The following is a 243,793-nucleotide window of genomic DNA, read 5'->3' as shown; positions in this document are numbered from 1 at the left end:
TTTAATGGCGAGTAATGTATTATACAATTCGAATTAATAACAGGTGCTGACGTGAGTAACTTAGAAATAGATACCCTCGATGTAGAGGGTCAACTTAAACCACTTAATAAAGGCAACTTTTTCTGCCAAATTGTATACCAGTCAGGTGCCGTAACGAGTATGACCCATACCAGTATCGTCGATTTGCAGTAAGATTTGGAACATACAGTGGGTTCCAACATTATGAATTATCTCGAAGAAAACGGTCTATTGAGACGTACTCAGCACTGATTCAGTAAATATCTTTCTTGTGAAACACAACTAGTTCCTTACTCATTTAATGAATGCTCAAGTTGATTCCTTTCTAGATTTCCAGAAAGCTTTTGATACCGTTCCACAGAAACGGCTTGTAATTATAGTGCGTTCCTATGGAGTTTATTTCCAGTTTCGCGACTGGGTTCGTCTTTCCTCTCGGAAAGGTCACAGGGCGTACTAATTGACTGAAAGTCATAGAGTAAAACAGAAATGACATTTGGCGTACTTAAGAGATTTGTTATAAACCGTCTGCTGTTCCTAATTTTGATCAACGATATAAGAGACACTTTGAACAGCCCTCGCAGACAGTTTGCACATTACACTGTCAATTACCTTCAAGTAAAGTTAGCGTAATATCAAAATCAATTTCCAAATACCGAATTATTTAGCCAAAAGTGAAAAATGACTGTAAACACCGCTCATGAATAAAAAAAAGACCTTTACGTACCAGATACACGATAAATCACACAAATCTAGACACTGTTAATTCACCTAAGTACCTAGGAAAAACAGTTAGGAAATATTTGACTTTGAACGATCTTACAGATAAGGATGTGGGGAAGGTGAACCAAAGACTGCGGTTTATGGGCAGAATACTTAGAAGACACAACAAATCCACTAAAGAGACTGCATGCACTACGCTTGTCCGTGGTCTTCTGCAGTTTTCCTGTGTGGTATGGGACCCTTACCCGACTGAGTTGGTGAAAGACATCAAAAAGTTCTAAGGAGGGCAGTTCGTTCTTTACTGTCGCGAAATAGGAGAGAGAGTGTCATGGATATGTTCTGCGAGTTGGGATGGCAGTAATTTAAACAAAGATGATTTGTGTTACGGCGAGAACATCTCACGAAATTTCAGTGACCAACTTTCTCCTCCGACTGCAGAAATATTTTATTAATGTCTACCTACACAGGGAGAAATGATCATTGTAATAGACTAAGTGAAATCGGAGCTAGCATGGAAAGATGTAAGTGTCGTTCTTCCTGCGCGATGTTTAGGAGTGGAACTGTACAGAAATTGGCTGGAGATGCTCTACTAACCCTCTGCCAGGCACTTAATATGAATTACCCAACACCCTTCCTCGTGGTCAACAGCGTAATAGGGAGATTGGTCTGATGAAGCTCTCATCGCTGGTACATCTTCTTCCTCTGTACAGCCACTGCCATGATATGCATTTCAACCTCCTTACGGTAATCGGGCATTGGTAACCCCCGCCCAACAATTTTAACCTGCAGTAATTCCCTTCTTTAAAAACTCTACGATTCCTCGACGTCTCTGTGCGACCTCTCAACCCAAACTTTGTTTTAGGTAACTCAGCACGTAAGTTTCTGTTTTTCCCATTGCAGTTTGTTCCGGTACCTCCTCATTAGTTACTCGATCAACGCATCTAATATACTGCAATCTTCTGTAGCGCCATTTTTAAAAAGCTTCTCTTTTCTTCTTGCCTGAATCGCTGGTGAACACAACTGCCTACCGGAAATGTTCGTAACATTTCTATATACATTCGCTGTTAAATATTCCTGTTCTCAGAAACACTTTTCTCTTTTTCATAAACTTGTTTTTTGCTACTGCGTGTATATTTCACAACCCCTCCATTTCGTCCATCGTCAGTTACTCTACTGCGCATCAGCAATTCTTGACCTAAATGGGCTATGTTCTATTATCGTTCATTTCCTTTGGTTGAAACTCATTCATAAACGTTTTTCGAGATATTATCAATTCGGTTAACTGCTGTCCCATTGTTTTGGCGTCCCTGGCGGAATTACAGTGCCATATAAAAAATCTTGAAGATTTTACTTCTTCTCGCTGAACATTCATTTCCTCGCTAATCTCCTCATCCTACTCATTTACGTTTTGTTCAATGTACAGGCTGAATGGCATTGGGGTAGGCTACAATTTCGCCTCACTCCCTTCATCGTATTCGACTCTTGTAACTTCAGTCATGTTTCTCGTTTACGTGCGAGTAGTAGATAATTGAAAGACATTGTTACAGTCAATGTGGTCAAAAGCACCTCTCCCACATCCGCTGCATAGAAAATTCCCTTTCCCCAGTGCGAGGTGGGGACGCTATTGGCCTCCTCAAGCATATCCTTCTCTGGGCACAACCTCTGCTCCATGTCCTGACCGAACACCTCACCCTGCTGACATCAATAATTCAAAAACAGTATTAATCGCATTTATTATTGTTATTATACCGCCAACCGGTTTCAACCCGACGTAGGGGCCATCTTCTGGGGTCATCTTCACGAAACTGCCGTTATGTAGACGGGAGTGACACCACCAGCAGTCGACCAATGGTGTAAACGCCCAGAAGATGACCCCTATGTCGGGTTGAAACCGGTTGGCTGTATAATAATAATAATAATAATAAATGCGATTAAGACTGTTTTTGAATTATTGATTAATCATACTAATCGCTGCTTCTCTCCACAATCATGTTGTCCAAAAATCTGCTGACATCAGCCATGCCTCGTCCTTCCTCCAGAAGACTGTCACTGACACCATGGAAGCCCACATTCCTACCAAACTTATCCATACACACCGCCCTACTCTTCCTCTACAGGCCGTCCTTCTTCTCCACAAATCCCACAAGCACCACCTTCTACATGATGACTACTCCTTTCCTGACAATCTCAGTAAGGTTAACGATATTCCTTCCCACCTCTCCAACGTCTTCTCCATTCCAGAAGACCCCCACTCTGATTACTCCCTCTTCCCTACAGTCCTTCAAGGATCTCTCTCCTGTCACTCGCCCCCAGTTTCCAGTAATTGGATCAGGTATCCCCCTCGATTTAAAAACTCCCATTACAGCACACAACTTCTTGCTCATATTCTGCTCCAAAAGCAACACCACCCCTGGTCAAAATTGTAAGCTATCGCCATCTTAAGGAATCCTCTCCCTCCTTCCTGGCTGTCCTGTCTATGTTGTATAATGTCATCTTCTCCACTGACTTTCACCCTTACCTTTGGAAGACTTCCCACATCCTGATGTTCCCTGAATCCAAGAAACCCTCTTTGACGCCTCTTCCTATCATCCCATCTGCCTCATCTCCACGTTTATTGTGTTCTTCAAGTCCATCCTCCCCTGAACTCAATCAGCACCACCTTCTTCCCCTTACCCAGTGTGGCTTTCGACACTCCTTCTTTACTGACAACCAGCTCCTCAACCTTACCAGTGTTCTTTCCCTCCAGATTAACACCTGCTGACCACTATGTTTCCCTCGACCTACAGGGTGCCTATGACCATTTCTGGCATCCCAGGGTCCTGTTTAAAGTCCAGACCTACGCCCTTCCTATTAATTTTGTCCATCTCGTTGCTTCATTCCTCCCTCACCGTCCCTCTTATGTTACTATCCATAATACTGTAATACTATCTCCCGTACATTTCATCCCACCACAGGCATGCCCCTAGACTGTCCTTTCCCATCTCCTCTATCTTCTCTATACTGCAGACAAACCCAAACTTCTACTGCATGTTCACCTCCTCCAGTTTGCTGATGAAAACTCCGTCCTAGCCCTCTATCCTACCCTTCAACTGTCTCAATGTACCCTTCAAACCCACTTCTACCAGATCACCACTTGGTGAAACCAGTGGCTCCTTCTCATCAACTGTTCAAAGACCCAGGAAATCATCATAGGTGGTATCACCCCCTCCTTCTGGCCCCACGATTTTTACGCTACCATTTATGCTCTTCCTGACCACCTCACTCCTACCCTGAAATGCCTTGGTCTCACCCTCAACGATCATCAACCCTGGACTCTCCATCTCCTTACAGTCCAACACAAAGTCTACAATAGACTACACCTCATGGAACTCCTGTTTGGCGGGAAATGGAGACTGCATCCATCCACCATCCTTCACACCCACAAATCCTTCATCCATTCCATACTTTGGTATGCTAGCATCACCTGGATTTCTATCCCACTGAGGTTCTACAAAGCCCTTCACGTTCTCGAATGCCATGCACTCTGCCTTGTATTCCATATCCGCCTGCAATCTCCGACACAGATCCTATATGACCTCATCCCCTTCCCACATCTTTTCCTTCTCCTCAAACACATCTGCGCCCTGAACATTGTCTGCAGACTCGATCCTCTCCACATGCTGGCGTCTCATATCATCTCTGTCCCACACCCTCCACCTTCTTTATTACCATACCTTCTAATGGCTGACCCTCCTATATGATGAGCTCTGCCCCTCCTACCAACTCTAATCCCACCTTCCGCCCTCCTCAGTGTTCGCTCTCCCCTCCTTTTCCCTTCTCCTGAGCTGCTTTTTCCTCCCTCCTACACCCTCTCCATTTCCAGCTTCCTCCTGGCTTGCTTTCCCTCACCCTTTCGCACCCTGCCAATCACCTGCCCCTTTGTGGGCCACCCAACCCAATTATTTTCATCCCATCCTCTCCAGCCCCTCCTCCCCCACTGCCCCCCTTCTCTGTCCTCCCCCCCCCCCCCTCCATCAGCAGGTCCCTCCCAGTAAATTTTACTCTTTGTCATGTGTTGTCCATCTCGTGCAGTGGGTTTAATAATGACACCGTTCTAGTGTAGCCAACTTTTATCTTGTAGTTTTAATGCTGTTAATTACTTTTAACTTGTATTTGTGATTTTGGTGTACTTAAGTGCTATGCAGATCACCAACTATGCTTTTATCCTCATGTGGACATTTTTAACTGTCTCTTCCAATGAACAACATGTAAATGTATGTATTAACAGCCCTTGTCTCTCCCCTTATTATGTACTCATGTTCTTATTTATATGGCCTTTTTATATGTCACACCGATAACTATTTATTAGTGTTCTTTGCTATAACCCTTTTTACCACTCTTTCGAACCGACCTACTAATCAGCCCAGCAAATGGTGTTACACCTTCATCCACACACTGCTGCCCACCTGCTGTCTTCATTTCCCTGGTCCTCTGATTTTACGTTGATATAAATGTCTCTTGGCACAGTACTTAAAATTACAAAGCATATGCATGTACGACTTTATGACATCTGTTTAAAATTAGATTATGTCACATAACATAAATCATATTAATTAACAAAATATAAACATAAAGAATTACGCAACGAATAATTCCGTCTCACCCTGCAGCTTAATGTGGAACAGTAAGAGAACTTTCTGGTTAACGATGCCTTGAGAGAGGTGAAAATCATGTATAGCTGCCTGAAAAAGATGATTCGTAGGATCAATAGACGATCGAATCTCCGGGTGTTCAGTATTGAGTGAGACCCGTGACGAGGCACGATTGTGCAATTAATAATCAGCGAAATGATTATGTAGTTTTAAATTTAGAGGTCTGTTAGAAGCTACATATGAATCAAGGGAAAGCAGAAAACTTCCTCTAAATGCACTGTAACTGTACGTTTTCGTGCCTACACATTAGAGAACTATAATTAAAATGATTTGCCTCAATCAGTACTTGCACTGTTTTCCTCTTTGGCATTTGTGAACTATTATAAAATGTTGTTATTTACATTTTGGAGTTCTTCATGTTAATGTTTCATCATATAACTGAGGAAAAGGAGTAGGGAAAGAACTTCCCTTTTATTATCATAGTTTCAATTTTAGTAAGTAATTGCTAAATCTCATTGCGTTAAAGTATGTAGACAGAGGATACTATGCACAAATACTCACGCGATTATAGATAAAAAATAAATTAGAAAACTGAGGCACTCTTTTCACGATGTATCTTTCAGTTAATTTTGCCACATCAGCTGCATTCTATGTTGAAGTGTGATCACAGACTTCAGTACACAGTGCAATGAAGATGGTCTCTGATAGAGATTTTTCTCCGTAATAAAAGTATATAATACTTTCACTCATGACTTAAGATTTTAATGCAGGATTCAGTGTAATGCATGTTTTATATTTCTAACACAAATCTCAGATGGCAACATTAATATAATTGTAAACAGTTATAAAGTAACATTTGAACATGTGTATTGTTGTATGAAATGTTTCCTCCACCGGTTACTAACAGTAAGTGGAAAGTGTTTTCATCTGTTAGGTAAAAACTTACCTCTGTAATTTTATCGGAAAGGAAGAGGCAATTGACGAGAGGAATCTGGATTCGAAAGATGGACAGATAGGACATGGCCAAGATATGAATTGTGTTTGAGGAAGGGAAGTTGTTTCTTTAGAGTAATGGTGGGATGGTGAGGAGCGGAGAGGAGAGGGAATTTATGGAAATAGTGAGAGACGCTTTTGGAAGACTGGCTATGAGCAGAATGGAGTAGTTGCCAGGACTGGGTGATGGTGTCATTGTTGTGATGAATTACTAGATTTTACGACTAAACATTAACGTTTTACAAATTTCGTGCTAACAACGACATGGGACGAAAAATAATTTAGCGGTTTTGGTCAAAGAGCTGCGAGTATGTGGAACAATCAATGACTAAGTATGGAGTACATAAGAGCCATTGTTTTGACTGAAAAAAGTGATGACGAGGTGAACTATAGTGGAGTAGTGGGCTGACTAAACGGGAAGGACAAGTGCGAGAACTTTGCGCCAGGGAAGGCGATTTTGAAACTGTGTACTTTTTATCCCAGCGTTATTGTGAGGGTCAAACACAGAATTAGTCCCAGAGGCAGAGCCTTCAGTAAACTAACATCATGTCACTAAATAAACTGTTATGTGAGTGTCAATTGTTAAATTAAATACTGTGTGTTCATGAAGTAACTCAACATATGCCATTAAATTAGCCCATCTGAAGTCTTTAAAGGCGTTCCAGCAGCTGGACAGTAGGAAGAAGCCATAGTTCGAAGCATCACCATTTTCGGATAATTAATTCAATTACGGAATTTCTCATGGCCACTTTGTAAACTTCAGAGGGCAGTGGGGACATTTGCATCACCAGAATTCAGCTGTCATCTTCAGTCACTGTCACAGCTACAAACTCAGGTGATGAGAAGACAAACTATGTGTCTTTAGATTAGCCACTTTTATTACAAACAGACGTGTTTACACAAATTTAACCCAACTCTGATGACTGTATTTCAGTATAGACAACAGCAAATTGCATCAGAACTGCCTTAGTAATTCCAAAAATTAATAATAGAACTAAGTAATTTCTATCAGGTGCATCATGGAGAAGTTAAAGACCTCACCCACAGTGAGACACTTTACATTGCTGTATAACTCGAGTAGGAAAATTTTGTTTTCCTGAAGGAGAAGTGTAAAATAATTCACTGCTAGTTAGTTTCTCCAAGATAACATCGTTTGGAAGTCGGCTCGATTGTGACACTACATTGCTATATTAATGAAAGATTGAATTTGCAACATGTAATTACATACATTGCAATGAAAACATTGTCAAAACTGTTCTAAAATACAGTTTCAATTCAGTTATAATTGTTTAAACGGCAAATAGTTTGACACAGTTTCAATAAATCTACAACAGATAAAACATTAATAGCATCACATAAGTGTGTTTGTGGTAATGACGATATTACTCAGTGGCTTTGCATGAGTTCAAGTCCAGTCCACTTTACATAATCATGTACTAAACACTATAGCAAATTTTACACATATATCTGCTAATGTATGAGTGGCTAGATGTCTAAGAGTGGACTTTATTTTATTTGTGACTCGAGATATGAGACATTATCACTTATCAGCTCGGAGTAAGCATTCAGTAAATTCTGATTTCTTTCGATAAAACACTAGGAATGATGGAGGTCTTAGAAGTATCAGATACAAAAAGTGACTAGTAAGGGAACTGTATTCCAGCTGTAGGTAGTCATTCATTCGTATTATCGTTATATGTTGTGGGCGTTTTCAGTCCTCTGAAAAGAAACATTACGGAGATCACAGTGAAGATTCTGCAGCCAGGGTTTGCTCGTGGAGTCTCTTCGCCATATTTCTCTCAGCTGATGAACACAGCTCTCCCTCAGCAACGAAAGCGTCCGGACTCCACCAGGCCAGTACTTTGCAGGTGAGCAGAGGCAGCGTGGTTTCGTTACAAATGAAAAAAACAAACAGCAGTGGTCCCTGCGCCATCGTAGCTATATGGACGTAGTACACAAACTGTGCTATGCCTTGAACCTGGTGGAACCCAATTCTAATAATAATCCCAATTCCACTCAAGATAACAGTTTTAACCGACATGAAAAGGAGTTCTTTCTTTGAGGCAAATTTCTTCTGACTGTAAACTCTGAGATGCTGCATGGTGTTCCGAGCACGTAGGTACATATATCCCACGAGTCCAAGAGAAACCAAATTAAAAGCTATCGATAGCGAAATACTCACAAGGAATATTATTCGACTGTGGATCAGGTAACGTTTGCTCGTCTTTTGCAAAGTGAAGCACGTTGTGCATATTACACTCCAGGCTATTAATGCATACAGCAGCTGACGGCAGAATAGCTTGCTTACTTCAGCAGGTAGTAGGTCGTTCGGAAGCCTGAGATGACGAACACAGGCGTACATTTGGTAGCAGAACATGTTTAGCCAGATACAGCTGAGCAGTGTGAGGGCGCTGTCGATCAGTACTGTAGTGGATAAGTCGGGGACTCCTGCTATACGATACACGACCTCAGAACACAGGATCTGGACCAGACACGTGACCTGAAAGGACAAGAATATCTTTCCAGGGAAATTGCGTAACTGGGGAAGATACACGTATACTCCGGCAGTCAAGAAGCGGAAAATAATGTTTACTGCTATAAATGATATTTCTAACGGTATTAATGTGTCGATTTTGAAATTCTTATATTTTAATGTGGCGCTGTTTAGACTGTCTTTGTAGTTCAGTGTTCTTTCGGTTGGCTTTGTATATCCTTTGAGGCCGCCTCGCCACGTTACATTGAACGTCATCGAGTGTGATCCATTTGCGTAGAAATTGACGCCACACACCTCCGGAGGTTTTTGGAAGGAAAAGTCGCGGCACTTCAGCAATAGCACTGCTCTGGAAACAGAACACAAGGCGTCGGAAGCGTTTGATGCCAGACACGACTGGTCATCAGGACTGTCGAAATAGCAGCGAGCGTCGTGCACGGACCGCATGATACTGAAGGGCACGTCCTGACAAATGCCGAGCGAGTTGACCGCCATCCAGGCCAGCAGGCAGAGGTTGACGTCCACCCTCTCCGTGTAGGCCAGGTAGCTGGTGACGGGTATGTGGGGCAACCTCTGCACCACGTCGTCCCACAGCTGCTCGCGGCACTGCTCGCGCTGCTTCACGGCTTCCAGTGGCAGGTCTTCCAGCGGACACGTGGGGTGGTCCAGGGCGTCCACCAACAGCTGCACGCAGTCAGTGTCCACGGAGAGCGTATCGTTGCTTCTGTCCTCCAGCTGCCACTCCCCACCTGCAAAAAAAAATGACAGCAAGTAGATGATACTCATACACTGAACGTCGTTGAACTCCACGGCTGCTCTGGATGTTAAGATTCGGTGTTGTTTGTGAGCCGTGGCGGGAATGGTGCCAGGGCTATCTTGGCTTAGGCACCATCGATTCCCTCTGGCAGACGTTTCTCTTTGGAGCCTGAGCCAGCTCAGGATACAGCGGGCAGTACGGAGTGGAAAGCGACAACAAGGTTGGGCACGGCACCCAGAAGTGCGCGGATTAGCGACGTTGGAGAGGCGACAGCGAGTACGGTGTGCTTGAGTGCGGGCGGCAGGTGGCGCTTGGTCGTACTGGGGTCAGTAACGGCCGGCCGGCGCTGTGGCTTCTTGGCAACCTCATGATGCTATGCATTTGCTCGCTTCCGTGAAGGAACACGCTGTTACTATCGGACTAAGCAACGTCTGGCGTCTTCGCCACATCGATCAAGCAGCTCGCATCAAGTTAAGTAATTCAAGCCCTACCAAAGATTAGTGAAATATAATGATGGTTCCTCTTGAGGCAGCAAAGCGTTGCAAGGCCTGTGATGCGATATTTCATGCCCCTTACACTAATGGCCATTAGAATTGCTACACCAAGAAGAAATGCAGATGTAAATGGGTATTCATTGGACAAATACATTATACTAGAACTGACATGTCATTATATTTTCACGCAATTTGGGTGCATAGATCCTGAGAAATCAGTACCCAGAACAACCACCTCTCCCTGAAATAACGACCTAGATACGCCTGGGCATTGAGTCAAACAGAGCTTGCATGGCGTGTACAGGTACAGCTGCCCATGCAGCTTCAACACGACACCACAGTTCATCAATAGTAGTGACTGGCGTATTGTGACGAGCCAGTTGCTCGGCCACCATTGACCAGACGTTTTCAGTTGGTGAGAGATCTGGAGAATGTGCTGGCCACGGCAGCAGTCGAACATTTTCTGTATCCAGAAAGGCCTGTACAGGATCAGCATCATGCAGTCGTGCATTATCCTGCTGAAATGGAGGGTTTCGCAGGGATCAAATGAAGCGTAGAGCCACGTGTCGTAACCCATCTGAAACGCAATGTCCACTGTTTAAATTGCCGTCAATGCGAACAAGAGGTGACCGAGACGTGTAACCAATGGCACACCATACCATCACGCTGGGTGATATGCCAGTATGGCGATGACGCATACACGCTACCAATGTGCGTTCACCATGATGTCGCCAAACACGGATGCGACCATCATGATGCTGTAATCAGAACCTGGATTCATCCGAAAAAATGACGTATTGCCATTCGTACACCCAGGTTCGTCGTTGAGTAGACCATCACAGGCGCTCCTGTCTGTGATGCAGCGTCAAGGGTAACCGCAGCCACGGCCTCCGAGCTGATAGTCCATACTGCTGGAAACGTCGTCGAACTGTTCGTGCAGATGGTTGTCTTACAAACGTCCCCATTTGTTGACACAGAGATCGAGACGTGGCTGCACGATCCGTTACAGCTATGTGGATAAGATGCCTGTCATCTCGACTGCTAGTGATACGAGGCTGTTGGGATCCAGCACGGCGTTCCGTATTACCCTCCTGAACCCACCGATTCCATATTCTGCTAACAGTCATTGGATCCTGACCAACGCGAGCAGCAATGTCGCGATACGATAAACCGCAATCGCGATAGGGTACACTCTGACTTTTATGAAAGTCGGAAACGTGAAGGTACGCATTTCTCCTCCTTACACGAGGCATCACAACAACGTTTCACCAGGCAACGCCGGTCAACTGCTGTTTGTGTAAGAGAAGTCGGTTGGAAACTTTCCTCAAGTCAGCACGTTGTATGTGTCGCCACCAGCGCCAACCTTGTGTGAATGCTCTTCAAAGCTAATCATTTGCATATCACAGCATCTTCTACCTGTCGGTTAAATTTCGCGTCTGTAGCATCCCATCTTCGTGGTGTAGCAATTTTAATGGCCAGTAGTGTATTAAGTGTGTGTTTCGCTGCTTAATAGTATTGTTCTTACATCACCTATCAAGTGTCTAAAACATTGACGCTTGTGCACAGCCTTACCGAACGATCTATATTCCGTGTCTAAATATTGCCGTGTGGTACCTTACAGGCCCACATAAAGTGCTCCATGTGATGCTTGGGTTTTAATGAGCCAGTTCCGTTTGCATCATCCGTGTACGTGTTTCTGCTTAAAGAAATGATATCAGTTTTATTATTGTCAATTGCATCTTAGTAGTTTTCTGTATAAGTTTGAGTATTAAGGTGAAGGAAGGGTTGTTTGGTTCCCTGTTGCCGCTTCTGATTTATGTTTCACACATCGGAAGCAGTGGGCCACCGAAGTGCACAGCCTTCCCTTTTAAATTACTAGCTGGCGTATGAGCGGTGGACTTGGCCTGAGCTCGCGTGTGCCGTTTGGGTCCGATTTCGGTGTTCTGAACGGGGTGGAAGTACAAACGGAGTCCACACCTTAATTCGAAGATGAGTACTCAGTCGCCTCCACTGTCCGTGGCCAAGTCGCGGCCTCACAATCTTACGCCTCAGTTATTGTACAAGCTGCAGTCTTCTAAAACTTGTGGTGGATCTGCAAAGTTGCCCAGGTCAAATGTTTTAAATATTTGTCTTAAGAATATTAAGGGATTTCTAGAAGAATGTGTCTTAATTGAAAACGTTTTCTAAAATTGCTGTGGAGTTCAGCCTTAGTGGCGTATGTCAGTTTTGATGGGGAAATAACTGGGTTGTTATTGATCAAACTGTCTATAACGTTGTAAAGTTGTTTGCTAATATCTCGCCTGGGAGGGGCGGTTCTTCAATCTATGTGGAAATAATAATTGATTTCCTGGTTATTTGATGTAAAGTTTATTTTAAATTATTTACTTGGCCCGAGAGGCGGTTTATTAAAATATTTGCAAAGAGATTAATTCACTTACGGTTTTATATAACAAGCAGTTTGTAAAGTTTGCCTGAATGGCGTTTCTTAATGAAATCATTATCTGATTTATGATTTTAATTCTGTTAATGATTTATCTATGACGCAAAAAATTTGTTGAAATGAAATGGTCACTGTATGGGTCAAGTCATTCCACTCCCTGTATAGTAAAGGTTAAGCAATTTGCAATTCAAAAAGGAAAAACCTTCCACTTTGGTTAAATCGTCGACGATCAACGATGAGAACAGGCCACAAGCAACAACTATCCAAGGGCAATCACCCGGTAGGTGCAAGCCGAAATGTAAAGATCCATTTTAGTATTCAGACAGACAGATGTCACAGATCCACTGAATGAATACTACACTAGTGTGCCTCAGCAGCTTGATGTCCGAAAAGTCTCTGTACCAACCCTGATAGTGTAGAATTTGGGAATAATCTCTGCTGTGAAGTGACAATTGCATAGTTTACGCTGTGAATCTGTGCCGAAACAGTTACAGGCTAATGGAGCGAATGATGGCTTGTGTGTGGGTGCACGAACGTTCACACACAGGTGAACCACTGACAGAGAGAATGTGAGCATTGGCCATGTTTCTCCTCGCCAAGTAACGCTGCTGTATTGAGAGAAATGTGCTGCTTTTGGAGGCAGTGCCACACATGAGGTGATTACTGGACGTCACAGAACGTGAGGGGAAGCGTATATCTTCGTCCTTCAATGATCTGAGTAGTCTCCAATGAAACTCATTGGCCAAAGACTAGCTGTAATGCAGTCACCGCTGTGAAAACGTAAGGATGTAGGCCAATGTTTATGAATGAATTATCTCACAGGGACATGGAGTAAGTAGTTGTATGTCATGCTTTGTTGCTACAATTTCTGCCACATTCAGCTTCAGATTATTATGTAATAAAAACGTGCGATACATCCTATTTCATACAGGACGAATATTGTCTTCTGGTCTAAGGAAAACCCTCATTACATGCAGGAATTGGAAAGGAACCGGCATCTTGTCAAATGGACTGGTATATCATACAGACCACACTATTTAGAAGGATACAGGAATGAAAACTTTTTTGTTGCTTGAACAAGACAAAGCAATCATGGACTGTGTGTAGTTACAGTAGAGCACAGCTACATTAAACATTGACAAGCAGGTGCACGAGTTCCTTAACGAACAATGCTGGATTGGGCGTGGCTCCACATCTACACCCATACTCCGCAAGCCAGCTGACGGTGTGTGGCGGAGGATACCTTGAGTACCTCTATCAGTCCTCCCTTCTATTCCAGTCTCGTATTGTTCGTGGAAATAAAGATTGTCGGTAAGCCTCTGTGTGGGCTCTAATCTCTCTGATTTTACCCTCATGGTCTCTTCGTGAGATATACGTAGGAGGTAGCAATATACTGCTTGGCTCCTCGGTGAAGGCATGTTCTCGAAACTTCAACAAAAGCCCGTACCGAGCTACTGAGCGTCTCTCTTGCAGAGTCTTCCACTGGAGTTTATCTATCATCTCCGTAACACTTTCGCGATTACTAAATGATCCTGTAACGAAGCGCGCTGCTCTCCGTTGGATCTTCTCTATCTCTTCTATCAACCTTGTCTGGTACGGATACCACACCAGTGAGCAGTATTCAAGCAGTGGGCGAACAAGTGTACTGTAACCTACTTCCTGTGTTTTCGAACTGCATTTCCTTAGGATTCTTCCAATGAATCTCAGTCTGGCATCTGCTTTACCGATTAATTTTATATTGTCATTCCATATTAAATCGCTCCTAATGCCTACTCCCAGATATTTTATAGACTTAACTGCTTCCAATTGCTGACCTCCTGTATTGTAACTAAATGATAAAGGATCTTGCTTTCAGTGTATTCGCAGCACATTACATTTGTCTAGATTGAGATTCAATTGCCATTCCTTGCACCATGCCTCAATTCGCTGCAGATCCTCCTGCATTTCAGTGCAATTTTCCGTGGTTACAACCTCTCGATATACTACGTCATCATCCTCAAAAAGCCTCAGTGAACTTCTGATGTTATCCACAAGGTCATTTATATATGTTGTGAATGACAATAATCCTACGACCCTCCCCTACGGCACACTTCAAATCACTCTTACTTCAGAAGACTTCTCTCCATTGACATTGACACGCTGCCTTCTGTTATCTAGGAACTCTTCAATCCAATCATACAATTGGTCTGATAGTCCATATGCTCATTAAACGACTGTGGCGAACTGTATCAAACGCCTTGCGGAAGTCATGAAACATGGCATCTACCTGGGAAACCGTGTCTATGGCCCTCTGAGCCTCGTGAACGAATAGTGCGAGCAGGGTTTCACACGACCATCTTTATCGAAAACCATGCTGATTCCTACACAGTAGATTTCTAGTCTCCAGAAAAGTCATTATACTCGAACATAATACGTGTTCCAAAATTCTACAACTGATCGACGTTAGAGATATAGGTCTGTAGCTCTGCACATTTGTTCGACGTCCCTTCTTGAAAACGGGGATGACTTGTGCCCTTTTACAATCCTTTGGAACGCTACGCTCTTCTAGAGACCTACGGTACACCGCTGCAAGAAGGGGGGCAAGTTCCTTCCCGTACTCTGTGTAAAATCAGTGGCCTTTCCTCTTTTGAGCGATTTTGTTTTTCTATCCCTCTGTCATCTATTTCGATATGTACCATTTTATCATCTGCGCGACAATCTAGAGAAGGAACTACAGTATTCCTCTGTGAAACAGCTTTGGAAAAAGAAATTTAGTATTTCGGCCTTTAGTCTGTCATCCCCAGTTTCAGTATCATTTTGGTCACAGCGCTTCTGGACATAAGACCAAAATTTCTAAGGATTTTCTGCCATGGCAGTACGTAGAACTTAATTTTTGAATTCGTTGAACGCCTCTCGTATAGCCCTCCTCACATTACATTTCGCTTCGTGTAATTCTTGTTTGTCTGCAAGGCTTTGGCTTTGTTTATGTTCGCTGTGAATTTCCCTTTGCTTGCGTAGCAGTTTTCTAACTCTTTTGTTGTACCACAATGCCTCTTTTCCATCTCTTACGATCTTGCTTGGCACATACTCATCTAATGCATATCCTACGATGGTTTTAAACTTTGTCCACTGATCCTCAACATTATTTGTTCTTGAGATAAAGCTTTTGTGTTGAACCGTCAAGTACTCTGAAATCTGCTTTTTGTCACTTTTGCTAAACAGAAAAATCTTCCTACCTTTTTTAATGCTTCTATTTACGGAAGAAATCACTGATGCTGTAACCGCTTTATGATCGCTGATTCCCAGTTCTGGGTTGTTTCAAATAGTTCGGATCTGTTTGTCACCAGAAAGGTCTAATATGTTATCGCCACGAGTCGGTTCTCTGTTTAACTGCTCAAGGTAGATTTCAGATAATGCACTTAAAAAAATTTCACGATGTTACTTATAATAGGCCTTGATTGCATAAAATGCTTATTCACCGGTTTCGGTTCCTCTAGAACCATCGTCCGATCTGCAATTTCGGTTACAGGAGTAACCCGTCCATACACAGCAACCTTCACATGTGACACAGCTGAATTTGGTGTTAAACATCGATGAACTAAAAACTACTGCTGACCTATTGCTTGCAAGAGCATAAAATTTTTGCATGGTTTTCTTTGAAAAATAGCGCGCACCAGTCTCACAGTAAAAAGGCGTGTTGTCAGAGAACGTAGTTTCAATATTAGGAACACACTAGGCTGAAGAGTTCTCAGTCCCACGCTGCCGAGAGAGCAAGGTCTTTATGCAGAGAAGTATGTTATCTGTAACGTTGGAATTCTCTATGATCCATCCAGCCCATATCTGTATCGAAGTCTGGAGATCTGTGCATGACCTCTTGTCCCTTATGTCAGTGAGTGAGTGTGTGTGTGTGTGTGTGTTGCTTACGACGAAGATATTTTAGATGTGGAAATATAGCAACTTACATAGTTCTCTATAAATACTTTTGAACCAGTCGCTAAAACTTTAGATCGATACTTTTTTGAAAGTGAATCAAAACTGAATACTTTTGAAAATGGTGGAAAGTTCAGATCGTTTCGATACTTTTGAACATGTCACATAATTCAAGTGCGCTTCCATGTCTGTTGTGGAAAACAGAGGTCCAGCAATGAATATCTTTAATGGTAGGGATGGAACGCAAGGAGTTATTGGGATGAGGGGAGAGTAAATTTTGTGTAGTATATGTGGCCTTTAATTTGCATTTATTCGGTTTTAGGGGTGGGGCTAGTTCTGGGTGATGCAGGTGTTTATGAGGGTAGAAGGTTTCTGTAAATTTGAGCATGATAGTCATTATAAAGTTCGGCATTCTGCGCTAGATGGGCCAACTGGACTCGACTGACCTCTGTGCCAGCCTCTGTTGATGGTGCCGTTGGATGCAGTATGGGTGGGGATGTGGTCAGCAAACCCAACTCCTGGTCGTTGTCACTCCTACCAAAGAATCATCCTTGGCAGTACCAGGAATCGAACATGGGTTATCCAGCAGACAGTCAGCCGCACTAACCACTCAACTATCGGGGTAGACACAGTCACCATACTAGATACATTTTTCACATCTGTAAGCTTGTAGCTGAGATTTGAATGCTTCTACATTTTGTCACCGATTACAGATTATTGATATGATGGTCACTTGTGGATGTGGATGTAGTAATATTATGGTTGCGGAATGTGGAGAGAGAATCATGATGGTTATGGAGGGCTTTCTATATTCGGACTATTTGAGGGGAATTTAATTCCCACTTGACTTCCCCAGCTACGCCTCAGGTTGAACCACATGCTTGACAGTGGTGTAAATGAGTGCATATCGAAGAGTTTGATGTTGAGTGCGATTAATGGGGCTGAGGTAACTCTTTGTCCTAAACTGAATGAGTAGAATTTTTCTGTAGGATGGTTGTTTGGTAATCAGGGGTCATCAATTTTATGATGATGGTATCGTTCATAGGAATTCGATAGTAGATGATCAGGCTTTGTAATTCTGTTTATGGTTTAGAATAAAGATTTAGACCTATGGAATTTGCTGGTTGTATTAGACTCGACTAAAGAGCAAGTCGTTGAAGGGCTATTTTGAGAAGAAGTGAATGTGGATTAAGTGTACATGATATTACCAGTTATATATTTCATTTATTCTGGGTCAGGACCATTAGATGATGGTAATGGAAAATAGTTGTTCCATCTATGTGCACAGAAACAAAAGTGGTAGCAGTGTATAAGAACCAGTCTATCCACTGGATATGCCCAAGGTAGCAGCAAGCAATGCTACAGTGAGGGGCAAGATGGCGAGAGGAAAAAGGCTTCATCACATCACAATGACTGCAGTTGATGGAGCCAGGGGTGTGAACTGACTATGGCCCATGGGTACTGGCTCTAAGCTGAAAGGGGTAGGGGAAGGAAAATAGGTTCATCATTGTGGAAGGATGAGTGAGGATTTATGGCAAGATGTGGCACCAATAGTAGCAGCTCAAAGTTATATGTTGTGTTTCTGCAACGAGGAGAGGAAACTGCACCTGATTATTCCAGTTTTCTGTCACACGTATTACATAAAAATTGTGTCACACGGAAACTGTTTGATATGATACCGAAAAAAGCATGCAAAATAAAATTGTATCACAAAATTCTGCTGGGGCCAGACCCCTCTGTTCCTCACAGATGAGCTATTGCTATTTTGCAATAATAACAATTTCACCACTGGCATAGTTATTCTATGATATCTTCATGTCAAAGAACTACAAACATATTCAAATAGATAGCTTAGTGAAGTTTGTCACAGTGCTGCTGCTTTTATTAATTTTTTGTTTATTTTGTGTGATAACGACATTTTTGTATTGAATTCACTGTCATCTTCCTGATCAAAAAGAGCATCATCTTCAAGCTATTCACTAATTCTCGAGTCAAAATTCTGATCACTTGTGCTGAGCTCAGATGATGTTCTTTTGTTTCTAAGAGAAAATAGGAAGCAATGCAGCAGGTAAATGGTAAAAGCATCTAGTGTAATTATTCTGTTCATGAAGTTAAATTTCTGCTTACCTGAAACAATTTGGGCGTAAAGGAATTCGCTTACTTTTCAAAAGAACACTCAGCTTCATTCTTTGCCGTGTTTCTGACTTTTGAATAAAGACATTAGAGGTGTTGAATTGCTGATGATTATCAGCACTCTTCCCACCATAATTCGAGATTCAGACAAAAGCAAATATTCAGATGATGACTGGTTCGCTAAGAGGACTCAAGAACTCCTCCCAGGCATTAAACATGCAGGATTACAAAATTAAAACAGAAAAACAAATAATCTCAATTGCACCAAATAATGCTTGTCCTAAAGAATGTAATCTGTATTTCCAAGGATTGCACACAACATAAACTAACACAAACGATTTGAAGGCAGTTGATAAAATGGTAGGTTTCTGGGTTCAAACGAACCTTGTTATGCATCCAGGACCTGGATCAGCTGTAGTGTCAAACAAAATAAATGTGTGGTGTAGAGAGATAAGTGAGGGAGTGAATGCAATATTAAGAATATTGATTTTCAGGAAGTGAGGTCTACCTTAGTGGACGTTGATGTTAATTGTGTGCATGCAGTTGGGCCTGTGTTTGGTGTTTTTGTGGATGGAAATGTACTTGGAGATGCAAGTTTGAGTAATGAGGTTCAGGTTAATTGTTTTCAGGCAGGTGTTTTATTTGATAATGTTTGTGTTTTTCACCTGTAAGTGCTGATGATATTTTAGTAGTACATACCAAGAACTCTCACACAGGACTTTGTGTTGTGTTTAAAATGGATGCACTAAGGATTAGTAGATTATATTAGGTTAAAATTCTTGGGAATGAAGAGCAGATGTAGGCCCATTTATTTGTTATTAATGAACAGCTGCTGATCGGAAATGATGAAATATTATATAGGGATAAAACTTTTCAAATGTTGGGAGAAAAAATTATTTATGGTGGGGACAGATTAAAAGGATTGTATGTTTGGTCATGCTCATATAACTAACTGCAAAGTTAAAAAATTGCAAATAGTGAGGAGGAGGATGAGATTCAGATTTCCCTGGTTATTGATAGTGAGGATTATATGACTGTGGATAAACGATAACTAAGCAGTGATTCGATAGAGGAAGATGAGTGTGATTATGAGGTCAAGTTTTATTATCTGTTAATTTCAGAAGCATGGAACTAAGAAAAATTTCGTGTTGCTAAGTAATTCGAGTAGTTCAGTGTATAACATACAAAATTTAAGGAAGATTTCTAAAAATGTTTGTGGAGGATAAAGACACTGAACCATTTAAAGAAAAACAGATATGGACTAAGGTTAAAGAATGTATTCATCAAGTATAAGAAGATCTTTGGATGAAACACAACTGAAACATAAGTTGATAGGGAAGGTACGATGTTTAATGAATGATAAAGTGAATGATCTGCTGAACGGAATGAACAGTCTAATGAGTACACTGTATGGTTTGAGAGTAAATCGGAGAAAGACGAAGGTAATGAGAAGTAGTAGAAATGAGAACAGCGAGAAACTTAACATCAGGATTGATGGTCACGAAGTCAATGAAGTTAAGGAATTCTGCTACCTAGGCAGTAAAATAACCTATGATGGACGGAGCAAGGAGGACATCAAAAGCAGACTCGCTATGGCAAAAAAGGCATTTCTGGCCAAGAGAAGTCTACTAATATCAAATACCGGCCTTAATTTGAGGAAGAAATTTCTGAGGATGTACGTCTGGAGTACAGCATTGTATGGTAGTGAAACATGGACTGTGAGAAAACTGGAACAGAAGAGAATCGAAGCATTTGAGATGTGGTGCTATAGACGAATGTTGAAAATTAGGTGGACTGATAAGGTGGGGAATGAGGAGGTTCTATGCAGAATCGGAGAGGAAAGGAATATGTGGAAAACACTGATAAGGAGAAGGCAATGCATGATAGGACATCAGCTAAGACATGAGGGAATGACTTCCATGGTACTAGAGGGAGCTGTAGAGGGCAAAAACTGTAGAGGAAGACAGAGATTGGAATACGTCAAGCAAATAATTGAGGACGTAGGTTGCAAGTGCTACTCTGAGATGAAGAGGTTAGCACAGGAAAGGAATTTGTGGCGGGCCGCATCAAACCAGTCAGTAGACTGACGACCAAAAAAAAAAAGTGGTTGTGGTAAGTGACACTACTTCATTGGTCACTGTGAGTACTACAGTTGGGATATATGGAAATTTCTATTACTATATTAAGAATAGGGATAAGGTGGTATTTTCAGCCACAGGAAGATTAAAATATTATAGTAGAGAAGAGGGATGTAGTTATCATTTACCAAGTATTGCTTGTTTTCCTAGGTTACATGTTAGTATGGTCTTAGGAATAGACACTATAGGAAAGAATGAGGCTACATTTGTTCCAAGGACAAGATATTAGACGTGAATGTTGGAAATGTCAGGAAGAAAGTGAAATTATAGAACAATTTGACTGGGAAAGACTTGGTGGTACGTTTGTGTGTTGAAGTGATAACAGAAGAAATGGCAAGGAAAGGAGAAACAGGGTAAAATTATTGGTAATGTGTACCCGTATATGTAGTAAATTAATTGGTAGCTTATAGGTACGTTTTAAGTTTCTTTAGTTGAGTGTATTGTGATGAAGAGTTCTGGTGATACAGCGAAGGATAGCATTAGCAAATAAGAGATTATGCAAACATCAGCTGTAAAAATGGTAGTGTGTTGTTGATTTAAGATAGCATAAGCTAAGTGGATGATTATTATGTCATGTTAATATGTAATGGGAGTATTTTATTATAGGTTTGTGTTATGTTTATTATATTTTGTGCATATATTGATTGTTGATAGTTGTTAAATTTAAACATTTTGGAAGGGCTAAATTTTAATGTCTTATATTTTTAAGTCTACGTTTGCCTAAAATGTCATAGGTGAATTGTTAGCAACTGATGGCTGTGAAATGAATTTGTTGCTAGGCTAGCTGAAACAACAGTGATGACTGCACAGTATTTAATGTGTGTTTAATTTGGTATGGCAGATACGATGAGAGTAAAGGAAATTTAATACTGCATATTTGTAGTTGCAAGGCTTGGTAGTTTCATTCGCATTTTTAGAGAAACATAATTTGTTTTTAGTAATACGAGCTTAAGTTTATTTGATACATAGCATCTCTCCTTACGACCTGTAGAACAAATTAATTTGTGGCAACAGTAACAGTTTATGGTGCTTTTTTCTTAAGACCTATGGATCAAAAAGATGGACAACGACCAGTCCTCCATATTTAGGTACGATGTAACCATCCGCTTTAAGCAGGTACAAATACTTTTTTCGTAATTTCTCAGCAGCAAAACTGTACTTAAAAGTGAGTGTCTACACTACATCTATCAGCTCTATCACCTCGAATTTACAGTATTGCTGCATGATACAGCCTTTCTCTGTGTTCTTGTCACTAACAAATGTTGCAATGTGCAGCATATGTAATGTTTATCTTCCTGATTCTGAAATGCAGTTTGCTTATTGCTATCAACACTTCACTTTCTTTAATTGATACATACCGATTTGGTGTCGTTCAACAAAATGGGACAGTGTACACATCATTAGCATTAAACTCCTTCCATGACTACAAGCAACATGCATGTTATGTAGAAACTTGAATGGGATTCCAAGGAAGAAAGACAACAGCTTTTGAAGACGATCCTAGCACTTATACCGATAATAATGTAGAACACTTGCATACTATTTTTTTGATGTGTGGTGTAATTTCTCACTGTGGAGATTTCGTGAGACATATATACTGCCAGGAACGTACGCTTTCAGACTTGTAACATTAAAATCTCTCCATGATGTACAATGCCTCACTTCTAGTGTCTACCACAGTAGTTGCATCGATTGTACATTCACGCACATATAGCCCTGTAATTGGATCTTCCATTAATTCTGGCAATTATGGGTTCCACACTGACGAGCAATACTAAAAAGTCAGTGGAACACTTTTTTGCCAGCCTTTTCTTCTGTCTTGGATGAAATACATTTCTTAATGCAGTCATTCAGCTTCAGACTGGTCTGGGTGGTTACTCCTAGGTATTTTACAGTTATTACTGTTCTCACCAATAGCGTAACCACACAGTAATGGATCTTCTCGCCTATTTACAAAGGAGTTCATTACATTTAGTTGAGTCCTTTGCAGTTCGTTGCAGCTTTCAGCATTGCTGTCTTCCTCTAATAAACAACCACATCCCCTCGACCAGCCTCATGGAGCTGTCAACATTTAGGTGCATAAGCTCCAGTCCACCATAGTCAGATTCATTGTAAACATCCATTTACAATGAATCCAAATGCAAATGAATTCTTGTTTAACCTTCAATATAGTAAATGTACACAGATATAGCGATTTCTGCAAACTTCTTTGCATCAGTATTTAATATAAATGCTGATATTCTGTATTCGCTAGTCATATCAAAATTTTTATGTGGACTGTGTTTGAAGCAGTTTATAAACCCTGCTTGCATGTCTGCAGTGGCCTGGTCTGTTTCATGTAACAGTTGATATTCATGCATATTCCGCCATGTACCAATGTTTTCATTCTCTCTTCCATTCCAAATTTTGCATACATGTAAATGTTCACTACATTTAAAGATATAATTTCTTTTATGTAGGACGGTTTAAGTTCATTTGACACATTGGTTCTATGGAATAATACCGTTTGTGGGTACCGATCCAAATCGAGTAATATCTGTAGGTGACGACAGTGTGGAAAGTAATGTCATGAAGTTATACATACTGCAAACACGAAAATCTATTTGGGATATTCCTGGCGATTGTCATCCACAATCACTTGTGTGTATTACAACAATCAAACTGCATGTGTTTTGCAATCATACAGCTACTGTACATCTCCAACACACCGAGTTGCTTATGAGATTTAGTGACATATGTTTATTAAAGTATCGGCATTGGTGCCTTTCTTATGCGAGATGGCACTCTAGAGCAAATATTACATCTCTCCTAGACAACTGTTCATGACACAGTTGCCTCGGCCTGCTCAATAAGGGAGGTGCTGGATATACGAATGAGGGACAACCGGCTTGATGTTAACTTAAAGGACGTTTATCGATTTTTTTTGTCTCTTCTCCTGCCACACTTAGGTTAGTCAGTTGTCTGCACCAGGCTGCACAGGGTAGAGCGTACCTCTGCAAATGTTAATTGTGCATGGTGATGTATCAGCTAGGATATTATGAGTACCAGCTTGCTGTGTGTAGTTTAGGAGCACAAATGCATGTTCTGGACTATGTGCCACACATTTAAAGCGTGTGCTGTAGAATGTCTGTTCCTTAGTATTTACAAGAAGCAAAGTAAACCGTTTCCCACTTAACTATTTACAGAGCATTAGTGCCTTGCAACTAATTGCTCTGCTTATAAAAACAGTAATGAATGCAGTTTTTAAGGCATCGGTATGTCAAGGTATATAATAAATTCTACAAGAGATGCTACTAGCGCATCTCTTTTATACACACAGCGTTACTCTCCACCCCCAGAGCAGCTGCTTAGAGATTAATGGTAGTGGCATTTACTTACTGAAGAATCAGGCTTAGTGTCCTTTTAATGTGAGATGTCACACAGGCATCTGTGTAGGACCACCCAAGTAGTTCAAGGTAATGGCAACCAAACCACTAATGTTGGACAGCTAAGCCATGGAAATAATATTGATAACTCTATTAAAAAGATAAAATGAATATATCATTGACCATCAGAAATATGTAATGGCACTAATGTATTATGACAAGCAACCTGCAATGCCTAGCACGTCACAGGGTTATAAATCACACCTTAAAATTCACCTATTTAGGAAGGAAGACATCTGTTATGGTATAACATGATTACCTAAGGCATAAATTTTCATGCATATCTATCATGTATGAAGTATCATTTAAAGTGACATGTATCATATTGGACTCATGCAGACACTCGCTACTCCAGTCATGGCAGTATGAGAGGCATGTGTATTTGTCCCCAGGAATAAAACAATTAAAACACAATGATAGTGCTACATACGTGTTTCACACTGAAAATCAATAATGGGGAATTGTCTAAGTCTGTTCAACACAATGGTCCTTTCCTTAAATCCTGTAGAATAACATTATCAGTAGGGACCAGCCCTAATGTGATGTTTGACAGTACTGTGGGGAACTATATTTTGGATTACAGAAAATATGTTTCTTCTTTTTTCATGTAAGGCTTTTGTATGATACATATATTACCTTTATTGGGATTTAAATTATCAATCTGCATAAAATCTATATGAAATCTGAACTCTGACACTCGTTACTAACTCAGTAGAGGCTTGGATCCCCCACTTGGAATTTCTGAAAACGTAATGGGGGGATCCACAGGATCAAACAAGCACAATCCGTGCCATAGTTTCTAATTGTAGCTTTGAAACACTGTTTCTTAGCCAGGAAAGGCATGAACCATTCTACTAGACACGTATGAGAAAACATTATAAAATTGATAAAGTGGTTACAGATAGCTTTATTCAGGACTGGGCTTGTGATCTACGAGGGCAGTTCAATAAGTAATGCAACACATTTTTTTTTTCTGAAACAGGTGTTGTTTCATTCAGCATTGAAATACACCAGGTTATTCCCCAATCTTTTAGCTACACAACACTATTTTTCAACGTAATCTCCATTCAATGCTATGGCCTTACGCCACCTTGAAATGAGGGCCTGTATGCCTGCACGGTACCATTCCACTGGTCGATGTCGGAGCCAACGTCGTACTGCATCACAAACTTCTTCATCATCCGCGTAGTGCCTCCCACGGATTGCGTCCTTCATTGGGCCAAACATATGCAAATCCGACGGTGCGAGATCGGGGCTGTAGGGTGCATGAGGAAGAACAGTCCACTGAAGTTTTGTGAGCTCCTCTCGGGTGCGAAGACTTGAATGAGGTCTTGCGTTGTCATGAAGAAGGAGAAGTTCGTTCAGATTTTTGTGCCTACGAACACGCTGAAGTCGTTTCTTCAATTTCTGAAGAGTAGCACAATACACTTCAGAGTCGATCGTTTGACCATGGGGAAGGACATCGAACAGAATAACCCCTTCAGCGTCCCAGAAGACTGTAACCATGACTTTACCGGCTGAGGGTATGGCTTTAAACTTTTTCTTGGTAGGGGAGTGGGTGTGGCGCCACTCCATTGATTGCCGTTTTGTTTCAGGTTCGAAGTGATGAACCCATGTTTCATCGCCTGTAACAATCTTTGACAAGAAATTGTCACCCTCAGCCACATGACGAGCAAGCAATTCCGCACAGATGGTTCTCCTTTGCTCTTTATGGTGTTCGGTTAGACAACGAGGGACCCAGCGGGAACAAACCTTTGAATATCCCAACTGGTGAACAATTGTGACAGCACTACCAACAGAGATGTCAAGTTGAGCACTGAGTTGTTTGATGGTGATCCGTCGATCATCTTGAACGAGTGTATTCGCACGCTCCGCCATTGCAGGAGTCACAGGTGTGCACGGCCGGCCCGCACGCGGGAGATCTGACAGTCTTGCTTGACCTTGCGGCGATGATGACACACGCTTTGCCCAACGACTCACCGTGCTTTTGTCCACTGCCAGATCACCGTAGACATTCTGCAAGCGCCTATGAATATCTGAGATGCCCTGGTTTTCCGCCAAAAGAAACTCGATCACTGCCCGTTGTTTGCAACGCACATCCGTTACAGACGCCATTTTAACAGCTCCGTACAGCGCTGCCACTTGTCGGAAGTCAATGAAACTATACGAGACGAAGCGGGAATGTTTGAAAATATTCCACAAGAAATTTCCGGTTTTTTCAACCAAAATTGGCCGAGAAAAAAAATGTGTTGCATTACTTATTGAACTGCCCTTTAAATTCGCCATGTATCTGTAGTCTACAGTTGGGTTTATCCACATTAAACAACCATTACATTGTTTGCAGTAACATTAATGTAACACAGAAGTTGTAGTTTGATCTTGGTAGCACCTCCATTTTCTTAAAACGTCTGGCATAATCTTGTTTTATACCCACATCTGTAAGTATACAGTACTTTACACGAAGCTGTTGCAATACTTCAGACAGATGGTTCTTTAAGACATTACAGTATCGGCCAATTACAATTCACATGGTTGAGCGACAACATTTTCATGTTTTCTTCATATAGTTTTTAGTGTCTTCTAGTCAATTTCTTTCCAATGTGCCTCATGCTACTGTAGTACTGCTTCCACGTAGGAGGAATGGTAATTTCACTTAGACACCTTGTTTTTGAACTGCATTGTCTTCCCACTATTATAGATGTGTGGTATTATCGCTCTCATATTATGTTGTTCTCACACTTCTGCCACTAATTCCAAATAATTTCACTGCATAATGCTTTTTTCTTACTTTATTTATAAAATTCGTGTAGTATTACTAAAATATTGATTTTAAAGGCGTTGTCGTATAACTGTTATGGAAAGCAGTCTGATATTTTCCTGGTATACATCCCATTGCAGTGTCAACTTATTACTAAGTTAACAGAGTGTACAAGTTTCACTAGAGTGCTATTCCCACATTGGAAAACATTAACAAATGATACAGAACTGTGCTGTAGGGACTTGACTGCTTTAAGGATAGCACTCTGCAAGCAATAAAATGGTGTTTTATTAATCTTATGGATAACTGTCAATACTGGCAAACGTTGGCATTGACTCTCAGTTCTACGATTCAGCACCAAAATCATGATACGTTAATGTTGATCAATATTTTGAAATAAAGTGTTAAGATGATAATGCAATTATATCTGTCACATATTGAACTGAACTACCCACATATTATTTTGCTCCCATGTAGAATGTTGTACAGTGCCTTACTTTAACTAAAACAGCTTCATAATTATAAAGCACATTGTCTGTCCCCAGCATAAGACCTGGGACTGTATATCTCTAATGTAATGCGAACAATGCACAGTATCCAAAATGTATAGTTATTTACCCATGTCTCAACATCATGTAAAGTAATGTGCATGTGCCAAATTTTTTTGGCAAATGCACTCTTTCTTCGTATTTACGGTAAAGGTATATATCCCATATACCAATCATATTCATATATTTTCTGTATTCTGTGTATAAATGATTACACTGTGATAAATAAAGATTTGTGTCTAGAATATACATATTCGCAAACCTACCAGATGGGATTTGATTTTTTTAGTATCCAGAAGTGATTCAGACTCTCTCACCAGGTAGAGCATCTACAAAGTGTTTGTACTGCCATTCATTCTTCTTCCTCCAAATGCCTACCCTAAAAGAAATTCTGTGAAAACGTAATGCTAAGTTAGTATTATATCCATTAAAACACAGTGACTGATATGGAGGTGGGGAGCTTTCAATGTTATTTAATGCATCACAGGTGTGTGAGGTGACTTAAGCTATCTTACATGCAGCTTTGTGCTTACTAATGCTTATCAAATCCCACTGCATGAGTACCTAATAAATACTGATCAACTGCAGCAATCAGAATTTTGTACTTACTCTGAAGTTCCCATAAGAATGTAACTTATGGTAATAACGTTTGAGGAACTGAATGTACGTAATGTAAACTCCTAGCCCACTTTCCCTGTTTTGTGTATACGCTGGTCTCTCACATGGAGCTATCAGAACTCTCCATACTGTGTAAATTATCTAATAGCATATAAACAGATGCTGTGTGGTATTTAACAGCGTTCTGCAATTTCTCTACTGGGTCAAGAAGAACATATGCGTAACTGATGTGTAAGTAAACCTTCTAGACAGCCAAGAATGAGAGAAGATCATAAACTACGCTCTGTTAGCAAATCATTTTATAACCTACCTGTTAACAACATGTGGCCTCTTAATGCAGGCTCCAACAAAGGCAGTGAAACTGTTGTTTTATTTAAAAGAATTATACTATTGTAGAAGAAATATAGTTTTCACAATCTAGAGTATCGTTTGCCGCCATACCCTCAAATACAGATACTACTTAATAGGAAGTGGCTCCTACAAAAAAGGTTATCCCACAAATCTTAAGAAAGTGAAACATTATATGGTACAGAATTAAACCATTTCCTATTAAAGATTTCGAGTATGACTGCAGGTGTAGTGCAGATGATGTAACTTAAAACTTCTATAGCAGGAATAAAATATATGTGGCACTCATATTCTCATGACTATAGCGATACACATTATTTTACATGACATTTAAGATATGAGAGACATGTATAGAGATTTCTTATTAGATAAACATCTTAAAAATTATGCTGATACACATATTCATCACAAAATAGTGAGATATATAGCTGCAATTTATAAATCTAAAGTGGTACAGGGTACACCAGGTTGTGTATTGTAATACATAAGTATCATCACAGATTTCTGATCATGAATGAAAAATTCATTTGAACTTTACATGAAAGTAACCAAAGCTATGTTCACATCTGAATTGTCCATATCATTTTATCGAAAAACGTGTCTTGCTTCTACTAAAACTTATATCAGTGTCATCCACACATTATAGGGACCACCATGCTAGAACAACCTCCGACATCGACAGTTGACTGGTCCTATCTTGTCTTTACTTTGGTGGTTTTGTATATATACCTGGGAGAGAGCATGTTTGCTTGAGAATGACATCTCGCATTTTGAAGATGCCAAGGCTGATACTTAAGAAATATACACCAGTAAATTTCAGTCTTAAGTAGGTGTTATGGAGTGTAGAATAACACTGTAAAAAACTTACGTGTGTTAACAACTTACTAAATGCTCTGATATAATTCTTACTGTCTAAAGAATATGGTATGAAGTTGCCATTTATAGCTCCATGGCGATGCTAGACATTTTTTCTTCTAATAAATAGCACTTTTTTGCAGTTTATCTGGAGCCGGATGCGTATTTATACACAATGCTATAAAATATCCTCTATGTTCTATAAAAGTGCAGTAAAGAACTTGATAGTGGCAAACTACACTGATGGAGAAAAAATCACAAAAACAAAACATAGTTGATATAGATTAATTAAATTTCAGGAATACATTCGTCTAAGTAACATATTTAAGTGATTAACATTACAAGGGCACATGATAACGTCAGCACAATATAAGACACTGCAAATGTGAAATGCTGGTACATTCATGACGGTGTAACTGCCAGAATATTGAATGCAATTATTGTGTTGTACAGGCGTCAGATGTCAGTTTGTGGGATGGATTTCCATGCCTGTAGCACTTTCTCGATCAGTACAAAAACGGTTTCACTGTTTGTGGATGAAGCTGGAATTGTCATGCTATGATGTCCCATATATGCTCGATTCGAGACAGACCTGGGAATCAAGCAGGTCAAGGCAACGTGCCAACATCCTATAGATCATCCTGGTTTACGACAGCCATATGTGGGCGAGCGTTATCCTGTTGGTAAACACCCCATGGAATGCTATTGATGGATGGCAGCACAACAGGCCGAATCACAGACAGATGTACAAAAGTGCAATCAGGGTGCATGGGATAACAACGAAAGAGCTGCTGGTGTCATACAAAATCGCACCTAAAACCATAACTCCAGGTGTAAGTTCATTGTATGTAGCACACAGACAGGTTGGTTCACACCCTAAATTATCCTTCGCCTAACCAACACGTTGCCATAACTGGCAAAGACGCTGAACAAGCTTTCATCAGAAATAACAGCTGACCTCCACCTTGTTTTCCAATTCGCTCTCGCTTGACACCATGGCAGGAGTATGGAGTCAGTGGAATGCACAGTACAAGATGTCTGGCTTGGAGATGTCCTTGAAGTAACAGATTTTTAACAGTTCATTGTATCACTGTGGTGCCAGCTGGTACTCGAATAGGTACAGGAAATACAGTGTGATGCATCAGAGTCACACGCCGAACTCGATTCTCTTCCGACTTGGTAGTATCATGTGCCCATCCTGAGCCCGGTCTTCTTGGGATTGTATATTCTCGTGACCACCACCGGCGGTGGCTGTACTCCTGCCGTGTCTTTCTGCAGTATCACAGAGGGCACGTCCAGCTTCTATTTGATGTATTACACGACCTCGTTCAAACTCAATGAGGTGATTATAATGGTGACTTCGTCAGCTAAAAGGCATTGTTGACTAACGTCAACGCACCACGTCCAGTATCAAAGGTAAGTAACGCTCACGACCGTTACTGCGTGTATTTAAGGCAAACCAGATTTGCATCCTCATAGTGGCACAACTAGCGCCATTGCTAAAGAACTCAGTAGAAAAATTACAAAAGCAGGAGCACAGTTTTGTTAAGTAATTAACAAATAATGAACTTGACGAAAGTACAGAAAACCATAAATTATAATGAATATACCAAAGCAGGTAGGGAGTTTCGTACACTTGGGTTAGTGTTATATATCAGTAACAAATATCAGAGTGCAACTGAGTAGGAAAATATGGCATTACATGCAAGGAAAGAGAGAAAGCCACCTGATAATGAGAACAGTACCACAATGTCGTGCTGAACACGGTTGGGAATACAAATACAGATGTAAAAGTACTTTAAAAAACTATTTTGAATATTAAGTTGTACAGCAAAGACCATAAAATAAATAATTACAACATGCCAAGAGAGAGACTTAAAATAAATATAAAAACGAAATATTATGTAAGATAGGGTTGGGGAGGAAACAGGTGCAAGCCAGGTGGCATAGTAGTCATGTTTCGTATAACATGAGAAAGGTAATCCATCTACAATATATTTTAGAATAACTGCTAAAGCAGGGTATGTGTGGCTGAAATTAAGAATAGGAAGAGGGGGAGAACAGAGGTGCCAACAGACAAGTTTTATTTATTACATATATTCACAAACAGCGAATACCATATTTTGGTTGATAACAGGGAATAACTTGATACAATTAACAATTTTAATAATGAATAACAAGGACAAGAAGTATAAACAAATAAGAATGAAACTACTGTGTAGAACTGAAGAAAAACTGTTTGCATAAAGAATTACATAATTCCATAATCTAAAGGAAGGCAAATTGCTGTGAAAGTGAAGTATACCATTCCAAAATGAATGAACATAGTGAGAATGACAATAGAATGTGGTACACAATAGATTTTCGTAGGCTGTATATATAATTTTTGAAGGCTAATTATCTCACAAACGAGCAAATATTAATAATGGGGGAGGGGGAGATAAAGAGGAGGTTTGGGGGCAGAGCGGAGTAGCTATTTAGGAAAACCCCAAAGGAGGTCATATGATGGATGGAAAATAAAGAGACCGGTGTCATAAGGCAACAAAGAAACCCCAGAGAAGAGTAGAAATTTGCACGCCAACTGTAAAGTTACTATGCACATCATATTAAAAATGGGGGAAAAGGAAAAAGAGGCACAAAAACCACACATATAATAATAAATCTTTACTACAAAATAATAAATATTAGACAGAGCATATACAGTGTCATCTGGAAATGATCTATGTAAACCACAAATCAGCAAACACGTTGTAAGCCGATTGATGGGTCACCCTGTTCTTCGTTAACCACTTTAAAGGGACTTTTATATTATTATTATTATTATTATTCGTTACAGTCAACTTTGGACTACGCTAAGCATCAGTCATTTCTTGTGCTTTTTCTTGCGTTCTTCCCAGTACTTCTTCATTTTTTCTGAGTGGGCTTCTTTACGTTCTTGCGACCAGGTTGTTCCCGTCTTCTTTGATTGCGTTCGGTCTTTGAATCCCTGTATTTTGTTGATGGCATTCCTATATTCCATTCTGTTGTAAACTGTCTCTGGTATAATGTTCATTTCTGCAATGTCTTCTTTTACTTCTTTCAGCCAGTTAATTTGTGTCTTTCTGCTTTCCATGTATTCCAGGATTTTCTTTGCCGTTCTTTCTGGTGCCATTCTTTTGACATGCCCATAGAAACTCAGTCTTCTCTTTTTAAAGGATGTTGTCAGTTTTTCAATTTTCTCGTATAACTCTTTATTGGATCGCAATTTATAATCCTGTCCATCCTTTTTAGGTCCTAAGATCTTTCTCAGTATTTTTCTCTCTTTTATTTCCAATTTCTCCAACAGACGTTTTCTGTTCAGTGGGATGCATTCAATCGCATACAAACTTTCTGGTTTTATTACCGTATTGTAGTGCCTGAGCTTGGCATTGATGGAGATCGACTTTTTATTGTATACATTTCGGCATAGCTGGTATGCCGTTTCCATCTTTATTGCTCTTTCCTGTAGTGAAACATTTGGTAACCCTGTCGGTGTAATCCATTCCCCTAGATACTTAAATTTATGAACTCTCTTAATTATTCCATATTTAGTCTGCAATGTCTGTGTTGGGTCTGTTTTGTCCTGTATCATCAGTTCTGTCTTTTCATACGATATTTGTAGACCTGTCTTCTCAGCGATCTCATGCAGCATTTCTATCTGAATCTTTGCTGTTTCGATGTCATCTGCCAATATTGCCATGTCATCAGCAAATGCCAGACATTCAATTTTTGTTTTATTTCTTCCTAACGTTATCCCATTTTTCACTCCAGCTTCTGCCATCTTCTTTCTCCATTCCCTGACCACTTTTTCAAGGACAATATTAAACAACAGCGGGGAGAGCCCATCCCCTTGTCTAACACCTGTTCCAATTACAAACGGTTGTGACAATCTACCCAAAAACTTCACTTGCGATTTTGTTCCCGTAAGGGTTTCCTGGATTAGACTTTTGCTTTTATCATCAATCCCAAATTCTTCTAATGTGTTAATCAGAGTTGGTCTATCAATAGAATCATATGCTTTTTTGAGGTCTATGAATGTAATTACTAGATTTTTCGATGTGCGTGCGCGAAGTTGTATTATGGAGAGTAGACTGAATATCTGTTCACTGCATGATCTTCCTTTTCTAAACCCAGCCTGATATTCACCCAGTTCTTTCTCTACCTGATTTTCAATCCTGTTTTGTAGTGCCTTGGATAGGATCTTATAGGCCACTGATAACAATGAGATACCTCTGTAGTTATTTGCATTTGTCTTGGTACCCTTCTTATGTAACGGATGAATCAATGCTGTCTTCCATTCCTCCGGAATCTTCTCTGTATTCCAAATCTCTTCAAACAGCGCCTCGAAATTATTTATTAAGTTTTCTCCTGCGTATTTCAGTAGTTCCGCGACTAACGAATCTTTACCAGATGCTTTATTGTTTTTCAATCCTTTCAAGATCTCTTTAATTTCTTCTTTATTAGGTGGTTCAGAGTCTGGTAGCTTATTCTTAGGCTTCTCAAATGTCAAGGTTTCATCAGGTCTTTTGCAGCTTAGCAGCGTTTCAAAGTAGTTCGCTAGGTGTTGGCAATTTTGTTCCACGCTGGTGATCAGATTTCCTTTTTCATCTTTGAAGCAGAGTGTCGGTGGTTTATATCTTGTTATTGTAGTTCTGAATGTTTGAAAGAAATTGCGTGTATTATTCTTAGAAAATTCATCTTGTATTTTCTGTATTTGTTGTGTGTCATATTTCCTTCGTTCACTTTTAATGATTTTCGTCGTTTCACGTCTTTGCGTTATGAACTGCTCCCAGTCAGTTGGCCTTTTGGTTGAGTTGTATTTCTCCCAAGTTCTGGCTCTTTTCTGTAGTGCTTTCCCACAGACCTCATTCCACCAGGGATGCTTTTTCTTTTTGGTTAGTAAAATTGTTTGTTCTGCTGCGTCTCGTATTGAGGTTGCAATTTCTTCCCATTTGTGACTTTTGATTTTATCTGTCTTTTCCTTGTAGTCGTCTAAGACTTGCTGATTGAGCATTAAGTCCTGTACTCTGTATTTGGCTATTTTTGTTTCGTCACTCTTGTGACTTCTTTCTGGTGTTAATTTCATCTTAATTTTGGTCAGATAATGGTCAGAATCAAAGTTGGCCCCTTTCACCACCTGTACATCTTGAATGTCCCTTGAATTATCATAACTTATTGCCACGTGATCAATCTGGAACTCGCCAAGTAATTTGTTCGGTGATTTCCATGTTGTTTGCTTTTTGGGATTCTTCTGGAATTTAGTTGTCATAATGTTCAATTTGAATTTCTCACAAAACTCTACTAATCTCTGGCCATTCATGTTAGTTTTAGTGTGTGCTGTAAACCTCCCTGTGCTTTTTGATAATTCGTTTCTTCCAATTTGTGCATTAAAGTCTCCTAACAGAATTGTAGTGTGTTGCTCAGGGATCTTCCCTATTGTTTCTTCCAGTTCCTCCCAAAATGTCTGCACTTTCTCTGGATTTTGTTGGTTGTCTTTATTTATTGGTGGATGGGCATTTATAAGTGTGTACTTTTATAGTGGTAATCATAAATTTGCTTTTCTTGTACAGTTTCTCAATTCATTTCTGCTGTTGTACAGTGCTTGTATATTGCCCTATGTCCCCAGTCTCTTTATTTTACCTCTATTTGGTGTTATCGAGAAACTTCTCAACCTTGCCGCCAACTCCCCTCTTTACCTACTCCACGCTTCCCCTTTTCAAAATTTACTCCTTTTTGAGGCACCTAGCATTCAAAAATTATGATACAGCCTATGAAACCTACTGTTGACAGCAGTCTATTATTATTTGATAATGTATATGGATTTGCAATGTTTTATTTCAACCAACACTTTGACAGAATTTCGTCTTAATTAAAATTCTGGCATTTTATAGTTGCTTATGAAAATGGATTTTTCTTTTTATGTTCACACATTTTAGTTCTTTTGTGTTTCTTATTATTTTATTTATTATTAATGTTGTATTTATTTTGATTGTTAACTATGATATGTTATTGGCTGTTTGTGAATATATGTAATAAGTAAAATTTGTCAATGAGTAGGTGTCTTTCCCTCCTCTTCTCATTTTGAATTTCAACCCTGTCTATATCTACAGATCAGCATATCAGTACCAGTTTCTGTAAAATGTGTAATATATGTATTTCCGTTCTTCATGACTATTGTGTCATCTAGCTTGCATCTGTTTTCTCCTCCAGCCCTATCTTACCCTAGATCATTCTTCTTTTTGATACATTATATCGAATTATTTTATTGTCTTTGTTATATGGCGGCCTACATGATTTGCTTTGTTTATAAGTAGTTTTACATCTGTATTTCACTTGTCTAACATGTTTAGTATTACCTTCTGCTTCTGTTCACTACCACATGGTTGCCATGTATATTACTTTGTATGTAACGTCTCACTTTCTTACACAGTTCTACTCTAATGCTGCTTAATGGTACATAATGCCATAATATGTGTGTGAAGCTCCCTTCCTAGTTTGATACGTTCATTTAAATTTATGGATTTCTATATTTTTGCCAAGTTTGTTATTTGGTAATTACATAAAAAACCATGTTCCTCATACTTTTGTAACCTTTCTGCAGATTTTCTCAAGAAGAAATTACCCAAAGCACATCAGTAAAGTTGAGTTGCTGAACATCACGTGACTAAACATTTTCTCCTGCAACCATAACACCAGCGCTTAAAAATATTTTAAATGTATAGAATTGTTGCATGCCTCTTGCGTTACTATATGTTTCACTTCAAACCTCCTAGTTCCTTGAGCATTTTGTCCCCAATCCGCACTGCCTGCACTACATATTAACCAGGGAGCGATGGTTGTGATGCCGATAGTTTGCTGGCTGAAATTTAGTTTTCGCTTGGGAATTACACCTCACATTAGAAATATACTGAGGCTGCTACTTTGACAGATATACGCTTTCCCTCCAAGTGGGTGTTTTTGAGGTGTAGAGTAGGATTTGAGTACAAACCGCACACAGGTTGACTGTCGTAATACACACAAATATTTAGAGGTCTCTGATTTCAGATGGCAGTCATCAAAAACATCGCAAATATATTTGCAGTATTTATCGACTTAGGACATTATTTTCCACAATATCATCAAATACAGGTATTACAATCTTAGGATAGGTTTATCTTATCACTGTTATTTCACAAGTCTTAGGACAAAAAACAGATGCATCAAATGGCCTCAAACCGTTACTTATTAAAACATCTGTTCGTTCAAGTGTAGCTTACATGTTACACAAACAACAACGAGCAATGGAAATCGAAGAGACAACTAAAACTTTGCTGAATCATGATATCAGCTACCATATCAGAAGGATTGAAACTGCTTTGGAAAAAGGAACAGGCCATTGCAGAAGAGCAAACTGGATTTAAATACTGTTTTAAAAACAGAATACGGTTAAATTCGGTTACAGCAGGGGAATACAGAACATCAACATTTACTGTAAATACCGAAACAAAATCACGATAGCTTGTAGTAATTAAAGAAGTCACTTAATCCATGGATGTTTACTACATTAGGAGGATACACCAATATTTTGTATACATTAATTCACAGTTGGATTCACTTAAAATTGATGGTTACATTGCATCCAGATGTGGTGAACTGGAGGTTGAGCACCTAACAGTCTGTGGCTTCATGAGGCTGGTTTCACGTTATGGGGTTGTCTGCTGGGCAAAGAAGGCAACACTGGAAATCTGTGGGACACTGCCCTGGATGGATGACTGTGGCAGGGACTTGGACGCAAGTGAACGTAATGCACTGCATGTAAACAAGTGAAAGGGTCCCCTGCTGTTTGGTTATGCTACTGGTAGAATATGAACCGAACAGACCAATCTGAGGTAGGATGAATAAATTAGCAGCGATAATTCATCCAAGAAAGAAGAAGAGGCTACCAAAACACATTTTGGACTGAGTCTTTAGTATTGTTAGGCTGGAACCGGTACCACGTTGTATTAACAGGACATACAATGAAGAGCAGTGTACGATCATTTAGTCTCTGCAATTCCTGTGACAGATGCTACAAGAGAGAGATTTTGTATCCCGTGGAGGATTTCCTGTTCCTAATTCGAGGGAGTACGTTTCTGGTAATATATTAATTTCTCCCGTCTACATCTCCCGAAATGACCACAACAAGAAATGAAACCGTATATAGTAAAATTTCTCCGCAGGTGTTGTACATTTGATTATAGGTATAGGCTCTAGTACTGTCTTGGAAAGTTGTTGCCTTTCTTCAATGAAATCCTATTTAAGTGTGTACAAAACATATGTAGGCTGCTTGTCATGCAACAGTGTGGTTATAAATCTCTGATCGCTGCAATAGAGTTAGCATTTTTGAGCTTGAGCGACATGTTATTGGAGGTCCCTGACCTTGTTGGTATGGGAGCTACTGACGGGTGTGGATGAACTTCTTTAACACGTAGTTTTTCTTTGCTGTAACGCATAAGTAATGGGAAATGGCCAGTTTTGTTATTGTGAAAGGAGGGATGATGAGTATATTGCGAGACGATTGCCAAATTGTGAGTTAACAATTACAGAAAGAAAAATGCAATAAGTAAAGTGCATTTCAAAACCAGGAAAATAAGAGTTGCATACGCTTTATCATGAAGACTGTAGATTTAATGAAACATTTCTTAACGGCAAGAACAGTGGAAAGGCAACATTATGCAGCAGTACTCTGAAATGGGCTGAGTGGCGTAGTGTAAAAAATCTCTCTTTACTATAGACATGTTACTGAGAAAATTACGAAATACCTATTAGCATCTGCTTAAAAGGACGGTCACACGGTACCTACATGTGCAGGACTGCTCACTGTGCATCTTGTTATTCCATAGGTCGTAAGAGAAAAGCACCATAAACGTTACTTTATCACAAATACTGTTATCTGCTGGTCGTAAGAAGCTAAGGCAATGTATCGAACAATGTTGCGCTATTAAAGAAGTTACTTCCTATTTCGAGAAACAAATGAATGACATCTGACACAATCCTGCCCTAAAATCAACATCGAAGTCATTCAGCTCTCACATAGCATCTGGGGAAAATGAACAATTCCTGTATTGAACCGCTAAATCTTCACATATGACGTTGAATGGTTGTATACATATGCTCTAATATGTCGTCTCTTATTTATGTGCCCTCTACAGAGTGTTTCCGTAAAAGTGTGCAAAAATGTAACTGGCCATAGAAAATGATCCACTGAACAGTTTGAGGAAGGAACCTGGGGTTGGAGAAGCCAGCTTAAGGAGAGAAGGAGGTGAATTTCTCTACCGCTTTGTCTAGCATGACTGTTTTCGACGTAGATTACAATTAATACGCGTACAAGTTTACGCATACTATTCTGTTTATTCACATGTACATTCATTATTTTCTGCAAGGAAACAAGGAGGACGAGCGTGATTACTAGTACGTCTTGAAGCAGGTTTTGTATTCTTTGCTTTTCCATCTTATTTACGAGTACATTGTCCAATGACAGAATGTGCTATGAATCAACGGCAGACCCATTCATTACTCAGTGCTATTGAGAGACGTACAGTACAATGCGATGGAGCATTACCAGTACAGATTTGAAGAACTCGCTGATATACAGCTTGCATATTGGGAAGTACGTTACATTGCTCTCGCTGCTGAAAGGCTGTACAGGGAACGATTTCCTAACAGGTAGCATCCGTGACAACAAGTGTTTATTTCTCTCGATCAACAAATGCGGGAGACTGGGTCATTGGAAAGAAAGACGAGGGATCTAGCAACTGAGGTCCATTCACACACCCGATTTTGAAGAGGGGTGTTGGAACATGTTGCAGCGGATCCCACTACAAGTACTCATCGTATTGCACGTGGAATGGGCGCTGCACGTATTCGGGTGTGGCGAGTACTCCACGAATAACAATTACACCCATACTATCCGCAATGAGTCCATCCAGTGCTTGCCACTGACATTGCACCTAGCGTCGCACCATGTCAGTGGTTGCTCCAACAATGGATTGATCGACCAGATTTTCTCAAAATCCTGCTGTTTACTGACGACACCTTACTTCATCGTGATTGGATTTTGAACAACAGGAGTAACCATGTATGGGATGAGGAAAACCCTAATGCTGTAGTAGAGTCACACCATGAAGTACGGTTTGATGGGAATATCTGCGCTGACATAGTAGGCGACCATCTCATTGGCCCGTACCTTTTGCCTGTCTGTCTGAAAGGCCACCTGTACTTTAGGTTCTTGCAGAGAGTGCTACCTGAGTTGTTGTATCCTCGGCTAATCGTGAGAGGATGTGGATACATAATGGTACACTGCCTCACTTCAGTGTGGATGTCCACAATCATCTCAGTGCTGTATTTTCCAGTCGCTGTATTGGGAGGTCCTATTTCAAGACCTGCGAAGTCACGTGACCTGAATCCCCTTGAATGTCACTCTTATGGGTGTGTGCGTCACAGTTTTGTTCGCCGATGTCATCCTTGCATTGAGGTTGATGGCTGTCAGTTTCAGCACATTTTGTAAGGTACAGTACAAAAGATACTTTCATTCTGTCAACGAAGGTATTTGCAGCCAACTGTAGCTAACGTAAATAAAAAAGTACACAGTAATGTGATTTTATTCCTATTACCTCCTTAAGCTGGCTTCTCCAATCCCAGGTTCTCTACCTCAAATTGTCCCATGGAACATCCTTTAGGTTCTGCCAAATTTTTGCATGCTCTTACTGAAACAACCTGTACAAGAGATATGTGACAGAGATAGGACAACATATGCTTGTGTCTGCACAACTTTCAGCTTGACCTTTGAAACAGACAAATGGTCATTAGTCCCACATGTGTAAGTAATGAGTTTCTTTGCATAGTAGTTCCTTTTTATTACCTTTAATGATTTTCTTATGTTGGATCTGTATGATTCGACTGGTAGTCACATCCAGTATTAATGTCCACTAGTTGGTGTCCACATGCTTTTGTTCATGTCATATTTAGAGAATTTGGATTGCATATCACTGAGATGGAAGCAAATCCGCACCTGTGCATTTGTAGAATAGATTTTCTAATGCATTATACGTTACATTGGCACGGCAGTTGCTCACTGTGGTGGTTGACTTGGTAGAAAAGAACAGTGGGCTACCTTTTTCCCTTTGAAGAGTTTGTACAGATGCTAAATGGTTGTTTATGCACGTGTGCCTACTGGTACTAGAGTACACTGCTGGCAGTTAAAATTGCTCCTCCAAGAAGAAATGCAGATGATAAAAGGGTAATAATTGGACAAATATTTTATACTAGAACCGACATGTGGTTACATTTTCACGCAATTTGGGTGCATAGATCCTGAGAAATCAGTACCCAGAACAACCACCTCTGGCCGTAATAACGGCCTTGATACGCCTGGGCATTGAGTCAAACAGAGCTTGGATGGCGTGTACAGGTACAGCTGCCCATGCTGCTTCAACACGAGACCAGAGTTCATCAAGAGTAGTGAACGACCAGTTGTGACGAGCCAGTTGCTCTGCCACCATTGACCAGACGTTTTCAGTTGGTGAGAGATCTGGAGAATGTGCTGGCCAGGGCAGCAGTCGAACATTTTCTGTATCCAGAAAGGTCCGTACAGGACCTGAAACGTCAGGTCGTGCATTATCCTGCTGAAATGTAGGGTTTCCCAGGGATCGAATGAAGGGTAGAGCCACACATCTGTAGTAACACATCTGAAATATAACGTCCACTGTTCAAAGTGCCGTCAATGTGAACAAGAGGTGACCAACACGTGTAACCAATGGCACCCCATACCATCACGCCGGGTGATACGCCAATATGGCGATGACGAATACATGCTTCCAATGTGCGTTCACCGCGATGTCGCCAAACACGGATGCGACCATCATGATGCTGTAGACAGAACCTGGATTCATCCGAAAATATGACGTTTTGCCATTCGTGCACCCAGGTTCGTCGTTGAGTACACCATCGGAGGCGCTCCTGTCTGTAATGCAGCGGCAAGGGTAACTGCAGCCAGTCTCGTGCAGATGGTTGTTGTCTTGCAAACGTCCCCATCTGTTGACTCAGGGATCGAGACGTGGCTGCACGATCCGTTACAGCCGTGTGGATAAGATGCCTGTCATCTCGACTGCTAGTGATACGAGGCCGTTGAGATCCAGCACGGCGTTCCGAATTAGCCTCCCGAACCCACCGGTTCCATATTCTGCTAAAAGTCATTGGATCTCGACCAACGCGAGGAACAATGTCGCGATACGATAAACCGTAATCGCCGTAGGCTACAATCCGACCTTTATCAAAGCCGGAAACGTGATGGTACGCATTTCTCCTCCTTACACGTGGCATCACAAAGTTTCACCAGGGAACCCCGGTCAATTGCTGTTTGTGTATGAAAAATCGGTTGGAAACTTTCCTCATGTCAGCACGTTCTATGTGTCGCCACCGGCGCCAACCTTGCGTGAATGCTGTGAAAAGCTAATCATTTGCATATAACAGCATCTTCTTCCTGTCGGTTAAATTTCGCGTCTGTAGCACGTCATCTTCGTGGTGTAGCGATTTTAATGGCCAGTGGTGTAGATACCTCTCTCCCGCAGCGCTGGTAGCAGCAGCTATATTGAAATAAGTTCACACCTTTGAAACATCAAGAAGTAGTGGGCTGTGTACAGTTCTCTCCAAGAAAGTCATACCGGTGGTTGTTGGCCTGACCTATGTGAAGTGATGCCCACCCAGCACACGTCCAATGACATGACAGCTGCAGGCATAGTGGTGTGCTTGGTACATGGAAGAGGGTTTGCCACATTTTCTTTGTTTATAGATAGTGATGTAGTCATCGCTATCCCATTCTATCCCAGTCTTGGTTCGTAGCATTGCTGGTGTGGAACTTATTAAACATAGAATAGCAGTGTAATGTTACAATATCTTGTGCGTGTGTGTGCGCACGCTTTAACATGTTTACATACCAGTAGAAAAATTTAATACAAGGATTTTTTAATTTCTGTAATATCCAACAACCTTACAGTGTCATACTCCTGTAAGTCAGGCTGATAGTGACTTCATAGTTCGCAGATCATTTTTTCAGTAGGTTCAGATCGAAGTATTTTAACACACCAGTTGTGCAGAAACAAGCTTCTTACTTTTTTAAGAGCTATAATTACACATTAACCCTGAAGTCGTAGATGAATGGTATATCAATCATCCACTGTAATGTCGAAATGTCTAAGCAGCCATGAGACATTTTGGGATCATACAAAATAGCAATTAAAATAATTCTAAGTATAAGGGGTAGTGTGATAATGGATTATAAATGAATACGAGATAAGAGGACAAGTAGGTTATTTGCTTCATACAGGTGACAAATTATGTCCAGAATATACATCCAAAATCTAGCAACCATGAAGACTGGACTTATATCTCCAAGGAATAGGATACACACATTTGTGGTTGCCATTACCCAACTGATTTAGAGGAATAGGGGAGAGGGAGTGAAGGAGTGATCACGGAGGGACTGGGAAAGGATGCTCATCTGTATAAACAGATCTGGCAACAATGTAGAGTGGGTTCAGATACAGTCAGATCTATTACTAACAGCCATATGTAGTTAAACGCCAGAATTTTTAAAGACAGCCATGACTGCTTGCACCATATATACTGACCGTTAACTGGGGAGGGAGGGGGACTCAGTGGCAGTGCTCACCTTGGTCACAGTGTTTGCCAGGAGATGGCGCAGAGGCTTCAATCACTCAGTTCAGCACAGATTTCAGACTCCGTAATTGGTGGACATGGTAGAATGAGAGTGTCCACAGTTGCAGGAATGCAGTAGATAAACTGACAATTCCTTATAGTGTCTGGAAATGACCAGTGTTCTCAGCTTGTGGAGAAGTTCATGGAGGGGGAAGCCACATACAGAGGAAACAAGAGACTCTTCAACAAACCAACAGTCAATAAGGAGAAGTGTATGTGGATCTAACTCTTCATCACACCAGCAGTTTTGAATTTATTAATTATCAAACCAACTTTAAAAATTAATAACCCTCTAACTCGTTGGGCGATTTTTATACTCTCTCACAACAGATAAAGCTTGAGATTCTCTATGAGAACATACTGATACCATGTTTTTACACATTGGATTATAAGCCACAACGTGGTTTCCAAGGTTCAGAAAGCATGTTTTCACATGTAATAAATAATAAATCCGTAAAAGTAGCAGGAATATAATGAACTATACTGACTTATCTAGTCAACATGTTAGTAATTTTTCAACCTGAAATTATCATAGCACAATTGCTGCACCAATAAAAAGTAACTATAGCAAAAATTTAAGTCAGCAAAGATCTAAAGGCATAATCTGAAAACTGAGAAGATTTCGATACAAAGTGATCATATACGTTTATTAGTTCTCTGAGTATTTCTAAAATGAAACACAGACTGCATAAGTTTCTGGCAGCCATCTTGGCGTGCAGCATTTGGTTTTGAATCTTGAAAGGGAGCAGATGTGGGTATCATCGAGAGATATGTGAGGTGCGACCTTAAAAGTGTTTGAGATCTTGAAAGAACGATTCTGAGGTCCTGCAAGAACCTCATATGACAGTATCGAAAACAGAAAATTTTCGTGAGGTGGCGTGTGGTGGAATTGCACTAATTTCACGCAAGTTAACAAGTGATCGCACTTGCCAGGCAATTAAGTGTGATTTGCAGAGTATCCATGTAGATGTAGTATTTATGCTACTTATTCATTGTGGCACTTTATCCTATGAGAGCAAGAGCTGGTTTTCCAATACTGTTGGCAGGTAATTTTACACGAAACTTATTGCACATGTAATAATTTGGTAGTCTGCCGGAAGTGCTTAGTAGTTACAAACAAAGTGCACAGCTCTGAACAATAAATTAACTGTGTTAGTTGAGTAACAAGAGGAATTAGTAAACTTTATTTATTGTAAACTAAAATCAGTATTATTTGAGAATGTTATTTAATATTATCGCCGTTTACCAACTCTGCCTGCATTTGTGTGAGTTACTGTATATTCAATACAATGATTTATTGGATGTTATGCAGTTACATTGGTTATCCCTTGAACACTGACGAAGCCAAATAAATTGATATATCGACTATAATCTAGAAATTATAACTGGTATTGTTGTTACTATTGTTATTGCTATTATTATTATTTGTTTGGGGAAACGATGATCCTGTGACATTTTTGTCACATTAAATATGTTTCTTTTTATTTCCTCTGAACTCTCCAACATTTAGCATGCATAGTTTTTTTACAATGTGTACTGCAGGAGCCAATAACACTTCTAAATGAAGTATTTAGCTAACATGGAAAGCTACCAACCAGTCGAAAACCAGACGATGAAAGAAACACCAGAAATTATCTAGCGGTGGATTGAAAATCACGGAAGATTTAAGATTGGATATGCAGACAGATTTTGGAACCTCATTCATAGAATAACAATATATCAACAGTCATCAGTGCATATACAGTACATATAGTGAATGAGTCGTAATACTGAACTTACCGTTAATGTCGATAACAACTGTCAACTTTGAAGTGAAGTACCGCAGTCTGTTGAACCAGTAGCTGTGATAGAAGGAGTAGAGTGCGTCGGCCAGGCCGAACACCTGGTATGCCTCTGGCTGCAGCTCCTGACACTGCGCACTGAAGTCGCCACGGAAGGAGAGGTAGTGCTCGTGGTAGGACAGCAGGCCGTCATTCAACAGCGGCTGCCTGCAACACACAACCAGCGAGCTTAGAAGTCAGAAACCAATAAAATTAAAGTGCCAAATCATGTACAGTGTATGCATGAATGGAACATTATCAAGGATGAATATTCACTCACAGCCAAAGAGTATGATTATTTGAAACTTCGTGCCATATGAAAACTGTGTGTCAGAGCGGGACTCGAACCCAGATCCTTTGCCCCTCTTAACTAAAAGTCTTTATTGTAATGAAACAAAAATTCTGAGCTAAAGCTTTATCAAATGACAGCACAAATATACCCATACTTCTTGTACAGAACATTATATATATATATATATATATATATATATATATATATATATATATATATATATATATATGGGACATGAAAGGGAAGCAGTGGTTGGGAAGGGAGTAAGACAGGGTTGTAGCCTCTCCCCGATGTTATTCAATCTCTATATTGAGCAAGCAGTAAAGGAAACAAAAGAAAAATTTGGAGTAGGTATTAAAATCCATGGAGAAGAAATAAAAACTTTGAGGTTAGCCGATGACATTGTAATTCTATCAGAGACAGCAAAGGACTTGGAAGAGCAGTTGAACGGAGTGGATGGTGTCTTGAAGGGAGGATATAAGATGAACATCAACAAAAGCAAAACGAGGATAATGGAATGTAGTCGAGTTAAGTCGGGTGATGCTGAGGTATTAGATTGGGAAATGAGACACTTAAAGTAGTAAAGGAGTTTTGCTATTTGGGGAGCAAAATAACTGATGGTGGACGAAGTAGAGAGGATATAAAATGGGGACTGGCAATGGCAAGGAAAGCGTTTCTGAAGAAGAGAAATTTGTTAACATCGAGTATAGATTTAAGTGTCAGGAAGTTATTTCTGAAAGTATTTGTATGGAGTGTAGCCATGTATGGAAGTGAAACATGAATGGTAAATAGTTTGGACAAGAAGAGAATAGAAGCTTTTGAAATGTGGTGCTACAGAAGAATGCTGAAGATTAGATGGGTTGATCACATAACTAATGAGGAAGTATTGAATAGGATTGGGGAGAAGAGAAGTTTGTGGCACAACTTGACCAGAAGAAGGGATCGGTTGGTAGGACATGTTCTGAGGCATCAAGGGATCACCAATTTAGTATTGGAGGGCAGCGTGGAGGGTAAAAATCATAGGGGGAGACCAAGAGATGAATACACTAAGCAGATTCAGAAGGATGTAGGTTGCAGTAGGTACTGGGAGATGAAGAAGCTTGCACAGGATAGAGTAGCATGGAGAGCTGCATCAAACCAGTCTCAGGACTGAAGACCACAACAACAACAACATATATATATATTAGTCCAGCATTGTGCAGAATAACAGCTGTGGAGTTTTACAATATATATATACAGAACATTTTATCTGTTCTGTGTTGATATGTGGATTGAACTAAAGTAAATCAGAGAAATAAATGTGCAGAATGCATCAATAGCTACAGAACATATATATTAGAAGAAGGCTTTTGCATATATGGGAAGAAAGTCATCATTTGATATTTATGTTAATGATGAAAGTGATCTCTTCAATGTTGTTGTACGTGAACGTGATTTGTATATATCTGTGTTAACTTTACGTGTAATAAAATTACGACTTGAAGCATGACACACCTTGAGACATACAATCACAAATCACAGTCCATTCTCACAGCCTTACTTCCGCCAGCACCTCGTCTTCTACATTCTAAACTTGAAAGAAGCTCTACTGAGAAACTTGCAAGAGTAGCACTCCTAGAAGGAAGGATAGTGCAGAGAACAACAGCCTGCAGTATTGTTTCCTGAATGAATTTTCACTCTGTACGGAGTGTGAGCTGATTTGAAACTTTCCGGCAGCTGAAAACTGTGTGCCGGTCAGAAGCTTCTGGATTGGAGTTCCGCTCCAGCTTACAGTTTTAAACTGCCTTGAAGGTTCAAATCAGCTCACACGCCGTTCAGAGTGAAAATTCATTCAGGAAACAATAACTCAACTTGTGACTAAGCCATTTCTCCTCAGTATTTTTGCTTCGAAGAGTGTTAGTCCGCCATTGTGCAGGAGACTTTTACAGTAGAGTGCCAGTCCAGTTTCGATTCCAGTCCCACTCCGATACTCAGTTTTGATCTGCTAGAAGGTTTGGTCTCTGGATTAACTGATGGAACAGTTCCAGTAATGCTATTTATCAAGACTGGGATGACAGCTGAAAGCAAGATGACGTTTAACAGATAAACGTGAATGTAGCCTAATGTCAAATAGTTCCGTTTCTCCCGTCCACTGTTACTAATGCAGCAGCTGAGGAGAGTACGATTTGGTTACCTAGAGTATTTAAAGATCGTCATTGCAACTCCAGCACACCTGAAAGTCCACAGATGCACCATTTACGAGGTTTGCTTACCTCGCATCTTGTTAAGTTCTTTCCACGTTCCGACTCGTCTTCCTACAATCCCAACAAAAGTCGTGGCTCCGTGCAAACATACAACCATTTTAAAGACAGTTGGAACGCCCTATCAGTACAATGTTAAATTTAGTGACTTGGCTTCCCTGTATTACAGGAACCACTGTACTCACTGACATGAAACTTTTACAGGGCATTAAACTCTATGTTCTGAGTCTACTGAACTACGGTAGCTGCATTTCAGCCACTGCTTTCGGAAATACAGTTTTTTAACCACACAGTTTAAATTTTGTGTACTTCTTTGTACGTTATCCTAAATAATTTTAATTGTACATAACTTTATGTTCTTCTTTTAGTTCAGTATGTATGTTATTACTCCCTGAAAATTTGAATACTCTACTCGAAATAGTTTCTCAGATTTAGAGAAAAATGCAACAGAAAATGTAAACCTTCAGGAACGGCTTCTAAAGTTTCAAAAGACTGTAACTCACTTAACATATGCTTATTTTTTTTATTTTTGGTCACTGAGAGGCACCCTGAACCATACTGTATATCATCCTCTTGATCTTTCTCCAAGTTTTTTCTTCTTTTCTTCTTTCTGGACTCCTTAGTGGCCAACTGTGCTGCATACTCTGCTTTATCAATGCGAACCTTGTCCACCCGTTCAAGTTCTCTTATGCTGTTTGCTCTAGGATTAATTCCCATATGCAGTAGCACTTTCACCCTACCGATGCTGCCATCATTAAAAGCAATAACAGCATCACTCACCCCTCCCCCAACTTTAGTATCTCCATTCCAACAAAAACATTTTTTGTTAAGCGATTCCATATAAGATTATTGAACTACTCACTGGGATTTTTAGTCTGACCATGGAGACAATTCTTCAGTAATTCAGGATTTTCCACGACTCTGTAAATAGGTTTTATGATTTCCATGACTGGTGCTGGGATGGAATGTTTGTGGCTGTATGAACTGTTTGAGTACTGGTCATTGCGGTAATTGCACCCTGAATCAGGTCCAGGGAGCAAAGGTGGTGTACTGTTTTCTCTTCAGTGGACAGTCCGTCGAAGAAGGTAACCCCTACTGCCTGCTTTATTTTCAACAAATCCTTAGTGTTATTTCTAATGGCCATCCCATAAAACTGCTGTAGTTCATCAATCATTTTTTCTGTCATCCTGCTTCTTATGGTTTTACCACCAGAAAGTTTCCTGTTCCTCACACTTTGTTTCAAATTCCTCAACCTGGTGCCCATCCTCTTCTGGCCATGACCTTCATAACACGGAAATCTACAGCCTTCTACATAAAATATTACCAACTTTGTTAGATCGTGAAGTAATGCACGCAAAAATTTTAACATTTCCAACCGGTGTAGATTATATTTAAAACAATAATAATAAAATACTTCCCACGTGAGTTTATGAGATATATATACACTACTGGCCATTAAAATTGCTACACCACGAAGATGATGTGCTACAGACGCGAAATTTAACCGACAGGAAGAAGTTGCTGTGATATGCAAATGATTAGCTTTCCAGAGTATTCACACAAGGCCGGCGCCGGTGGCGACACCTACAAAATGCTGACATGAGGAAAGTTTCCAACCGATTTCTCATACACAAACAGCAGTTGACCGGCGTTCCCTGGTGAAACGTTGTTGTAATGCCTCGTGTAAGGAGGAGAAATGCGTACCATCACGTTTCCGACTTTGGTAAGGTCGGATTATAGCCTATTGCGATTGCGGTTTATCGTATCGTGACATTGGTGCTCGCGTTGGTCGAGATCCAATGACTGTTAGTAGAATATGGGATCGGTGTGTTCAGGAAGGTAATACGGAACGCCGTGATGGATCCCAACGGCCTTGTATAGCTAGCAGTCGAGATGTCACGCATCTTAACCGCACCCCTCTAACGGATCGTGCAGCCACGTCTCGATCCCTGAGCCAACAGATTGGGACGTTTGCAAGACAACAACCATCTACACGAACAGTTCGACGACGTTTGCAGCAGCATGGACTATCAGCTCGGAGGCCATGGCTGTGTTTACCCTTGGCGCTGCATCACAGACAGGAGCACCTACGATGGTGTACGAACCTGGGTGCACGAATGGCAAAACGTCATTTTTTCGGATGAATGCAGGTTCTCTTTACAGCATCATAATGGTCGCATCCGTGTTTGGCGACATCGCGGTGAACGCACATTGGAAGCGTGTATTCGTCACCGCCATACTGGCGAGATGGTATGGGGTGCCATAGGTTACACGTGTTGGTCACCTCTTGTTCACATTGACGGCACTTTGAACAGAGGACGTTACATTTCAGATGTGTTACGACCCGTGGCTCTACCCTTCATTCGATCCGTGTGAAACCCCACATTTCAGCAGGGTAATGCTGATGTTGCAGGTCCTGTACGGACTTTCTGGATACAGAAAATATTCGACTGCTGTCCTGGCCAGCACATTCTCCAGATCTCTCACCAATTGAAAACGTCTGGTCAATGGTGGCCGAGCAACTGGCTCGTCGCAATACGCCAGTCACTACTCTTGATGAACCGTGGTATCGTGTTGAAGTTGCATGGGCAGCTGTACCTGTACACGCCATCCAAGCTCTGTTTGACTCAATGCCCAGGCGTATCAAGGCCGTTATTACGGACAGAGGTGGTTGTTCTGGGTACTGATTTCTCAGAATCTATGCACCCAAACTGCGTGAAAATGTAATCACATGTCAGTTCTAGTATAATATATTTGTCCAAGGAACACCCGTTTATCATCTGCATTTCTTCGTGTAGCAATTTTAATGGCAAGTAGTGTATAATCGGAAAATTTTATAGTGAGATAAAAATACGAAAATGTGAAAGAAATCCGCTCTAACTTCCCTTAAATATGGGAAGGGCAAGCGAAAAAATCTCAATGCCACCTTAAATAAATTCTCGAGATAATGCGATGCCACCTTGTCTTTTAATAGGAAAACCAAGGAGAAAACAGTCTTTAGAGGCAATGTAAAGGTAAATCTGGAATGTAAGTTCATGGAATCTAGTCATCACGTATCGAGTAGCATTTAAAGTTCATAAAATTATCTGCACAAAACTTTAATCGTAATTCGAAGTTGCACACTAGCCAGTTTGCATATAAACGTTTTCCGCGGCACATTTATCTCACTAGATCACTTTCAGTAGAGAAAACGTATTCAGTTCGCTGCACATAGGCACACGTGGGGCCTCTCCAGCAACTAGTGACAGGCCATCCAGTAAACGTTGCTTGAGGCTGACTCACACTTCAACTTCATTTGAATATTATAAAGTATTCACTCGCAGCGAGTGCATGCTCTAAGTCGACGACTAACTGTAAAGCTATCTTCAATTTTTTGCTCTTGATCGCACAGGGTATATTTCTGGTTGCTTGGTTTAGTCGTCTGATGACTGACAATCACAGTGAAAATCTAATTAAAATGTTAGCTTCATTTTGGGGTTACTGAAAACATCGTTATGAAGCTATCGGTGTGGATAATGCCAATAGCATAGTTGGAGTCGCATATAAACATTTAATCAGTCAGTATCAACAACCTAAGTAATGGTTTCGATGCCAAGCGTGTCAGTGTGAATCACCATACTCTCTGACTGCTCCAGGATGACAAGAATCCTGCTCGGATCTCCTTTCTTGTCCTCTGTGACCCTCCGTCGTTTGATGGGGTGTAAGTTACTAAATGCTTGTTGGTGTACAACAGCATAAGCCTTTATGCTCTGTATGATGCAATCTAATGAAATGAGGATCGATGGGAGTGGCCACCTTTCTGCACTCGTCACAGAGTACTGGAGTTTCCAGAGGCTCTGCACAAATGCTAGGGAGACTACTGCTACGATAGACATGCGTCGTCAATGTGCCTAGTTTAGCTAGTAGTGCTGGAGCCCTTACTATGGATGTTGTGCGACTGTAGGAATTAAGTGTACCGGTGGAATTTTTGGATGACCTGCAATAAACGATGATACGAGAACTGTAGCAGATACATCTAAAACCGTGCTCTGTGAACCAGAGGACTGATATCAAAGCTCCACTGCTGCTATTGCAGCAGTGTGGCCCTTGATACATCTCTGGTCTTCGACTTCACATTGACATCCAACCAACAATAACCACAGTAACTCATGCCACCACCCCAGCTCCTTCATCCGCAGTCACCCAGTGGTCCTTCACCAACAGTCTCCTAGCCTTTCCCGTCTTCTCCAGTGTTATACTGCCCACAACGAACTACAATTCTGAAACCAACATTACCGCCGCCAAATGCACCAGCGCCATCACCTCCACCATCACCTTCACTGTCCTTCCATCACTAGTGACGTCGTCAGCTCTATCACCAAACCATAGACACACCCAGCATGGTGTTCAGCCTCATCACCACCACGATTTACCAGTGACAGAAGTTCCAGTCATATACACCGCCACGGCACTGCAACCACTGCTATAAACTCCCGCTAATCCCTACCTAAACACAAGTAGAGCCACCTCCTATTGGCAAAATCCCCATCCATGCACTCATAAGACTACACAAAAGATACAGAGAAGATACTGCCTCTCTCTACAGCTCAAGAAAGACAACAAACTCACAAAAGAATTCACAAAATTCATGGACATGAAACCAATACGTGCACTCAACCATCATCTGCTACCTACTTCCACTTTCCAGTTCACCTTCCCGAGCAAAACACCTTGATGCTGTCCCAAAAGAGATTTATATCTGAGAAGCGGAAAGTCTACCACAGCAAATTTAAAAATATTCCCCAAACTCATAAATATTCTAAATCATGCCTATGGAAGGTGTTGTGGTTATCAAATCCCTCGATCTCCATGGGTACACCCACCTGCTTTGCAGTCCTCCTACATTTGGTTCCCATGCATTCATCGCATCTATCCCCTCCTCTCCACAAACAACAATATGTTCCACATGGCTCACCAACAAGTAACATCACAGTCAAGAATGTCAACCCTGACATCGTGGTCGAGGAGATAATGCCGAAAATCAACTCCTACTTCAACTTACAAACTCGAAGTTTCATCCTCATCCTCAACAATTATTGTCCTACTAATTTAGCCTTTTCTCAGAATCCTCAAAAACAGAGTCTGCATTTACTTCAAGCACTCCAATCCACCCAAATCAAAACCACATGACATCCATTGCCTCCATTATTTTGAGTACAGTGAGAACCACACGAACCATTGTAAAAATCCATCAACCTGCCATCACTGCAAATCTCACCATCTCCACCAAGAATGTCGTAACTTACAGAAATATAGTCAGATTTGTTGCTATGGCCTTCCAAAATATCACGCTTTTCTAGCATCCCCATACCCTACACCAATTCTCCCTAGCTGCCCAGTCTGTTCTCCATATCAGTATAACCACCACCTACTACTACAACTAATTCTTTGTTTGATGTTTTATCAACCTCAGCAAGATGGCTTCAAATTAAACTTAGTTACATCTACCAACTCCACTTGTCTACTTTTTTAATCTAAACAGTGTATCAGCAGTACTTACACTCTACACCCATTCTCCGTAGCTGCTCAGTCTATATTCCATCTTGATGTAACTGCTACCTATGCCTAAACCCAAGTGTGCTTTCAACAGTTAAACAAGCTCAGTTAGGCCTAGATACTTCCCTATCCCCCTTTGCTAAATCCTAATTTCGTCACAGTAGTACATTATCATTTACTTAACAAATATTTCAAAACAGTCCAATTGACAACATTCCCATGTTTTTACCTGACCACACTACCTCTATGGTTCCCTATAATCTGCATTGAACCAATAGCTGACACATAGTAGCCATGCTCGATATGGATTATCGAACCATAATTGCCACATAGTAGTGAGATGGGGAGTAGCAACTGGATACCTAAAGACACCCCCTTTTGTGTATATACTCTGTTCAGTTTTGTTGCTGAACACTTCATACTGAGGATGTATTTCAGCATCCTATTAGTCAATTATGCAACTATCTATATCTCTACAAGCTGTCCTATCCAATGTAGTTTCCTTGCTCCCATTGACCAATAATTTTCCACCCATAAGATTGTTGCTGATCTGTATGTCCATAGCAGTGGACATGCTGAAATTAAGGAGATCTAGTCTGCTTCCTTGACACACCTAGCCCAAAGTAACTCCTCTGTCATCCTCCCAGTTTGAAATGAGCGCGATTCAGTCCAACCATAAATCCCGACCCACACTCCCCACTATCACATCCACTCCACAATAACCTACCTGCGATAACGCAATAACACGACGACAAAATCTGGTATGCCTACATGGAGATTATCTGTACCCAAATTGGGAGCAACCTAGCGACCCTCCACACCACGAAGATCTCCAGTACCATTTTCTTCCTGCAAGAAGGCTTGACTGAAGCTGCCACTATCCCCCACGCACGCGTACAAACACATAGAAATGAAGCAGTAATCTCTCTTCTTCTGCATCCAAAACTGGGCCACACAACACACCATTGGCAACTATGACACGACCGCAACATCATTAATGGAAAAAGACGCCTTGACTGCGACAGACACGCCTTAAACTCATTACAACACCACCCACAAACTCAAGTAAGCACTGGACAGCTTACCACGCGCTTATAAGTCATAGTCCTGTGATCTCCATCTCAAAAATCAACACCTCCTGATAATCTATCTAACGTAAACTTTTCGCCTGCTACTTCCAAGACAAACTCACTGTCCTGACAAATTGACCGTGACATGGCACCATATGTCTACTAGTGGAGGGATGTTTCCATTGCCCTCTCGCTTCGAACTTGCAGTGTTTACGCACTGTAACAGACATGGGTAATCTTTGGTGACTCGTGGACGCTATTCACATACTTACTTAAGCTCACGGGCAGGCTGGTCCCGTGACGTGACAGCAGCGCTCGTAAAATCAAAACCGTATTTCCCATGACACTATTCATGGCATAAAGCACTGATATGAATGGCACCAGTTTTCCGATACGCCAGACCAACAAAGTGGGTATCAAAACACAGGTTTTAGAAAACACATCTATTTTGTGTCTAAGCTACTTTCAGTCGTTTACGTTTACTCATATGTCGTGAACGGTGTTTCTTTACTTACGGTGTTTTACAATTGCTATCTTAAAAATATCCATTGCAAAATTCTGTAATGCTGTTAGTAAAGATTCAGTTTTCATGATGTGGAAACAAAAGTAAACATCTGAATATCAGATGCCAGGCTTCTTGAAATGTCACCATGGAATAATAAACGCCTAAAACACAACTGATTGCAGCTAATTCACTGTAGGTATCAGGGCTTGCAGTGACCAATTGCGGGCACAATGGACCAGAACTATTAACTAATGTTGCTATGAGAAACAGTAGACAAGAGGTATGGCAAGGACATAGGCAATCTCAGTCGACAGGCAGTTAGGAGTCAGTCTGCTATTTTTCACCACACGCAGGCCATTACAACGTTCGAAATTTATTATGTTAATGTCTACAAACCCCTATTAGCAAGCATTTTTAGATTCTTGTCCAAAAATAGTTTTGACGGCTGATTCCGCATGCATGGGTTGTTTCTCTTAAACTAAATAATTTAAGTCACCATTTCTTTGTTCATTTTAAAATGTTCGAAAGTCTGAATTACTAGAACTTGGCATATATCGGCTAAGTCAAACTGGAAAAATGCGAACAAGAGAATGGCGAATACCCGAAAATGTATAACGGGCGGCCCTTCATTGTCTTTCCCTGGAGTTTCCACCACAGGCCGGACTGAAACCAGACGCGCGCTGACAGCTGTATGTTGAGAACAGAATGAAACACTGCAGCAATAATACAAACTAAAAAATCCGTGGCCGTGTCCTACCTCACTGCCCATATTTTTCCGACATCTCCCTATTTTTGGTTCACCCCTCTTCGCTGCTCAGCCATTCCCTTCGTTTATTGGGAGAAATATGGATTGTGGACTTCCTTCCTCGACAAACTGGAGCCATTGTCTAGGATGGAGATGACGGTAGCGTATTAGCATCGCTTCTCCTGGAGGTGATAACTTTGTTTCCTCGTGTGGTACCTGTATACACTTTTCGAGTCAGGACCGCAGGTTTCCTAGTTACCATTGTTTCCGTAAATTAAGTGAATTTAGCTATCCAGAAAGGTGTTATTTGTAATCAGTGTTGTAACATCGTTCGCTGTCACGATTTGCTCTGCTCACCTGCTGCACAGTACGTCGCCCATTTTCAGATAAAACACCAAGCCAAAAATTGAAGACTAAACGTAATTCCAAAATTTTGTAAATGGCTATTTGCAGTAATCCCCTCCTCCAATACTGTTCACCACCTTTTGAATCGTATGCACGTACGTCCAACTTTGGCACAGAGAGCAGTCGCGACGTGATTTTGAATGAAAGCAGTAAGGCCTTGGTACATCGCTGGAAGGATCTGGAATAACATCTGCACATACAAGCCACGAAATTCTTGTAAATTCCGGGGAGGACGGCGATGAGCTCTGGCGCGACGTTGAATCACATTCCAGATGTGTTCGGTCATGTTCAAATCTGACGAGATGGAGGACCAGCACATCAACTGTAACTCGCCATCGTGTAACAGGAACCTAATTTTTTTTTTAATATTTTGAGGGATCAGCCTCAGTTGCTCAAATTTTCTGGTCTTTGCCTGGTTTCGGCTACATTATCCTAGACTTCTTCAGAAGCATAAAATTGCGATAACATGCAAGAGTAAGGATCAGTCAACATTAAAATTAAAACCCGTAGTGAATGTACCTTCTCTGACAATATCATACCAGATGATTCTGTGCACCTGCAGTGTCATAAACTGGCCTTCTTTCAAAAAATGGTTCAAACGGCTCTGAGCACTATAGGCCTTAACTTCTGAGGTCATCAGTCCCCTAGAACTTAGAACTACTTAAACCTATCTAACCTAAGGACATCACACACATCCATGCCCGAGGCAGGATTCGAACCTGCGACCGTAGCGGTCGCGCGGTTCCACACTGAAGCGCCTAGAACCGCTCGGCCACACCGGCCGGCGCTCTTCTTTCATTCCAGTTTACATAGAGTGCTCGGTATTCGCCTTTCTGCTAAGGCATTGGAGAACGAATTATTAACACTCAAAGTGATAGACTAAAATAAAGAGTATAAACCAGACATTGTAAGACAACTTTATAACAAGAGATTAAATAACAAGAGAAGCACGACTTCCTCTACATTAGGTACCACGTCAGATGATAACCTCGCGAACGTAATCTCCACTCCCTTTATAGGTAAAGCATCATACAGAATAGGGCGAATTCTAAAGAACCATGGTTATAAGGCAACATATTCTACCAATAACAGTCTTCAGGAAAATTTAATCCACTCTTTAAAAAGAGCTAAGGACAAACTGCCTCTCTCCGGGGTATATAAAATCACATGCGGTGAGTGCCCTAACTCTTACATTGGCCAAACAGGGAGAACGTTGTCAGCAACATATAAAGAGCATCTGCCAACGAGTGGTGGTGACGGCACACGGGGTTCGACTTTCTCCGAGCACCTCGTCCAAATGGCCCACGCACCCAATCCTCCAACTAATACTGAGCTGTTGCACTGAGAGGTAAAAGGAACAAGGCTAGATAGTCTAGACGAGATGCAGATTTTTAAATACTTGCTGTCCAGTGTAGAAAACCTTCTGAACGATCAGCTGCTGCTGAGAAATAATAATCTTTTTCGAAGGTTTCCAATCTTTGTTACGTCTGGTTTAATTGATCCCTGTTACATCGACCATCATATTTCTCTCCTGGTTGCCGCATACCATGTTCAGACATCAAGCCTCGCGCTTCCCTTTAAATTTAAGTTTGGTCCACTACTATTTCAGGAGAGTTTGGACGCTATTTAACAGTTATGCAGCACAGTAAGTAAAACTTATCTGCTTTAAATACTTCTCCTTTCTATGATACGATAACATTACGAGCATATCGCGTTACTTACAATGATACCTGTGGAAGAAGATTCCCGTCAAAGGTACATTGTAGATTATATGTTAGTACACTTGACCTATGTCGGTCAGTAGCACATAAGCGTGATGACGAAGATGTTGTACCCTCCGCCACACTCCAATTAATATGCACGGCCCATGTCGGTCATTAGCATAGATGAATTTAACAACTATGCTACAAAGTAAAGTAGAACTTAGCTGCTCTAAATATTTCCCTTGTAATGATAACGATAATGTTACACGTGTATCGTGTTACTCACAATGTTACCTATATGAAATATTTCCCGTCTAACATACATCGTAGACTATATTTTAGTATACTTGATCTATGTCGGTCAATAGCACGTAAGTGTGATGACGGGGACTTTGTACCCTCCGTCACACTTTAATTAATACGCTTGACCTATGTCGGTCAATACTAGTTAAGTGTGATGACAGGGGCGTTGTATGCCCAGTTACACCCAAATTAAATTTTAGATAGTGATTAAGGTTTTAAATAAGTGAGACAAGTAAGATGCTCGCTATTAGGCATGTTCGGTGGGAATACTTTACACGATGACCATATGTGCTTAAAGTCGTAGAGGTAATCCTTAAACTTTATCTTCCCAACCAAGTAAATTTCCTACCATTTAATGCAATTTTCGTATAGATAATACACTTAGGGACTTCCTCTATATAACGCTTAGTTTGCTTACAATTACGGTTATCAGCTCCCAACACGTGATATACAGACAGCCAAAATTATCTAGCCTTACTCTCCATATGTGCTCAGTGCAATTCCGCGTGCAACGGTCAGTGCCAACGTAGTTGCCGCTGCCAACCGACCGCGGGGTGAAGAGATGCCACGGTACTATAGGTTTTAGTTTTTAATGTTGACTGTGCCTTACTCTGGCATGTTACAGTAATTTTATGCTTCTGAAGAAGGCTAGATTAATTTAGCCGAAACCTGGTAAAAACCAGACTGAGTATGATCCTTCAAAATATTAGTCTTTCACAGTTGCCGACGGGGCTGCAATAGGCTAAAAATGCTTTCTCGAACCTTTCCATCACACTCCTTCCCCTGTGACATTGCGCATTATCTGGTTGAAAAATGCCGCTGCTGTCGGGAAACATGATCGTCATGGGTGGGTGGTCGGCTACCAGTGTACAATACGCCTTGGGCATCGTGGTGCCTCTTGCGAGCCCCACTGAGCTATGGATGTCCAGGTGAATATTCTCCAGAGGATAATGGAGACGCTGCCAGCCTGTCTCCATGCCACCATACAGGTGCCAAGTAGCTGCTCGCCTGGAAGACGACGGAATCGCATTCTTCCATTGGCGTGTGATGAGGAAGGTATCGAAATTCATCAGACCATACAACACTCTGCCAGCATGAAACGTCGAGTGTCGATATTCCCGTGCCCATTTCACTCGTAGTTCATGATGTCGTGGTGCTAACATTAGCACATGTCTACATGTACATCCATACTCCGCAATCCACCATACGGTGCATGGCGGAGGGTACCTCGTACCACAACTAGCATCTTCTCTCCCTGTTCCACTCCCAAACAGAACGAGGGAAAAATTACTGCCTATATGCCTCTGTACGAGCCCTAATCTATCCTATCTTATCTTTGTGGTGTTTCCGCGAAATATAAGATGGCGGCAGTAAAATTGAACTGCAGTCAGCCTCAAATGCTGGTTCTCTAAATTTCCTGAGTAGCGATTCACGAAAAGAACGCCTCCTTTCCTCCAGAGACTCCCGCCCGAGTTCCTGAAGCATTTCTGTAACACTCGCATGATGATCAAACCTACCAGTAAAATCAAGGTAACACTAAAACAATAACATAGTATAGTATAGTAGAATAACCCCCATAGTGGTGAAGGATCACAGTAGAAACCTGTAGTGTTAAACATAATAAAGCTGCAGATAGAATATTGTAATAGTTAAAAATAGGACCTACTAATGTACACTCCTGGAAAGTGAAATAAGAACACCGTGAATTCATGTCCCAGGAAGGGGAAACTTTATTGACACATTCCTGGGGTCAGATACATCACATGATCACACTGACAGAACCACAGGCACATAGACACAGGCAACAGAGCATGCACAATGTCGGCACTAGTACAGTGTATATCCACCTTTCGCAGCAATGCAGGCTGCTATTCTCCCATGGAGACGATCGTAGAGATGCTGGATGTAGTCCTGTGGAACGGCTTGCCATGCCATTTCCACCTGGCGCCTCAGTTGGACCAGCGTTCGTGCTGGACGTGCAGACCGCGTGAGACGACGCTTCATCCAGTCCCAAACATGCTCAATGGGGGACAGATCCGGAGATCTTGCTGGCCAGGGTAGTTGACTTACACCTTCTAGAGCACGTTGGGTGGCACGGGATACATGCGGACGTGCATTGTCCTGTTGGAACAGCAAGTTCCCTTGCCGGTCTAGGAATGGTAGAACGATGGGTTCGATGACGGTTTGGATGTACCGTGCACTATTCAGTGTCCCCTCGACGACCACCAGTGGTGTACGGCCAGTGTAGGAGATCGCTCCCCACACCATGATGCCGGGTGTTGGCCCTGTGTGCCTCGGTCGTATGCAGTCCTGATTGTGGCGCTCACCTGCACGGCGCCAAACACGCATACGACCATCATTGGCACCAAGGCAGAAGCGACTCTCATCGCTGAAGACGACACGTCTCCATTCGTCCCTCCATTCACGCCTGTCGCGACACCACTGGAGGCGGGCTGCACGATGTTGGGGCGTGAGCGGAAGACGGCCTAACGATGTGCGGGACCGTAGCCCAGCTTCATGGAGACGGTTGCGAATGGTCCTCGCCGATACCCCAGGAGCAACAGTGTCCTTAATTTGCTGGGAAGTGGCGGTGCAGTCCCCTACGGCACTGCGTAGGATCCTACGGTCTTCGCGTGCATCCGTGCGTCGCTGCGGTCCGGTCCCAGGTCGACGATCACGTGCACCTTCCGCCGACCACTGGCGACAACATCGATGTACTGTGGAGACCTCACGCCCCACGTGTTGAGCAATTCGGCGGTACGTCCACCCGGCCTCCCGCATGCCCACTATACGCCCTCGCTCAAAGTCCGTCAACTGCACATACGGTTCACGTCCACGCTGTCGCGGCATGCTACCAGTGTTAAAGACTGCGATGGAGCTCCGTATGCCACGGCAAAATGGCTGACACTGACGGCGGCGGTGCACAAATGCTGCGCAGCTAGCGCCATTCGACGGCCAACACCGCGTTTCCTGGTGTGTCCGCTGTGCCGTGCGTGTGATCATTGCTTGTACAGCCCTCTCGCAGTGTCCGGAGCAAGTATGGTGGGTCTGACACACCGGTGTCAATGTGTTCTTTTTTCCATTTCCAGGAGTGTATTTAGGTAGTAGGTTACATTGTATCATGATCATGATCAAAAAAACTACCAGTAACAAATGTAGCAGCCCGCCTCTGAATTGCTTCTATGTCCTCCCTCAATCCCATCTGATAGGGATGCCAAACGCTCGAGCAGTACTCACATGGGCCGGCTGGGGTGGCCGAGCGGTTCTAGGCGCTACAGTCTGGAACCGCGTGACCGCTACGGTCGGAGGTTCGAATCCTGCCTCAGGTTTGGTTTGGTTGTCTGGGGGAAGAGACCAAACAGCAAGGTCATCGGTCTCATCAGATTAGAGAAGGATGGGAAAGGAAGTCGGCCGTGCCCTTTCAAAGGAACCATCCCGGCATTTGCCTGGAGCGATTTAGGGAAATCATGGAAAACCTAAATCAGGATGGCCGGTCGCGGGATTGAACTGTCGTCCTGCCTCGGGCATGGTGTTTGTGATGTCCTTGGGTTACTTAGGTTTAAGTAGTTATAAGTTCTAGGAGACTGATGACCTCAGAAGTTGTCCCATAGTGAAATAAATAAAAAAATAAAAAGCACTCACATGAGTGGGTCTGAGGGCTGTGGATGCCCATCGTTATGAGTGTTCAGTGCACTGTGTTTTCAGACACAATTGTACTCTCCCCAGAATTAAAGTCTGACGTCAGTTTCGCAACAGTTCGCCACCAATCCAATTCTACCAGTTTGCCCAGCCTACGGCGACCAACATCTGTAATACGGGATGTGTCTAGCAGTCATGCCTCGCCACGTGACGCTGTTACCGCCTAGACGGGCTTATATCCACAGTAGGTGGGTGGTCATAATGTTCTGGCTGATCTGTGTATTCTCAGTAGTCTGCGTAACAGGGAAGTATACGTTTCAGTGACAGTGAAATAAACATTCACAAATTATAATGAGTTCCACAAAGGCTTGAATGTATTTTAGTTTATACCTGTGTATATACTTTCCAGGCCAGTTCTTAGCTTCTTCCACCTTGCCATGCGCTATCAGCTCGCTGACGGATTGCATGTCGAGTACCCAACCGCTCAGTTTCGTGTGCAGCATGTCTCTCACACGTTCCACGCCCTTAATCCATCTGACGAGTCGGTGATCATTTGTATGGTTAACCTGAGGCAGAGAGCAAATTGTTAAAATCCTTTGCAAAACATTCACAAGGAGCAGCCTGTCTTAACTTACACTTACAGACTGCTGTTACATAATATTTAAATTATTGTCAGCGAATGATTATACATTCAGTTTTATATGGCACTTTCGAGAACAGAAGCTTTCGAAATGTGGTGCTACAGAAGAATGCAGACGATTAGATGGGTAGATCACATAACTAATGAGGCGGTATTGAATAGGACTGGGGAGAAGAGGAGTTTGTGGCACAACTTCACTAGAAGAAGGGATGGGTTGATAGGAGATGTTGTGAGGCGACAAGAGATCACTAATTTAGTATTGGAGGGCACCGTGGAGGGTAAAAATCGTAGAGGGAGAACAAGAGATGAATACACTAAGCAGATTCAGTTGGACGTAGGTTGCAGAAGTTACTCAGAGATGAAGAAGCGTGCACAGGATAGAGTAGCACAGAGAGCTGCATCAAACCAGTCTCAGGACTGAAGACCACAACAACAACAATGGCACTTTCAACAGTAATGCAAAGTAAATTCCAACGATCTCTTACAAAACACACACAAATCACAGCCTATACCGTCAGGGAAGGTAGCAGCAGATATTTTTCTATAGTTACGCTACAAACATTTGAACCTAAGAGAGCACGGCACTATGTCTACATAAAGTGTTCTATGGCTGGCAACTGTGTCACTCTCCACCTAACGCGATAGGGAGACTTGGAAGATTTTATTCGACCTTTTGAGCGATTTTCGGAAATATGAAGGTGAGATCGTTGACTGTTGTGCCAAAATCTTACTCGGTACTAGTGCTGTGAGGAACACCGAAACGTGTTACGACGGTGTGGATACGTAAGCAAAGGGAAAAACCGCACCACATGAGAGAAGTTATGTGAACTACACTCCTGGAAATGGAAAAAAGAACACATTGACACCGGTGTGTCAGACCCACCATACTTGCTCCGGACACTGCGAGAGGGCTGTACAAGCAATGATCACACGCACTGCACAGCGGACACACCAGGAACCGCGGTGTTGGCCGTCGAATGGCGCTAGCTGCGCAGCATTTGTGCACCGCCGCCGTCAGTATCAGCCAGTTTGCCGTGGCATACGGAGCTCCATCGCAGTCTTTAACACTGGTAGCATGCCGCGCGCGACAGCGTGGACGTGAACAGTATGTGCAGTTGACGGACTTTGAGCGAGGGCGTATAGTGGGCATGTGGGAGGCCGGGTGGACGTACCGCCGAATTGCTCAACACGTGGGGCGTGAGGTCTCCACAGTACATCGATGTTGTCGCCAGTGGTCGGCGGAAGGTGCACGTGCCCGTCGACCTGGGACCGGACCGCAGCGACGCACGGATGCACGCCAAGACCGTAGGGTCCTACGCAGTGCCGTAGGGGACCGCACCGCCACTTCCCAGCAAATTAGGGACACTGTTGCTCCTGGGGTATCGGCGAGGACCATTCGCAACCGTCTCCATGAAGCTGGGCTACGGTCCCGCACACCGTTAGGCCGTCTTCCGCTCACGCCTCAACATCGTGCAGCCCGCCTCCAGTGGTGTCGCGACAGGCGTGAATGGAGGGACGAATGGAGACGTGTCGTCTTCAGCGATGAGAGTCGCTTCTGCCTTGGTACCAATGATGGTCGTATGCGTGTTTGGCGCCGTGCAGGTGAGCGCCACAATCAGGACTGCATACGACCAAGGCACACAGGGCCAACACCCGGCATCATGGTGTGGGGAGCGATCTCCTACACTGGCCGTACACCACTGGTGATCGTCGAGGGGACACTGAATAGAGCACGGTACATCCAAACCGTCATCGAACCCGTCGTTCTACCATTCCTAGACCGGCAAGGGAACTTGCTGTTCCAACAGGACAATGCACGTCCGCATGTATCCCGTGCCACCCAACGTGCTCTAGAAGGTGTAAGTCAACTACCCTGGCCAGCAAGATCTCCGGATCTGTCCCCCATTGAGCATGTTTGGGACTGGATGAAGCGTCGTCTCACGCGGTCTGCACGTCCAGCACGAACGCTGGTCCAACTGAGGCGCCAGGTGGAAATGGCATGGCAAGCCGTTCCACAGGACTACATCCAGCATCTCTACGATCGTCTCCATGGGAGAATAGCAGCCTGCATTGCTGCGAAAGGTGGATATACACTGTACTAGTGCCGACATTGTGCATGCTCTGTTGCCTGTGTCTATGTGCCTGTGGTTCTGTCAGTGTGATCATGTGATGTATCTGACCCCAGGAATGTGTCAATAAAGTTTCCCCTTCCTGGGACAATGAATTCACGGTGTTCTTATTTCAATTTCCAGGAGTGTATTTGTGCACGTAATGGATTTAAGTTTGGCATTTTTGTTGCTTTTGCCTGTCGTGTTGTTGCTCGCTTCTACCCAAAATTTTCGTTTGCTGTTCGCCATTTGCATGTTAACGCCCATTGCTGAACATGTCTCTAGTCTTGCACATTTGAAGGACTCTAGTTGGCATCATTGATCTCTCGAGTTACAGATAGGCAAAATGAGTCTGCCCCACTTTTTGTGGCTGAGGTTGACATAAAAGTAAAATCAGAGGAGATATCTTGAAATATCTGGGTCGTTTATAAAGAAAATTTTACCGAATGAGGTTTTTTTATATTCACTAGGAACATCCATTACGTTCTCCTGGACGGTGAGTGTTCTACAGAGAAGCGTGTCACGACTGCTCTTGTTCTGTGCATCCACGAACGGTCTGAGGGGCGGGGTGAGCATCAGTCTGTGGCTGTTTGCTGTCAGTGCTTTAATATACAGGAGAGTGTCGTCGGTGGGTGACTCTTGGTGGATACAGAACGACCTAGACTTATGAGGCGTGATCAGTGCCAGTCAGCTCTAAGTGTAGAAAATGTAAGCTACAGCAAGTGAGCAGGAAAAACAGTCCTGTAATGCTCGAGTACAGCATTACCGATGGGCTGCTTGACACAGACACGTTGATTGGACATTTGAGCACAACGTTGCCGAGTGATATGAAATGGAAGTAACACAGAGCCTCAGTTGCAGAAAAGCCGAGTAGTCGATTTCGCTCTACTGGTAGACACCTACTAAAGTGTAGGTAAGTGGTAAGGGTCCCCACCAGATCGGATTAAAGAGAGCCATCGAAGCAATTCTTATATTAGTTACCTGTAGAGCTGACTAACACACCAATTTTACAGATATGCTACGTGAAAAATCTGATGAAATCGGATAAGAAAAGATTGTCTGAAGAGTACCTCAGTATGTAGTGGCGACACAAGAGTGCAATGGGTATTCCATTTTTGAATGCTGAGGAGAGAGCGGATAGGTGGAAAGAGTACACTGACGGCCTCTATGAGGGGGAAGTCTTCTCTTGTGTGATTGAAGGAGAAACAGAAGTCGATGGGGAACATATAGAGGATCCAGCATTAGAGTGAGAATTTAAAAGAGCACTGCACGGTTTCAGATCAAATAAGGCAGAAGGGATGGATAACATTTCATCAGAATTTGTAAAATCATTGGGGGAAGTGGGAACAAAACGATTATTCACATTGGTGTGTAAAATATACAAGTATGGCGATATATTATCCGACTTTCAGAAGAATATCGTCTACACAATTCCGAATTCTGCAAGAGCAGCGAAGTGCGAGAAAGGGGTAAGCTATAGGAAGAGATGGATAAAACACAACATGTACAAGAGCCATTTGGGGATAATAAAAGCGAAAGATCAAGAACGAAGTGCTCTGACTAAAAAGGATGTAAAACAGGGATGTAGTCTTTCGCCCCTAGTGTTGAATCTGGACACTTAAAAAGCAATGATGGAAATAAAAGAAAGTTTCAAAGTGGAAATTAAATTCAAGGTGAAATGATATCAAAGATAAGATTCGCTGACGACACTGTGACCCTCAATGAAAGTGAAGAAGTAAGACAAGATATACTGAATCTAATGAGCAGTCTACTGAGTACAGAACATGGATGGACGAGAAATCGAAGAAAGACGAAAGTAATTAGAGGGGGCAGTAATGAGAACAACGAGAAACTTTAAATTAAGACTGATGGTCACGAAGTAAATGAAATTACAGAATTATACTATCTAGGTAGTAATATAACAGATGACAGAAGGAGCAAAGAAGACATCAAAAGCAGACTAACACTGGCATTAACGGCATTCCTGGCCAAGAGAAGTCTACTAGCATCAAACATAGGTCTTACTTTGAGGAATAAACTTGTGAGGATGTACGTTTGGAGCACAGCATGTAACATGGACTATGGAGAAACAGGAACAGAAGAGTGTCGAAGCATTTGTGGTGCTACAGACGCATGTTGAAAATTAGGTGGACTGATAAGGCAAAGAATGAGGAGGTTCTGAGCAGAATCGAAGAGGAAAGGAATATATGCAAAACACTGACAAGAATAAGGGACAGAATGGCAGGACAGCTATTAAGACATAAGGGAATGACTTCTATGGTACTAGAGGGAGCTGTAGAGTGCAAAAATTGTAGAGGAAGACCGAGATCGGAATACATCCAGTACATAGTTAATGACGTACGTTGCAAGTGCTACTCGGGTATGAAGAGGTTGCCACAGGAGAGGAATTCGTGGCAGGCTGTATCAGACCAGTCAGAAGACTTATGACTAAAAAAAAATGAAACTAGGATTAATGCCAACGATAGCTCGAGCTATGCAGAAGAAAACCACTCGAAATCAGATTTGCAGGTGAAGTTGTTCCATTACCATGACTGGAATTGAAGAGGTGCGCGTGCCATCAACCGTTCATACCATTGTAGATTATTGGCTTTGGGGTTACCTGAAGTCGCAAGTGTACCGTGATCGACCGACATCTTTAGGGATGCTGAAAGGCAACATCCGACGCCAATAACTCCGGACATGCTTTACAGTCCTGTTCACAACAGATGATAACTGTTAGTTTATTGATAAATTATTCCGTCAGGCGTAGTACAACACAAATATTCAACAACAACAAAAATTACGAATGCCCCACAATAATGCAAAACTACTTTGCATTTCTGTTCTGAAGTAGGTCAATAGCAAATAAGTTTGGATATGTAACTCATCTCAATTTCTTATTTGTATGTTAAAATTGGTAAATGTAAATGAATTTACACTTAGGGATAGGACCTGTTTGCTCACACGGTTTTTTTTTCGCTAGACTGCGTGATCATGGCGACCACGGTGCAGTACGCCACATCCAGCAACATTGCGAACAGGCCTCATGAACTGTCAATACCCTTTGTTCGTCTGGCAGACTATAAGGGGTCTTCTTTTTGCTGAAGAATAATATTAAGGCAATAGTGAGAAACCGTTTCGAATAACAGAATGAAGTGTCTCTACTCAAAAACGTTAAAAAGATTGGTACCGTCGTAAAATCGTGTAAAATACAGCAGTCTACAGCACCTTAGACTACAGCAGTTCGAAACGACCAACACGACAACGGACTGGGAGCAGCCCAAGTTCAGAACCACTTCACTGCACAGCTATCAAAAGGTGCAGAAAGAGAAGGAAGTATTGCAGACGCACCAATTTCACAGAGCTTGAAATCGCTGCAATAGAGGAAACTTTGAGCCATTATGTGTGTGACCAAGTCTGTGCATAGAGAATGTTAGGCTTCATTTAAATCTTAAAAAAAGTAGTTGATAAGAAATCAAATACAAATGGATAATGTGGGAGCTTGTCATGATAAAGAAGGAGAATATGATAGTGCGGTATTCAAACATTTCGATTTTCAGGACGTGACTGAGAAAGAATCGATAGACATGGAACTAACGATGGAGTTAGGTGTGAGTGAAACCGAAGCAGTACAGATGCAAAAAATGGAGGACCTAAAGAGATCCACACATAGTAGTAAAACCGAGCATAAGCCCTCTTTAGATAACAGACAGTTGCTTACAGTGGCACCACTTAAAATGATGAAAGAATTGAATGGCTGTCAAGAGAACATTACGAAAGACTTGAACCAAAGTCAAGGAAAAACTGCGAAGGAATTTCAGGAAAGTAAAGAAGAAAATAATGATGAACTTAGGGAAGAAATTAAAAACACTCAGGAAAAATTGAGGATATACGAATAATTTAAACTGTTTGTTTCAAAAAGCCAAAAGAAAATTATCGCAAGTCTTCATGAAAAGCAACAAACGGTAGTCAATGAGCTCAAACAGGAGAAGGGAAAGAAACACGCAGCTATATGGGAAAAGGACAGAGATCGGAGGGATGTATAATACGCATTTAAGTAAGACACAACAACACATGGAAAACAGTACCAAGTCATTGACACGGAAGGCCAGAAGACGTAGTTGTACAGGTAGAAGATGTGACAAGAAGGCTAGATACGTTAACATAGCGCAACTTGATTTACAACGTACGCCTGACAGTGGCATTGGCCAGACAATTAACAAGAAGCTAAGGAACGAAGTGAAATGTGTTGCAAACCATTAGGAAATCGAGATGCAGCGCTTAACGCTTCAAGTACATAGTTCAGATCGTCCAAATGGCTCTAAGCACTACGGGACTTAACATATGAGGTCATCACTCCCCTAGACTTAGAAGTACTTAAACCTAACTAACCTAAGGACATCACACACATCCATGCCCGAGGCAGGATTCGAACCTGCGACCGTAGCGGTCGCGCTGCTCCAGACTGAAGCGCGTAGAACCGCTCGGCCACAGGCGACCGGCAACTTCATAGACATATAATTTGCACGATAATGGAAACTGTGGAGCAGGTGCGACCACATTTTGCTCTAAATGAAGGAGAAACAAAAGAGAGACGTGAGAAAACACTGGCGTAGGAAGCGAGCACCACGAACGCGTGCGAGATAATTTGGCTCATCTAACTACTGACACAGACATTGAGCAGTATGGAATGACAGTAGAGGACATGGCAAAGGTCAGCCGCATGCTTACAGTTTGCCGCGAAACATGTCAGTCAGATACATGTGGTGTCTGGTCGCTCAGGCATGTCCGAACGAACAGACACCATATGTGTGGTTAAGGCGAGAATGGTCAACGAGCCCTACAGTGCAGATGAACACCACGTTCGAATTCTTATGGGAATAGGCGAAACGCCGGGAGTAATGAGTATAATGGGCAGGGGCGCTATGCTAGTAGTGTGCACATAAACTGAGAATTTGGGTCTGGCGAGAGGCGTGCTAGGGTAGTCCATATAGTCGCGATAACCACCGTGTCTGGATGGCTCAGTGGTCGTGGCATCTGCCTAGCAAGCAGGAGACCCAAGTTCGAATTCAGGTCCTACACAAATTTTCAACTGTTGTCATTGGATATCAGTACCCACTAGCATGTCGTAATTCTTATGTGTTTTGATATCAGAAAGAGTCAAAGGGGCGCACTTCCATCTGATTGGTTACGAAGAATGGGATCAAAACAGTCCTAAAAACGCGACAACCAATAACGTAATGGCCAAGTCCCATCAGTTTTGGCCGAGAGCCGTGCTGGAACAAGTAATGTAGTGCCAATGGAGATAAATCCAACAAGTGGCAGTGTGAGATATGGACAGACATACTGAAACAGCTGAGAGCTCACTAACAGATGAAGAGGAAGGCAATGGTGAATGACAGGCAGTGACTTTGATTATCCTGCCAGAGGAATGTGGTTACAGGACTAATTTGGTGCTGCATTCTGGATTTCAGATGTGAATCATTTCAAAAAAATCCATGTGAAGAGATGTTAAGGTTGGATATGAAAATCCCCAGTCTTCGGGTTAGCGGATTAAAGGTAAAGGAAGGTATTGGTGAATGTGCAGAGGGTAGTAAATATCTAATGTTATTGGAGGAGAAAGCCGATGAGGAAATATTTAGAATGGATACCACAAGAGTGCCTGATTTACAAGCGAAAAATTTCTGCAGAAATTAAAAGGCATTAAAGCGTTTATGAGTTTAGACTTGACTTAAGGGTACCGAAATGTGTTATTGGACCCGAAATGCAGACGATGCACCGCCCTCCTGTGTGGATGTCAATACTGTCAACATCAGATGCTACCCATTGGGCTAAATGTGCCACATCAGCATTTATCAACTGGACAGAGTTCTCAGCGAAGATTTATTGAAAAGATATAACTTGTATGTAGATGACATTTCGATCACAAGCAGTAAGAGGAGAGAACATTTCGCAACATTAGAGGAAATTTTTCATAAATTGTAAATTGCTGGAGCTAAATGGAGCTTAAGGAAATTTGACTTCGGTATGCAAGAAACAAAAATTCTTAGGGCAAGTATTTGCGCTGGGAGAGATAAAAGTACACAAGGAGAAATAGGAGGCAGTATTATGATGCACATTAGCAAGAAGCACTTACGAATTTTTAGGGGCTGTGTGGCTTCTATCGCCGTTCTAAACACAATATAGTAGTGATGAAGAGTAGGCTGAAGTTCAAGACATTAGTCTGGAAGAATCAATACGCAAAGAAGTGGGACACGGAAGTACTAAGGAATGACGAGATACGTTTGAAGTTCTCTAACGCTATAGATACAGTAATAAGGAATTGCGCAGTAGGCAGTACTGTTGAAGAGGAATGGACATCTCTAAAAAGGGCCATCACAGAAGTTGGGAAGGAAAGCATAGGTACAAAGAAGGTAGGTGCGAAGAAACCAATGGTAGCAGAAGAAATACTTCAGTTGATTGATGAAAGGAGGAAGTACAAACATGTTCCGGGAAAATCAGGAATACAGAAATACAAGTCGCTGAGGAATGAAATAAATAGAAAGTGCAGGGAACCTAAGACGAAATGGCTGCAGGAAAAATGTGAAGTCATCGAAATAGATATCATTGTCGGATGGACAGACTCAGCATACAGGAAAGTCAAAACAACCTTTGGTGACATTAAAAGCAACGGTGGTAACATTAAGAGTGCAACGGGAATTCCCCTGTTAAATACAGAGGAGAGAGCAGATAGGCGGAAAGAATACATTGAAAGCCTCTATGAGGGTGAAGATATGTCAGATGTGATAGAAGAAGAAACAGGAGCCGATTTAGAAGAGATAGGGGATCCAGTATTAGAATTGGAATTTAAAAGAGCTTTGGAGGACTTACGGTCAAATAAGGCAGAAAGGATGGATAACATTCCATCAGAACTTCTAAAATCATTGGGGAAGTGGCAACAAAACGACTATTCACGTTGGTGTGTAGAATATATGAGTCTGGCGATATACCACCTGACTTTCGGAAAAGCATCATCCACACAATTCCGAAGACGGCAAGAGCTGACAAGTTCGAGAATTATCGCACAATCAGCTTAACAGCTCATGCATCGAAGCTGCTTACAAGAGTAATATACAGGAGAATGGAAAAGAAAATTGAGAATGCACTAGGAAAAGTAAAGGGACGAGAGAGGCAATTCTGACGTTATGGCTAATAATGGAAGCAAGGCTAAAGAAAAATCAAGACACTTTCATAGGATTTGTCAACCTGAAAAAAGTGCTCGACAATATAAAATGGTGCAAGCTGTTCGAGATTCTGAAAAAACTAGGGGAAAGCTATAGGGAGAGACGGGTCATATACAATATGTACAACAGCCAAGCGGGAATAATAAGAGTGGACGATGAAGAACGAAGTGCTCATATTAAGAAGGGTGTAAGACAAGGCTGTAGCCTTTCGCCCCTACTCTTCAATCTGTACATCGAGGAAGCAATGATGGAAATAAAAGAAAGGTTCAGGAGTGGAATAAAAATACAAGGTGAAAGGATATCAATGATACGATTCGCTGATGACATTGCTATCCTGAGTGAAAGTGAAGAAGAATTAAATGATCTGCTGAACGGAATGAACAGTCTAATGAGTACACAGTATGGTTTGAGAGTAAATCGGAGAAAGACGAAGGTAATGAGAAGTAGTAGAAATGAGAACAGCAAGAAACTTAACATCAGGATTGATGGCCGCGAAGTCAATGAAGTTAAGGAATTCTGCTACCTAGGCAGTAAAATAACCAATGACGGACGGAGCAAGGAGGACATCAAAAGCAGACTCGCTATGGCAAAAAAGGCATTTCTGGCCAAGAGAATCTACTAATATCAAATACCGGCCTTAATTTGAGGAAGAAATTTCTGAGGATGTACGTCTAGAGTACAGCATTGTATGGTAGTGAAACATGGACTGTGGGAAAACCGGAACAGAAGAGAATCGAAGCATTTGAGATGTGGCGCTATAGACGAATGTTGAAAATTACGTGGACTGATAAGATAAGGAATGAGGAGGTTCTACGCAGAATCGGAGAGGAAAGGAATATATGGAAAACACTGATAAGGGGAAGGGACAGGATGATAGGACATCTGCTAAGACATGAGGGAATGACTTCCATGGTACTAGAGGGAGCTGTAGAGGGCAAAAACTGTACAGGAAGACTGAGATTCGAATACGTCAAGCAAATAACTGAGGACGTAGGTTGCAAGTGCTACTCTGAGATGAAGAGGTTAGCACAGGAAAGGAATTCGTGGCGGGCCGCATCAAACCAGTCAGTAGACTGATGACAAAAAAAAAAAAAAAAAAAAAAAAAAAAAAAAAAAAAAAAAAAAAAAAAAAAAAACAATGAAGTGCGCAACAGCAAATCGTTACATAAACTGCTCAACAAAAGATCTTACTTATTCCTTGGTCCCTTCTAGCAGTGTTTTAACGTTGATCGCTCTAGCAGCAAAAGGTACCTCACGACTGGAAAAGAGCGCAGGAGCCGGCCGGAGTGGCCGTGCGGTTCTAGGCGCTACAGCCTGGAGCCGGGCGACCGCTCCGGTCGCAGGTTCGAATCCTGTCTCGGCTATGGATGTGCGTGCTGTCCTTAGGTTAGTTAGGTTTAATTAGTTCTAAGTTCTAGGCGACTGATGACCTAAGAAGTTAAGTCGCATAGTGCTCAGAGCCATTTTTTTGAACCAGAGCGCAGGTCATTTCCGTTTTTAAGAGAGGCTGTAAGACAGGCCGAAGCGATTATAGACCTATATCATTGAAGTCAATCTGTTGCCCAGTCATGGAAGATGTTTTATGATCAAGAATTATGGCGGTTTTGGAAAATGAACATCTCTATAAAAATCATCATGGACTCCACAAACAGAGATCCTGCGAAACTCAGCTCGCTCTGTTCCTCCATGAGATCCACAGCGCAGCGGACAACGGCGCTCAGGTTGATGTCGTGTTTCCCGATTTCAGTTAAACATTTCACTCCGTCTCGCAGTGCCGTTTAATGATAAAAATACAAGCTTACGGAGTATCGGAGCAGACTTGCGACTGGATTCAAGACTTTCTTGCAGATAGAACTCAACACGTCGCTCTTAACGGAATAAAATCGAGAGATGAAAAGGTAATGTCTGGAGTACCACATGGAAGTGTGGTAGGGCCGTTACTGTTTACAATATATACAAATGATCTAGTAGAAAGCATAGTAGCTCTTTAAGGCTACTCGCAAATGACGTATTTGTCTGTACCAAAGCTGCAACACCAGAAGATAGCAAGATTTTGCAGAACGACCTGCACAGAATTAATGAAACGTGTATGCTGTTGCAGTTGATACTGAACGGAAATGAATGTAACATATTGCGCATACATACAACGAGAAATCCACTACTGTACAGCTACACTGTTGATGGCAAACAGATGGAGACAGCGTTTGCCGTAAAATATCCAGGTGTAACTATCCAGAGCTACCTTAAGTGGAATGATCACATCAAACACATAGTGGGAAAAGCAGACACCAGACCCAGATTCATAGGAAGAATCTTAAAGAAATGTAACTCATTTACGAAAGTGGCTTATAAGGCGCTTGTTTGCCCGAGTCTTCAGTATTGTTCATCTACCTGGGATCCCTAACAGGTAGGACTGATAGAGGGGGTGTGGCCGAGCGGTTCTAGGCGCTTCAGTCTGAAAACGCGCGACCGCTACGGTCGCAGGTTCGAATCCTGCCTCGGGCATGGATTTGTGTGGTGTCCTTAGGTTAGTTAGGTTTAAGTAGTTCTAAGTTCGAGGGGACTGATGACCTCAGATGTTAAGTCCCATAGTGCTCAGAACCATTTGAACCATTTTTCAACTGATAGAGGAGATAGAGAAGATCCAACGAAGAGCGGTGCGTTTCGTCACGGGATCGTTTAGCTGGCGAGAGAGCGTTAGGGAGATGCTAAAAAAACTCCTCTGGCAGACGTTACAAGAGAGGCGTTGTGCATCACCGAGAGATTTACTATTAAAATTTCAGCGCCAATACAGAGGCTCACCGACAATCATTCTTCGCACGCTCTATTCGCGAGTTGAAGAGGGTTGGAGGGATCAGATAGTGGTACCGAAAGTAGCCTCCGCCACACACCATTAGATGGCTTGCGGAAAATGATGTAGATGTAGATCCAGGCCATGAACGGCCTCGCCATCTCTTACAGGGTGTGATAATGACTGGAAGGTGGTGACGAAGCAAGTTAACAGAATGAAATAGAAACAATCAACCAACGCGCTAATAGTGTTCTACCCAGATCTTTACAAACATCTCATTCAGCTTGTGAGGGATCTGAGCGTAGATGGGACTCCATCTGTATGAAATCGACAAAGTGTAGGAGGAAGATCATCGCTTTTGGGAAAAGTGTGTTACGACTAGAGAACAGAAGCATTCAATGACAGGAAAGGACGCACTGCCAGTACTGTTCTGATTCACGAAATTCTGACATTTTATAGCCAGCCATAAACCTTTAGACGTAACGAACCACCAATCTTTATCATCTCTGTTAATAAGCAAACTGCAACATAAGAGATTAGCAATATGGGCTTTAGCTCTGTGATTTGAAGGTGCAGTACATATCGTGACAATAGAATTTCGTCGGCTGGTGTGGCCATGCGGTTCTAGGCGCTTCAGTCTGGAACCGCGTGATCGCTATGGTCGCAGGTTCGAATCCTGCCTCGGGCATGTATGTGTGTGATGTCTTTAGGTTAGTTAGGTTTAAGTAGTTCAAGTTCTAGGGGACTGATGACCACAGGAGTTAAGTCCAATAGTGCTCAGAGCCATTTGAACAATTTTTTTGAATAGAATTTCGTGCCCAAGAAGTCTTTATGCTTACTGCTTGGCCTAAAATGCGAAAAGCACAACTACCGATAACTGAAAGCAGAGTACTCGACATGAAAGTTATGCCTGACGAAGGCAGAGTCCGCAACAAACTGAAAACGATACGTCGTGAGCAAAACACTGATTAATTTCTGTCATTGGTGTAAAAGAGTTACAGATACACTGGTGAAGAGAAAATCCTAATGTATCATCGAGTGCATAAATGCAACAAACGCAGGCAACGTGGAGTGCTGTAGACATTTTGGACCCAAGAGGTTTCTGAAGATATGGAGACTGGATTGCATAGTTTTTAACATGACCAATATGATTTATCTACAACATGTGAAATTTGTCAGAAAATCAACTATTAGTGCTAAAAATAAAGATTTAAGCGACTTTTAGTTGCAGAGAGAGCCTAAAGAGATAGTAGCGGCCCATCTACTAGGACATTGATGAATGTCGACAGGAGCAGTAACGCAAGTTCCAGTAACTATCAAGCTTTTCTCCAAATACGTAAAACTGTACACCTGAAGAAGGTCACCGGCATTATGGTAGCTGAGAAAATGGGAAAGGTCTGCTTTGCATATCTAAGTCCACCAAAATGCGTTAGCCATGACAACACAAACCAGTATCTGTGTAAGAAATGGCCTAAAAGTTAACTTCCAGTGAAGGAGATACCTTGCACGTTTCGGGTGAACTGTCATAAAAACATAGCAAATGGGGCAGTTAATACACAAGTTTGAGGAGGTACAGGCTGGTACAAATTCTTTTTAACCGAAAGGCTGACAGTTTGGTCAGAGATAACGCCTGATGAAGAAGAGAACATGTCTGAATCAGGCAGCCAGATGTCCTGGAATACAAAAATATACGAACTGGCAAAGTTATGGTAGCGATCATGTTGAAAATGTGGATAAATTTTGTACGTCCGTAGACTAGAAAAGGAACATGACGAGGATGTCGACTGCAAGGTGCTGGAATACAGAGTAAGATAGCAAAGAAGTGTGAGTGGTGCACAAAAGTGAAAAGAACTCTGAAATTCCGTGAAAGAATGTTTTCCCTTAGTATCTGGCACTGACACATCTACGACGGTAGTAATGCTATGGTACATTTGCTATGGCGACAGAAGAGTGTGTATAACGTCATGACGCAGTTCTCCCATTCGCAGCTAAGAACGGCCGCAATAGCATTGCTGAGGTTACACCTCAATGCACGTGCTGTTGGCCGAGGATTGTAGGATCTTTACGCAGGAGAGTTGCACAGTCGTCGCCTTTTCACTTTCTACAGTTCTACCAGTAGCCGGGAAGCCGACGACGTCGTCCGCGTACCTGACCACCAGAACAGCCCCAGATGCCGCAGAGGACGCCGCTCGCCGCGCCACCGTGGAGCGACCCCATTGACGCTCAGAGCAGGTGCCCTGGCCAGAGGGGTCTCAACCGATGGTACCAGACGTCAGAATCAGCTGTTCCACCCGTCTGTCACTACTTATGATTGTGGTTTGAAGTGTTGCGTGACGAAGAAAAACGTCGTTTATGTCCTGTGGGAGGAGTTAATTCGTCCAGCAGACTAATCACCACTTGTGTCCGCCCCGATAGCTGAGTGGTCAGCGTGACGGGCCGGGGTTCGATTCCCGGGTGGGTCGGAGATTTTCTCCGCTCAGGGACTGGGTGCTGTGTAGCCTTCATCATCATTTCATCCCCATCCGGCGCGCAGGTCGCCCAATGTGGCGTCGAATGTAATAAGACCTGCACCAAGGCGGCCGGACCTGCCCCACAAGGGGCCTCCCGGCCAATGACGCCAAACGCTCATTCCATTCCATCACCACCTGTATTCCTCCTTCTTAGAATCCTTATTAATTAAAAACACCATCTTTTTTTCTGTTTTACAGTACCTGCTGACCTCTCTAGCTAGTAAACTTGGACGCCGATCATACTTTCTATATCGTTGAACTTTCACATTCATCACTGAGGTATATACACTGACGGAAAAAAAAATCGCAACGCAAAAAATAATAAATGTAGAGCAACGGAATTTCGGAAATACATTTGTCTAGGTAACATACTTAAGTGAAGACATTTCAAGATGACAGGTTAATGTAAGCCGGAGATAATGTATTACCAATGTGAAATGCAGATAATTAATAACCGATGGAAGCACCAGAATGCTGAATTCAAGCATGCAAAAGTGCGTTGATTGTACTGTGCAGATGTCGGATGTCATTTTGTGGGATGGAATTCCATACCTGTTGCACTTGGTCGGTCAGTACAGGGACGGTTATACTGTTTCTGGCCGACCGCTGTGGCTGAGCGGTTCTAGGCGATTCAGTCTGGAAGCGCGCGACCGGTATGGTGGCAGGTTAGAATCCTGCCTCGGGAATGGATGTGTGTGATGTCCTTTGGTTAGTTAGGTTTAAGTAGTTCTATGGGACTGATGACCTCATATGTTAAGTCTCATAGTGCTCAGAGCCATTTGAACCATTTTATACTGTTTTTGGATGACGGTGGAGTTGTCGTCTGATGATGTCCCGTATGAGCTCAGTGTGAACAGATCTGGCGGTCGAGCAGGCCAAGAGAATATGTCGTCAATCGGTGGATCACTTTGAGCTACACGGTAAGTGGACCACTGTTATCTTGTTGGAAAAAAACTCAGGAATGTTGTTCATGAATGTCAGCACAACAGGTAGAATCAGCAGATTGACGTACAAATTAGCAGTCGGCTGCACGGGACAATCTCGAGAGTGCTCCAGCTGTCATATGAAACCGCAGCCCAACCATAGCGCCAGGTGTGGTTCAAATGGCTCTGAGCACTATGGGACTCAACTGCTGAGGTCATTAGTCCCCTTGAACTTAGAACTAGTTAAACCTAACTAACCTAAGGACATCACAAACATCCATGCCCGAGGCAGGATTCGAACCTGCGACCGTTGCGGTCTTGCGGTTCCAGACTGCAACGCCTTTAACCGCACGGCCACTTCGGCCGGCCACTTCGGCCGGCCACGCCAGGTGTAGGTCCAGTCTGTCAGCCACGCAGGTAGGTTGGTTGTAGGCCCTCAACCGGATCTCTCCTAACCTATATTCGGTCATCACTTACACTGGGGCAGAACCAACTTTTGTCACAAAACGCAACAGACCTCCACCCTGCTCTGAAGTCGTAAATGGCGGTGGTTTGCGTCAATGCAATACACGCTACACGGCGTCTGGCTCGGAGCTGTCCTTGAAATGACCGACTTCTGACAGTTCGTTGTGCCACCGTGGTGGCAACTGCAGCTCAGATCGCTGCTGCACGAGCGAGATAAGCCAAACACGATAGCCTTCCCTATCAGTAGTGACACGTGACCGTCTGTAGCGCAGTCATTTCGTGATAATAAATTCTTGTGAACACAGCTGTCAGCCATCTGCAATTTTTACATTCCTCCCAAGCCTTTCTGCAATATCGCAGAAGACACATCCAGCTTGTCATTGCTCTATTACATGACCTCATTCAAACTCAGTGAAGTGGTAATAATGGTGTCTCTCTTGCCTTAACGGCATGTTTGACGAACGTTCATTTACCACGTCCAGTCTGAAAGGTGTGACGCTCACGAATGTTGCAGCGTGTATTTAAGGCAGACCTGATTTGCATCCTCATAGTAATGCTTCTGGTGGCACACTTATGCGACTGGCGCGAAATTTGAATAGATATCGTATTCCATATGTAGAAACCCACCAACCAACTTTCATTTATGTCTCACAACTCCTTCTTGGTGTTGAGTTTTTTTTTTTCGGTCAGTCTATTTAGGTTAATTAGAAGATGCCGTCTGGATACTCCTTCACGTGGAAAAGATGTAATTTGACGAGCACAGATGTCAGCTTACACAGTTTCTATGGAAGCAAATTGTTAGAGTGGATGTTAGCAGTAGGAATGAATCATAACAGACCCCATTATAATTGTAATCAGATACTTAATGCACCAACACGAATGAACACCAGCTTCTGTGGCACAAATGAAGTTTCATCTCTGAGCTATGTCAGTTGAATGAGAAGATCATTGTTAGGCGTTTTCTACCGTTTTCAGATTTGTAAACTGAGTCAGTCAACATTTTCCCTTACTGCCGCAGATGCTTCTCATCGTTGGTAGTTATCTGCAGCCTCGTCACGGGATTAGGCAGACGGTTTCTAAAATTAGCTGGACGCGATCTGTTTCTAACTTGCACCCATTTATTTGTAAGATCTGACCACCTTCAAATTAAGATTGCTGTTGCACTACAAGGAAACTGGAGGGGACCTTATATGACACACAATTACTCATAGGTAAACAGATCTGTTGAGTAAATAACATTAAGAAGTAGACATTACTCTCTCTGTACACGGGTGATCATACTTAATATTTAGAGAAAGTATCATACGTGTGTATTGAATTCTTTACTTACCATAATATTATGGCACCATCAAAAGTAATTAAAAAAGATGCAACTACATTTGAGTGATACACGTCTCGGAATTATAACCTCAATCCGGAATTTTGAAAGTGAAACTGCTACATTCACTAAAACATGCCAAATTTTTCTTAAGATTAGCGAAAATCAAAATAAAGATATTAACATATGGTATAAAACCACTATCATTTACTAAGTAATGACCTTTTGTCAAATATTTTCCCATCAGTTTTAAAAGAGTGCAATAGTCTCCCCAGCCGGTTGGTGTGGCCGTGCGGTTCTAGGCGCTACAGTCTGGAACCGCGTGACCGCTACGGTCGCAGATTCGAATCCTGCGTCGGGCATGGATGTCTGTGATGTCATTAGGTTAGTTAGGTTTAAGTAGTTCTAAGTTCTAGGGGACTGATGACCACAGATGTTAGCTCCCATAGTGCTCAGAGGCATTTGAACCAATAGTCTCCCTTTTTTCAAAAGAGAGTATTTCATAGTGGTAAAAAGCTGAATTATTAGGTATGGTTCAAATGGCTCTAAGCACTATAGGCATTCTGAGGTCATCAGTCGCCTAGACTTAGAACTACTTAAACCTAACTAACCTAAGGATGTCACACACATCCATGCCTGAAGCAGGATTCGAACCTGCTACCGTAGCAGCAGCGCGGTTCCAGACTGAAGCCCCAAGAACGGCTCGGCAACAGCGGCCGGCTATTAGGTATGAACAGAATGTCCGCTACCAGTAACTCAGATGTACTCAACAGTTCAACTAAAAGAAAACGTGTGTATTCCTTGCATTGTCGGTATAATACAACCGCTACAGCTTTTCTTTACGACATCCAAACCACTGCAAAAAAAAAAAAAAAAAAAAAAATAAATAAATAAATAAATAAATCATCTGACACATTATTAAATACTGATGGCTACGTAATATCTAACCCCCCCCGTTCCCAACCCCTTCCCCGCCCTCCCACCTTAATATCCCGTTAGAGGAAGAGATCATGAATCAGCAAATTCGGGAGATGAAGATATAAAATACGAGAGGGAAGAGCCAATACATATCTACACATATCCACTGAATATGTAGCCAAGAGGCTTAGGCTTGTGTAGCTTGATGTGATATAAAACTTCCCAGATCTGTTAAAGAAATTCTGGGAAAGTACGAAAAAGTATACAAAGGACCTTCTTTCTATTCGCACCTCTTCTGGGTTTCTGTTCTTCATTTAACAAAGTTCACAGGCATAGAGGTGGGTCAGAACTCTTGCAGAGAGTTATCATTACTATCGGAGAGTCAAACAAAACGACAGTGTGAGCCAGTTAAATCGGGAAGCATATTCGAGTACTGACAACTTATTTGAGGCAATGTGTGCCATTTCCTCATACCTCGTTCGTATGATACAAGTCAAAATAGGAAAAACAGAAAACAATACTTACCACGTGTTCAAATGCCATGGGAACGAACAGTTGTGAGATATGCGTCACACCGAGCGAGAGCAGCTGGACGGAGTCTCGCCAGTAATTGGAGAGATACTCCAGGAACACCGGTACCTCAGCCTCGAGTTCTGGAGAATAACACATGAAATACTAGTAAACAATTCAATGGACCCGATTTTTGTAGCAGCACAACGTGCACTTCACCAGGTCAAAGAGTGTATAAACATAGAGTTTACTTTTTGGAATTAGATCAATGTACGCTATTGGAGATAATGAGAGTTGTAGTATGGACACTTTGATAGAACATTACCAGTGATTTGATAGAACATTACCAGTGATAGACCTAAATAGGACATCAGGCAGACAAAGAGTGGTCTGTGGTAAACATGTAATCGAGAGCTAATACACAGATGATATTAGTTTGTCAGTGATATCAACCAGACACACTGCATTCCCCATCCCTCTCCAAACTATCAGAGCCTACTATTAAAATTAAAGGAGCTAATCAAAATCTCACCCAGTTATTCTTGATACCCCACATACCTTTCCCCTACCCCACCACCTCATCAGCCAATCATGGCCCAGTATTAGAATGAAACAGCCAATTAAAGTGCTAGGAGACAAAACTAACACAGCTCTGGCAGTGAGAAATATAAAAACCAATCGGTCACGGTGTACTGTTAAAATTTAACAGTCAATCAAAATCCAAGATGGTGAACTAACACAGTCTTGATTTGCACTCTTCACCAGTCCGTCTGCAGCCAATCACTGCATACTATGAAACTGATATGTAAAATTATGTAATGTTCTAGCACCAAGGTGAAATAATTTCCATAACATTTGCACACACACACACACACACACACACACACACACACACACACACACACACACACACACACACGCACACACACATACACATGCTTAATCAGCGTAATATTTAAAAGATGCAAGAAAAGGCTCCCATTTGGATTTTTTCCATGATATTTACATAAAATGGCGTACTGATCCATGCACACATGTGCATATGTGCATATATGCATGCACACACACGCGCACACACACACACACACACACACACACACACACACACACACACACACACACACACACACACAAACAAACAAACAAACAAACAAGCACACACACACACATACACACACACACATACTTTTTGATGAGGGCAGTGGTGCTCATTTGATGAAACTCTATTGAGTGGGATAATAATCACCATTGTAATGGGAAACCACTACCTCCCTGAGTGATCAAGAAAAGACACCTATCACCATTTAAAAATGCAATGGGTCATCACTTCCAGAAACAAAATGTGTCATAGTTTCAAAAACACAATGGGTCACTGCATGGAGAGCTGCATCAAACCAGTCTCTGGACTGAAGACCACAACAAGAACAAACTAATGGGTCACTGTTTAAAAAATGAAATGGTTAGTGTTTGGAGAAACGAAATGGGTCACCAGTTAAAAAAATGTGGCATAGGTCGCTCTTTAAAAAAATTAAATGAGTCAACATTTAAAAAATGAAACAAGTTAGTGTTTAAAGAAACAGAATGGTTCATTATTCATAAGAAGAGTGTGGTTCACCATTCAAGAATATGGAGCTGTAACGATTTATAAAAATGGAACAGATCACACTCTAAAGAAACTGACTGAGCCACCAGTAAAAAAATTGTAATGCTTCACTTTTAATAAGAATAGAGCACATCACCTCTTAAAAAATGGAACCAGTTACCATTTAGAAAAAGGAATGTTTCAGTGTTTATAAAAATGGAATGATGGGAATTTATAAGAACGAAACATATCCCTGGTTAATGAGACACAATGGGTCATCATTTAAAAAAAAGTAACATGTTAGGATCTATAAAAACGGAAAGGATTGCTGTTTCAAGAAACTGAATGAGTCACCATTTAGAAAAGGGCAAAGGTGGGCCACTGTTTATAGAAATTGAATTGGTCAACATTTCTAAAAACGAAATTGGGCACCATTTTAAAAAAATGGAATGTGTCACCATTAAAAATGGGACAAGTTACCATTTGTAAAAAATGCTACTGGTTAGATTTTAACAAGTTGGAATGAGTCTCCATTTATAAAAACAGAAGTCACCATTTATAAAAATCGAACAGGTCACCATTTAAAGAAAACATAAGTTTCACTATTAGAGAAATGGAATAGTCATGAAGACTGCCACAAACTATAACAAATTACTCTACAACTTTAAAAAACCGTTACAAAAATATACCAACTTGTCCCAGATACTCTAAAAAGTTACCGCAATATTGTGAAAAATTGATAACCAAATTATAAAAACTTGCCCTGAAACTGTACCAAATATCCCTAAAAACTGTAAGAAACTGTTCTCTACCTTACAACAACACTGTTCAAATTGGCCTCAACAACGCAACACATTTCCTCAAAATTGTAAAGTATAATCTCCAAACCTTCCTTTCATGTAAAAACTTGACCATGTTACAACGAAAAGTATAACAAATTTCCTATAACATGAAAGAAGTTACTCTCAAAACTAACAAATTTCCCTCCATAGCACAGAAAACTGTGACACACTGTCCTCAAAATCTCAACAGACTGACTTGCATGTAACAAATTGCGTATGTTACATGAAAATTGTAAGAAAATTCCCTCAAAACTATATAATAAATTGCCCTCAAAGGCCAACAGATTTCCCCAAATCTGAAATAAATTTCCCCAGAACTGTATTAAATTGCCGCAAAAGTAAGAAACTGTTCAGCGATATTGTAACAAGTTTCCCTCTCTATGGTCTCATCACTGAAATTAATTGTTTTTCTTATCTCCCCTTCTAGCACTGCCCTGTCATTAAATTTCTTCTGACATATATCTGTGCACAAAATATTTCCACATTTATGATTTATATACAAAATATAATTTGACTTCTCTCCATCTCCACATTGTCATTAAATGTCATCACTCATGTGTGTGGTCACACACCATTTTATAAATATCTGACTCCAACTCCACCCAAACACACACAGAGAAAAACTCGCGCACACACACACACACACACACACACACACACACACACACACACACATGCTGGGGTTGATAGTGAAGACCCACCTGCTATGTGGGAGAGATCACCTCATGTCTCAATTTTCTAATGATACAGCTTGTTAACTTTAAGCTGTGTGAAGCATAAATTACGGAATGAATGGAAAGGAAAACCAAATCAAACCAAACCTTAGGCATAAAATTTATTATATTCTTTTTTCACTCAATGTATTTATATGCAGCTTTCTTGCATGCAATGTTTCTCACTAGCTGAGCAATTATTATGGATCATTAAATTTCCATCAGAAACTAAAGCATGATATTCACCTAAAGTTATCGTCTACTATTTACACTTTTTCGATATTTACATTATTCACCGTTTTTCCACTATTTACATATATTACAATAAAATTACTTATAATTATTTTTCGTGTCATAATGGTCTTGATCCAGTGCATTTACCTTATTGAGAAGTATATGATGCTTATCATCATATAAGGCAAGTTTGTGTTGTTTAACGGTAGAAACATGTTCCTTTGCGTAGATTGTGTGTGGAGAGTCGTTCAGACTTCCAAATTCACTACACAACAATTATAACAAACTATGGTTAATCTATTAAGAGACAACTGTTTTATATCTTTTGCTCTGCGTATTACACACCCAGACTCGGTCTATTGAGCAAACATTTTTGTTCATTGGGTTAAAAAGTCTATAACAGGTTCATCATTAAATGCATACTTCATCAGAACAACCATTTCTTTGTTTATCACGCTGATGAATACTGTAGCTGTTGTTTTCAGGGTATCCCTACTTATCGAATCTTGTGTGCATATATCTCCTGAAATGCTAGTAAGATATTGGGAGATTTGATGTGGTAAGTTAAGCTATCGGTGTGTATGTAGCACAGTGTTACATGTTTTTTCATAAACTTGATTAATATGTACCCATGGTGAAAGTTGGTAAGTAGCATTTTCGAAGTATCCAGAATGGCTATTCCCACTGTGAATGATTTATGGAAGACTACATTAAACCCATCCAATTCAATCATGACTAAATTTTCTTTCAAACTAACATCCCTTAGATTTAGCTTGTCTATCCCAAATCTATCTTCCCAGGGGTAGTATATGGATATTTAGTATTACTATTATTATTACTTTTCTAAAGCATATGTGTTAAAATATTTGTGTTAGGCTCAGATATGCTAATTTATACCTCAAATGTTGTCATTTATTGTATGTAGATCACATATTAAAAACAAACAGAAAATAAATAAATGTCCAAAAACATGGTCTTTCATATCATATAAGATCGAAAGTAGTGTTTTGCTTTCTTATTATAGGATGGTGGTGGCACTTTTCCGAACATAAGAGCACATTCAAATGCAAATGATGAAGTAAATACTTTAGCAATATTAGAGATCCAGTCCTAAATCGTACACTATGTTGGAATCGTCTGGTACGTTTTCAATCACGAAATTCGTACTCTACGGAGGTAGCAATACCAGACACAATAAGGTACTGCAACATGTAGGGGATATTCCAGTAAATTCGATTCATTGATCACATATTCATATAGAAAATTACCCTTGTAATTAACTATTTCAGAGTCTCGACAGTCTCGATCATTGGTCACATTGAGTTCATCTGATTTCAGGTCAGAGGCTCACCTTTCAACCAATCATATCAACAAATTTAGTGAACTGATATGTCATAAATTTACGTTGCAGTACCACTTTTGGTGCAATGTAGCAATTCTATTCGTAAAAGATATATATTTCTCCATATTCAAAAGCAGAAGAGAAACATGAGCTGGATTTAATTTAATCTCTTTGTTGCCATCAGTTGTCTTTTCCTTACAAGTGTTTGTGATCAAGAAATGCCTGTTACAAATGCTCAGATTATGGAATGTGACGGGCACTGTATACTGAGACCTGTAATTCACACTGCAACTTGCATGTGATGCAAATCGGTATGCACCAGGGAGTTGGTGACAATTTTCATCACCTTCGTCAAATAGCTCCAGGCCAATACACAGACCTCTGACGAGTGAACAGCAATTCTTCTTCAGAGCTCATATCCATCCTTTTATTTTGTAATAAATTCTTACTCTCGGCGATTGCATGGAGCTCTTCAGTGAACCATTATGCAGTCGCTGACTCAACACAATTTAAATTCGGAATAATCCTGGTCATAGCCGCAATGCTGAATGAGTTCTGCAAGTGTTCTGATCCGAATATGAATCAGAGTAAGTGCTATGATTACAAGCAGTAACTAGTTCTAACTTGCATGCCATTCCGGCATAAATTACGAGATGTAGTTCCAGTTTGCTGCTTCACTTTGTAAATTTTACAATCTAATTTTTGCCAGCACGAAATATGCTGCTGACCATTTAATTAAATTTGCATCTGACTTTTCCTGGGAATGATAACAGCACAGGCACATACTACAGTTCAAATCTAATAAGCAGAAAAAATGTGCTCTGTTAATTATGGTAAATTTATGTATGACATTTATTTATATCAGTAAACTACAGCATTAATAGATTCACATGCTTGTCACGATGGTATTGTACGATAAGAAACAGTACAATTCGAAATTTTTGGTCCTCTCTCTTATTTTCTGTAATCATCCATTCATAAACTGAATAGTGGATGTGGTAGACATTTACAGTCGTATTCACTGTGTACTTCGAAAATGTGAACATGTCTCAGCTTTTCAGGAAATGATACCTTGGACAAATTTAATTTCTTTCATATAAAATACATTTATTCATAAGTACCATATGTTGATTAACAGGATACAATGCTGCTAGCATTGACCACTTGAAGTACGCATTGTTCTTGGACTGGACAGTTGTTATTGCACGGTTATCTGCTATCATTGTAGACAGTTTCGTGTATGCTTCTGCATACACTTTCTTGTTGTCATTTATCTTGACATGCTATTGAACTACAGAGTCCGCTGTAAAAATGTACACACCCTTTAAGAAACTAAAAGTATTACTTATGTGCTTATTTCGCATTTCATAATTGATCGCACGTGTTGTACAACCTTCAGTTTAGCACATGATTCCTTTAAATGTTAAAAATGTTCACCGTTGGCATCTACACACATAACAGATCGACGAGCGGTCGCCGCAACTACGTCAGTCAGTGCTAGAGTGGAGATAGCTGCACATGTCGCTGGAATCTCCTGGCGAAGTTCCTCCAGCGAGCGTGGCTTATGTCGATAGACGCTATGTTTCACAGTCCCCCCCCCCAAACAAAAGTCCAAAGGTGTGAGATCTGGCGACAGTGAAGGGAACTTAAAGGGCCCTCTTCGTCCAATCCAGTGCCCCAGAAAATGGTCATCCAGCAAAGCTCCTATGGCTCGGTGGTAGTGTGGTGGCGCCGTGTCCTATTGGTAGAAGACCTCTTAGTCAGCTCCATAAAGCACACGTACACCTGGCAAATTTGTTGTGCATAACATGCCCAGGTACACTTCTCCAGTGACAGTAGCATCAAAGAAAAAGTGTCCTAACAGGCCCCTAGATGAACCCACGCATGAACCCCTGGTAGACTGACCATTTTATCCACATAAACATGAGTATTTTACAATTCCCAGTGCACACTGTTGTCTCTATTCACGGTTCCCTTAATTTTAAATTGTGCCTCATCACTCCACATTACCTTCATCACAAATTGTTCGTCATCACTTTGCTGATACCATTCACAAAATTGCATTCCGCGATCGGGATCGTCTTCATTAATCGGGTTCAGTAATCTTCGAATGTAAACTTTCCACTTTGCAGCTTTCAGATTTCATCGTAAACTTGCACTGCTAACCCTCACATCACATGCAGGATTCTGTGGAGAATTAACGAACGTTTCCAACACAAGAGCCGACGAAGGAGGACTTGTAGCTGTACTCTGTCTTCCTGATCTTCCTTTCTGAACATCACAAATCGTTCCATGCACTTCAAACGTGTCAATGATGCGTTTGTTAGGCGGGTTGGCGGTTTTGTTTCAAACTCCCGCCTCCATTGACGTTGCAATTCATCGCCATTATCAGACCTGAAAAACCACTTCACAACACATTTTCGTTGCTCAAATGTCCAACCATCGTGTTTTCTCAATACCGAGAAGAAAGTACTTACAGCTGTTGAACCAGAGACCATACTTCAACACACTCGTAACTCGAATCGAATGATAATATCGATATCTAAATAGAGGCTGACAAAGAACGTATACATTTTTCTGGCGAACTCTGTGTTTTCGTCAAGGCCTGTCTAGTCTCTCTTTACCATAAAGTCTCCAGTTTCCTTATCAGCTTGTGACTGACATTAATCAGGTAACAACCATCAATGATTTTGGATGGTATTAAAGTCGCATTTTTGGTACTGAGATACAGTTATCTTCACCAGATGTCTGCAACGGAAAGATTCAGACTGACGAAAAAGTGAGTTGAAAGTGTTGATTAATCAGACGAAGTTTGCTTTCAAAAACGTGATAACAGGCGCCTAAGAAAGTCCTAAGTTCCTTAAAACGAAGCCTGTGGTCTACCACTCCCCTACATATTCAGTTTCTAAACGCAGACTCTACAACTAGTCATTTGAGGTCATTGAATTTAATGCCAACAACAACAAGAGAAATAGGAAAGATAGCTGATGAAAGCTTTCTTTACTGCTAAGGATATAAAATTCCTTCAAAAACCGACAACGAGGGAACACAAGCGAATATTAATGGAATGCAGTTCATTCATGGTCACCTATGTAGAGAAGTCATTGCTCATTCACCCAGATTGTTCAGAAACCTGACTGAAAATCTCACCCTCTGAAATTCATTGTGGGTGTCGAATATCATGTGGTTTGCATGTAACTAAGTGTTCACTTTCTCATCCAGTTCACAACGATTACCCTTAAAATTCTGCACAGAATGCTGCCTGCTTCTCAAAGGGTGGAGATAACGTGACAGCACACATACTTTCTTGGAAATGAGGAAGAGAAAGATAAGGACTCTTCTGTCGGGATAGGTTTGGTGGTAAAACTCGAGATAGGAACGTGCATGTGCAGTCCCTGATTCAGCAAGAATCTACACTTTAATTAAGGAATTTTGGGAAACTCCTCACTAAAAGTTACAGACGGGTTTGACGTGAAACCAGAGATTTCAGAAGACATTAATGCTATATCACCATAGCTACCAACATCATTTTAGCTTTTCTACAACGGGGGTATGTAAGTCTTGCAAATAAATAATTCGATTACTCTGGTGTTTTATATTTTATTATTTTTATCTGTATTTCACTCATTACTCTTCCATTTCTTTGTTTCAATATTGCAGTTTCTGCTAGTAGTTGGAGTGAGAGCACAGTCGTTCCACCAAAATTCGACACAAGCGGTAACGCACAACAAAATAAATAAAAAGTAGGAAGTCTTCCCTTGCGCATGCATTCCTTTACGCAGAGACCAGTAATACATGTTTCACATCCATGAAATCACTAAGACATGTTTTTTTTTTCATTCAGTGTACAGTACCCACAGGGAATATGTGGTTTAATAACCTCCTCCTCATCGAGCAGAAGAAAACTCGCAGTCAGCTGTTGCAGCTGAGGGTCTTGAGTTGTAGAAGACCTCTGCAGGCTGAACATCACCGATTAACCTAACACTTTAAAACAAAAAATGAGTGTACCTCTGTTACAGAATGTATCGAATTTTGGATGAATGAGCAACTAATTCTGTCGGTAGGTGAACATGAATGAACTGCATTCCACTAGTATTCGCTTGTGTTCCGCTCGTTGTCGGATTTTAAAGGAATTTTATATGCTTAGCAGTACAGAAAGCTTTCATCAGCTACCTTTCCTATTTCTCTTATAGATGTTGGGATTGGTTGGGAAAATGTAATGTCACTGACACAGACTGTCAAAGCACTCAAAGTTTTCAACTGGAGACATGCATATTAGCACAATCTTTCTAATTTAGAACGAAAATTCCCTTAACTTTCATTGAAAGTTGACAAGGGTAAAGATGTATCTGATATGCTGATTAAAAACACATGAAAAACCTGTTCACTCTTACGTTATGATATCAGTAATCACACAGTTGTTGTTTCTCTAGAGATGTTTTGATGATTAATGATCTGTATAACGGAATTTATGAATCAGCTTATGTGACAGGTTGTATGTTCATATCAGATTCCATTTCCTTCATGTTATCTTCCATACACATAAAATCCTTGAAGTGCTACAGAAGAAACTATTTTGCGCTATTGAAATGCAGGAAATTAATCCCACTATTGAAAACCAGAGTGTAAATTCCATTTTTCTGGCTATATATTGCAATACATCAACCGATATTTGTTCAAAGTTGTGGACTCATGCTAGTGCTGCAGTTCAGTGTTAGTGCATTTTATCCACACTTTTCCTACCTACATACAGATTCAGACACGAAATTAATCTCCATTTTGCTCACTTAGTCTAAAATATCGCAAAACATAATCCATGGAAGTTATGTGCCATGGCTCAAATCTATAGAGTGCCAGTCACTTGCATCAGAGAAAAACAAAAACTCATCGTTCATAAGCTTTGCTAGTATTCTGTTCCATCCCTCCAGTGTAAACACTTGTACCATGTTGTTAATTGTCTGCATGTTCTCTCCAGCTGAATGTTTAGAATAGTTAGTTACGATTATTGCTTCAAGTTTATGATGGATCGTTTGCAGAACATTCCAGTGCTTAAAACAGGCATCATGCAAAATGTGTGGACTGATCTCACGTAAATTTGGCACCTGAACCATACTGAGAGAGCATTCAGCTGGAGTACCACCTTTTTACAGGAGAGATCTGTGGGCACTGCAAAGCCATGCGTGGCATGGTAAAGATTATTATATGTTCCTTGTAGAGCAGAAAAAACCTTTTGCCGCAAAATTTTTTGTACCACAGTGAAGATGGCAGAGAGATGCCAGATCTGTTAAAAAGTATTTAAATGGCTCTGAGCACTATAGGGCTTAACATCTATGGTCATCAGTTCCCTAGAACTTAGAACTACTTAAACCTAACTAACCTAAGGACATCACACAACACCCAGCCATCACGAGGCAGAGAAAATCCCTGACCCCGCCGGGAATCGAACCAGGGAACCCGGGCGTGGGAAGCGAGAACGAGACCGCATGACCACGAGATGCGGGCGCCAGATCTGCTTATATGCCGCCTAAGACTAAGTTTTCGGGATATCCCAGGCCTTCGATAATATTCTTCGGAAATGTCGAAAACGAAATATGTAGCTTGTGTCGACAGCATAAAACTTGCCGACTAACATGCAGTTCTCAGGTGACTCAGCGTAATAACGCCTTATAAAAGCTGGAAGACTCCCTACACAAACTTTTAGTTGACACTGTACCATAATAATGTCACTGTCATCATAGTAGTCGCTGTCATCGCAAATTGTGGAGTATAAAATGTACTGCATGATAGGATCTGTATGTTTTTCTTGTTGTAATACAGGAACTCAGGGATTCCACGTCAAGTAAGTCGGAGGATATGGGTGAGAGTGGTAGCGCAGAACGCAGTGTAACGGCGTGTTTACACCTGTGGGCGCCTCCAGAACTGCGGCTGTAGCTCGCCACACATGCAAGTAGAGGTGCCCAGTGTGAACGCAGGTGTGAATGAAATCACTCCTGTGGCAGAAAAGGCAGACACCTTCACGCTCTCTACTTGCGTGTGGGGCAAGCAAAGCCGCGCAGCGACTATACGCACATGTGTAAACGCTCCTTGAGACTGCCGACGTTATGCAATGGCGACGCCATTCAATACTGAGTGTGAGACGCACGAAATTCCAGGCAGCGGTGCTAGTTCGTCTGAAAGAGTGCAGGATATATCTGCCGTCAAAGTTTTCGACTATTAGTCGTGCTGGACCTAACTTTCTGAGCAGTTACGCCACGTGCATGATACATTTCGAAAGCGTGAGTAACACAGGCACAATTTATTTAGAAAATTTTAATGTGTCATTGTGTCTATTGTTTACATAAAAGTGTTACTTTATGTAAATAAACTATCACGCGGTGGAGGAACATAAATATTAATATCGGAGCTATAAAAGAAGTTTCTTGTGGTTCCTTGTTTACTCTGAAATAGTGTTTAATAAAGTACTTCCTCTGAAACTTTGATAAAAGTTCAGAGGAAGTACTTTCCAGTTTCTGAACATTTCCTTGTTTTCTAAGTGTATGATACGTACAATTATATATTTTACATCGAAATTATTCTGTTCCAGTAAAACAAGCCAGTTCATTCTTACATTAAGAATATATTATTCATAATGTACCTATAGAGTTAGTTTATAAAAAGCGATTCAATGCCATTTAGAATTTATGAAAGCAGATGGAGCAGTCGAAACTGGGACGTCTAATGCAGTTGTCTCTAATATTTACTCAAACTGAAAAACATATAGTTTGCAGTAGATGATGTTCTAAACAAAGTGGGTGACAACAGGTACATTCATAATTTTACACTGTGTGTTACACGATGACAAGACAAATTTTCGTGCCAAAAAAATTTATAATAAAATTTATATACACTCCTGGAAATGGAAAAAAGAACACATTGACACCGGTGTGTCAGACCCACCATACTGGCTCCGGACACTGCGAGAGGGCTGTACAAGCAATGATCACACTCACGGCACAGCGGACACACCAGGAACCGCGGTGTTGGCCGTCGAATGGCGCTAGCTGCGCAGCATTTGTGCACCGCCGCCGTCAGTGTCAGCCAGTTTGCCGTGGCATACGGAGCTCCATCGCAGTCTTTAACACTGGTAGCATGCCGCAACAGCGTGGACGTGAACCGTATGTGCAGTTGACGGACTTCGAGCGAGTGCGTATAGTGCGCATGCGGGAGGCCGGGTGGACGTACCGCCGAATTGCTCAACACGTGGGGCGTGAGGTCTCCACAGTACATCGATGTTGTCGCCAGTGGTCGGCGGAAGGTGCACGTGCCCGTCGACCTGGGACCGGACCGCAGTGACGCACGGATGCACGCCAAGACCGTAGGATCCTACGCAGTGCCGTAGGGGACCGCACCGCCACTTCCCAGCAAATTAGGGACACTGTTGCTCCTGGGGTATCGGCGAGGACCATTCGCAACCGGCTCCATGAAGCTGGGCTACGGTCCCGCACACCGTTAGGCCGTCTTCCGCTCACGCCCCAACATCGTGCAGCCCGCCTCCAGTGGTGTCGCGACAGGCGTGAATGGAGGGACGAATGGAGACGTGTCGTCTTCAGCGATGAGAGTCGCTTCTGCCTTGGTGCCAATGATGGTCGTATGCGTGTTTGGCGCCGTGCAGGTGAGCGCCACAATCAGGACTGCATACGACCGAGGCACACAGGGCCAACACCCGGCATCATGGTGTGGGGAGCGATCTCCTACACTGGCCGTACACCACTGGTGATCGCCGAGGGGACACTGAATAGTGCACGGTACATCCAAACCGTCATCGAACCCATCGTTCTACCATTCCTAGACCGGCAAGGGAACTTGCTGTTCCAACAGGACAATGCACGTCCGCATGTATCCCGTGCCACCCAACGTGCTCTAGAAGGTGTAAGTCAACTACCCTGGCCAGCAAGATTTCCGGATCTGTCCCCCATTGAGCATGTTTGGGACTGGATGAAGCGTCGTCTCACGCTGTCTGCACGTCCAGCAAGAACGCTGGTCCAACTGAGGCACCAGGTGGAAATGGCATGGCAAGCCGTTCCACAGGACTACATCCAGCATCTCTACGATCGTCTCCATGGGAGAATAGCAGCCTGCATTGCTGCGAAAGGTGGATATACACTGTACTAGTGCCGACATTGTGCATGCTCTGTTGCCTGTGTCTATGTGCCTGTGGTTCTGTCAGTGTGATCATGTGATGTATCTGACCCCAGGAATGTGTCAATAAAGTTTCGCCTTCCTGGGACAATGAATTCTCGGTGTTCTTATTTCAATTTCCAGGAGTGTATGTATGGCTTTTGGTTTTTCTTTCATCCCCTGTGTAACAAGTGTGTAAATAAATTTGTACACAAATGTATGTGAGATGAAATTTAATAATGAGGCAGAAGTGGAAAGAGAGATTGGAAATATTTGTGAGATGGAATTTAAATGATGAGGAAGTACAGTGTTTATAGAAGTCGTTCATTACACAACGTGTGTGTGTGTGTGTGTGTGTGTGTGTGTGTGTGTGTGTGTGCGTGTGCGTGTGTGTGTGCGTTCGTGCATTACAGTGATTAAATAGAGAGATATGTATGTGTACGCAAATACTGCAGAACTGGAGCCATTTTCACATCTCATTTTAATATATGTCTGGGATTGGCTGAAGAAAGAGGAGGGGGGGGGGGGGGGAGAGTGTGAGTGGGTGGTGTACAAACCACAAGTGGGCTAATTTCACCGTCTTACATTTCAATTGGCTGTTTCATTTTAATAGTAAGCTGTGGTTGACTGGGAAATGGGAGGGAGAGGGAAAATGAGTTATGAGGTGCAAAGAACAATTGGATTTGATCTTCCATGTTGGATTTTGGTGGGCTTTTTCACTTTAATGCTAGGCTGTGATTGGTTGGAGAAGGGAGATGGAGTTAGTGTGGCTTCAGGTCACTGACAGGCTTGATGATGACGTTGATAAGCCTGTGCTATCTTGACAAAGTCATGCATTCAAGGTCATTTCATAGAACCATGTGTGTAGGCAACTTGGACTAACATTTCCATTTGTTAGGGTCTTTTAAGTGCATATAGTCCCAGAATCACAACAGATATACGGGTCTCGAGCTAATTATGAGTGAGTGTACAAGATACACGTGAAAAATTCCAATTTCCTATGCTCAGATCACATGGATTCCGCCAGACAGGTGATGTCATTTCCACACGATCCACTTGCTTCATTGGTTTTATTGTCACTCATGTCCACAACAGCTCTCCTTATACTAGTATATGAAACAGCTTTCATTTTTCCATAACTGAAATACCAGATCAGATATGTACAGCACTTTGCATATTGGTTGTACCCTTGGACAACACTATATCTTTCTCCATCTCCTTCTCCATTTCATCTGTACGGCTGTGGAACAAACTTTCATGTGAATTACGTCTTATCCAAAACGGATCTGCATACAAGACGGGATTAACGGTTTACCAGTTATCATCAGCTTATCATCAGCATATCCCATTTACCTTGCTTCCATCAGGCAGTGAGCTAGTATTTCCTCTTTATTGTCAACACTATCAACATAGTTCTCACCCCTGTCTATTTCTGTTTTCTACCTTCTGTTCCATCTACTAATAACACGCTAACCTTTCTTGCCCTTCCTGTGTCCAGGGAACTTCTGTCCCACAATATTCCTTTTGCACTGATGCCATACATATCTGTTGCCAGTCATTACCCAGTTTCGATAAGAACATAAAAAGGGAAGGATAACGCAAATCTTAAATGGCAGCTATCCATTACTATATCTCTCATTACTGTTAACATTATTCTCGTTATCAGTGTTATTATTATCATCATGTACCTCTCACGTGCTATGTGTATTGTAATGTTGTGTCACTAAAACCGTCAGCTTAGATGTTATAAAATGCATGAATGGCGTAATCTTATCAGGTGAAATAAATGGGTGGATAAATAAATAAATAAAATGTATTTAAATTCGCTATGGATTTAACGTTTGTTAAATTATATGTAGGGACATGTCGCCTACTCTTACTTTCTTTCAATTCTTGTCGTCTGTTCTGATGGTGTTTACGTTATTTAGCAGATCCTTGTTCCTTGCTAAAATGTGTGTGTCAGCAGGTCTCGATAAATTTCCAGATGGGCCAAGCAGGGCACAAGATCGCCTAAAAACCTTTACAAATTTAGGGTGAAGCGTACAGGACCTTTCTGCATCATTGATATCACCAGAACGACAATGGACGAGAGTCGTAAACTATCATGTGTCAGACCTTTGTGGAAAAGTTATTTGTAGTCTAGACCACATCACGTTGTGTAGTAATATTTAATTCTGGACGTATTCCAGACCTTTATGTTGAGTATACTGTGGACACTCCCATCTTCCAAACCGTCGGTCATGTTCTCATGAGTGAATAGATATGTTAATGCCATGACGATCACCCTGGTGTGCTTAGACACCTTGACTGGCCCCCATATCATGTGATATTAATATCAAAGAAAATGCCAGAGACCAGTGTGTGAATTGTAGCATTCAACATCCGTGCAATTTGGTAGCTTTGTGGGATCTGATGAGTGGCTTCAGCTGGATGTGATATAGCTGGATGGCTTTGTGGACCCTCTGCCTCCCCATTCCCCATACACTGTGTTGTGATGTCGGTGTGGTATCTCACCTATGGTGGTTCACATTTTTTCTCTAGTATACTTATTTGACATCAATTATAGTTTTTCTTCAATATTTATGCTAAGCAATATTATCAAGCATAAAAGGTACCTTATGTGCTACCCAGTTATCATCAAATATTGCTTTCTTCGTGCAGTGTGGTTATTATTTAGATCTAAGTTCACTTTTTCAGGGTACTTTGATTAGGACACAGTTATCTGCTCTGACACAACCACATCATCTACATGTTCACCACCTTAGATGAGATTTTCTTGATAGCATACTTCCAAACAAACTACTCACCAGTTTTGTTCAAGTACTGGTAACTCCGAAAAAAATGCCTGTTGTATGTATAGGCAAGGTCACTCCTGGAGACTATGGCCTGCGTGATGCGACGAGCAGCCTGGAGTAACTGGGAGAGCAGAGGCTGCCTCCGATGATCGGTTGACAACGTCTCCAGGTTCCATTCCACGTCGTTGAACCTTTCAAAATAAAATGGAGTTACCTGACGTAATAAATAATAATCTGAAATTTAATTTTTTGCCAGAACAGACTCTAATTGTACTCTCTCAAAATTTTACATTTCCCTATGGCAGAGGTGACCAGATCATAGGTCGTTAGAGACCAATCAAGGAATGAGACTGAGTTATTCCAGCCTAAACTGTGAGAGATATGTGAGTCTTTAGCAAGCTGAGCGGTCTCTATGGAAATACAAGAATGCCTGTGCACACATTCATCTAAAACTATGACAGGACATGGAATGTGCTCTTCTGCAGAAGGATCATTACTGCAGTATGGCTTTAGGGAACATACACAGTGTACTCACGGTCAGTATTTGAGTTCGATGAAGCAGACTTTGGTACTCAGTGTCACTTGATGCAAGTCGTTCAGACCACCTTAAAAAACATGGTGTAGGCAGTTCTTCACAACATGTCTCACACTCTGCTCCTCTACGCCACTGACACACCTAGCACTTTCATTATATATCCCACTTCCTCAGGATATGGGCACTTTTTCCTTGTGCAGTTTGAATACGATGGAGTCCTGAGCTTTCGTGATGAGGAAGAGCAAACACACAGTTTTCGTCAGTTAGGCGATTCTAAAACGCGACATTTAGAATTGTCAAGAGTGCTGATCGGTGCCTCAGGCTACCTGCTCAGTGACAGCTTCGTTCAGTGCTGGATAAATGGCAGCGATAGGCGTAATGATATGTACTGCTACGGAACAATTTGGACATGGAAATAGCATTCTGGCGCATAATTTAAGAATCCACAGCCAGGTTTTAGGCGTCAAGTGTAAGCTGCAGAATAATTATACTCTTCCAGTGTCTACCATTATTTTAGCTAACATGTCCTTTGCAGAACAACAGTACACAGTTTAGATGTGGTAATATAAGTGTGAGTGTGGAAACGTTGTGTGTGTGTGTGTGTGTGTGTGTGTGTGTGTGTGTGTGTATGTGTGACACAACATCTCGCCCCTACATCTAAGCAATCCCAGGTGTGTCATATTTAACTGTGTGTTTACCGACATGACGGTTAAATTTCTATGAAAGTGTTCCAGAGAGTTGGTAGTTATACTACACTCCTGGAAATGGAAAAAAGAACACATTGACACCGGTGTGTCAGACCCACCATACTTGCTCCGGACACTGCGAGAGGGCTGTACAAGCAATGATCACACGCACGGCACAGCGGACACACCCGGAACCGCGGTGTTGGCCGTCGAATGGCGCTAGCTGCGCAGCATTTGTGCACCGCCGCCGTCAGTGTCAGCCAGTTTGCCGTGGCATACGGAGCTCCATCGCAGTCTTTAACACTGGTAGCATGCCGCGACAGCGTGGACGTGAACCGTATGTGCAGTTGACGGACTTTGAGCGAGGGCATATAGTGGGCATGCGGGAGGCCGGGTGGACGTACCGCCGAATTGCTCAACACGTGGGGCGTGAGGTCTCCACAGTACATCGATGTTGTCGCCAGTGGTCGGCGGAAGGTGCACGTGCCAGTCGACCTGGGACCGAATCGTAGCGACGCACGGATGCACGCCAAGACCGTAGGATCCTACACAGTGCCGTAGGGGACCGCACCGCCACTTCCCAGCAAATTAAGGACACTGTTGCTCCTGGGGTATCGGCGAGGACCATTCGCAACCGTCTCCATGAAGCTGGGCTACGGTCCCGCACACCGTTAGGCCGTCTTCCGCTCACGCCCCAACATCGTGCAGCCCGCCTCCAGTGGTGTCGCGACAGGCGTGAATGGAGGGACGAATGGAAACGTGTCGTCTTCAGCGATGAGAGTCGCTTCTGCCTTGGTGCCAATGATGGTCGTATGCGTGTTTGGCGCCGTGCAGGTGAGCGCCACAATCAGGACTGCATACGACCGAGGCACACAGGGCCAACACCCGGCATCATGGTGTGGGGAGCGATCTACTACACTGGCCGTACACCACTGGTGATCGTCGAGGGGACACTGAATAGTGCACGGTACATCCAAACCGTCATCGAACCCATCGTTCAACCATTCCTAGACCGGCAAGGGAACTTGCTGTTCCAACAGCACAATGCACGTCCGCATGTATCCCGTGCCACCCAACGTGCTCTAGAAGGTGTAAGTCAACAACCCTGGCCAGCAAGATCTCCGGATCTGTCCCCCATTGAGCATGTTTGGGACTGGATGAAGCGTCGTCTCACGCGGTCTGCACGTCCAGCACGAACGCTGGTCCAACTGAGGCGCCAGGTGGAAATGGCATGGCAAGCCGTTCCACAGGACTACATCCAGCATCTCTACGATCGTCTCCATGGGAGAATAGCAGCCTGCATTGCTGCGAAAGGTGGATATACACTGTACTAGTGCCGACATTGTGCATGCTCTGTTGCCTGTGTCTATGTGGCTGTGGTTCTGTCAGTGTGATCATGTGATGTATCTGACCCCAGGAATGTGTCAATAAAGTTTCCCCTTCCTGGGACAATGAATTCACGGTGTTCTTATTTCAATTTCCAGGAGTGTATTAAGAGAAGCTTTCTAGTTGGAACAAATTCGAGGTCGAAATTAAAAAACAATTTTGTAACAATTAGCAACAAGTCTGCTACATGCAGAATGTTTTCCTCCCATGCTACACTGTGAATATGGATATGCGAGAAACTAACAAAATCTCACACTGGATGAGGCGTTTCACAGAAGACAGTTGTCAAATTCTACAGATGATGGATGTAACGGTACATCAGGGAAATACAAGAGGAAAGAGTTAGATGAAAGGTGTGATGTAGTACACGCTCCCATTGCTGTCGTTCCTTACAGTGGCTCGCATAGTATCTAATAGATCAATAGAGAGCAGGAAAGTGATACTGAGATCTGGTTCTGGCTCCAGTCTTCACGAATCGCAGGTAACCAGATGCTGGATCACTGCAGATACAGTTCAGAATAGTTAGCCGGAGGTGTTATGGCTCAGCTCTTGGGACACAATGCAGTCAGGAAAACCTGTGAAGTGTGAAGGTGAGATGTCCACTGCATGGATGGAGAAGTCCAGAAGAAAGCATTACAGTTTCTGCCAGGCAACGTTTACAACAGGTCCCAGCTCTTTCAGAGCTGAGAGGTCAGCCAGTGGCAGGTGTCAATGCTGTGAAGAGGTGCTGATGTCTCGTCAGCGTGTCGTGATGCTGCTGGCGCAGGTCAGTGCCTCAGCTGCATGTAGAGCGGGCATCGGCAGCAGGCGCGGCAGGCGTAGCCCACAGGGCGTTACCAGCTCCCAACTCAGTGCTTTCGATGATCAGCCCATCCTACACTCATGTAGGGTCTGCTGATGGTGATCCAAGATGCGAGTTGCCGTGCGAGATGCCTGGTTATCCACCGTGAGTCGAGCAAAACTGCAGCACGTGTTCACGAGTCAGCCAGATGCATCTCGACTGGTCGGTGCGAAGATGGTAGTTTTTAGATCATCAATGATGACCCAGTGGAGGGGAAAGGATGGCTGTTTAACCGTTTTCTCATTCATGATGACCCAGAAGGCAGCAGCCGGAGACCACAGCTGTGGTATGCATCAGTTCTGGCTGCCCCAGTATTGAAGTCAGCAGCAGGTAGAAGGGTAAACATAGCTATTACCATAGTTGTACTTGCGTAACAGTAGTTTTGTGATGATGAGTGATGGTGAGTAAGTAAGTTATCGTATGTGCAATAACATTATCTGCCCTCACATGTCCGTCTGTTTGGGTAAGATTAGCTCTTGATGTGCATCTGCTCGTCCCTCTCCCAAGCCGTCCCAGTAAGCAGTGCATTGCATCGTGCAATGTCGCTGGTGAGTCGTGTGTATGGAGAAGCATGGGCAAGAGCATGCATCTATAAATTTTGCTGTTGAAGTAACTATACATTATATAACCTGTACATTACGCAACAAATAGTGTCGAAGTATGGATTAAACACAATTAAGAATATCTACGCATTGTATTAATTACTTTTAACCATATCATGTAGCACATATCAACCAGTAGTAGAATTTGACAATTATGATAAAGATCAAAAGTCAAAGAGTAAATAACTGTTACAAAATATATTTTCCCTTAGGACACGCAATGTTGTTAAATCAAAAGGTATCTTGTAGCCTGTCTTCTTCCTCAAAGTTAGTTGTCTCCATACCAGTTTTCATCGACATCAGTCGAGCAGGTTGGTAAGAATAAAACTTTCGGTTACGGTTTTTTTTTCTTTGGGGGGGGGGGGGGTGGTGTTGGAATAAAGCCTGCACAGAGCCCCAAGCTATGCTCTAGTAGTTACCTGTGAATTCTGGAAAATTCATCTTGCAATTTTGGAGAAGCGTGTTCGAACAGACAAACAGACAGACACAACTGTAATACAGATTTATTCTTAGTACAGAATCAAGCAATGTCTGGGTTAGAACCTGGGACCTAGGGCCACCGACGCTACTCCTAGACTATGGGTGAACTACTGCATACGAAGCCGAAACCCAGTATGCGATTAAATGAATATCAGCTGCAGAACAAGTGTTTCCCTCGTGATAATAAAATACACTGAAGAGCCATAGAAACTGTTACACCTGCAAAATATCGTGTACAGCTCCGGCGAGTATGCAGAAGTGCCGCAACGCACGTTGCAAGCCATCGCAGATATGGCCAATAATGTCCATTTCGGGGAGTATGGTGACCAGTGGAAGTGCTTAAAATTATAAGAGTCTTCCTTGAGCCACTCTGTAGCAAATCAGGACATGTGGGGTGTCACATTGGCCTGCTGGAATTGTCCAAGACCGTAGGAATGCACAATGGAAATGAGTGGAAGCAGGTAATCAGACAGCATGCTTACGTACATATCACCTGTCAGAGTCGTGTCTAGACGTATCATAGCTCCCAAATCACTCCAACTACACACGCCCCACAGCATAACACAGCTTCCACTAGCTTGAACATCCTCCTGCTGACGTGCAGGGTCCATGGATTCATGAGGTTATCTCCCTACCTGTGCACATCAATCCGCTCGATACAATTTGAAACGAGACTCGTCCGACCAGGCACCATGTTTCCAGTCGTCAACAGACCAGTGTCGGTATTGATGGGCCCAGGCGAAGCGTAAAGCTTTTTGTCGGCTCTGAAAGACCATGTCGATGATGTTGAATGGTTCGCACGACTTGCTTGATGGCCCAGCATCGAAATCTGCAGCAATTTCTGGAAGAGTAGCACTTCTGTCACGTTGAACGATTCTCTTCAGTCGTCGTTGGTTCCGTTCTTGCAGTATCTTTTTCCGGCCGTAGCGATGTCGGAGATTTGATGCTTCCCCGGATTCCTGACACTCACGGTACACTCGTGAAATGGTCGTATGGGAAAATCCCCGCTTTATCGTTACCTCGAAGATGTTGTGTGCCATCGGTCGTTATAGCATTAATCGATCTGTCAACTGCACCAGACACTTGTTATCCTACATAGGGGTTGCCGACCGCAGCACCGTATTCTGCCTGTTTACATATCTCTGTGTTTGAATACGCATGCCTACAGCAGTTTCTTTGGCGCTTCAGAGTAAAAGTATGTTGAAATGATCTAGGACTTGAGATTTGTAGATATTCAGTGAAAGTTGTGGTGGCAACATCCATACACAAATGTCGCTAACAATAATGACAGACGCCGTGTTCCATCCCTGATGGGCCAATGGAAATTGAAGAACTACTGTGTCATCTTCTACTAATGGCGCGCCTGGATGTGGAACTGAGGATCATGGGGTCAGCACGCCACGCTCCCAGCTCTCGGCTTTCATGAGGCTGGGTACACCCTGTTCTTGTTCTCTAACAAGGAAAAGATCCCTGCCAGTATCGGAAATCGAACATCGCTCCCTACATATGCCAGAAACACTGACCAGGGCTGCGGAGGTGTACAGTAATCATGTGCGCTGACTCTGTACAATGTCTGATAATGGTACAAAATTTCTGAGTGAAATTAAAAACGAACGAAATCTGTGTATATCAGGTCGGCCACCATAACGAAATTTCCAACCAGCTGCTTACTTTTAGATTAATTAAGTGTAGTCGAAAAGTGCATGTCTCAAATTGTCAAAAGCACGTGCATCAAAGCACGAAATAAGCTCTCTGGACTGAATGTTATTCACCGCCTTCATGAAGTACATTGGTTGCTTTGGATTGCTGCAGGTGGCGCAGAACTTGTACCAGGTGGTCACGTGACGCTCCACCGCTCACGTTGGTGGTGGCAGTGAGGTGTCAATCGCGGTTTGTTTGAGCGAGTCGACTGTATGCAATGAGCATACTAATGTGGGTGGACGTACTATTGTCTTGGGACATGCATATGACCAAGGTCAGAAATAAAGTCATCCAGTTTCTTCGTGTATCATTTCGGACTGTCAGAGTGTCTACAAGGAATGATGTACCACTCACACTGATGTAGCACCGCCTGAGAATAGTTGTCGAATAAACACCCTAGCCGTCAGGACCAGAGACGACTGTCACTTCGAGTCAGTAACAGTGGGTTTCAAACCCAACGTAAATATCTGCTCTCACTGACTGCAGGTCCTTCTCAACCAATTAGCGAATGATCGACGAGAAGGCACCTGCATAGATTGCACATTTCGAGTCGGATGCATTGCGAAAGGCCGTTGCCTACGGCAGCAAGTAAAAATACGCATCTTCAATGGAACAAGCGACACAGAAAGTGGACAGCCTATCCTCAGATGATCAAGGCACTCTGGGCACCGACTTTCCAGTTAAGCGTTTAATGTTCAGTGTGTGTGGAGTGTGTTCTCAGGTTGAACGTGCTTATGTAATGTTTTGCGTGTGGTTTCCGCAACATGACTTTGATTCACTCATTCAGGGCACCATGAACCTAAGCCAGGATGGTTATTTCAACAGTCTGTCCCTATCCTCCACATACTCGTGATGAGTAAGCCGTGGACACCTCCATCTTACGAAATGACAAAAACGATGTTTCTGAATTGACAAACAGCCAACCTACACCGCCTCTACATGCCGTCTATACGGCCTAATCTTAAAAGTCATAGACAATGTCTGATGCCGTAACTCTTCAGGCTTTCCCGGCGATCTAATGACATCTTGGGTTGTCGGGTGTTCTGCCGGATATCAGCGTCGTACTTGCACGATATTTCGGTCACATAGCTCATAACCTTCATCAGGTCGCACCTGATGAAGGTTACGAGTTACGTGACCGAAATATCGTGCAAGTACGACGCTGATATCCGGCAGAACAAGGTCGCACCTGATGAAGGTTACGAGCTACGTGACCGAAATATCGTGCAAGTACGACGCTGATATCCGGCAGAACACCCGACAACCCAAGATGTCAATGTCTGATGCTATTTATAGCAGCACCTGATGTATGCCATTCATGCAGAGTCGTAGTTGATGTGTAGTGTACTATCCAGAACAGGTTGGCTGCTCTTGAAACATGGTGGTGTCACATGAGAACACTGATCTTCAATGCATGACATCATCAGTGACCTTAACACATGCACATGTCACCATCAAAGACTTAGAACTCATGATGTTGTAAACTTGGAGGATGGGAGAAATTTTAAAATACTTATGATGCCACGTGGCACAGAATTTAATAAATTTAAGCTCGCAGCTGGTGGTAAATTTAAAAATATGACAGGTGGAAATGGTGGAAATGAAAAGTGCAAGATGACATAGGTGTGAAATAGTTTTTCAACTAGTTACAGTGCAGTATCTATTTTTTGCCAATGAACATCATATTCCAAACTTTCGTAAGTGCACGATCACACACAGACACACACACTAATGTTATATTAAGACTGTACTGTTTTGCCAGTAAATTTCACCTCACAATGTGTAATGTTCTCTCTGTTTTCATACTTAACGTTTATGTGAAATACTGTAGCCTCTTGCTAGTAAATTTCGTCTTTCTCATTTTATACTCCACTAATGTTTATGCCGAATACCACACTGTTTCATCGTCAGTGTATTTAATCTTTCTCTGTCTCTCTTTCAGTTTATAGCATTTATGGCAAACACTGTACTTCCCAGTTATCAATAAATTTAATCTCTGTCTTTGCAATATACTTGCGAACTCATAAAAGCTTGGCAATTGCTAAATTTGTGTGGGAATACTTCCAAATCACCTTGTCCCCCTCCTCTCTCTCCATCTCGTCCTCTTCTCCCCTCTATTTATCCATCTCCTCCTCCTGCTTCCTCTCATTGTCCATCACCTCACTCCTCTGTCTGTGAATCTCCTCCTTCCCCCTGCCTCTGCTCATTTTCTCCCCCTCCCGTCTCTATCCATTTCCTCTTCTGCTCTCTCTCTCGGACCTTGAGCTGTCTATATTGTTACTGCAAACGAAACCTTAATTGGGAAATGAATTCACTTAAAGTGAATGTGTAAATCATTTGGGATCATTAAATAAGTTTTACAGTAGAGATCTCTACATTTGCTGGATCTGTGAGGAGAGTATCTTCTACGACAGTATTCCTCGTAGTTTCAATTTGTGAATGGGTATGGGTGCAAATTCTTGGATGATTCAGATTCCTTACTAGTATCCTAATCACAAATCGGTAAGCCATAACTACAAATACCTATTTCCTCTTAAACTGACTGTAGTGAAGGAAATAAATCAGCACACAGTTTTTAATACAATTTCTGTTTAAAACGATATATAAGAAGAAAGAATGTATGTGGAAAAAACAGTTTGGCTAATAGTTTAGATGCACTGATAAGAAAACCAAACTGCACATATTCAAAGTATAGCCTTTTATTTCTCACAGTCAGTTTCAACAGAAAACCTATACATTATTGTCTAAAAAATGTATTGCCTATGTCTCTCTAGATACTAGTAGAGTATTGTGTAAAACATTGAATTACTTCTTGAGTTTTAGGTAACAGCATTTCCCCTTTATGTATTACATTTATATTTATTTTCTCTACAATTGAAAAATATGTAGCCTATGACTGTCCAAAAGTTTATGAGCATTTTTTCTAAAATAGGTGAGGTAAACTGGTCAAGAATTTTTCTATGGCCTGCTCATTTACCAGATTTAAGAAAGTGCGATATCTAGTTATGGAGCCATCTCATAAGCATCGTGCATGCAGAGCTCATTCAAGATGTGGAGACACTGGAGCAGTGTATTCGTGCAGCCCTTGACACTATTCAGACGCAGCCTGGCTGAAGTGAACGTGTGGGACACAACATGCTGCAGCACATACACGCATGTGTTGAGGCACATGGAAACCATTTTTAATACATACTGTAACTGCTGCATGGCACAGTACATATTACACTGCATTCTCCGTTACAATGTCTGATTGAATAAACCGTCTCCAGTATGGAATGTACTTCAAATTTTTACATAATACTCTACTAAATATTCAGACACACACACCTACTTTGTATATATATAAGTAGGTATGTGTGTGTTTGTGTGTGTGTGTGTGTGTGTGTGTGTGTGTGTGTGTGTGTGTCTGAGGCCTACGTCCACCCGAACATTTAGCACAGCATATTGTAAAAATTTGAGGTAAATTTGTCAAGATTTTTTTCTAGAATTTTGATAACATTATAAAACAAAGACTTGTCTTAATATACACTGAATCGCCAAAGAAACTAGTATAGGCACACATATTCCAATACAGAGATATGTAAACAAGCACTATATGATGCTGCGGTTGGCAATGCCTATATGAGGCATCAAGTATTTAGCACAGTTGTTAGATCAGTTACTGCAGCTACAATGGAAGGTTATCAAGATTTAAATGAATTTGAACATGATGTTATATTCGGCGCATGCGCGATGTGACGCAGCACTTCTGAGGTAGCGATGAAGTGAGGATTTTGCAGTAAGACCATTTCACGAGTGTACCGTGAATATCAGGAATCCGGTAAAACATCAAATTTCTGATATCGCTGCGGCCAGAAAAAGATACCGGAAGAATGGGACCAACAGCTACTGAGGAGAACGTGACAGAAGTGCCATCCTTCCTCAAACTGTTGCAGATTTCAATGACGGACCATCAACAAGTGTCATGCGATCCACTCACAGAAACATTATGGATATGGGCCTTATAAGCCAAAGGGTCACTCACGTACTCTTGATTACTTCACGATACAAACCTTTACCTCTTTCCTGTGCCCATCAAAAGCGGCATCGGACTGTTGGTGACTGGAAACATGTTGGCTGGTCGGACAAGTCTCGTTTCAAATTGTATTTAGCGGATGGATGTACACGTATGGCAATAAAGCCTCATGAATCCATGGACTCTGATTGTCAGAAAGGAGCTGTTCAAGCTCTTGGAGGCATTGTAATGATGTGAGTCTCATGCAGTTGGAGTAATATGGAGCACCTGATATATGTATGTACGACTCTGAGAGTTGACATGTATGTAAGCATTCTGTCTGATCACCTGCATCCATACGTGCCCATTCTGCATTCCCAGGGACTTGGGCAACTCCAGCAGAACAACACGTTGAGAATTGCTACAGAGTGGTTCTCTCTTCTGAGTTTAAACACTTCCGCTGGCCACCAGATTCCCCAGACATGAGCATATCTGCAATGCCTTGCAACGTGCTGTTCATAAGATATCTCCATCCCTCGTACTGTTACCGATTTGTGGACTGCCCTGCAGGATTCATGGTGTCAGTTTTCCTCTGGTGTCAGTTTCCTCCAGCACTACTTCAGACATTTGTTGAGTCCATGCCGGAATGGCTGTGGCACTTCTATGAGTTTGCAGGAGTGATACATAATATTTGGCAGATGTACCAGTTTCTTTGGCTCTTTAGTGTAGTAGTAGAGGGGATTTGAAAAAGATAAAAACTCAAATAAGACTATCTACAGTGCTTAGCTTGTTGCCTTGTAAGACGAGTGTGAAGCAAACAAATCTACAAAAAGAAATGTTTCACGACAATGAAGGCTGTGATGAAGACCATCATTATGGCACAACTGGTTGAACAGACATCCTTTAAAAACGACTCTGCACTTGACTTCTAACATGTGGCAAAATCGTCAGCATCTGATCGCCATAGTGTGGCTGTAATCCTTGTTACATAACTAATATTTCCCTAAAAAAATGAATCCGGAACTCAGTCTAAATGTTGAGATAATGAAGTACGATGAAGTGTGGTAGGAAATAAACTGTTACCCAAGATGGTAACGAATCCCCCAAAGTCAAGAACAGTATAAGTTGACTATCGGACTGTGTTATGTCTGGACTGACACACAGATGGGAAGAGGCGGAATCCTCTGGCCTACATCACTCGAACATCAAAACCATTTTCAGCGCATTAAATATTAACAGACTGTTACGAATAGGAAAGTTGCATGAGCTAGATCAATCCCTAACTATTTGTACTCCAGGAAACAAAACTGACAAAAATGTAATGGACTGTGTGAACGATGGACATTTCAAAAGTAAAATCCAAATCCTAATAAAGAAAAACACGCCACTTTTTGGGGTTTCCTTTGTAATGAAGAGAGACATACTCACCTACACAACAATGGTGAGGCCTTTCAAGAACAGAGTAATCATAATCATCCTTTAAAAAGCAAATAAAACACACACACACTAATCAATGCGCAGATGCCAATCGATATTGAAAAATTGTATCAACAATGAAAAGGTTGAGAAATCATGGGAAGTACCAGAAGAAATGGTATCTAAACTTTCAGAAAACCATGTCAGGATCGTACTAGGTGATTGCAGTGGTATACAGTGCATATTCGAAATTATCCAGCACAGGAACGAACCACCTAAAACGGAGGAGGGCTAATTGAAGTATGCCCTAGGATATTACAACTTATAATCATGTTAGCACGCTTAAAGGATACTGCGTGAAGAGTTTGACAGAGCACTGAAAGACATGAGTCGAAACAAGGCCCCCGGAGTAGACAACATTCCATTGGAACTACTGACGGCCCTGGGAGAGCCAGTCCTCACAAAACTCTACCGTCTGGTGAGCAAGATGTATGAAACGGGCGAAATACCCTCAGACTTCAAGAAGAATATAATAATTCCAATCCCAAAGAAAGAAAGTGTTGACAGATGTGAAAATTACCGAACTATCAGTTTAATAAGTCACAGCTGCAAAATACTGACACGAATTCTTTACAGACGAATGGAAAAACTAGTAGAAGCCGACCTCGGGGAAGATCAGTTTGGATTCCGTAGAAACACTGGAACACGTGAGGCAATACTGACCTTACGACTTATCTTAGAAGAAAGATTAAGGAAAGGCAAACCTACGTTTCTTGCATTTGTAGACTTAGAGAAAGCTTTTGACAATGTTGGCTGGAATACTCTCTTTCAAATTCTAAAGGTGGCAGGGGTAAAGTACAGGAAGCAAAAGGCTATTTACAATTTGTACAGAAACCAGATGGCAGTTATAAGAGTTGAGGGACATGAAAGGGAAGCAGTGGTTGGGAAGGGATTAAGGCAGGGTTGTAGCCTCTCCCCGATGTTGTTCAATCTGTATATTGAGCAAGCAGTAAAGGAAACAAAAGAAAAATTCGGAGTAGGTATTAAAATTCATGGAGAAGAAATAAAAACATTGAGGTTCGCCGATGACATTGTAATTCTGTCAGAGACAGCAAAGGACTTGGAAGAGCAGTTGAATGGAATGGACAGTGTCTTGAAAGGAGCATATAAGATGAACATCAACAAAAGCAAAACAAGGATAATGGAATGTAGTCTAATTAAGTCGGGTGATGCTGAGGGAATTAGATTAGGAAATGAGACACTTAAAGTAGTAAAGGAGTTTTGCTATTTGGGGAGCAAAATAACTGATGATGGACGAAGTAGAGAGGATATAAAATGTAGACTGGCAATGGCAAGGAAAGCGTATCTGAAGAAGAGAAATTTGTTAACATCGAGTGTAGATTTAAGTGTGAGGAAGTCATTTCTGAAAGTATTTGTATGGAGTGTAGCCATGTATGGAAGTGAAACATGGACGATAAATAGTTTGGACAAGAAGAGAATAGAAGCTTTCGAAATGTGGTGCTACAGAAGAATGCTGAAGATTAGATGGGTAGATCACGTAACTAATGAGGAAGTATTGAATAGGATTGGGGAGAAGAGAAGTTTGTGGCACAACTTGACCAGACGAAGGGATCGGTTGGTAGGACATGTTCTAAGGCATCAAGGGATCACCAATTTAGTATTGGAGGGCAGCGTGGAGGGTAAAAATCGAAGAGGGAGACCAAGAGATGAATACACTAAGCAGATTCAGAAGGATGTAGGTTGCAGTAGGTACTGGGAGATGAAAAAGCTTGCACAGGATAGAGTAGCATGGAGAGCTGCATCAAACCAGTCTCAGGACTGAAGACCACAACAACAACAGCACGCTTAATAAAGAAGCCTCAAAATAGGTGACACAAAGATCATGAGCCTCACTCACTGGTCAATTCCAAATTGGCCATGTAGTAATCTCTTATTCGTACCACAGAGAAATTATAAACATCCAAGTCGAAAAGGTTGCAAGTATAGACTCAGATCATTATCAGTCAATAACAAAACTACGTTTAAAACCTCAGAGGTTCACAGAAAAAAGACAAAAAACCCCTAATTTAACATTAATACGATCCAACCCTCTGTGACAGAAGAACTGGAGAGAAAGCAGTAAAACAATAAGGAAATTGCTCAAAACAGCACAAACACTGTTTCTACTGCAGAAGAGGAAAATGCATCCTTGGTGGAATGACGAGGGAGAGTATGCAATTCGACAGGATGCATACAGCAACTGGAAGAGCAATACGACAGAAGACAACTACCAAACATCTTGACAGTGAGATAAAATACAATTAAATTAATGAAAAAGATCACAATAATATTTAAAAAAGGATCGATTGCTTGAAATCGCGGAAGGCATCGAAAGAAACAACCTACGAATTATGTAATGGAACTTCAAAACTATGCTCATAGAACATCAGTCATAAAGTCTCTGCTTCAAAGAAGTAAATGGATAAGTGGTTCTAAAATGTCACGGAAACTGCAACGAACTTGCCAGATATTTCAAAGAACCACTTAACTGCCTAGAATCAAAACACAAAGATACCCACTACAAGAACCTAAGCACACTAATTCAAATTCATTACAGCCAGATAAAGAAGAAATACTCAGACAGATCAAAAGACTCGAAAACAATAAAGCATCCGGGGAAGGTGGAATCATAGCAGGAATCCTCACATCAGCAGGCTCGACCACCATAAGGGAAATCGTCAGAATCACGCATGACATTTGGCAAACAGAAAAAGTTACACAAGAAGGTAAATAGAATAGATGTAAATAACAGAGCAGTATCTCACTAATATCAGTCGTATACAAAATTCTGAGTCTCTTTTTCGATGGAGCACGAAAGTAGCTTCAACCAAAAATTGGAGAATATCAGGTCGGATTTAAAATGAGATTTTCACTCCGCGGCGGAGCGTGCGCTGATATGAAACTACCTGGCAGATTAAAAGAGTGTGTGCTGTACCGATCACTTGGGACCTTTGCTTTTCGTGGGCCAGTGCTCTACCAACTGAGCACACAGTTTTCATGTGTCATGTCGGATTTTTTCCACGCCGTTCGTGCCCATAGCAAATCTTCAATCTAAAGCTAATACTTTGGCATCATGGAATCTGGAGAAAAATTTTAGTCTGCAGATTCGTTGATTTCAATAAATCCTACGACTCAGTTGACTGTGAAACACTGTTCCAAATATTAAGAGAACAACAACCAGATCTGAATACACTCACAGCCATGAAACAGACAGTGACAGTTACAGAGTACAAAGCGAAATATATACAAGAATTCTCAGGTCCTTTAAAAATCAAAACCTGCATGAGAAAGGAATGCCACAAACACAAATGAGTCCTAAAAATTGGCCAACCAATAACTTAAGGCAGAAGCAAGTTACGTAGAGATTATCTGGCATTTGCAGACGATTTAGTCGTATTAACTCACGAAATTTCATCATTCAAAAATCAGATTCATCTCTTGAAAGAAATTAGAGAAAGCATCTATTTCCAAGTATCTTATGAAAAATAGAGTTCACGACATGAACAAAGGAGCATCTAAATTCATGGAGACGACATATGACACAGTTACACAATTTAAACATCGTGGTGAAACGTTTCAGAAAAATTCACTTGTAACAAACACAAATGAAATAAGGTGCTAATAGATGGAAACTGCATACCGTCTTACCTAAAACATGTACAACAAGAAATGTATCTCCAAGCACACAAACCAACACTTTGTAGTATAGTAACTAAACCAGAATGCCTCTATGGATCAGAAATATTTATTTAGGACAGAGAACCAGGCATTGAAAACACTGAGAAGGAATAAAACAGAACCGTAAGGAAACAATTAGGCGCAAAACTTCTAGACGGACAATATAGACTCAGAGGCAGTCAGGAAATCAAACAATGCACAATACCTATACTAACAATACAAAATGGAGGTTCAGATTCTATGGACATATTAAAAGGAATGTACCCAGACGGTGTTGCAAAACGAAAAAAACCAACTTTCTTTTTTGGCAACAGGAGCAAATCCAAAATAGACAAAATGTGATAGATTGGCGAGATCAACACTGATCTGATAGTCATAATAATTATTCCATAACATGCACAAAGAGCAAAATCTTCAGATCCTGACTTCGCAAGTGACAAGTTGACGAAGGGGAAATTGAGAAGGAAAGAGACTGGAACAAAGTGGTCTGGAGATAGGTTCGAGTCCTCCCTCGGGCATGGGTGTGTGTGTTTGTCCTTAGGATAATTTAGGTTAAGTAGTGTGTAAGCTTAGGGACTGATGACCTTAGCAGTTAAGTCCCATAAGATTTCACACACATTTGAACATTTTTTTGAGATTGATGCGGAGTACTGACATGGTGGAAATTGCTTGCTTTTTTAATCACCTTGAAATGTACTCTTCACGCAACTGTGTGCCTCACCAGACACCATATGCTGGCGGCAGGGTTTTGAAGGGCAGCTATCAGCAGAAAACTCAACTACCTCGTTGGTGTGGCACATACAGTACATGTGGAGCCTCGATCTAGAAAAGACGGACCTCTGTATCCGTTCTGTGATGCAATTCAGAATTTTTCGCATTACATAAGCAAGAGATGCCACATTCATTCTCGACGGAGCTGTGCTGCTTATTGTACTAACCTTGAACTAGGACTTTTACGTCATATACATAAAATGCCGTATCTTCTGTAAAGAGCTGAAGTTCAAACTTGTACATCAGATTTGGCCAGTACATTAAATCACAGGCAGGAAGCGGCGGAAATACAATTTCTTCCACTGGTATTTCAGCCGCGTATCGTTTTACCATACACCGAATTGAAGACTGACAACAATGTGTTAACGCAGCGTTATATGCTCGACCGCGGCGGTACGCGCCTGCGAGTTGCAGGCGCTGGTCGATGGCAAAGATACGCGCTTACACACGCACCGCCCGTGGCGAAGGCGTAGAGACATTCGATTCGCTTCTTGATGTATGTTCGGCGGCGATGAGACCATGACGACTCCTCCACAATTTAATTATCCCAAGAGCCGGACTCCATGCTTTGTCCAAATTAAAACGATTATCTCTGTTTATTAAAATTTTAGCTAAGCTAATCTCTATAGCTTTCTTGTAGACAGAATCCCAAGAGGAAGAGGTGGGTATTATAATCTTCACATGACTGCAGTTTATGGAACGCCATGCATCAATACAGTGCACGTCCACAGCTGACTTGTGTGGCTGTGGTAAGCGTCTGTATCTTCGATGTTCCACAGATCTCTCATGAACTGTGCGTGTTGTTTCACTTATGAATGACTTCTCATGTGAGAGCTCTTTCCCTCGAAGATAGGCGGTGTTCTCTAGAATCACAGTGTTAAGGCGATCTTCCGGCCGAGCGGCTCTAGGCGCTACAGTCTGGAACCGCACGACCTGTACGGTCACAGGTTCGAATCCTGCCTCGGGCATGGATGTGAGTGATGTCCATAGGTTAGTTAGCTTTGAGTAGTTCTAAGTTCTAGGGAACTGATGACCTCAGATACCAAGTCCCATAGCACTCAGAGCCATTTGAACCACCATGTGATCTTCCGGCCTCCCACGAAGACTGCAGCTTTACTCGGCTCTGTAAAGGAGGATTTATTGCTTGCAAAAATTGTGAGAAGTCATAAATAGGTGAAACGACACGAGCCGTTCATGAGAAATCAATGAATCTTATCACAGTCAGGGAAGTCAGCTGTGGTCGAACATTGTATTGATACAGTGTTCCATGAACTACAGTCATGTGAAGATTCTAACACCCACCTCTTCCTTTTGGGGTTCTATCTCCAAGGAAGCTACAGAGATTAGATTAGCTCATAATTTAATAAATAGAGATAACTTGGACAAAGCATGGAATCCGGCTCTTGGGATAATTAAATTGCGGAGGAGTCGTCATGGTGTCATCGCAGCCGAACATACATCAATAAGCGAATCGAATGTCTCTACGCCTTCGCCACAGGCAGTGTGTGCGTTAGCGTATATCTTTGCTATCGAACAGCGCCTGTAACTCGCAGGCGCGTACCGCCGCTTTGGAAGATATGAGGCCACGCTTGAGACACTCAATCTAGTGAGGCGCTACGCTAACGATGTTGTTGTTGTCCTCAGTCCAGAGAATGGTTTGATGTAAAAAGCTACTTCTTCAAGTTTTGCTGGAGAGCTTCTGTAAAGTTTGGAAGGTAGGAGACGAGGTACTGGCGGAAGTAAAGCAGGGAAGGAGTGTGAGTCGTGCTTGGGCAGCTCAGATGGTAGAGCCCTTGCCCGCAAAAGACAAAGGTCCGGAGTTCGAGTCTCGGTCCGGCACCCAGCCTTAATGTGCCAAGAAGTTTCATATCAGCGCACACTCTGCTGCAGAGTGAAAATCTCATTGTGGTTTGATGCAGCTCCCCATGCTACTCTATCCTGTACAAGGCCCTATCCTCTGCAAGGCTCTTCATCTCCCAGTACCTACTGCAACCCACGTCCTTCTCAATCTGCTCAGTGTATTCATCTCTTTGTCTCCTTCTACGATTTTTACCCTCCACGCTGCCCTCCAATACTAAATTGGTGGTCCCTTGGTGCCTCAGAATGTGTCCTACCAACTGGTCCCTTCTTCTAGTCAACTTGTGCCACAAATTTCTCTTCTCCCCAATTCTATTCAATACCTCCTCATTAGTTATGTGATCTACCCATGCAATATTCAGCATTCTTCTGTAGCACCACATTTCGAAAGCTTCTATTCTCTTCTTGTCCAAACTATTTATCGTCGACGTTTCACTTCCCTACATGGCTACACTCCACGCAAATACTTTCAGAAACGACTTCGTGACACTCAAACCTATACTCCATGTTAACCAATTTCTCTACTTCAGAATCGCTTTCCTTGCCATTGCCAGTCTACATTTTATATCCTTTCTACTTCGACCACCATCAGTTATTTTGCTCCCCAACTAGCAAAGTTCATCTACTACTTTTCAAGTGTCTCTCTTCCTAATCTAATTACGTCAAAATCAGCAGATTTAATTCGACTACATTTCATTATCCTCTTTCTGCTTTTGTTGAAGTTCATCCTCCTTTCAAGACACTATCCATTCCGTTCAGCTGCTCTTCCCAGTCCTTTGCTGTCTCTGACAGATTTACAATGTCATCAGCGAACCTCAGAGTTTTTATTCCTTCTGCATGGATTTTAATTCCTACTCCAAATTTTTCTTTTGCTTTCTTTACTACTTGCTCAATATACAGATTGAATATCATCGGGAAGGGGCTACAACCCTGTCTCACTTCCTTCCCAACCACTGCTACCTTTTCAGGACCCTCGACTCTTATAACTGCCATCTGGTTTCTGTACAAACTGTAAATAGCTTCTCACTCCCTGTACTTCACCCCTGCCACCTTCAGAATTTGAAGGAGAGTATTCCAGTCAACATTGTCAAAAGCTTTCTCTAAGTTTACAAACGCTAGAAACGTAGGTTTGCCTTTCCTTAATCTATTTTCTAAGATAAGTCGTAGGGTCAGTATTGCCTCACATGTTCCAACATTTCTACGGAATCCAAACTGATCTTCCCCAAGGTCGGCTTCTACCAGTTTTTCCGTTCGTCTGTAAGGAATTCGTGTTAGTATTTTGCAGCCCTGGCTTATTAAACTGTTAGTTTGGTAATTTTCACATCTGTCAACATCTGCTTTCTTTGGGATTGGAATTATTATATTCTTGTTGAAGTCACACGAACGATACGCAGCCAAAATATTTGTGGAAGATAATTTACTCCCACGCATGTGTGCCTGTAATGTAAGGTACTGGACAAATTTCTTGTATTAAGTTTTTGATAATCTTTTTGTTGCAAAGTAAGTTTGGAATTCTGCTCTTTGCAGAACAAACGGCATTTTATGAATATAGTGTACCAATATGAAGCCAGTGTTAGTAGAATAAGCAGCACAGTAAGGATGTTATAGCGGAGCATCATCTAACCTAACCAACAGTTTAACCATTTGACCGTTTTTGTAATGTGTAATTCGATTGGTAATCGTGTGAACCACGACTGTATTATAGTCAACATACTTTGCGTGAATGGCGGCATCGATCGCAAAGACTGAAATCCTTTTAATTTACAGATACAATTCGGGTCAGTGTGTGACCATCTTCAACGCAAACTGTTGGAACCTTGTAGGACCATATTATGACACACTACATTCTCTATGAGGTGCAGTCTTTACGACCAATGCCGCTTTCTATCCAAAATGTATTTTGATTTAAGTGTTAGCCATTTACTGTTTACTGTTTGGCATTTGTCCCAGGCCGTTTGCCCTATTAATATTTATCCATTAAGATCCAGTAGCTGACACCCACAGAATCTGACACCAGAACTTTGCAAGTGCTAGTAAACTGCAAAAAGTTCCTGGGGTGGGTCTGATATATAAAATTTCTGGAACATATCCAATTCTAAGAGAGTAGTTTTCCCTATGTGCCTGCATGATTTATTATTACCGACGCAATTGCTAATGCAAGACGAAGTTAATAACGTAGAACGCATTTTCTGACATAAACGTGAAGTCGGAAAACAAGAGTGAGATATGAAATTGCAGAGGTTGTAATATTATTGAGATTTCCGTCGTATGAAAGCTGTGAGTACCCTTGGAAAGGTATTCACCTATCTGTATATTAAATGATCAACTAATGAGATGAGACTTATTCTTTGCAAAGACATTTGTTTTATATAATTTACGTAACTGTAAAGATGCGCATCTAGCACGGACGCTAATACACTCCTGGAAATTGAAATAAGAACACCGTGAATTCATTGTTCCAGGAAGGGGAAACTTTATTGACACATTCCTGGGGTCTGATACATCACATGATCACACTGACAGAACCACAGGCACATAGACACAGGCAACAGAGCATGCACAATGTCGGCACTAGTACAGTGTATATCCACCTCTCGCCGCAATGCAGGCTGCTATTCTCCCATGGAGACGATCGTAGAGATGCTGGATGTAGCCCTGTGGAACGGCTTGCCATGCCATTTCCACGTGGCGCCTCAGTTGGACCAGCGTTCGTGCTGGACGTGCAGACCGCGTGAGACGACGCTTCATCCAGTCCCAAACATGCTCAATGGGGGACAGATCCGGAGATCTTGCTGGCCAGGGTAGTTGACTTACACCTTCTAGAGCACGTTGGGTGGCGCGGGATACATGCTGACGTGCATTGTCCTGTTGGAACAGCAAGTTCCCTTGCCGGTCTAGGAATGGTAGAACGATGGGTTCGATGACGGTTTGGATGTACTGTGCACTATTCAGTGTCCCCTCGACGATCACCAGTGGTGTGCGGCCAGTGTAGGAGATCGCTCCCCACACCATGATGCCGGGTGTTGGCCCTGTGTGCCTCGGTCGTATGCAGTCCTGATTGTGGCGCTCACCTGCACGGCGCCAAACACGCATACGACCATCATTGGCACCAAGGCAGAAGCGACTCTCATCGCTGAAGACGACACGTCTCCATTCGTCCCTCCATTCACGCCTGTCGCGACACCACTGGAGGCGGGCTGCACGATGTTGAGGCGTGAGCGGAAGACGGCCTAACGGTGTGCGGGACCGTAGCCCAGCTTCATGGAGACGGTTGCGAATGGTCCTCGCCGATACCCCAGGAGCAACAGTGTCCCTAATTTGCTGGGAAGTGGCGGTGCGGTCCCCTACAGCACTGCGTAGGATCCTACGGTCTTGGCGTGCATCCGTGCGTCGCTGCAGTCCGGTCCCAGGTCGATGGGCACGTGCACCTTCCGCCGACCACTGGCGACAACATCGATGTACTGTGGAGACCTCACGCCCCACGTGTTGAGCAATTCGGCGGTACGTCCACCCGGCCTCCCGCATGCCCACTATACGCCCTCGCTCAAAGTCCGTCAACTGCACATACGGTTCACGTCCACGCTGTCGCGGCATGCTACCAGTGTTAAAGACTGCGATGGAGCTCCATATGCCACGGCAAACTGGCTGACACTAACGGTGGCGGTGCACAAATGCTGCGCAGCTAGCGCCATTCGACGGCCAACACCGCGGTTCCTGGTGTGTCCGCTGTGCCGTGCGTGTGATAATTGCTTGTACAGCCCTCTCGCAGTGTCCGGAGCAAGTATGGTGGGTCTGACACACCGGTGTCAATGTGTTCTTTTTTCCATTTCCAGGAGTGTATATCGATTGCGCAGTCAAAGAAACTTTTTAACAGAAGCGGAACCGAACTTTCCGCTTCTATCTGAAAAAAAGATGACAGTAAAAACTTTTGTAGATCGTCAGGTTTTATCGTACTTCTGCTTGTAATGTGAAAGCATAAAGAAGGTCGACTTTACGCCATGTAAGTGAGCGGTCTTGCCAGCGTGCAGACAACATTATTTATTAATAAATTTCTAGTAATTTCTGTGCGATACTGTAAACCGCTGAGTTATTGTTATGAAGGTGTTGAACGGTGCAAGAATTGTTTTGAAGGAAGGAGAAAAGTAATGACTGTAATCTATGACAAAAACGTGAACCAAGGAGCTAGCACAGGACAGGCTGAAATCTGATCACGCCCTACAGTTGGAAAAGTACTTATGTAAATTATACTGTTTGTAAATAAGCCCTAATTGCTTGTGAGAATTGTTTGAATATATTCAGTTTTTACCAGACTTCTTATTCTATTCTTTGCCTTTATATTTTTTTCACCCCCATGTCGTAGTACTTTTATAAATGTCAAACAGCCTTTACTACAGCAGAGAATACTGCGGCTTCCTGGTCGTAGACAGAAGGCCGCTCCTTGTCTTCTATACAACTCATAGCTGCCCCATTTATTAACGATTTCATTTGCAAATGCAGTTTTTTTATTGTTCATTGTTAAACTTCCCTTAGGTGATTATAAAATTCATACTCATTGCGTAAAGAAAACTGAGTTGTTCTTTTCTAAATAATAGAAGCCTTTGCGTAACCAAAAACTAGCCTCCTCCTCAGATCGATCAGGAACCGACCAGAAGTCGGACGTCTTAGACCACTTTCGCGCGTCCTGTGGCAAAGCATTGCCAAACTGGGAACACGACATTCTAGTATGAAACACAATATATATATATCAGATTAAAATTGAAAGAATTGAAATATGTTTAACTTATTTGTTTTTTTCTTTCATTATACTAGAAGGTGGAACATTATGCAAGAAAGTTATTGATCGTTTTGAACATGGTGGGATTCAGAAAATATACTGCACTGTGATTGGTTGGAAAAAATTTTTGCATTGCCATCTTGCATTTTTTTTTTAAATTTTCCAGAAGCACCAACTTGCATATTCTTAAATCTAATGCCATTGACCACCTTTGACTTTTTATGGTCTGCAGCCATCCACAATTTTTAATTCTTTAAAACTCCCACAGTCCTCTATCTTGAAGTTGTCATATGTTCCACATCATTGATGACATCATTTGTGCATGAATCATTGAAGTTGTAATCCATTCAAGAGCAATAACCCCATGTGCTACCATCAGGGGTAAACTGAGGTGAAAGTGGTGTGGAATCGCCACAGCATTCCTACCGTAACTTTGCAGCATGTGATTATCGGCGAGTGGCTTCAGCAGCACACGACATACCTACTGGAACTCGTGGACTCTTTGCCTCGTCTAGCTGAGGTCGCTGTAGGGGCTAGAGGCACTGTCACCAGTCTTAGCGTGCTGGCTTGTAGGGGTTGAGCATGAGTTGTCTGGTGTGCTTGCTAACAGACATCAGTCTTAGAAAAGAGGAGAAGTAGAGGATAGCGTGCAGAACAGATTTAAGCAGAGGAGTAGAGGGTTAGGTATACAATTACTGGCTGTGGCCTTCAGTGCTGTACACATCATTGATGACATCATGTGTGCATGAATCATTGATGTTGTCATCCATTCAAGAGCAATGATCCCATGTGATATCATCAGGGGTCAACAGAGGTGAAAGTGGTCTGGAATCGCCACAGCATTACTACCGTAACTTTGCAGGATGTGATTATCAGCGAGTGGCTTCAGCAGTACGCGACATACCTACGGGAACTCATGGACTTTTTGCCTCATCTAGCTGAGGTTGCTGTAGGGGCTAGAGGCACTATCAGCAGGTCTTAGGTGCTGCCTCGTAGGGATTGACCATGAGTTGACCATGATAAGTAGAGGATAGCATATAGAACAGATTTAATCAGAGGAGGAGAGGGTTACTGGCTGTGTCCTTCAGCGTTATACGTACCCCTCCACAGAGCAGGAGTCGATGCAGTGGGCAGCGGCGCGGCGCATGAGGTCCCTGGCGCTGGCGAGTAGGCTGGCCGTGGCCCGCGTGAGGCCGGGAACCGCCGCCAGGGCGGCGCCACACTTCTCATCGTCAGCAGGCTGCGGGGCTTCCCCTCCAGGGAGCGGCCGTCCATCATTCCAGACGTCCGGCACCAGGTGGGCCACAGCTGTCACCGCGGTGGACGGCGGCGCCAGAATCTCGCACGTTTCAGTCAGGAAATACTTCCCTGCGAAACGTTTTTCGATCATCTCGAGAATACGGGCTTAAGCTAGTGACTTCTATCTACATCAAGAGTACACGCCACTGAAATCGCAAGGCTACAAAAACGGCCATCAAGAAGTGTCAATATGCTGCCACGACTTTTTACCTTTCCTCTTCTCCCCCCCCCCTTCCCCCCTTTTTGGTCCCCCCACCACCATCTAGCGCAGTGTCGCCTCTACAGTGCTGTTTTAGGTGAGTGTTCAGTGTTGTGTATCCCCTGTCAGTGCTGTGAACAGCCACCATATTGTCGCTAATTTTATCTCGTGCGAACAGAAACCAGACTGCCGCCGTGTTTTTTAATTGTGCCTCTCTCCTGCCTGTGTGTCTCCATCCGCAACGACAACGCCATATTTTTGTATTTTGAGTTCCGCAACTTTCCGCCATTTTACTATTATCGCCTTTTTCATATCTTTTGTTCTCCCACCATTCTTCGTTTAACTTTTCTCTCATCTGTAGAGCAGCGTATTAAGCAGCTGTCAGTCCACCCCTCCCCAGCTGGGGGGGGGGAGGGGGGGAAGGAGGGAATCGAAAATCAATAAAGGAAAAAAATATCAATGTTGTATCTGGTGTACTAACCGCGTTGACAAGAATGTGATCGAGCAGTGTGGTGCAGTGGTTAGCACACTGGAGTCAGTTCGACTCCAGCATCTGGCCATCCAAATGTAGGTTTTCCACGATTTTCTTAAATTTCTCCAGGCAAATTCCAGAATGGTTTTTTTGAAACCACACAACTGATTTCTTTTCCCATCCTTGACGTAATACGATATCGATTGGACATTAAGCCCAATCTCCCTTTCTTTTTTACGACAAGCTTATGATCGGCTGACTGCCAGGACAGCGGCCACTGGTGATGCCTTCCTCGCCAAGGAGTCAGGGAGAGGCACACAGAAAGCATTCAACACGGCAGCCGCACCACTTAGTCTTTTCTGACGGATCCTGGTTCTGATTACAGCATCTCGAAGCCAGAATGCACGTTTGGAGGCACCGAGGAGACTGAAGGCTGACCGGTTGCAAAAGTGTTCAAATGTGTGTGAAATCTTATGGAACTTAACTGCTAAGGTCATCAGTCCCTAAGCTTGCACACTACTTAACCTAAATAATCCTAAGGATAAACCCATGTCCAGGGGAGGAGCCGAACGTATGCTGGGACCAGCCGCACAGTCCGTGACTGCAGCGCCTTAGATCACTCGGCTAATCCCTAACAGGTTGCAATTCTCAGATGGTAGGGCTGGTCCCTGTACCCTATGTTCAACATATGTGTGAGGTTACCTTCCAACGAAATAATTCGAGACAGCATGTTGTCCTCAATGCCGCGACAAACCTCTGTATGGTGGGTTTCAACTGCTTCTGTGACTTTGACATTCTCCGAATGTCTGGTCACAAGTCGCGGAGTGTCCGGGACGTCACTGCTCACTCTCCACTGAGTCGAGGCAGCCTGGAGTGGCAGTTACAGGAGTCATTCTAGAAGTCGGTCAAGGTGGGGCTAATGGCGGGGGGGTGGGGGTCGGGGCGGTCGGGGATGGGCTTGAGTGAATGGAATATCGCTTAGCAAAAGGAGAGTTGGTGTCCTCCACTGACAAATTTGGTGTTGCTTAGAGTAGTTTTTGATATCTGTTTTGGAGTTCCCGGCATAAACGCCTCTACAGAATGTGTGTGGCTGGGAAAGTAATACGATTTGACGTAGATGTCCGGCGATTTCAAAATTTTTGTCTGGGGTTAGCAATTTAAGTGTTTGTAGTCATAGCCGGCATATTTAGCTTTGTTGAATATTGTAAGTGGTGTTTGTACCTTAATATACGTGTGATGTATGTTAATAAATAATAAGACGCCCATTTTAAGTTAAATGATATTTGTTGGTTTAGACAATAAGCTATTTGCCGCCCTTATCCTTTTGTTAAAATGTTTCAAGTTAAATTTACATTTATTGGTTTAGACAATAAGCTATTTGCCGCCCTTATTCTTTTGTTAAAATGCGTTTGAAATACATTGCAACCTAAATTGCTACGTAATTATACAAAAAGTCATTGAATCGGTTGAAGTAATACATTCGCTGATGTATAAAGTCATTTTATACAGTGTAATATGATAGTCCATGGGAAGGGGGGGCTATAGCCCCCATAGCCCCCCCCCCTTTCCACGCCCCCCTCGCCCCCCTCTCCACTGCCCCTGGTCAGTTGGCAGCTGGACATGATACCCAGCCAGACTGGAGCTACTCTTGATGCACAGGTGGCACCACTGTTTAACTCACTCGTCACATTAATAACCCTCTAGTGAGCAACAAATGCTGTCTACTATACCGGATACACCCTATCAGAAAAACTTCGTTATTTGCTGTCCCACATAGTGCTATAACTCTAATGGCCTAAAGCGTACTTCTGCACTCATAGTTTAGCAACCACTGTGAAGTAGTTTGTAGTGTACTACTTACTTGCCATTCTTCCACTTTTGATTGCGTGTCCACCATGGGAAGAATAACGTTTTCAAATTGTTCTGTGGTTGCAGTGATTAGTCTGATCTTGTATTAATGTTACCTAAACGGACGATATCTATGTAGCTCTACTTCACTCCCACACTCGCCACTTAATACTAGTTCTCGATATTTTGTACGCTCTTACAGCACAGCTGAAATACGTCTTCTGGCAGTTTAGCTTTCAGAGCACTCCCTCCACGATCTTCTGAGACTCAAACAATCCTGTGACTACTCTTGTTGTCGTCTTTGGATGCTTTCGATATCCAACCTTTGCCCTATTTTGTACAGTTCCTATACAGCTGATCAATATTCCGTCGTGGGTTGCACAAACTTTTTCTGAGCAAGCTCCTGTGTACACTAGCTACTACTTCACCTATGATTCAGCCTGTATGATGGTTCGTTTCATACCTCCACAAAATGTAACACACTAGTTTTTCTATGAGTCTACTGATTGTAATTTGTAATGTGTACAATTTTACATTTATGAGCATTTACGACACGTTGCTAGTCTGCACCACACTGAAATCGTATATAGGGTGGTCCATTGATAGTGACTGGGCCAAATATCTCACGAAATAAGCATCAAACGAAAAAACTGCAAAGAACGAAACTCGTCTAGCTTGAAGGGGGAAACCAGATGGCGCTATGGTCGGCACGCCAGATGGCGCTGCCATTGGTCAAACGGATATCAACTGCGTTTTTTACAATAGGAACCCCCATTTTTTATTACATATTCGTGTAGTACGTAAAGAAATATATGAATGTTTTAGTTGGACCACTCTTTTCGCTTTGTGACAGATGGCACTGTAAAAGTCGCAAACGTATAACTACGTGGTTTCACGTAACATTCCGCCAGTTCGGACGGTATTTGCTTCGTGATACATTACCCGTGTTAAAATGGACCGTTTACCAATTGCGCAAAAGGTCGATATCGTATTGATGTATCGCTATTGTGATCAAAATGCCCAATGGGCATGTGCTATGTATGCTGCTAGGTATCCTGGACGACATCATCCAAGTGTCCCGACCGTTCGCTGGATAGTTACGTTATTTAAGGAAACAGCAAGTCTTCAGCCATATGTGAAACGTAACCACGACCTGCAACAAATGATGATGCCCAAGTAGGTGTTTTAGCTGCTGTCGCGGCTAATCTGCACATCAGCAGGAGACAAATTGCGCGAGAATCTGGAATCTCAAAAACGCCGGTGTTGAGAATGCTACATCAACATCGACTGCACCTGTACCTTTTTTCTATGCACCAGGAATTGCATAGAGACGACTTTGAACGTCGTGTACAGTTCTACCACTGGGCACAAGAGAAATTACGGAACATTGACAGATTTTTTGCACGTGTTCTATTTAGCGACGAAGCGTCATTCACCAACAGCGGTAATGTAAACCGGCATAATGTGCACTATTGGGTAACGGAAAATCCACGATGGCTGCGACAAGTGGAACATCAGTGACCTTGGCGGGTTAATGTATGGTGCGCCAATATGGGAAGAAGGATAGTTGGCCCCCATTTTATCGATGGCATTGTAAATGGTGCAATGTATGCTGAATTCCTATGTAATGCTCTACCGATGTTACTACAAGATGTTTCAGTACATGACAGAATGGCGATGTACTTCCAACACGATGGACGTCCGGCACATAGCTCGCTTGCGGTTGAAGCCGTATTGAATAGCATATTTCATTACAGATGGATTTCGTCGAAGCACCATACCACGGCCCGTACGTTCACCGGATCTGACGTCCCCGGATATCATTCTGTGGGGAAAGTTGAAGGATATTTGCCATCGTGATCCACTGACAACGCTTGACAACATGCGTCAGCGCATTGTCAATGAATGTGCGAACATTACGGAAGGCGAACTACTCGCTGTTGAGAGGAATGTCGTTACAAGTATTGCCAAATGCATTGAGGTTGATGGACATCATTTTGAGCATTTATTGCATTAATGTGGTATTTACAGGTAATCACGCTGTAACAGCATGCGTTTCAGAAATGATACGTTCACAAAGGTACATGTATCACACTGGAACTACCGAACTAAAATGTTCATACGTACGTACGTTCTGTATTTTAATTTAAAAAACCTACCTGTTAGCAACTGTTCGTCTAAAATTGTGAGTCATATGTTTGTGACTATTACAGCGCCATCTACCACAAAGTGAAAAAAGTGGTCCAACTAAAACATTCATATTTCTTTACGTACTACAAAAATATGTAATAAAAAATGAGGGTCCAATTTTAAAAAACGCTGTTGATATCCGTTTGACCTGTGGCAGGGCTATCTAGCGGGCCAACCATAGCGCCATCTGGTTTCCCCCTTCAAGCTAGACTTCATTCTTTGTAGTTTTTTCGTTTGACGCTTAGTTCGTTAGATATTTGGCCCAGTCACCATCAATTGACCACTCTGTATCTGGCTGCATATATGTGCAGCTTTTTTCAAGTACTGCTTCATTCCAGGTAACAGCAGCGCCTGACGTTACTTTCTGCTGGATAATTAAAGGATCAAAACATAGGTTCCTGTGCTTCGTTCCACATGTGTCGGATGGCTCTCCATCCATGCTGTGTCGTCCCTAACTGAATCAAGTCACATTTTTCATTTGATATCTCTCTATTCACCTGTAATTGGTGCGATAGTTTGTAAAATTCTATTCGAAAGTCAATAAATATTCCACCTGATTGCCTCGAATTGTGGCTTTCGTGATGACATGTGTAAAATGTATTAGTCTGGTTTCGCATCACCCACGTTGTAGAGGCTCTCTGCCGGTTGAATGGAGGAGTTTGTTCTATTCCAAGTACTTTGACTTTCCGACACAGCGTGCAACAAACATTAGACAATCTTAGACGGAATATCTGGAACTCACTGACTCGTATTGCACAGAGTGCAAGAAGTTGACAGGTGCCCGTTCACAGAAAAATACTTTCTAGAGTGGATTAATAGTGAACTGGTGTGAATGTGGATTGACGAACCCTCTGCCTGCTACTTGAGTGTGATCTGCAGAGTGGCCTTGAAGGTACAGAAAAACGTGCACCTGTTACTTGGCGCCTACCAGTCCTGAACTTCAGCGTCGTCCGAAATGAGTCCTACCAGAGCAACGCAGAATGTACTTCGCTAAGCACGGACACTGTTTTTCAAGACAAAAATGCACTTTCATGTCAAGAATGCACTTATTGTTAAATGATTTGATTGGCCAGATGGAGTATGTGAGCCGGCCGCGGTGGCCGAGTGGTTCTAAGCGCTACAGTCTGGAACCGCGCAACCGCTATGGTCGCAGGTTCGAATCCTGCCTCAGGCATGGATGTGTGTGATGTCCTTAGGTTAGTTAGGTTTAAGTAGGTCTAAGTTCTAGGGGACTGATGACCACAGATGTTATGTCCCATAGTGCTCAGAGCCATTTGAACCTAGATGAATTGGATACTCCAAGAAAATTGATAAGGGTTGTAAGAATGAGAATGAGAGAAATGCAGGATTGAATGATAACTGGAGGAATGTTGTCCAGTACTTTGGAAATTAAAGACGAAGTACGGCAAGGTGATGCGAAGGCATCCCTCCTATTCAACGCCACCTTGGAGAAGGCCATGAGAGAAGCAAATATGTTGAATAGGGAAACGATTTTTCATACATCTGTGCAGATACTGGCCTGTGCGGATGACATCGACAACGTAGCAAGAACTCGGACGGCAATGAAAGAGACCTTCACTGCACTTGAAAAGGCCAGCAAGAATATAGGACTAAATATCAGCGAGCGGAAAAAATACCTGGCTACTAGGAAAACACACAGGGAGAACATGTCAGCCGAAATAACGACGAGGAAGTTATACCTTTGAAAGAGTCGATCATTCCAAGTACCTGGGTTCGATTGCAACTAACCTAAACGATACCTCTTATGAACTAAAGCAAAGTCTAATTGCAGACAATAAAGCTTGCTTCCCTTAAGAAAGCTTATATCTTCAACTCGCCTGACTTGGACCAAAAAACTGACCATTTATAAAACACTGATCAGACCAGTGCTTACATACGCCTCTGAGACAGCAAAGGATGCTGAATCAGCGGATGCATTCGAAAGAAGTACACTCAGGAGAACCATAGGTTCATTTACGAAACGGAAAGATAGAGGAGGAGGTACAACCATGAGTTGTACGTCCCTACAAAGACCAAGCTGTTAGAAGAATTGTGAAATCATCTAGGCTGAGGTGGGCTGGGCACGTGACACTGACGATTGATACAGAAATACGAAAAAAGATACTACAAGGAAATCTAGGTGGATAGAGAGAACGTGGTCGACCGAAAACTGGAGTCGTAGAAGACCTTTGGAAGATGGGCTACTACAGGAACTGGAAACTTCCAGAAAGAGACCGGGACAAATGTAAGGAGATAGTTGAAGAGGTCAAGACTTATCATGAGTTGCAGAGCCGCAGAAGAAGAAGTAATTCGTACAGCTGAGATACAAATGCACACTGGATACATAGCGGAATCAGTACCATAGTAGATTCATAATCCGCTACAGTTCACGGATCGCTGATTCAACTCTCATCTTGGTCATCCTTCGTTCGATTTCAAATACGTACATCTCATAATTGTAAAATTCATTGTCATTTTTTATGAGTAATGCACAGCTTCTTGTTTCTAATTACATGTTGCACGCGAAATTCCTGTTTTCATTTCAAATATAAATTCTTATCTATCGATAATTTAAGAAAGATAGTTAATAAAGGTTGTTTAAGTTAAGAAAACGTATCAATTTAATTGTTAAGGGTAAAATGAGAAACCAAATGCGACAGACGTGGTCTGACACGAACCAGAGTGGTAAGTGCGGTAGAAAAACGAAAACCAATCATTTGCACAGCATCGAGCACACCTTAAAAGTGGTGCATTTTTACATTTGCCACTGTACCATTGCAATATGAGCCAAAAAAAAAAAAAAACAGATCCGGAGACAAGTTAAGGGATTTGTCGCGAGAAATAACATGATTGTTAAGCTGCCAGACGTACTAGAACTAACGCACACAAGTTTCTCACATGTCACTCCCGAACGTTGGCGGGATACAGAACGGCTCGTCACGAAAGAAGAGGAGAAAATACGGTGCCTGGTTGTCATCGTGGATTCAGCTGATGATCGATTCGTTATCAATCTAGCAGATGACAGTTCCAGAACTGTTCTCGGGTTCGGATAAGGAAGGAGCTAAGAGGATACCAGACAACTGACATTTTAATAAGTTCAGTGGATTCAGTATTCAGCAATACAGTTAATCTCCTGCAGTATGCTTTGGCAACTCACATAACTCGCTCACAGACATTACCCTGTGTTTAAGTTAGCAATTTTCATCGCTCTTGCGTGTTCAAATGGCTCTGAGCACTATGGGACTTAACATCTGAGGTCATCAGTCCCCTAGAACTTAGAACTACTTAAACTTACACCACTGGCCATTAAAATTGCTACACCACGAAGATGACCTGCTACAGACGCGAAATTTAACCGACAGGAAGAAGATGCTGTGATATGCAAATGATTAGCTTTTCAGAGCATTCACGCAAGGTTGGCGCCGGTGGCGACACATACAACGTGCTGACATGAGGAAAGTTTCCAACCGATTTCTCATACACAAAGAGCAGTTGACCGGCGTTGCCTGGTGACACGTTGTGATGCCTCGTGTAAGGAGGAGAAATGCGTACCATCACGTTTCCGACTTTGATAAAGATCGGATTGTAGCCTATGGCGGTTGCGGTTTATCGTATCACGACATTGTTGCTCGCCTTGGTCGAGATCCAATGACTGTTAGCACAATATGGTATCGGTGGGTTCGGGAGGCTAATTCGGAACGCCGTGCTGGATCCCAACGGCCTCGAATCACTAGCAGTCGAGATGACAGGTATCTTATCCGCATGGCTCTAACGGATCGTGCAGCCATGTCTCGATCCCTCAGTCAACAGATGGGGACGTTTGCTAGACAACAACCATCTGCACGAACAGTTCGACGACGTTTGCAGCAGCAAGGACTATCAGCTCGGAGACCGTGGCTGCGGTTACCCTTGACGCTGCATCACAGGCAGGAGCGCCTCCGATGGTGTACTTAACGACGGACCTGGCTGCACGATTAGCGAAACGTCATTTTTTCGGATGAATCCCGGTTCTGTTTACAGCATCATGATGGTCGCATCCGTGTTTGGCGACATCGCGGTGAACGCACATTGGAAGCATGTATTCGTCATCGCCATACTGGCGTATCACCCGGCGTGATGGTATGGGGTGCCATTGGTTACACGTGTTGGTCACCTCTTGTTCACATTGACGGCACTTTGAACAGTGGACGTTATATTTCAGATGTGTTACGACCCGTGGCTCTACCCTTCATTCGATCCCTGCGAAACTCTACATTTCAGTAGGATAATGCACGCCCCCATGTTGCAGGTCCTGTACGGTCCTTTCTGGATACAGAAAATGTTCGACTGCTGCCCTGGCCACACATTCTCCAGATCTCTCACCAACTGAAAACGCCTGGTCAATTGTGGCCGAGCAACTGGCTCGTCACAACTGGTTATTCACTCTTGATGAACTGTGGTATCGTGTTGAAGCAGCATGGGCAGCTGTACCTGCACACTCCATCCAAGCTCTGCTTGACTCAATGCTCAGGCGTATCAAGGACGTTATTACGGCCAGAGGTGGTTGCTCTGGGTACTGATTTCTCAGGATCTATGCACTCAAAATACGTGAAAATGTAATCACACGCCAGTTCTAGTGTAATATATTCGTCCAATGAACAACCGTTTATCATTTGCATTTCTTCTTGGTGTAGCAATTTTAATGGCCAGTAGTGTAACTAACCTAAGAACATCACACATATCCATATCCGAGGCAGGACTCGAACCTGCGACCACTCTTGTTTGTAATTAGAGCACTGTTTTAGGTGAGAACGAGAGAATTTTATGCTTTCCGTCAGGTCGCCTAAGAAGCGTGCCAGTACTGGAGCTTTGCCTAATATTACTTCATTCTCTTTAAAAATTAAACGGTATTCGAACCTATATTGCTTCCCTCCTCGTGTCTTTTTATGTCTGAAAGGCAACTGCTCACATTTTTGGAGGTTAGCTAGCCGAGCTGCCTGGCCGGGGCTGTCCAAGTTTAATGCGCCGGTATAGCTGTAGTTCTGCATTTTCGCCCAGACTTTCACCCAGACTATGTGCTTGTAATATACAGGGAGAAAAGTACTTAAACCGACAAACTCGGGGAGGTTGTATGGGACATAAAAACAAATATTTTACCCTAATGTCATTTTTTCCTATGAGGAGTATTTAAACCGTTAGAGGGAGATTTCTCTGGCGGCAAATTAAACCAAGAAACACTTCTCCTTTTTTTATGACCAAGAGACAACACAACCCAATTTCAATTACAGTAGATTTTCAAAAATGCCTCCATTGACACGTAAACAAAGGTACACCGTCGGATCATGTTCTGTCTGACACGGGCAAAACCCCAGCAGTATCCTAAATTTGTCCCACTGCTGCTACTATCCGGGCAACCAGACCCTCTACTGATGCAACAGGGGTTACGTAAACGAGGTTGCGCATCTCTCCCCACACAAAGTCCAGAGGGGATCGAGCAGGCCACGGTACAGGACCACCTCTGCCAATCCACGTTTCTGGGAACCATCGGTCCAGGAATCGATGTACACGACGTCTGAAATATGCAGGCGCCCCGTCATGTTGGAACCACATGCGTTGTCTTGTAGGGGGCGGGAGGTCTTCCAGCAGTTATGCCAATACTCTGGCGAGAAAATTGTAATAGTTCCTACCATTTAATGGCCTATGTAGCAGATACGGCCCAATTAAACAGCCCCCAACAACACTGACCCACGCATTAACGAAGAACCGCACTTGATGAGCGCTAGTAACTGTGGCATTTGGGTTATCCTCGCTCCAAAGATACGAATTGTGCATGTTGAAGACTCTATCAAGCCCGAACGTTGTTTCATCGGTAGACAAACTGATGCAACAGGATGCATTTCACACTGTTCCAGGTACCTCTGCGAAAACTGTGCTCTGGGTGGATAATCAACTGGTTCCAGGTTGTGAACACGCTGTATGTGAAATGGACGTAACAATCGGTCTCGAAGGACTGTTCATACATTCGTCTGATTCGTCCCCATGTTACGTGAAATTGCACGAGAGCTGATTGAAGGATCCCGCTCCACATGCTGCAAGACAGCTTCCTCAAATTGCAGCTTTCTTACTGTGCGATGGCGTCCCTGTCCAGATAATCTGCTAAATGACCCGGTCCCACGCAGACGTTGGTACAGTGATGCGGGATGCGGCGAATAGGATATTGTTGTTGATAAACCCGCTGTGTAGCTTGTCCGTTGTGGTGCGCTACGTATTACGCACCAACCATATCAGTGTACTCACTCCAGGTGTATCGCTCCATTAGTAAACAGAGACAATGCACTACTACACTGGTGGACAGCAGTTGCCTACAACTGAAGAGCGTAACACGCCCTCTAACTACTGCAGATCGTAATACGGCCTCTAACAACTGAAGAGCGTAATACGGCCTCCACCTGTTTAAATAATCCTCATAGGAAAAAATGACATTAGGGAAAAATATTTGTTTTGGTTCAAATGGCTCTGAGCACTATGGGACTTAATACCTCAGGTCAGCAGTCGCCTAGAACTTACAACTACTTAAACCTAACTAACCTAAGGACATCACACACATCCATGCTCGAGGCAGAATTCGAACCTGCTACTGTAGCGGTAGCACATTTCCAGACTGAAGCGCCTAGAACCGCTCTGCCACAAGCGGCCGGCAATATTTCTTTTGATGACCCCTACAACCTCCCAGAGTTTGTCGTGTAAATACTTTTCACCTTGTATCATAAAACGTATCGTTGTGATCGTAGTGGACACAGCTTGCCTTCCACTCACGAGACCCAGTAATTCGTCGTCTTTATGTCCGCTACCCCGCCAGTTGGGCAACAAAGGCGCTGCCATTCGCTGTTTCGCATTCGTGTGAGATAGTCGTCGTAATACTGTTGGTCGTTTTGTGTTTGCGGTAGGAGATGGAACCGTTACAGAGTTGGGACAAATCAAATGTGACATCTAATTACTCAACAGTGTTGGGATGATTTTAAAAATAATCCAACTGAATTTGTGCACCGCTAGGGCGGTGTTGCTGACACAAGAGAGAGAACCGGCCCTGCTGCAGCACTAGAGGCAGCGGGTCTCTTTTCATCTGCCGCAATGTTTACAAAAACAAAAAGTGTGTGAAATCTTATCGGACTCAACTGCTAACGTCATCAGTCCCTAAGCTTACGCACTACGTAACCTAAATTTTCCTAAGGATCACCACACCCATCCATGCCCGAGGGAGGACTCGAACCTCCGCCGGAACCAGCCGCTCAGTCCATAACTGCAGCGCGGCTAATCCCGCGCGGCACAATGTTTACAGCTGGAGTTTTCTGGCCTACAGAAGGTGTTCTCTCCGCTGATAAAACAATTACTGCCGAATGCGACTGGAGTCTTATCGATCAAAGGCACGAGAAATATGCAATGAGAGACCTAGACTACAACATTAAGGAAAACGGAAGACAACTCAGCGGCTGTTTACAAAAACGAACAGGCAGCGTATGAACAGTGACACTGAAGCCGTACAGATACTGGGGCCAGTCAGCTTCACTGAGGGGATCCCAGGTTACGTTACCTCTGCCCTGAGCTAACCTCACCACCGGACATTTAAGCAGCTTCCTCACTGCTCCCTGTTAGTGACATTTCCAGTGATCTCCCTCGCAGTCTGTGGCACTATTATGCTGTAAACGGCCGGAGTGGCCGAGCGGTTCTAGGCGCTACAGTCGGGAACCGCGCGACCGCTACGGTCACAGGTTCGAATCCTGCCACTGGCATGGATGTGTGTGATGTCCTTAGGTTTAAGTAGTAGGTTAGGTTTAAGTAGTTCTAAGTTCTAGAGGACTGATGACCTCAGCAGTTAAGTCCCATAGTGCTCAGAGCCATATTTTTGTGCTGTAAACTGATGAAAATCGGCTTCTTATAGGATCGTTGACAGCTACCATTAGGAGCAGAAAAATCAGGATGCCAGCACCGTGTGTTTGTTGTAATTAAGCATTCTGAACTTTATACTGTAATACACATCTGATATCGGCAAACATAATCTGTCGTAACTTCTCGTATGTTCTCGGCAGAGTCTGTCCCGTCACTTATTCAGAAAAATTTGAAGCTCACTGCACAGGTACATGGTCAGCGACTGAGGGACTTTACCTCATGTTGCCCATAACAAATATGAATTATTGCTATTAATATTAATAATTATAGTTTTCGCTGCGTGGCGCCCTGTTCTCCGAGTGATCCCCGACAAATACGGCTGAAAGGAGGCAAGAAGTCTTCTGACTGGGTTCTTGAAACAGCATATACGAGGGTGAGCCAAATGAAAGCCTTGAAGTTGTAATAACAAATCGAAATTTCGCGCCGTTATCCTGTAAGTTGGCTGGTTCAAATGGCTCTGAGCATTATGCGACTTAACTTCTGAGGTCATCAGTCGGCTTGAACTTAGAACTAATTAAACCTAACTGACCTAAGGACATCACACACATCCATGCCCGAGGCAGGATTCGAACCTGCGACCGTAGCGGTCGCTCGGTTCCAGACTGTAGCGCCTAGAACCGCTCGTCCACTCAGGCCGGCCTCCTGTAAGTTGGTAAGCGTGCTACAAACAGCGTGTAGAATGGCCTTTAGGTGGCAGCATAGTGCAGATGCACACATACCGTCGCAGTATCAGTATAAAGATGGCCGCCACACTTACGACTTGCACCACGGAAGAACAACGTTCTGTTGTTCGGTTTTTGCGTAGTGAAGGTGTGTAACACTGAAATTCATCGACGAATGAAGGTTCAGTGCAGTGATGCATGTTTGTCACAGGAGCAAGTCTACGAATGGAGTAGGAAGTTGGCAAATGGTGTGACTTCAGTGGAAGATGCTGCTCGTCCAGGTCAGGCGCAACGAGTTGTGACTCCACAGAACATTGCAGCAGTTGAAGCCGTAGTGAAGGAAAACCGCCGAGTGACACTGAATGGCATTGCAGCGTGTTTACAGATTCGTCATGGGTCAGCACACCACACTGTGCATGATGTGCTCCAGTTTCACAAAGTGTCTGCAAGATGGGTGCCACGGCAGCTGACTCCTGAAATGAGAGAACGACGTGCGGATGTTTGTGAAGAACTTCTTCGGCGCTTTGAACGAGAAGGTGATGGCTTCCTTGCAAGAATCGTTACTGGGGACGAAACCTGGGTTCACTTCCACCAACCGGAAACGAAGAGAGCGAGCAAGGAATGGCGCCATTGCTCATCACCAAAACCAAAAAGTTCCGAACAGAACCATCAGCAGGAAAGGTTATGCTGACTCTCTTTTGGGACGAAAAAGGAGTCGTTTTGGATCATGACATGCCTACAGGGACCACTGTCACCAGTGTATCATACACAGATCTCCTAAAAAATCATCTGCAGCCTGCAATCACCAGACCTTGCCCCAAGTGATGTCCATATGTTTGGATCACTCAAAGACGCAATGGGAGGAAAGAAGTTCCGTTCTGATGGAGAGGTACGCTACGCGGCGTATGAATGGTTGCACGAACTACCAAAGGAATTTTTTTTCTAAAGGAATTTATGCAATTTGTAAGCGCTGGAGGACTTGCATTGAGCGTGGGGGAGATTATGTTGAAAGTGATACAGCTTTGTATCACTTCTACATAATAAATAATATTTTAAGAAATATTTAAGGTTTTCATTTGACTCACCCTCGTCGTATTACAGACAACTGGCGATATTTTGGTAAGAACTGCAGAAAATGCGAGGGTCGTTCACAAAGTAAGTTCCCTTTGGTTATATAAAACAAACTTGTACAGATACAGAAAAAATATTTATTGTAGAAAATTCTAGAACGGTTAAACTACTTTCCTACGTAGCTTCCGAAATTTCTTAGGCACTTGTCATAGCGGGGCATAAGGTTTTCTATGCCTTCTTCAAAGAAGGTTTCCGCCTGTGTATTCAACCATGTGGTAATACGTTCCTTCAGCTCGTCATCATCATTGAAGTTTTGACCACCAAGGACAGATTTTAGGTGAAAGAAGAGATGAAAGTCGCTAGGAGCGAGGTCCGGACTCTACGGAGAATGATCATACGTGTCCTGGTGATATTCCCGTAAGAGTTGTTTGGTCACATTCGCCGTGTGGGGTCGGGCATTATCGTGGAAAAAAAGAACAGACAGTAATCCTCGGCGCTTGTTCTGTATTACGCGGGGCAATATCTTAGTGGTCTCGTAATAACCTTGCGCATTGATTGTTTGGCCTCATGGTAAGAAATCAGTCGGTAAAATGCCTTTTCTGTCCAAAGAAAACGGTGCCCATGACTTTTTGAGGTGTGAGGATTTGCTCAGGCTTAACGTTCGTTGGGGATGAAGTGGGCCTCCATTCCATTGATTGCCGTTTTGTTTCAGGGGTGTCTTCCCCCGTGACTATCCGAGAAAGAAAACCATCGCCTTCTTCATTCTAGCGTGTCAAAAACTGAAGTGCACTGCCCACCCGTTGTTTTTTGTGTTGTTCATTAAGAATTGTGGGTTCTCAACGTGAGTAAAGTTTTCAAAATTTCAGTTTCTCAGTAACAATTTCATGAATTTGTGATCGTGAGATTTGCGGAACATCCATAGCAAGGGCACTAAGTGTAAACTTACGGTGGTGATTGAATTGTGTGAACCAGTTCATCAGTAACCACAGACGGGCTTTCACTTCGTTCTTCATCTTGCACTTGATCAGGTCCTTCATTGAACAGTCTCACTCATCTTCTAACCATTGAATCACTCGTTGCATTTCGTCCGTAAACCTCGCACATTTGCCGATGAATTTCCTTTGGTTTAACTTTCTTTGCATTTAGAAAACGAATCACAGATGTGATTTCACACGCGGTGGCATTTTCAATTACGGCGTCATTATAAAGGAGCACTACAAAGCACACGCCGGCAGCAGCGATCTGAAAATGGCGTACATGTCTCCTCCTTGAGTCAGAGTAACTGCCGCGCGTGCTCGGAATTGCGATCGTAGCGCTGCCGCGGATAGAAATAGAAACGGAACTTACTTTGTGGACGACCCTCGTATAAATGAAAGTTAAAAAAAGAAAACCGCACGTTTCAAACAGGAGTTCTATATAACCTCCCTAGCTCAAACGGACAAGATATCAGCGATAGTCCGTTTCACACCGGGCGGTATTTCTTCCATTGCCGAAACATGTGTTGCCCCAAACTGCCGACACCAACCGCCATTGTCGACATTTGGAGAGGCCGCTTAACTGCATCGCTGCCAGGAGCTTCTCTACCATGGGATGACGAAACGACTGTAACACAGAGAATGTCCTCATTTTCGCTTGTGACTCTGCACCTTCGAGTTAGAGGAAATCGGATCCCAACGGAGTAGCGGGACACGACGGGAATTTGCGGTTTTCTAAGCTGTAGACCGGTGCTAGCTGCTGTATTGACGTGGAGCTGTGTCTTTCAACGGAAGAGAAGCTGCGACAGCCATTTCGACTTTTTCTGGAGCGCGAGTTGTAAGTGAACGGGTGTTATTTACGTTTTCAGTTGCGTTCTTACAACTTTCGGTGAATTTCGAAGCACGATGAACCGTTAACTGTTAGCTTTACGCCACAGAATTACACGTAATCTTAAAGAACATGCAATTCCCTGTACGTCAGCCACATAATACGTCTAAATCCGTCAGTCCATAAAAGTTTCTAACCTGAAATCTACTGTTGGAGCGGAAATAATGCTACAGCCTGCTTCACAGTCATTCTTTGATGCAAGTAGATGTCAAAGTACTTACTAATTTTTTTCCCCTTGATTTACTAGATAGTGTGAACTATATCACAAAGACTGATATAAAGCAATGGGGCAGTAAATCAATGGAAATGACAGTTTCAGCCCCTTTACCTTCTGAATTGGAGTTTAAAAGTATCTAAGGAGTATAAATTTGACAAATCAACTCCGAAAAGAATCATTCATAAAGCAAAGAATAATAACAAGTACAGACATGACAAATGAAACGGAAAATTTACAGATTTGTTCATTGCCGAACAATAATACGAAGTGGCAACAGACCTGTAGTCAATGGAGAGCAGACTATTTAGTCCAACACTCATTCATCTCTTTCCAAGGTCATTAGCCTAAGCACTGCCAGTAAGAACTGGCTCACCACACAAATTCGACAGAGAGACTTGTCTGCCTGGTCAGGAATATGTTGTAGGAGTTATTACTAGGCATCCTGTGTTCTTTATTCGCAAGGCAGAAAATACAGCTGGTGCACTATCGATGGGATTTAGTAACGTGACGGTACAAGGCATTAAAAATAATTGTAGTTTTACGAAATGACATTAAAATCTTTTATTATTGTAAAAGACTTATTTTAAACATTATATGTTACTTACTCTAAGCAGTTCATTATAGAACATTGTCATAGTTTTAACATGATACTCCGTACAATTTCACGCAGTAAGTTGGCACCAAATTTGCCTTATCCCATTCTGGTCTGTGGGAATATGTAAGCATTACTTTGAAACAAAAAATGTGAAAATACGTATCATACAGTTTTAAGCGATTTTCAGGTTAGGTCCTTTGGGCTGTACTACAAGGTGACTTTTTATACGCTTGAGAAATGTTTTCTCGTATCCCTTTATTTTATAAACATTGCCGAATATTCTTTCTGCTGTCCCGCACCGAGTTCCGCTATGTATCACCGCGCATGCGTCAGCTTCCGGTTCGCTGCGCTTGCGGAAATGGGATGTTCTTTCTACATTCTGTGTAATACTTGGGGATGTACCGCTATACATTAAAGTTTCTCAGCCACTTGTCATCGCTGTATTCATTTTGAATTGGCCTGTTTTGTGATGTCTGAATCTCAGTAGGTGAGTAAAACATAAGGTACGTCACAACCTCACACGATCTTCTTTTGTTAATGTAGAAGCTATCCATCATGTTTGCCATCCTCCACCTTCCACATATTCTCTTTCACTTGCGAAACCTTCCATCTATCTGTCTATCTTTCTTAATATCTATCTAACTATCTATTGCCTAGGTGGCAGATACGGCCTAATTAAACAGCCCCCCAAAACACTGACCCACGCATTAACGAAGAACTGCACTTGATGGGCGCTAGTAACTGTGGCATGTGGGTTACCCTCACTCCAAACATGCGAACTGTGCATGTTGAAGACTCTATCAAACCTGAACGTTGCTTCATCGGTAGACGAACTGATGGAACAGGATGCATTTCACACTGTTCTACATCTACATTTACATCTACATTTATACTCCGCAAGCCATCCAACGGTTCCAGGTAACTGCGAAAACTGTGCTCTGGGTGGATAATCAACTGGTTCCAGGTTTTGGACGCGCTGTAAGTGAACTGGACGTAACAATTAGTCTCGAAGGACTGTTGTTACATTCGTCTGATTCGTCCCCGTGTTACGTGCAATTGCACGAGTGCTGATTGAAGGATCTCGCTCCACGTGCTGCAAGACAGCTTCCTCAAACTGCAGCGTTCTTACCGTGCGACGGCGTCCCTGTCCAGGTAATCTGCTAAATGGCCCGGTCTCACGCAGACGTTGGTACACAGCAGCAGTGGTCGTATGATGCGGGATACGGCGATTAGCATATTGTTGTTGATAAACCCGCTGTGCAGCTCGTCCGTTGTGGTGCGCTACGTATTACGCACCAACCATATCAGTGTACCCACTCCAGGTGTATCGCTCTATTAGTAAACAGAGACAATGCACTAATACACTGGTGGACAGCAGTTGACTACAAGTGAAGAGCGTAATACGATCTCTAACAGCTGAAGAGCGTAATACGGCCTCCACTGGTTTAAATAATCCTCATAGAAAAAATTACGTTAGGGAAAAATATTTGATTCGATGTCCCTACAACCTCCCAGAGATTGTCGTTTAAATACTTTTCACCCTGTATCATAAACGTATCGTTGTGATCGTAGTGGACACAGCTTGCCTTCCGCTTCACGAGAAACGAAGTCCAACGAGATTCAAGCAAAGGCGGAAGGATACATGGCGTGACGCTTACATCAGGTTTGTTCTTATGATGAACAGAGTATAGACCCTGCAACGGACGACCCCTCCTCAGCGTAAAGGGCACATCGTTGTTTTCGTGCTTTGATTACTGTGATGCGTCTCTGAACTGTATTTCGCCTGTAATTGTCGTCGTCTTTCTGTCGGTATCTCGCCAGTTAGTAAACAAACGCGCTGCCATTCGCTGTGTTGCATTCGTGTGAGATAGTCGTCGTAATACTGTTTGTCGTTTTGTGATTGCGGTAGGAGATGTAACAGTTAGAGAGTTGGCACAAAGCAAACGTGATAGCTAATTTACTCAACAGTGTCGTAGACTGCAACATTAAGGAATGCGGAAGTCAACTCAGTGGCTGTTTACAAAAACAGACAGGCAGTGCGTGAACACGGAAGCGGTGCAAATACTGGGGCCAATCAGCTTCACTGAGGGGATCCGAGGTTACGTTACCTCGTCCGTGAGCTAACCTCACCACCCTGCATTGAAACAGTTTCCTCACTGCTCCCTGTTAGTGTAGTTTCAGATGACCTCCACCGCACTCGGTGGCACTGTTGTGCTGCAAACTGATGAAAATCGTCTTCTTATACGATCACGGGTAGCTTCCATTACGAGCAGAAATATCAGGATGCCATCACCGTGTGTTTGTTGCAATTAAGCATTGGGAACTTTATACAGTAACATACATCTGATATCGACAAACGTAATCTGTTGTGCCTTCTCGTATATCCTCGGGAGAATCTGTCCCGTTATTTGTTGTTGCTGTTGTTGTGTTCAGTCCACAGACTGGTTTGATGCACTTCACCATGCTACTCTAACCATCTCCCAGTACCTACTGCAACCTACATCCTTCTGAGTCTGCTCAGTGTAATCATCTCTTGGTCTCCCTCTACGATTTTTACCCTCCACGCTGCCCTCCAATACTAAACTGGTGATCCCTTGATGCTTCAGAACATGTCCTGCCAACCGATCCTTTCATCTAGTCAAGTTGTGCCACAAATTTCTCTTCTCCCCAATTCTATTCAATACCTCCTTGTTAGTTACGTTATCTACGAATCTAATCTTCAGCATTCTTCTGTAGGACCAATTTTTGAAAGCTTCTATTCTCTTCTTGTCTAAGCTATTTATGACCAAAATTTTACTTCCATACATGGCTGCACTCCATACAAATATTTTTAGTTCCTGACACTTAAATCTATGCTCGACGTTAACAAATTTCTCTTCTTCAGAAACGGTTTCCTTGCCATTGTCAGTCTATTTTTTATATCCACTCTACTTCAACCATCTTAGTTATTTTGCTCCTCAAATAGCAAAACTCATTTACTACTTCAAATGTCTCATTTCCTAATCTAATTCCCTCAGCATCACCCGATTTAATTCGACTACATTCCATTATCCTCGTTTTGCTTTTGTGGATGTTCGTCTTATATCCTCCTTTCAAGACGCCGTCCATTCCGTTCAATTGCTCTTCCAGGCCCTTTCCCGACAGAATTACGATGTCATCGGCGAACCTCAAAGTTTTTATTTCTTCAGTACAGATTTTAATACCTACTCCCAATTTTTCTTTTATTTCCTTTACTGCGTGCTCAATACACAGATTGAATAATATCGGGGATAGGCGACAACTCCGACTCACTCCCTTCCCAACCACTGCTTCCCTTTCATGCCCCTCCACTCTTATAACTGCCATCTGGTTTCTGTACAAATTGTAAATAGCCTCTCACTCCCTGTATTTTACCTCTGCCACCTCCAGAATTTCAAACAGGTTATTGTAATCAACATTGTCAAAAGCTTTCTCTAAGTCCACAAATGCTAGAAACGTAGGTTTGCTTTTCCTTAATTTATCTTCTAAGTTAAGTCGTAGGGTCAGTATTGCCTCACGTGTTCCAACAAACATTTTCACATCTGTCAACACCTGCTTTCATTGCGATTGGAATTATTTTATTCCTCTTGCGGTTGGAGGGTATTTCACCTGTCTCATACATCTTGCTCGCTAGATAATATAGTTTTGTCAGCAATGCCTCACCCAAGGCTATCAGTAGCTCTAATGAAACGTTATCTACTTCTGGGACCTTGTTTCGTCTTAGGTCTTTCAGTCCTCTGTCAAACTCTTCACGCAGTATCATATCTCCCATTTCATCTTCATCTACATCCTCTTCCATTTTCATAATATTGTCCTCAAGTACATTGCCCTCGTATAGACCCTCTATATACTCCTTTCACCTTCCTGCTTTCGATTCTGTGCTTAGATCTGGGTTTCCATCTGAGCTCTTGATACTCATACAAATGGTTCTCTTATCTCCAAAGATCTCTTTAATTTTTCTGTAGGCAGTATCTATCTTACCCCTAGCGATATGTGCCTCTACATCTTTACATTAGTCCTCCAGCCATCCCTGCTTAGCCATTTTGCACTTCCTATCGATCTCATTTTTGGGACGTTTGTATTCCGTTTTGCCTGCTTCATTTACTGCATTTTTATATTTTTTCCTTTCATCAATTAAATTATTTCTTCTGATACCCAAGGATTTCTACTAGCCCTCGTCTTTTTACCTATTTGATCCTCTGCTGGCTTCACTGTTTCATCCCTCAAAGCCACCCATTCTTCTTCTACTGTATTTCTTTACCCCATTCTTGTCAATCGTTCCGTAATGCTCTCCCCGGAACACTCTACAACCTCTGGTTCTATCAGTTTTTACAGGTCCCATCTCCTTAAATTCCCAACTTTTTCCAGTTTTTTTTTCAGTTTTATCTACAGTTTATAGCCAATAGATTGTAATCAGAGTCCACATCTGCCCCTGTAAATGTCTTACAATATAAAACCTGGTTCCTAAATCTCTGTCTTACCATTGTATAATCTATCTATAACCTTCCAGTATCTCCAGGCCCCTTCCATGTATAAAATCTTCTTTTATGATTCTTGAACGAAGTGTTAGCTATGATGAAGTTATGCTCTGTGCAGAATTCTACGAGGCGGCTTCCTCTTTCATCCCATACCCCCATTACAGATTCAACTACTGCGTTTCTTTGTCTTCCTTTTCCAACTATTGAATTCCAGTCTCCCTTCACTGTCTGAATAATTTCTTTTATCTCATCACACATATCATCAGTGTCTTCGTTATCTGCGGAGCTAGTTATTCAGCAAAATTTGAAGCTCACTTGACTGGTATACGGTCAGCGAGTGAGTGGCTTTCCCTGACGTTACCCATAACAAAAATGAATTACTGCTATTAATATTAATAATTATAGTTTTCACTGTGTGGTGTCTCGTTATCAGAGTGATCCCCGACAAATAAGACTGAAAGGAGGCAAGAAGTCTTCTGACTGGGTGCTTGAAACTGCAAATAGTATTGCAAACGACTTGCGATATTTTGATAAGAACTGCAGAAAATATAAAAGAAAGTTTAAAAAAAGCCGTATGTAACCAACAGGTGTTCAACGTGATATCCTTAGCTCAAACTGACAAGATGGCAGCGATAGTCCGTTTCACACCGGCCGGTGTTTCTTCCATTGCCCAAACATGTGCTGCGCCAAACTGCCGACACAATCCGTCATTGTCGGTATTTGGATAAGCCGCTCAATTGTATCGCTGCCGGGAGCTTCTCTGCCATGGGATGACGAAACAACTATTCTTAATTTCTCGCACGGAGAACTCCCCCATTTCCTCTTGTGACACTGGGCCTTCCAGTTAGGGGAAATCGGAGCAGAACGCGATAGCGCGACACGACGGATGTGTGCGGTTTTCTAAGATGGAGAGCGCTGCTGCTAGCTGCTGTATTGACGTGAGGCTGTCTCTCTGAACGGATGACAAGCTGCGACAGCCATTTCGAGTTTGTGTGGTGGGCGAGTTTTAAGTGAACGGGTGTTCTTTACGTTTTCAGTTGCGTTCTTACAACTTTCGGTGAATTTCGAAGCACGATGAACCGTTAACTGTTAGCTTTACGCCACAGAATGACACGTAATCTTAAAGTACTTGCAATTCCCCGTACGTCAGCTACATAATAGGTCTACATCCGTCAGTCCATAAAAATTTCTAACCAGAAATCTGCTCTTGGGGCGTAAAGAATGCTACAGCGTCACTTTCTCACCAGTCATTCTTTGACGCAAGTAGATGTCAAAGTAATTACTTATTTTTCCCCCCTTGCTTTACTAGATAGTGTGAAGTACATTAAATGACTGATATAAAGAAATGGGACATTAAATCAATGGAAATGACAGTTTTAGCCCCTTTAGCTTCTGAATTGGAGTTTAAAAGTATCTAAGGAGTTTAAAGTTCCCAAATCAACGCTGAAAAGGAACATTCGTAAAGCTAAGAATAATACCAAGTATAGAGTTGACAGAACAAATGGAAAATTTCAAAATTTGTTCAGTGCAGAACAATAGTACGAGGTGGCAGGATAGCTGTAGTCAATGGAGAGAGAAAACTCTTTACCCCAACAGTCATTCATCTCTTTGCCAGGTCATTAACCAATCGACTGGCAGAAAGAACCGGCCTACCACACAGATTTGAGAGAGAAACTTGTGTAGTTGGTCATTAATAGGTTGTTGGAGTTATTACTGGGCATCTGTGTTCTTTATTCGCAAGTCATAAAATACAGCTGCTGCACAATCGATGGGATTTAGTAACGTAAAGTAACATTAACTTGGTACTAGGCGTTAAAAATAATTGTACATTTTTCAAAATGACATTACAGTGTTTTATTATTGTTTACTTACTCTAAGCAGTTCATTAAAGAACTTTGTCATAGTTTTAACATGATATTCTGTACAATTTCACGCAATAAGTTTTCAACAAATTTGCCTTATCCCATTCCGGTCTGTGGGTGGGGCGCGAAGGGAAATATGTAAGCATTACTTTGAAACAAAAAATTCTAAAAATACGTATCATAGAGTTTTAAGCGATATTTAATTAAGGTCCTTTGGGCTGTACTACAAGGTGATTTTTTATTCACTTGAGAAATGTTTTCTCGTATCCCTGTATTTTATAAACATTGCCGAATATTCTGTCTGCTGTCCCGCACCGAGTTCCGTTATGTATCACCGCGCATGCGTCAGCTTCCGGTTAACTGCGCTTGCGAAAATGGGAAGTTCTTTCTACATTATGTGTAATACTAGGGGATGTACCGCTATACATTAAATTTTCTCAGCCACTTGTCATCGCTGTATTTATTTTGAATTGCCCTGTATTGTGATGTCTGAATCTCAGTAGGTGAGTAAAACGTAAGGTATGCCACAACCTCACACGATCTTCTTTTGTTAATGTAGAAGCTATCCATCGTGTTTGCCACCCTCCACATATTCTCACTCACTTGCGAAACCTATCTATCTGTCTATCTGTCTACCTATCTATCTATCTACCGCTTGAACTATGTCCCGCAGTTGCGCAGGGTCAGCCATCGTTAATCCGATTTAATATGTTAATCTTTAAGGGGTGGCCAGATGCCCTTCCTGCCGCTACCCCGTACCCCCTGGGACAGAATTAGTGCAGCCGAAATGTCTGCATCGTGTGTAATCCATGGAAGAGTGCGAATGTGTTGAGATGTCAGCGAGCCGTGTAACTGAGGCGGAACATGGTGACCAGCCCGGTATTCACCTAGCAGGATGTGGAAAACCGCTTAAAAACCACGTCCAGGCTGACCTGCACATCGGTCCTCGTGGTTAGATCCGGGGTCGGACGTGCGCGATACCTTTTCTGCTCATGAAAAGGGTATGAGAGCTCTGGATCGGTAATTTTCAGACGTTGCAAATCACAGCTCATGATATGAAACTTCCTGGCAAATTAAAACTGTGTGCCCCACCGAGACTCGAACTCGGGACCTTTGCCTTTCGTGGGCAAGTGCTCTACCAACTGAGCTACCAAAGCACGACTCACGCCCAGTACTCACAGCTTTACTTCTGCCAGTACCTCGTCTCTTACCTTCCAAACTTTGCAGAAGCTCTCCTGCGAACCTTGCAGAACTAGCACTCCTGAAAGAAAAGATACTGCGGAAACATGGCTTAGCCACAGCCTGGGGGATGTTTCCAGAATGAGATTTTCACTCTGCAGCGGAGTGTGCGCTGATATGAAACTTCCTGGCAGATTAAAACTGTGTGCCCGACCGAGACTCGATCTCAGGAGCTTTGCCTTTCGCGGGCAAGTGCTCTACCATCCGAGCTACCGAAGCACGACTCACGCCCCGTCCTCACAGCTTTACTTATGCCAGTATCTCGTCTCTGATAGCTCATGATACATTCTCTCTGGAATAGGCTTCGACAAATTCCATAGACCTAAATAGGTGAAAGCAAAGAGCATTTTCGCCCGTTACAAACACAGTCCTGCACTGCCGGGCAGAGAATGTTTCATCGTCCTTCATAAAAGTGTGCGCAAGCCGAGCCGCCTGTTAGTAGTTGCAAAACTGCACGGCCCGTAACGTGGCGTGAACGCCTACTGTGGGTCAGAGTACTCACTCTGGTGGAGACAGTAGTTTGTCCATATCTCCGCTTGACTGTGAGTCCGCCTCGGCCGTCGACGTCGGTGACGTTGGCAAAGTGGTCGCAGGCGCAGCGGAGCAGCGAGGAGTGGTTGGCCGCCAGCAGGACCAGCAGGGAAGCGGCCGCGCTCCCTGGATGCATCGCCCGCTGTGGAGGCTGAGCCGCGAACGCGCCGAGTGCTAGAGGCCGGGTGTAAGGGGGGGGGGGGGGCGGCGGAAGCCTTTCCGCAGGCTGAGTCAACCACAGCGGGTGTGGCGTCACCCGCCCGGATCACCGCCACAGTGACACTGACTGGCGGCTGGCGCGCTTGTCCATTCATCCGAACGTCTGCCGCACGCTTTTAGGGTGACAACTAGTTCCACTCTCACACGTGACGGAGCGTCTCAAAAAAACGCTGGTTTACGCATAAAAAATCTGCAGGCGTGGCCTTCTTTAGCGTCGAAGTGCGACCTGAGGGAGATTATACGTAACTTCATATGTAGCAAAATGGTTCAAATGGCTCTAACAAGGGAAGCTCCCCATCGCACCACCCTCAGATTTAGTTACAAGTTAGCACAGTGCACAGGCCTTGAAACACTCAACACAGATCAGTCGAGAAAACAGGAAGAAGTTGTGTAGAACTATGAGAAAATATAAGCAAAATATACGAACTGAGTAGTCCATGCGCGAGATACGCAAGATAGGCAACATCAAGGAGAGTGTGAGCTTCGGAGCGCCGTGGTCCTGTAGTTACTGTGAGCAGCTGCGAAACGAGAGGTCCTTGCTTCAAGTCTTCCCCACGAGTGAAAAGTTTAATTTTTTATTTTCAGACAATTATTATCAGTCCATCGGCCCGTCGGATGCGAGGTAACTGCGCCGTAGTATGGGGACGCTACACCTAAACAAACATCGAAACACACGACGTCAGTCGACTACAGCGCACGAAAGAGAGAGTATTCCTGCTAACGAGGCTACCTGGCTGGCAGTTGACTGTTCGCTACTTTGAACGAGAGGGCATTAAATACGTGAGATGTATTCCGTGGACAATATAAATCCAGCAAATATAGCTCGCGACTTCAATAACAAGGTCAATGAATATTTCTTGTGGAGGAATCGGTTGACCTATGACCTTGCGATCAAATGCTTTCGGTTCCCATTGGGGAGGCACGCCCTTTCGTCTACGAATCGCACGGTTTTCCGGTGCGGTCGCCAAACACAGACACTAAACTTATTACAGTGAACAGAGACGCCAATGAACGAACGGACAGATCATAACTTTGCGAAAATAAAGAATGTAAACTTTTCACTCGAGAGAAGACTTCAACCAAAGACCTCTCATTCCGCAGCTCCTCACGTTAACCACGCGACCACGGCGCTGCTGAACTCACGTTCTCCTTAATGTTGCCTATCTTACACATGGACTACTCAGTTTTTATATTTGCTTATTTTTTTCATAGTTCCACACCACTTCTTCCTCTTTTCTCGATTGATCTGTGTTCAGTTTTTCAAGGCCTATCCACTGTGCCAACTTATAACTAAAACTGAGGGGGGTCTGATCGGGACGTTCCCTTGTAAGCACCCTGAATATGGAACTAATAGGAATATAAGAAAAAGGGAGGAAGGTTTATCTGTTTAGCAAGAGTAATAGGAGACAGATTTCAAACTACCTAACAGATCAAAACGAAAATTTCTGTTCCGACACTGACATTGCTGAGTGTTTATGGAAAAAGTTCAAGGCAATCATAAAATGCGGTCTAGACAGGTACGTGCCGAGTACAACTGTGAGGGACGGGTGTCACCCACCGTGGTTCAACAACAAACGTAGAAAACTACTGCGAAAGCAAAGAAAGCTTCACTGCAAACTTAAACGCAGCCAAAACCTCTCAGACAAACATAGGAATATAAAAACAGGGTGGAAGGTTTATCAGTGTAGCAAGAGTAATAGAAGCAGATTTCAGACTACCTAACAGACCAAAACGAAAATTTCTGTTCCGAGACTGACAAACTTCAGTGTTTATGGAAAAAGTGCAAGGCGATCGTAAAATGCGTTTTAGACAGGTACGTGCCGAGTAAAACTGTGAGGGATGGGAAAAACCCACCGTGGTTCAACAACAAAGTTACGAAACTACCGCGAAAGCAAAGAGAGCTTCGCTGCAAACTTAGCGTCTCAGACAAACAGAAGCTAAACGATGTCAAAGTTGGCGTAAGGAGAGCTATGCGTGAAGCGCTCAATGAATTCGAAAGTAAAATTCTATGTACAATATTGACAGATAATCCTAGGAAGTTCTGGTCTTACGTCAAATCAGTAAGTGGATCGAAACAGCATATCCAGACACTCTGGGATGATAATGGCATTGGAACAGAGGACGACAAATGTAAAGCTGAAATACTAAACACATTTTTCCAAAGCTGTTTCCCAGAGGAAGACCGCATTGCAGTTTCTTCTCTAAACCCTCATACGAACGAAAAACTGGTTGACGTCGAAATAAGTGTCCAAGGAATAGAAAACCAACTGAAATCACTTAACAGAGGAAAGTCCACTGGACCTGACGGGATACCAATTCGATTCTACACAGAGTACGCTAAAGAACTTGCCCCCTTTCTAACAGCCGTGTACCGCAAGTCTCTAGAGGAACGGATGGTCCCAAATGGTTGGAAAACAGCACAGGTAGTTCCAGTTTTCAAGAAGGGTCGTCGAGCAGATGCCCAAAACTGTAGGCCTATATCTCTGATATCGATGTGTTGTAGAATTCTAGAACATGTTTCTTGCTCGCGTATCATGTCATTTCTGGAAACCCAGAATCTACTCTGTAGGAATCAACATGGATTCCGGAAACAGCGATCGTGTGAGATGCAACTCGCTTTATTTGTTCATGAGACGCAGAAAATATTAGATACAGGCTCCCAGGTAGATGCCATTATCCTTGACTACCGGAAGGCGTTCGATACAGTTCCGCACTGTCACCTGATAAACAAAGTAAGAGCCTACGGAATATCAGACCAGTTGTGTGGCTGGATTGTAGAGTTTTTAGCAAACAGAACACTGCCTGTTGTTCTCAATGACGTCTACAGACGTTAAAGTAACCTCTGGCGTGCCTCAGGGGAGTGTTATAGGACCACTGCTTTTCTCAATTTATATATAAACGACCTAGTAGATAGTGTCGGAAGTTCCAAGCGGCTTTTCGCGGATGATGCTGTAGTATACAGAGAAATTGTAGCATTAGAAAATTCCAGCGAAATGCAGGAAGATCTGTAGCAGATAGGCACTTGCTGCAGGGAATGGCAACTGACCCTTATCATAGACAAATGTAATGTATTGCGAATACATAGAAAGAAGGATCCTTTAGTGTATGCTTATATTATAGCGGAACAAACACTGTGAGCGAAAGGGGGTTGATCTGCTATTCTGCTCAATGGATTAATCTAAGATGTACCCTTTACCCTGTGGCTCCTGCAAGATGCAATTTCCACCCCCACACTACTACAGAAGTCAGAAAGACGCTCTTAACGTTCTAAAGAGAAATGCCTCAAAAACTTTCAGCAATAAATATCTTCTAGAGTCGTGGGATACTTGAGTACTGGAGTAGTGCTAGTTAGTGTAAGAAAAACATTAAACTAACGAAAATTATTATATGTTTGCAAAAATTCTGAAAATTCACATTGGCAATTTTAGTTATGAACTGAACAAGCTATATCCGGGTTCTTTTTGGAATGTGAAGTTACCTCTCAAGGATAGGATTCGCTAATGAAATTTATATACAAATTTTAAAATTATTATTTACTTGGCAGAATGGCTGAGAGCCGCACCTACTTAACTTGAATAATTATCCGTAAGAACATTGCTAGGTATGGTCGAGGCTGTCGCATGTGAAATGCAGTGAAGTGTACTGTTGTGGAGAAAATATGGGGCTCGCAAGAGCTGTAGCACACAATACGATAAGCTGCGATGACTGCTGTCTGCGCCGCTCGCTGCTGACAAATAAGATAACTCTCGTTCTATCTGGATTGACCTTCGCCAATCAAACTCTCCCTACGCCTTGATGAAGTCAAGGACTCCTATTCGCCCCTAGTTTAACTATTGGCGTGGTACACCGGTCAGATAACCGGTCCACCATGATGCCACTCAAAAATTCGCTCGCAGGAGTGTAAGTGTAACTCTGTCTGTTCACACCGCACAATAAGTGTGGCGGCCAACATAGTGAACATCGATTAATCTCAAAGACTCAATATAGAGTCATACTCCGATTCGCTCTCGACAGAGGTGCTCTCCCAGTGAAATACTGAGGAGAGACTTGTCCCTCGCTCTTTGAGTACATGTAGGAGCGCACACGCTCTCGTTACGTGTTCTCGCTCCAAGAGCGACAATGGAACAGCCCCTGTCCACGCCAGACGTGAAGGGGTATATCTTTAGGCCTCATCCATTACTCCTTCAGCTCAAGGCGTCAGGATTATCGTCTGGCAATCAGCATTGCTCTTCTAAAACAGGAGAATGACGTTTCGTTTAAGGCGACCAATCCGGAAATCTGTAGCATCGGCGTTTGGCGTTTGTTGTCTCCCTATGAAAATATATGAAACTGCCTGCTATATTTATGAAGAATGCGTAGGCTGGGTGCTCCCACGCAATGTAGTGGAATTTGCTTTTAAGCCAAACACGGGGTCGTCACTCAGGCAAACACTGTCCGCTGCATGGGCGGTCGAGGTTGACTCATTCTCTGAATGGACCGGCCTCCCGGTGTGTGGTCTGCCTCTCTTGAACTAAAAGCTCTTGTGACCGTCGTGTCTGGAATGTATGTGTGTACGCCAGCCTCGAGTATTTCAACCACGATGCGCTTACTTGTTATTTGCATATCATTTACATGAATTAATACAACATTGAATTTATTTTATCGAGTTTGAGTTCGAATGAAGCGTCTTGATGTGTGGAATATGATTGTGAGGGCGGAATATGTAAGCAATGAAGGTCAGGAGACCACGACATCTTACACTACTACAGAAACACACACAATGCTCAACCAGTGACATTGTTTAGACATCAAATACTCGTTCACCCAGAACTTGAACATGCAGTGCAGGGATAGGTAATGACAAGCAATCAATCTAAGAAGATCATGTCTAACAACAAGAGGATCCTACGAATAACTGAAAACCTAGCATATTGTCACGTAGAAGAAGGTGTAAGTAGATGAATAACGGACACTAACTTCACTTAACGAAGGTATATTCAGCACTTGCACTTACAACAGCATGGAGCAAACTGCCTCAGGCCAGAACACATACAGTATATATAATGCTACAGAACATTCCAGTACAACGATTCTTCACATTTGTGAATACTTCTAGAATGTACTCGAACCGAATATAGAATTTAAAACTGTATGGTCCACGTGAGTTTTGAACTCATGACCCTCCATGCAACACTTTAGTATCGTAACAACCACACCACGCTGCTACTCAGCTTCTTCCGCGACATTTCTCAATCCTTAAGAGAACATCGTCTCGATGTTACATCGTCCTAGTCCGAGAACGAATCATCCCGATGACTGATTCTCGCCCTGATGGTGGTCTTCTTAGAACTTCGTTTGCCGCTACGCTCTCCGTCACCTTTCCGCTTGTTGCCTGTCGCTGGAGCTTCGAATTTACCCTGGGTTGCAGGACCCTTATAGGGCTTCATTCGAAGGACGTGGACCGTATCTATGACCTCTTTAGGAGGTCGAAAGTAGGGCCTGAGGAGCTTCTCAGAGAGACCAACCTTCCGAACAGGAGTGAAGATCCAGACGAGGTCACCAAGCTGGTAGACAACATGGCAGTGGCTCGCTTCTCGGCTTTTGGCAAGATCAATGTGTACAAGTGTTTAATATAACAATGGCTGTGTTGACTTAGCTGCTGCAGCTACATACAGCGCCAGTGGCTACGTAGTTCACCTGGCTGCCGCTAGAGCTCGCAGGAACGCGCTAGAGTTTTAACTAAGGGCGATCCGCACGAAACCCTCAGCGATCGTTTTCTTGAGCCTGCAGCGTGCAGATTCAAGCTAACTGCCGAGTTTCCTGGGCTCTGGTTAACACCTGGCTGATGTAGTCTTCGTCCACGTCATCAGGATGTAACGGAAACACAGTGTCCATCGTCGTAGTCGCCTCACGCCCATGCACCAGGAAAAATGGCGTAAATCCTGTGGTCTCTTGTTTTACGGTGTTGAAGGCAAACGCCACGAAAGGTAGCACCTCATCCCAGTTGCTCTGCTCAACACTGACGAACATTGACAGCATGTCGGCCAAGGTCTTATTAAGGCGGTAAGTAAGCCCGTTAGTTTTCGGATGGTAGGCAGTCGTCATGTGATGAGTAATCTTGTACCGAAGGTTTATCCCTGTCACCAGATGTGGTTGGAAAACTTTCCATCGATCCGTAATTAACGACATTGGGGTACTGTGTTTTAATACAATGTCTTCCACGATGAATATCGCTACCACGGGTGCTTCGGCTGTTTTCACAGCTGTTGTAATGGCACAGCGGGTCAGAAAGTGAATGCAAACAATAATCCATATATTGCCCCTAGCAGACGTTGGAAATCGTCTGAGGAGGTCAGTCCCAACACGCTGAAAAGGCGTTTCGACTGGTGGAATTGGTATGAGTCGGCCAGGTGCTTTCTGAGAAACTGCCTTTCACCTATGGCACTCCCGACAGTGGGACTCATAGTGATGGACACTCCTAAATAAACCTGGCCAGAAAAATCTCTTGCGGATTTTATCGTACGTGATCATTAGTAAAGTTAGCTTTGAAAAGCGCGCCGCAGCGCGTAGCGTGAAACAGTCGCCCTCCGTTTTCTGGTGGTGGCGCCGTTGTCGCAACTGAAGGCCTCGGTGTCTCCCTCTAGCGGAAAAGGGGAAAGTGGGCTGTTCGCGTGGGCTTGAGAGGTGGCTGTATGGGCTCTCGTGGAGAGATGTCAGTCGGGGCATCGAGAAGCGACTTCTCTGCCGGTGCTAGAGGGACAGCGCGCAGACCGCGGCATCAGCGTAAGCGGCGCGAGCAGCGGCTCCGTGGTATGGGGCGTTAAACTGCTCGTCACGGAAGGAATCTCCCTGAGCGTGGGTCCGCGAGGGGCCTAATCTGCAGTTCGGCCGCATGCTGTCGTCGACCGGCGAGGAGGTTCTGAAAGTCGGCGCGCCTTCCTGCGTCCGTTGAAACGGCTGGCAGCGGGCGGCTCGGCAAAGCATTTGGACGTGCTGCGTTGGTTCAGTCCTGGGAGTCGTAACGCACCAGAAGTTGAGTATCGATTGTTGACAGATTTTATGAAGTTTAATAGAATTCAATTTACTTATTCTTGTTAATTATACCAGCCGTATATTTTAGCGGTTTCCCGCCGTTCATTCTCGTCTCACCACCCGCAGGAAGGTGGTAGTATTAGAAAGGGTGGTTCGATTCTCTCCTTTTGAGGACGAAAGGGAGGGGGGGGGGGGGGAGTCAGAGTAAATCTGTGGATCGGATTGCTTCTTTCCCCTCCTAGCTTACCTACGGGTTATTCGACTGTTAGCCTCGGCCATGTCTGTGAAAGTCTAAGGCACCAATGGCTGTACTGTTTAAAATGCAAGGTGCTAAGACCTGATCTATTCTCTCGCCTGCCATAACTAGTATTACTAGACTACGTGTAAAAGGTACTCTAAGAAAGAAGAGAAATTCCTTTTTGCCTCGTGGTAAGAACTCGTCAATTGCATAACGAATTCCTGCTCATCTGGAAGCTGTAACTTACGTAAATTTGTGTTTATGTACATTTGGCTATTATAAAGCAAGGTTGTTAATGTACGCCGTAGTGGATTTTTTATATTGTTTCTAGTCAGAAAATACTGTTGTGCGTTTTTTCCAGTTCAGTAACTTTCAGGCTTTTACTCAACGTGCTTATGTGTTTTATATTGGTTATTACTGTGTTTTCTTGCTATGCAAAAGTTTGCCATTTCATTACGGGTAGAAATTGTTGTCTTGAAAGGAGAATGCTGTAAAAGTTCGTAAGTCCTACCCTGAGACCGTGTGTGTTTACCGTAAATTAACCGGCAGAAATTTGTAAAATTTGTTTCTTTATATGTTTCGGAAATTGTTAATATTTTTAACTGTGAATGTCCCCCCCCCCTTCCCCCCCCCCCCCACCGGTGTGCATGATTCATGCGTTTTGGTTTTTCTATTTTGAGAACTTTGGTAAACAGGATTGTCTTTATATTTTGCAGACAAGTTAGATTCTGCGCCATTTAATGAGCCTGAGTGAGGCTGTTGTGGGCAGCCGTAGCTACAGCTGCTGTAACCAAATGGGAAATTTGTCTGCCCAAAAGTGAAGTCATATATTCAAATTGTATTCATTTATTAATGGAGTGAAATTCACCTGTAATTTAGCTGAGCTTGAAATATCATACAGCGTCCCGTTGTATACGTTAAATTGCTTGCCTGTACTTGCCTTTTACTGGCGTGAAATTTTTATAATAATTTAATAATTTAAAAGTCCTTTCCAATCGCAAATTGTGACTTATTCGTTAAAAGATTGTTGGATTTTTTGTAAAAAATATCGTAAACTCTTGCACCAAATTTGAATAAAGAGTGTTACTGAAAACTGTACGTAATTTCACCAGTTATTCCTTGGCACCTACTTCCACTTTACATTTTGAGTATTAATTGTGATTAATAGTCTTTGGTGAACGAGTAGTAAATTTACGGTTCAATTATTTTCCTCCAAAATCGCTTGTATTTTACATCTACATCTACATTTATACTCCGCAAGCCACCCAACGGTATGTGGTGGAGGGCACTTTATGTGCCACTGTCATTACCTCCCTTTCCTGTTCCAGTCGCGTATGGTTCGCGGGAAGAACGACTGTCTGAAAGCCTCCGTGCGCGCTCTAATCTCTCTAATTTTACATTCGTGATCTCCTCGGGAGGTATAAGTAGGGGGAAGCAATATATTCGATACCTCATCCAGAAACGCACCCTCTCGAAACTTGGCAAGCAATCTACACCGCGATGCAGAGCGCCTCTCTTGCAGAGTCGGCCACTTGAGTTTATTGAACATCTCCGTAACGCTATCACGGTTACCAAATAACCCTGTGACGAAACGCGCCGCTCTTCTTTGGATCTTCTCTATCTCCTCCGTCAAACCGATCTGGTACGGATCCCACACTGATGAGCAATACTCAAGTATAGGTCGAACGAGTGTTTTGTAAGCCACCTCCTTTGTTGATGGACTACATTTTCTAAGCACTCTCCCAATGAATCTCAACCTGGTACCCGCCTTACCAACAATTAATTTTATATGATCATTCCACTTCAAATCGTTCCGCATGCATACTCCCAGATATTTTACAGAAGTAACTGCTACCAGTGTTTGTTCCGCTATCATATAATCATACAATAAAGGATCCTTCTTTCTATGTTAGTTTTCATTGTTTTCCTAGCAGCTAATGAGAATTTTCGTTTGGAAAGTACTCCATCATAATAAAGGGTAAAAATAGAATTGCCCAATATTTTTTTGAATTTATTCCAAGATTTGAAAATATCACTATAAAAAAACTGGAAATGCTCCAAGACGGCGAGATGACCTTTCAGCTCTATTTTCGTGCCGGCCACTGTAGGCAAATCTTTCTCCTCTGTTTCACAATATTCAGACACAACTCATTCTACTTGAACACAGCCTCGCTACCCCTCTGGCGACACAACTCCCGCGCTCCTCGCTGCCAGGCAGCCATGACCAAAACAAGCGCATCATACAGCGACATCATTAATCTGACCAGAATAATAACAGATTAAAGACTGTCGTTTAACGTCTGAGGAATACATAGTAAGTATAAATTCCTGAAATGCAGATAACAAACTTCCACTAGGTTTATTACATTTCCCACATCCTCTTCAGCAGAATTTTGCAGGAGGGTTTTTACACATCCCAAAGAATATACTGAAAAAATTTGTCTATGTAATATTACACAAAAATATTAGTAAGCTAGGAAGTAGTATAGTATAGTATATTATAAATAAATATAAATAGATAACAGAATATGCAATTTATACATGTAAATCTTGAAAGAAGGTTGTATACATGGAAGAACCCTGGAGATACTACAAGGTTTCAGATAGACTATATAATGGTAAGGCAGAGATTTAGGAACCAGATTTTAAATTGTAAGGCATTTCCAGGGGCAGATGTGGACTCTGACCACAATCTATTGCTTATGAACTGTAGATTAAAACTGAAGAAACTGCAAAAAGTGGGAATTTAAGGAGATGGGACCTCGATAACCTGAAAGAACCAGAGTTTGTACAGAGCTTCAGGGAGAGCATAAGGGAACAATTGACAGGAATGGGGGAAAGAAATACAGTAGAAGAAGAATGGATAGCTTTGAGGGATGAAATAGTGAAGGCAGCAGAGGATCAAGTAGGTAAAAAGACGAGGGCTAGTAGAAATCCTTGGGTAACAGAAGAGATACTGAATTGAATTGATGAAAGGAGAAAATACAAAAATGCAGTAAGTGAAGCAGGCAAAAAGGAATACAAACGTCTCAAAAATTAGATCGACAGGAAGTGCAAAATGGCTAAGCAGGTATGGCTAGAGGACAAATGTAAGGATGTAGAGGCTTATCTCACGAGGGGTAAGATAGATACTGCCTACAGGAAAATTAAAGAGACCTTTGGAGAAAAGAGAAAAACTGGCATGAATATCAAGAGCTCAGATGGAAACCCAGTTCTAAGCAAAGAAGGGAAAGCAGAAAGGTGGAAGTAGTATATAGAGGGTCTATACAAGGGCGATGTTCTTGAGGGCAATACTATGGAAATGGAAGAGGATGTAGATGAAGATGAAATGGGAGATATGATACTGCGTGAAGAATTTGATAGAGCACTGAAAGGCCTAAGTCGAAACAAGGCCCCAGGAGTAGACAACATTCCATTAGAACTACTGACAGCCTTGGGAGAGCTAGTCCTGACCAAACTCTACCATCTGGTGAGCAAAATGTATGAGACCGCCGAAATACCCTCAGACTTCAAGAAGAATATAAAAATTCCAATCCCAAAGAAAGCAGCCGTTGACAGATGTGAAAATTACCGTACTATCAGTTTAATAAGTCACAGCTGCAAAATACTAACGCGAATTCTTTACAGACGAATGGAAAAACTGGTAGAAGCCGACCTCGGGGAAGATCAGTTTGGGTTCCATAGAAATATGGGAACACATGAGGCAATACTGACCCTTCGACTTATCTTAGAAGAACGATTAAGGAAAGGCAAAACCTACGTTTCTAGCATTTGTAGACGTAGAGAAAGCTTTTGACAATGTTGACTGGAATACTCACTTTCAAATTCTGAAGGTGACAGGGGCAAAATACAGGGAGCGAAAGGCTATTTACAATTTGTACAGAAATCAGATGGCAGTTATAAGAGTCGAGGGACATGAAAGGGAAGCAGTCGTTGGGAAGGGAGTGAGACAGGGCTGTAGCCTCTCCACAGTGCTATTCAATCTGTATGTTGAGCAAGAAGTAAAGGAAACAAAAGGAAAGTTCGGAGTAGGTATTAAAATTCATGGAGAAGAAATAAAAACTTTGACGCTTGCCGATGACATTGTAATTCTGTCAGAGACAGCAAAGGACTTGGAAGAGCAGTTGAACGGAGTGGACAGTGTCTTGAAAGGAGGATATAAGATGAACATCAACAAAAGGAAAACGAGGATAATGGAATGTAGTCGAATTAAGTCGGTTGATGCTGCGGGTATTAGATTAGGAAATGAGACACTTAAAGTAGTAAAGGAGTTAAGCTATTTGAGGAGCAAAATAACTGAAGGTGGTCGAAGTAGAGAGGATATAAAATGTAGACTGGCAATGGCAAGGAAAGCGTTTCTGAAGAAGAGAAATTTGTCAACGTCGAGTACTGCTTTAAGTGTCAGGAAGTCGTTTCTGAAAGTATTTGTTTGGAGTGTAGTCATGTATGGAAGTGAAACGTGGACGATAAATAGTTTAGAGAAGAATAGAATAGAAGCTTTCGAAATGTGGTGCTACAGAAGAATACTGAAGATTAGATAGGTAGATCACATAACTAATGAGGAGGTATTGAATAGAATTGGGGAGAAGAGGAGTTTGTGGCACAACTTGACTAGAAGAAGGGATCGGTTGGTAGGACATGTTCTGAGGCATCAAGGGATCACCAATTTAGTATTGGAGGGCAGCGTGGAGGGTAAAAATAGTAGAGGGAGACCAAGAGATGAATACACAAAGCAGATTCAGAAGGATGTAGATTGTAGTAGGTACTGGGAGATGAAGAAGCTTGCACAGGATAGAGTAGCATGGAGAGCTGCATCAAACCAGTCTCAGGACTGAAGACAACAACAACAACAACAACATGTAAAGTGCATATATGCACTGTAAAGGAGTCATGAAAAACTTTCTTGTTTTGTACTCAGCGGTGCTCCGTCGCGCATAAATTAATTTTAAAAAATTTGGTAAATTTAGGTCTCAGGTGCACTCCAGATAAAGTTACAAATGTTAATTACATTGGTGCTCAGATGTATTTACAATACGCCACATTTCGTTTGAAAGCAGTGTCCACAAGTTAAGGAAAATTGTGCACTAGTTATACAGTCATCAACTGCGGGAAAAAATGACATTCACGCCATTTTTCTTTGTAGTTATTCTGCACAAAATCTCGTGAGACTGACCGTGATTAAGCTGTCTTTTAGTCGCAGCAAGTATGTATCAAAGCAATGTATTTTCGTGGTTTTTATACAGGAAGCTGTTGGCATGAGTAAACACAGTAAACTATGTAGCACGTATTGAAGTGTGTCCTAGCACTTATACCGTTGTAATATTTCATCAAGCGTCGTATCAAGATTGTTAGGGAGGCGACTAAGAGCAGACTTAGTGGATGCAATACGTGTCCATAATAAATCCAGTGACAACTCAGAGCCAGACCGCTCACAAAAGGTACTTCCATGTCATTTTAAACAAAATGTCTACGAAGTCATCTGAAACCGCGTAATCGCTTGGCATGTCGTAGTAAAGACTTTCTCAATGGGCAGAGAATAACCCTACTGAAATCCACGTATGTGCTGCTTTCACAAAGTACGCATATTCTGTTCAATACAGTGAAACAAAACAAAAGAAAGCTAAGTCTTTTTCTAAAACTACATATCGTAAATTCTCAGACTACATGACAAAGAATGATAAACAAATTCTTAGATTACATGACAAAGAATGATAAACATTTCAACAAATATCGAAATTACAATTTATACAGATGTGTCTTAAACACAATAATCGGAACCGAAATCTGTTCTTTACTGTGAGAGGAAAGAAACATCAAAATATAGTAATCATTACATCTACAGTGGATTGTAAAAATATCAATAGACAAACATTGTCATCAGTCTTCTTACTTTTTACATGACCATGAGTCGACCACTCGTGTTGTTATGCAAGAGTACAAGAGTGATTTCTGCAGAGTGTATGTTTTTTTATCTTCGAGTAAATGCGCATAAGGATACAGGCTAAAGGGGAGGAAAGGAAAGGAATGTGAACAATATTTTACCGCTTTAGTGTAAATAAGCAATTATTACATTTGTGTGTTGTCTGTGAGTCACAAAGCCGGCCAGAGTGGCCGAGCGGTTCTAGGCGCTACAGTCTGGAATCGCGAGACCGCTACGGTCGCAGGTTCGAATACTGCCTCGGGCTTGGATGTGTGTGATGTCCTTAGATTTGTTAGGTTTAAGTAGCTCTACGTTCTGGGGGACTGATGACCTCAGCAGTTAAGTCCCATAGTGCTCAGAGCCATTTGAACCATTTTGAGTCACAAAACATAAAGCATACGAAAGTGTGCTCACAAACCCTTGACCTATGCACGTGCCAATTACTTATAATTACTCCAAATGCAAAATTGAGTGGTATCACAAAGATTAATTAATATCTACGTACAAGTAAAGTCAGTGTACAGAATGAAAATACACTACTGGCCATTAAAATTGCTACACCATGAAGACGACGTGCTACAGACGCGAAATTTAACCGACAGGTAGAAGATGCTGTGATATGCAAATGATTAGCTTTTCAGAGCATTCACACAAGGTTGGCACCGGTGGCGACACCTACAACGTGTTGACATGGCGAAAGTTTCCAACCGATTTCTCATACACAAACAGCATTTGACCGGCGTTGCCTGGTGAAACGTTGTTGTGATGCCTCGTGTAAGGAGTAGAAATGCGTACCATCACGTTTCCGACTTTGATAAAGGTCGGATTGCAGCCTATCGCGATTGCCTTTATCCTATAGCGACTCGGATTGCAGCCTATCGCGATTGCGGTTTATCCTATCGCGACATTGCTGCTCGCGTCGGTCGAGACCCGTTAACTGTTAGCAGTATATGGAATCGGTGGGTTCAGGACGGTAATACGGAACGCCGTGATGGATCCCAACGGCCTCGTATCACTAGCAGTCGAGATGACAAGCATCTTATCCGCGTGGCTGTAACGGATCATGCAGCCACGTCTCGATCCCTGAGTCAACAGATGAGTACGTCTGCAAGACAACAACCATCTGCACGAACAGTTCGACGACGTATGCAGCAGCACGGACTATCAGCTCGGAGACCATGGCTCCGGTTACTCTTGACAGACAGGAGCGCCTGTCATGGTGTACTCAACGACGAACCTGGGTGCACGAATGGCAAAACGTAATTTTCTCGGATGAATCCAGGTTCTGTTAACAGCATCATGGTGGTCGCATCCGTGTTTGGCGACATCGCGGTGAACGCAACATTGGAAGCTTGTATTCGTCATCGGCATAGCGGCTTATCATCTGGCATGATGGTATGGGTTGCCATTGGTTACACGTCTCGTTCACTTCTTGTTCGCATTGATGGCACTTCGAACACATTTCAGATGTGTTATGCCCCATGGCTCTACCCTTCATTCGATCCCTGCAGCACCCTACATTTCAGCAGGATAATAATGCACGGCTTCATGTTGCAGGTCCTGTACGGGCCTTTCTGGGTACAGAAAATGTTCGACTGCTGCCCTGGCCAGCAGATTCTCCACATCTCCCACCAATTGGACACGTCTGGTCAATGGTGGCCGAGCAACTGGCTCGTCACAATACGCCAGTCACTACTTGTGATGAACTGTGGCATCGTGTTGAAGGTGCATGGGCAGCTGTACCTGTACACGCCATCCAAGCTCTGTTTGACTCAATGCCCAGGCGTATCAACGCCGCTACTATGGTCACAGGTGGTTGTTCTGGGTACTGATTTCTCAGGCTCTATGCAGCCAAATTGCGCGAAAATGTAATCACATGTCAGTTCTAGTATAATATATTTGTCCAATGGATACCCGTTTATCATCTGCATTTCTTCTTGGTGTAGCAATTTTAGTGGCCTGTAGTGTAATTAATAACTTATGTATTTCCGATGGAGTCGGTTAACTATAGTCGAAAAAGAATTAGAAATGATATTATTCTGTGGATGAGAAAAGATCCATTAATGCAAGCAAAGTCACAAATTCATCAAAGCAAGTACATGGCAATAAGCATCTTCAGTCCTTCACGTTGCTGTTCACAAACAAAAAAAATGCATATTTTTGAAAGAAAGTGTTTATCTTCCCGTAACGTCATAGCTTTGTATTATCGTTTTGCAACACTCGTCGTCCGAGAAACACACTAAAAAACAATCAGAGAAGCATGCACCAAGGGTAAAATCATCACGCAATCCCTAGCAAGCCTTAAGACCAATATGCCACACTTCATAACAGAAATCATTAACGTCTACATAGTAATCATAAAAGGTTTGCTATCCTCACTTCTTATTATCTCATCATATCCTTCTTATAAAAATCCACTAATCATTGCTACACAAACGTCGTCTATAATTAGTCCTTAAGTCTTCCCTTCACATACGAATGGTTTAAAAATGGCTCTGAGCACTATGGGACTTAACATTGAGGTCATCAGTCCCCTAGAACATAGAACTACTTAAACCTAAGTAACCTTACGATATCACACACATCCATGCCTGAGGCAGGATTCGAACCTGCGACCGTAGCGTTCCTGCGCCTCCAGACTAAAGCACCTAGAAGCGCTCGGCCACTGAGGCCGGCCTTCACATACTACACCTGTAGTAAATTTCATACAGTCAATGAAGAAACCTTGATTATATCTCAGGGTTAGAGTATCTCAGTGCAAGACACTGAAATTAAATATCTCCTCCGATTATTGACAGTACATGTCATACCTGTGAAAATATATATACTGTACTAGTTTTATCAGCGCTATCTGGAATCCGTTATGAACTACTTCTGTACGTTAGCCTGTAAGAGAAGATGCATTATGACGCGTAAAATTCTATGTTACTGTTTCCCATGTTGCTTTTTTCTTCTGTGATGCCTCTGCATTTGACATCATTGCTGTCTTCTTTTACGTAATATCTACATGTAAAATGATGTATTGTAAAGATCTGGGTCATTTATGTTAGAAAATGACGTGGTATATGCTCCGTAAAAATGATTGAATCTGTTACATAAAAGTGATGACACAGTGAAAATAAACGTACGAAATGGCTTGTACTTATAGTACTGCATGAGAATAATTTTTATTGTCATATAGGCACACATGTCAATAAAAGAATACCTGTAGAAAAAGCTATTACATACAAATGGCTGATATCGTATGAAGATAAAATACGTCTTGTAAGAACGTAGCTGTTATCTATCAGTGGTGTAGAAAGTCAAATAATTACTCAATGAACGGTTTCATATTGGTGATGTGATGAAGACCTCTCGAAGCTTTCGTTCTGGATATTTCAAAATGTACTACGTTCGGAAGTGGAACTCTTCGAACCCGAAATGTTCCGTTATAAAGTAATACCAATTTCTGACATTATTCTTTGCTTAACAGGATAGTGGGTGTGCTCGAACTAACACTTTTTGTCCAACTTTCAATTTTCTAGTGTGAGATATCTTCTTTTGTAGCATTTTCCTCTTTTCAGCTGCCTTTTTTATATTAGTAATTTCAGTGTCAATCAATGACATAAACAGTATCACTTGGAGAAAGAAGCAAGTTCTTTTATTTGTCTGGTGGATTTTTATCATTCGAAGCTAAACGTGGCGAGAGCAAAGTTGACTCATTACGAATTGAATTAATGGTATTCTGAAATATCTGTCCCATTCAGTGGGTTATTTGGTTCGTCTGTTGCTGTCTACCTTTACTTTGATTGTCTGCGAAACATCGAAGTTAAATTCTTCATCTCCACTGTCGGTAGCAAAAGACGTGTCAGTGAAAAGTGGCGTATACCATTGTGTATTCTTTGTGTATGAACAAAGTTATAATCCGTTAATATCCTGTTCGTCCATTGAAATGCCCTGCAGAATCTGCAGCGCAACTTGCTCGTTATTGTCACGTAGTAGAATAGAAAGATCTTTTAAAGTCCAAAATCGCTTCATATTCTGTCAAGAAATCCAAACCTAGCATAACTTCAGTTGTTAAAAGTGGGACGATCCAAAAATTTGCATAAAATGTGTCGCCGCGAACAGTAAATTTTAATCATGTCTGTAGATATACATCTACTCCTTTTCCCGAAAGACTGCTAGTCTTTTGTAATGGGATTATAGGGCAGGAATTATTCACATTGCATTTATCACATGCTGCATCACAGATCCGTGTAACTGGAGGGCCATAGTCAGTTACTGCTGTGAAATCATGTGAGTCAATTTGTATTTTGATAAAAGGATGGTATACGTTCTTTTTCCTGCAGTAATGTGTCGCTACGCCTCTATGAACACGTGTTACTGTGTTCATATTGTAAAAATGTGCAAAGTGATTAAATCATGAACTTTACTATTAATTTTTGTGATGAAAACAAAGTGGTCCGCATGCGTTAATGGCCTGAAAAGAACGATATTCATGAAATGATCTCTCTGCATTGATAAATTTCATTTCAGTATCTATTTGTTTGGAAACGTGGTGCTTGCCGCACTCTGCGTGCCAGTTGCAAATTTCGGGCTACAGTTGCTGAGAGCCTAGTGCAATGCTCCAGACAGCAAGTTAACTATTTTATACACATCACTGAGTGAGACGCTCCTTTAAATAAAAATTAGTTGGATCGAGGATGTGGACAATGCTCTTAGGTGATATATTCCTTTAACAATCTGTTTTTACATTATCTGATATATCATTAATTGCATGAAATTCACGTTACCACAAGCATTAACATTGACAAAATGGGCCGGCCGCGGTGGTCTCGCGGTTCTAGGCGCTCAGTCCGGAACCGCGCGACCGCTACGGTCGCAGGTTCGAATCCTGCCTCGGGCATGGATGTGTGTGATGTCCTTAGTTTAGTTAGGTTTAAGTAGTTCTAAGTTCTAGGGGACTGATGACCACAGATGTTAAGTCCCATAGTGCTCAGAGCCATTTGAACCATTTTTTTTTTGACAAAATGGAACATTGCTATCAAACGCATACTCTCACAAATGCTGGACAAATAATTGATACGCAGGAACCAACCCTTACACTGAAAATTAAAGGATCTTTAATGAAAGCTCTCAGTTTCCCTGATTTGGTTGTCCAGTTCAACAATGATTCTAACTATGCGCGGTTACTGTCCCACCAAATAAAAAATGTTACCTTCATTCCTCTTCACACTCTTTTCTAATATCCTTACACCTTTCATTCTACATTATTAATCAAATCTTTCTCCTCTGTTTCACAGCATTCAGACACAAATCACCTTACTTGAAAGCCGGTGCACAGGTTTACGAAACCCTTAAACTCGTATTACGATGACGAACTGAGAATGTGGCTAAGGTCGAGCCCGTGGATAGTTGTCACACTGTGGCAAATCTCGTCCTACGTGTTTGCTGCCAACATGAGAATTGCAATGAAAGGGCTTGAGAAGTCTGGTGTTTGGCCAACGAATCTCAGCGTCCGTCCAGACAGTGACTCGCTACCAGCTGCGACGACTGGTATTCCGACTGAGGCGACAGCCACCGCCACTGAGAACCCTTCAGCCCACCGTTCAGCCAAACCCAGACACTGGCGCTCCCACTGACTCCCCAGACGCACCTCGCGAACTCGTGCAAGCTGACTGCAGCGCCAGATTACGAAATACCGAGCTGCAACAAACACGTCACTGTTCTCTGATGCCTGATACTCCAAATTCATTCATAAGTAACTCCACTCTGCCAACCTTGCCCACTTTTAGCCCGGAGAATGTTACACCAGCACTCAGAGCTACACTGGAGCAGCAAAGAGTTCCTACATTATTAATCAAATCTTTCTCCTCTGTATCTCCCTACATGAATGAGGTACATGAAGTGGCCAAAAAATCGATACAAGTTAAAGAAGCTACAGAGAATAGAGCAAAGATCAGGCTGCTCGCTTGGAAAGGGAAGAAGAAAGGAAAAGGAACATCTCTTCAGTTACAGAAGAGGCATACCAAAGAAAAGCAAATTTACTCTACAGAAAACGACGAATATGCGGAATGTACATATTGCAAGGACGGATTGCCTGACAGAAGAGCAGACAGTGGGCTGGTAACTCGTGTGCACTGAGATGTGATAACTAGGAGGGGGCGGGCAGCTGAGACCGTTTACGAGGTTACGAGACACTGCTCGGAGAAAGGAGGAGCACTGGACGACTGGAAGCAAACCGTAATTCATCCGCCAGATAAGAAGGGGGACAAGACACACACCCACACCTGCCGAGCTCTCTACTGGGACCTCTGCTGACTGAGACCGAAGACCAAGCAGAACTCACAGCTGGTGAGTACCAAGCGGGGTTGACGAAAGACAGTTTTTGCCCAGAGCAAATTCTTAACAAGAAAACAGTCCTCAGGATCAGAACAATGCAAAACAACACAGTCGTTACATCTACTGATTTCAAAAGAGCCTACGATTCTATAGACGAACAGACATACTACTTAACACTGGGAGAAGCAGGTGTTGACAGATCCAGCAGACAGTCAAACACACATGTACAGACACAACTTCAAAAGTAATATTCATAGGAGAAGTTTCTGAAGCTTTCGTAATTGAAACAGGAGTTCGGCAGGGCGATGGGCTCTCACCGATTCTCTTCTGTCTGATCTCAGAAAAGGTCATGAGAGGTTCTATAATCCCAACTTCCTCGATCTTTCTTTATTTGTGGTGTTATCTAACCGATTTGATTGTATCCACTCTCTCACATACACATCTTGAACAAGAAAGAGCAAGATCTGAAGTGGAATACCTCGTTTTTCAGCTGACGATATTGCTAAGGTTTCTAAGGAGAAAATAGCTGAAATATCCTACAGTGTTTGTATCATTATCTTTGCATCTAAAACCGGACTACAAACATCGAAAGCGAAAACGCAATACATTGAACATATACATGACTGTGAAAAATCTATGCAAACACAGCACGGATGCATCAAAACCGTTGATACGTTTAAGTATGTGGGAGAGTGTGTAACCTCCCACTACTTATTCTCTGTTCGTAACCAGTACTTTGTCACGAGATTTGCACAATGCAAAATTCGTGTCAAGAACAACCTCAAATCCGAAGATTGTCCTTTCACCAGGTCGCCACGTGTAATCTCCCCCTCATTTATCGACCTCAATGACATTGAAAAGCGCTGCAGTCTGGAACCGCAAGACCGCTACGGTCGCAGGTTCGAATCCTGCCTCGGGCATGGATGTTTGTGATGTCCTTAGGTTAGTTAGGTTTAACTAGTTCTAAGTTCTAGGGGACTAATGACCTCAGCAGTTGAGTCCCATAGTGCTCAGAGCCATTTTTTTGACAGTGAAAAATTAAACCGCGTGTACCTAATGGAAATTAGGGAAAAGGAATCGTCACCGAAGTTAATCTGTCGGTAAAGAGGGAGGAAGGGTTACATCTAAATGAAAGGAAAAATGCAAATGAAACTGGCGAAAATTAATTTTGAAAAAGGGTAAAGTTAATAAAGAAAGTAAATGTGTGGTCGATACGTCAACAATTAAATGGCGTTAATTAGATATTTGAGATTTGAGCAAAATTACAGTCGGCAGTCCTATGGACAACTACTATAATAACTAAAAAAGGAAGGTTGATGCACATATAATTGGCACTGAAAGCGTGGCAACTAAAGGTTGACACGTGTTGTATGAAAACTGAATGTTTGTCAAGAATAATAAATTTCGCTACACTCTGACTTAATTTAGGAAAAGAATTAATAAAACCGGAAAATTGAAAGTTAATTTAGTGACTGAAATTAATAGTAAACTTTGGTACTGAAGCACTACGAGATAAAATAAAATAAGGTTAGTCTTGGGCTACATCAACAATCATCTCAAAATCAACTTGAATCTACGCAATTTAGAAATAAGAGATTTAACTTTGAAATTGAATTAAATGATTTTGAACAATTAACAATAGTAAAATTTAGTACGTACCAAGTTGAGCTGCAGTCACAGGGAAGCTAAAATATGGTAATAAAACTCTGTTTGGTTATTATAATCAGCTATGAATATTTTTACTGAACTTTGAAATTAAAGCAGTGAAATGGAATGATATTACATTAATGCTGTCGTTTGAATTTCAACGACACTCGGGTTCATTTCGGAAAGGGAAGGGACCCTGCTTGGTAATGCAATTGGGACAATGAGCAACAAAGGTTCATGGTAAGTTGTTGTATTTTAGTGATGCAAATGGAACAATTTGAAAAGCTGAGGTCTGCCATACAGTTCTAAAACTTAACGTGCTTTCAGTATTCCATGTCGGTTGATTGAAGGTTTGAAGTCGTCGATCGAGGCGGTGGCGACAGTTACTCATTGTCGGCCGTCGCTGTTGCAGAATCTGGATGTTGGCGCGCCTTCTTCTCGACACGGTCACCAGGCGAAACGGGCTCTTGATGTGCGCCAGCTAATGCTTCCCGTCCGCGACACCGCGTCAGAAACTGTCATAGAAAGTCGAGTGCAATTACATGCTGCCCAACCCCGAAAGCGCGGCAACTCGCGGTAATTAACATTTTACAACGCAACGAACGGCACTGATTACGTATTTGTTTATATGTTCAGATGTGCTAACAAAACTAACGGGGTTCCATTTAAAAAAACGTAGGTTTGTGTAAAAAAACATACTTCCGTGCATTTTTTTATGGTTTGTATTAACCAATTACACTAGCCCCTCTCCTCACATTCGGTCTGTGGAATCGATTCGTCAGTATTTGATGTGGTTTACGAAATATATCCAGCGGTAATGTTAGGTGACTCACCCTATATATATATATATATATATATATATATATATATATATATATATATATATATATATAAATTGTGAAACAATTACAATATATAAAGACACAGAAATTTCATATCTTGAGGTAACAAAATAAGGAAAAAAATTTATAGTACAATAGATGGAAATAGGAGGATAAGTATTTCCAGCGTTACAAGTGGATACAATCAAATCGGTTAGATAACACGACAAACAAAGAAAGATCGAGGAAAGTGGAATTATCAAACAAACTCACCCAAATACAAATAACAAAAGATCAGTATCATTCCACGCAAAAATTTACACAGTAGTGCTTAAACGAGGAGCGCTGTGCCGATCTGAACGCCTAACACTGAGTACAAGAGGTGAACAAGAAGTGGAAAAGCAGAAAAGCTTCTGGGCCACAAAAGAACAAAACCAACAACTAGAAGGAGAGGAGAAGTGATGAGCTGTGCAGAAACATAGAAACAATCACAGACACAATAAGGAATAGGAGATTAAAGTTTTACGCTCATATTTACAGAATGAGTGACAATAGACTAAAGAAGAAAGTTTTTAATTTCATTTCCACATCAAAGAACACCATGAGAAGGCTGGAAGGGACAAGAAATGATTTGAGAAAACTAAACGTCGCAGAGGACAACAGACAGGACAGGAAAAATTTCAGGCTACTGATCAATACTGCAAAATTTCTCATCCGACTACAAAACTCAAAAGAACAGAGGCAGGCCGTCAGACAATGCACAAAGAAGTTCTGGGAAGAAGAAAACTATTGTCCCATTGTCTTACGTCTTAAGCAATCTATAAGTTGGCAAATCCAGTAATATAAAAATAGGAATTTTAAGGAGGACATAAGCAGGAGATAAAGAGAAATCAACACCGCATTCCTAGAAGAAAAAGCATTACAAAAGTAACGTAAATTCAAGGAAAAGTGACAAATGTTGGAATCTGTAACTAGACTTCAGCTACATATTTCAATTCTAGATATCACTAAAAATTAATTATATTCAGCGTTTTTGCAGCAGGTGAGTGCAGTTCTTTGTTACAGGATTTGTGTTCTTGGTGTTACCTTCTGTAATATTGCGATGTTGTTGTGGTCTTCAGTCCTGAGACTGGTTTGATGCAGCTCTCCATGCTACTCTGTCCTGTGCAAGCTTCTTCATCTCCCAGTACCTACTGCAACCTACATCCTTCTGAATCTGCTTAGTGTATTGATCTCTTGGTCTCCCTCTACGATTTTTACCCTCCACGCTGCCCTCCAATGCTAAATTTGTGATCCCTTGATGCCTCAAAACATGTCCTACCAACCGATCCCTTCTTCTAGTCAAGTTGTGCCACAAACTTCTCTTCTCCCCAATCCTATTCAATACCTCCTCACTAGTTACGTGATCTACCCACCTTATCTTCAGCATTCTTCTGTAGCACCACATTTCGAAAGCTTCTATTCTCTTCTTGTCCAAACTGGTTATCGTCCATGTTTCACTTCCATACATGGCTACACTCCATACAAATAATTTCAGAAACGACTTCCTGACACTGAAATCTATACTCGATGTTAACAAATTTCTCTTCTTCAGAAACGATTTCCTTGCCATTGCCAGTCTACATTTTATATCCTCTCTACTTCGACCATCATCAGTTATTTTACTCCCTAAATAGCAAAACTCCTTTACTACTTTAAGTGTCTCATTTCCTAATCTAATACCCTCAGCATCACCCGATTTAATTTGACTGCATTCCATTATCCTCGTTTTGCTTTTGTTGATGTTCATCTTATATCCTCCTTTCAAGACACTCTCCATTCCGTTCAACTGCTCTTCCAAGTCCTTTGCTGTCTCTGACAAAATTACAAGGTCATCGGCGAACCTCAAAGTTTTTACTTCTTCTCCATGGATTTTAATACCTACTCCGAATTTTTCTTTTGTTTCCTTTACTGCTTGCTCAACATACAGATTGAATAACATCGGGGAGAGGCTACAACCCTGTCTCACTCCTTTCCCAACCACTGCTTCCCTTTCATGCCCCTCGACTCTTATAACTGCCATCTGGTTTCTGTACAAATTGTAAATAGCCTTTCGCTCCCTGTATTTTACCCCTGCCACCTTCAGAATTTGAAAGAGAGTATTCCAGTTAACGTTGTCAAAAGCTTTCTCTAAGTCTACAAATGTTAGAAACGAAGGTTTGCCTTTTCTTAATCTAGCTTCTGAAATAAGTCGTAAGGTTAGTATTGCCTCACGTGTTCCAACATTTCTACGGAATCCAAACTGATCTTCCCCGAGGTCCGCTTCTACCAGTTTTTCCATTCGTCTGTAAATAATTCGCGTTAGTATTTTGCAGCTGTGACTTATTAAACTGATAGTTCGGTAATTTTCACATCTGTCAACACCTGCTTTCTTTGGGATTGGAATTATTATATTCTTCTTGAAGTCTGTGGGTATTTCGCCTGTCTCATACATCTTGCTCACAAGATGGTAGAGTTTTGTCAGGACTGGCTCTCCCAAGGCCATCAGTAGTTGTAATGGAATGTTGTCTACTCCCGGGGCCTTGTTTCGACTCAGGTCTATCAGTGCTCTGTCAAACTCTTCACGCAGTATCTTATCTCCCATTTCATCTTCATCTACATCCTCTTCCATTTCCATAGTATTGTCCTCAAGTACATCGCTCTTGTATAAACCCTCTATATACTCCTTCCACCTTTCTGCCTTCCCTTCTTTGCTTAGAACTGGGTTGCCATCTGAACTCTTGATATTCAAACAAGTGGTTCTCCTCTCTCCAAAGGTCTCTTTAATTTTCCTGTAGGCAGTATCTATCTTACCCCTAATGAGACAAGCCTCTACATCCTTACATTTGTCCTCTATCCATCCCTGCTTAGCCATTTTGCACTTCCTGTCGATCTCATTTTTGAGACGTTTGTATTCCTTTTTGTCTGCTTCATTTACTGCATTTTTATATTTTCTCCTTTCATCAATTAAATTCAATATTTCTTCTGTTACCCAAGGATTTCTATTAGCCCTCGTCTTTTTACCTACTTGATCCTCTGCTGCCTTCACTACTTCATCCCTCAGAGCTACCCACTCTTCTTCTACTGTATTTCTTTCCCCCATTCCTGTCAATTGTTCCCTCATGCTCTCCCTGAAACTCTGTACAACCTCTGGTTCTTTCAGTTTATCCAGGTCCCATCTCCTTAAATTCCTGCCTTTTTGCAGTTTCTTCAGTTTCAATCTGCAGTTCATAACCAATAGATTGTGGTCAGAATCCACATCTGCCCCTGGAAATGTCTTACAATTTAAAACCTGGTTCCTAAATGTCTGTCTTACCATTATGTAATCTATCTGATACCTTTTAGTATCTCCAGGATTCTTCCAGGTATACAACCTTCTTTCATGATTCTTGAACCAAGTGTTAGCTATGATTAAGTTATGCTCTGTGCAAAATTCTACAAGGCGGCTTCCTCTTTCATTTCTTCCCCCCAATCCATATTCACCTACTATGTTTCCTTCTCTCCCTTTTCCTACTGACGAATTCCAGTCACCCATGACTATTAAATTTTCGTCTCCCTTCACTACCTGAATAATTTCTTTTATCTCGTCATACATTTCATCAATTTCTTCATCATCTGCAGAGCTAGTTGGCATATAAACTTGTACTACTGTAGTAGGCATGGGCTTTGTGTCTATCTTGGCCATAATAATGCGTTCACTATGCTGTTTGTAGTAGCTAACCCGCACTCCTATTTTTTTATATTGCGATAAATATGGAATTTAGTAATCGAAAACTAAACTTGACCTAGATAGCTCAAGTACAGAGATAAAAAAAAAGTAAAAGTAGTAACAATACATTTAACAAAATTTCAACAAATGTTACGTTCCGTGGATTGGAGGACTTTCATTGACCTATATAACTGTCCCTTTAAGTTCCTCCTTAACCTCCTCCTCAGAAATCATGCTATTTTCGAAAAAATACAACCAAATATTTGTAAGAAGCAAGCTTATAAATGTAACTGCTAATCGTTCCATTCGCAGGAATTTAAGTTGTCCTCTTAGATTCTTGCAGAACCTCACCTTCGGATATCATGTACTATTCAGAAAACTGTAACCAAATTATTTTACGAAATCCGAGATTACAAATACGAATGCTGCTTGATTCACTAGCAGCAGTTTAGGCTGTGCCCTTAGATTGCCGCCTAACAACACTCGGAAATCGTGACGTATTTACAATAAACAGCATGGTTTACGTAGGTTACTAAGACAACCATAAATAACATTTAATAACAGGACTCTCCATCTTTCGCATCGTAATCCCATTATGTCAAACACGACGTCGCTGGAACAAGACACTAGAATTCAACCAAAATAGTACTTAATGCCTGAAATTGATCTACAATACTGTAGAAATGATTGTAAAAATAAATATTCTTACGATAGGAACACGAAGGACGTGTGTTTGAAGAAACCATGACGATGTACTTACCTTGTCGAGCATTATCTAAACGAGCTTGCCGTGGCAGCTTCATAGGAGCGTTTATACTTGTAATTTACAGAATCCTGGAATTAAAAGATGGATAAAATTATTGTTTCCCCTACACAAACTGCCTTAGACAGTTTCGTATCAACAATACGCTCCACTAATTTTCAAAATTAAATTACTCTGAATATAAGTGCTGTGTCGAATACCTCCATATTTATTAAAAATACAAGAATCGACAATTAATGTTATGCATCAGCAGAGAGATGCAATCGATTCCATGCCCGTGCTTTGGCAGAAGTCAGTCGCTGGTTGATCTCTTACCAGATGCCTTACTGCTGCCGCTGCTCCGTGCTGTTTTTTGAGGCTTTTCTGGGAATGGGGACAGGAACAGTCGTCTTGCTCGCGTTTCGACTCGTCTCAAACCGTTGTTAGGCAACGGCGTTGGTCGTTGAATAGAACCATGTATTCTTAACAACTGCGTCACGTGACGATTTGTCTTGTTTACTGTAAGAGGGTACAGTTGACTGATATAGTCAGTTTCGAATGAGCCTTACTCCAAATTTTGACAAAATGTGTTACAAAAGGTAACAGATCCTATACACATAGATATGCTTTATTCCAGATACTGTAAATGTGTTTATGCGATTGAGCTACAGTGACGTCATTTGTGAAAGAGCTCTGCTCCTGGAGTAGCGCCCTTTCAGTGGTGATCACATTCGCATGCCACCTACCGAACACTTAGTGCACTTATCTTTCGTTTCACTTTTCGTAGTTCAATTGGTGTTATTTCTGAATCTGCGTTGTGAAGTGTAAAATAACTTATATTACTGGTTTCGAAAGTAGTGAAAGTAGCAAGAAAACAAAGAGATAAAGAAAGATGTAATGTTGGAAATTATGAACAGAATGCTATAAATACAGCAACAGTGAACTGTCATGGGTGTACTAACCATTTGAATCATTTTTCTTCATACATTTTGAACATGGTAACTTACAGTCACGTGTAAGCACGTAGAATGATTACACAAGCATAAATTCGATGTTTAATTTCCGGAAGTGTCCGTTGTTTTTAATTTTAAAAATACTTACTGTGGACAACTAGCTATTAACAGGAACAAAATTCAAGACATTCAGCGTTTACTTGATTATATTCAGCGTGAATATAGGTATTTCTACGATGATTTGATGAAATGACCTGTACGTAACACTACCGCTGCTGCTACTTTTGATGATAATGATCGATGAAACCATTTTATGAACTTTGCTTAGAGTTATAATACTGTGAAATTGAACAGGTAAAAAAGAAACAATTTAAAACACTAAAAAAACGTAACTTGTCGATGGATAGGAATCACTGATTCGTGAAAAGGGCCTCATTCCAAGATTCTGGACTTATTTTTTCCGATGGATTGCAAACCTTAGCAACTGCACTAATTCTTTAAACAGGGGAAACCCGATCCTGTAACATTCCATGTACTGCAGAATGTTTCCTTTCGCTCCTGAAAACTTAAGATTTTGGAGCAATGCCCCTTATGGACAAAAACAGTAAAGTCGATCAGTCAAGGTGAATCTTTCACTAGGTTAATGTGATGGAAGTCGCTTATCTGTTTTTGTTTCGTTGCACACGTCTAGGCTAAGGAGCAAGTGTCTAAGGTGATTGAACGAGTCGCTACATCAAACTGACGTCTGAAACCTTAATAACAGACAAAATTTACATGACTAGTACCCAGATGTCAAGCCGCTAAGTAATATGTAGCGTAATCAACAACACAACACATGAATTTGCTTAATTTTTGTACAAGGAGTCACGTCAGTGCAGAAGGAGTGAGTCATGAAAATTCTTCAGATCAGACTTAAAACTGCGGGGTGCGTGCTAAGACTTTTTAATTCTTAAGTTAGTTTATTGAAAATGGAGAATGCTCTTCTAGTGATAAATACAGCACTATTAATTTTTTGAACAAGATACTGAACGTGCGCTCTCTCTATCAGCTCACCACCTACCCGTCCACATACGAATTTGGATTGTTCGGACTGACAAATGATACGCCCATTATGTCTGACAAAAATGTCAGTTTTAGTTCAGTTGTTCACCATAAACTGTAAAAACTGAGTCTTATCCTGACTTAGCATCAGATTGTTTTCTACAACCCATGAACTTATGCCTACAACTGCCCTATTTGATACAGCGCTTATGTGTCACTCTGTATCCTTCACTATGAAAAAACCAGCCAGAAAACAGATATATCTTACAATTTGCCGTACACATCTACATTAATACTCCGCAAGCCACCTGATGGTGTGTGGCCGAGGGGACTTCTGGTACCACTAACTGATCCCCCCTTCTCCGTTCCACTCGTGAATGGCGCGTTGGAAGAGTGATGGTCGGTGAGATGTATGTGGAGAGGAGTAATATGTTGTCCGACTGTTCCTAGAAAGTAACCTATCCAAATTTCAGCAGTAAACGCTGCCTGATGCATAACGCCTCTCTTGTACCGTCTGTCGCTGGAGTTTGTTGAGCATCTCTGTAACGCTCTCGCGCCGACTCAGCTGCCCCGTGGCGAAACGCGCCGCTCTTCGTCGCATCTTCTGTACCTCTTCCGTCAGTCCCACATGGTGAGGGTCGCAGATGCAAGAATGGTTCCCTGTATCTGTGTTCACACTTCATCGCTTCTCGGTATGGACGAAGGGTCCCGTGGTCAGCTACTGCGGTTCCTCGTGAAGAATACACAGCAGTCCTTTTCGTACCTGTTTCTCATACAGCAAAGCTTAAAAGGTTACGTCTCCACTATTGTAACTGCCTGAGATTCCCCTACCGTGTTATAACTCCCAATTGATTTATGTACCTTATGAACCCTCCAATTCCAAACAATTCCGAAACGATGAAAGGTACATATGCAAAAACTAAAAATGCACTATCCGTCTTGGAATCGAACACGGAATCTCCGCTCATGGACCATGTGTCTTGGTCACTAACATAGTGCCGCTTTCGCTGGATCGTGTGTACCTTGATACGTGTCAAAACGGCTGTTGTAAAAGTTCCTTTTCTTGATTTCACGGAAAATACACTATTGCGTACTACATATATGATGATGAAAAATGCTGAGTTTAAAATTATCTGTCGGTCCAGTTAATATTGAGACGATTAGTGTCACGAAATTAAGGGCGATTTTCTCAAAGAGTGGGAGGTAATGAGATAAAAGTACGTGACAGTCCTTACTGTCTGCACATACACAAGAGACCTGTCAAAAATGAAACAGTTGGCCGTGCCTGAGGTTCTTCCCTTGTATGCTGCTTAGCTCCATACTTACCATTTTGATCTTAGTGCGATGATTGGAAGGTGGGATCATATACCGACCTTCTGCAGTGAACCCATTTCGGAAGACTGTATTCAGTATTTCGACCTTCTCTCTGTCTCCTTCCGTCTCGGATCCTGTTTGCACTCTAAGTGACTGAATGGGTGATTTCGAAACGCTTACTGATTGTACGTCAGACCAAAACCTAAAGGGCTTTTAGTAAAATCTTTTGGCAAAATTTTACTGTCAGAGTCGTTAAACGCCTGTCTCATTGCCCTACTGATGCTCATTTTCGCTTCGTTCAGTTTTTGTTTGTGAGCTAGATTTTGACGTTTCTTGCGCATGTGATGAAGGTGTCTTTGCTTACGTAGCGTTTTCCTAATACAGTTATTAAAAGACTGTGGGTCTTTCCCATCTCTTAACGCCTTGGTCGGAAGACATTTGTTTATAACTGATGCTTCTGAATATTTTCCATTTGTGATCCACATCTTTGTCCAGAGACTTGAGTATGTAATGTTGACTACTCACACATTCTACAATATGCATCTTGTCATTCTTGCTAGCAAAAAAATATTTTCCTCATTTCTTAATTTTCCTATAGTCATAGTTGCTGCCACAGGCTTATGATCACTGGCACCTTCCTCTGCCTTAACTGATTCGACAAGTCCGGGTCTCTTTGTTGCTACGAGGTTTAACACGTTACGTTCACGAGTTGGTTCTCTAACCATCCAGTGTATAACCGCCGTTGACTCTCGCTTAATAACGAACTGTAACTTTTGTTTTCAGTTCTGGAGAAGGTTCAGTGCAGTGGCACGAGGGTTACAGAAAAATTCTGGTGGCAGATATGGCTCCGTACCGGTTAACCGATTTCTTTAGACGAGAGAGAGGCTAGGGTTTTGGTGTTAGTGAAAGAAGGAACCGTTTACAGTCCGTTAAAAAATGTTTCACTGGCTAGCATTTCCATCAGCACTACGGAAATTTTTCAATAATTCTTTCTTTCATAATAATTTTTAATCAACATTATTTGAAATATTTAATTAAAAGTTTTCAATAACACGTACTGCCAAGCTTCTGGTACTTTGTGATCTCGAGAAGTATTTGAGTGAAAGTTTTAATGAAAAGGAAGTAAAATGACTATGAAGACATAGTTTCCAATAACACGTACTAGTAAGATTGGGGTAGTTTATGATGACCAGAATATTTAATTAAAAGGAAGTATAATGACAATGATCATGAAGTTGTAGGAGAAGAAAATTCTTATACCGTAGTTTCTTTTTGCCTATATATGTATGTAACTATCATTGTTAACTCGTTACTATTTTTGTTACTATCCCTATTCCTGTTCCGATTCCTGTCCTGTGATTGCTGTTATTGTTATTGTTGCGATAGCTAATAATGCTTATAGTGTAGAGTGAAGTACTCGGGATGTACCAAGTTATTTTAAAAAGTGTAACGATAATTTTACAAAAGTATTACCTGTGCGAAGTTGACGTAACTTCCGTAATGATAACTGAAGGTTTCTGATAATTGTCGTTATATGGAAGTATTAAGGGAAATATAAAAGCTGAAATTAACTTCATTTTGGTGGGAATATTTGCAAAAGTTAACAGTATCGATAAGGACATTGAGGTGTTAGCATAAAGTTTCAACACTGCAGACTCTTAGAATCTCTGGCCGGACTTATCACTTTGAGCTAGCTGCAACATTTTGATAAATTGTCAATGAATGTTTGTTGACCGACATAAAGAACAAAAAAAATAGGAAAGACAATAAACTTCGCAAAGCTTTAATTAAAAATCAGGGGACCAGATAATTACGTTGTCGCAGCCCGTTCTGCAGCGTGTGTAATAAACAGTATAGCACGAAGTGACTATAAACTATTTAAATTAAATTTAAAAAGGCTGTGTCATTTTGGAGCGAGGTGTCGGTTCTTAGCCTGTGCCTCCTAAGTGACCAGAGTACAATAACTGAATTGAAGGTGCACTGCCGTCTTCTTCAAATAAAACTCAGTAAGAGCTAGCATACCCCGACAACATGTGTACTATTTACGTCGAGATCTGCTCATACAAACTGACGGCGGTGCTACGGGAGCGGCGCAGCTGCAGGCTGTGTTGAGCGGCAAACCCCCCAGTATTCATGTCCAAGTGGAACTGTCTCTCTGTGACCAAGTCCTTACGTTATGCAGATTAGTTCCTCGCATAAGTTCAGAACTTACCCCGTAACGTGTTACGTATTCCTATATCGCCTATTTTTAGTGCTTCACCAGGTCTAGAAGTGGGCACCTACAGATGGTGCTAGCCGTCAGTGTGAGGTCCGTGAGACCGCGTCTGCAGCGCCATCTGCTTCCTGTGAAGGCTGCGACGAATGTCAACACACAGTAACCCAAGTTACATACATCGGTATGTGTTTCAAACACGTAAACATGTGGCGATTTGTGCCTACTAACTACGATTTGCTGACAGAATTGGTTTTTCAGTACTATTTGAAGAAAATTGCTGGAGAATCGCATCGAATGCCTGTCGAAGCTTTCGGCGAACGTGCTCTCGGGAAAAGCACAGTGTTTCAGGTGTTTCAAAAAGTTCAAAAGTGGTGATTTTGAAGTGAGAAACGATGAGCGCGGGAAACCACCGAGAAAGTTCGAAGACAACGGATTGCAGGCCTTATTGGGTGAAGACGATACTCAAACGCAACAGGAACTCGCGGAACAATTGGAGGTGACGCAGAAACCCGTGTGTCTTCGGTCGAAAGTGAAGTGTCCATGACCCGTGTTCCCGCCATCATGTACTTTACACCACGTTTTTAACGTACTTCCACCTAACTACATTAATTTAAATTACTACTGTCACTGAGTTTCTGCTTTGCCTGACCGTGACCGGCGCGTATAGATATATCCCTTCTCGTAGTATCTTTGCTCGACTGCTGTTACTTCCCGGTTGTCTGTCGTATGCCAGTTCGGGTCGCGAGTTCGGGCTGCCAGTCAGTTGGAACGCGTCTGGAGCGCAGTCCGGACCTGCCAGTCGGGGAGCTGCAATGCGGCACTGGTGCAGTCGGGTTGGAGCAGCAGTGAGGTCTGCGTCGACATGGCGCGCCCGACCATTGCCGCCACGCATCACTTGAGCCGGGCCACGGCCTTGGTGGATCGTCGGTCGGTCGTCCTACCGGACGACGCGTTTAGGCTGGCCGATCGTTCATGAGTCGGCTGTGTGTGTGTGTGTGTGTGTACTGTTGACTCCCGATTTATCTTCGTGCGTGCTTAGTTACTGTTGGGTAGCGTTCAGGTCTTTGTTTAAGTGTTTGTCAAACTGTGTCTGTAGTTGGTGTCATTTCCAGTGGCAACTTGTTTTAAAAATTGTCGACGAACTGGCAGTCAGTCGGTCGGCTGCTCTGGAGCAGGGAAGTTATCTCCGCGCGGTGCAGTCGGCTGGGTCAGCTGGCAGTCCTCCCTCAGTGTCGGAGCGTGTGTGGAGCTGTCTGATCGCTACGAGCTTCGTGATTCGCCGACCCAGGACGTCAAAGTTGAGTAGTGGTTTCAACTACCCAAACCATGTCCTTTCTTGTTGTGTCGTTCGTTTCGGTGGTCCGATGTTGGGGAGATTCTCCTGTAAGCAATACCGAGTGTTTCTATTCCTGAAATTTAGCTGCCACGCTGTGCAATTAACTATATTGGTTGACTACAATTCAAGTGCACCAGCGGAATTTAATGCCTTGTGGCCGTTATTGTTTTGGTTACCTGCCGTGGCCACTAACGTAATTTCAGGCAGCGTCCTTTCCTCACCTGGTGTCGCTGTCCAACATGGTATGTAATTTTGACAGCTTGACACATATTTCATTGTGCATAATCACGTCCGTAACATTTTGTGTTTGAGTTCTCACGTACTGATTGGTGGCAAGCAAGTCGTTGTGTCGGCCAGTCCGCGGCTGTCCCCTGGTTGGGTTCCGACAGATCAAGTGTAGCTGGGCTCACCATCAGTCTCGCCTAAGTGAACGAGGGCAGACCGACCGCCCTGGAGGCTTCTGAGTGCCGTTGTCTTTATTGTCCTTCTCATTCAATTGCCTGTTTATAATGTATCATAGCCAATGATTTAAAAAAATTCTTGGTTTTACTAGACTTTATGTATTCTTGAATTTTGGAAAATCAATTGTACGCCCACAGCCGTTAGTATAGCATCTTGTTTATGCTTGTCTATTCACTCTTGCCTTGAGGCTCTCAGCCTCGCTGTGTATATATATGTTAATTATTTTATTTGCCATTTGAACTGCATGTTTTTACCACTTGAGATCTATTTTGTTGCTTTAAGATTTCTTGTTTTGAGGCCTTTTTGAAACTTGTACGTCTATAGCTTCGGCTATGTGCGGTTTTGTGTAAAGGTGTTATTAAATTACAATAAATTACAATTTTGAGTGAACCTGACCAACACCTTATTTGCCCCTTTCCACAATCCTAATCACTTGTTCTGCCCAGCGGGTTTAACGGGCGTATCAGAAAGTTATGGGAAAGCTGCAGAAAGCGGGGAAAATCGGTTCCGCATGAACTGAATGAAAGACAGCAAGCAGCTCGAAAAACCACCTGCGAAATGCTGCTCGCCACACACAAAAGAAGGTCGTTTCTGCATCGAATAGTTACAGGTGATGAAAGATGGATCCTAAGCGTCGTAAATCATGGTTGTTTCCAGGCAAACCATCGATATCCACTGCAGGACCAAATCGCTTTGGAAAGAAGACATTGCTCTGTGTTTGGTGGGATCAGAAAGGTCTCGTCTACTATGAGCTGCTAAAACCTGGTGAAACCGTTAACACTGATCGCTACGAACAGCAAATGATCGATTTGAATGGAACATTACGTGAAAAACGATCGGTGTATGAAAAAGGCTAGAAAAAGTGGTATTGCTCCATTATAACGCCCCATCAGACACAGGGAAAGAAGCGAGGCGTTCAGTTGGAAAATACTAGGCCATGCGTCTTATTCTTCAGATTTCGCTCCGTGCAGTTATAATCTGTTTGCATCACAGGGACACGCTCTCGCTGAGCGATCCTTCAGTTCGTATGAAAATGTACGCAAATGACTTGCTGACTGGCTCGCCTCAAAAGAAGAACTGTTTCCTTTTGGCGTGGCGTTCATAGCCTGGCAGAGAGGTGGGGGGAAATGTATAAATAGCGATGGAGATTACTTTGAATATCCCAACCAAATTCCGGTTCCATACTTCTACACGTGGTATTATTTATTTGATTTCTTGTTTCTAAATTTTCTTATCAGCGTTCTGTAAACTTTATGCTGACTCGTCCCGTGAAGAAGTACCCTTGCCTAGAATCGTCTCACAAACCCTGACAAACCTGAATAATCAAATACGTGACCACATGCTGTAGGGAAGAGAAATCTTGAACAACCTGTCGCGTCTGTAGAATGAACACTGAACAGTGCGATGTAAGTACAGAGCAATTCCCACGACATAAAAGAGAAGTGATTTACCGGCTGTACAGTGTGCCCATCACTACTCACAGAGTTAGTCTTTACAATCCTCACGTGTGTTCCTCAGAAACCTCCCTGTTATACGCAGGACCACATCTGGGTGCCACGCAGTAAGAACGATAACGCATAATAACGTCTTCTGTTTAATTTACAATGCACACCTGAATATTATCTCACCAAACACGTTTTGGGTCAGTCCTACAACATCAGCGACACATCGTGTTCAGGTAGACAAAGGAGTCTTCACATAACGTTTTGTTGTTAACAGTCACTGACACACCTGTGGAATATAGCACAGACTTTACTTGCGAAAGGCAGGAACCCGGGTACAAGTTGTGGCCTGGCATACATTCACAGCTATCGCGGCATGTTGATTACAATGCCACATTTACCCTACTCCAGATGGAAAACGACAGACATGACGCTAAATACCGTGGAGATGCAGGCCTACTTTTCGCAATGTATAAGATTCACTAAATTGTCGCCAACGCATAGAATTTACTATGTGTTAAAATCAGGCAAAGGAACAGTCTGAACTCAACAGCGGACATAAAACAATAGCGAAAATGGAGAACGTAATTATAGGTCGGAGAACAGATTATGAATTACCACTTTGCCTGCGAGACGTGCTATTGTCTAAATTTCTATGAATACTCTACTAACAGCCTCCGGGGAACAACACACACAGCGAACTATGTAACTGCATTGAAAAATACACGAAAAGGTGTCGTAGTAAAACAAACCAAAGCTTTTCAGTAATTCTACCATTCTATGAAGATTGTAACGTTATCAATAATAAACTTAGTTGATGGATTTTCGAAACACGACGTCATAACAAAATGGTTCTGTCGACTATTCACATTTTCCTCATTTAAATTGTTGAGTGTTCCACAGAACGTAAAAGTGCCACCTTAAAGCCCATCTGTTTTAGTTTGATAATAATTGCTTACAGTCTTGAACTTTCCAGTGAGGTCGCCAAGTCTGTCGTAGAATCTGCATGCTGGTAGATTCAGTTGACCACGGCCTCAAGTTTTCAAGTCCTTTCATATGATCTCAGTGAAAGGCACTACCCGCATTCGCTTTTCCCTTATTTAACCGACGCTTCATTTTTAACTGGTCTGTATACTTCTATACTAGATACGAGAAATAATTTTTTCTCCAAATAATAAGTAATAATGTCAAATATGTGAACAGCCATCATTTTGGTGGTAGCGTTATTCTGTTTCCCTCTAATGCGGATGAACTTCTAACACGAACTACTGAATTTAATTAATCATGTTTGAAAATAAATCTGCAAATCTGTTATGATAGGAACAAATTGTACGCCAGAATATACGTGCGGTTTACTCTTCATTCGTCATAGATGGCGATGAAGTTGACTAACAACCCGTGTTGTTGTACTTGCAATTTAGAACCGACACATTTGCTTCTGCATTTTGTTTAGGTTGTAAATAAATTCCTTTTTGCTGTCACGGTTGACATCTACACTCCTGGAAATGGAAAAAAGAACACATTGACACCGGTGTGTCAGACCGACCATACTTGCTCCGGACACTGCGAGAGGGCTGTACAAGCAATGATCACACGCACGGCACAGCGGACACACCAGGAACCGCGGTGTTGGCCGTCCAATGGCGCTAGCTGCGCAGCATTTGTGCACCGCCGCCGTCAGTGTCAGCCAGTTTGCCGTGGCATACGGAGCTCCATCGCAGTCTTTAACACTGGTAGCATGCCGCGACAGCGTGGACGTGAACCGTATGTGCAGTTGACGGACTTTGAGCGAGGGTGTATAGTGGGCATGCGGGAGGCCGGGTGGACGTACCACCGAATTGCTCAACACGTGGGGCGTGAGGTCTCCACAGTACATCGATGTTGTCGCCAGTGGTCGGCGGAAGGTGCACGTGCCCGTCGACCTGGGACCGGACGGCAGCGACGCACGGATGCACGCCAAGACCGTAGGATCCTACGCAGTGCCGTAGGGGACCGCACCGCCACTTCCCAGCAAATTAGGGACACTGTTGCTCTTGGGGTATCGGCGAGGACCATTCGCAACCGTCTCCATGAAGCTGGGCTACGGTCCCGCACACCGTTAGGCCGTCTTCCGCTCACGCCCCAACATCGTGCAGCCCGCCTCCAGTGGTGTCGCGACAGGCGTGAATGGAAGGACGAATGGAGATGTGTCGTCTTCAGCGATGAGAGTCGCTTCTGCCTTGGTGCCAATGATGGTCGTATGCGTGTTTGGCGCCATGCAGGTGAGCGCCACAATCAGGACTGCATACGACCGAGGCACACAGGGCCAACACCCGGCATCATGGTGTGGGGAGCGATCTCCTACACTGGCCGTACACCACTGGTGATCGTCGAGGGGACACTGAATAGTGCACGGTACATCCAAACCGTCATCGAACCCATCGTTCTACCATTCCTAGACCGGCAAGGGAACTTGCTGTTCCAACAGGACAATGCACGTCCGCATGTATCCCGTGCCACCCAACTTGCTCTAGAAGGTGTAAGTCAACTACCCTGGCCAGCAAGATCTCCGGATCTGTCCTCCATTGAGCATGTTTGGGACTGGATGAAGCGTCGTCTCACGCGGTCTGCACGTCCAGCACGAACGCTGGTCCAACTGAGGCGCCAGGTGGAAATGGCATGGCAAGCCGTTCCACAGGACTACATCCAGCATCTCTACGATCGTCTCCATGAGAGAATAGCAGCCTGCATTGCTGCGAAAGGTGGATATACACTGTACTAGTGCCGACATTGTGCATGCTCTGTTGCCTGTGTCTATGTGCCTATGGTTCTGTCAGTGTGATCATGTGATGTATCTGACCCCAGGAATGTGTCAATAAAGTTTCCCCTTCCTGGGACAATGAATTCACGGTGTTCTTATTTCAATTTCCAGGAGTGTATGTTCGAAATTTGCTTAGTGTTGCAAATGTGATTTTACAGTACAAATAATATGGCTAGCCATTGATACTAAAATTAAAGAGGTCTTTGGGGAAAAAAGAAGCAGCTGTATGAATATCAAAAGCGCTGATGGAAAGCCAGTCCTAAGATAAGAAGGGAAAGCTGATGGGTAGAAGGAGTATACAGAAGGTCTCTACTAGGCTGGTGTATTTCAACTCAATATTATAAAATTGGAACAGGAGGTTAATGAAGATGAGATGTGAGATATGATACAGTGACAAGAATTTGACAGAGTACTGAAAGACCTAAGTCGAAACTAGGCCCAGGGAGTAGATGGCATTCCGTCAGTACTATTGATAGCCTCGACCATGACAAAACTGTTCCATCTGCTGTGCAAGATGTATGAGACAGGCGAAATACCCTCATACTTCGAGAAAAACATAATAATTCCAATTCCAAATTCAGGTGTCGTAACAGGTGTGACTATTACCGAACTACCAGCTGATTAAGTCATGGTTGCGAAACACTAGCAAGAATTCAGTACAGGGAGCGAAGGCTATTCTCAATTTGAACAAAAGCCACATAGCAGTTACAAGAGTCCAAGGGTACGAAAGGGAAGCAGTGATTGAGAAGGGAGTGAGATAGGGTTGTAGCCTATACCCGATGTTTTTCAATCTGTATATTGAGCAGGCAGTAAAGGAAACAAAAGAAAAAATTCGAGTAGGAATTAAAGTCCAGGGAGAAGAGATAAAAACTGTGACACTTGCCGATAACACTGTAATTCGGTCAGAGACAGGAAAGGACATGGAAGGGCAGTTGAACGGAATGGACAGTGTCTTGAAAGGAGGATATAAGATGAACGTCAACAAAAGCACACCGGGGATAATGGAATGTAGTCGAATTAAACTAGGTGATGATGAGGGAATTAGATTAGGAAAGGAGACACTTAAAGTAGTAAATGAGATTTGCTACTTGGGCACAAAAATAAGAGATGATGACCGAAGCAGAGAGGATATAAAATGTAGACTGGCAATGACTAGGAATGCGTTTGTGAAGAAGAAAAATTTCTTAACATCGAATACAGATTTAAGTGTTAGGAAGTCTTTCCTGGACGTATTTGTCTGGAGTGCAGCCATCTATGTAAGAGAAACATGAACAATAAACACTTTAGATAAGAAGGGAATAGAAGTGGTGAAACAGAAGAATGTTGGAGTTTAAATGGGTAGATCACGTAACAAATAAGGAGATATTGAATAGAAATGGGGCTAAGAGGAACTTGATCACAACCTGACTATAAAAGAAGGGATCGGTTGATAGGACACGTTCTGAAGCATCAAGGGATCACCAGTTTAGTACTGGAGGGAAGCGTGGAGCCGCGCGTGATTAGCCGAACGGTCTAAGGCGCTACAGTCATGGACTGTGCGGCTGGTCCCGGCGGAGGTTCGAGTCCTCCCTTGGGCATGGGTGTGTGTGTTTGCCCTTAGGATAATTTAGGTTAAGTAGTGTGTAAGCTTAGGGACTGATGACAGCAGTTAAGTCCCATATAATTTTAACACACATTTGAACATTTTTGAAGTGTGGAGGGTAAAGATCGTAGAGGGAGACTAAGAGATAAATACATTAAGCCGATTGAGAAGGATGTAGGTTGCAGTAGTTACTCAGAGATGAAGAACGTTGCACACGATAGAGTAGCATTGAGAGCTGCACCAAACCAGTCTTCGGATTGAGGACCACAGCAGCAAGAAGCTGCTTGTATGGTAACGTAGTTTTTTGCTCCTATGTGGTTGATCAAAATCCTTGATTTCGGTGGCCATCCACAAACCTCGCCCTCAGAGTGACTGATTTCGACGTGTGTTTCCATCCGGCCACAGTAACTCTCACTCTGGCCTCTACGTTGCTCCTGATGGAATACGAACCCCAGCCACTGTAGTGTGATAAAATGTAGGTGAAGCGATAGTGACTGGCGTGTCTGCCGCGGATTCTCACCGACATCAAGCACCCCAGTGGTGAGGCAAGACAACTCACCAACATCAACCTCTCCAGGGAACAGAAAACTACTGCATACACGTCGTTTTCCCTGCATCAGGCTAAACGTAGTTTCTAAACAAACATTGAAATGACAAACTGTATTGTACTATACAATCAAATTTGCAACACTAAAGAATATTTTAACCACTTGAAGTTTGAATAAGACGCAAGCTAATAATGAAACAAAGATTAACATTTTGCACAAGGTACAACATTCATTCAAGTTTTATTATGAAATGCTATTTGGGGCAAATGACGACCATTCACGACTACAAAATACTCGAACCATTTCACTCAGTTCTTTAGCACATCTCTCATAATTGCTGGAGGAATTCTGGCATTATCGTCGTGAAGTCTACCATTTAACAGTTGAGAGCTTCTCGGCCTGTCGGAGTACACTCTCGCCTTCAAAAAAAGTAAAAAATCTGTCACAATTCAATCAGGCGGGAGGGGCGACTGTTCAAACGCGTTTGGGAATAATGTGGGTACCAAACGCTTCACGGGGAACTTGTAAGAGCTCATTGGATGTGAGGCATGTTGCGCTGGCTTGTTGAGATCAAGCTGTCTGGTCGCGCCTACAACTGTGAAGCGTGTGGATCGGGAACGTCTGCGACATCTCTGTACAGCGTGCGGTGCTCACAGTACGACGTGATTACTTACTGTGTCTACGACGAGCGCCTGCAACACCGGCCACCCGCGGAGCGGACCTGTAGAGCGGGCCCCGGACCGAGTGGGGGTTAGCTTTGCCGGTCCGCCGGTATAAGGAAACTCTTATCGGCTGCCACTATGGGAACCCTGGATCTTTACCGTATATCCCGATTCTACACCAGAGTATACGTACGGTTTACTCAAACCATTGTTTCTCATTCGTCGTAGATGGCGCTATCGTCGACAAATATCAAGTGTGCCTGTTCTTGCAATTGAGAATAGACGCATTTCATTGTACATTTTATTTACGTGGTAAATAAAAACCTTTGTGACGGTTGACATCTATGTTCTAAATACGCTTTAGTGTTGCAAATATGATTACACAGTACAAATAATATGGCTAGCCGTTGATATTTCTGAGAAATAAGCTACTTGTAAGGATTTAGAATTGTGTACCACTATGGAAAGACAGATACCGCCCACAGAAAAATTAAACTGGCCTCTGGAGAAAAAAGAAGCAGCTGTATGAATATCAAGAGCTCTGATGGAAAACCAGTCCTAAGGAAAGAAGGGAAAGCGGAAATGTGGAAGGAGTATACAGAAGGTCTCCATGAGAGGTCGTGGTATGTACGGTTCTACTTTCTTCCGCAAACCGGGCCATGGGAGATAGCAATGCATCCTGGAGCGGCCGTATTATATTTTCAATCGTCATAACATTGTGAAACACCTGTAGAAGCAAATGCGTCGGTGGTATTTTTCGAAAACAGGCTCAGTTGATATTTGTCGATTACAACGACACAAGTACGATGAGCAGAAAACAGTGATTTGAGTAAATTGTCCCTACTTTTTGACGTAGAATTCGCATATACAATAAAAATTGGTGGGAAGGGGCAGAGGGAGGGATCACATTTGAAAATACAAAGTTCTCACTGCCCATGCAGGAGGGGTAGTTAGGAGGTGTCTAGTTGTAGCACAGACAGATGGCCCCTTTTCTAATATTAACTTTTCACCTAGTACGAGTTTTCGTACCACACGTTGTCTCAGGTTAAAACAAAGTCATTGTATACTGGGTAAGGCATTTAAAACTTTTTGCCGAAATATTGGTCGAAATACACATTGTATTAAAATAGATTGGTAATAAACGTTGTTCACCTCGAAGTGGGATATTCATTAACATAATACTCGACCGCACCCCCTGCATCACCCCCGAGGGCGAGAGGGGAGGGGGAGTGTGTCTTTGAAATCTTAAATAGGAACACCTATTTTTTATTGTGGATATGGATTATCCGTAAAAAATATGTAATTTTTGCAAGAAACATTTCTTCCGTTTTATGATAGATGGAGCTCTAACTGGCAAACGGAAATGAGGCGACAGTTGTTGCAAAACTATACTATCTCAAACAAATACACATCCTATTGCGACAGTCGAAGTATTTAGTTGATGTTTTTGACAATGCTATCATATGACACCTCCCACAATCCAATGGCGTACAGACCGTTATCATGCCCTCAGTCCTTGGTCAGAGTCTGCATGTTACTTCAGTAATTCGGACTGAACACATCTCTTAGCAATTGTTACACGATGTCAACGATTGCGGAGACCGTCGATAGAATTGCCGCCTACTTTCAGGCTCAGAGAAATGTTGAGGAACCTCGTCAAAGGTATGCTACTCTGTTCCCCGATAGGAATGTTCCGTCTGCAACGACGTTTCGCAGTGTTCTCCACCTGTTTACTGAAACGGGAAGTGTTGGACCTAGTGAAAGAGTCCAACCGCGGCCTGTGACAAACGAAAATAACACAGCGAATGTCTTAGCTGCGGTAGCTGCAAATCCTCACATTAGTCCTCTTCAAATTTCGGGACGTCCAGGAATTTCTCAAAGAAGTCTCCTACGCATACTGAATGCACATAAATGGCACCCATTTCATTTATCACTGCGTCAAGAACTGCATGGTGACAGTTTTCACGATCGCGTGAATTTCTGCAACTGGAGACAGGAACAACTAGCAGTCAATGATAATTTTATTTCGCAGATACTTTTCTCTGAGAAACAAATTTTACGAATCGTGGTCAAGTGAATCTACATGATATGCATTATTGGTCCCCGTTCGGTAAGGCAAGTTCAACATCAAAGTGCATGAAGTGCCAACGTTTGGTGCGGTAATTTAGGTACGCAGGTAATTGGCCCATATTTCATAAAAGGTAATCTGATTGGTCAAATGTACAGCGACATTGTGGATAATGTTTTAGCCATACTAATAGGCTATGTTCCACGTGAAACGAAACTGGATATGTGGTTTCAATACGACGGATGCCCAGCGCATTAATCACGACTAGATCGAGAAGTTTTAAATCGAAACTATCCGAGTAGATGGACTGGACGAGGAGGTCCTCAAATGTTGCCCGCACGTTCACCCAATTCGATTTCTGCCGATTTTTTCCTGTGAGGATGGCTAAAAGAGAGAGGTTACATGGATGTACTAACAACCCCCGAAGATATGTGGTAGTGAATTCGCAGTGAATGTGCAAACATTAGCACAGAGACACTAATGCATGTCGGTTTGTCACTCAGACACAGAGCTGCAGTATGCATTAGAAACAATGGTCAACATTCTGGACATTTGCTGCTCTGAAGCACTGGTGAGAGGCAAGGGGACTCACTGCAATCAGGCACCCTGAGATAGTGAGAGGGGCTCACCAACATCAAGCATCCCAAAGGGAACACAGTACTATTAAGTCCACGTCGTTTTCCTGGGTAACGCTAAATGTAGTCCAAGAATGCACTGCGGAAGGGTAGACGGTGTCATATGGTTGCACTTTCCCAAATATCAAAGGATGTACTTTGATTTTCCTAATCTGATGTGTATTTTTGTGAAATATTATCGTTTAGCAGCAATTGCCACCTCATATGTGAATGTCTTAGCTGCAAATCCTCACATTAGTCCTCTGCAAATTGTGGGACTTCCAGGACAGTTGGACAGTCAACAATTTTTCTCTCAGACTGTTTCTCTACTCATCGTTAAACATGTTTTCCACTACCATTCATGTCAGATGCTAAACCTTTTTGGGTGCCTTATGAAGAGATCAATGACCTATTTTAACTTGTTTAGTTAGCTAAGGAATCCTTGATGGGCACAGTGAATATGAAGCATATTTTACTGTAATACTTGCAACTTTAGTGAACTTGACTCTGGAGGTATAATCCACCAGTCATAAAGTTACACTTTACAACTCTCATCAAAATTCCTCAGCTCCTGTTCGTGAAATACAGAATTGACATGAGGTACCAACCTGTAGTTAACAATAATCTAAAATGATTCCTGCTTTCTAGGAGAAAATTCAACAAGAGCGAAGAATGACGTTTAAGCTGAATACTGTTTCATCATTTACTTACAACTACATTCTTCTAAATTAATTTTAGTTACTATACCATGGGAAACAAGCGTTTCCAACTAAACAATACAGCACTGATTACTTACGCTAATATTCAGCAACGTCCTATGCCTCGTTCCCCAGCTTCATTATAGTGACACACAGGTCCAGCTTACAGTATCATGTTGTAAGGAACAGTGGCCTGCAACAACCTCTGGAGTTTGTTGAGAGAATGATGAAGTGAGCGGCATGAGGAACACCACACTGTTTCAGTTTCTTCGAGATTACTGGGACACAATTTTCCAGCTGGATAACGCTTCATTCCTTGCTACTGCAGATATTCACTTCAATTTGTCAAATTTGTCCTTATGTTCCTCGGCATCATTACAGTGAGACACCCAATCGGCTTTACATGTTGACCGGAGTAGTAACAGCTTAAAGTGGTATCCGAAGACTGCTCTCGAGGGAACAGCGAAGGAATAGCATGAATCAAACACAATCTGCTTCCGTTTTATAGCGTCCCCATATGTATTTGTCACGAACACTTTTATATTTGTTACGTCATAATTTTTTGAGTGACTTTAATGACAAAAACTCTGTAAAATTTAATATTGATTGAAAAAGAAAACGGACATGGACTATAAAGTTGTTAATTGTACGAAGTGTTGCTTTGGAAAAAACTAGTGACATTAGACTTGATATAACTTACTACGAAACAGTATATTTACATTTGTGACTAACAATTTAGTGCATAAATAGAGACGACATTGTGATAACCTCTCTCTCCTCGACACTCTCTCTGGCGCTCTTTCTTAGACTTTGTCATCATTATAAGATAGCTCTGTGTATCTCAGGTCTGTACGACTGTAGAATGTGTTATTAACTGTGAAATAGATTTTAACTTAAATTGTTATTTAATGCTATCATTTCGTGATTGTAACCGTCCTGTGACAAATAAGGAAGCATTTACGGCAATGCCAACTCGCTGGGGAGTCGAAACAACGTAGCATCGCAGGCGCTGCAAGACAGCCGCCATTACGCGGCAAATTTGAATTTTAATACGCTTCTTTACAGTCGAGCAACTACTCGTGCTTCTAGTATAACATTCCACAGCAGCCTACGTACGTGGATGGAATTTTATTTACATCGAAACAATTAGGTGTACAATAAATTACTAGTTTTTTTCAGCTGGCCTGGCTACCAACCAACAAAGACGCACTTTCAAGTCATATTATAAAGGACTGGTGTGTGATTATGCAATGTTAAACCACTGTAGTTATAAATATTTAACATGATAGTCATTTACAGGGGAGCATTTGACTGTGTGGTGTGAAAATACGTACTTTACTTAAACGTTGTTACAGACGCTTATCATCATGAGATTGTTTTCTTCTAGGTCACTGCTTATAACAGCATTTACGCCACACAGTTATAATAACTAGATGCAAGGCTCAATCGTGATTACGAACTGAGGTGTGACTAATATTTATCCCGTAATTTATGACGCAATCAAAATTGATAGACCCAGAACCCATGCAAAAGTTTATGCACTGATTTCCAAACAATACTGGAATTTATTAAAAAGCATGTAAATAATCACAAAAACAAAAATAATTTTCACAGTCAGGACACCACAGTTTCCAGAATATTGTTGAACATGGTCGGCAAGTTGGATAATGTCCCAATCCTTACTTATGATGTAATTCACTTCCTCCTTCCTGTTTTTCCTCTGCTTCTCTACAGTGACGTGTTGTTCCACATTTGGGTATCATGGTATCGTTGGCATGAAATATCCTGTATGACTGTTGAAAAAATATTGTAGCGAGTAGCAGAAATAAAGCGCATTGTGAATTCCGATTCTGTGACATGAAACACGATCTTCTAGCTCGACAATGACAGATTATATACATACCCTGTAAATGAGCTCCATATTTCTCTGTGTTCCTCGGCTTCCCTATGGTGCGATTCAGTACCTCACTTATGTATAACTTTGTGGGTGACAGCGGTATAAAACTACGTTTATGTTTGTTGAAAAGACAATTATTGGCCAAAATGCGTGAAACTGTTGAGGCCAATACTGCCCAAATTACAGCACTAAAAAGTCGCTGTCTGAATACGAGAAAAAGACACGAGAGTTAGAAGTGAAACTATCTGCCGCAACAGACGAGCTAGAACAGTACCAAAGGCGAAATAGTCTACGACTGTTTGGAGTAGCAGAAAATAAGGAAGAAGACACAGAGAACCTACTTATAGAGGTTGCGCGTGAAAAATTAGGTGTTGAAGTAACCAAGGCAGACATTGACAGGAGCCATCGGGTGGGACGAAAACTACCAGGTGCTACCAAACCTCGTCCAATAATAATTAAATTTCTCTCGTACCGAAAAAGGGCAGAGATCTTTACCCAGAAGAAGAAGTTAGCAAGGACAGGGCTTACAATAAGGGAAGATCTGACACACGAACGGCCAAAGTTTTTAAACAGTGACATATCCCATTTCGGTCTTCAGAATGTGTGGACTCAGGATGGCAGAGTAATCATTAAGACAGCAGCTGGAAAGAAGATAGTCACAAACATGACAGAACTGAAAAGAATTAAGTGAAGCTACTCGAGCCAAAAGTGCAAACTTAACACCATTTGCAAATTGTAACAGCCCTATACTGAGATATAGTCTTGTAACTGTATTAACTTTTCAATTATACCCATATTTGTACCTTCAACTAATTGTTTTTGTAACTGTATCAACTTTTCACTATTTTTTGTGTCTGTAGCTCTAACCATTACTTAATTTTAGTTACTGCTAATACTTTTTTCATTTTCTCAGTTTATCCTCTTCCATTCTGTAATAGTTCTATTGCAATTATTAGTCTCTCCTTTAGTTCATTAATCACCCATCTCTTCGGTTTAAATTGTTCATAACAAAAATCACCATCAGTATCACTTTAGCAAATTTCAATCTAATTGTAGCTTCCTACGATAATCACTACCAGTATCACTTTAGTAAATTTCAATTTAATTCTAGCTTCCTATGATAATCTATTAATTATTAAGCTTACTTCTCTCTGCTGGCAGCATCGGCCTCTTAAATCACCCCCCTTTCCCTTATTTCCACCCTAACCTGTTTCAAATACGCTAATTACATTTCTCCTCTTACGACATAGGATACACAGTGACACACAGGCGTCACTATTATTGGTCATATTCTCCTTGCACCGAATACCACTAATCCATTTTCTATACCCCCGCAACCTCAGGAAATCTCTTGCAGTCGCCTTTCTTTCGGCACTCGCGGAGTCACAAACAGGGCGCTCAAAATCTTGGGCACCCCTGTGTTATGTCACTTGGCGGAAGCAGCGGCCAGTGCCCCTCACGGCAGGTAGTGCCTAACAAAGGGAGAAACCAGTCTGCCACCCTACTCCAGGCTGCTCAGCGGAACGCGTCAGAGCTTTTAGCAGCTCACTGCAACATCCAGTCTTTACCTGCACATTACGAAGAACTTAGCCTCCTCTTCAACCAAATAAACTACCACGTAATCCTCTTATCCGAAACGTGGTTGAAACCACACATATCCTCTGCATCTATTCATCTCCCAGGGTACACATTTCTTAGGGCAGACGGATCAAAAAAGCGAGGTGGCGGGGTCAGCGCGTATATTCGAACAGATTTCAAAGCGAAAGTCTTATGTACGTCAAATCCTGCTGAAGAAAAAGAGGCTGAATTCATGTTCATTGAAATAAATATACAAAGTCGGAAATTATAGACTAGCGTCGTGTACAAGCCGCCAAAAATCAACTCAATGAGTTCCTTCCAGCCGGAATTACATTCACTCCAGTGTCAATACGAACATGTCATCGTAATGGGTGACTTGAACGTAGACCTGCTAAGAGACACTCCCTCCGCAATAAACCTAAGAAGATTGTTTAGTTGCAATAGCATGAACATTCTTCCATTACAACCTACACACCATACGGCGCACAGTCATACTCTTATAGACGTAATCGCAACGAAACAGACTGACAAAGTAAGATATGTTGGCCAAACATCGGCCCCTGGCCTCTCAGCACATGATGTAATATTCCTGGCCTACTCGGTGCAGCCCCCAAGGATCAAATCGCGTTACATAACTTGTAGGAACATGAAACGTATTGACCTTGACGCTCTAACAGCCGATTGCTCAGAAATCTCATGGTATCAAATAATCAGAGAACCTACAATCGACGGCAAAATTAATGAACTTGGTGATAAACTCACTGCCCTCTATGACAAACATGCACCTGTGTCCACAATCCGTGTAAGAAAATCTCCAGCTCCATGGCTGACAGCTGAATTACGTCAAATGATGACTAATAGGGATGCTGCCCACAGGCGTTTCAAGGCAGATCCGAAACCCGAGCGTTTCGAAGAATACAGAAAGCTATGGAACAGAGTGAAACAATGCATTCGCAATGCTAAAATCAGGCACGCTCGCTCCCTTGTATGCAGCGATCTGACGCCCACGACTCTATGGAAGAATCTCCGTAGCTTGGGGGTCGGAAAGGCAAAATCGGAAACTACTTTTCATGTGTCAGCTAACGAATTAAATGAATTCTTCTCTGTACCTCTGAATACCAGCACGGCTGATAATTACCGTCCACAAGAATCCCGAAACAGGATAACTAACAACGATACCTTCTATCTAAAACATGTAACAACAAATACGGCAAGAAAAGCAATAATGAGAATCTCTTCTGATGCAATAGGCAACGGCAGTATCGGTATAACCATGATTAAGAATGTTGCCGATACCTTAGTACCTGTCTTAACTGACATATTTAATTTCTCCCTCGTGAACGGAATATACCCCACTGCATGGAAAAGAAGCATAATTCGACCCATCCCTAAGATCGGAAACCCGCAACTGCCTAGTGATTACCGACCAATTTGCATACTGCCTGCTGTTTCCAAAGCACTCGAATATATTGTTCATGACCAAATCACTGAACACCTGCATGAATTCAGCCTATATGACAAATTTCAATCCGGTTTCCGTAAACATCACAGCACAAACACTGCTCTAATTAAAGTAACAGATGACCTGAAATGTGCCATCGACAATCGAAAGGCAACAATATTGACGCTACTGGACTTCAGCATAGCTTTTGACACTGTTAACTTTGACATATTGCACAGAAAAATGCAACAGCTTAATTTCTCTGATAGTGCAATGAGATGGTTTGAAAGCTACTTAAAAGACAGACAGCAATGTGTTGTCTGCGTAAATGAAAAATCTTCCTGGAAACATGTTTCCTTGGGAGTGCCACAGGGATCAGTCTTAGGACCACTTTTGTTTTCTTTATATGTCAACGATATTTCGTCGGTTCTGTCCTCCTGTAAATAACATTTCTATGCCGACGACCTCCAGCTCTACCTAAGCGTCAGACCTGAAGACATAAACACTGCAATCGCTCAGATGAATGATGATCTGCCTTCAGTAGTGACATGGGCGAAAAGCCTGGGGCTTAAACTAAATGCAAAAAAGACGCAAGTAATCTTAATAGCCCATCAGAAATTAATAAGTTCAGATTTCCGCGAACGGCTACCTCCTATTCTGTTCGACGGTACTCCAATACCATATCAGAAAACAGTGAAGAACTTGGGTGTAACTTTGGATGAGTATCTCAACTGGGCGGAGAATACAGTCGCAGTGTGCCGAAAGACGTCTGCTTGTCTCTATGCTCTCAAAAAGTTTCGGAACATATTTCCACAGGACTTGAAACGCCAGATCGTGCAAGCACTCGTTCTACCGAACCTCCACTATTGTGACGTGATTCAACAAGGCATGAGTAGTGAAAACAAAAGACGGCTAGAACTAACCATGAATGCCTGTGTGCGTTACACCTGCAACATTCGCCGATATGATCATGTTAGTGCTTCATATTCCGAGCTAAAGTGGCTGCGGCCGGACAAATTGCGTGACTACCACACTCTATGTTTACTTCACAGACTCCTCGTCGCGCAAGCACTCCAGTACCTTGCTTCAGAGATTAAAAACCTGTCATGCCATCATAATCGAAACACGAGGTCACTCTTATTTGGTATCCTAACTGTGCCCACTCACAAAACAAAAACTTTTGCAAACTCCTTCTCAGTTGCCGCTGTCCGCCTCTGGAACAAACTGCCCCTTACCTTGCGCAAAATTCAATCTCCTGCTGCTTTTAAGAAGAAGTTGAAGCATTTCCTACTATCATCCTCATAAAGTTCTCCACAAAACTAATGTACCAGGCAAATCCTCTCATCTGTCAAATAGCAAAGCTAGCGTCTCCTATCTTGCTCCTGAGATGCCTTCCTCTTCATCTGTCTCTATTAGCCAGGAAACCTTCTTTTCCTTTATTTTTCCTTAATTATGTTTCATCATGTCTATTCTCCTCCTCCCTTCACCATGAGTCTCCCTCATACTCCCTGCTGCCAGCATTCCTATCTAAAATTTGTCTCTTCAATGATGTCTAATTATAACAGTACTTATGATCTACGAATATAAACTCTATATGTATGTATTTTTCCAGGTGTACCTTTCTAATTGTTTATTTCACTTTTTGTACTAGATGTAGTTTAACATGCCTACTGAAACGTATGAATGTAAAATAAGTAGAATGCCTGGTTAGATGTAAGAGAGGGCTTGATGGCCTTAATCTTGCCAGGTTAAATAAATCAATAAATAAATAAAAAGTAAAAAATAAATTATTTGAGCGCGTAAAACAAACTTATTCTAATTCCGTTCTTACAACTTGCGCTAAGATCTGAAAACTCTACAGTCCCCAGCCCTTACTTGCGCTGAGAATCAGGTCAGCACTTCCTCACGGTCCTCAGCTCCGTTACCGTGTCAGCCAATAACGCATTTGTGTGTCATTTTGAGGCGAGCAGTGGCACATAATCCTCCAAGTGTTCGTTGAGGAAACATTGAAATGAAGGAAATAAACCAAGCCTATTCGGTTTGGGTTCGTGGAACATTTGTTAGACAAAATGAAACTAAATGAGCATACGGCATCGTTGGCCGGGAGGTGACGTCCGTGGAAGTCCGGGCGCCAAGTGCAAGTCTTATATCAGTCGACGCCACATTAAGCGACTTGCGCGCTGGTGATGAGGATGAAATGATGATCAGGGCAACACAACACCCAGTCCACGAGCGGAGCAAATCTCCAACCCAGCCGGGAATCTAACCTGGCCCGCTTTCAAGGGAGGCAAGCACGTCACCACCCAGCTAAGCAGGCGGACATTTGTTAGACATTATCCTACACATGCAAAATGCCACAAACTTTCTTACACTCTAATTCAGTTCAGCCATTCCTTACAGTTCTCAGCTTGCATCAGATGACATACACTACCATAATTGGGAATGAAACTGTGTGGAAAACTGGCATAAAATAATCTATATGTTCGTTGCAGAAAGACTGTAATGAGGAGAATAAAATAATACTAATGTGCTTCTGTTTCTAGAATACCAGTGAGATATGGTCTTCTATTTGGACATAATCGCAACTTTTGACTATGCTGCCATTGAGTCTAATCCTTCCTTAAAATTTCTGCTTCTTTACAATGATATACAACGCCATAATTGGCTATAGTGTTGTGGGGAACAGTGACGTAAAATATTCTCTATGTTCAGCGGTCACCGAAGTCAGCATGTTGAGCCAAGCCCATTCTGCTTCCACATCAACAACTTGCATGATCATCCAGCTTGACTACGCCAGTAATGAAGCTCAATAATTTCTTATGTTCCTGAGTTTGCTTCCTGTGACATACTATACCTAATTCAGTTATCCTGTTGCAGGCAGCCCGCATCTCGTGGTCGTGCGGTAGCGTTCTCGCTTCCCACGCCCGGGTTCCCGGGTTCGATTCCCGGCGGGGTCAGGGATTTTCTCTGCCTCGTGATGGCTGGGTGTTGTGTGCTGTCCTTAGGTTAGTTAGGTTTAATTAGTTCTAAGTTCTAGGCGACTGATGACCTCAGCAGTTGAGTCACATAGTGCTCAGAGCCATTTGAACCATTTGTTGCAGGCAAAGGTGGCAGAAAATACATACAGCAGAGGATACATTGAAGTAAACAGTATACATCAGTGCCAGCCTCATTCCAATGCTATAGCACTGGTTATACGGTAACTTCCACCTGAACACGTCCCATTCCTTACTTCTTCTGAAATTCAGATCCCAACATCTTTATGTTCCTCACCTTCGTAACACGAACACATTAAAAGACATTTGAGTACAACATTGTGAGAAAGCAACAGAAACAAACACCATCCGAACCGGCCTCGAAAGCTCAACAGTACCGATGGGCCGCCAGTCATCCACAGACGTGACCACATGCAGATACAGGAAGCCTTGTGGTCAGCACACCACCCTCTGGCCACTGTCAGTTTTCGTGACCAGTATCGTTATTTCTCAACCAAATAGCTCCTCAATTGGCCTCGCTGTGTACACCCAGCTTGTCAACATCACTTGGCAGCCCGCATGGCGACCCTTCAAAGTGCTAGCCCTGCCTGACTGCTTAACTTTGATGAGAGCCAGTGTTAACACTGCAGCAAGGCTGTGTGCACATTATGAAGAATTAGATGATCAGTACTGACCAAGGTCATTCTGCTTCCGTTTCTTCACCAACTATTACAAATAACCTTCCAGCTGGACAATGCCCCATGCTATTATTCACCTCAGCCCCTCCTTATGTTAAGACACAAAGTAATTGCAGCATCCTTGTAGTGGCAAACAGCATTGTTGAGCATTGCATTGTGTGTAATAAGAGGGTAAAATAATGTCTGAAGTGACCCTCACTCCTCCCAAAGGTTCCCTCACTGTTATGATTCCCCTGTAGCAACCCTCAGTCGTGCAAAAGTGATCCTCACTCCTCAAAGTGGCCCTCATTCCTCTCAGCAGCCCTCGGTCTTCCGAAAGTGACCCTCACTCCCCCAAAGTTACCCTCACCCTACCCATAGTGACCTTAACTTCCCTATAAGTTAACCTTACTTCTACAAAACGAATCAACTACTCTTGTTCCTCCCAAACTGATTTTTACTCACCTGTATCTACATCGATAACCTACAAACCACTGTGAAGTGCATGCCAGTAGGACATCCATTGACTTTCTCTGATTCCATTCATGTGCAGGAGTGTAGGAAGAGTTATTGGATACGTGCTTCTGTGTGCATAGTAATTAGTCTAAACTAGTCTCTGTGGTTTCTGTGACAGCCATGTGTTCAGGGTTGTAATATATTCCTAGATTCATGACTCAAAGTTAGTTCTACAGACTTTCTTCAGAATATCTTGTGTCTCCTCCAAAAGTGACCCACATTCCGATAAACCTTAGTTTGTCTTGAAGCATGCAGAAAGGAAAAATTCCGGATTGATCTAAGAAGTGTGGCATTCCAATAAGGCCAACACCCTTATCAGCTTATCGCTCATTTTGAGGATAGCGACAGGTTTGCAAATCAGTTTGTTTAGTGTTTTACTAAAAAAGTGTGAGGATGTCCATAGAGTCCTACCTAGCTAGATCTAGGTCCCTCCTTAGACTGGCTCTCCACGCCAGCCCCCTGCTCTGCCAGGATCGCAGCCAGTGTGAGGAGGTGGCCTGTCCCCCCACCAGCCGGCAGCGCCACCTCCTCGCACCGGCTGAACTCCTGGCGCCCCAGGCTGCCTGTGGCGGCGCCGTGCAGCCAGCTCCGAGGACGCCGCCCTGCACCCAGACGGAAACGAGGCTCAGAAAACAATGTTAGTTCAGTCACTGAGACCCAGGGACCCAGTGCAAACATTCGTATAAGAGACGTGACCGACAGAGTCTGCTGTCATGTCAAATGCTTATACCGATCTAAAGAGAGACTGAAAATGTGGACACAGGGATTAATTTCACCTGGTTGTTTCTTTTAAATGAAAAACACCCAACTGAACGAAAAAACATTTGAGTAGCCAATCTGATGTTGACAGCAGTTGGATGTAGCATCACTAGCCTTGAAGGAATGCAGAACTGTGTGGGATACATCCACCCATTTTTGCTGCTTTTACCACAACATGAGTGGGACATAATCTTCCAGCTGCGCTGCTGCAAAACACCCTTACAGGTCCCATACTAGTTAACATATTACAAGGAATCTTTTCTAAAGTAATTACCAGTTCTTGCATTTAAGGAAAACGCTCTCTTGTGGTATATACAATTTGCCTGTTTGACTGGCAAAAGTTAACCTCAGCGAGATATCCACTTTCAGCATGACCACGCTCCTCACTCACTTATTATGTAACACTCTCCCATTGCTTACCTGGCAGTACTATTAAGGACGAAATTATGTTAGCACGTGTAGCGTACCGTCACCTAAAATTCTGCTGGAATACTTTACAGAAGACACCAATGTATAGCGTATACCTAGATTGCTCCACGCGCCACGAATGGGACACTAGTTTCCAGCACGATCACAGTTCATTCATTACCCACTATTCACTTTAGAAGCCCCAAATGATCTCAAGCGTCTGCAGAATTGACACACAAGGGCCATAAAAGGTGATATGTATGAAGGTATATTTACCAGAAAAAAATCTCTGTGTACTTTAAAAAACGCCCAGTTATTTAGTACACACCTTAGCAGTGAAGGGTACACTTCCTACATCAGTGAAAGTGAACTTTTAGCAGAAGAACACCCCTCACTGACTTATCCGTTATAAAGTATTAGTCTCACAGGTGTTCCTTACCTCATCTCACCAAAATACATCAGAGCAATGCTGTTATCATCTTCTGTTGTACGATAACCTGGAGAAACCGCTGGGCAATGGAGCGAGGTGGCGCAGTGGTTAGCACACTGGACTCGCATTCGGGAGGACGACGGTTCATTCCCGCGTCTGGCCATACTAATTCAGGTTTTCCGTGATTTCCCTAAATCGCTCCAGGCAAATTCCGGGATGGTTCCTTTGAAAGGGCAAAGCCGACTTCCTTCCCTAATCTGATGAGACCGATGACCTCGCAGTTTCGTCTCTTCCCCCAAACAACCCAACCAAACCCAACTGCTGGGCTATGTTGAAGAAATGCAGTTGTGTGTATGGTTAGTTCCTGACCCCAAAACATGACTGGGACGTTATCTTCCTACATGACAGCTCCCTGTCGCTCACTAATCTAACAAGCTGCATTTCCCCAGATATTGGTTCGAATGGCTCTGAGCACTATGGGACTTAATTTCAAAGGTCATCAGTCCCCTAGAACTTAGAACTACCTAAACCTAACTAACCTAAGGACAGCACACACATCCTTGCCCGAGGTAGGATTCGAACCTGCGACTGTAGCGGTCGCGCGGTTTCAAACTGTAACGCCTAGAATCGCTCGGCCACCCCGGCCGGCCCCCTGATGTTCCGAAGCTTTGTTAGAAATGACCTGCAGGAGCCTACTGGGTGGTGAGTTCTGCGGTATTGTAATATGAAGGTCGCCTAGGCAGTCTGACTGGTACTTAAAACTTTTATTTTAGTTTTTAACTTTTAATATCCTCCTGTAACGTTACCAGGCGATCCGTCTGCAGTTTAGAAGAGGTACTTGTAACTCTTTTCTATGATATCCATGTCTACTGAAGGTAAAAGTGATAAGCGACACGCCATTTTCAGCCTAAAGGCAGCCACTGTTTTCTTACTCGCCCCTGGACTGTCACTACCATTCTACTCCCTCTCACGTTCTATCATGCTTTCTGCTCAGTACTTTCTTGTCGCTAGAAGTATGCCCCTGCAGGATCACTCTGGAAGCGGCCGCACCTTGGGACCACGTCATCGCCCTGAAATGCGCTGTGTGGTCACATATGTGTCACGCTTCTGCAGTACTTGTGACGATTAAAGAAGTAAACAACATATAAATTCGATCAGTAGGATGAGTGACAGTTCTTCACTTTTTGATCTCAGCATAATATGTTATCGCTGTATATTTGAGATGTAAGATTAAAGTGATCCACAGTGGCGTTACCAGGAACACGGATCGGGGCCTAAGGGGGAGTGTTACGGTAGCGAGGGTAGTGCTGACACAGCGGCGTTCCTCTGGCAGTGCCGGTTTATTTATCCTCATTACCTGCAAGCGTACCATCGACAGCAGAGCGACAGTGACCCTTCGTCAACCAGATCCACTGGATGCCTCTCGGAGCACAGCTGCCGTTAGAGAAACACTCGGATGAATATAAATAAATAAATCGCCAGGTCTTGATGGGATTCCAATTCGGTACTGCATTGGCTCCTTACTTAGCTTGCATTTATCGCGAGTCTCTTGCCCAGCGTAAAGTCCCGAGCGACTGGAAAGAAGCGCAGGTGACGCCTGTATATAAGAAGGGTAGAAGGACGGATCCTCAAAATTAAAGACCAATATCCTTAACATCGGTTTGTTGCAGGATTCTCGAACATATTCTCAGTTCGAATTTAATGAATTTCCTTGAGACAGAGAAGCTGCTGTCCATGCATCAGAACAGCTTTAGAAAGCATCGTTCCTGCAGAACGCATACTCACCCTTGTTTCACATGATATCTTACGAACCATAGATGAAGGGTATCAGACGGATGCCATATTCCTTACCTTCCGGAAAGCGTATGACTCGGTGCCCTACTGCAGACTCCTAACTAAGGTACGAGCATATGGGATTGGTTCCCATGTATGTGAGTGGCTTGAAGACTTCTTAAGTACTAGAACCCAGTACGTTGTCCTCGATGGTGAGTGTTCATCGGAGGTGAGGGTATCATCAGGAGTGCCCCAGGGAAGTGTGGTAGGTCCGCTGTTGTTTTCTATCTACATAAATGATATACAGTGGATAGCAATGTGCGGCTGTTTGCTGATGATGCTGTGGTGTACGGGAAGGTGTCGTCGTTGAGTGACTGTAGGAGGATACAAGATGACTTGGACAGGATTTGTGAATGGTGTAAAGAATGGCAGCCAACTCTAAATATAGGTAAATGTAAATTAATGCACATGAATAGGAAAAAGAATCCCGTAATGTTTGAATACTCCATTAGTAGTGTAGCGCTTGACACAGTCACGTCGATTAAATATTTGGGCGTAACATTGCAGAGCGATATGAAGTGGGACAAGCATGTAATGGTAGATGTGGGGAAGGCAGATAGTCGTCTTTGGTTCATTGGGTGAATTTTGGGAAGATGTGGTTCATCTGTAAATGAGACCGCTTAGAAAACACTAATAGGACCTATTCTTGAGTACTGCTCGAGCCTTTGGGATCCCTAATAGGTCGGATTGAGGGAGGACATAGAAGCAATTCAGAGGCGGGCTGAATAGGAAAAAGAATCCTGTAATGTTTGAATACTCCTTTAGTAGTGTAGCGCTTGACGCAGTCACGCCGATTAAATATTTGGGCGTAACACTGCAGAGCGATATAAAGTGGGACAAGCATGTAATGGCAGTTGTTGGGAAGGCAGATAGTCGTCTTTGGTTCATTGGTAGAATTTTGGGAAGATGTGGTTCATCTGTAAAGGAGACCGCTTATAAAACACTAATACGACGTATTCTTGAGTACTACTCGAGCGTTTGGGATCCCTATCAGGTCGGATTGAGGGAGGACATAGAAGCAATTCAGAGGCGTGCAGCTAGATCTGTTACTGGTAGGTTTGATCATCACACGAGTGTTACAGAAATGCTTCAGGAACTCGGGTGGGAGTCTCTAGAGGAAAGGAGGCGTTCTTTTCGTGAATCGCTACTGAGGAAATTTAGAGAACCAGCATTTGAGGCTGACTGCAGTACAATTTTGCTGCCGCCAACTTACATTTGGTGGAAAGACCACAAAGATAAGATAAGAGAGATTAGGGCTCGTACATATAGGCAGTCATTTTTCCTTCGTTCTGTTTGGGAGTGGAACAGGGAGAGAAGATGCTAGTTGTGGTACAAGGTACCCTCCACCACGTACCATATGGTGGATTTCGGAGTATGTATGTAGATGCAGATATAGATGTAGAATATTCAGAATACATATCTATGTATAATACCACATAAATGGTCTTCACCTGTAACAACAAGCGTTTCTTCTACTTTAGCCCAAAACACTTGACCATTGAAATTCTGCTACCAGCATCATGGCATAAAATCTAAAACAAGGCTGACTAATTGTGGTAGTCTTACTTCAAAATTGAGGTGTTGAAATGGGAAATAATTTAAGTCACACGGAAGTGGAAAATACGCTTATTGCTGCAGAATATGTGAAATAGTGAAGCCAGTGGCATGATGAACGCACAGATTCTCTAGACGGAATAGTTTGGTTTCTGCAGCTCGCAGAATATCACATTAGCACCGAGTGTGAAGGCCTCAGCACGAGGGAGACAGTACGTTCACGTCACGGGGCCGTAGTCTGACCCCAGGAGTGGCCTGCGTACTCTTCGTGGATGCCACACTCTCAACGGCGTTGGTGGTGTTGCTCTCAAAGTGATTTAATAGTTTCACTAACTGTGCATGATATCGACCAAAATGATTGCCCTCAAAGCGGTAAGGAGACGCTCCTCTTTGAAGTGTAGAGCACGGTTTCCGAAACAACTTCATTTCTCATTATCACTTGTTATGTCCCACTCGAATGTCCCTAGAAGCGTTGTAACGTAAAAATATTCAGTGGATATAAACTGTATCGTCTTTTTTAGAAATAATAGTCGAAAACATAATTCTCCCTTTTGGCCAATAAATCCTTCTGTCAACAAGGAGGACAACATTTTCATCTTATCTCTACTAAAAATAGTCATGAATGCTTATATTTCCATACATATGCTGTGACAATTCTTACTGTAGTTTTGTTGAAATTCGGTAGGAGTTCTTTTGCAAACGTCCGAAAACTCAACCGTACACCGTAGATTCGAGTAACTGATGGACAATGACTCCGCAACCTTCAGTGTGGACGCACATTTACGTTCGACCTCCAACAGGAGTCTCATATTAGCGGTCGTGGAGCTGATGGTGGGGGGCTGCGGGCAGGCGGCGCCCCGTGGGAACGCGGGCTGCCCGGCCTGGGAACCTGCCGAGGCGGCTCAGCTGAGCGCCGAGTGCGGGTGGCGCAGCGACCGGTCAGCAAAGGGCTACCCCAGGTCCCACTCGCACATTCCCACTCGTCGCCGCCGAGTCTGCATAAAGTCTCGGTGCAGCAGACATCTGTATTTCCTTCCCTTTCCTTCCCCTTCTGCCCCCTCTCCCTTCAATTTAAACAATACTATTCCAGTCAGGTGGGACAAAGCCGAACACCTCGAATATGGGTGGCGTCCGATCTCAGTAAAGGAACACACGATGTAGGAAACTCCGTGTTGCTAACTAGGACCTCACATCAGCTAAGGGAAACTGGTTCCTGGTAAACACCCTCCAACAAAGGTGGGCGGACCAACGGCGCCTACGATCATTGTGACTCCGCTGCCTGCATGAGCGATATTAGGAACGCCAACACTGACGTTATGTGGCCTGTGAACGATACTGGTTGACCCTGAAGACAGACAGGTAAGCCACTAGCACGAACATAACCGTGATAGGTTACGGTAATAAAACTTGCGACAGTGAAGCCAATGTTCTATACTTCAGAATTGCACAAAAGTATAAGATCGTGTGAACTTACATGATACCGAACGAAATCAAACCTGAAAAATGAAGCACATCTTATTCCATTTATGTCTTCAGTATCGAATCAGGAATCCCAGTATCTGCTTAATATTATGTCAACAGTGTAATAATAAGTTTCCTTAGACCTAATAATGCGTTGTAAGTATTGCTGTTTCGTGATTGTGTAACAGAGTTATTATGACGGACATTCAGGCAATGGACACCAGTAGTTCATTAGAGAAGGCCGTGACATGTGTGAGCGTACAAACTGTGGCAGGAATCTAGAGCGGCAGTTTTCCCGCCGCAGAGCACGTGGATGGCGGCTGCTGTGGGGGCGTGGCGAGCGGCTGGCGTCTACCCATATGGCCCTGTTCGCGCGCTTGGAGAAACTTATGCGCCAGAGAAAAATTGATAAAAACAGAACTCAGAGTGATACTGAGGTGCGAGTTGACACTCACGTACAGAAAAATGTATAAAACTAAGTTATGTAGGCGCGCCACAAAAAAAATATAACAGTTTCAAAGTTACTGTCGTCTCAAAAATTGTAAATTTATGAAAGTTCGAAAGCGAATATTCCGGCAACGCTTTGATCACTTAATATGAACAACGTGTTTACGGATGCAGCTAGTAGAGCTACATCGAGCAACCATAGCCGATTTAGCTGAATATGTACCATTTTTGAATGAGAGGTCGGAATATGGGATCCCACTGGGAGAAACTGTGTTTTTGGTAAAAAATAAATGTGAAGAGACGAAACTGGCTGCAGCATTATACAGTTTAAAAATGTAGATGAGTAATTAAGTATGTAGTTTTATTTTTTTATGTTTAGTATCAAAAATCTGGGAACAGCAATATCACGCCAGAAGAGCATTATTTTCGCAAAAACGGTGGCAGATACAGAAACTTGGACCTTACATTGTTACTGCCCGGAAAATTTCCATAATTTTGAACGTATCATATGTGGTTTTGTGTTTAGTTTTGGAATATTCGTAATTCTTTTTGTCAAACATTGTTTTGAGTTAGACAGTCGTTTCGGGGGGGCATAGGGCGGCCATCTTTTATCACAAGGGAGTTGAGTTTCAGCTACGCCAAGAGCGCAACGTTGTGCCCATCTGGCGGCAGTATTAGCTTGGTAGCCACGACTGCGGACAAGTATGTATGTAGTAACGTTCGAAAACGATCAAGTTGAGCGCAGTATAGAGGTTTAGGACAGCAGACAACTGTGTATTTTGTGAACTGTGAACAGACTGTCGAGTGCCGAGATCGCGACATATGAACTTTATAGTGAAGTGTTGTAGCATCAGTTATTAACGGCCACCCTTACGTAAAAGCCCCTCTGACTGCATTTCATATGTTCATTTAATATACTGAAGACTATACGTGGAAAAATAGAAAAAATGAACTACGTGTTCAAATTATAAAGTAACGTGAGTGACTTTCTTCTAAATTTCACCTCAATAAAAATGGTTCAGATGGCTCTGAGCACTATGGGACTTAACATCTAAGGTCATCAGTCCCCTAGAACTTAGAACTGCTTAAACCTAACTAACCTAAGGACATCACACACATCCATACCGAGGCAGGATTCGAACCTGCGACCGTAGCGGTCGCGCGGTTCCAGACGGAAGCGCCTAGAACTGATCGACCACTCCGGCCGGCTTCACCGTAATACTTGCCTGCATTGTTCTTTTACATTTTTATTTCAGCTTGGAAATTGAGTTTACGACAGGTGTGAGCTGGCACCCTATGACTAAAAACGTTGCCAAATATTGAAACCAGCCACACCTGTGGGCCGCTCAATTCAGCTGACTATAACAAATACACATATTTTTTCGTGCCCTTCTGGGCCGCTCAATTCAGCTGACTATATAACAAATATACATATTTTTTCGTGCCATAGCACGTGGGGGCTCGAGCCAAACAATTCAATTTTCAGTGCATAGTTCCCAGTACTGCCGTACATATAAGAATTATATATATCCCTGTAAAACTTTATATATATATATATATATATATATATATATATATATATATATATATATATATATATATAGTTTTACAGGGACATTCCACCAAAAAAATAATAATCGCGGCAAAACAACCTTACCACTCACTGTTAATTTCAGTTCTGCAATTTCATACCAAGAATACATACAACGATTAGAAGCAGATTGATATAGGCCGTTGCTTTGTTGTTACCTTTCGGAACCAAACGCATTTGGCCGTTTCAGTAAATGTGGAGGAAAGTGCCGTTTACATGGCACTTACAGTGTATCCATAAGTGCAGACCACAGCTGTAGGACGGATGACACTGAAATGTACACAAGGCGGTGCCCACTGTGGACACGCGACGCTAAAGGTGGAATCCAGTGGACCTCCAGCACGCCGTGGGGCGGCCAGAGGGCGTACCGTTGGATCTAGAGTTGCCTGGATTTGACATTTCTTGTTACGAGCATGCTCAGAACGATAACTTCCTCCAGAATCTAGGTCACGATAGGTTTCTTGGTAGGATGCAATGTAAAAGTAATGTACAACCGTTATGTTGCCTAGATATTACATCGTTGGTAGAATGAAGAATGATTGCGTTTAATATTATGTATATGTAGCATTAATGGTTGTCTTTTCCCTTTGAGAACGCTTTTTTACCAAACAGCACAGATTCTCTTTGACCATTTTATAGGCTGCTGTATATGCGTAAATTTTTTAATACATTTTCATTCAGCATAAAAATTGTTTAAGTATGGCTTTAGGGATGTATCATCACTTCTGAGCTCTTAATAAAGTCAATAAACGTCTTGCGAAAGTTTGTAACATCATTAAATCTTAGTATTGTCAGCGCAACACAGTTTATTGTCTTCCACTGTACGGGTGTACAGGGCACCTCGACAGGAACACTAACTAGTTTAGGCGGTGGTATTGTAAACTATTTGATACAGAACATTTCATATAACACACGCACACTTTGTATTGGTTACAGAAAGAAACATCGTTATACAAGTCAGTTTTCACTTCAGATACTCGTACTCAATTTGCTAGGGGTTTATTTTGCATTTCAGGTTGTGAAGTTGTGCTGGGCTTTGCATAACTGAACTTTTCAGCTAAGATCGTGATATCTTGACCTATACTACCATATCGTGTGAGCACGCACTGCATACTGACAAATGCTGAGTACGGCGATATGCTGTTTGTGTATGGGTTATTTAATGGAAATGCTGCTTGTAGGTAATACTGGGTAATTATAATTAAATTTAAACTTTCAAAACGCTGTAGAAATAACAGCACTGATCAGAATTACGTCAAATAGCAAAGGAATATTATCGGAAAAGGGGAAAAACGTATGGCAGAAGAAAAAAAATATTGTGAAAATTGATCAATAGATGGCGCTGTATGTGTCAGGATACGTAAATTAAAACAGCTGTCATGCGCAGCGACCCATTGAAGTTGGTGTAAACACGCCGGGTACATGGCCTTCCTCCTTTCGCGTCTGCGACGTTCGCCATGGCTGTCTCAATGAAGCGTCGCGCTCTGCTTGTAAAGCTGTGCCACAAGGATGGTGACGGTGCACACGTCGCTCTGCAGCAGTTCCGGACACTGAAGGGTTTGAGAAAAGGCGTTGGTCCGACGAATGCCGTGGTTCTGGAGAAAATGGTTCGGAAATGCGAAAAGATGGGTTCTCTTGGTGTGCAACTTGGTAGACCGACGAAACGAATGGATTCGACGTCAGTGGAAGCAGTGGCCACAGCAATGCAGGAGGAGACGGGTGGTGGTGGTGTGCAAACGTGTGGTGCGCGGAGAACTGCCCGAACATTGGACATACGCGTGAGCACGGTGCACGGTGCACCGTCCATTCAAAATTACCCGTGTGCAAGAGTTACTGTCTGTTGAGCTGCCAGCATGAGAGACCTCTGCTTTAGAATTTCTTGCTCACATGGAACTGGACAATGATTGGCCTGGAAGATTTTGTGGTCAGACAAAGCCCACTTCCATCTGACAGGATATGTCGATACACAGAATTGTCGAATATGGGCAACGGAAAATCGACAAGCAAATCAGCCAGTACCACGTCATCCTGAAAACGTGACTGTGTGGTGCGGGTTTCCGGCATGTTTTATCATAGGGTTGTATTTTTTTCGAAGACACCGCTGCTTCCGGTCCTGTTACCTCTACCGTCACTGGCAAGCGCTGTGAGTGCCTTTTACGTAACCACGTCATTCCAGCTCTCCAACAGCATGGATGTGTGGATGGGATCATTTTTATGCAACATGGCGCACCTACGCCCATTGGAAATCCAGTTAAGCAGCTGCTGAAATTCCATTTCGGAAACGCTACAATTATCAGCCACCATTTCCCTAGAGCCTGGCCGTCCCGACCATCTGATCATAATCCGTGTGACTTCTGGCTGTGGGGCTATCTGAAAGATGTTGTGTTCTGTGTTCCGATTGCAAACTTAGCGGTATTGAAGGCACGCATTGCGCAACACAATCTGAACGTGACCCAGGAAACAGTTCGATCGGTTGTGGAACATGCAATTTCTTGATTTCAACTTGTTGCAGACAACGATGGACAGCGTATTGAACATGTTTTGCGCCAGTCACACGGAAGTTAATAATCCGATTTGAATTTTACTGATGCTTTTTGTGCTGTTTTTGGCCTCAGGACAATTAAAAACCGATTTTTCCCATCCGATGTGATACGACCTTGCCGTGGCGCATGGCCTTATGTAAATAACAGTGTCGTACCTGTACACCCATGAACACTGAGTGGTACAGTTTGTTCAAGATCAAACGTACACCTCAGACACTGTTGTATGATTCATTTGTCATTTGTAGTCGACCACTATTAAATTACGGTGCTTACAACGCCATCTGTTGCTACATTTTCTAACTATTTCTTCTTCAGCCATACGTTTTCCCCCTTCTCCGATAATATTCCATTGCAGTTTGACGTCGTTCTGACCAGCGGTGTAACTTCTGTAACGGTTTGAAAGTTTAACTTCAATTATAATCACCCTATATGCTAGAGGATTTCCTAACCACAGACTGACAAATTCAAGATGGTTCACTCCTGTTTTCAGTGAACTGTGTGAGACTGGTGGAGTAACCAGCAGTCACACCTCACCTGAGCAAGGCGTTTGTGACGGGGAAGGCCTTACGCGGTTAATCCTTCAATTACCACACGCGAATGTTATGCACGTATTTCTGTTCCGCATACAAGAGTACAGTGGACTTCATGTATATTCGGACTGTGTCCTTACCATTTAGAGCAGATCAGTCATTTTCGAGAAGTAAGTGATGGTGACAGATTGGACTTTTGTCGCTGGTTAATTGCAAATCAGCGAGAAATCCCATTAATAACGTCCTTTGGTGGAGCCAGCTCGACTCGTGACGGTATCAGTGTTGCCCGTAGCTCACATCGGTGGTCCGACGAAAACCCTCATGGCTTTGTGGAGAAATATTTTCAAGTGTGGTTTTCTGAAAATGCTGACTGGGCCTGTCGTGTCAGCACACAGGTGCCCAACTATCTGGACTACTAGGAAAACCGGCTTCCAGCGGTACTGGAAGAGGTTGCTTTGGCTGCGAGGACGGGTGTGTTCTGCCAGCACGTCGGCGGTCCTGCACACTCTAGTCGTCTGGCGAGACGCCGTCTAAGCATGGCATTACCTGGAGAATGGATCGGCAGCAATTGCCACTTTCCTCGGTCACCAAGGTTCCCAGATCGCACCCATTTACGTTTTTTGCCTATAGGGGTGTTGAAAGGCGAAATCTAGAGATAAAGAGTGGAGACGCAACACGAGGTGATCGTCTGCTTTATGAAAGCACTGGCAAGAGCGCCAAGAGTATCTCAAAAGAGCTGTACACATCCTCTTGTTGGGAGAATTCTAAATCGTATTGAAATCAGAGACGGAATTTACGAATATCAACATTGACTTTAATCACCTGGCTTTTTCTTAAGAGTATTGGATTGGGTTACATTCTGACAGCTGCGTCTCTGTCATCTTAAAATTTGGGTAAACATTACATGAAACTTTTATTCGAAGCAGTAGACAGTACCACCTCCTAAATTACTTACCATCCCCACAGAACATCCAGTACATATTGCACGTAAATTTCGTGCAGCACTTCCTGACGGAGACTGAGAAACAAGCGAATAATAGCGACACCACACACTGTATTCTCCCAAGTGTTTCAGTTTCCACAGTTTGTATCCTTAGCTGACCCAGGGCAGTGACAAGTTGGCAGCTGTGAGCGGCGGGTCGTCGCCAGGACCGCCGGCTGTGGCGGGGGGGCTCTGCTCCACACGAGTGAGAGGTGAAAGGGAGGAGACTGGGCAGAGGGGATTACTGTCCGACGTCCCGTCCACAACTGGGCCATTAGAGACTGAGCACAATCTCGGATTAGGGAAAGGTGGGGAAGGAAACCGTCCAGGGAGCTCTACAAACGAACCATCCTGGAATTTGCCTGAAGCGATTTAGGGAAGTCACGCAAATTCTAAGTCATGATGACCCAACGCAGGTTCGAACCGTCGTCCTCCCGAATGCAAGTCCAGTGTGCTAATCACTCCTCAAATGTAAAAAGCCGTTTGTAAAGCACATGTTTCACATATACCGTAACACACAAACGAAAGTATTTGGAGGTACATCAAATTATTTCAGCATACAATGTTTTACAATTAAGTGATCTCGTAAGTAGTCGTTTAGACAGGACATACAGCGAAGTGTCACTATCTTGTCACACTACAAGGGCTCTTCAGATAGCGGCTTATCTTATCGCTGGACGCTCCAGATAGAGAGAAAGCATTGGAGTCAAGTAGCTGTTGACACAACGCTGGCTTGCCGAATCGCGGTGGAATTCCAGCCTAGCCTATAGGACTGCCGGCCGTCGTCTTGAGTTTTGGTGAGAGACGGGAGGCCCTCCCTGCCGTGCCGCCTTCTGGCCACGTCCCACTCATGTCCGTTCACTTGTTACCACTTTATGGGCGATCGCGAGGGCGTACCGAAAGCCGTGAGCGACCAGTTCTTGGGATTCCAATGGCAGCAGTCTAACAAAATCGACTGAAAGACCGTAGTCCACAGACCTAACAACACACGTTGCCTTATTGTCACCTCATTAGCGTCTATAAACACACAATATTTTTCTTTATTGGCTCCTCTTACTATTGCTTATTTTTTCTCTCGTCACTGATGTCGTGGAAGCTGTCATGAAGCAAAAAGTAAAAATGTGAGATATAGAATTCTTTGTACATATTGAGAAATAATTTTCGCAAGAAGATAATTGTCCTTGGGGCGCACGTTATTTCAGTAAATTACAAAGTGCTCACAGTAAATAGGGTAAATATACAGTAGGGTGTGCTTCAGGAAACGAGTCAATTTCCGAGAAACGCAATCTCCACCTTATTGCAGGAAGCCTTTAAATCATACATAAAGTGCCTAAAGGCCATGCACTTAACCTTTTTGGAAGAACTTGGCGTATGTTCTCATAGAAAAAGGTATTCACAACGAGAGATAAACGAACAGATGGATTTTAGTGAAAATTGATTTTTAATATCTTTTTTAACTGCTTTGCAAAGTAGCCCCGCACACCTCCACCCTACCTTTAATGGCTCCACATGGATCGGCCACTGGTTGCCTCCGAGTCCCTTACCTACATGTTTTGCCTTGTTTTCATTATATTCCGTTGTAGACTGTTTTCTGCTGTTTTTCGTCTCCACAATTCCTCTCATTTCAGTCTGCAGCTTTGCATTTGGTGCTGGAATAGTTTACTATAAGTTATCATATGTAGTACATATCTTACGTTATACACATTTTGTTAAAATCTCTTGAGAGCCATACACATTGCACATGTATCGATACAGGTGGATGTGTAGTTTTAATGATTACCTAATACATAAAAATAATGCAAAATTTTCACCCACCCTACCAATAACCAGTCATACAGTGAGTGCCACTACTTTGTCTTGAGTGCCACCTGACGGCAGTCGATCAGTTTGGCGTCTCACCAGTGACCGAGCCGCCGCCGGTACACACCCACACCTGCAACAGACACGCACTGTTTGACAAGCTGCACTGTACTCCTATTGATGTTTCAAGGTATTTTGCGCGTATTACACACGTGCAATTCTATATTTGTAATCTATTTATTGGGGGCACTTTTCATTTTGTGGTTTACTGAAATAACTTGCATTCATGTGAAAAATATTTAGTAATATGTGCAAAGAAGTCTGTGTCCCACGTATTTAATTCTTACCTCATGACGTTTCCGGTTATGGCACTGAGCCGAAACGTGTAATCAAAATAAGATATAATAAAGGATGGCGAATCCAGAAAAATATTACGTGTTTTTGTATGAATTTTGCAAAGTCTGCTGTTTGAATTAGCGCCTGTCATGTGACCACAGTCAGGACTTCCAACACGGCAGACATCGACATTTCATTCCCTCAGCATGCTCTCATTTGCAGACTCCAGGTGATTCCACAGTAAACGCGCTCAGGATCTCACGAAAGGAATTCTAATATGGAATCGATGGGTTCAGGAGGACCATTCTCAACGCCACGCGCGATGTCAGTGGCCGCCACATACGTCTAGTGCCTGAGACGATCCTGCAAAATGGTACAGAAAAGTCACAAACGATGCTTGAACTAGGAAACAGGCTAATTATCAGCAAAACAAGCATCCAGACATACGACTACGCGTCAAGTGTGCCGGGTTCTAAGGCCTAACCCCAACGTCACTTTCTCTTACCTAATTACAAAAGACTTTAACTCGACTAGGACAATTACTATACTATAGATTTTCATTATTTACAATTATAAAAACTACCTCGGAATAAATTTATTTCATTACTTGTCCGTTGACTACAGCATATCCCTTGATTTCGCTAGGTGAGCAAGACTTCCACCTCCACCATTTTCTTCCCTCTGTAACCTTCCTAGTCACAGACGCTATTAAATCTAGACCAAAAGAAGACAGGCTCGAACCAGAGGCTGGCCAGGTCGCCAGTGGCGTAATTCGTGGGACAATGTCGCTTCCTCCTCACAGCACACACCTGGCTTTTCTCTCCCGCCTTTCGCCATGCCGCAGCGCTTCTCTCTGGTATATCTGCTGGGCTTGGGCTGAAGTGATCTCTGTTAAATCACTTGACCTCTTAAACTCTCCTACATCACGCAAGCCTTCGTATATGTCTTGCATTGTTATGATTCACCTCTCCTCGAAGACGACTTCTTCCTGGGCATGCGAACTCGACGTTATCTGAGATGCCTATTTCTGCTCACAGGCTGGACTTGACCTCTGCCCTGTTCGGTGCAAATGCATCAGACAAGTACCGTGGCCTGTCAAGATCTACACAGTTCCGGTGAAGGTAGGAAACCGAGTACCCTACGTGCTGTTTCAGATGCAGCCCTCTCGCAGTGCCAAATCTGACTTGCGTTACCACTGACATTATTGTCTCGACTCTTTTCAACCAATATATGACCCCACTGTGGTGAACAGTCAAATCTACTGGGCATATTATGGACAACAATGGAAAACACTCAACTCTAAAAATAACACACAAAGTAATGTAATTATAACAATTTAAAAAGTCAAGAATGCTGAAGTTTTGCCAAAAGCCTTATATCTGTATCAAGGTGTTTTATTGTTAAGTACCGGTTTAACGTTCGAATAGATGCAGCTTCAGATTTATAATTTTTTTCTTATCATAATGTACATGAACAGTTACGGAGTCCCAACCTTAAAGAAGTTAGCCGTGTTGAGGGTCACATCACACTGGTAGGTTGTCATTATAAAAGTGAGTACTCCCCAGAAGGTGCTTGTCCTAATATAGACAGCATGGAGGCTTAATGAGCCAGGCCAGATAGTGTCCACTAGAATATACTACAGGCTTTGGCAGACACCCGCTGTATAAAACCGGTGTAACTAAAACTTAAAATCCCGTGTCATACGCATACTTCCGACACACTGCTAACAGAACGATGTGGTGTGTCTCTGAACTGCGGATGCCCTTCCCAGAAACTTGTTTGTTAAGCCCGTTATTGCCGCGACCTGATCTGCAGATGAAGCACCGAACTCCCCGCCCCACCTGATGGCAGTATTCCTGTGACCTCAGCAAAGGCCCGCTGACAGCTTGACCAGCCAGTTATCTCGTTTATTGATGGCGAATGAAATCGTATTTTCTAATACACCAGGTAAAGTAAAAGGTTATGAACATCATTAAAACGCAATTGCACATAAACGTTTTCTCAAACCACCTTATGCCATTCCATTACCCAAAAAATCGGAAGGTCAGAAGGATATCGTTAGAATACTTGAGTCGGGAATGACAGCTCGTAGCAATACCCCATATAATAACCCTTTGGTTCAGGTAGGTAAGAAGGATGGTAGTGTGCATGTAGTTCTTGATGTTGGGACATTAACTAAGAGTGTAAAAACAGAGGCAGGTCGTGCTGAACTTCTTAAAAAATTTCACAAGATCAGTATATGACCATTGTTCGTTAACTGCTGGCTCTTGGCACACAGCGTTGGACGAGATGGCCACTGTGCCTCCAACGATACGACGTACAGGATAGATACAAAAGACGCGCTGAAAAGTATATGCCTGATGCGACATCTCAGTTACCCAAAAATGCAGAGGTACCAAATAAGCTGAAGAGAATGATGCTACATTCAAGATTGGCTACTTCAATGATGTATAAGGTAAAAATGTAATAAGAGCTGTTCGCAAAAATATGAAGCACTATGAAAGTGTCGATAAGGCATTGAAATCAGTAAAGGTCAAAATTGACGATACCGATGCCACTAATATTAGGGCTTGACACGGAATATATAAGGGAGTACTGTATTTGCAGAAGGCAGCCATAACAAGAGTATGGCGAGTATTTTGGCCTGAGCAGCTTGTAAAAGAAGCGATAGATTACTTTCATTAGGCTCATGGTCATTGCGGAGCCAAAACGTAGGCAGAAAAATTGTTAGAATGCATCACTTTCAATAATCTCGTAAGGAGAGTGTCACAATAAAATGGTGTGATATATGCCAAAGAGCAAAAAGGAGAAATGTCGCAGGCAGAGGTCTTATGCAGACTATTGAACCCAATGAAGTGTTGAATATAGTCGCAATGAATATTTTCGGACCGTTACCGAAAACCAGTGGTAATTTTTCGCATGTTTTGGTGATGGTGGAAATCTATCGAACTGTATCCATTGACGAAGGGAACAGCAAGAGTTGTATACAAAAGGATGTTTTCTACTATTTTCCGAATCTAGATCAACCAAAGAGCAATGAAGTAAAGCTTTTGCATATAACCACATACAATCTGTGAAGTAATCCGGCAGAGATAAAAATGCGAGAAATTGAATGATTACGTCAAACGTTCTACCACAGAAACCGCCGAGCACGGGGAAAGTACGTAACTGAATCTAAGCAGGTAATGAATTGATTAAACTGTGAAAGTATAAGATTCACTCCTTAGGAAATTTTGAAACCGGAGGAAAAAAAAAGTTTTGTCAGAAAATTATTAGTTTCCCTCTTGTAAAGAGTTCACAATGGACGAGAAGAAATAATTACTTAGGAAAATGACGGAAAAGCAATCTCAGAGAGGATTTGTTGCCATGACGAAAACTTAAAGCTTGAAAATTTAAAGTAGCCGATTTGGGTCTCGTGAAAGCTTACGAGAAATATAGCGAAATTAATCTTGAGACAAAATAATTTAAATTTGTGTCTAATGAACCATACAGGATAGTAAAAATACCATACATCAATGGTTATTACTTAGAATATCTGATATCAAAAAAGAGTTATGATATTTTGGTTGAAAACGATAATGGTCAGATGTAAAATATGGTCTGGAAAGAAAGAAGGAGACAAACTAGAAAATCAATATGTAATTAATTAAAGTATTGCAGAATTATGTACAAGTTCATATGTGTTAACAGTAGTGAAGAATGTAAAAAGTAATATTCCAAGTTTCAGGGAAAGCACATGTTATATAAAGATATTGTAGAAAGGACTAAGCTTCTATGATGGAACCTTGGAAAGGAAGTAAAATACTAAGTTGTAAATTGTGAAAAAGGAGTCGCGATGGACTGATAAAGTGGAAGCCATGGGGGTTAAGGAAAAACTCACTTAGTTCTCCATGAACATAATTAAAGAAATGAAAATGAAGTCAACAAGAAATGCTCTATGGCGCACTGCCCTCTATGACGCACTACCCTGTTTACTGTTCTATTTCAGTAAATTTTACACGTGTATGATGTAGTTTGTAGACTTATTAGTGTTCATTAGTAGGTAAAGAAGAGTAAAGTACTGACAAGTGTTCAGTCAGTGGCCAATTTGGCAATAGACGTTTCTGAAAGTAAATAATAAACAGTTCATATTGTGATAAATGTATACTATATGGGTAACGAATTTCAAACTGAAACTGAAAAAGTGTTGTAGAACAGGTATTTTCTTTACATGTTAATGTAAGGTAAACTTTGTTTTTCAATATGTGGTATCCAAATGAAAAAGGCTTAATCTTTTGGCAGTATGTAACAAGTTCATCCTTTTAGGGTGATTCAACAAAATGTGGGACATATGAGACGCCACAGTCACATTTTTATGTAAACAGTATAGAATGAAAATCGACTCAGTAAAATCATGAATGTAATATTAAAGGTCACTATTGAGGAAACATCTATAACTTTGTCTAGATGTAGAAGTGTTATTTCTGCAATAAATGTTCGTTGGAAGGAGAGTGTATTTTGTGAAAACATTAAAAACTAATGGAAATTAATGTAACTTATAAACGCTCTGACTGTAAGATTCTAAGGGTATTATAACATGTAACTCATTTAAACAAAGTGAAATCATGAAGGCAGGGGATCCACTACGTTCTCTCGACAGCCAGTCTTTCGACTGAAGTTGGTGCGAGCAGCGCGAGGGAGGGAAGAGAACGGAGAACCAGAGGCGGCTGCAGGCGCGCCCCCGCAGTGCACGCGCCGTGGCGAGCCGCGTCCGGCGACGTGAGGCTCGGACAGCAGCCATTCGGTGCGGCAGAGCTCAATATTAGGTGTGGCACTGGCCCACAGGGCCTGCAGTTGTCTCCAGTTTATTTGGTGCTGGACAGCAACTGGTATTATACAGGGTGTTTCCAAAATGACCGGTATATTTGAAACGGCAGTAAAAACTAAACGAGCAGCGATAGAAATACACCGTTTGTTGCAATATGCTTGGGACAACAGTACATTTTCAGGCGGACAAACTTTCGAAATTACAGTAGTTACAATTGTCAACAACAGATGGCGCTGCGGTCTGGGAAACTCTATAGTACGATATTTTCCATATATCCACCATGCGTAGCAATAATATGGCCTAGTCTCTGAATGAAATTACGCGAAACCTTTGACAACGTGTTTGGCGGAATGGCTTCACATGCAGATGAGATGTACTGCTTCAGCTGTTCAATTGTTTCTGGATTCTGGCGGTACACCTGGTCTTTCAAGTGTCCCCACAGAAAGAAGTCACAGGGGTTCATGTCTGGCGAATAGGGAGGCCAATCCACGCCGCCTCCTGTATGTTTCGGATAGCCCAAAGCAATCACACGATCATCGAAATATTCATTCAGGAAATTAAAGACGTCGGCCGTGCGATGTGGCCGCGCACCATCTTGCATAAACCACGAGGTGTTCGCAGTGTCGTCTAAGGCAGTTTGTACCGCCACAAATTCGCGAAGAATGTCCAGATAGCGTGATGCAGTAATCGTTTCGGATCTGAAAAATGGGCCAATGATTCCTTTGGAAGAAATGGCGGCCCAGACCAGTACTTTTTGAGGATGCAGGGACGATGGGACTGCAACGTGGGGCTTTTCGGTTCCCCATATGCGCCAGTTCTGTTTATTGACGAAGCCGTCCAGGTAAAAATAAGCTTCGTCAGTAAACCAAATGCTGCCCACATGCATATCGCCGTCATCATTCCTGTGCACTATATCGTTAGCGAATGTCTCTCGTGCAGCAATGGTAGCGGCGCTGAGGGGTTGCCGCGTTTGAATTTTGTATGGATAGAGGTGTAAACTCTGGCGCATGAGACGATACGTGGACGTTGGCGTCATTTGGACCGCAGCTGCAACACGGCGAACGGAAACCCGAGGCCTCTGTCGGATCACCTGCTGCACTAGCTGCACGTTGCCCTCTGTGGTTGCCGTACGCGGTCGCCCTACCTTTCCAGCACGTTCATCCGTCACGTTCCCAGTCCGTTGAAATTTTTCAAACAGATCATTTATTGTATCGCTTTTCGGTCCTTTGGTTACATTAAACCTCCGTTGAAAACTTCGTTTTCTTGCAACAACACTGTGTTCTAGGCGGTGGAATTCCAACACCAGAAAAATCCTCTGTTCTAAGGAATAAACCTTGTTGTCTACAGCACACTTGCACGTTGTGAACAGCACACGCTTACAGCAGAAAGACGACGTACAGAATGGCGCACCCACAGACTGCGTTGTCTTCTATATCTTTCACATCACTTGCAGCGCCATCTGTTGTTGAAAATTGTAACTACTGTAATTTCGAAAGTTTGTCCGCCTGAAAATGTACTGTTGTCGCAAGCATATTGCAACAAACGGTGTATTTCTATCGCTGCTCGTTTAGTTTTTAATGCCGTTTCAAATATACCGGTCATTTTTGAAACACCCTGTATGATCGAATATGGAGCCAATGATGCAGAAAGTTTACGTGGCTACCGCATGTGCATGGTAGTTATAAATTAATTCCATCACTGGAGACGTGAAGAGCCTGTCAAGATTTCCATTCAGCAAGCAACGACTTCAACACCGACACCACTGCAGCCACCAAGGCAAGATATTTTTGTATTAACCGTATTTAGCAGTGTATCACGATGTTACAGTCAACTTCATACATTGCCAAAGTTTTAATATAGCTTCATGAAAAGTATTTGTTAGAATCATTGTCACAAAGTCATAAATCGAGCCCTAGTTCACTGCCCATCTTTGTTGAATGTAAGTCTTGTCTAATTCTGTACGGTCGAATGATCGGAAATAATTAATTTTGGTGTTACAACAGTCTTTCTGTGTCGTATATGGTATGGCATTGTAAAATTCAATTTTGTGAGATTACTTCCCCTTAAATGTGCTTTAGCAGAATATTAACTTTATGGCACAAAAGTCATTAACGTTAATTAACTTTGGCACATTCGAGAACGTAAATTGAGAGAAGGTATTTAAATTGCTCCTTCAGAGCTCGCCACCAAAACGACGTTCGTACACACAGTCATTCTTTCAGTGGGTTTGTCGTATGGTAAGGCTACACAGGAGCAAGCTGTTTGCTACAGGGGTGCGGATAAGACAGAATCCAGGTTGGCCACATACAGTGTTCTGTGTGTAGTGGCTTGTGTGGCGTACTAATCCTGAAAACCGAGCCCCATTATCCACACCTCGGTGTAGAACGAAGTTTAAATCATAGGTACGTGCGTTGCTGGTAACAGTGTTGTGTTGGGTAACAGTGGCCAAATTTTTGTTACAGATTGTTGTTAGTGTTAGTAAAAACAGTGCAACGTTGTGCAGTCTCAATGAAAACATTCCAGCGGGAGAACTCAGAGCCGTACCTCTCGGTACACGCCGTGCGGCGCCGTACGTTGGGGCTCCAGCAGGGTTCACTCGCCGTAGCGTGGCCAACGCCTTATTGTCATTTCTGGACAGCTGCAAAAGTTATTCTGCGCATTATTAATTTTAGTTTAAACAATGTTAGCGGGCCACACGCCTAAGTATTGTCAAGTTCATAGTTACAAACTTTACCTCTCCCTGTGGCGTAATGTTAAAAAACGGTTCTATTACACGCGATTCGGACATTTAAAATAGAGGTGAAATTGTCATACGTGGAATTGCCGGGTTCGGTTACAAAGTCATTAGAAGATAAAAAACCAATTACAAATCAATTTGGATTAGATATTGTATGGAGCGAAAACTGGGAATTCATCCTAAATAATGGAAAGTGTCAGAATATCCACATGAGTGCTAAAAGTAGTCCGTTAAACTTTAGTTGCACGATAAATCAATAAAAATCTAAAGGCCGCAATTCAACTAAATACCTAGGAATTAAAATTATGTACAACTGCAATTGGAAAAAAAATAACGTAGAAAGTGCTGTCCAGAAAAGGCGAACCAAACACAGCGTTTTATTGCCAGAATAATTAGAAGATGCAACAGATCTACTAAAGAGACTGCTTATACACTTCTCTTGCCTTTCCTATTTTGGAGTACTACTGCGTGGTGTGAAAATATTTCCAGATAGGATTAACGGAGCACGTCGAGAAAATTCAAACAAGGGGAGCACGTTTGTATTATCGAGAAGTAGGGCAAAAGGTGTCACAGACATGAATAAGGATTTGGGGCGGACACTGCTAAAACAAAGGAGTTTCTCGTCGCGGCGGGATCTTCTCACGGAATTTCAATCAGCAACTTTTTTCTGAAAATCCAAAAATGTTTTGTTGACGCTACCTAAATAGGGAGAACTGATCATCACAATAAACTGAGGGAAATCAGAGCTCCAACAGAAAGATTTAACTGCTGGTCTTTTACACGCACTGGGAGTGGAATAATAGAGAATTATTCCGAAAGTTGTTTGCTGAGTGGCCATGTAGATGTAGATGTAGATACTTCGTGGTGAAGAGCTTATTAGCCTAGGAGCATAAAACTTTTACGTTGCTAACAAGTGAACTAAAATCTTCTTTACTGCATGACACACTGCAGATACCAGATGAATTCTATGTTGCTGAATAATAGCTTGTCAGACCACGCATATATCTTTTTATGTGTTTTCTTGAACATCACAACAAAGTTCGTTAAATTTGTAACTGTTACACATTCACCTTTTCTGTGTTTCGCTGTCTTTTCTTGTGCATGAGCGCCACATACAAGTGTGTAAATATGTTAGTGATTCGAAAAAAAAAAAAAACAGGAAAATCTGCCCTCAAGTAATTTAGTACAAGAAAGAGGTGTTGCAGCCTGAGTGATATATCGACCATAAATTGTACTGGAATAGGAGATGGTATCAGAGCGTACTAGCTACGACTAATTTCAATTAAAAGTATCCAACCACGGATACTAAAATCGCTTTCCTCTCTCTGAAATAAAACAAAAGATGTTTTCGTTGTTTCCGAGACATCGGACCCTCTGACTTATCTTTCATTTATACTGCTGATAGTTGTGAACGTACACTGCTTTGTGCGAAATGTTTGTCACGACATGATATAGGAATGGCGTTTGCTGTACACTATTAAAATACAAGTGTTCCTTTAGTGGGACTTGGGACATCTGTTTCTTGTTAGAATCTATATGCGATTGCATTCCACTTCGGAATGTCGCCTGATTGTCTGTCCCACGCACACTCTAGTAAAGTGTTGTGACCGATTTTCTCGTTGTGGCCATCATTAACGGCAGCTACAGAGAAGTTGTAGCACAAGGGGTGATCAAGAAGCTCCCATTAGAAGGACACAGAGTCCAGGATCGGTACGCCACTCAGGCAAAATCGCCGTCAGCACTGAGGCATTTACCGCGCCGACGCACCCGTCTGCTGGAACACTGGGCCCTGCTGCGTGAAGAAGTCCGAAACTGCCTGCTGCATATCCTCTTCCGACGGGATCAGTCGACCGTTCAAGGGCCTTCTCTAAGGGAGTGGCGGCGTGTAAACAGCGCGGCGAGAGATCAGGCCTACAGTGCGGCTGCCCAGCTGTCTCCCACAAGTCGTAACGAAAAGAGTTGGCCTCCCAGATCGACCGGAGTCTTGTGTGGAATCGCAACCACCACGGAACTTGGCGCACCATTCCTCAGCGGTGGCTTCCTACACACGTGCTGTCCTCCACACATTATTCATTCTCCGATGGATGTCTAAAGGCATTTCTCCTTGAGCACCCAAGAAGAGAATAACAGTACGTTGAATCTGTTTGAACGCATTTCGTAATACCGTCTCCAGAATTCCCGTTTCTGCATTTACAGCACGTTCGTCGGAAAGACACGAATGCCACATTAATTCCTTGGCTACATGTCGGTGCTTGTATACCTGCGTCAGAGTGTTGCGCTACGTTGCACGTATGCTGCAGCAGTGCACTCAGAAACTCTTCGACCGTCCCTTACAGTTTCGACGATTGTTTTCGTGGTAACATGTGCTTACAGACTGAAAACAGTTCATGGCTATTTTCTACCGATCGATTCTTTTGTAAACCACTTCTTTCGTGGATGGACAAAGAGCTTTCATATTGTTTCTACTGAACCTCACCCTAGCATATGCCCTCCAGAGCATTTTACGTCAGAATCCCATCTCTGAGTTGTTATTCTCGGCTCTTTCTCGTATTTATTCTCTGCCAATGTATAACCAATAGTGTATTTGAACAGTAATGGACTTAATCACCTAATAAACAGACAACACTTGCGACAGCGTGCTGGACAGCAACCAGTCGATGAGGAAGACGGATGCCTTCTATGGCAGTGTCATTACTGTCGGCAGTCGACTTTGCTGCCACCGTAATTTGATGATAGCTGTATATTGCACTCGCGATTTCTCCTAATTACTTTGTGAAAATATACACGTATACTTGTGGTGTCACCGCCAGACACCACACTTGCTAGGTGGTAGCCTTTAAATCGGCCGCGGTCCGTTAGTATACGTCGGACCCGCGTGTCGCCACTATCAGTGATTGCAGACAGAGCGCCGCCACACGGCAGGTCTAGAGAGACTTCCTAGCACTCGCCCCAGTTGTACAACCGACTTTGCTAGCGATGGTTCACTGAGATAATACGCTCTCATTTGCCGAGACGATAGTTAGCATAGCCTTCAGCTACGTCATTTGCTACGACCTAGCAAGGCGCCATTACAAGTTACTATAGATGCTGTAAAACATGTACCGTCTAGAGCGATGTTCACCATTTATGGATTAAAGTTAAGTATTCCACCACCTACGTCCGTTTTTCTGGATTCTAATTTCCTTGTCCTGTTCCAGACCTCACGCCAGCCTGCGTGAGCTAAAACGCGTGCCTTTCGGCTTCCTCTAGTACCCGGTGTTGGCTCTCCTGCCAACCCACAACAATACTAGCAGTTTCAAATAAATTGTGTCTGCGATTTTCTAACCTATTCTCCATTCGTAATTCATGTCCTTTGTGCCAATTGTTGATGCCCTTCATTTATGCTTGTATGACATTGACAAGAAAACTCATGAGAAAGGGGAAGAGTGCAAATAGTTTGGGTGTCAGTAAGTAGTGCAGTACTGTTCCACTGGAACATCGTATTTCGATAGAGATCCGAGAAAGAATCTGAATGGGCTTTATTCTCGCAGTCACTTAAAAATTTCCGCAAACTGCCCAAAACTGAGAAAAAATGGCCAGCTGAAAGACCAGTTCCCATTAATGTTCTGGTAACGCAAACTGAATGCACATTATTGACACAGTTCACTTCAGTGTTCCCTCAATACGAGCAAAGCTTTTTGTATGATACGTTCCTTAGAACGTAACATCAGATGGTGTCTATGAATGAAACAGCAGAGAAGATGACAAGGAGAAGGAATGGCTCACCTGAATAATTTCCTAAGTAAGGATTGGGCCTTCGTCCAGCTTCAAGTTCATGACCTAAAAACGTTGTACTTGTTGTTTGAACAGGTTGTAAACAATCCCTAACAGTCCCTGAAAGCTCCCATAGCAGTAGGTCACCAGGCATTCTTGGCAGTAAAGTGCCGTGATCAGCATCAGCCCTTTCTTTATGTGTTAAGTCATATAACAGCAGACACAATTTTGCTTGTTATATTTCAATGACGTCAGCGTCAGCGCTTCCTTGTCTCTAGGCTAGTTTCAGGAATAGCACCTGTCCACACCCCAATGCTGTGGAAGGGAAAAGGGAGACCCTCCCACACCACAACCTTACTCGGCAGCCAGTGCTGTGCAGTTTTTAACTTGCACGCGTGTTGTCGTATGCTGTCCGGCATGAAGCACTGCCAGCACCCATTATTCGTCTGAAGGTTATACGTATAGAAGACATCTGCAAATACTGCTACGTTCACGTTCCTATGGGAGCGAGGGTCGACTGTAGTTCACAAGTCGGTGCAACCCACTGGTCGTACGCGCTGCTGCTTAGTGTTCGGATTTGAGGAAGAAGAAGAAGAAGAAGAAGAAGAAAAGAGAGTACTTGCTATTACTAAATTCATTAGTCATAACAGTAATGCTAAGTTACAACACATTGTGTCAATAGAACGAAACCGTATGTTATGTAAGTGCAGAATACATTGAACTGGGAAGCCAATACGAGTTCGAGATACGGAATCTGAAAGAAAGTGCAGCTTATCAAAGCAAATATTTTTGAAAACGTCAAACATCAAAAACTATATTCTGAAAGAGTTAAAAGGGTGTGGTGAATCATTACACGTGAATATAATGCATTATTATTATTACTATTATTATTATTATTAAACTGTCTTCAAATATCAGTACAAGTGTGGCGACGTAACAGTTTGGAAACAATCGTCTTACACACGGGTATTTTATCCTAGGGGTAATACAACCTTCTGCCGAAAACGAGAACAACATTTTCGTCTTAGCTGTAGTTTAAAATCCCCATACATAATTGCATTTTCATACATATCCTATCACAACTCTTATTGCATATTTGTTCAAATCCAACCGGAGTTAGTACAGCTATAGTATTTGATGCTGCTTTCTTCTGCGTTTCACGTAATCATCAAAATTTAAAGCGGAGCGTTATCTTGTCGTTGTATTCATGTAATTTACATAGTTCAGAGTTGTCCTTCAAATGGTTCAAATGGCTCTGAGCGCTATGGGACTTAACTTCTAATGTCATCAGTCCCCTAGAACTTAGAATTACTTAAAACTAACAAACCTAAGGACATCACACACATCCAAGCCCGAGGCAGGATTCGAACCTGCGACCGTAGCGGTCCCGCGGTTCCAGACAGTAGCTCCTAGAATAGCTCGGCTACCCCGGCCGGCTCAGGGTTTCTTCCATATTATCTTTACACTTGCAGTCAAATGCCACATAGCTGTTGGGAAAGCACTCGATACCATGTCGATCTCTGTGGAGTATCGAGGAATCACAAGTTTCGTTTGCCTAACCCTACTGTTCATTCTCCAACTCCCTCCTAACAGACGTCAGTCATCTGCCACCAATAACGGCAAAGTATCTATGGTACATGAGTACACCTGTGCAGGAATCTATGGCCACCATTCTCCATTTGTCTATTCAGAATGTCGTCAGACTCCTGCTGTGTTTGGTAACTCATATGTCAGGCGAAAGGAGGCACAGGCAAAATACCAACGTAAAAAGTTAATACGAAGTTTATTATAACACAAATAAACAAGTTTTTCAAACAGGCTTAAGTGTGGAATGAAATCACTGGAAACAAGTCACTTCTTCAATACTGAAAGAACAATAGTAGTACCTGTAGACAGAAGGCCTGACGATATCACAGTAAACTGAAGGTTCGAGAATGCAATGTCCCTACACAAATGAAGCCACAATCAAAGCCCGGAAGCGATGTGCAAAAGTTAAAGTTCTGAATGGATGAGTGTAAGTTAATGTCTTGAAGGGCCGCACAAAAGTTTGTCTGGTATGTTACCGATGAAAAACAAACACGAATGCTACCAACATGTCTCTCCGGTATGGAGGGCACGACGGTGCAGCTCCACAGCTGGCAGCTCCTGGAGGCGAAAGACGACGCGGGCGGCGTCGACGTAGCAGTGGCTCCAGAGTGAGATCCCGATTGTGGGAATGCATTCGCGGCCGGCGCCTGGCCCAGGAAGCTCACTCGGAGTGAACTGCTCGAGCTTAGCCTGGGCACTGGCCTACATACCGCTCGTTCACCAGGATACTGCAGGCGCTGCTTGGGGTCACGTGCCGCCCGGAGGAGGGAAGGCGTGCGGGGCCAGCGAGCACTGGCGGAGCCCGGCCCGCCGCCTGCTGACCGGGCGCAGCCCGGCCGTCCCTCGTCTGCTGTCTGCAGAGCCGAGATCTCTCCTGCGGGATGCACGCCGCACAACACAGCTGTGTGGCCGGTTGCCGGCTGAGTATGCGCACAGCTTGAGACGGCGAATGGGCAGATATGGGCTGTTTGCACAATTTAATTTTTGCGAACAAACTGTTTTAGCCCGTTATTAATTTTTCCGCGCTGTTGCAAACCATATTATAAATAAAATAAAAGCTTTGGGGTGCTGTTGCAATTAAGTTTTCTTTCTATGCACTGCACTTGTGATCCTGTTCCATTTATTGTACGGCTTGCATTTTGTTTTCCGAACTTTATACTGAACTACTTCCTCTATCCATTTTTTACCCCTACTCAAAGCTGACCACACAACATATTTTCAGGTTCAACACGGTGTTGTTAAAGGGAGCGAAGCTGTAAATGCTAGCATTACGTAAGGAGGTACAACATTCAGCTGTTTTACGGTACACAGTTGGTTATAACTGTTGCATGTTTATGTAATACAGGTGTGATATGTCATGTTCGTTGTGGAGTAACGTCCTGTAACAGTTGTAAGAGTTAACGTGGTACCCGTTCAGGGACAGTGCTGTGACGCCATATACCACAAACATCGCTGACAGCAGATCTGAGTAAACAACTTACGATCGAGGAAAATTAACATCGACCTACACAGAAGCATAAACAGTGAAAAAATTTGTGGACTTCACATCGAGGGAGGAGGACCTGGTTTCGGAGAAACAACTTCCAACAAAAGTGGGCAGGACATGTAGGCTGCTAAAGAGAACGTAGCAGCGACGGATTTCGGTAAAAAAAAACTGGCAACAATGCAGCGAATGTCTTATGATTGAGAACTTCCCAAAAATACATGAGCACGTCATGATACTGAATGAAATCAAACCTCAACAGTTTGCCAGATTGCGTTTGTGATCTTAGTATCTGCTTAATATTACGCTGATAGTGTAATAAGGAGCTTCCTTACGGTTAATAATGCGTTAGTGGTGCTCCCTGTCTGAGCAGTGTCAGTGGTTAGAGAGATTGGTGCGGTGTGGCGTCTGAAGGATACAGGTTGTTCCTGCAGACGGACATGTAGGCTGCTAAAGAGAACGTAGCAGCGACGGATTTCGGTAAAAGAAACTGGCAACAATGCAGCGAATGTCTTATGATTGAGAACTCCCCAAAAATACATGAGCACGTCATGATACTGAATGAAATCAAACCTCAATAATTATGTACCTTATTCCATTTCAGTTTGCCAGATTGCGTTTGCAATCTTAGTATCTGCTTAATATTACGCTGATAGTGTAATAAGGAGCTTCCTTACGGTTAATAATGCGTTAGTGGTGCTCCTGAGGACGTATAGGCAATGGACGCTACGTGCTCATCAAAGAAACCCGTAGCGTGGAAGACCGCAGTATATCTAAAGCTATTCGACTGTATCCCATCAAAATAAGAAAAACTCACCAGAATGATACCCGTAGAACCCGCTATTAGTTCTATTTAGGCCACACTATACAAAGAGGATGTACAAAAAATAGAACCAGATAGCTAGGCAGTTGCTTTCTTCTTATTTTTCCGAACCAAACGTACTTGCCCGTTTTTGTAAATTTGCAGAAATATATAGTATAGCGTTGCTCACGTGCCAGGACAGACTTCTGTGGTTGAGTGCTTTACATAAAGTGTATACAGATGCGTGAACAAGCTCTACACACGGTAAGACGGATGACACTCACAGGCTCCGAGGATGCCGTGCACTATGGGCACTCACCGTCACAGCTGGAGTCCAGACAACTTCCAGCATACATTGGGGCAGCCTCAGTTAAGACCACGCCAGGAAAAACATCTTCCTCCAGAATGTAGACCACAATAGATTTGCTGATGTGATACAGTACAAACATAGTATACTGCGTATAATTTAGCAGTCTTGTTAAGTCATTAGCAGAATAAAGAAGTTTCATTGTAATATAATGTGTATGTAGCGTTAATAGTTATCTTAACTATTTGACAACTTCTGTTTTTCCATGCAGCACAGATATACTATGACCCTTTTATACTCTCGCAAATATGGATAGGTCAGTTAGTAAACTTCCATCCAGCACAAAAAAATTTAAATTTTACTTAACCTGTGTTTTGCCAGTCTTAGCTCTTAATAAAATTTGTGAATGTGTTCTGCAAGTCTGTAGTACGTAAACCAAACTGAATTTAGGTCGAACAGTTCTTGAAGGATAAACAGCACCGACCGACAGCCATGTCATCTTCGGCCCACAGGCGTCACTGCATGCAGCTAAGGTGGGTCACGTGGTCAGCACACCGCTCCCGAGGCCGTTGTCAGTTTACGAGAGCAGACCCGCTACTCCTTAGCCAAATGGCCCCTCGACTTTGTCTCGCCGTCGCCAGGCGCGCCACTTGCCGACAGTACTTGGCAGACCCGGATATTCAGGCACCCGAGTGCTAGCCAAGGCCGACAGCGCATACCATTTATGATGTGGGGACCGGCGCTACGACAGCGGCAAGGCCGTTGACAAGTTTGTAATACCACTACTCCTAAATATTCTCCATAGACGCCGGCCGCGGTGGTCTCGCGGTTCTAGGCGCGCAGTCCAAAACCGTGCGACTGCTGCGGTCGCAGGTTCGAATCCTGCCTCGGGCATGGATGTGTGTGATGTCCTTAGGTTAGTTAGGTGTAAGTAGTTCTAAGTTCTAGGGGACTGATGACCACAGCAGTTGAGTCCCATAGTGCTCAGAGCCATTTGAACCATTTCTGCATAGAACATTGTTTATTATTGAGTGTATAAAATAATTCGAACAAAATGTTTCATATAACATATGTCCAATTTTCATTCGATAAAGAAACACGGATGTTTATAAAATTAGATTTTTATTTCGTGTGCTAGTGTAACTATTTGCTATGGGATTTTTTCCAGTGCCGTCACGAAATTGTAGCCTCTTAGAGGTTGTAAAGTTGTCAGTACCTGAAGAAAGGTTGTAAATGTAATAATGTTCTGTAACTAGAGTCTTTGTGTGTCAAATTGTTGTAGAAAATGGAGCATACGTCCGCGCAGGAGCAAGTTGGCAGCGAAGAGTCTCCACGCGCCGGCAGCCGAAGCCGACAGCTGTCCGCGCCAGAGGTTCCGACCCAGCCAGCTGGTCACTGTCCGACGCAACGGAGTCAACGGGAGAATGAACAGGTAATTCGTAGTAGCAGAGGAATCCTGAAATTGTCAAATATTGGTTTTCCTATGGTTACTGGGTGTCAGAAGTTCAGTTGTACACGTGAACCCTGCGCGAGAGTTGCTCTGTGAAAGTTCTAGCTAGACATAGCACATAACAGTCACCCAGGGAAAGACAACTGATCGTGGATCTAGTCGGGATCGCAAATATCTTCGATCAGTTATTGATTTAGAGTTTTGTCGGATTTTGGGTCACTAAGTTAGTGTGATCGATTTTAGTAGACTAGTTGTGCAGTCTGTCAGCTTTGAGTTTACACTTGGTGAGTGTGTTAGTTGTTGCGGGCAGAACGTAGATACAGTGGTGAGTATCCACGTGGAAAAACTAAAATCACTCTCATCTCTCAGAAATGAAACAAAAGACACTTTTCTCCTGGATTGCTTTCGTTGCTTCCGAGACATTGAAGTATGCGAATTAGCTTTCATTAGTTCTGTCGATAGTTTTACGTAGACACGACTTTGCAGGGGACTATTTCTTATTACGTGATTTAAATATGCAGGCATATATGTATCCCGTTCGCTTTACGCTAGTAGAACAGAATGCAAGTAGTCCTTCAGCGGGACTCGTGAAATACATTTCTTGTTACAGCTGATAGGCGCTGCATTCCATCTCGCAAAGGCACGTCATTGTACGTCCCGCGCACAGACTGGCAAAAATATTGCATCCGATTTCCTTGTTGTGGTCGTCATTCACAGCTGATGTATATAAAGTGTAATAGTTTATATGATGTTTCTCGTTACTACATACTGCTTATAGACTTAAAACAGTTCACGGAATTTTTCCGCCTAACGAGTGTTTTGTTAGCCACTTCTTTCGTGCGTGAATGAAGTTTCCTACAAATTTTTTCCTCTCAGCGTGGAAACTGTTTTTGCTGTATGTCGTCATTGCATCTCAGGTTTATCCAGATGGTTACTCTGGCCTACAGATAAAACTTGCGACAGCGAGCTGGACAATGGTCAGTCGGCGAGCACAACTGACGGTGTGTGCGTCAGTGTCGTTATTGCCAGCAGGCAACACGTCGGGTTTTCCGCCAACACATCTCGCTCAGAGTCGCATGAGACTAACTGCTCTCGCCGCTGCACTTAATAACTGTACGAAAGAATACACGTATATCGACTGTTTCAAATAAATTGTGTTTATGATTTTCTCATTTATTCCGCATTCGTAATTCACGTCCTGTGTGCCAGATGTTAGTTTCGTTCATTTATGATTGTACGACATTGAGAAGAAAGGAGAAAGAAGCAGGGTGGGACTCGCTTGGACGCCAGCAAGTAGCTCAGCGTTGTCCTATTGGAACGTCGTGTCTCGATGACGAAGCAGGAACAGAATCTCAATGAGCAGTACCCAGGTACTCACTTCAAAATCTCCTCAGCTTGCCCAAAACTAAGGAGAAAGGGCTAGCTGGAAGACGTTCTGGGAGAGCAAGCTGAATTTCCATCATTAATGTAGTCCACTTCAGTTTCTCCTCGGCGAAGGCAGAGCTGTTTCTAGGAGACAATCCTTACAACATAATGTCAGAGGCTGTTCATGGAGCAAACTGCAGGGAAGCTGGATAATACCATAAATAAGGAACAGGGATTTGTCCAGTTCGAAGATAATCAACGATTTCATGTTAATGGAGTGTAAAGCCTCATCCATCCTGCTCGCTATAATATTTTATCAACAAGGCCAAAAACACTACTGCTCACATCTGAATGCCTAAAGACAGCTGGAACACCAATTCACATTAATGTATTGGGAACGGAATTTCAGTGGGAAGTATTCATGCTAGCTGCTTCAGTATTCCCACAACACACCCAGAGGTCACCTCAGGCCATTTTCTTTGCAACATGATACCAAAAGGAGGCCTTGCACGTCACTATAGGGAACCTGCAGAAGATAAGGCATGGCCGAGCTGAATAACTGCGTAAGCAGGGAATGGGCATTTGTGCAGCTAGAAGATCATGACCTGAAAATGTTGTTTATTGTATGAACGAAATATAAACAAGATTCAATCATGCTACTCAGTAATCCCATATGTTATTTTTCACCACTTCCATCTCAAAATAATACCAGAAGATTGTTTGTATGTGACACTAGAGAACCTTTGAAAGCTAAGCATGGCCGGGCTGAATGATTCCTTAAGATAGGAATGTGGTATTCTCACCTCACATACTGTGTCCTGATAACGTGTAGGGACGGATTCTGAATGAGTGTTATTCTAGCTGCTCATTTCAGTATTACCACGCAATACCCGAGTAAAAATTTTACACTACTGTCACTTACAACGTGATTCAAAAAGCAGATCCAGTGTCTCACCCCTAGAGAACTGAGGAACACAGGCTAATGATCAGGTGGGTAACGTAGTACGGAAGGCAGGGAGTATTCTCCAGCTGGAAAACCGATTCTCACTGGTGTCGTGGGACCGACATGACACATGGTGTCCACATCAGTATTCCCTCACCACAACCAGGTTATTCTCGGCCACTTTGCTTACAACATGATACCAGGGAGCGAACTGTTGTTTTATTGCAGATAAGCTGAAAATGAGGTGGAATGGTTGAACTGAATGTACATTTTTCTAGACTTTAGTGTTGCCATTGTTCCGCATCTACGCGGGGTCGGCACGGTTATTTGTCGGAAGCGGCGTGGTTGGTCTGACAGGTAGTCGGGTGCCTGTGCTGTCGCCACCTAGTTACCACCCAAAAGGGCATCAGAGTACCCAGCAGCCGGCACGAGGTGTTATCCACGTGAGAAAGTAAACGAATGTTCCCTGCATAACATGTAACTGATGTTCGGCTCAGGTACCAGCCCAGTATTCACCCAGTCAGATGTGGAAAACCGCCTAAAAACCATATCCAGACTGGCCAGAATGCCGACACCCGTCGTTAATCCTCCAGGAGGATTCGAGTCCGGGGCCAACGTGACCCCCGCCCCCCCCCCCCTCCCACCCCTCACCACCATCCCGAAAGTTGGTTTGGCTATCTGAGCAGGCAACGGTTGAGGTGAATAAACTTACAAAACGCTTTGGATGAAATCCTGCTGCAGGATCATGTGTCGATAATATTGTAGGAATGGAATCTCAATGGACCAATCTCCACGCTGCTGTTTTCAACACTCTCTCTACAAGGCCAGAAGTTATTAGCTTGGTGCATGAATTCGCAATGTTTTTGTTTTGAATGTTTGTATTCCAGTTGATATGGGTTTATTTCTTGATTTGCAGTTTTCATTTGTAGTTCACTGTTGGTATTTGAGCTTACATACTGTCACTTTGTCATTTGGAGACTGTGAGTGGATTTGTGGACGCTACAAAATAGAAAGCCAAGTGGAGAAATCGGAACATACCCGACATATTCCTCTGAGACCAATAGAGGGGCGACAGCAGTGTACGCAGCCACAAACATTGGAGCTGTCTGGGGATAATGATACTGGACAGAGCACGGCAAGAAAATGGTTTGCTCGCGTTAAGAAGGATCGTTTCGACAATAGTGACTCTCCAGGTTAAGGACGACTTTTGGGGTTTGATGAAGATCAACAATGATACACGCCAGTTTACTCGAGATCTGGTTGTTTTGACTTTTCTGTGTGCTAAACCAGTCATTCCGACGATTGTATCGTTTCCGATTTCTTTGCACATTTTTCGCACTCATTTCATCTTGGCTTCTTTGCGCTTCCCATGTATTGCATTCCAAAAAGCTTCTATTGCCGTGTTCTTGTCCTTTCCTGCAGACTTTCGTATTTTCTTCTTTCTTCGCTCATTTGAAATATTTCTTCTGTTACATAAAGTTTCTTTGCTGTTGAGTTCCTTGCACCTATGTTTGTAAATCTAGCTTCTGTGGCTGCCTTTTTTTACAGGTCCCTTGCTCTGCAGTAGTACTGCCTATTGTGGTATTCACTGTCGCAGAATCTCTAACCTTACGGAATTTGAAAGGCATTGCATCGACACTCAGTACTTTAGCGCCTCACTCCCTCCCGCACTAACTCTTCCAGACTAGGGAAGTTAGAGAGCTTCAAAATGAGCGACAGGAACTCCAGCTTCTACTTCGCATCCGGCTCTCATGGTTGCGAGACAGAGGACTTTTTTTCTTTTTTTAACGCAAGTAGTGACCGAAATACTCAACTAGAACATCTAGACATCAAATAGTTCACGCAGATGTGTCCTCCCTGGTCACAGCCATGTCTAGCAGAAATGTAGTCTGCAATGACTTCAGTAAAGTCGACACAGGTACTGTAAAGTGTAAAATCTACTTCTACACCAGCATATTTATTCTAAAATTCACAATTAAGTGCCTGGCAGGGGGTTAATCGAACCACCTTCAAGCTATTTCTCTACTGTTACGCTCTCGAAAGGCACGTGGGGAAAACGAACACTTAAATATTTCCGTGCGACCTGGATTTTTCTTATTTTGTCATGATGATCATTTCTTTCTATGTAGGTGGATGCCACCAGAATATTTTCGCAATCGGAGGAGGAAGATGGTGATTGAAACCTGAGGAGACGATCTTTGCGCAACGTAAAACGCCTCTGTTTGAATTACTGCCACCCCTGTACACGTATCATGTCAGTGACACTCTCTTTCCTATTTCGAGATAATACAGAACGAGCTGCCCTTCTCTGAACTTTCTCGATGTCCTCCGTCAGTCGCACCACACCGTGCAACGATGCTCCAGAAGGTGGACAAGCATATTGTAAGCAGTCTCTTTAGCAGACTTGTTGCACCTTGTAAGTGTTCTGCCAATCGGTCGCAGTCCCTGGGTTGCTCTGCCCACAACATTATCCATGCTATCTTTCCAATTTGAGTCATTCGTAGTTGTAATCTCGAAGTATTTAATAGAATTTACCGCCTTTAGCACTGTAACCGAAAGTTACCCCATTTATTTCAGCATTCATGTTGATGACTTCTCACCTTTCGTTATTTACAGTCAATTGCCACTTTTAACGCGATACAGGTATCTTGTCTAAATCGTTTTGTAATTCGTTTTGGTCATCTGATGACTTTACAAGACGGCAAATGACAGCATCATCTGCGTCTCACTAGAGACATAGCGAATGGATACACACTGCTGGATACGTAGAATTCAGAAAGCTCCAACGTGAAAGTAGTGACATGTCTCCACCATAACACTTCAGCAGCTTTACAAGAAGTTTCAAAAAAGAGAACATTGAAAGAATTTCTGATGAAAAATCAAAGATGATATATGTCGAACATGAAATCGAAAGAAACTGACAGGAAAATTTGAGAAGCACATTTCTTGTAGCACTTCCGATCTCTAATATAGTTTGCTATGCCATTCTGTCACTTTACAAGGCGGCAATACCTTTTAATTTTCCATTATATCACTTGATCGTTCTGCAATATTGGATGTAGTTCTTGAGATAGTCGACGCATTTCTTTACAAACGTTGGGGTTTCTCTGCTGATCCCACAATATTCTGGAGATGTTTCATTTACGTTTCTACTGCACACATGATCAGGACATGAAAAGCTATGTATATAAATTTGTAGAACTGTTAGAGTAGATAAATCCAAATGGTCCAAATGGATCTGAGCACTATGGGACTTAACATCTGAGGTCATCAGTCCGCTAGAACTTAGAACTACTTAAACCTAACTAACCTAAGGACATCACACACATCTATGCCCGAGGCAGGATTCGATCCTGCGACCGTCTCATCAGCGCGGTGCCGGGCTGATTCGCCTAGAACCGCTCGGCCACAGCGGTCGGCTCCGCAGGATTGATTTGAATAAAATTACCGATAATAAGCATGCACACACACAAAAAAAAACGTTCAAAAACTTCTACCCATACACGAACTGGCTACCACCTTTTCACCAGAGAATGAATCTTTCAAACGAATGCGCTTCTGATTTGCGCCAGGGTTCAGATCAATCAACGTGCTCCCATAACTAACGTTACCACCATGTTTGACTAGACAACCTGTGCCCAAATAAATATCTGTAAACTGATTTGGCCCTAAAGAAATGTGTACGACATTCACGTCAGAGGTCACGTCACTTTTGATCGGCCCAGTGTAGGTTCCAGTAGCCGTCTTAACATTTACACAGCCAGCCAAATATACACATCGCCATTATTTACATGATTGAGAAACAGCTCCGAAACACAACTCATCTCGCCTTCTGTATCGACCGGGCAGTCTACTACTGCCACATTAGTAATAACAACAATTATAATAGGCTGCATTTTCCCTACATAATCTTTCCTTAGTTCTGTTTCCACCAACAGACCACTCTAAATTTCCTCAAATCTATGAATGTACTTCGTGTTGGCAACTACTGTGCTTGGATGTTCAACATCGCAATCGTTACTAAATATCTCGTCGAAAGCAGCACGAAATTCTAGCTAATTTTTAAGTGCCGTCTGCAAAACTTAACCAGTCGGCTGGAAATTGCACTCCGCTTTCCTAAACCGATCAAAACACAAATTTCTAGACAGGAAATTGCTCTTTATCATATTCCGTGATGATCGTTTCAATCCCATTCTGGTCGTGAGCAATGCCTAACCTCCCACGAAAATTACACTCCAATGGCGGAGGTGCTTTCAGCCTCTCTTCCTTCCACTCGATGTATTCAGTCGAGCTGAGAAAAATGGCTCAAATGGCTCTGAGCACTATGGGACTCGCTGAGGTCATTAGTCCCCTAGAACTTAGAACTAGTTAAACCTAACTAACCTAAGGACATCACAAACATCCATGCCCGAGGCAGCATTCGAACCTGCGACCGTAGCGGTCTTGCGGTTCTAGACTGCAGCGCCTTTAACTGCACGGCCACTTCGGCTGGCGAGCTGAGAGTTACAGGCTGTATGGTGAGTGGGGCTGCCAGACAGGGTGGGCAGCGGTTGTAGCGCTGAACTTGATGGTGGCCAGAGGCGCGAAGTTTACCAGAGGCGGCCGCGTCTGTCGGACAGCCACGGCTGCGCCAGGTGGGGGCGTAGCGGCGCCAGCCCGGCAGGGGGCCCCAGGCAGCCACGGCCTGTCCGTTCCTCCATTGCCAGCGTGGCGCACTGCACACACTTTCTTCCTCATTGTCAGTCTGTGGCCTAAAGGTACGTAGGCTATTGGAGACATACAATGACTTTAGTTTGTAAAAAAGGATTCAGTAAAAAAAAAAAAATGGTTCCGCAATGAAACATAAGAAATGGAGGTAAATTTAAATCGAAACGTTTATTTTCAACTCAGAACACAACTCCCGAATGCGTTTGAAGAGTATATGAATGTTGACTGTTGCCCTTTTGGACTTCAAACCAGGTGTTGCATTGAACTGGTGTCTGCTCTTTGCAAGTAAGTTTATTTCACGAAAATACGTGCAACGGTCGTTACCTTTATCTTCGTCCTTGTACGAAGGTAATAGCGGCCCTTGAATTTTCTTGGTGTTTCTTCAACGGACATATTTCCTATATCCAATAGCTGGAAAAATATGAGGGCCATCTTCCGGTTCTTCTGGAAACGGAATAATTGCTGGCTAACTCGACAACTGTGTCCATGACACCTTTGGTTGAATTATGAAAGGTTATTATGTTCGGCTTATGTATGTTTCTGGATCCAAAATTCATCACTCTACATCGTTGATAGCAGAAAAATACATTTCCCTTTCTCTGGTAAATGGGATACAACAATAACAACATTTAGAAATGCAAAAGCAGAGAACCTGCTTATTCTGAGTGCCTTCGTATGTCGGTTTGTACTTCAGCAAACAATCAGCTCTGCAATAACGGTTTTCACAACTGGAATATATGTTTATTTTGTTTTACATCTTCCAACAATGGACATACAGATTGTGTGGGTGAACCTGGCTTAATGCACAGTCCTGACTCTATACACAATAACTTTCCATGTTACCTGCGTACAAGGATTTTGCGTAACATGAAGCAAACACCTTGAGGCCACACTTAGCGGGCCAGCTCTGTAGGTACTGAATGAACCCGCAGTTTTCTCTGAACCTCATTTAGACAGTATGATTCTTTGCTATTCTTCACAAATTCGCCAAAACCTTTTCTACCATTTCTCGTTTTCTTGTAATGAAGTCTGGTGCACGTCACAATAAACAGAAAAATCGTGTAACTCACACGAACTCGAAATACTTCTGTTGCAATGACATGAGTGACCAACAGCTCAAGAAAGTGTGTATGATTGCGATTTTGCTTCCTTTCAGCGCTTAGCTCGTTTAAAGTACAAAAAATACAATGCTCTTACCAGGACTTCCCACGCATTTATTTAGTACACGGCACATCAGTAGAGTGTTCGTACGTGACTTGTGTCAGCTATGTGTGGCAATCAAAACAAGTGTTCGCTAACTTTATCGAGCCATCGATCAAGTACGTCGAGTACCAGGAAGGTGGAATTTTATCTTAAGGGAGCTTTGCTCGCACCACAAGGACAGGAGTACGTGGAAAAGTTTGCCACGGCTTCTGTACGCTATAAACTCATCACTTGTGTAAGCGTGTTTGATATTAATTATTTTTTGTGTAGCAAGTGTCGTTGGATGGACTGGATGAGGCACGATCTTCAACAAATCAAAAATCAAACGAAAAATAAATAAATTTTAAAGTCATGAAATGAGAAAATTAATTAAGTTCGAATGGTTTTGAGCACTATGGGACTTACCATCTGAGGTCATCAGTCCCCTAGAACTACTTAAACCTATGTAACCTAAGGACATCACACACATTCATGCCCAAGGCAGATTCAAACCTGCGACCGTAGCAGTCGCGCGGTTCCACACTGAAGTGCCTGGAACCGAATGAATTGAGTGTTTGAAGTGTCAGTACTGGTTCTTTGAAGTTAATATGCCTACGTGTATCCGGAAGAAGCGGGAAAAGAAACAGTAAGGTAACAAGTGTCCACAGTGGGATTCAAACTGGGGACCGCACCTCACAACCACTGGCCGTTTGCCGCTTCTGTAACCAGCAGCCGGCAGGTCACTGCCGATACGTGGCGGAGGTGGTTTTTTCGGAACCATATTCGGGGTCGGAGGTTGCTTAATAATTCTGGTGAAAAGGAGTTTACGTACTTATCACTTATGATTAACAAAGCTAGTACGTGAAATGCTCTGATTATTTATTCAAATAAAAGAAACCTAGTTTTATATTAACGAATGTATGTAACTGATGATTGTAAAGTATACAAAAGAGAAACGAATTACATGCTATACAGTGATAGCATGGAATCATTAATTGTATTGAGCGTTACAAGCCGAAATCTTTCGCAAAATTAACAGCAGTCAGTTGAGGAATAAAGTAGTCAGGGTCTTTTGATTTAAGTTCATCGTATACTGCTGTTAATTTCTTACCGAAAAATGTAATGAAATTACCAGTTCTTTAGTTTCCCATAGCATAGCTGAGTTGGAGGATGGGGAAGCGTGATTTCATATTTGAGGTCTCTGGTTCCCCATATCCAGCAGTGTCTACATATTTTACATGGCGTCCTAAAGTAGTACGTCCTGTAGGTGAATACAGTTTTTTGTAGAATTTTACACTTTTTCAGTATTACTGTTGCCTTCACTCAAATGTTTCCAAGTCGCACTCGTCTTTTAATTCGTCACTGCGCTTACTTCCCAGACTGGGGAGCGGCTGCAGAACCACAGACAGCCTGACGCACTGTGCAGCTGAGCGACACAGGGGAGGCTGTCCTCTATGTCTGTCTGACTTGGGAACTTTTGCAGCCCGGAGCCGCCACCTGTGAGCTGTCATCCGAGCCATTCGAAGTTTCCACTTGCCAAACGTACCTCTGCGTTGCAGGCGGCACGCACACACTGGGATGGGCAGCGTGGCGGTCAGCTGTGCCAGGAAGCCACCAGAGCTGTGCACCGACTGGCGAGGCTCGGCGCCGGCCACTCTGAGGCCCCACCGCAGCCGCCTGGAATCCATCACGGCGGAACACCCACCGCTGTCCTAGGATTCGCGGTCAGCGTGTGAGTATATATACGAGGTGTGGCTAGAAAAAAACCGGACTAGTACTGGTGAAACAATAAAACGAATGCAATAAGGCTGAAAGTCGCGTGGCCTGTCACGTGACTCTCGCTCCGCCTACTGCTCGAGTTTCATCTGCCTCTTGCACTCAGTCTGCCCGTGGCGTCTGTTTTAAGTAGTTGACGTTTTGTCTTGCGTCGGAAAATGTTGAGTGTACAGAAAGAACAGCGTGTTAACATCAAATTTTGTTTCAAACTAGGAAAATCTGCAAGTGAAACGTTTGTAATGTTACAACAAGTGTACGACGATGATTGTTTATCGCGAACACAAGTGTTTGAGTGGTTTAAACGATTTAAAGATGGCCGCGAAGACACCAGTGATGACACTCGCACTGGCAGACCATTGTCAGCAAAAACAGATGCAAACATTGAAAAAATGGGTAAACTTGTTCGACAAGATCGCCGTTTAACAATCAGAGCAGTGTCTGAGTTAACAGGAGTTGACTTGTTGTCTTGTCGAACAAGTTTACCGATTTTTTCAATGTTTGCATCAGTTTTTGCTGACAATGGTCTGCCAGTGCGAGTGTCATCACTGGTGTCTTCGCGGCCATCTTTAAATCGTTTAATCCACTCAAACACTTGTGTTCGCGATAAACAATCATCGTCGTACACTTGTTGTAACATTACAAACGTTTTACTTGCAGATTTTCCTAGTTTGAAACAAAATTTGATGTTAACACGCTGTTCTTTCTGTACACTCAACATTTTCCGACGCACAGACAAAACGTCAACTACTTAAAACAGACGCCACGGGCAGACTGAGTGCAGGAGGCAGATGAAACTCGAGCAGTAGGCGGAGCGAGAGTCACGTGACAGGCCACGCGACTTTCAGCCTTATTGCATTCGTTTTATTGTTTCACCAGTACCAGTCCGGTTTTTTTCTAGCCACACCTCGTATACATACCTGGAGTGTGGAACGGAAAAACCGATTTGACTGTTCACGTACTCATAGAAGTCACTATAAATTTGTCGTATATATACTTATGTGACACTCCCCGAAATGCTGTAATTTGTAATAAATGTACGGCCCGCTGACATACGTTTACATTTGACAGTTGTTGCACGATATTTACAAATGTGTCCCGTCTCGCACAGCTGTTTCATTCTGCGTACCAGGTTGAAAGCATCGAAACCCACTCTCTGGGCCTGAGTAGTTACTGTAAAGACGTTAGACGGCTCCCTTCCGTCCCAGTGTAGTTCCGCAGTATGGTGAGTCAGGGGACCAGGACGCTAGGTGGCTTCCTACTCGTCGAATTTCTTCCCTCTTACTGGTGAGTTGTGTTGGGTAAAGCCGTCGCCTACGAGTTTTGGGACGTCACTTCGTGCTATTTCTCGTTGAGGAACCATTTCGCCGCAAGAAACACGATATAAGTTCTGCGAGGTTTCCGCAATGTGCCACGTGAAGTAGCACCAATGGAAAGCGAGAAAGCTCCCTACGCCACAAGCAGAAAGCAAGACGCCGTACTATATTTGTGGTATTCTGCAGAAGCACATATTCGTGGATTTTATATTATACGTTACATCCTGTGAATATATGCAATTCCTAAGCACCAGCACGTTGAATGTCTGGAGAAGTTATCGTTATTGGAACGATTTATTGTAATAAAATGGCGGAAAACGTCATATTGCTGGTTAAAGAATTCTCACATTTAGCTATTTTCGCGTTGTAATCCACGTATTATGAAGGTAAGTCTCAGTTATGTGACTGGATTTGCGATTTCCTGTTAGAGTCGTCACAGTTCGTAGTAATTCATGGAAAGTCATCGAGTAAAACAGAAGTGATTTCAGGCGTTCCCCAATGTAGTGTTATAGGCCCTTCGCTGTTCCTTATCTATATAAACGATTTGGGAGACAATCTGAGCAGCTGTCTTCGGTTGTCTGCAGTTGACGCTGTCGTTTATCGACTAATAAAGTCATTAGAAAATCGAAAGATACTGCAAAACAATTAATAAAAAATGTCTTAATGGTGAGAAAAGTGGCAGTTGCCCATAAATAACGAAAAGTGTGAGGTCATCCACATGAGTGCTAAAAGGAACTCGTTAAACTTCGGTTACACGATAAATCAGTCTAATCTAAAAGCCGTAAATTAAACTAAATGGCCAGCTATTACAATTGCGAACAACTTAAATCGGAAAGAACACACAGAAAATGTTGTGGGGAAGGCTAACCAAAGGCTGGGTTTTATTGGCAGGACACTTAGAAAATGTAGCAGACCTACTAAGAAGACTGCCTACACTACGCTTGTCCGTCCTCTTTTAGAATACTGCTGCGGGGTGTGGGATCCTTACCAGGTAGCACTGACGGAGTGCATCGAAAAAGTTCAAAGAAAGGCAGCACGTTTTGTATTATCGCGAAATATGGGAGAGAGTGTACGGAAATGATACAGGATTTGGGCTGGAAATCATTAAAATAAAGGCGTTTTTCGTTGATACAGAATCTCCTCACGAAATTACAAAAACCAACGTTCTCCTCCGAATGCGAAAGTATTTTGTTGACACGACCTACAGAGGAAGAACGATGACCACGATAAACTAAGGGAAATCAGAGCTCGCGCGGAAAGATGTAGGTGTTCATCCTTTCTGCGTGCTATACGAGATTGGAATTATTGAGAATTGTGAAGGTGGTTCGATGAACCCTCTGCCAGGCACTTGAATGTGATTTCCAGAGTATCCATGTAGATGTAGATGTAGATGTACATGTAGAAAAGAAGACAAAGCGCTGTCTCGGTTCGCGAGTGGATTTTGAGACGTGAAAATTTCAGCGCCCACAGTCAATGTCGCAAATAGGAAGCTGGTGCGACCTATAGTTGAGTACTGCTCGAGTGTTTGTGACCTGTACCAGGTCGGATTGAAGGGAGACACCGAAGTAGTTCAGAGGCGGACTGCTAGATTTGTTACCGCTAGGTTTGAAAAACAAGTGAGAATTACCGGGATGCTTCGGGAACACAAAAGGGAATCCCTCCAAGGAAGGCGACGTTCTTTTCGAGAAACAGTGTTGAGATAATTTAGAGAACCGGCATTTGATGCTGACTGTCGATCGATTCCACCGCCACCAATATACACTGCACGCATGGACCACGAAGATGAGATACGGAAAATTGAGGTTCCTACAGAGGCATACAGATAGTCGTTTTTC

The 243,793-nt window shown here is 42.7% G+C and overlaps 1 protein-coding gene across 1 annotated transcript; it reads right to left on the bottom strand.

Annotated features, from left to right (window-relative positions):
• Window positions 1–7,307: 7,307 nt before the first annotated feature.
• LOC126426480 (uncharacterized) lies at window positions 7,308–145,743 on the bottom strand. Its single transcript, XM_050088391.1, has 7 exons — window positions 145,560–145,743; window positions 120,238–120,505; window positions 96,369–96,547; window positions 80,707–80,834; window positions 61,676–61,851; window positions 44,808–45,016; window positions 7,308–9,602 (listed from the first exon to the last, which is right to left on the bottom strand). The coding sequence occupies exons 1-7, from the start codon at window positions 145,741–145,743 to the stop codon at window positions 8,104–8,106; spliced, it is 2,643 nt and encodes an 880-aa protein (XP_049944348.1). The 3' UTR covers window positions 7,308–8,103.
• Between the last annotated feature and the right edge of the window lie 98,050 nt (window positions 145,744–243,793).

The sequence above is a fragment of the Schistocerca serialis genome, chromosome 11 (assembly GCF_023864345.2).
Source record: "Schistocerca serialis cubense isolate TAMUIC-IGC-003099 chromosome 11, iqSchSeri2.2, whole genome shotgun sequence".
NCBI classification, from domain to species: Eukaryota; Metazoa; Arthropoda; class Insecta; order Orthoptera; family Acrididae; genus Schistocerca; species Schistocerca serialis.
The sequence above is the reverse complement of the archived record's forward strand: the minus strand, read 5'-3'. Positions and strand labels throughout refer to the sequence as shown.

Coding starts and splice junctions, on each gene's coding strand:
- LOC126426480 (XM_050088391.1), bottom strand. CDS start 145,743: ATGCATCCAGGGAGCGCGGCCGCTTCCCTGCTGGTCCTGCTGGCGGCC. Junction 61,852..80,706: donor CCATGGCATTTGAACACGTG/GTAAGTATTGTT, acceptor TCTCTGCCTCAG/GTTAACCATACAAATGATCA. Junction 9,603..44,807: donor AGTTGTTATCGACATTAACG/GTAAGTTCAGTA, acceptor TTTTTTTTGCAG/GTGGGGAGTGGCAGCTGGAG.